The 240,077-nt window shown below is 51.0% G+C and overlaps 1 protein-coding gene across 1 annotated transcript; it reads right to left on the bottom strand.

The window, feature by feature from the left end:
• Positions 1–1,653: 1,653 nt before the first annotated feature.
• PDE9A (phosphodiesterase 9A) lies at positions 1,654–144,010 on the bottom strand. Its single transcript, XM_086936317.1, has 14 exons — positions 143,856–144,010; positions 119,256–119,337; positions 110,228–110,263; positions 97,387–97,461; positions 84,138–84,224; positions 65,965–66,069; positions 57,778–57,860; positions 54,077–54,233; positions 51,436–51,549; positions 46,221–46,325; positions 30,978–31,106; positions 26,407–26,502; positions 24,766–24,821; positions 1,654–1,923 (listed from the first exon to the last, which is right to left on the bottom strand). The coding sequence occupies exons 1-13, from the start codon at positions 144,008–144,010 to the stop codon at positions 24,771–24,773; spliced, it is 1,275 nt and encodes a 424-aa protein (XP_086792443.1). The 3' UTR covers positions 1,654–1,923; positions 24,766–24,770.
• Positions 144,011–240,077: the final 96,067 nt, after the last annotated feature.

The following is a 240,077-nucleotide window of genomic DNA, read 5'->3' as shown; positions in this document are numbered from 1 at the left end:
TCTGTCTTGTGGTCATGCCCTCGTATCTCCGATGACATGGCCCTTGCAGTAGGTATATTCAGTTATTAGTATTGCAGTCTCTGTGATTCCAAAGCACCCATTTTTGTGGTAAAATTAACTAAATTTCCTTGGTTAAGATGGTCAGTGTCCGATGTTGAAATTCCCAAGTGCAGAGTGCCCGGTTATTGAGGCATGCCCCAGCTGGTAGTAAGAGTCTTGTGGTGCTTTCTTTTTCAGTCTGGGGGTGAACCAAATGTTCGCTCAGGTTACTCGATCTTTTGAATGCGAAGAGGCCTTGCTAATTTGAGATTGTCTTTGTTCAGAATATGCAGTGTCCTATTTATATTCTTGACCTCATTGGGCGTCGGTCAATCAATCAATCAAGATTGGTGTAAAGCGCAGCTACTCACCCGTGAGGGTCTCAAGGTGCTGGAGGATAAGGGGGGCAGCTCCGGTGAGTGCTTGCGTCATCCGGACAGCCAGGTCTTGAGGTCCTTTCTCAACTGGGGCAGAGTGGGAGATTGCCAGATGTGTAGGGAGAGGGTGTTCCAGGGTTTAGCTGCGAGGTAGGAGGTGGTGGAGAGGGCGGTTCCAGGGTTTGGCTGCGAGGTAGGGGTGTAAAAGTAGTTACACATGTTTGTTTTTGAGTAGGGGTCTTTGCATTGAATTCAGGGAGAGAGCCCCTATTGCTTCCTGCGTTTTTGCGTCCACTCCTGATTTTCTAGTCTGGGTAGTGTTTTTCTTTGAGCTTGAGAGACTGGTCCTGGGCCTGTATGTCAATCAAGTGATCATGCCACAGTTCCTCTGTAGACTTAGAAACTGGCCATATGGGAGGTTCATATGTACCGCCCAAGGCTGCCATACCCAAGTAGGCTGTTGCGATCAAGGGTTTATGGAATGTCCTAGTCTTCACGAGGCCTCCTCTGTTCTTATGGTCAAGTCAAGGAAAGAAATCTCATAATCTCAACAAGTGGGTCTGGTCTGTTGAGCCAGACAGCGAACTCCTCGAATGTGGGTTTATCTCCTTTCCATATATTCAAGATGCCATCTATGAATCGGCACCAGAGGATGATCTGGTTGTGGGGGTTCTTTTCAGAGTAAATGTATGGTTGTTCAAAGTTACGCATGTAGAAGCGTGCCACACTCGGAGCTAAAGGGTTCCCCATGGATGTCCCTGGGATTTGCAAATAGAACGTGCAGGAAGATTAGGAAACCCCGTTCTTATGGGGGTGGGTGGGGGGCAGTGAATGATGGGATTGACCACGGTCTTGACCCCTAACATTTGACTGCTCTAGGACTCCTTGAGAAGGCCTCATTGATAAGGTCTTTCCTGTTACTGTAGTGGGCTGAACCCAATGCAGGGACATGCGGGGAAGGTGTTTCATTTCTGTTTAGCACAGCTCTCTACAGACTTGGGTGCATGTTCTTTTTCTCTGAACATAATGACCATCTGTCCCTAAGGGCCACGTACATCTTTCTCCAGTACAGGGCGTTGTGCAGCTGCTGCCGATGTCTCCGCATCGTTTCTCTGAAGCCAGAGCACCATGTAAAACTCTTGAGACAGGCTTTTCTTTACCCTGAGCACATCAGGCACCCTCCTGGCAAACACATCAGTACATTTCACAGCAACAAACCACAGTGTGACCGCAACACTACTCGAGGGAACAATTTAATGTAGTATTCACAAAATAGAAACTCTTCTATATATTATATGAAAATAATTTAAAAACATATCTTAGAAAAACAACCTATAAAACATGACTCTAGATCCTCTGCTTTGTTCTAAGAAGTGTAATTCTAAAGACATTCCTTGATGGGGTGGTTTGTCCTGAACAACCACGTCTAGTGCGCCTTGGACTCGTCCCAGCATCCTCCCCGGGGTCCACCGCTCCTCGGCTTCAGCATGGGGATGGCCTCCTGTGACTGGGGAGAGAGAGAGAGAGAGAGAGAGAGAGTTCTTGAGTATAACAGATACATATACGAGCACATTCACAATGTAAAGGCCACCAAGATTCCTTGTGAGCGCAGAAACAAAATCATTTTCATTGTGAGGCGTACTCGGATGCCAGGTAAGTGTCAAATCAGGTTCGTACTGTAAGTCCCACCTGGTGCAATACGGTGCATTCCTGTCCTTTCCCCCTGCGCTGGTGCAATGTCAGCAGCCTGGCGCCAACGCAGACACCCTTGCACCACGGCGCAAGGGTCCTGTGTTGTAGGCAGGATTGTTTTTGTGTAGGGAAGAGCACCTTATTGCCCAAAAACAATCCTTAGAGACGGGTCCTCTTTCTATTTGTGTTTTAAAATGTAGCACACATTGACAGAGGACTAAACAAGGAAAAAAAAGTTGTTTCTCCTCAATGCACCTCCCCTTAAGAGGTGTGAGGGTTTGACACTTCCCCCAATGTTTACGTGCTCTTGCAAATCTGGAGAAGTGTCAACATCCATGGGTGTTGCATGTGAAAACCCACCGCAATTCCCATGGAACGCCTCCCGAGCACATTGTAAGGCGACGCAGCGATTTGCGGTGCCTTGTTGACTCCATATCTGCGGCCATTCAAAGCCACGCCTAGTGGTTTAGGATGGCCTCGTAGATATGATTTTGTGATTTACGTCACCAGAGCATCACAAAAAGTGACTCTCCGTGGCGCAAGGGCCTCAGAAATATGCCCCTCACAGTGTAAAGCTCTCGCAGATACCTGCGATCTCAAACTGCAGGAGACGGCCCAATGCAGGCCCACCCAGTGAACTCAAGGCCTGATGTACACTCTTTTGGAGTAGGACAGCGCTGCAAGTCTTCCTGCTGCGCGGCTCTACTCTACAGGAATGCGCTGTTTTTACCAAATACAGCGCATTCCAGTCCTCTTTCCCTGCGCTCGCACTCAATTGGGTGCTATGTGCCAATGCAGACACCTTTGCACCGTGGTGTCTGCTTTTGAGGGATGCTTGTTTTTGTGCAGAAAGACAAACCTTCCTGCACAAAAACAATCAATGGAGGCATTTTCCTCTTTCTGTGTGTGCTGCTGAATGCAGCACACCTAGAAAGAGGCAAAAAAGAGGCAAAGGGCCTAGAAAGACGCCAAAAATGAGGAGAAATGTGTTTTCTCCTCATTACGCCTCCCGTTACTCCTCCTGCCCGTTTTCTTGTTGCTGCCCATTTTCTTGTTCCCTTTCTTGTTGGGGAGACGGGAGACCGTCATAAGTGGTGCATAGTGGACGGACCTTGAGATTCAAGCAACAGCGGAGTGCTGCGTGGAGCCGGCACCAGCTGAGAGCAGAGGCAGCGAGGCAGCCCAGCTCCTCTCAGAGCTCCAGGTGCAAGGTGTTCATTTAGTTCACTGCGCACATGGTGCACAGCTTCACGTGGCTTTTCCCGTGTTGTATCCAAGAAGGTACACTCATCCAAGACCAGGTTTTGCGGATTGCCCGGAGTTCAGAGCACAGACGCGCACAGCAGAACGAGGCGAGAGCCGAGACACCGCCTGCTATCTCCTGCTACCGCCGCCGCTGTTCCTGTGTCCTGTGTTCTCGATTGCTGCCGCTGACCAGCTTGCCTTGCCCTGTGCCTGGCGCATTTTGTACATAGTCACCTCAGGGCTACAGAACATTCCCCTGCCCCCACATACCCAAACCCGCAAAGTATTCACAGACAATTAGAAGTTTGGGTAAAAAATTGCTGCAGGATTTATTTACATACAACATATGTAAAGATGGTGGGTTAGCTTCGGGCGATCCAGGACAGGCCGCATTCTCGCCACCTGCCCGCCTGTTTGAGCCAAACAGCACAGTGGCGAACCACCCAACTGCTGTATAATAGAATTAATTACTGACACACCCATTGCTGGGCGTGACTAGGCAAACCCCCGGTTGCACAGGCCCACAACCGCCCGAAGGACTACTGGGGCGCCGACACGGATTCCTGCACCTCCCATGAGGTTACAGGTTAGGCTCTGGCACCCCTATGTGCCCGCTGAAGTACATCATTTGCCCCTCTCTTCTTCCGGATCGCCCCGTAACTCCGCCACAGCCTGTGCGGTGGTAACCGCTGCCGCACAGGCCCCCCACCATTGTTACCTATTCTACCTGCAACCTCTGCTCATGAGTGCTTCTTTTAAGTCCAGCAGGAAGAGGCCTAAGCCAACAGGCGAGAGGTGAACACCATCCTCCCCGAAGTACCCCTTCACCTTTCCTGAATCAACTCATGTTTGATGAAGCGCAGCCCCCTGCGCTGTGTAAATTTTTCCATGGCTGCATTTATGCGCCTTCTTGCTCTCTCGATTGCCTCGCTGGACTTAGCACCCCGCCAGTGTCTGACCTACAACCTAGGCTCTGCAGAGCTTCTAGCCAGTCCCAGGACCGGACCAACAACAGGAGGAGCACTGTCCAACTCCAAGCGACCTTAGCTCCTAACATGAACAGTACATGCAAGGAACCAAGGCCCCTCTGCATCTAAGCTGTAGACCCCAATGGGACCTAGAAAACCCTTTTTGCTAGACCATCCCCGGTTCAGGAGGCCATACTAAAAGGCAAGGACCTCGGGAGAGGAGGGACCCCTACTGCTGAACGACCTCCTCGACATAAATAGGCGTTCCAGCACATGCCACTGGAACAGCAACACAACCTGGCTTACGCAGCATGCTTGTGCTGCAATACTCTAAAGAGCACAGGGGCATTGGCGGGATCGGGACATAATATACTAAGTAACTAGGGTAAGTCCCAACCTATGCTAAATCCAGGATATATCAAGTACACAGCAGACAACACCTGCCCTCTTGGGTTTAGTCTGGCAGCAGCATAGGCCGTGCTACCAAAGATAGCTTGACTGTAGGTTGATTTACGACCACCCCCAGGATATGCTGAATGAAACAAAGTGTCCCAAAGAGATCCTGACCTGCATCAAGACCCGCTGCAGAAACCCATGCCCCTCTGACACGATCAGCCTATACCCCGGATGCAATCCAACAACCACCATGGTGTTGACTATCTCAGGTTCGAGGTCTAACCCCTGGCGTCGTTCTCCAAATTCTATTGTAAAGTTGTGCTTTGTTTACCGCGTGCAATTAAATACACGAGGAGTACAGAGGGATATTTCAGTGCGCCATGCATAAATTGGTAAAACTGGCGTGGTGGACTAAGAGATATCTGGATTGCCAAAGAAAACATCCGGTATCCCATGCCCACCCGGACAATCTGGAGGATCATAACCCATGCTACCACCAGGGTAGTCGACTTCCGACCCCTAAAGTGTTACTTCTACTGCACCAATGGGGGGGGGGGCCAAAATAGACGACCCGAAAGACAGGCCGGCGTCCCACTTCGGGAGGGGAAAAGGGGGGGAACCAAGGGTACTCTGGTTCAATCATGCGGCTGTTCCCCGCAAGTCAAGGGAGCCCCCACCCTACTAGCCGTGAAAGAAAGGCAGTGTGACCACCCAGATAGGAGCCCCTCGAGCAAAGCCACCACCCACAATAGAAAAGGCAAAGGGGTGAAGAGATACCAGGAGGAACATTCTATATGGAGTCTGCTAGGGGCCCACCTCCTAGGAATACTTAACAGTCCCTGCACAGGCTGGGCTGAGGCTGCAACAGGTGTTACACTTGCACGTGAAATGGGTGCGACACTGCAGTCCGAAGACTCTACATTCTACAGGGAGGCAGCATGAGCTCCCGAACTGATGGCGCCGCGGGTGGGCTCCCAGCCGTTCTCTAGCATGGGAGGGCAAAATGACTGATGTCATGTGACCTTACCTTCTCGTAGGTCGAGTTACACAGCGCAGGACCCGGAAAGTACATATAACCTGTTTAACTACGCCTCTGCGCACACATGACCTTTTGCTCAGTATCACTCCTGCGGAAGACAAGTGCTCCTACACATGTACGCTGCGCACCCCTCACCCTGTGTCTGTTCCATGCCACTCCTCGTGGTTGTTTTGACCATATCCAGCTGTGAATGAGATCGTATACACTGTGGTGGCATACAGCCAATGGTGACTACCCAGGGATTGGCGTAGTAAGACTGAGGCTCGTTGTTTGCAGGTCAGGCCGAACATAGCAGTGCAACTGGCCAACAAAATGAGAAAACTTCCTGAAAGCTCAAAAGTGGCTCCCCAATAATGCCCCAATATCACATTGCTGCTATACCACTCATATACTATGACAAGGGGTGTCCGGAATGATAATATTTATAAAGCATGGCCCCCAAATGGTTGATATATCTACCCCTTGGTGCATTTTGGATGAAATTCACACTTTGCTTCTGCATATTTCTATGATTCCTACATACCTAGATTGACTCTTAGCACCCTCTACAAGCGATCAACATGATGCCACCAAATATAACCTGTTAAACAAATTCCATAATTTAATGATGAAATAGCCTAATCTCCATTGTAATTGCCAGGGCAATTGTTCCCCTTGCTCCATTTGCATCACACGGTTGTGCTGTTTATTTTGCACTTATGTTGTTTGAGAACTTTAAATTCGAGCTCAATGCCATCTTACCAAGATGACAATCTGAAACAGTTGCACAGGTATACACATGAAGGGGGGGGGGGGGACAACAGCGGTCTTGCCAACACAGCGGGGCCGACAACACTATCATTGGGAGGACCCAGCCACAAGGAATAGATTGAAATAACCTGAGCGCTGTCAAGGTCCCTATCGTACGATCTGGATTTGTTATGTAAAATGAGCATTCAGCAAATGTAGGCTCCCCGGTAGAGACTGCTTCTACTAATCTCCACCTCGTGTTACTAACAACAGACAGGGGCTTAAGGTTTTCCCAGGGTTTAAGGAAAGTGGATTTTTTGGTAATATGCTCATCCGTACACAAGACACAGCACACCAATGCCACAGACAAATACAGGTAAAAGCCAAATCCTATGGCCTACGAGGGTAGATGCATTGACACGAGAATGTTCCTGTACTAGAGCTTTAAAGTGTGTGAACACAAGACCGTAACGCAGCGCTATTAGCACAGTGTTGCAGTTCTGATACTATGGCACAACTTAGGTGCTCATTGCACCGAAGTCAGAACGTAGAAAGCTGTGTTGACTCCATAGGATGAAAAGGTTTCATTTGTAGGCACCACAGACACTTAGGCCGCCCGCCTGAAGTACTCAGCCCACTAAGCTTTCTAGCCCTGCCTATGGGGCAGTCGTTGTCTTTTATGACAGTGGTCTCCCCCGACTAACTTTTTAATTTACTGTTGTACACCCGACACTTTTCTCAGCGGTCGTTCAAAACCTCTCCGTGGCCGGATTAAAAAAGGACCCGATCGCGACAAACACAGCGCTAGAACGGGGGCCCGGGTCACGGGGACCAGTGCACGCCGGGAAAAAAGCCAAAGTGAACACTCACACCCCGACTGAATGAAGCTTAAAGATAAGCGCGAAACCTTATTTATGGTGAAGACGAATTGTTGGTTCTCCACGTAATTCAAGTAAACAAGGGGGGAGGGGGCACATTACCTTGCATATCTACCCGCGAAAATGAAATGGAGGGAGGAAACAAGGCCTTCTTTGTGAAGGAGACACCCCGCATAGTCACGCTGAGGAAACATTTCCCCCAGTATCTGGTAACATTCTAATGCTGCGCAATCCTGTACTCGAGAGTCGAAGTCAGAACCCCAGGTAACATAGTCGAACCCACCACAATAGACCCCACATGCAAGAACAGTGGAAGAAGGCGAATCTACTACACGAAATCGCATTTCGATCTACATACGTGATGGTATCTTGTGATGTTAATGGGCGGAATTAGCTACATTTATGCCTGTAAATCGAACGATTCTATTGAATAAAATTCCCTTTAACCCTGTTTTGAAAAATCTGGCAGGGAGCCAGAGGAAGGCGAACTAGAGCTATTTTGGTGTTCAGAAGGGGCCTTCTCGAGCATGTTTACTTTTACTAAACCACCACTAGTCCATCTATCTCGTCCGTGTGTGGGTTATGCCGTCGTGTCTAACTTATCTTACCTCTGTTAGTGCCTGGCTGGGGCCTCAAGTCACTTTACTGCTAACCATCGTGACACGATGCAAGCTGTTCTATCTCCTGAGACTAAGTAAATACGACCGGTATCTCCCTTACATATGCAACGCGTAACAAAAGGGGGGGGTGGTGCTAAAGCTTCGCTCGTAGCTTGATCGAAAACCTAACTGCTTATGACCCAACATTAACTCAGGACGAGACACACAACTGCTCAGGAAAGTAAGTGACGTGAATGTACTGCCCTCACCGAAGAATACGCAGGTAGTACAGGGGAAAGAATTTCGACGACTTTGTTTCTGGGACAGACGGTTATTAATATAATCAAGTAAACTCAGCTTTCACAATTCCCCAGGAGCGATGGTTGACTAGCTCTGTGATAATACTTTTTGAGGTAGCATGCGGAGCTGCACTCGCCATATGCGCAGACTTTCGTGGCATGCTACACGGCCAGTACATTTCAGAAAAGATAGCACAATATATACAGCACCAGGCAACTGCAAATATTGCAAACCGGAACCCCACCACGGCCAACGTACCTAAAATATTACGCATGATCCCTCACCCGCCCGACTCCATCTTGAGCTGGCCCCCCACGCCTCGCAGATACCGACCTCGCCACAATTCGCTGAATTTGTGGGGCGTAGTACAGTGCGAAAAGGCGGGCGGGGGGGAGGTATGTGAAACGGGCCTGTAACGGGAGGAAATAAAACAATTTAAGTTAGTTTACTCCACAGCGTGGGACCAGGGGTAGCGCATCGACCCATAGCCAAACTGCCCAACCCAGCCGCATGCCTCAAAAGACGGCGAACACACCGCCCTAAAATCGGCGCTTTGAGCAAGTCATACTCCAATACCGGGCATATCACCTCGAACTGTTCGGACATGCGGGAGGATTAAACAAAACACGTGGCCGCCGAGACGAATCCGCGCGACTGCGCTCCCACGAGGCCCGGAGGAGAAACTACCGGAGCTTCGACGGACCCCCTGCAAAACGCTGCTGTATCCCAGCCTGGCACAGCTGAGGAGGAAAAAAGGGGGGGGGGGCACCGAGGCTGCTGGTCACGAGGGCCCCTTTAAACCAAGCATCCCCCTGACGGGTAATGTTACCACAGCATGCAACCAAGCCAAGACGGCCCCTGCAAGCGTGCCCCACCCCCTCCGACAATGGCGGCATCACCCAAAATGGCGGCAACCCCAACACGAGGCATGCACAGAACGCCTTGGGTCAAGAAATTGCTCGGCGACCGTTAAATACACTGCAGCCACGCACATGCTTCGCGACCTGATACTGCTCACATGACATCAATAACAAGCGATAATATACTGACATTATCAAACATTTTGCACAGGGTGAACGCACCATACACCCCAACACTGCAGATGCGAACCGCGGAAAAGAGAAGCGTTTGCATGCGAACGATAGTGTTGAGCCTCGAGATACTAGACCAATGATACTGTGCTCCCCTTGAAAGTACGATCGCACCATACATGTACACTTTCAAATAAGCAGTGCTCCCAATTGCGCGTCGAGATACAAGGCCAATGCTAGTATACACCCATTGAAAGAGGGGGGTGGGGGGGATCTCAGTACCACTGCGCATGGAAAGGCATAGTGTTCCTGATGCAAAAACCCGCGACGCTCGAAAAACCTCAGTTCCGTGGCCCCAAAGCAATTCCATCAATGCACCCCTCATCTCGCGCACAGTCTGCGATACTGAGGCAGTAGCACGAGGCTCGTGAGCCGAGTCCGCCCACCGTGCTCGATATGAGACACGAGCTGAAATTAAGCACACTTGGTGAATCACGCTCACACTGGGGCCTAACTCACGAGATCACCCAGTGAAGATGTATGTCAGAATTTTGCAACGTGCGAGCTGCATGAAAGGCGGGCAATACTAACGAAGTCAACGCACCAGATCCTCAGAAAACGTCCCATCTACACAGCTAACTGCCGAGGGCCTCGAAACATTCGTCCGCAAAATCTATCTGAAAGCAGGCATTACAACGCAATACCCCACAGTGCTGACTAGAACTCGACGCATGGCCCCGGAACGCACCTATTTTTGCATCGGAAACTTAAAGTACTTGCTCCATCCACCCGTCGTACGTGCCAATCCCCCATTTCACTTTAACAATCGAGAATCAGGCGCCGATGCGAGTATCCTTGCCGCGCCGCAATTTAAACGCTGGTCCCCGGCCCATTCTCTGTTTCGGAGATCTAACAAGTCTCTCCGTTCCCTCTGCCACACACTCACTATGCTCCCTAGCGTTAGAGTCAGCTAACAATCCACGCTGGCAATCATAATTACAGAGTGCCCGCCCCGGGCAACTTGCACAAGATGGCCACATCCTCTCCTCCTGCGCTATACCTCCGACTTGCGGACAAGTCCCAATGGGCCCCCACGCTTCGCAGATACAGACAGGCAACAAAACAAAACCCGAGCCTGCTCAACTGCCCCCACTTCCACCGGGCAATGGAAGCTGCCGCCTACTTCCACCGGACAATAAAGCTGCCACCTACTCCCACTGGAAAGCTGCCCACAAATGCTTTTCCGTGGGAACCCGATACCGCAACAACTTCACCCAGACTCACCGCAGGAGGAGCAAAGAACCGTACCTCAGAAAAACCCATCACATCGTGAAACAGGACTAGCAGGTATTAGGAATTACAGCGGGGCCCGACATGTACAGGCCGGGCCCGCACTGAACAAGAAAACAACCCTCGGAGGACAAAAGACCGGGAACGGAACCGGACGTCCCCCCCCACAGGAGCCCGCTCTAGCGGGCCGCCTCACCAGGCTCACACCTCACAAGGAGGGAGCAGGCGGCTACGAAAAGGGGGGGGGGAGGGTAGGGCCGAGGCCTCGCTCACCTCGAACAAAAAGATTGTCCAAAAGAGTGTCCCGCAAGTTCACGACGGCGTCCGGGCGGCAAAGAGGCTCTGCAGAAGGGCACCGTGGCATAAGTACCCAGGAAGCCCCTCCCCGCCGCCCGGACGAGATTCACGGCAAGCCGCCTCCTCCAACAGGTGAGGCGGATGTGCCGGACATACAGCTGGGGGCGGGACCGCCCTCCGTGACTAGGTGCCCGCCCTCTTAATGGCCACTGCGTGGCCTCGGGCAGGCGCATTCTCCACGACTTTCCAGCTCTGGAGCGGGTGGATGGCCTGAGGGCGGCCGGAGCAGTTTGTGTGGGCCCGTTGTTGGGCTTGTCAGGTCTCCGCGATATTCTCTCAGGGCTCATCTGGAGAGCAGAGGAGAAAGCGGAGCGAGGCAGAGGAAAGCGGGGAGGCAGCACGACGGATCTGCAGTGCACACTGTGAGTTTAAAAAAAAACTTCAAAATCCCTCCGCTGCTTCGATCTGCTGGCTCTGCTGTCCCAACAGGGAGGGAAAGAGGACAGAGGGGGTGAAACTGAGCTTCGAGATCCTGGCTCGGGGGGTGATCACCCAGGCCAGGTCAGGCAATCTCTCTGCTGGCTCCCACTGAGGTCCTAACACAGCTCCAACTTTTCCACCAGGACTGCCTGACTGTTGGACCGCCATCGGATTGGGCGGCCGAGCCTGGCTGGGTAGCTGACTGGTAGTTGGTAGTTGGCTATGCAGCTTGAGAATACGGAGGGCATATCCAAAGATAAACTGATCATAGTCCATAGTTCATAGATTACAGACCAGCGCTGCATCATGGCTGAGCCACCATGTTTTTTTTGCTGAGTGATCCGAGGAGGATAGGTTCAAACTATTAACTGGGGAGCAGCCGGTGAAGCTGCCAGTCTTATTCTCTCTCCTGGAACGTTGACGTCCTCTGATTTTCTACTATAATTCAACCATCATTCAACCGCGCTATAACAGCTTGATCCCCTAAGGTCTTCGAGGCCCTACCAACTCAAGTTGCGGTCTTGTGGAGGGGTCTCTCAGCCTTGCGCCCATCGGCAAGGTCCGCAGGTTCTGAAGCCCACGGCTCTGTAAGGGGGCCAGGGGGAAGCCCGACTGACCCACCATCTCCATAACATCTCTTTAACTTCCTGGACCACATCCAAGCATGAGGTCAGGCAAGAAAAGGGGCCAGCCCGAGACTAAGTCCAAATCCAAGTCCAAGTCCACGTCCACGGCCAAACAAAGGGAGAACACAAACCCAGTCAGCGTGAGCCCGGACTCATCTCTGGACGAAGTCGGGGCATGCAGCAATCTAGCCCTCCAGACCGGGGTTCGTCATTCCAATCTTTGTCAACCAAAAATTACATCAAAATTTCAATTTTTTAAGGACCCACTTTCCACCATCTTTTCGTCCAGTGGAAAAATCCTGGGCCTTCAGGATTCCCTACTTCCACTATCCCTTCTGGAACTGCAAGAAGATCAATCCACGGGTCAAGCCCCAGATACCATCAGCACTCCTTTCTAAACAGACGGCTCATCCGCACAGGGTCTACCTGCTTATAGTAAAGTAGGGGCAGCGGGAGAAGGGGAGCCTACGAACAGGGGCACTAGTAGCCCAGCCGCCCTGCAAACAGGCGACAGGGGGGCCAGTCCTGCCTTACGTTCACCCCCCTCTCCCAAGCACACTAACTCCTCCTCAACTATTCCAACCACTCCAACTAGACAGAAAGCAAGGCATTTCTCGTGCAACCTCACGACAAGCAGTGGAAAGGACTGTAATCAATGGCAAGATGATCCCAGCAGGTTCAATTCAAAGAACGCGCCAAAGACCACCAATATCTTCTCGGACCACCAGGTCGGCTCAAAGATCTCCCAACTGCCCACCGAAGTAAATGTAGAAGAAAAGAGTTCCGCCGAATACCCGAAGGAGGCCGTAGAAAACACACAAAACTCCGGGTGCAACGGCCCTGTGAACCTCACCTATTTCGGATCACAGGAGTGGGCAGATCTAGGGCCAGATGTAGGTAAATCCCATTTACCGATTTTGAAATACCAAATGTTACCGATTCGGTATTTCAAAATGGGATGTAGGTCCCAACATCTGGATATGTTACCGAATCCTTAAAAATTCGGTATTTACCGATTCGGTAAATACCGAATCGGTATTTGCTATAGAATCCTATGGGCCTTGAAGCCCATAGGATTCAATTCAATTCAATTCAATATCAACTTTATTCGGTAGTTTTAAAAAAAACACCATAAAAGTTCAGAGAGAAAAAAAATCACAGTTACAAGTTTGTCAGAAAAAGTTAAAAAGCTATTAAGTATACATTTTGTTTAAAAAAAAAGCATAAAAGTAGCAAGTGCTTCTCGATTCCGTTTGCGCAAGTTTTTTCGACATGTGCGGTAATGTACAGTTTTCCTATTATCTCAGTTCCTTCGTTAGTGCAAAGTAGCAATGTTGTTCATACTTATAAATTTGTGCGATGGCGTATACAAAATTTAAGATAAAATACAATCGCTTTAGCATAATTTTCATTTTCAAGGTGCTGTAGTGCCAGATACGCTGGGCGACATTGACGAAGAACCCAGAACTTCAAAATAGGCAGTATCCAACGTTTCCGGGGCTCAATGAAGAATTTGCAGAATAGCATTGTGTGTATCGTTAATTGTGGGGACACCAAATCACAAGGGCACATAGGAAGGGTAGATGTCCTAACGTTTTGCTCGGGAAATGCAACCAATAAGTGGAACAGGTCGAGTCTAAAACGGGTGAGCAGCATTCTTTCAAACTGTGTTATTTTAAAATTCAAGTAGGGTTCAGCAGTAAACACAGTCTGGACTAGTAAGGAGTGTTGGACGGATGGCTTATGGACCTCGGCTAATAAGCGTAGCTGACGTAGATGAATTAGACACTCCCTTTTTAGGTTCTTTTTTGGGATTTCCTTTATCAGCGATGGATGGTCAAAGTACTTCCTGTATCCAAGATCTGTTAGTAACGCTTTGACATATGACAGCCATTTGATCTTCTTAGAATAGTCTAACGTTAAAATGTCTTGAGCAATCATCCTGGTCAAATGGCATTGCTCAGTAGCCCATATTCTGCGCCACAGCATTATTGGTTGCAATTTTATAATGTCTGTGATGTAATCAATGCCCAGTTCAGTGTGGCAGGCATAGGTGGAACAAGTTTTAGGCACCGCCAACAGATATCTGAGGAAAGAGTTCTCTATTCTTTGTATTGAGTCCACGTTTATGAAGCCCCAGATCCCCGCCCCGTATGTTGCTGTGCTTACACATTTTGAGTTATATATTTGCACTAGTTCTTTAATTGGACGCTGCCCCAATCTCTGCGAGAAGGTTTTTAGCGAAGATGTCTCTCGGAGGAATACCAATTTTCTTGCGTTGATAGCTGGGGTCCATTTGAATTTTTCGTCAATGACGATCCCTAAATAGGGATAGGTTTTTGTCCTATCCAGATGTTCGCCCTGTACCAATAGCTTCCTATATTTTGCATTTCTTTTCTCCCCTGCGTGCATTGTGTACGTTTTTTTTGCGTTTAGTTTCAAATTCAGACTTGCCATAAAGTCGCAGTATCTTTTCAAGGCCAGTTGTAGTTCATTTGGTGTTCTTGCTAAAATAACGGCATCGTCGGCATATAGGAGTGCTGGTATCTGCCAGCGAGCTGTTAACGGGAGGTCCTTGCTGCCTTATAGCATGGCAGCCTCCAAGCCATTTGTATAAAGGGTGAATAGAAAGGGGGCCAGTACGCACCCCTGCCTGACCCCCTTTTCCACACTAAAGGAGTTAGTGAGCTCACCCTTTGTCCCGAATCTTACCCTACCTGTGGTACCTGTATACAGTTCACAAAGAAAATCCACAATTGGCGTAGGAACTCCCATTTTCAGGATTGTACTCCACAGCGTTGAGTGTGCCACGCAATCAAACGCTGCGGAGAGATCGACGTATGCCATATGGAAAGAAGACCCTTTAGCTTCCAGATATTTGCCCGCCAGTAGGGACAGGTTTAGGGCCTGATCAACTGTTCCTAGTCCCTCCCGGAAGCCATATTGTAGGTCTGAGATGATTTTGTGGTCGGTAGCCCACTCCTGGAGGTGGTCGAGGAGTATTCGTCCTGCCATCTTGCCTAGTGAGTCCAGGAGGGAGATCGGCCTGTAGCATGTTGGACTGTTTCGATCTCCTTTCTTAAAAATAGGTACCAACGTTGATGTTTTCCAAGACTCCAAAATGCCTACTTCAATGGTGGCATTCAGGACGTTGGTTAGTGAAGGGGTCCAAAGATCTGGGAGGTGTTTAAAAACGTCAACCGGAACACCATCCGGGCCTGGTGCTTTAGCTGATTTTGAGGATTTTAGGGCTTTTTGGACCTCTTCGTGGGAAAAGTGAAGATTTAACGGATAGGAAATGTGTGGCAAAAATTCAAGGTGGTCTGTGTCTTCAGTCGGATCTTTCGCAAAGACTTTAGTAAAATGGCTCACCCATTCATGTTGACTTATGGCTACATCAATTGATGGAGAATTGGCTTTCTCTGTTAAGAATGGGGAACGAACTATCTGCCAGAACAAGGCACTATTATTTAGTTCCGAGCTTTGAATCAATTTTGACCATAGTTCAGCTTTTACTTCTTTTTTCCTGTTGTTTAAGGCAGCTGTATACTCCTTTCTGAGTCTGATGATTTCGACTCTGTCCCTATGATCACTATTCAGGGCTTCCTTTAGGCGTGTAGATGCTTTGGTGCATGCTGAATCGAACCATCCTTTCTTTGGCTGGGGCCTTTGTTTATGCTTCTTGGTTAGTTCTTTTTGTATGCTTGTTGTAATTGACAGGAAGCTTACTATGATTTCGCTAGGTTGTGTGGTGGAGTCCAAGCAGTTTATGATATCCGTTTGGTTATTTGTGACTATTTTTTTTGTTGTTGCTTTTTTGTCAATATTGCCCCACTTCAATGTAAAGCCATTCAGAGAGCCTAGTTCTAGATCACTTTGATTTAGAGCGGTCAGAATGTCATATGGTTTGTTCGTTATTATTTCAGCAAGAACCATAATGATGGGAAAATGGTCACTTAGAGGATTGCTGGAGACCTTAAAGTCTTCTACGGTGAATCCTATGGGTGGTGAGATCAGTATAAAATCAATTAGGCTTATTAGACCTCTTCCGTTGAATGTGGGCTGGAATTGAACAGGTGGAATCTTTATTTCATTAGCGAAACTTAATTCTAATTCGGCCATGATTTCATTCATTATTTCCCCCACATTAGAATGTATAAAGTGCGTTAGGTTTGTGTCAGCCTCATCGCTAATACCGCATTTATTGTTATCGCTATTGCTACATAGATGGAGGTTAAAATCTCCTCCCCAGACTATTGTGCATGTCTTTTTAATGTGTTTAGTTCGTTGCTCTTGTAATATTGCGGAGATCTCCGGGAGTAGTGTACTCATATCGGAGTGAGAGAGGTTGTTGTAAAAGTTTATAATGAAATATAATCTTTGTTTGGTGACCATTACCGCTATAATCTGGAAATTTGTGTCTAAGCTTAAGGGGGTTATCTCATCCACGGGAAGGGTATTTTTAATATAGGTAGCTAAGCCTCTGCTATTTCTGCCAGAGGATGATTTCTTCGCAGGTGACCAGAAAGTTTTAAAGCCCAGTATGTGTATTGGCCTTATGGCCCACGTCTCCTGAAGGCAGATACAACCGCTCAAATTGATCTGGCTCAGGAAATCGGGGTCGCTCTTCTTTGCGGAAAGACCTGCGATGTTCCAGAAGGTAAAATGGATCTGCAAAGTATCTGAGGTAGGGTCAACAGAATTGCCTGTGTTAGTCCACCGTTCAGCGGATTCCCGGTTAGTTGGGGCCGATGTTACAGTTGGGATAACTTCGTGATTAATTTTTGAACAGTTGGGATTAGTGAGAGTTAGAGGCAGGTGCGTTGGAGTTGTTACGAGGGTAGGGGGTGAGTTGAGTGATGAGGTTAGCTTCGATTTGGCTGATTGTGAGAGTTCCCTGGTGGAATTGGAACTGGGAAGTCAATCGTTAAAATCTAAGCCGGAGAGAGCATTAAATCTATTAAATGTTGGAATATTAAAAGGAGTAGCTAGTGGGGGGGCTGCTTGTCTCCATCGATTATCTCCATTCTCTTGATGGGGGGTTTCAGAGAGATAAGGATGGGTAGGTGGCGGTATGGGCGTTTGGCTCTGATGCCACTGTACCGAGCCTGTTGGGTATAGGAACTTAGAATTCTGGTAGGGAATGGGAGGGTAAGAAGTGAAGGGGTAAGATTTTTCTGGGAAAGGGTTCATAGAGGCAGGCGGAATATTGTTGTTTGTATTTAGTAAGTGCCTATAGAAATAGCCCAATGGGAGAAGGGTTGTATTGAATTCCCATGTGGAGGGTGGTGGTGCCTTAGCTAGTGTTTTTCGGCCCACTGAGGGTTTCTGAAGGTAATAGCTACACAATCCCCCTCGATTTTTTTACGTAGGGGGCCTATCCAGCCTACTCTTTGCGTATGGGAAATTTCCCCTGCACATTCTATTGGGAAATTGCAGTTCAGACTTAACCAATGGAGTACCTTGTTTTTCAGGGATGATGTTGTTTCACTCTGTTCTTGTTTAAGTGTTGGTACGTTTACCAAAACGAGGACGTAGGCTCCGCATTCGGGTGGAAGGGTGATGCGTGCCGGTATCTGTCTAGACTTATATGGTTGTTCGTATGGTATCTTTGGTTGCTGGGATTTTGCGGTAGACTGATTAAGTTGTGTGGGTTTCTGTGTTGATTTCTGTGGTCCTTGTTGAGATGGTACATGAATGCTCGCCGGTTGTGCATTGGCTGTTTGGGTGTTTGTGTTAGAAGTAGTGTTAGACGTTGAAGGTTTGTTTGCAGCGGTTGTGCTATTGCTATGAGGATTCTGTTTCGGGAGAGTTATTGGCGTAGGTGTGGGTTTCTTTACTGTGGCTGTCTTAGGATGGGTGGCAGTCGTGGGAGCCAAAGAAGCTAGGGTGGTAGTGGGTGGTGTAAGATGACTAGTATTATTGATTAGTCTTGCCATCTGTTTTTCGATATTGTTTAGGGTTCGCTCTATTGGTGTTAATTGAGTTTTTACAAGGTCCTTAATTATATCTAGTACTTGTGAGTTGAGCTCAAGATAGTTTGAGTTGGCAGCGCCGTGACCCCTGCGGACGTCATCGGACGGTACAGCTGAAACAGAGGGGTCGTCCGCGTTAACCGATGATGAGTGGCTTGCGTTATTCCGGTAGTTATTGCAGGGCGTCTTTTTGGACCTTGTGCGCCATGGTAGATTTTTTTGCTTGACCTTATTCTTGACTGCTGGTCTTGTGCTGTCTTGGTTCAGAAGAGGACCCTCCCTTATCTCCTTGTCGATTTTTGATGGAGAAACTGCTACTGGAAGTGGGGACTGGGTTAAGGATTGTGACCCAGTCAGGGTTAGCAGGGGAATTTGGGTTATTTGGGTGGGGCTAATCACCAATGTAGGTGTTTTTTCGAGGTCGTCCAGGGTATCTTCTCCAAGTGATAAATGGGTGACAGATAGGTCAACACTTGTTGGAATGGTATGAAGTTCAGCACGGGTTTCACGCAATAACGGGACATTTTTTTCCTGTTGAGTGGGTGTTTTGGCTAGGGCCAAAAGGCCCATTGAGGATCTTCGTGCTGCTGCGAGGTCCTGGGAGACGCGTCTTTCTAGGAGTACTATCCCCTGATTGATCGCGTCATTAGCTTTATTGATAAATTGGTCAATCGGCCCAATTATCGGACCCGCTCCTTGTGCCGTCTTGTTTCTCATTGCCCTGGTTGTCATAGTGGCGCTATAGTACAGATGTAGTCTTAAGTATTATGATCAAATCGGGACCAAGATGCAATATAGATAGCGATGTGTAAATGGGGATGGAAATGGGTTGGCCCAGACCAGACTTGCCCAGGCTTGAACGGGCTTAAACGGGCCCGCCCTTTGCCCGGGCTTCGCCCCGGGCTGCGTCCCGCGATGCGCGTTGCTGGCCTCGTTTAAATCAGTGTGGAGTGAAAGGGGGCGTGGCACTGGGAGGGGGCGCGGCTCACGCGGGAAGAGGAAACAGCTGATGGACTTGACGCTGTTCCTCGCAGTCCCGGGGCCGCGCCTCTCACCTCCTCTGCGGCTTCGCGAAGGTCTCCTCCTCCCTCTGAAGGCACGATGGTTTGGGTAGATGAAAGCTACTCCTGTAGCGTAAGGCAGGCTGTACGTGAACACTCGGTAAGAACCTCAGTACGAGCGGCACCCGCACAGCGTGGGCCGCGAGAGGTTTTGAAGTCTTTGATGGGGGCGGGCACTGGGAGGGGGCGCGGCTCACGCGGGAAGAGGAAACAGCTAATGGACTTGACGCTGTTCCTCGCAGTCCCGGGGCCGCGCCTCTCACCTCCTCTGCGGCCTCGCGAAGGTCTCCTCCTCCCTCTGAAGGCACGATGGTTTGGGCAGATGAAAGCTACTCCTGTAGCGTAAGGCAGGCTGTACGTGAACACTCGGTAAGAACCTCAGTACGAGCGGCACCCGCGCAGCGGGGGCCGCAAGAGGTTTTGAAGTCTTTGATGGGGGCGGGCACTGGGAGGGGGCGCGGCTCACGCGGGAAGAGGAAACCGCTGATGGACTTGACGCTGTTCCTCGCAGTCCCGGGGCCGCGCCTCTCACCTCCTCTGCGGCCTCGCGAAGGTCTCCTCCTCCCTCTGAAGGCACGATGGTTTGGGCAGATGAAAGCTACTCCTGTAGCGTAAGGCAGGCTGTACGTGAACACTCGGTAAGAACCTCAGTACGAGCGGCACCCGCACAGCGGGGGCCGCGAGAGGTTTTGAAGTCTTTGATGGGGGCGGGCATTGGGAGGGGGCGCGGCTCACGCGGGAAGAGGAAACAGCTGATGGACTTGACGCTGTTCCTCGCAGTCCCGGGGCCGCGCCTCTCACCTCCTCTGCGGCCTCGCGAAGGTCTCCTCCTCCCTCTGAAGGCACGATGGTTTGGGCAGATGAAAGCTACTCCTGTAGCGTAAGGCAGGCTGTACGTGAACACTCGGTAAGAACCTCAGTACGAGCGGCACCCGAATCTGTAAATACCGAATTTGTCAAAGGTGCAGGGGGTGTCACTTTGACACCCTCTAGCACCCTCAAAACGGGCATGTGTGCAATGTGGCACACAGACATGCCCTAAGGGCACGTCTGTCTGTCACATGGCACATGTGTACATGCACAGATGTGCATGTACACAGGAATCGGTATTTTACCATGGATTTGTATTCCATGGTAAAATACCGATTCTGTAAGCCATGTGCCAATGGAAAATTGGCTACCCACATAGCATTTTCGGTAATTTTACCGAATCGGTAAATATTACCGAATCGGTAAATATTACCGATTCGGTACTTATTACTGATTCGGTAATAATAACGATTCTGTAAAATTACCGAATATGTGCCCCTACATCTCCATAGCCCTTTACCGATCGGAAACGGCCGAAAATCGGTATTTTCGGACGATTCCGATCGGTAAAGGGCTACCTACATCTGGCCCCAAGTCGCTTCCTATATATATCCCGGTTACCCCAGTTAAACAACCTGTCCCGACAGACGAAACAAACAACAAAAATCAGCTGATCAAACAGGCTTCCGATCAGGAGGCTATCCTCTCGAATTCAATAACCTCACAAAATCCTTCTGTTTCCTTCACACCCACCAATTCCTTAAATCAACAAAGGCCCAAAACTAAGACTCAAGCATGAAACGTGTCGAACACCTGGGACATTCTCTTAAATACCATGCAACGAACCGTTGACACTCTTCACTTTCAATCTGATAAAATGGATTTACAGTTGACTCTACTCGACACCTTGGATGTCTTTGTGGGGAGAATTGATGAGAAACTCGGCCAATTAAACTCGCTAATCGGCAGAGCCCAGCAGGAAGCAAAGTTGACGTGCAGTTGCGGTCCGATCATCGACAAATTAGCAGAACTCCCAGAAATAGTATCTACTCTGATAGGCTTGCCAAAAGGTCCTTACGCAACGGACCAGTACATCAACCCCTGCGAAGCAGCCAGCCTAGAACCCTCAAAAGGAGATTCCATCACAGTTAACACTACGGACAAAACTGTACTGGTACCATCAGCGGGTCATTTGCCAACACGCTCCTCTTCACTTCCCAAGGACCAAATTCCAATCCAGATTGCCAAAGGTCGCCGTCAGCAAAGAAGGAAAGGTCGTAAAGTTAGGAGTCCTAACTTTACTACTACTAAATTGAGAAAAATCCTAATTTTAAGACTTTCGGTATTCACAGAAGTCATTTAGGAGTCCTAAAGTTAGGAGTCCTAACTTCTGTGAATACCGAAATGAGTGAATACGAAAATGGTAGTAAGTTTAGGATTTTGTGGTAAGTTAGTTCTGTGAATTGGGCCCTCTGTTCCTCTAGTCTAGTGAAGCAATTCATGAGAGGAGTCTTCCGCACCTTCCCTCCGGTGCGTGCGCCTCCACTGGAATGGAGACTTAATTCAGTCCCTGCGCAATTGATGAGGCAGCCCTTTGAACCAATTCACAAAGCCAAGCTAAAATCTCTCACTTAGAAAGTAGCTCTCCTCCTGGCTCTCACTTCCATGAGGACAGTTGGTGAGATCCAGGCTTTTACCAACATTTCACAGACAATTATGTGGCTCTGCAGACAAACCCAACTTTTATTCCAAAAGTTACAACGTAGTTCCATTTTAATGAACCAGTCTTACTCCAGTCTTTTTTCCCAAACCCATCTACGCCAGCAGAGCAAGCGTTGCATACGCTAGACGTAAAAATATGTCTCAAATTCTACCCACAGAAGACAAAGGACATAAGAGGGACTGATCGGCTACTGGTGGCTTTCGGACAGGGCCGGGAAGGAACAGCAGTTACTAAGGACTCGGACGGCTGATGGGTCTCTGCAGCAATCCAGTTCTGCTTCGACAAGGCTAACAAGCCCTTAACAATAAGAACTAAAACACATTCCTCCATAGCACTGTCCACATCGGCAGCTCTTTTCGCTAGAGTGACGCTAGACGAGATTTGCTGTGCTGCAACATGGAAAAGTGTGCACGCTGTCACACAGCACTACCGTCTGCAATCTGTGCAGCGGGAAGATGCAGCTGTGGGCCAAGCGGTGCTGCGTCATCTCTTCAATTAAGGTGGGCCTCTTTCTTGTAAAGAGGAATTGTATACGTTCCAATTGATTCAAATTGCATAGCATTGCTTGATTTTAATTTGAAAAACTTTATTTAAAAACGTATGCGATAGAAGGGAAGATTCTAAACCAAGATTCTTGTTTGCAATGGTAACTTATTTTTTCTATTAATGTTTGTAAGCATTCCATTGAATTCCTCATCTACGTAGCATGGTGTAAGTGTGGCATGCCTTTTGTTTATATAAGTGATGAATTTTATAGGAGTGGAAAGGTTTTTGGATACTGGCAAATGTCTCTGTTTTGACCCACTGACTTTATGTATTCATATCTAACATGTCTCCCTCCATCCACTACCGACAGTACGATCTTCAGGGTACTGCTTGCTATTCTGATTCAAGCATGTGAATCTATGAAAGATACCCCAATACTGGATAAGAAAATAACCATCTTCTGCCTTGCCACAGTCTGCCCCCTCGAATACAAAGGCTTCAGACGTGCAAGCATCTTCTGCCGTGCTGCAGTCTGCCCCCTCGAATACAAAGGCCTCAGACGTGCAAGCATTTTCTATCGTGCTGCAGTCTGCGCTCTTGAATACATAGGCCAAAGACGTGCAAGCTTCTTCTGCCCTGCCGCAGTCCGCGCCCTTAAATACAAAGGCTTCAGACGTGCAAGCATCTTCTCCTGTGCTGCAGTCTGCCCCCTCGAATACAAAGGCCTCAGACGTGCAAGCATTTTCTGTCGTGCTGCAGTCTGCGCTCTTGAATACAAAGGCCTCAGACGTGCAAGCATTTTCTGTCGTGCCGCAGTCCGCGCCCTCGAATACAAAGGCTTAAGACGTGCAAGCATCTTCTCCTGTGCTGCAGTCTGCCCCCTCGAATACAAAGGCCAAAGACGTGCAAGCTTCTTCTGCCCTGCCGCAGTCCGCGCCCTCGAATACAAAGGCTTAAGACGTGCAAGCATCTTCTCCTGTGCTGCAGTCTGCCCCCTCGAATACAAAGGTCTCAGACGTGCAAGCTTCTGCTCTGCTGCTGTCTGCGCCCTCGAATACAAAGGCCTCAGAAGCACAAGCGTCTTCTGCCCTGCTGCAGTCTGCACTCTCGAATACAAAGGCCAAAGACGTGCAACCTGCTTTTGCCCTGCTACAGTTTGTGCTCTCGAATACAAAGGCCAAAGACGTGCAAGCGACTTCTGCCCTGCTGCATTTGACCCCTCGAATACAAAAGTCTCAGACGTGCAAGCTTCTTCTGCTGTGCTGCCGTCTACGCTCTCGAATACAAAGGCCTCAGATGTGCAAGCATCTTCTGCCTTGCTGCAGTTTGCGCTCTCGAATACAAAGGCCAAAGACGTGCAAGCGACTTCTGCCCTGCTGCATTTTACCCCTCGACTACAAAGACCACAGAAGTGCAAGCATCTTCTACCCTGCTGCAGTCTGCCCCCTCAAATACAAAGGCCTCAGACTTGCAAGCATCTTATGCCCTGCCGCAGTCTGCTCCCTCGAATACAAAGGCCTCAGACGTGCAAGCATCTTCTGCTGTGCTGCAGTCTATGCTCTCGAATACAAAGGCCTCAGACGTGCAAGCATCTTCTTCTCTGCCACAGTCTGCGCCCTCGAATACAAAGGCCTCAGACGTACAGGCATCTTACGCCCTGCTGCATTTTACCCTTTGAATACAATGGTCTCAGACGTGCAAGCATCATCTGCCCTGCCACAGTCTGCTCCCTCGAATACAAAGGCCTCAGAGGTGAAAACATCTTCTGCCCTGCCGCAGTCTGCCCCCTCGAATACAAATGTTTCAGAGGTGCAAACATCTTCTGCCCTGCCGCAGTCTGTGCCCTCGAATACAAATGTTTCAGAGGTGCAAGCATCATCTGCCCTGCCGCAGTCTGTGCCCTCGAATACAAAGACCTCAGACGTACAGGCATCTTACGCCCTGCTGCATTTTACCCCTTGAATACAATGGTCTCAGACGTGCAAGCATTTTCTGCCCTGCCACAGTCTGCTCCCTCGAATACAATGGCCTCAGAGGTGCAAACATCTTCTGCCCTGCCGCAGTCTGCCCCCTCGAATACAAAGGCTTCAGAGGTGCAAGCATCTTCTGCCCTGCCGCAGTCCACACTTTTGAATACAAAGGCTTCAGAGGTGCAAACATCTTCTGCCCTGCCGCAGTCTGCGCCCTCGAATACAAAGGCTTTAGAGGTGCAAGTATCTTCTGCCCTGCCGCAGTCTGCCCCCTCGAATACAAAGGCTTCAGAGGTGCAAGCATCTTCTGCCCTGCCGCAGTCTGTGCCCTTGAATACAAAGGCCACAGAGGTGCAAACATATTCTGCCCTGCCGCAGTCTGCCCCCTCGAATACAAAGGCTTCAGAGGTGCAAGCATCTTCTGCCCTGCCGCAGTCTGCCCCCTCGAATACAAAGGCTTCAGAGGTGCAAGCATCTTCTGCCCTGCCACAGTCTGCCCCCTCGTATACAAAGGCCTCAGAGGTACAAACATCTTCTGCCCTGTCGCAGTCTGCCCCCTCGAATACAAAGGCCTCAGACGTACAGGCATCTTCTGCCCTGCCGCAGTCCACACTTTTGAATACAAAGGCCTTCCTACCCACCTACATCCTCCACTCTTGAATTCAATGCCACCTCAGATCTGCAAGGTGGACTCCAGCTGCCCTCCCACAGTCTCCACCCTAGGATTCAAATGAAGCCCTTGGTTCTTGTTTACCTGCTTTAGTCCTCTAAGGTTCCAGGAACTGAAGCCCCAAGGTTTACTTCCTTCATCTGGAAGAGAAAAAGGACAAAGTGACCATGACAGAAAGCGAGGTGAATAATAAAAGGTTCACCTTTGAGCAGAGAACATAAGACAAAGGGCTGGAGAGACAACACTGGGCTCGGAGAAGGTGTGAGAGAGACAATGATGACCTCAGAGGGCAGGACACTAGAGGACCAAGGACTGAAGAGGACAACAGAAGATGAGCACGGAGGGCCCGATTCACAGAACTAACTTAAGACATAATCCTCAACTTACTACCATTTTGGTATTCACAGAAGGCACTTACTCATTTCGGTATTCACAGCAGTTAGGAGTCCAAACTTTAGGACTCCTAAATCCCTTCTGTGAATACCGAAAGTCTTAAAATTAGGATTTTTCTCAGTTTAGGAGTAGTAAAGTTAGAACTCTTAACTTCTGTGAATACCGAAATGAGTAAGTGCCTTCTCTGAATACCAAAATGGTATTAAGTTTAGGATTTTGTCTTAAGTTAGTTCTGTGAATCGGGCCCAAGGAGAACACAGCACTGGGCTAACAGGAGATGAGACAGCACAAATCACGACTATAGAGTGAAGAACACAAGGGGAACAAAGGTCTAGAAAAGACAGAAGATTGAGACAGCCCTGGGCTCACAGGCGGTGTGAGAGCTCTAATCACGACTATAGATAGAAGAGCAGATGAACAGAGGGCGTGAAGGGGCAGCACAAGAAGGATGCCAGGTGTGAGACGGCAACACTGGTCCCCCAATAGGAAGGGGAGGACAGCCCAAGTCAGGAGGCTGAGTGCTGTGTGCATTTACTGGAAGAGGACAATATAATGTAGGGGCATAGGAGGGGCTGAGAGGGCAGGAGAGAGGTACACCTGCAGCACACACATACCACATGGGTACAGGAAGAGGTACAACTGGAGGCAGACTTGTACCGCATAGGTACAGGAGGGACAGGGTTCAGCAGGGGCGGCTCCTCCACTAGGGTGGAGGAGCGTCACCCCACTGCTTTCTCGCAGCGCAAGAATAACATGGTAATAAGTTTTGGTTGTTACTATTCTAGGTTTCTTTGCGCATTGCGGGTGGGTGGGCGGAGCTGGCAGGAGTGGTTTGCCCACTCCCGAGTCTGCAAAGACTGTTCAGTCGGCCCTTTCGGGACGCCCAAACCCGTCATGTGCACTCTACCCTTCTCCATGCACACTGCATTGCAGCCTAGATGGAAAACATGCCATCCCCTACAGCCCCTGGCTGGGCGGCATCCCGACCAATCCCAACGCTTCACTGGAGAGTTGTGATTGGCCTAGCGGAGTGAGGCTGCCTGCTTCCTGTTCCTGTTGAAGGCAGTAGAGCAGGGGCAGTGAAGATGCAGGACAGGGCCGGAGGAAAGGTAGTTTTTTGTTTATTATGGACCACTCTCTAACCTGTGCAAACCCCTCCGACCCGCATCCATCACCCCCCCCCCCCCCCCACCCGCGAGCCATGCCAGTCGCTACTAGGGAGAGGTACACCGGCAGTACACACTTATATCATGGGTACAGATGGGACAGAGAGAGGTACAGCAGAGGTAAGCAGAGGGTGTATGCACAGTCAGTACTCGCTCCACTACTCACTTCCTTCCTCGCATCCTCCATCTGTTTCTGCTGCTCGTAGCGGTCCAGGGACTCCCGCAGAGGCGGCAGCATCACCTCCTCAATTTGGGGGAAAAGCTGTTCATGAAACAAATACAAAAATTGATAGGTTGAGCGTCTTTCCCTTGATGTCAGGTAAGAGGGGCCTCAGGCAGGGTTCTATTCAATACAACTGTGCTGTGGACATACTAATGTTGCTTTTAGTGTGAGTTGGGGCCAGTCTGTCCTTGGAGCAAGGAGGGTGTTACTGGTATGGGGGTGTGGAACTCATGGGGGCATCTTCACAAGCCCCTATCGCCACAGGAACATCACTGTTTGCGACATTTCTGTGGCGATAGGTGCTTCAACTTATTTACAAGGCAGCTTTAAGCCAATTAACGTGGCTTAAGGCCGCCTGGTAAACAAGGCACCCTTTCACACTATATTTAGAGTGAAAGGGTCGGGCAGTGGGTACTGTGGTGGGGGTGCTACCGCAGCACCCTTTGATTGTTCACGCTGCCCCCTTTGTACAAGGGTGGCATAAATAGGACACCGCAGCAAAATTAAGACCTGCAAAAACTTGGGGCATATTTACAATAAAAAGGTGGTGCGGAGTTGGCTCCAAATTAGCTAATGCCGCGCTCCATCACTACAGAAATGCTGGGATGCACCGTATTTACAAAAATATGCTGCAACCCTGCATTTCTCCCTGCGCTGGGGCTAAATTAAGCTGCCTACCTCCAACGCAGGCACCCTTGCACCATAGTGCAAGGAGACCTGTGTTGAGGGAATGATTGATTATGTGCAGGAAGGCGTCCCTTCCTGCACATAAACCCTCCAGAGTGGCGATTTACAACTCCCAGGTGGGCTGCATTGTGCAGCGCACATAGAAGGTGCTAACCGTCATTTTTAAGAGACCCCTTCCAGGACATAAACAATCATTCATTGCGATTTGCTGTTTCTATGTGAGCTGCATGACGCAGCGCACATAGAAAGAGCAAAAACGAGGAGTAATAAAGCATTTCTCCTCGTTTCGCCATGTTAAGACAAGAGCTGTCTCCTATTTATGCTGCCCTTGTAAATATGGGACATCGTCAAAATCCGTTCAGGTGTTCGGGTGGAACACCCACCGCAACACCCATTGCCCAGTCCTTTCATGCTAATTATAGTGTGAAAGGGGGCCTTATTTACAAGGTGGCGATAAGCCACGTTAAGCATAACGCCACCTTGTCAATAAGGCAAAGCCCCTAGAGCCACAAGAGTGTCGTAAAAAGTGACGTTCCTGCGGCGATAGGGGCTTGTAAATATGCCCTCTGGTCTTATCATGGCTGTAGAAAAATAAGATCTGCATCTTATGGTTACCTCCACTTTTGCTTCATGTTATACTGTTTTTGACGTGTCTAACTGGGTTCCTGCTAATCACGTCCCCAGTCTATCTGCTTTCTCCCTAAACTGTACTGTTATGTACTGAGGTACATTCCAGATTGGATACTGGGGTACCCTTGTCAGTCCCTAGTATATGGTACCCATGTACCCAGGGCATAGGTACCCCAGAGGCCTCCCATGGGCTGAAGCATGCATTATGCCACCCATGAGAGGCCATGCAAAATGGAACTACGTGCCTGCCTCTGCAGCTTGTGTAAGATGGTGCATGCACCACTTAAGATATAGGTTTTCTATATCTAAAGGTCACTCCACTTAAAAACTATAAGTCACCCCTGTAGATGGCCTTAACAATCCTGAAGGCAGGGTGCTGGGTTCAAAGTGAGAGGGTGTCACTGCATGAGCAGGACACCCCTGCAGCCTACGGAGTCCATTCTCTCGGGTTGTTAGTGCTGTAGCCATTTATGACATATAGAGTTGCATTATGCGACCGCGTGATGACCAACTCTAAAAAGGCTGAAACAAATCCTATTGCGTTTGGTGTCAAACAAGTTGGAAACATACCCTCACAGCAGAACCCGGTGTGGGAGGTATGATACCACCCATCAGAAGCGAGATTTGTTGGGTCCCTGGTGTTACCAGTACAAGCCTTCTTGTCTTGGGAAGCCGAAAATGGTTGCTGCCGACCAGAGACACCTTTCTGCCCTCTTGCTGCTGAGCCATGCTCGAGCAGGGGACGGCAGAACAATAGGCAACCTGTCACAGGGAGGTGTGACCACCTCCCAGACAGGATTTAGTGTATTAGGCTTGGGTGGGCGTGCTTGCCAGCGACAAAGTCTGCATGAGGGGCACATTTGGTGTCCCTGTACATAGTTCAGTTCAAACTAGTTCTGGGAGCTCTTGGCTCCTGCTCTGGCGTGAAACTGGAAAAGGACATTGGAGTAACCTCCCCACTGTCCAGACCCTCCCTCGGAGGGGAGCCTCAATCTGTCCAACCCTCTCCCGTGGGTACAAAAGGGCTTACTTGGCTGTGGGACCCTAGATTCGACGTGGACAAGATTCTGATCAAGAAACCACTGACCTTTGACCGTCTGGACACTCTAGACTTCGCTGAACTTTGTTTGTACCCGACTTTGTCTCCCACTCCATCCAAAGCATTGTCTGTGCCTGTGAACCATACATGCTCCATGCAGGACCTATGGAGCATCAAGGACAACTGAAGTATCTCCCTTGGAGTGAAGGAGTCACTACCCTGCAACTGGAGGCACTACATCATGATTGACGGGTCTGCTACTCCTGAGTTCCTAATGGACTCCGAAGGCTCCAGAAACACAGAAGGTGGGGTTCCAAGTCCCTTGAGATCCGAGATGCCCTCTCACCAAGTTAGAGGTCAGAATCCCTTGTGGGGACTGCAGTACCCATACTCCTGAGCACTGCGTACGTTTGCAAGTGCATATGCTTGCTAGCATTTCCAAAACAAATATACTGGGCTCCGAGTAGCCACAACCTCTGGCACCATGTCCACCAAAGAACTTTGGCCTCCTCACACAGAGTGCTCTGTGGGCTGCTGCTTTGTGAAACTGCTCGACGTCAATTGGCGACTTCTGTGCCTCCAGTCTGTGGGTCCTCATGAGGGTCATCTTTGCTTTTCTTGGGCTCCCCTGGTTGCTCAAGGCTTGCCTTAACTCCCCTGTGTTTGGTGAGTCTCCTGGACCTTGCTGGTCCAAACGGTAACCTTCCTAGACTTCCTTCGTGGGTTGCTGCTGCCAAGACTTGTTGGTGCTCCAGCCGGACACTGAACCCTCAGCACTCAACATCCTTCGTGGGACAGCTCACACCAGCTCCTGGTTGTCCTTGATGTCTCCTGATCCCCGTGGCTGCAGAATCAAGAACCCCCTCAATGCACCTGAAGCACGTGACATCGGTGGGCATTCGTATACCGAGCTCCTGGTCACTCCTGAGGGACCAAAACTCTGTCCCCTCTGCTTTCAGGTACTCTTCAACAAGAATCCACTTTTGGATTCCGACAGACACTTTTCTTCTTCTCAGCAGTGGCTCTTCTTTGAAGTCCTCCATGGAGATCAACAGCCGTTTCCGACGCCACTTCGGACCTATGTACCCGACTTCCCTGGGATAGGTAACTCTGGTACTGCGGTATGCACTGGTGGGGTGGCTCTCCAACTCTTAAACAGTTGAGCATGCGTATTACCTGCTACCGCTTCAGCACTGAAAGTGAAAGGAAGTCGAGCACTATGCTGCCAGCTTCCACATGTGGGAGCATCAAGTATCAGAACCGGTTTTGGAATTTTTCATTGACTGACACCATCCAGACCGGTTGGGGAGCAGGAAGGGACTTTTGGGGGTGGAAACGAGGGAAAACACTCAGGAGAATAATATTATTTTCAATTACCTGGAACTTCCAGCAGATCCTTTAACGATTGTGAGTCGAGTGAAGGAATGAACAGGGGGTCTGTGCATTAAAGAAGAGATGATGTTTGTGTGGTTCACGTAATCTCGGGGAACCATGCCAAGGAGGTTAGAAGAAGGAGGTTAGAAGAAAGGACCGTGGATTTCCAGAACTTTGTAACACAAGATCTAGAGTGGAGCGTCAACCAGGAGTTTTAAACGTGGCAGTGGTTTGCAATCTGGGGGATATTTGTGATGAAAGCTTAATGTACTGCTGTTTCAATAAAGAACTGTGTAACTGCATAGTCTTTTCAAGACCTCTCTTTGCATCTCAACTCTGGCCACGTTTCTCAAGGCGCACTAAAGATAAACCCAGTGGCAGCTCGAGGGTAGGTTGCCTTTGGTAAAGAGGCTACTAGGACGGCGTAACTTACCTTTTTTAAAGACATCACTAGGAGAGACGCTGCTCACTAGCATAGAGTGGGCCTAACTGTTAAGTGATGAAGGTGGTACTCGAAAGGGCCTATCTTTGTCCCGGTGAAAGAAGAAGTAACAGGAACCTAATTTACCTTTGGTAAAGATACCTCGAGCGGCGACCTAGCTGAACTTCAATAAAGATACCGCTGGCAGGAGTGTAGCTCTCCACGGCTGAATTTACCACTAGCCAGAGACTAACTCACCTTTGCATCAATCGTATGGGAGTAGCACACTACTGACACTACGCCATTCGTAGCACAAGCCTAGATCACCTTCAGTACAGACGCACCTAGCTGGGGCTAGCTCACCTGTGTCACGGTCTCGAACATCGGGATGAGGAAGAACCGGATGAATCCAATCTGGGCTGTGGGCTTGGTGACCTTGTCTCTGTCCATGAACGGAGAGACCGGAAGGCCCTCTGACTTCTCTCGGTCACTCTGCGAAGAACAAACACTCAAACATTAATGAAAGTATTCAATAGCATAGGCGATTTCTCTTACTCATTGGCACCCTCTGACCAAGCGCCCCCTCTGACACATGTACAGGGGCCCCATCTCAGGTCTTCTCCTAAGGGTCCTTGTGCTCTGTGTCCTAGTCCCCTTCCCACATATGGCCTATCTAGAGACCCTCTCTCCCCCATGTGACCGGGTCTCACTCCTTCCACTCATCTTCTCTCGTGGCCCGGCTGGTGCCTCACTCTTCCCTCTCATTTTGAGACCTGGTCGCTTCTGTCCACTTGTGTCCTGTCCTAAGGCCTTACTCTTCCTTCCAATGCTCTGTCCACTCTCTTACGTGCCTCTCTGTCCCTGTGTTTCACTCTTCCCTCTCTCCCTCTGTCCTAGTGCCTTCTATCCACTCTTGTTATACCCTGGAGCTAGACACTTCCTCTTTCCAGCTGCCGTGAGGCCTCACTCTTCCCTCTGTCCTTGGGCCTCATTATGGTCTTCACCTTCTGTCACGAGTCCCACCCTTCACTTTTGTCCTCTGTCCTGCGGTCTCACTCTGCCCTCTCTCCTAGGGTCTCACTCTGCCCTCTGACCTGCGGTCTCACTCTGCCCTCTCTCCTGGGGTCTCACTCTGCTCTCTGACCTGCGGTCTCACTCTGCCCTCTCTCCTGGGGTCTCACTCTGCCCTCTGTCCTGGGGTCTCACTCTGCCCTCTCTCCTGGGGTATCACTCTGCCCTCTTTCCTGCGGTCTTACTCTGTTCTCTGTCTTGGGGGTCGTACTCATCCCTTCGGTCTCACTCTGCCCTCTGTCCTGGGGTCTCAATCTGCCATTTGTCCAGCGGTCTCACTCTGCCTTCTCTCCTGGGGTCTCACTCTGCCTTCTCTCCTGGGGTATCACTCTGCCTTCTGTCCTGGGGTCTCACTCTGCCCTCTCTCCTGGGGTCTCACTCTGCCTTCTCTCCTGGGGTATCACGCTGCCTTCTGTCCTGGGGTCTCACTCTGCCCTCTCTCCTGGGGTATCACTCTGCCTTCTCTCCTGAGGTCTGACTCTGCCCTCTGGTCTCACTCTGCCCTCTGTCCTGAGGTCTGACTCTGCCCTCTGTCTCGGAGTCTCACTCTGCCCTCTGTCCCGGGGTCTCACTCTGCCCTCTGTCCCGGGGTCTCACTCTGCCCTCTGTCTCGGAGTCTCACTCTGCCCTCTGTCCTGGATGTCTCACTCTGCCCTCTGCTCTGGGGTTTCCCTCTGCCCTCTGTCCTGGTGACTCACTCTGCCCTCGGTAATGTTCTGTCCTGCGCCCCCTTTCCTCTCACCCTCTTTCCTGGGGTCTCACTCTGCCCTCTGTCCTGGGGTCTCACTCTGCCCTCTGTCCTTGGGTATCACTCTGAGACTCCGGGAGAGAGGGCACTCTGCCCTCTGCCCTGGGGTTTCCCTCTGCCCTCTGTCCTGGTGTCTCAATCTGCCCTCGGTAATGTTCTGTCCTGCGCCCCCTTTCCTCTCACCCTCTTTCCTGGGGTCTCACTCTGCCCTCTGTCCCGGGGTCTCACTCTGCCCTCTGTCCTTGGGTATCACTCTGCCCTCTGTCCCGGAGTCTCACTCTGCCCTCTGCCCTGGGGTTTCCCCCTGCCCTCTGTCCTGGTGTCTCACTCTGCCCTCTGTAATGTTCTGTTTTGCGCCCCCTTTCCTCTCACCCTCTTTCCTGGGGTCTCACTCTGCCCTCTGTCCCGGGGTCTCACTCTGCCCTCTGTCCTTGGGTATCACTCTGCCCTCTGTCCCGGAGTCTCACTCTGCCCTCTGCCCTGGGGTTTCCCCCTGCCCTCTGTCCTGGTGTCTCACTCTGCCCTCGGTAATGTTCTGTCCTGCGCCCCCTTTCCTCTCACCCTCTTTCCTGGGGTCTCACTCTGCCCTCTGTCCCGGGGTCTCACTCTGCCCTCTGTCCTTGGGTATCACTCTGAGACTCCGGGAGAGAGGGCACTCTGCCCTCTGCCCTGGGGTTTCCCTCTGCCCTCTGTCCTGGTGTCTCAATCTGCCCTCGGTAATGTTCTGTCCTGCGCCCCCTTTCCTCTCACCCTCTTTCCTGGGGTCTCACTCTGCCCTCTGTCCCGGGGTCTCACTCTGCCCTCTGTCCTTGGGTATCACTCTGCCCTCTGTCCCGGAGTCTCACTCTGCCCTCTGCCCTGGGGTTTCCCCCTGCCCTCTGTCCTGGTGTCTCACTCTGCCCTCTGTAATGTTCTGTCTTGCGCCCCCTTTCCTCTCACCCTCTTTCCTGGGGTCTCACTCTGCCCTCTGTCCCGGGGTCTCACTCTGTCCTCTGTCCTTGGGTATCACTCTGCCCTCTGTCCCGGAGTCTCACTCTGCCCTCTGCCCTGGGGTTTCCCCCTGCCCTCTGTCCTGGTGTCTCACTCTGCCCTCTGTAATGTTCTGTCCTGCGCCCCCTTTCTTCTCACCCTCTTTCCTGGGGTCTCACTCTGCCCTCTGTCCCGGGGTCTCACTCTGCCCTCTGTCCTTGGGTATCACTCTGCCCTCTGTCCCGGAGTCTCACTCTGCCCTCTGCCCTGGGGTTTCCCCCTGCCCTCTGTCCTGGTGTCTCACTCTGCCCTCTGTAATGTTCTGTCTTGCGCCCCCTTTCCTCTCACCCTCTTTCCTGGGGTCTCACTCTGCCCTCTGTCCTTGGGTATCACTCTGCCCTCTGTCCCGGAGTCTCACTCTGCCCTCTGCCCTGGGGTTTCCCCCTGCCCTCTATCCTGGTGTCTCACTCTGCCCTCTGTAATGTTCTGTCCTGCGCCCCCTTTCCTCTCACCCTCTTTCCTGGGGTCTCACTCTGCCCTCTGTCCCGGGGTCTCACTCTGCCCTCTGTCCTTGGGTATCACTCTGCCCTCTGTCCCGGAGTCTCACTCTGCCCTCTGCCCTGGGGTTTCCCCCTGCCCTCTGTCCTGGTGTCTCACTCTGCCCTCTGTAATGTTCTGTCTTGCGTCCCCTTTCCTCTCACCCTCTTTCCTGGGGTCTCACTCTGCCCTCTGTCCCGGGGTCTCACTCTGCCCTCTGTCCTTGGGTATCACTCTGCCCTCTGTCCCGGAGTCTCACTCTGCCCTCTGCCCTGGGGTTTCCCCCTGCCCTCTGTCCCGGAGTCTCACTCTGCCCTCTGCCCTGGGGTTCCCCCTGCCCTCTGTCCTGGTGTCTCACTCTGCCCTCTGTAATGTTCTGTCTTGCGCCCCCTTTCCTCTCACCCTCTTTCCTGGGTTCTCACACCGCGGGGGAATTAGCCCAGCATTGAAGGGGTTATTGATTCAAAAGCCAGGTTTTTATCAGTTTCCTGAAGGCAGGTAGGTTTGGGCAAGATTTAATATGCCGAGGGAGGGTGTTCCATAATTTAGCAGTAGCGATAGTAAATTTTCTGTTACCCCAGGAAACTTTTTTTGTGCGAGGGTCCATTAAAAGGTTGGCCGTTGAAGAACGCAAGGTTCTGTTGGGAGTGTAAACACAGAACGCCTTCTTCAAGAAGTCAGGTCCGGTTTTGTGGATGGCCTTGAAGGCAATGCAAAGAGCTTTACATTTGATGCAGCTTATTATAGGTAGCTAGTGAAGTTTTCGATCTACCGTTGACATTGATTGATACTTGGGGGTACCTGTTATCATTCTAGCGGCCACGTTCTGCACCATCTGCAGTTTGTTGGTGACGTTTTTCTGAGCGTTGACGAGAAGGCCATTACAGTAGCCGACTTTTGACATTACTAGGGTGCTAACAAGGGTTTTTCTGGCACTTGATGAAAGAAAGGGTAGGAATTTTTTAATCATTCTGAGAGTGTAAAAAGATGACGAGACAATAGTATTGGCACGTGATGTGTAAGCCAGTTTGTCGTCTAATATGACCCATAGATTTCTCACTTTCGATACTGCGGGAAGCGGTGGACCCAGATTTCTGGGCCCCCAAGTAGAGGACCAGACCGGATATAGCTTTCCAAAAATCAATACCTCTGTTTTATCGGAATTTAACTTTAAGCAGTTGTAGGCCATCCAAGTGCTGATAGTGAGCATTCCATCTTGGAAGCTGGCCTCGTTGCTCCTCCATCATTATGGATTGCAAGCACCAATTGTGTGTCATCGGCGTAGGATGTAAGTCCCATCCCATGGGCTTTGATGACCTTGGCCAGGTCCGACACCTAGATGTTAAACAGTGATGGAATCAAGAATGAACCTTGTGGCACACCGCACGGGCGGGTGAATTGTGAGAACTTGTAGTCGCCGAGACTCATTAATTTTGTGCGATTGGAAAGAAACGAGGCCAGTAGTTCTTTGGCCTTCAGTTTGATGCCCATGTTTGAGACACGATCGATCAGTGTAGCGTGATCGACCGTGTCAAAGGCTGCTGATAAGTCTAGCAGCACTAACACAGCAGCCCACCTTGGTCTAAGATTGTTCTAATTGTGTCTGCTGCTTTGATGAGGGCATTTTTCTGTGCCATGGCCTTTCCTGAAGCCGAATTGTGTCTCATCCAGGAGGTTATTGTCGTCAATGTATTGGGCTAATTGTGAATTCATTAATTTCTCAAACACTTTTGATGGAAAAGGAAGGCTTGTGATAGGTCTGTAATTTTTTGTATCTAGCGTATCAAGGTGCTGCTTCTTCAGCAGTGGCTTGATTATAGCCTTTTTCCATGTGGTAGGGTAGGTGCCGGTGTTAAACATGGCGTTGCTCATGTCTGTTAGGTTTGGGGCTACTAAATCAGCATTCAGTTTTGCGACAGTGGCTGGGCAAGGGTCGGTGGGGGAACTTACTTGATGGTTAAGATGAGGTCCTTGTTCTGTTGAAACTTGGCTAAAATTCGAGAAAGAAGGGGTGTTTTCGTCGTTGTCAGGAGTGGCCGTCGAATATTCAGTTTAATGTTGAGCTGCGAAGCTGACATATATATTGCTGACTTTGTCTAGGAAGGCGCTGGCCAGGGCATTGCACAGATCTTGGGTGGGGGATGGTGGAGGGTTTGTCACGGACCCTGATAGTTTAGTGACTACCTGAAAAAGCTGTTTAGTCGAGTCTTGGGCCGATTCTATCTGACTGAGGTAGTATTTCTCTCCGAAATAATGAGATGCTTATACTTGGAGATGGCTTCCTTATAACGAGTTTTATCAGTGATATTGTAATCTCTGCACCAGTGAATCTCAAGGTTCCTGCAACGTTGTTTTTCAAGTCTGAGGGAATCGGAGAACGAGGGGACCGATGAAGCGGCTCTGTTTTTTTAAAAGTTTTTCAGTGGTACTACGACGTTGAAGGCATTATTAAGCCATTCAGAGAATTTGGAAGAGGCAAGTATAGGGTCTGGTGAAGGGTCGTAATTAGTGGATGACAGATGTGTTTTGAGGGGCTGCTGATCCAGGCAGCTCCAAGCTTTGAACTGTGTCGGTGGAGTGGGGATAGTATGCAGAGGGGAAGTTTTATTTGTCTGAATATTGAAGATGCCTGCCCAATGGTCAGTTCAAGCCAGGGGTATGGTTTTTATTAATGATATTTGCCTGTCGCTGGTGAAGAGCCCGTTGAGCATAGGACCAGCTGTGTGAGTGGGGCTGGTCACCAACTGGCAGCGATCCACAGCCTCTAGTTCTGCAAGGAGGGTGGAGGTGTCATTGTCGTCAATGGTTTCCAGGTGGAAGTTGAAATCACCCAAGATGGTGAAATCCGCTTTTCCTGCTAACGGTTCCAAAAAGCTACCCAAAGCAGAGAGGAATTCCACTCGAGGAGGAGGGCTCCTTTAAAGGTTTGTGAATGATGGAGCTTGATGGTAAAGGTCACCGCTTCTCAAGTCGTGGTGGAATTGTCACCAAATATTTGTCTTGGTGCATGATTGCTAGTCCGCCTCCTTTTTTTAAGGTTCTGTCATGTCTAAATATGCAGTATCCTTACGGGGTGCGGTGCAAAAGTCCGGGCCAGTTGAAGGGTCTCCCTGGGTTTCTGTTATAAACAAAATGTCTAGATTTTGGTCTGTTAGGAAGTCCGCTATTTCATATTTATGTTTGGGGAGTGAGCGGGAATTTATGAGCACTAAGGGGCACGCGATCCTGATGTATATACAGCGGTTGCGTCAGAGAGGCTCCTGATTGGTTGTAGGTATTCAGCTTGAAGGAGCAATTGGAGCAGCTGAAAGTTGAATTAGGGGCTAATGAGCTTGTGTGGGGGCGAGGACAAGTGTGTCTATTGGTAGCAAGGCGAATATTTTTTAGCTGGGTACTGGAGTAAGTTATCATCGTGTCAGGCTTTACTGATGTGACTGAGCCAGGGTTCGTGGCCCTGGGCCCGCTCCAGGCGCGGACGGGCGCAGACAGGCTTTCCTTAGGCATGCCTTCGTCGCGCCAGCAGCGCGTCCGCTGTGCGTCGGGGCTGTAAAGTTGGGGCCCTAGGCCCGCATGATGTAAATAACTGCGACACTGGACACCAGTTAGTGGATAGTTATTCTGGCCTCGAGCACGTGCGCTCTGCCTCTTTTATTAACAGAGTCACCTGACCCAATGACGTCTGTGGTGGGTGGGTGTTCAGTGTAGGGTTACACTTAGGAACAACTAGACTGTGTCCTGGCAGGATACTACAGGGGCAAGCACCCGAATTTATGCAGCTAGATTGACAACTGTTATTTTTATAAAATGGGGCATACTGCTTAGGTGCTTAGGGCGTGCCTTTACTTTCTTTTCGTTGTTTCCCTACCTGTCCGTGCATAACCAAATATGCAAACTGTGACGGTAGTTTGAGCATCCGAAGAATTTAGTATATAGGGAGTCTCATCATGCATGGGTTTGTTTCTGGCCATTTTCATTTTTTCTATAAAACTAAGCAGTTCTGGGATTCACATTGATGACATTTGCACACAGCACGAGCCCAGTAATATGTTTGTGCCATTTAGAGAAAGGCGACAAAACTGTTCCTTTTATAGCATTAATGGTGTATAGATTAATTTGCTTTACACACTCTTGCCATCTATTGGTTGATCCAGATTTGACTAGTGGCGTGTTTTCAAAAAGTAAGAAGACAGCGAGTATTTTCAAAGACAATTGATTTGGTTTCCATTTTGAGTCATGAGTAAACTTGCAGTGAAAATGCAAAGTAAAATATATATTTCAGTATACAGTGCATCTGATAAAGTGTGATGGGTAGAGATTGCCTAGGCAACACCTACAACAAGACGTTAATGAGATGAGGCTATCCACAAAAAGAAGATTGGAAGAACTAACAAGGAATGTATCCTTATTCTACTGGTTTTTAGTAGGCCTGAGCCTAGTTCGTGGAGTTTTGCTACGCGGAACTCTGCGAAGTTATAAAACACCTCAGCGAAGTTCCGCGAGTGGCGAAGTACAGTGCGAACTGCAGTTTGTGCTGGTATTTCTGCCCCTCGGGTAGAAATTCTACCCGAGTGGCAGCTCGCGCTTGCGAACTTACAGTTCACGCTCGCAAACGGGGAAAAAAACTCTGCTGCCATCGCTAAGCAGAGTTTTCTGCACTCCGCGAGCTCCGCGACGTGCGGAGTGCAGAAAACTCTGCAAACTCCACGAACGGAGCGAAGTTCACCACCCAGGCCTAGTTTTTAGGTCTGAACACCGAGATCCCATACAAGAAGATGGAGACTTAGGGGACAACAACATGGTCTCAGGTCCAGGCCCAAGTATAATATCGATCTGTACAATAGCTATACTATAATGGCGAGCTGAACAATCCCTATACTATAATTAGGCTTTCCTGTTTTCAGTTTCTATTTTTGGTAAATTCTGGTGGGGTTTTTCAGTGTTTTCAATATCTTAAAAAACAGTTGTTATCAGTGGTTACACATTTTCGCGCCACTAAAAGCAACAGAAAAAGTGTTTTTCGGGTGTTTATGGAACGTTTTGCTTTTATTATTGCTTGCATGTTGCACTGAAAGAGCATGGTATATAGACAGTGTACTTATAGTGTATATGAGGTCCAAATAGAGTTTTGCAAATTAATCTTATTGTAGTACACCATACAATACTTCTTCAGTGAGTCTTTGGGTCATGTGCCACGCCCTTTCCTTCCTATGTAAACTTCTGTGAAAAGGCCCTCTCAGCATTCATAGCCCCTTGGGCTGAGAACCATCAGCTAAGGGATACAGTTGGAATTACTCTTTCTTTGATGCCACATAAAGCACAAAATGATAAATATTAGCATTTTAGTTCCTGTGCATAAGAAAACAGTGCACCAGAATAGTCTAAAAAGTCAATAGCATCCCTCATTAACTCTGAAGATTGTAAAGATGCTTTCAGCATACCATCTAACAAGTGGCAAGGATCTCCTACAGGGAATTAGTTCAGCTCGGTATCAATTTTGACAGGTCATCACAGGTCATCACACAACTTCCTCGGTGGAGCGGGGGAGAGCAATTCCGTCGCGCTGAGGAGCGCAGAGGAGCAGAGGAGGCATATTACCGGGCAGTGAGAGTCTCCTGGGTCCCTAACGCTGCAGTCTCGCCGCGCCGCTTTGCAACACCTGGCGGCCTGCGGCTGGAGACTACAGCTCCCAGGGAGACTTGCGGCGACTTCCGGTTCGCCGGTACTTGAGAAGGACGCTTCCTCCGCGTCGCGGGACGCGCGCGGGCGACGCCGGGCGGAGCCCGGGCAGAGGGCGGGCCGTCTGAGGCCGTCAGAGGCAGGAGGAGGCTGGGCTGGGCCTGAGACCCTGTGAGTAACAAACTGTGCTTTTCTACTTATGTGGAGCTGTGAAGGATAAGGCTGTTGGACTTTACAGGCTTATACCCCGATAAACTGATCATATTATTCCTGGTGACACCTAGGCATAGTCAAAGCTGTAAATCAACTCCGTTTAATCTTCCCTAATGTCAGGCACAAAGAAAGACAACGTGGTTACGGGGGCAGGTTCTATGAACAATTTCCTTGTCAAAATGGTGAATAAAATCAACGATGACAGAAGGGCTTCTTTGGGCAAAGTTGCTTCTCTAGATCATGATCTCTCTCCAGTAAGAGTAACTACGCCGGAGGCACCTCCAGAGATCGAAAATAGCACTGATTGTGTGTTAGGGGGACCAAATGCATCTAATTCAGCTAGCGTAGTAGTAGCTTCGATCCACCAGGCCCCTGATACAATAACGCTTGATACAATAATGCTTGATAAATTATCTTCTGACTCGGAGGAAGAGGTAGAGGTAGCGGAAGAAAGTAAAAGAGAGAGACCTGTTAGAACCTGTAGAAAGCAGCAAAGTAAGAGGGGGGGTAAGATCACCCACAGGAGAAGAGGGGACACTCACTTGCCTGATAGTCACATCTCCCCTAAAGCCAAATCGAACGTAGAGAATAAAAAGGAAACTAGCATCACCTTGAGCCCTGAGCAGTTTGGTTTGCTAATCAAAACCATAGAGGCCACTTTCGATCTAAAACTTAAGGATTCCCTTAACTCCCTAGCGGCCAAATTGGATACCGCGAACGCAGAGATAATAAGACTAGGAGGTCTGTTGGATCAGCGGTTGGCCAATCTAGCTAAGGCTAACCCCCCACTCCCTTCAACTAGTACAGTGAGCTCTGAGGTTGTAGGGAAAAATGCTATAAAAGCCTCCAATCCATCTCCTATGATCCCTCAGGTCAATAGCACGGATAACAACCATACTGTCCCCTCAGCCACTTGTCCCTCGCCAGTAGACACGGCTGTAGACACGGCTAGGAGCCATCAGAGATCAGGTCTCTCATACAACACGAATGCCATACAAAGTAGGCGCAATAATTCTATTAATCTACCCCCGGATTGCGCCCCCTATGTCGCTGTGTTAGCTAATGTTCCAGTGTATACCCCAGGCTCTACCGAGCCACAAGAGGAAGTTCATGATTCCCTCAAAAACAAAGTGGTGGCTTGGCTGAGTGCTAAATGTGGTTTCCCTACTAAATTTGCAGGAGACATTATCACGACCAGGAGGGTAAATTGGATTGGTCCCTCGAGGAAAACTTGTAGAGGGGATTGTGTGGTTGTGAACTTTAAATACCCACAACATGTGGCCACAGTCCTCCTACGGGCAGCATCTCTGATGCAGGACAGCAATGGTATTCAAGTGCGCCCGTTAGGGTATTTTTACAATCATGTCAATTTAGCCTCCTTGTCCAGACAAAGACTAAGTCCATTTACCCCGGTGGGGCCCAGATCGGCTCCACAAAGTTTGTTTCAGGGACGCGATAATCTTTTTACCTTTGGTCCCCCTATTACAACTCACAACAGATTTGACGCTCTCTCAGGTCTCGATCTTTGCGATTGACGGGGTGCCGGAGAGGGTACAGTGGACGATGTCACAGTGGATTCAACACCAACGGTTCATGTACCTTCTTCTGTTGCGGATGGTAACAGTTCAACAGAGATCACAACTGCTAAAGGGGATACGGTCAGACTGTTATCCTGGAACATCACTGGTTTGCGGTCTAAGAAGGGAGACCCAAACTGGGAGAACTTCGTAAAGCGCCACGATATCATTGCCATTCAAGAGACTTGGGATATGGAGTGTGATTACTGGTTGGACGGTTTTACTTCTTATTTTGTACCTGCTTTGCCTTCCCCTGTAGGCCGGAACAAAGGAGGTCTTTTGACGCTGGTATCGGTGAACATCAAGGGCAAAATCACCCTGATTGACTGTGCCTCTCATAATTTCCTTGTACTTGAGATAAAATTAGAGGATGGCTGTAAATTGCTTCTTGTTAATTGTTATAATGCACCGAACGGTCACCCAGAAACTGTACATTTTACATGGTTAGCAGATTTTATAAGTCTTTACAGGGACAAACAATCCACTTTGTGTCGATTTATTTTAATGGGCGATTTTAATGTTCATTTGTGCTCACATTGTGCCCTAGTGGATGAAGATGGGCCTGATAGCGTGTCCCCCCTCACCTAGAACATACACAGAAGGGTTTGGCGCTCGAAAATGTATTACGGGACGATGAGTTGTATGAACCAGAGTTCTACGATAAGAGTACACGGGTTGCCACTTATACGGGAAGGGCTAGTGATTCGATAATTGATTTTATTTTTGTTTCAAGAGGTTTTCTTAGTTATGTGATTTCATATAATGCAATCGCTATGCCTATGAGTGACCATAACCCTGTGGGGTTGGAGCTAGTGAATAGCTCCTTCTTGTTAAAATCATCTGTCACCCACCGGTCTATATTGCCTGTTAAGGATAAGGATCAGGGGAGAAGAATTAAATGGGAAATGGTTGTACCTGACAATTTTTTCTTAACTCTATCCTCTTCAGTCTCTGAAGAGCTAAATGTGTGTGCCAACCCGTTAACTGGGAGCAAGGAGGTTATATCTTCCTTTGAAGGTGTTTGCCGGTTTGTGTCCACTTGCCTTACAGCTAAAGGTCAGGGGGGTAAACATAAATCGGTGAAAGGCTGGTTTGATAAAAATTGTAGCAAAGCACACAACCGCCTTAAGAAAGCCCTCAATACTCGCCCAAGGGACAAAGCGCTAGTCGCGCGATTAAGAAAGGATTTTACTATGGCCACTAATTTGCGTAAAAATGAACTAAAGAGTAAAGCCTGGGAAGAATTAATGGATAAAGCCACCCTAAAAAACAGTGCTAAGTTTTGGGCAATTATTAACACTCCTTTACTTTCAGGTGACCAAAACTCAGTACTGGAACTAAATATATCAGAGGAGGACTGGCTTCGCCATTTTGAAAAAATTATGATAGTAATAGGGAGCTGGAACCCTTCACAATCCCTACTACTGAGATCCCCCTGGAGCCTGTGAGTTTTGACACAATTGAGGTACTTAGAGCTATAGAGGATACAGCAGGACGCAAGGCCCCGGGCCCCGATGGAGTGCCAGCGGATATGTTCAGGGCAAATCCGCTGTTTTGGGCCAATATTTTAACGAAAGTTTTTAATGCCTCTGCCGCAGTGGGATTCCCTCAGTCCTGGTCTCTAGCTACGATTGTGCCAATATTTTAAAAAGGGCAGAGAGGAGACCCAAAATGCTACAGAACAATATCGTTGTTGGACTCCTCGGTAAAAATCCTAGGAAAGGTTGTCCTAGCGAGAATATCCGCGTGGGCCAAGGGGAACAATATTTGATCTTGTTAATAGATATAAGCTGTGGGCAATGCTCCTGAAGATGGGCCTCGATAGTTCCTTGGTACACTTTCTGGCGGAGCTCCATAAAGACCTGAGGGCCCGCATCAGAATGACAACTGACGGAAAGTGTACCGAGAGTTTTAGATCAACTAGAGGGGTCCGTCAGGGATGTATACTGGCGCCAATGTTGTTCACGTTATACGTGAACTCTTTGGAGGATGACCTAACGGCAGCCTCAAAGGATATTCCGAGCATGAGGGGTGCACCAATTCCGGTGCTCCTCTATGCCGATGATGCGGTGCTAATAGCTAGGACCCCAGTTGCCCTGCAAAAGTTACTCGACTCCTTCGGTAACTTCATGTCCAGTCTTGACCTGGTGGTTAATAAGAACAAATCGCATACTATGTCAGCTGGATGTGGTAAATTTAAAGAAAAAACCTTTTTTTGCGATGAAGAGGGGATTACAAGTGTTAAAGTTTTTACCTACTTGGGAGTGATTTTTGATCAAAGGGGAACTTGGACACCGCAGTTAACATCAAAAGCGAACGCGGTGAGAAGCTCCTATTCTGCGATCCTGGGGTTCACAAAGAGATTGGGGGGAAAACCAATCGAGGCTGTCCTGGCCGTTTACAAAGCCAAGACAGCCGCGATTGCTAGATACGGGGCTGCAGTCTGGGGTTACGCTAATTCTAAATGCATTCAGACAGAGGAAAACAAATTTCTTCGTTCTCTGTTGGGACTACCACAGTCAACTGCCACTCACTCTTTACACCTTGAGCTGGGTTTGGGTTATATTCTAGATATAATTAATCTAGCTCCACTTCTGATGTGGATCAAGCTCTGGCTTAATCCGAACCTCAGCCTTAATCACAGGATAATCAAAGACTGTCTTATATTAGATCACAGGAGGGATATTCAGTGGCTGTCATATGTTGAGTCCATGGCCGCAAAACTGGGACGCCCTGAAATCTTCAATAGTCCAGAATCCCTGTGCAAAGCTGATTTGTTGTGGGTGAAGACCAATTTCATCAGGTTACGTATGGCCGAGCGTGAAGCGGATGAGTTATGTAAACCCTCTGTGAGGGCTCATGTATTGATAACCCCATCTTTTGAGTTGGCTCCTTACTTGGCAGTGGTCACTAATTCTTTTCATAGGTGGCTACTGTCTAAATTCCGTTTTAACCAACTTTATATGGTTCTGTGGGACGAGAAAGAGTGGTGTAAGCTCGAGGAGTCGTCCCCATGCAAATGCGATGGTTTTTCCACCCAGGATAATGCGCATTTTTTGTTTTTCTGTTCTTTTTATCATGAACCTCGCACCCGATATCTAAAATCAATTCTGAAGGAGTTGGGTTTTACGCAGTACAAGCCTGCGCTGTTATGTTTACAGATGATGCATTACCTTGTAATTATGTATTGCACTGCTAGCTTTTTGGCTGCATCTGTTAAATGTAAGAGATCAAGGTTAAGATTGGAATCACAATTGAGGACAGATACTTGAATTCATGTTTACTGTAGTGTTGAGTGCAAACTGTAATGAATTTTGTGTAAATAATGCCTTTTTAACTTGCTTTTAATTCCACCTACTGTTTAATATTGTATTAACTGTTTTTAAGATATATGAACGTATGATATTTGTGTAGAATACTTTTATGATTTTAATTAATCGAATAAAGTGGACTTTGACTTTGACTGACAGGTCATCACACAACTTTTTTATATACGTAGCTGAATCGCTGCAAATACAAACAATATCACTCCTATCTTTGTTGAACTTGAAAAGAACCTTTTTTGCACAGCATTACAAGTGACACTGCGTTCGAAGTTTTCCAAAAGTCTGGTGTCATGTTTTCACCACTATCCCAGATGCTTGGTGATATATATACTTGTCACTATATCTTGCATTGAATGTTTAAAGCCTGAGGTGTTGGCAATTCACCTACTATCAATACTGACCCACTAGAAACTATGGTCTGATTTGTTAAGGGCTTTTACCCATACTCTGAGGGTAAATGTGATGACACATATTAGGAAAGGTTTTTATGAAACCATCAATTTTACCTATCGGTGAAAGAATCATATGCAGCCAAAATATCAAATATGAGTTTGATATTTCCTGATTCTCTATAGTTTATAAAATGATTAAACTAGACCTAAAACATGAAACTACACTCCGCATCTTTAGACCAAAGGCCACAAAACCAAAAAAAAAAAAAAAGGAAGAAGAAACAATATTTTAGTGGCATCCCTAAAGAACAAAACTCAAGCAGAATAATGTTAGCCAGTCTTTCTTACTGCTAGATTGTATACCAAAGTTACATTGTATTGACCCCTTCAGGAAGAAAGAAATGACTCTTTCACTCTCTTTTTCCTTTCTTTGAATGGCATTTTGTTTGTAGTTGTCCAGGTGTTTTTTCAGTGTTTATGGGGCCGATTCACAGAACTAACTTAAGACAAAATCCTAAACTTACTACATTTGGTATTCACAGAAGTTAGGATTTTGTCTTAAGTTTGACTTAAGACAGACTTAAGACAAAATCCTAACTTAAGTCTGTCTTAAGTTTCTCTTAGACAATCTTAAGACAAAATCCTAACTTCTGTGAATACCAAAAGTAGTAAGTTTAGGATTTTGTCTTAAGTTAGTTCTGTGAATCGGGCCCTTTATGTTTTCACCGGTGAGGGCTATTTTTCTTTAAGTGGGGTTTTATCAGTTATTATAGGTTTAAACCTAAAACCCCACAGCCTAACTATAATGGTTAGCTGTACAATAGCTATACTGTAATGGCGAGCTGTATAGTAGCTATAGTATAATAACGATTTGTACAATACCTATACTGTAATGGCGAGCTGAAGAATCCCTATACTATAATGGTGAGCTGTACAATACCTATACTGTAATGGCGATCTGTATAGTAGCTATAGTATAATAACGATCTGTACAATACCTATACTGTAATGGCGAGCTGAAGAATCCCTATACTATAATGGCGAGCTGTACAATACCTATACTATAATGCAGATCTGTATAAAAATATAGACATTACCTGCATGAAATACTCTTCCAGTAAGCAGTCGGCCCAGAGATCGGCCACCTCCAGGGGTCGGACCTCGTTCGAAATATCGCAACATTTAATCAGCACCATCTTCAGCTGAAAGAGAGAGAGAGAGGCCAGAAATATTAGTGATGCTACGCATGGGTCTGTGAATACAGGAATGTTGGGGTACACGGAAGATGGTGCATTCATAAATACACAGAAAGAAGCCCTTACAAATGTGTTTCCCAAACTGTGGTCGGGACAAACTGGCAGGTCACAAGACGACTTTTGGTAAGTCACGAAAGCCCTGGTCTGTTTGTAAGCAAGAGTTAGAATGATGAGCCTGGTTTGTGCACGTCTGCAAAGGTGCTGAACAATCTCCAAAGTTCAGTTTTAAAATAAACCCTTGCTAGTATTCCCCAGCCAGACTCCGGGTCAAACATGAAGTATTTGTTGCTGCTCTTTTTTTTCTTGACAATGCCATTTCAACAGAGAATGTGATTGTGCACAACCACACCACTATACCGTTCGCACACAAATAAAGAAATATGGATGTGCCGAATGGCTAGAGCTGCCAACTATTTTTTTTTTTTTGGAGTTCTATATAGCGGGAGCTTGACCCAAAGGTATCGGGAATCGGAGCGCTTTGCATAGAACCAGTTGTGTTACATGAGGACACATTCTTTTTAGTTAGGCGCGTATATGGGGGAACAAGTTGGAGTCTCCGCATTGGCTCAACACCTTTGGTTCTGGGCAGATCACTTAATCTGTGATTATAATTAAATTAATCTGCCCTTGTGTGATGTAATCTGGTGCTTAGGCAAACTAGAGCACTATATGCACTTTATCTTATTGTGCACCTGATACAAAGAGGTGGAAAAAAAACTTAGCACCACTTTTAAGGGAAATCTGCCCCTGCACATTTATTGATGGTTTAAACTTTCTGTGTACTTTGGCCACGCCTGTTATTTGCACAGCGGTATCAATTTATATTAAAGTTACTATGGCTATCAGAAAGCGTCACAAGCTTTGGAGATTGAATAAGATTGTTGGAATTGCTCATGGTCCATATTTATACTGTTGGAATTTTTCTTTTTTTTACGCTCTGTGTAATACTATATTGTCCTAAAAATTTTTACTTTATGTATTGACATTTTAAACCACGGAATTTTATGAATTCTTTGTTTTTTTTATTCTATGTGATGTTTTACTAAGGTTTTACAAATCTCTTAAACTGTAATGTTTTTTATTTGTCAAACATTTACGGTTCATGGAACTGAGATATTCTTGACTTGACTTGACTTGTAATCTGGTGCTCCGGTGAAGTGCTTCACTGCCCATGGGCTGTGCTCCATACTCTGCTTTAGAGGAGGTTTCTCAAATTTGCAAAAATCACTGGAATTAACACCAAGATGTTTCAGAGGCCTTGTGATTTTAGTGGACAGCTGCCACGAAACACCTTAGGAGACTGCATTGGCTTCCTGTTAGGAGTCGCATCAAGTTTAAGGCTTTATGTGTGGTACATAAGGCACTGTACAACACCGTTCCTCAATTTTTGAGGCGGACATTAAACTGGTACTCCCCTAATAGATGTCTGAGGTCTGAAGGTGCAAAACTGATACCATAACATAACAAGCCAGCCCCCCACTCTGAAACGTAGTCCAGCTCAAGTCATAAGTCAAGTCATAAAATTTGTATAGCGCACTACATACCCAGAGGGTTTCAAGGCGCTTAGGAGGGGAGGAGGATTATTTGTCAAATATCCACGTTTTAAGCTGCTTTCTGAACGCTAGGTGGTTCTGGGTGAGGCGAAGGTAAGCGGGGAGTGAGTTCCATGTCTTAGCAGCCAGGTATGAAAAGGATCTGCCTCCCATGGTGGTCTTGTTAATGCGAGGTACCGTGGCGAGGGCTTGGCTGGAAGAACGTAGTTGGCGGGAGGGGGTGTAGAAGGACAGTCGAGAGTTGAGGCAATCTGGTCCGATGTCGTAGAGTGATTTGTGTGCGTGGGTAAGCAGACGGAAAGTGATCCTCTTATTGACGGGTAGCCAGTGGAGGTCTTTAAGGTGACCAGAGATGTGTTCGTTGCGTGGGATGTCTAATATGAGCCTGGCTGAGGCGTTTTGGATTCGTTGGAGTTTCTTCTGGAGTTTAGCGGTGGTGCCTGCGTAGAGGGTGTTTCCGTAGTCCAGCCGGCTCGTGACCAGAGCGTGGGTGACTGTTTTCCTTGTTTCGGAGGGGATCCAGCGAAATGTTTTTCTGAGCATGCGAAGAATGTTGAAGCAGGAAGAGGATACGGCGCTGACTTGTCTGTTCATTGAGAGTGAAGAATCCAGGATGACGCCAAGGTTCCGTGCGTGGTCTGTCGGGATGGGTGCTTTTCCAAGGGCTTCCGGCCACCAAGAGTCGTCCCATGCAGAGGGGGATGTACCTAAGATGAGGACTTCTGTTTTGTCTGAGTTCAGTTTCAGACGGCTTTGTTTCATCCATTCGGCAACTTCTTTCATTCCTTCGTGTAGGTTAGTTTTGGCGGTGCTGGGGTCATTGGTGAGAGAAAGGATCAGTTGAGTGTCGTCCGCGTAAGAGATGATGTTGAGGTTGTGTTGGCGTGCGATGGCCGCGAGGGGGCTCATGTATACGTTGAAGAGGGTGGGGCTGAGTGAGGATCCTTGTGGTACGCCGCAAATGACTTCAGAGGCCTCGGACTTGAATGGAGGAAGGCGGACTCTCTGGGTTCTTCCGGTGAGGAACGAGGTGATCCATTCAAGTGCTTTTCCTTGAATTCCGATGTTATTGAGGCGTTGTAAGAGGGTGCTGTGGCAGACTGTGTCGAATGCTGCAGAGAGGTCGAGGAGGATGAGGGCGACTGTGTCTCCATTGTCCAGTAGAGTTCGAATGTCGTCTGTTGCTGCGATGAGGGCGGTCTCAGTGCTGTGTTTTGCTCGGAAGCCAGATTGTGAGGGGTCGAGTGATTTGTTGGCTTCGAGGAAGGCGGCGAGCTGGTTGATGACGGCTTTCTTGATGACTTTGGCCGGGAATGGAAGAAGCGAGATGGGGCGGTAATTTTTGAGTTCGGTGGGGTCTGCTGTTGGTTTTTTCAGAAGGGCGGTGAGTTCAGCGTGTTTCCAGTCTTCAGGGAAGGTAGCGGAGTTGAAGGAGCAGTTGATGACGTCTCGGAGGTGCGGTGCTATGACGGAGTCTGCTTTGTTGAAGATGTGGTGAGGGCATGGGTCTGTGGGGGATCCTGAGTGGATGGAGTTCATCATGCGGATGGTGTCCTCAGTGGAGATTGGGTTCCAAGCGTTAAGGGTGTTCACTGGGGGAAGAGGGTCAGCAGATGGTAGGGTGGGTTGGTTTCCGGGTTGGTTGTCAAAGCTGTTGTGGATGTCTGCAATCTTGTTGTGGAAAAAAGAGGCTAGGGAGTCGCAGAGGGTTTGAGAGGGGGTGATGTCGTTGGAGTTGGCCGAGGGATTGGAAAATTCCTTGACGATGTTGAAAAGTTCCTTGCTGTTGTGGGCGTTGTTGTCAAGTCGATCCTTGAGTGCTGTTTTCTTGGCTTTTCGGATCAGTTGGTGGTGAGTGCGGGTGGCGCTTTTGAAGGCGTCCTTGGTGCTGGTGGTTGGGTCTTTTTTCCAGGCCTTTTCGAGGGAGCGGCAGAGCTTCTTGGACTTCTTGAGATCATCGTTGAACCATGAGGCCTTCTTGCTGCCAGGTTTGCTTTGACGTTTTTTCAGTGGAGCTAAGGTGTCGGCGGTGTTGGATAACCATAGGGTGAGGTTGGCGGCGGCTTCGTTGGCGTTAGAAGAGAGGGCTGGGGAGTTTCGAAGGAGCGATGCGGAGATTTGGTCCGTGGTGATTTTCTTCCAGTTTCTTTGCAGGGTAGGTTGAGAGTGGTTGATGGGTTTCGGCTTGTTGTAGGTGAAGTGAAGACTCCAGTGCAGTTCACCATCTGCTACTTTTATCAGCAGATCCATATTTTGGCCACAGTGTTTTTAAAGGGTGTGACTATGGGTTTGAGTTTAAAAAAAATAGCTGTTCTTACATTACAAAATTGCTTCGTCTCATGTCTGTTAAAGCCCAGTGGGTCATGAAAGTGTGTTGTTATAAAAGAAAGGGTAGAGATTCTAAAAAGTTTGGGAAGCACTGCGTTAGAAACTAGAATCCAGCTGTGCATCATACAATTATGAAGTGCATAAATATTTTTTCCTGTGTGAGCCTTCAGAAAGCATCACAGTGGTCGAAACATGTTGGCTGTGCTAAATGAGAAAGTGTGATAATAAGATAAATTTTCTGGAAAGTGTTGTGTTGATGTGATTTCATTCTCCGAGGAGCATGCCACATGGTTATGCCTTTGAACTGAACTTGTGGTAGTAACGCTATGAAACTTCAATCCAACTCTCCTACTGCACACCAAGAGGCCAGGTGAATACTTATTTGAATCTTCGACAACAAGGTCACAAAGTGGAGCATAATTTGGAAGCATTTCATATAGTAGACTGCTTGCCGCGCTGTTACAAACTGGACATGGTGTCCCGTGAGAAACGGTCTTTCTGTTACAATACTAGCCTTGAGTATTAGTGGGACTAAGAGTGTCATTATTGTATCTTAGAAAGAGAATTCTGAAATCACTTCTATGAAAGGTTTTTTTTTTTTTACTAAAATGTGTTTTTATTACAAATGGTATTAGCATGTTGTTCTAAATTCTGTTGTAGGATAGCACAATAGTCTCTTTCCTGCATGTGTAATCCAATAGCTGTTTTTTCTCTACACAGCAGTTCTCTCCCACTTTGACTATGGCATGTGAAGTGGCTGTTAGGGGCTTGTCCTTTCTTTATGTCTAGGCAGTGACCACCTTCAGCCATTCTGAATGGCACGAGAGCGCTTACTAGCAGTAACTAATGCCACCCCTCTGTATTCATGGAAATTACTGAGCTGAATTAATTTTCTGTTCAAATATGTTTATTCAAAAATCCAGTGTGTGTGTCCAAGTCCATCACTGACCCCCCAGTGTTGACTTAACCAGTTAATTTACTTTGTTTATGTTGTTGTCTTTATCAATTAACTTTATGTTGAACTAACAACAGGAGACGTTTATGGGGTATCTCAGTGCTCTAAGTAAAATAGAATGTGGTCATCTGGAGCGCCCCCTGGCCCTGAACGCAGGCACTTCTCATGGCTGTTGTCAGTACCCTTGCTCTGCCGCTAGGTGGCGCCTGTGAGTTCTCACCGAGGTCACGTGCGCCTGGTCGGTGAAGTCGAACTGCTCCAAGTTGTCCTTGAACCCATCGATGATCTCCTTGTGCCTGGCCATGTCTGTGGCTAGAATGAGAGCAATGATACCCTGGAGAAAGAAAGATGAGAAAGGAATACAACTGATCAAAGCTTCCTGCAGTCTGAGGCTCTCTGTGAGTGCCTGGCATCGCTTCACTCTCAAAGGGGCCATGCGGTTCCCTTCGCCCAGTCCTTCCCCCATCTCTAACAATCAGCAACAACAGGCATTCTAGGATGCTCCTTCGTCTGATGATGTCATGGGGGTTTCAGACATAATTGCACACCTACAATAATAACTTATATACCAAATATCTGCACCGTTGGACAACTCAATACCTGCACAGCAACAAACAACTTTGCAACTGCACACATACACAACATTGCAACACTACAAATGTGCAATTCCATAATTGGGTCTCTGCAACAACACCACAACTGTGCATCTGCAACAACATCTACAACAACATACCAACTCTACTATTCCTCATCTACAACAGCAGTCAGCTGCAAAGCAGCAGAACTCTACTCCGGCACACAAGCACATCCACAGCATGACAAGTGCTCTAACCTACAGAGCTGGACAGCTACAGCAATACAACCACTGCACATACACAGCACACCAGCTCCATCACTGCACATGCGCCTCAACACTGCAATTGGCAAACGCCAGAGCTCTACACCTGCACACAGCACGTCCACAGCATCACAACTGCTCTACCTACAGAGCTGGACAGCTACAGCTACACGACCACTGCACATACACAGCACACCAGCTCCATCACTGCACATGCGCCACAACACTGTAATTGGCAAACGCCAGAGCTCTACGCCTGCACACAAGCACGTCCACAGCATCACAACTGCTCTACCTACAGAGCTGTACAGCTACAGCAACACGACCACTGCACATACACAGCACACCAGCTCCATCACTGCACATGCGCCTCAACACTGCAATTGGCAAACGCCAGAGCTCTACGCCTGCACACAAGCACGTCCACAGCATCACAACTGCTCTACCTACAGAGCTGTACAGCTACAGCAACACGACCACTGCACATACACAGCACACCAGCTCCATCACTGCACATGCGCCTCAACACTGCGATTGGCAAACGCCAGAGCTCTACACCTGCACACAGCACGTCCACAGCATCACAACTGCTCTACCTACAGAGCTGGACAGCTACAGCTACACGACCACTGCACATACACAGCACACCAGCTCCATCACTGCACATGCGCCTCAACACTGCAATTGGCAAACGCCAGAGCTCTACACCTGCACACAGCACGTCCACAGCATCACAACTGCTCTACCTACAGAGCTGGACAGCTACAGCTACACGACCACTGCACATACACAGCACACCAGCTCCATCACTGCACATGCGCCTCAACACTGCAATTGGCAAACGCCAGAGCTCTACACCTGCACACAGCACGTCCACAGCATCACAACTGCTCTACCTACAGAGCTGGACAGCTACAGCAACACGACCACTGCACATACACAGCACACCAGCTCCATCACTGCACATGCGCCTCAACACTGCAATTGGCAAACGCCAGAGCTCTACACCTGCACACAGCACGTCCACAGCATCACAACTGCTCTACCTACAGAGCTGGACAGCTACAGCTACACGACCACTGCACATACACAGCACACCAGCTCCATCACTGCACATGCGCCACAACACTGCGATTGGCAAACGCCAGAGCTCTACGCCTGCACACATGCACATTCAGAACATCATTGTTTACAACACAACTACGTCTACAATAATGTCACAACTACAACACTACGACTTTACATCTGCACCACTCTAAAACACTTCAACTGAAGAATGATACAAATCCCCAACCATGCCATTACAAGGGTGCAACTGTACAACTCTGCATCTTCAGCAAGGCTACAGCTCTACAGCAGCACATCTGCAACACTGCTACGCACCCACAACTGCAGTTCTGCAGCAAAACTACAGTTCAACAACTGCATGCCCTCACAACTGGTACTTTGTAGCTGTGTATTTATAGCGTGCTCTCCAACACGACAAATACACAGCTACAAAGTCCCAGAACTCTAAAACTGCATACCAACTAATTACATTTTACAACCGTAACCTACACAACTTGATAATATTATAACTATGCAACTGCACAACTTTACAACTAAAAAACGCTACAGTTGCAAGCAGCCATACCCACAGCAGTTTAACTGCATAGTTTTACAATTCCATAAGTGGGTATCTGCAACCACACAACAATTGCCAACCACGCATGGACAATAACACATCACTTGTATCAATCTACATTTATAAAATCCATGCAACTGCACAAGGGCACATTTCTACTCTTGCACAACTGCACAGATGCAGCGCTACAAATGCACAATTATTTACAAGTGAAGTGTAAATAATTGTGATGTTTTTTTTAAGGTTAGTCCAGGGAAGTGGGCGCTGATGATACACATTCACCAAGCGCAACCTATGTGTGTGGCACACTGAACCACAAAACTCTCCATACTGATTGAGCTCTAGTAATGCCACTACACCAGTGTCACTGTGTCACACACTCCCAGGGATGGCCCCTACCTGCCTGATGGCTCTGAACTCATCAGGGTCAATGTTGGCGAAGATGTTGCACTCTGGTTGTGCGACGATCTGGAAGGCCACGGCGCAGTGGTGGTTCTCCAGCGGGGAGATGTCGTTGTATCGGACAGCCAGCTCCGTCCGGGCGTTGACCTGGTACCTGAGGAGGAGTGAGTCGTGAGAAGCATCGGAGTAAAGTACTCAACCCTTGTGAGCACTGCTCACAGTTCCTTCTCTTCTACATCTCTTTAGCTTTGTCGCTGAACCCCTTGGACAGAAACTACTCCTTCCTCTGAATTCATATCCCATCTTCCACTTAACATCACGCCTAACTCCTACTTTTTTATCTACCACATAGAAACTGGAGTGAATGCATGGAATGGTTTCTTTATAAACAAAAGACTAGCCCCAATAACCATCAACCACTGAACTGAAACCTCACCTTGGGTACTGGATTAGCGTGCTGTCTGGCATAAAGCGCTTTAATGCCTCATAAAGAGTAGGAAGCGATACATAAATGCAATTATGATACAATAAAATATATACCCCCTGGCCCACACTCATGCTGATACCATGACACTCAGCGGTCGGGCAGTCGATGGCAGTTCCTACAGACTGCATAATAATTCCCTTTTACTGCTTGATTCTCTAACGCTCACATACGACACAACTGCGGTGGGTCCGGTCCATCACCCAGTCCCGCACTAGTCCACAGCAATAAACCGCCCATCGCCAACTGCAGGCACGGAATAACTGAAGAGATCGGCCTCCTATTGCTGCCAATGGAGGACACTCATTTAGGCCACCGCTGCAGGTCCGGACAAGCTACACACTACGACCGCTCCTTGACATCTCACAATCAGATATGGGATGATATTAACAAAGTCCATCCCAGCAGAACTCGCCGCAGCTGCTCTGTTGAACCTAAGCCTGCTCAGGACCACTTCCAACAAAGTATCTCAGCATGGACAGCCCCCTGCAGTAAGCAGCTCAGTGGAATATGATCATAACAGGACCTGCAGAGCCGCATAAGGCCAGCCGGGTACGAAAACCATTGAGTGTGGGTTTGTCCCTCACACTCCTTCATCCACTACACTGCTAAGCACTGCATCCCACAGCACGACAACCACACCTTGGTGGTCCTCACGCACAACACGGAAACACTTTCCTAAAAGGATCAAAAAACAAAGTGGCTGATTCACAGAACTAATCTCAGACAAAATCTTAAAATTCTTACTTTTGGTATTCACAGAAGACATTTAGTAGTCTTAAATTAGGATTTTGTCTTAAGTTAGGATTTTGTCTTATGTTAACTTTAAGTTAAACTTAAGTTTGTCTTAAGAAAAAATTCTAACTTAAGACAAAATTCAAACTTAAGACAAAATCCTAACTTTACTACTACTAAATGCCTTCTGTGAATACCAAAAGTAGTAAGTTTAGGATTTTGTCTCAGATAAGTTCTGTGATTCGGCCCCAAAGACAACATCCTTCCAACCGCACACCCTAGATTGTGTGGTGTGCTGCCCATGTAGGCAGGAGCTTCAGTGCCCACAAAGGGTAGGAAGAGCTTTACAAATGGTGCAATACAATACAACAAACCAGAAAATGTGAAACTGAGCGGCGTTGGGAGTAGACTCTTACACACCACATACATTGTTAGTGCTCATCCACAGTTTGAAGACCAGGAGGGTCCAGTAACAGCAGCCAAAGCCACCACTTCTATTAAGATGGAAGATTCTCTCAGATGTAGGTTTGTTAAACATAGGCCAACGTTTCTTCGGTTTGTGACATCATATTACACCCTCAGAGCATCTCACTAGATGCATGATGACAGCTTTGTCCCTTCTGATGCAATGCTCACCACTAACATCACACACACCACACTCATAACACTGGTGAGCCGTAAGGCCTTGGTCTCATGGATATTTCTGCTGTTATTATTATGGCTATTGCTTGTGCCCATGGTCAGCTGGACCATGGCCTCGCTTGTTGGGTTCGGCTGCCCCAGTTGATGTGAAGCAAAGACCCATTTGTATACGATTGGTCCATGTCTGCAATGGCACAGATGAGCTAAAAATTATGGAATGGAATGCGCTCAGAGTAATTACCAGAGGTTCAGATTCATTCAAGCTTTCTCATCTGCCAATCACATTTTTTAGTTCTTGTTGGTTTGTACATCACTTACTACCTAAGGTAAGTTTTCATCTTGATGGTACTTGGAGAAGGCCTTTGGTGGACCCTGCTTTTGTGCCGCTTGATGAGGTGTGTGGTGTTGTGCACAATGGTGTACGCCTTTTTCACCTTCCCCAGGTCTCTCTCCATGCCCCTCCTCCCTCCTTCCATACTCTTTCCTTTTGGAAATGCCTCAGAGGGAAGACGGCAAAACCCCTGAGGTTGTCTGCTGTTTACGAGGCTGCGATAGGGCTCGTATTAATCTGGGTTTCCAAGCCACCTATGGACAGTGTTGTGACATCACAAGGGTGGTGAGGAGCTGATACACCCTCTTCTACGTCCATGGTGCACGTAGTACCTGATAACAGCAGAGTTCTAAGTGGGCGGGATCGGAGGGGCATGATGTGCCCATACTTTTTTGCTTTATGAGGAACCGTTCCCTTACTTTTTGTAAAAAAGACAACCGTCCCGGGACGGTTAATTCTGATAGTTAAAATGCTTCAGCTGGAGCGTCATTCAGGGAGTCTCATGTGCTGGGAAACCGAAGCCGGGCAGACAGCTAAAGAAGCATTATTGCCAGGGTCCCTGCTGCCTGAAAGAAATGCAAACGTGCAAAACGAGTTAATCTGCAAATGTAAAGGGTAATCTGCGAATGCAAAAGATGCTCGGGAGCCGGTACTAGGTGCAATTGATCACATCCTTCAAAGCTTTGTGATGACAAAGATGTATTCTTTTTGAGTGACAGTACAGAGTTAACAACTGAGCTGTGAAGTGAGTGAATTTAATTGAAATTGTATTTATATAGCACTTACTACCCCAGACGAGGTATCGACGGAACAGTTATGTAAACAAATTGCATTACATACAGCCTGGGTATTACAAAAAAAATATTTTGGAAGCACGATTTTATCTAAAACCTTTTTGCACATTTTGTAGCGGTCTATATTACTCTGCCTGTATGGCAAATTTAAAATAATGATTTACATATTCACAGTGCTTTCTGTCACAGGTTGTGACCTCGTAGCAGTAAAATTACAAAAAGTCACTGTTCTCCACTGTACCAATCAAGATTGAATTTAGTGGCTCTCTGGTTACATATAGACCGCTGCAGTGTATTAATTAATAGAGGTTTCATAATCTACTTAAGTGCATTTCCCACTAACAACTTTTTACATTTATTTTTCATTTAAGCTGCACATTACTTTATATGTAGCTACCTGAAGGTGAAAGACATACAGAATTTTTTTCCCACACTTTCTGACCCCGCCCCCACACTTTCTGACCCCGCCCCCACACTTTCTGACCCCTCCCCCACACTTCCTGAGTCCTCCCCCATTGCATGTAGCATCACAGTTCCCATACTTTTTTTTATGAACTTCAACCACTGGATAACAGACAACACCTGGGCCCTCCTTTGTTGCTTGCTTACACCTGCATGCATCGTTTACACCTGTCCCAAGCCCTGGGCAACAGTGAGCGACGACGGACAAACAGGATTCACCTGAGAACAGGGAAAAGAGACCTGCACCTACGCGTTGTTGTAGCCGGGGTGGTCCAGGTCGTGACAGATTGCTGCGGTCATCAGAACCAGAATATTGGCTTGAGAAAGCGTCTCCTGCAGGAAGACGACAAGCGGTTACAAAAGAGAATATTCCATTGATTTAATGCACATTTTCCTTTAGCCTGAGCAGGTGACTTCAAGAGTCAGGAAGCGAAGCAAGCAGATAAATGATCAGAAGTGTACAGTGTCCTAGTGAGGGGGGTGATTTCAGGTGAGGGGGCGGGGCCATGGAGTGGGTGCCGTCGGGAGGGGCAAGTAGTGTGGGGGTTCATGTAGCTGAACTGTGAACGTCTGTGACACGTTCCCAGGCATCCAACTTTTGTTGCACCCCATATTCTTTTTAGTTTAAAAAAGATAGGTTTATTGAACACATGTGGATAAACAACAATACTTCATGTATTCCAAACATCAAAAAATACATACAGAGAGAAAAATTCAATATTCTAACCTTCCTGATACTTCTTGGCGCTTTCTTGCATCCCTCTAGTTCTACAGTACGTGGCGAGGTAGGCCCAAACCTTATCAAGACGCCCTTCTTTCAGATACTTGATGTAATGTCAGTCGCAACACCACAAACCGAATGTCGTGGTATGCTCAAACCATAGGGGCTGACGTCAGAGGTGTCGGAAGCTTTTAATGCCATTGGTAGAATCGAGAGAAATCCCCTATGGTTTGAGCATACCACGACATTAAACATTAAATGCAAAGCAGGGGGGTGACGCTTCTAGAAAATAACCGAGTGTGAAAGAAATCTGAAAATGAGGGTTTTGCTGGGACGAACCACTAAACTTACTTTTTTGCGGATCTTTGTGTCGCATAAAAGGAAATAGGGAAAATTCCTTAACCCCTTCTACGCTGATGACGAGCTGAGCTCGTCATGAAGCACACCTCTCGTACGCTCATGACGAGCTGAGCTCGTCATGAACCGCGGGATTTTCGAATCTTCAGCGCACAGCGGAAAAATGCGCCGCACCGATGTGGTTAATTTTTCCGTTATGCCTTTGTTTTAATAACATTTTCAAGCACAAAACGTGTTTTTCACTGCTGCATAAGTGAGAAACATAACTTAACCACATCGGTGCGGCGCATTTTTCCGCTGTGCTTTGCATTTAATGTTTTCCTGCTGCAGCAACTTTGCGGGCGGGGCGGGGCTGCTCTGATGACAGAGCAGGGGGAGGAGTGATTTGCCCACTCCAAGTACGGATGAATGTTTGGCTGGCCATGCGCACTTTGTATTACAGCCTGGGTGGAGAACATGCCCAGGCTTCCATTCCCCATCTGAGCGATGAGCCATGTCGCTCAGACCAATCACAACGCTGCATTGCAGCATTGTGATTGGCATAGGGATGCCTGGGTGCTCCCTGTTCTGGCCCGACGGGAGGGACAGCGGTGGAGAGACGGGGGAGAGACACAGCAATCAGGTACATTTTTGTTTTCTTTTTTACACCCCCTTGACCCCGCCTTTCCCCCATCCCTGATCTGTGCAGGCCACCACTGCATTAGGGTAGATCCGAGCATTTTCACACAGCAGAATAACGTGTGGGGTAGAGGAGTCCCAACCTCTGCTTCTTTCTGCTCTATGTCCACACACCCTCTGCTTTCCCCTTTGTCCCCCCACCCCCATTATGTGGTCTGCTTCCTTTTCTTCAAATCTCTGTCCTGCTTCCATCTTTCTACATCTCCTATTTAAACTGTGCACTGGAAAGAATCTCTGCAGCGGGTACATTCACCACAGCTTCCAGATGAAGCAAGAGTGAGCAACCACTCTACAACTACCCCACACGAATCCACAGTGTTCATAACAAGCATTGGCAAAGCCAAAAGGTCTGTAATGGGGGTGCCAGCTTTTTGGTTTTGTCAATGCCTGTTTAGTTTAGTCATAGTTTTTGTAAAAGTTTTGTTATGTTTCATATAGGTACCCCGATATAGGCTTAGGTAGTAGCTTAACCTTTCACCTGCCATTACACTACATAATGGTTCTTGGCACTAACCTTTTACCTGGTTATGGTACTGCTTAAATGACGTGGGGTTTTCTCCAAAAACTAGCCTCGTTCATTATGCATGAGGATTCTTGGAATCTCAGCAGGACTAACATCTCCCCTGCATAATAATTATGTATAAGCGTCATTCCTTCCGTCATCCTAGTCCGACATGACACAGCAAGGTAGATCACCGAGCGCTCCACTTTTGGTATATAAACACCATCGCATATTATCAAGAGAAGTATCGCCACTTTTTCGGCACATATCGCCAAAAAAGCAGCGATTATCCTATCGCACTATTAACAAGGACTCGCTAACAAGCATTAGCGCTTATTTCCTTGAGTTACTAGCCGAGCATTTTGCCACTTTGAATGACAGCGATATTTATCGCTAATGACATACAAAGTGGGCGTTCCTCCCTAAAACTACATGGAAACAGTCGCAAACACAACTTCCCTGTATTATCAATGTGACCCGGACCCGCGAAGCGATAAAAAACGTTGCGCTAACGGTGGTTATCGCTGGAATTTAACACCTGATTAAAACTTGACTTAACCAGCTTGTCAATGGGAGTTGGATTGTCAGGTTAAGTACACACTTGCCTATTAGCGAGCTTTTCATTAGCGCAGACAAATTATCGCTGGATCTCTCACGCTATTGCTGGTTCTCACCGCTATCGCTGGATTTTACATTGCCTCTGAGCAAAGCGTTGCTAATACGCCACTAACACGGCGATGTAATCCAGCGATAGACGGCGATACAAAAATGCGCGCTATGCGCGAGTTGCGATAATTATCGCACTGTGTTGATAAAAAGCTCCTTAATCTTTGCTGAGGCAGACAGAGGAGGAAAGGACTTCCATGCTGATACACTGACGCAAGATGCTGAGGTTCCTGCACTCAGACACGCCAGCTCGCAGTAATCTGACATCCCTCGCGAGGTGTCCATCTCGCGACCAAGATGGGTTCCCACAGCCTCTCATTTCAGGTAATTGGGTTGGTTTAATCCTAGGGGGATTCTTGGCTCTACACCTACCTACATGCTAGGTACACGTAGGTACATCCAGTTAGGGTTGCATCGTAGGAGTACGCCTCTATTTACGGTCAAGTATTTTTATACTTGCCCGTATTCATTGTTTTAGCGCTATGGTAGGAATCTACTATCCTTTTACTCGATTGGTGCTTACAATCATGTATATCTGTTTCTGTTTTATGGTTGTTTCAGCACAATTATTTTACATTAGAATGACGCTGGTTCAATAAATGCTTATTGGAAAACGTCCCCACCATTTAATCTGTGTGTCTCTCGGAGACAAAGTGAGCACAAGTAACTGAGCGAAAAGTATCGCACTGTTTCCACAATCCCTGATGGGACAGGGTAGTCATGTTCGATAGTTGCCAAAAACTATTCTCTCCTTGGTAAGAGTTTATAGTGGCACTGTGTGCTAGCTGGTATACAATTCAACATTCCCGGTGGGGGGTGTCTGGAATCAGTCTGGATACCAATCCTGCAGTGTATGTTGTCTAAACGTGCAGATCCTGTATAGATTTATAGGAACTACACAACAATTTATTGTCGGGGGAGCTTCTGGCTTTGCTGCAAAATAAAGCAAGCAGTGGGAAAGAGAACAGGACTTGCCTTTGTTAGGCGTTAGGGGACTGATTTTGGCAATGCTTGTTGTCGATGGTGTTCAGCATCAGCAACAGTAAAAATGAAGGTTACTGCTGAAGCTGAGGAACATTGGCCAAAATAAAAATAAAAATTAAAATAGCTGGTCCAGCATGATGATGTAAAGGCATGCATCATTATGAATGCGCTGGTAAGCTTCATACTTAAAATTCTTTAAAAAATATGTTGAAATTACCATTCCAAGATGGCAAACACACCTCTTAGAATCGCTAATTAAATAACATAAGAAAAAGTGTGCAAAATGATTTGTGTTTTATAGGAAATGGAGCAGCTCGTAGCTGAATAAACAGCGATTCACCATGAAAAAATTCTCAAAAAAGTAAAAACATGACTGGGACGGGCCTGTGCGCAACAGAGGAGGGGAGGGGGCGTAGGGGCGTGGAGCAGGGGAGCAACTCAGGAGCGGAGGACCAACTCAGGAGCAGGGGATCAACTCAGGAGCAGGGGACCAACTCAGGAGCAGGGGACCAACTCAGGAGCAGGGGACCAACTCAGGCGCAGGGGACCAACTCAGGAGCAGCGGACCAATTCAGGAGCAGGGAGCCAACTCAGGAGCGGGGGACCATCTCAGGAGCAGGGAGCCAACTCAGGAGCGGGGGACCAACGCAGGGGATGAACTCAGGAGCGGGGGAGCAACTCAGGAGCGGGGCACCAACTCATGAGCGGGGCACCAACTCAGGAGCAGGGAACCAACTCAGGAGCAGGGAGCCAACTCAGGAGCGGGGCACCAACTCAAGAGCAGGGGATCAACTCGGGATCAGGAGACCAACTCAGGAGCGGGGGAGCAACTCAGGAGCAGGGAGCCAACTCAGGAGATGGGGACCAACTCAGGAGCAGGGGATCAACTCAGGATCGGGGGACCAACTCAGGAGCGGGGGAGCAACTCAGGAGCGGGGGAGCAACTCAGGAGCAGGGAGCCAACTCAGGAGCGGGGCACCAACTCAGGAGCAGGGGACCAACTCAGGAGCAGGGCACCAACTCAGGATGAGGGAACCCAACTCAGGATGAGGGAACCCAACTCAGGAGCAGGGAACCAACTCAGGAGCAGGGGAACAACTCAGGAGCAGGGGACCAACTCAGGAGCAGGGAACCAACTCAGGAGCAGGGGAACAACTCAGGAGCAGGGAACAACTCAGGAGCAGGGAACCAACTCAGGAGCGGGGGAACAACTCAGGAGCAGGGAACCAATTCAGGAGCGGGAGACCAACTCAGGAGCAGGGGACCAACTCAGAAGCAGGGACCAACTCAGGAGCAGGGAACCAATTCAGGAGCGGGAGACCAACTCAGGAGCAGGAGACCAACTCAGGAGCAGGGACCAACTCAGGAGCAGGGAACCAATTCAGGAGCGGTAGACCAACTCAGGAGCAGGGACCAACTCAGGAGCAGGGAACCAATTCAGGAGCGGGAGACCAACTCAGGAGCAGGGGACCAACTCAGGAGCAGGGCACCAACTCAGGAGCAGGGACCAACTCAGGAGCAGGGGACCAACTCAGGAGCAGGGCACCAACTCAGGAGCAGGGACCAACTCAGGAGCAGGGAACCAATTCAGGAGCGGGGGACCAACTCAGGGGCGGGGGATCAACTCAGGGGCAGGGGACCACCTCAGGAGCGGGGGACAACTCAGGAGCAGAAGACAGACGCAGGGGAGCAACTCAGGAGCGGGGGACAAACTCAGGAGCGGGGCACCAACTCAGGAGCAGGGGACCAACTCAGGAGCAGGGGACCAACTCAGGGGCGGGGGCTCTTCAGGAGCAGGAGACCAACTCAGGAGCAGGGGACAAACTCTGGAGCGGGGTACCAACTCAGGAGCGGAGCACAAACTCAGTAGCGGGGGACCAACTCAGGAGCAGGGGACCAACTCAGGAGCAGGGGACCAACTCAGGAGCAGGTGACCAACTCAGGGGCGGGGGACCAACTCAGGAGCAGGGGACCAACTCAGGAGCAGGGAACCAACTAGGGAGCAGGGAACCACCTCAGGAGCAGGGGATCAACTCAGGATCAGGGGGCCAACTCAGGAGCAGGGGACCAACTCAGGAGCGGGGCACCAACTCAGGATCAGGGGGCCAACTCAGGAGCAGGGGACCAACTCAGGAGCGAGGCATCAGGATCAGGGGGCCAACTCAGGAGCAGGGGACCAACTCAGGAGCGGGGCACCAACTCAGGATCAGGGGGCCAACTCAGGAGCAGGGGACCAACTCAGGAGCGAGGCACCAACTCAGGAGAGGGGGACTAACCCAGGAGCAGGGTACCAACTCAGGAGAGGGGGACCAACTCAGGAGCGGGGGACCAACCCAGGACCAGGGGAGCCACTCAGACTCAGGAGTGGGGGATCAACTCAGGAGCGGGGGGCTCTTCAGGAGCAGGGGACCAACTCGGGAGCAAGGACCAACTCAGGAGCGGGGCACCAACTCAGGAGCGGGGGACCAACTCAGGAGCGGGGGAGCAACTCAGGAGCAGGGAACCAACTCAGGAGCAGAAGACCAACTAAGGAGCAGGGGACTAACTCAGGAGCAGGGGACCAACTCAGGAGCAGGAGACCAACTCAGGAGCAGGGGACAAAGTAAGGAGCAGGGGATCAACTCAGGAGCAGGGACCAACTCAGGAGCGGGGGACCAACTCAGAAGCAGGGAACCAACTCGGGAGCAGGAAACCACCTCAGGAGCAGGGGATCAACTCAGGATCAGGGGGCCAACTCAGGAGCAGGGGACCAACTCAGGAGCGGGGAACCAACTCAGGAGCGGGGCACCAACTCGGGATCAGGGAGACCAACTCAGGAGCAGGGAACCAACTCAGGAGTGGGGGAGCAACTCAGGAGCAGGTGAACAACTCAGGAGCGAGGCACCAACTCAGGAGAGGGGGACTAACTCAGGAGCAGGGGACCAACTCAGGAGAGGGGGACAAACTCAGGAGTGGGGGACCAACCCAGGACCAGGGGAGCCACTCAGACTCAGGAGTGGGGGATCAACTTAGGAGCGGGGGGCTCTTCAGGAGCAGGGGACCAACTCAGGAGCAGGAAACCAACTCAGGAGCGGGGAACCAACTCAGGAGCGGGGAACCAACTCAGGAGCAAGGACCAATTAAGGAGCAGGGGAGCAACTCAGGAGCAGGAGACCAACTCAGGAGCAGGGACCAACTAAGGAGCAGGGAACCAACTCAGGAGCGGGGGACCAACTCAGGAATGGGGGAGCAACTCAGGAGCAGGCGAACAACTCAGGAGCAGGGGCCCAACTCAGGAGCAGGGGACCAACTCAGGAGCAGGGGACCAGCTCAGGAGCAGGGGCCCAACTCAGGAGCAGGGGACCAACTCAGGAGTCTGCAAAGGGGAGGTCTAGAAGACAAAACAAGAAGGAGGCTGGCTCAAGTATCGAAGACGCAGAAGGGAGGTTGGCCCACGTCTAGAAGAAGCAGAAGGAAGGCTGTCTCAGGTCTACAAGGAAGCTGCAGGGAGGCTGGTCCATGTCTAGAAGAAGCAGAAGGGAGGCTGTCTCAGGTCTAGAAGGAAGCTGCGGGGAGGCTGGTCAATGTCCAGAAGAAGAGAAGGGAGGCTGGTTCAGGTCTAAAAGGAAGCTGCTGGAAGGCTGGGCCATGTCTAGAAGAATCAGAAGGGAGGCTGTCTCAGGTCTAGAAAGAAGCTGCGGGGAGGCTGGTCCATGTCCAGAAGAAGCAGAAGGGAGGCTGTCTCAGGTAGAGAAGGAAGCTGCGCGGGAGACTGGTCCATGTCTAGAAGAAGCAGAAGGGAGGCTGTCTCAGGTCTAGAAGGAAGCTGCTGGAAGGCTGGTCCATGTCTAGAAGAAGAAGAAGGGAGGCTGACTCAGGTCTAGAAGGAAGCTGCGGGGAGACTGGTCCATGTCCAGAAGAAGCAGAAGGGAGGCTGACTCAGGTCTAGAAGGAAGCTGCGCGGGAGACTGGCCCATGTCTAGAAGAAGCAGAAGGGAGGCTTTTCTCAGGTCTAGAAGAAAGCTGTGGGGATGCTGGTCCATGTCTAGAAGAAGCAGAAAGGAGGCTGTCTCAGGTCTAGAAGAGGATTGAGAATGGAGACTGGCTGAAGTCTAGAAGAAGCAGAAGGGAGGCTGGTTCAGGTCTAGAAGAAGCAGAAGGGAGGCTGTCTCAGGTCTAGAAGAGGATTGAGAATGGCTGAAGTCTAGAAGAAGAAGCAGAAGGGAGGCTGGTCCATGTCTAGAAGAAGCAGAAGGTAGGCTGTCTCAGGTCTAGAAGGGGTTTGAGAATGGAGACTGGCTGAAGTCTAGAAGAAGCAGAAGATAGCCTAGAAGAGAAAACAGAAAGGAAGCTGGTTCAAGTATAGAACAGGAAACGGAAGGGATGTATCTAGAAGAAGGAAGCTGGGGGGAGGCTGGTCCATATACAGCAGAAGGGAGGATGTCTCAGGTCTAGAAGGAAGCAGAAGCGCCCTTTTGTAAAAGAAGCAGACTGGAGACTGTGTCAAATCTACATGGAAGACCACAATTGGCAGAGTGATCAAGACTCACCTGAAGGTTGCACAGCGAGATCATGCTGTACATCATCTGAGCGACGCAGAAGCAGTGCCGGAAGTTGTGGAACGGGTTATTCCTGTAGTTATCATGGATGCAGAGCTGCAACGGAAGCGGAAACACATGTTAGAGGTCAAAGGCCATCATACCAGGAGAGCAGGTCACTATACTAGGAGACTAGGGCTCTGTACCAGAAATCCTGGCCCCTTCCTGGTCACTGTACCAAGAGGCAGGCGACTGGAGAAGCAGATCACGTCACTGTGAGGTCACCATACCAGGAGAGCAGGTTACTCTATGCGGACACCACTTCACTATGAAAGTCGCAGGTCCACCTCACTGTATAGGAAGGCCAGGACACTCTATGGGGAGACCAGGAAACTGTATGGGGAGACTAGGTCACTATATGAGGGAAGCATGACTGTTAGAAGGGGCGATCCCAGGGGCCAGGTTATGTCTACCCGACTCCTCCGTGACCCACCTCTCCCACCAATAATGCCGAGCCTTATGAGGGATCTCCATCGGGGATGACCTCAGGTAGCGAATCGTACACACGAGGACCACACCACACTTATGAACAGACACAACGCCGAAGGATGAGTTATCAACTTCTTTATAATCACGAGGAAAAGTAATATCACACTTATGTACAATGATCGAGGGATCGCAGAGATTCTCAAGTCTTTAGGGAGGGGGTAGCGTGACAGTCTTAGTTTCGTAGGCCAGTACGTAGCGTACCCTGCGCACAGCTCTCAATCCTCGAGCCGGGGGGTTACGGAAGGTGACAGTCGCACTGGTGATCCTACTCACTTGAGGATAATTCTCTCTGGTTGGTAACTTCGATAGTCCAGCCGGACTAGAATGTTCCTCGAGCCGCGACAACGTCAGCAGGACTCGCTCTGGAGGAAGTTCAGGAGGAGCCGCGACCACGTCAGCAGGGCTCAGAAGGTTCGGTAGATGTCTTCAAGATTCAAGCTCGAGCCGCGACGATGTCAGCAGGGCTCCGATGGTTCAGTTCCAAGAACGAGCCGCGACAGCGTCAGCAGGGCTCAAAGAGTTCACGAGGTTCAGTTCAGCCGCGATCAGATCAGCAGGGCTTCCTTGTCCAAGATACAACTGCCGCTAGTTCAGGGGCGGGCCTTGATATAGTCCAGTGGCCCTTTGATGTCCGGACCCTCACAGGCGGAGGTCCGAGGCTTTGGGGGCGGCCCGTGGGTGAGGTCCGGCGGTTGGCCCTTTGATCCCTTTGAGGATGCGTCCGGGAATTCGCAGACGCCAGCAGGTCTGGAGCCAGCACTCGGGGAGGCCAGAGGTGCAATCGAAACTGGCCCTCAGGGGGAAGACCAGAGGTGTGATTGAAACCAGTCTCTCAGGGGAGGCCGGAGGTGCCATCGAAACTCTCCGCCTTCTCTCACCAGGGTAGCCCTAACCCTCCCAACGGGGGCTGGCGCGTCTGGAGCCTACGCTGCGCTGGGGCTGGGGTCATGCTAGGCCCACGGCATCAGGGTTCTCGGGAAGGGAAATGGCTGCCGATGGGCCTATGGGGCCTTGCGGGTTTGGGGCGCGCAGGCTAGAAGGGTGGCCGGGGACAGGCTGATGCGGTCCATGGGCGTTGGGTCGGACATGGGCAGGGCAGCTAGGGGTTTCTAGGTAGGGAGCTGGGCTAACGGGGAGCTGAGTCGCGGGGGGAACCACGCCACGAGGCCAGGTCCAACACGCGTCCCCCCCAGCTGAAGGGGGAGAGAACTACCCATCCCCTTGTGGGTTCTCTTCACTGAGGCGGAAGAAACGGGACAGGCCGTCAGCGTTGGCGTGGTCAACACCTGGCCGGTGTTCAACAGTGAAGTCTATCCCCTGGAGGGAGATGGACCATCGCAGCAATTTGGGGTTTTCCCCTCTCATTTGCATTAGCCACCGGAGGGGTCGGTGGTCGGTTTGGACTCGAAAGTGAGTACCGAACAGGTAGGGCCTCAGCTTCTTCAGAGCCCAAACCACCGCGAAGGCCTCCCGCTCAATGGTGCTCCACCTTTGTTCCAGAGGGAGTAACCTCCGGCTAATGAAGACCACTGGCTGATCCGGGCCTTTCTCATTCAACTGGGACAGGACGGCCCCGATGCCATGCTCGGATGCGTCCGTCTGGACGACGAACTCTTTGGAGTAGTCGGGGGCCTGCAACACAGGGGCAGTGCACATGGCGTGCTTTAGCGCTTCAAACGCCTCCTGGCAGGCGGGGGTCCAGCTAACTTTCTTCGGCTGGTTTTTGGAGGTAAATTCTGTGAGGGGCACTACGATGCTACCATATCCCTTTATGAACCTTCGGTAGTACCCCGTGAGCCCGAGGAACGCCCGCACCTCCGTTTGGGTGGAGGGGGCCTCCCAGGCCACGATCGCATCGATCTTGGGTTGGAGAGGTACCACGAGGCCGCTGCCGACCAGGTGCCCCAGGTAGACCACGGACCCCTGTCCGATTTGACACTTACTGGCCTTAATGGTAAGACCGGCCCTCAGTAGGGCTAACAAGACCTCCCGGAGGTGGAGGAGATGTTCAGGCCAGTGGGAGCTGAACACCGCAATATCGTCCAGATATGCGGCGCTGAATTCTTCCAACCCCGCCAGCACCTGGTTCACGAGTCTCTGGGAGATGGCGGGGGCATTTTTCATGCCGAAGGGCATCACCCGGAAATGGTAGTGGCCATCCGGGGTGGAAAAGGCGGACCTCTCTCGGGCCCCTTCGGTCAGGGCGATCTGCCAGTAGCCACTGGTAAGGTCGAAGGTGCTGAGGTATCGAGCAGACCCCAGGCGGTCAATGAGCTCGTCTGCTCGGGGAATGGGGTGAGCGTCGGTTCTGGTGACGGCGTTGAGTCCGCGGTAGTCTACACAGAACCTCAGCTCGGGAACAGCGCCGGGGGCGACCGCCTTCGGAACCAGGACCACGGGACTGGCCCATGGGCTGTCAGAGGCCTCGACCACTCCCAGGGCTAACATCTTGGAGACTTCAGCCTTGATGCAGGCTCGGACTCTGTCGGGAACGCGGTAGGCCCTGTGCCGTACCGGAGGACTGTCCCCGGTGTCCACATCGTGGACGCACCAACTGGTGACTCCGGGGATGAGGGAGAATAGGTCAGAGAACTGCCCCAATAGTTGGCGACAGTCTTCGTGCTGCTCGGGGGTGAGGGAGGGGGCGAGGCTCACTCCCTCTACGGAGCCATCTTTTTCCTTTGCACACAAGAGATCGGGGAGAGGATCCATCTCTTCTTCTGCTCCGTTGTCGGTGGCGAGGAGTAAACTCAACTGGGACCGCACAAAGTGGGGTTTCAGGCGGTTCACATGGAGAACCCGCAAGGGGTTCCTCGGGGACTGTACATCAACGAGGTAGGTAACCTGACTCTTCCGCTCCACCACTTTGAAGGGACCTGTCCACTTGTCCTGCAGGGCACAGGGTTCCACGGGGGCCATCACCCAGACCTGCTGTCCGGGTTGAAACTCGACCAGAGTGGCATTCTGGTCATACCACCTTTTTATTTCTTCTTGACTGGCTTCGAGGTTTGCCTCGGCCAGCTCTCGGAACTTCCGAGTCTGGTTCCGAAGAGCCAGAATGTATCGAAACACAGCTGGTGGGGGGTCCAGGGACGCCTCCTCCCATCCTTCCTTGACCAGGCTGAGAGGTCCTCGGACGGGGTGCCCGTAGAGAAGCTCGAAGGGGCTGAACCCCAGGGACTTCTGGGGGACTTCGCGGTATGCGAACAGGAGGCAGGGGAGGAGGACGTCCCACTTGCGTCTCAGGGATTCCTCAAGGCCCATGATCATCCCCTTGAGGGTGCGGTTGAACCGCTCGACCAGGCCGTTCCCTTGGGGATGGTACGGGGTGGTGAACTTGTACGTCACCCCGCACTGTTGCCAGAGAGACTTCATGTACTTGGAGATGAAGTTCGTTCCTCTGTCGCTCACTACTTCCCGCGGGAAACCCACCCGGGAGAAGATCCCCATGAGGGCCCACCCCACCACGGGGGCCGTCACCGTTCGGAGGGGGATAGCTTCGGGATATCGGGTGGCGTGATCCACCAGGACCAGATTGAACCGGTGTCCTATGGACGTTCGGGGGTCAAGAGGCCCCACGATATCGATTCCTACCCGTTCAAATGGGGTAATAACCACGGGGAAGGGTTGGAGGGGAGCCTTGTGTCGCCCTCCGCTCTTTCCGCTGGCCTGACACGTGGGGCAGGACCTGCAGTGGGCCTCCACATCGGAGCGCATGTGTGGCCAGTAGAAATGGGTAACCAACCGGTGGTACGTTTTGTCTTGGCCCAAGTGTCCCGCCAAGGGCACATCGTGGGCCAGGTTCAGTAGGAATCCGCTGGAACATAGGGGTACCACCAGCACTCGGGCTGACCCTAGTTCGGCGGACTTCTGTTTGCTATATAGCAGGCCATTTTCCCAATAGAGGTGGTGGGAGCCGGACTGGTCGCCGGCGGCCTGGGCGGCGGCCTGCTGCCGCAGCCCCACTAGAGAGGGACAAGAAGTCTGCTCCAGGCAGAACTCCTCCCGGGAGCGCCCTCTTGGCGCCTCTGGGCCAACTCAGGGAGGTCGTCCGTGCTCAGGGCTGGCTCACCAGCTTGGTCCAGGAGACCAGGGTCGGGGTCGCTGCTTTCGCTGGGAAAGAGGTCAAGGCCTTCAGACTGCCCGCTGCCCTCCGGCTCAGGGGGGACGGGTCGAGGGTCGTCAGTGGTCACCTCATCTGGGGCGGCCATCCGGGCCGACATGGATCGGGTGGTCACACAGGCTCACTCGGGTAGGCCCACCATCTCGAGGTGCGTTTTTCGCTCTACTTGCTCCCAGGGGGAGCTCTCCAGGTCATTACCGGGGAGACAGTCCACGGGCATGTCGGTGTGGACTGCAACTCGTAACTCTCTGGAGACTCCTTCCCACTCGAAGGGGACCTGGGCTATCCTACAGGAGCGGACGGAATTGTCAGCGGAGATCACTCTGCAGGAGGCACGGGGTATTATTTGGTCTGGGGTGACGAGGTGCTCTTTCACAGCCGTGATACTGGCCCCGGTATCTCGGAGAGCTCCTATGTGGAACCCGTTGACATTCACCTGCTGTCGGTATTTCTCCGTGTTGTCTGGTAGGAAGGTTCCGGGGACCATATCTCTATCCCCCAGGGAAACTAAGGTCATGGCTGCTGGTTCCCACCCCTCGGGGTCCTCTATCTCCTCTTCTTCTTCTAGAGCTACGTTGGCGAGGTGGCGCGCAGGGGGGCCTGCAGCAAGGGTCTTCTTGAGCAGGGGCCAGTTGGGGTCATTGGCGTAGTGCCCTGTTTGGTTACATCGGTAGCAGGCTGTGGCTATTCTGGGTCCTGATCTAACAGGAGGGAATCCGGCCCTGGCATCTGGCGGCGAGGTCCCTGGCTGGTTCCTAGGGGGACTGCGAGGAGGCCCTGCCTGGGGACCCCTTTGTCTATTCTGATTCCCCCCGCCCCTCTGACTATTCTGATTCCCCCCGCCCCTCTGACGTGGCTTTTCTAGCTCGATTGTGTTATAGTCTCCCACTGGGTTTCGGGGGACTCTGGTGTTCACCTATCGATCAGCCTTGACCGCCAACTTCCGGGGGTCAGCCAACTTGCTATCAAGAAGGTGCTGCCTCAGTTCTACAAAGCAATTGTTGGATAGATGTTCATAGGCGATGAGGTCTACAAGTCCCTCGAAGGTGGTCACTTTGCTGCCCTTGATACACCCCTCCAACGCCCGGCTGTAGAAATTCACATATTCTACCCATGTGGTGCCGGGTATTTTTTTGCAGTCTCGAAATCTCTGTCGGTACATTACCGGAGTGAGCCCATAGCGGGCCATGAGGGCGTCCTTCATATGGGTGTAGGAGTTCACGACGGCTGAGGGCAGATCCAGCAGGGTGTCTCTTCCCTCGCTGAGGAAGCGGCCCCACAATCCGGCCCCCCAATCCTTCTCAGGTACTCGGTGGGCGGTCATGGCGACCTCGTATGCTTTGAACCACTGCTGGATATCGTCATTCTTATAATACTCCTTCACCACATCCTTGGGGATGTGTACTTTTGGTTCGACCGGGGGAGCAGAGTCTCTGTTCCCCGGGTGTCGGGTCTCTTCGTTCCAGGCTTTAATTTCGAGCTCCTTCAAGCTGCGCTCGTGTTCGAGTTGGAGCTTTTTCCCCTCGTGCTCTCGCTGGAGCTTCTTTTCCTCTAGCTCCCGCTGGAGCTTCTTTTCTTCTAGCTCTCGCTGGAGCTTCTTGTCTTCGAATTCCCCCTGCAGCCGTAACTGCTCGATGGCTAGTTTCTGTTCTGCCAGCTTTAGTTCTCCTTCGATTTTAAGTCGGGCCAGTTCTAGCTCGTGGTTTCGGTTGCGCTCTCGGTCTGCCATTTCTTCTATCGACAGACCTCTCTCCGTGCTGGCATTCCGGGCAGGGATTCGGATCCCTCTTCCCTCGGGCCGTCAGTTTCGGTCAGCGGCTCTTCCTCTCCACCGTTTCCTTCAGTCATGGGGAGAGGGGCCCCGACTTCTACCCAGGCCGTCAGGGCTTTCTGGAAGTCATCTTTGGTGCTCAACCCAGTGGTAGCGATGCGGAAATCTTTACAGAATTGTTTTAATTCTTTGTGGGTATAATCTTCCAGCCTTTCTTTCTGAAATGAGTTTTTTTCGTTGGTTCAGATGAGACTCATGGTTGGTCTTGTTCGGGTGGTGTTTCAGTCGCTTTACTGTACGATTCTAGGCGTAGGCTCTTATCCCGTCGCTTGCCACCAATGTTAGAAGGGGCGATCCCAGAGGCCAGGTTATGTCTACCCGACTCCTTCGTGACCCACCTCTCCCACCAATAATGCCGAGCCTTATGAGGGATCTCCACCGGGGAAGACCTCAGGTAGCGAATCGTACACACGAGGACCACACCACACTTATGAACAGACACAACACCGAAGGATGAGTTATCAACTTCTTTATAATCACGAGGAAAAGTAATATCACACTTATGTACAATGATCGAGGGATCGCAGAGATTCTCAAGTCTTTAGGGAGGGGGTAGCGGGACAGTCTTAGTTTCGTAGGCCAGTACGTAGCGTACCCTGCGCACAGCTCTCAATCCTCGAGCCGGGGGGTTACGGAAGGTGACAGTCGCACTGGTGATCCCACTCACTTGAGGATGATTCTCTCTGGTTGGTAACTTCGATAGTCCAGCCGGACTAGAATGTTCCTCGAGCCGCGACAACGTCAGCAGGACTCGCTCTGGAGAAAGTTCAGGAGGAGCCGCGACCACGTCAGCAGGGCTCAGAAGGTTCGGTAGATGTCTTCAAGATTCAAGCTCGAGCCGCGACGAGGTCAGCAGGGCTCCGATGGTTCAGTTCCAAGAACGAGCCGCGACAGCGTCAGCAGGGCTCAAAGAGTTTACGAGGTTCAGTTCAGCTGCGATCAGATCAGCAGGGCTTCCTTGTCCAAGATACAACTGCCGCTAGTTCAGGGGCGGACCTTGAAATAGTCCAGTGGCCCTTTGATGTCCAGACCCTCGCAGGCGGAGGTCCGAGGCCGGGTCCAACAATGACCCTGTATGGGAACACTGGGTCCTTGTATGGGGACTCCAGGTCACTGTAAGGGAAGACAAGGTCACTATATGAGGGGAGCTGTTTACATATGGGAAGAACCAGGTCACTGTATGGGGAGGCCAGGTAACTGTAGGAACTAACCAGGTCACTGTTCAGGGATACCAAGCACTGTATGCAGGAACAGGTTACCATAGCCTCTAACTAAACTTAAGCAGAGGGCGTCTGTAGCCATGCTGAGCCTGGCGATAGAGGCCATAGTGGCCAGAAGCCCTGAGTGCATATAGCCTGCCCCCTGAGTGCATATAGCCTGCCCCCTGAGTGGACCCACAGCGGCCTGGAGCCATGAGTCAATATAGCCGGCCCCCTGGTTGGGTGCACAGTGGCCAGGAGCCCGCCGTGCACATAGCCTGCTCCCTGAGTGCATATAGCATGCCCCTGAGAGAATATAGCCTGCCCCTGAGTGGGGCCATAGCGGCCAGGAGCCCTGAGTGCATACTGCCTGCCCCCTGAGTGCTTGCAGCCTGCCCCTTGAGTGCATATAGCCTGCCCCGATAAGTGCATATAGCCTACCCCCTCGAGAGGGGCCACAGCAGCCAGGGGCCGTGAGTTCATACAGCCTGCCCCCTGAGTGCATGCAGCCTGCCCGAGTGCATATAGCTTGCCCCCTGAGTGCATGCAGCCTGCCCGAGTGCATATACCCTGCCCCTGAGTGCATACAGCCTACCCCCTGAGTGCATACAGCCTACCCCATGAGTGGATACAGCCTACCCCCTGAGTGCATACAGCCTACCCCCTGAATGCACATAGCCTACCCCCTGAGTGCATACAGACTACCCCCTGAGTGCACATAGCCTACCCCCTGAGTGCATACAGTCTGCCCCCTGAGTGCATACAGCCTGCCCCTGAGTGCATACAGCCTGCCCCGAGTGCATACAGCCTGCCCCTGAGTGCATTCAGCCTGCCCCCTGAGTGCATACAGCCTGCCCCCTGAGTGCATACAGCCTGCCCCCTGAGTGCATACAGCCTGCCCCCTGAGTGCATACAGCCTGCTCCTTGAGTGCATATAGCCTGTCCCCTGAGTGCATACAGCCTGCCCCCTGAGTGCATACAGCCTGCTCCCTGAGTGCATATAGCCTGCCCCCTGAGTGCATACAGCCTGCCCCCTGAGTGCATACAGCGTGCTCCTTGAGTGCATATAGCCTGTCCCCTGAGTGCATACAGCCTGCCCCCTGAGTGCATACAGCCTGCTCCCTGAGTGCATATAGCCTGCCCTCTGAGTGCATATAGCCTGCCCCCTGAGTGCATACAGCCTGCTCCCTGAGTGCATACAGCCTGCCCCTGAGTGCATACAGCCTGCCCCCTGAGTGCATATAGCCTGCCCCCTGAGTGCATACAGCCTGCCCCCTGAGTGCATACAGCCTGCTCCCTGAGTGCATATAGCCTGTTAGACGGACCGGGAGGGTCGGCCGAGATTACTGGGAGAGGTCTCCAGGGAGAGCCGTCTCCAACGACTGTACAGACAGGTAACTTCCCCCCCACAGACGGACACCACACAGGACGGAAGATTAACGAGACTTTATATGCAATTCTTAGATTACGATGGTATGATACAAGGAGGTCTGGACTCAGGGGTCCCCTCGAGTTTAGTCTTTGGTTGAGGAAAGGGGTAGCGGGACAGTCTTTAGTTACCAATGAGTACAAAATAGCTCTCAATCCTCGAGCTCGGTGTTCTTAGATGGTCGGGCCGTGGAGGAGCCAAGCAGGTCCCGAGATGGACGGATGAAAGACGACGGTCCGCGGCAGAGCCTGCAGGTCCCGGTGAAGGTTAAGGTTACAACGGTCCGCGGCCACGCCAGCAGATCCGGACGACGATGAAGGATGAAGGTTACGACGGCTGTGGCAGCGCCGACAGGCAGGACGATGGTGCACAGGATAGAGCTACGGCAGCGCCAGTAGTCTGTCCAGGATGAGTTCCTCTTTACGTCTCTCGACTCCAAGATACAACTGCCTTCCTGCTCTGGAGCTGCCCCAGTTATAGGGCTGGCGTGCTTTGATGTCCGGACCCTCGCACTTGGAGGTCGGGAGGTCCGGGATGAGGGAGTCCAGACACCCAGCAGGGGGGTGGAGCCAGCGCCCGGGGAGGCGATGGGCGAGCGGCACTTGGCGGGGGAGAGCCATCGGCACCTCTTTCTCCCATTGACTTGCCAAGTAGCCCGCTCACCTCCTGGGTGGAGGGTGGTGCCGGAATGTCTGAGGCCGGGCTAGGCCCAGGGTTGAGGTCGATCGGGGGCCAGGCGGCCTCGTGGTGAAGTGTCCAAGATGGCGGCCCAGGCTGGGCGCGTGGGCCGGCAGTGGATCGGACCCACGAGGTTAACATGCTCGAGGGCAGGGGTCCCTGAGGGGACGGAGGACGTGCAATGGTGGTGTGTGGTACTTGCGTGACCGGGCTCGGGCCTGGTTGAGCCGGGGGAGAGTGGCCCTTCATGTGGCCTGTCCAACATGCGTCCCCCCCAGCTGAAGGCGGGGAGAGTTACCCATTCCCTTGGGGACTCTCTTCGTCGAGGCGGAAAAACCGGGACAGGCCATCCGCGTTGGCGTGATCGGGCCCAGGCCGGTGTTCGACTGTGAAGTCCATACCTTGCAAGGAGATGGACCAGCGTAGCAACTTTGGGTTTTCCCCCCGCATATGCATCAGCCACTGCAAGGGTCGGTGGTCGGTCTGCACCCGAAAGTGGGTGCCAAAAAGGTAGGGCCGGAGCTTCTTGAGGGCCCATACCACAGCGAAGGCTTCCCTCTCTATGGTGCTCCAGCGTTGCTCCCGGGGTAGGAGTCTCCGGCTGATGAAGGCCACCGGTTGATCAAGGCCTTCGGTGTTCACTTGAGACAGGACCGCCCCAATGCCCTGGTCGGAGGCGTCCGTCTGGACGACGAACTCCCGGCTGTAGTCTGGGGCCTGGAGCACAGGAGCGGAACACATGGCGGCCTTCAACTGTTCGAATGCCGTTTGACACTCTGGGGTCCAGTTCACTTTCTTGGGCTGATTTTTTGATGTGAGTTCTGTGAGGGGCCCCACTATGGTACCATAGTCTTTCACGAACCTTCGGTAATAGCCCGTGAGGCCCAGGAAGGCTCGTACCTCAGTTTGGGTGATAGGGGGCTGCCAGTCCTGGATGGCGGCAATTTTCAGCTGTAGAGGGGCCACTAGGCCGCTTCCCACCTGGTGCCCGAGGTAGGTCACAGACCCTTGTCCAATTTGACACTTGCTGGCCTTGATCGTGAGGCCAGCTCGCTGGAGGGCTTGTAGCACTGCTCGGAGGTGGTGGAGGTGCTCGGTCCAATGGTGGCTGTACACAGCGATGTCGTCCAGGTAGGCGGCGCTGAACCCTTCGAGCCCCGCCAGGACCTGATTGACGAGCCGTTGGAAAGTTGCTGGGGCATTCTTCATGCCGAAGGGCATGACCGTAAAATGGTAGTGGCCATCGGGGGTGGAGAAGGCAGAACGTTCTTGTGCTCGGGGTGTGAGGCCGATCTGCCAATAACCTGCTGTCAGGTCGAAGATGCTGAGGTAGCGGGCAGCTCCCATTCGGTCGACCAGTTCATCTGCCCGGGGGATGGGATGTGCGTCTGTTCTGGTGACTTCATTCAGGCCCCGGTAGTCGACGCAGAACCGGAGTTCTGGTGTGGTTCCGGGGGCGGCTGCTTTGGGGACCAGTACGACCGGGCTGGCCCATGGACTGTCTGAGGGCTCGATGACCCCGAGCGTGAGCATCTTGGCCACTTCCGCCTGGATGCAGGCCCGTACCCGATCAGGTACGCGGTAGGCCCGGTGGCGGATAGGAGGGCTATCTCCGGTGTCCACATCGTGTACACACCAGGAAGTGACACCTGGGGTGAGGGAGAATAGGCTGGCGAACTGGGACAGGAGGGCTTGGCACTCTTGGCGTTGTTCTCTGGTGAGGGTCTCCGAGAGTCGGACCCCATCTACGGAGCCGTCTTGCTCCTGGGTCCGTAGGAGGTCAGGGAGAGGCTCGGAGTCGTCTTCAACCCCATTGTCTGTGGCCATCAGTAGGCTGAGTTCTGTTCGTGCAAAGTGGGGTTTCAGCCTGTTGGTGTGGAGGACTCGGAGTGGGTTCCGGGAGGACTCCATATCGATCAGATAGGTGGCAGGACCCTTGCGCTCGATTACCTTGAAGGGCCCTGTCCATTTGTCTTGGAGAGCGCATGGCTCTGTGGGGGACATTACCCATACCTGTTGCCCCGGTTCGAATTCAATGGATGAGGCGTTCTGGTCATACCATTTTTTCATATCCTCTTGACTGGCCTCTAGGTTGGCTTTTGCTAGGTCTCTGAACCGCTGGGACTGGTTGCGGAGGGTGAGGAGGTACCGGAAGACATCTGGAGGGTTCTTGGCCGGAGGCATCTCCCAGCCTTCTTTGATCAGGCTGAGCGGCCCCCGCACTGGGTGCCCGTATAGCAGTTCAAATGGGCTGAAGCCTAGGGATTTTTGTGGGACCTCTCGGTAGGCGAAGAGGAGGCACGGCAGCAGCACATCCCACTGGCGACGGAGGGGCTCTTCCAATCCCCCGATCATCCCTTTTAGCGTGCGGTTGAACCGCTCAACAAGTCCGTTCCCTTGGGGGTGATAGGGAGTCGTGAATCGGTAGGTGACCCCACACTGTTGCCAGAGGGACTTCATGTATTTAGAGATAAAGTTCGTGCCTCTGTCGCTGACGACTTCTCGGGGGAACCCCACACGGGAGAAGATCCCCATCAGGGCCCGGCCGACCACTGGGGCTGTCACGGTCCGGAGAGGAACAGCCTCAGGGTAGCGGGTGGCGTGGTCCACTAGCACCAGAATAAAGCGATGGCCTTGTTTTGTACGCGGGTCCAGGGGTCCCACAATGTCTATTCCGACCCTCTCAAATGGGGTCGTGACTACTGGAAAAGGTTGCAAGGGGGCCTTTAGTTTGCGGCCGCTCTTCCCACTGGCTTGGCATGTGGGGCAAGACCGGCAATGCTGGTGCACATCGTTTCTCATTTTGGGCCAGAAGAAGTGGGTCACTAGGCGACTGTAGGTTTTATCTTGTCCCAGGTGCCCTGCCAGGGGGACATCGTGGGCCAGGTTTAGCAGGAAGGTTCTAAAGCGGAGGGGCACTACTAGTACTCGGTTGGCCCCCAGCTCGGCGATTCTTTGCTCGCTGTACAACAGATCATTGTCCCAGTAGACCCAATGAGTTCCGGACGTATCCCCTGCGCTTTGGGCGAGCGCTTGTTGGCGGAGTCCCTCTAGGGAGGGACAGGTCTTTTGTTCCTGGCGAAATTGTTCTTGTGTGGGCCCCCCCTCTTGGGCCCACTGGTCAAGGTTAGCGAGGTCGGAAGGTTGAGCAGGTTCGAGGGGGGTGTCATGGTCAGTGGTCTCGGCTGGGGCGACCGGAGGCGGTGGCGCCGGCCATTCTGGTTCTTCCGGGTGATGGTTGGCACGGGCGGCCATGGACCGGGTGGTGACGCACGCCCAGTCCGGGACGCCTAACATCCCCAAGTGTTCTTTTCGCTCCACGGCTGCCCACGGGGAGCTCTCTAGGTCATTTCCGAGGAGGCAGTCCACGGGGGAGTCGTCCCGGACCGTCACCTTCAACATGCCGGAGACCCCTCCCCACTCAAAGGGGACGCAGGCCATCCGACACAGACTTTCCGAGTTGTCGGCTGATCGCACAGGGCAGAGAATGTTCGGTAGATATTGTTCTGGGGTCACCAGGTGACAGCGGACGGCTGTCACACTGGCCCCGGTGTCCCGAAGGGCTTCGGCCCGTCGTCCATTGATGCTCACCCATTGGCTGTACTTCTGGGTGTTAGCGGGTAGGGGGACCCGCGGGACCATGTCTCTTCCCCCTAAGCACGCGAGAGTCATGGCGGCTGGCTCCCACTCTTGATACTCTTGCTCGTTTGTTTCTTGCTCCTCGGAGATCTGTTCTTCCCCTAGTGCCGCGGCGGCCACTTGGCGGGGTTTTGGACTCTGATACTGCGGGCAGCTTGGGTCATTTGCATAGTGGCCGACTCGTTGGCATCGGTGACATGTGACATTGGCTCTGTACCCCGGTCGCGCCGGGGTGCTGCCCAGGTTGGCCGGGGGGGTGGTGCTGGTAGCGGGGACGGCCGGAGTGTTGTCTCTTCCTCGTCCTTGGCCCCCTCCTCCTCCTCTGGGTCGGTAGTGACTATTGTTGTTCCTGTTCTGCTCGTAGGACCCATTCCGGCCCACTCTGGTGATCTCCCACCGGTCAGCTTCGGCTGCGAGCTGCCGGGGATCGGTTAACTTGCTGTCGAGGAGGTGTTGGCGTAGTTCAATGAAGCAATTGTTGGACAGATGCTCCCATACCATCAGATTGAACAGCTGCTCGTAGGTCGTGACGTTGTTTCCTCTGATCCAGCCTTCGAAAGCTCGGCTAAAGTACGTTACATAGTCCACCCAAGTTGTACCCGGGATGCGTGTGCAGTCTCGGAACCTCTGACGGTACATCTCGGGCGTGAGGCCATAGCGGGTGAGGAGGGCCGCTTTCATATGGTCGTAGGAGGTCATCTGGTGGTCTGGGAGCTGTAACAGGGTATCGCGGCCTTCATTGAGGAATCTGCCCCATAGGCCGGCACCCCAGTCGTTTCTATCGATCCGGTGCGCAGTCATAGCGATTTCATAGGCTTTAAACCATTGCTGGATGTCGTCCTCTCGGAAATATTCTCGGACCACATCCTTGGGGATGTGTACTTTTTTCTCCGTGGTTCCTGGGGTGTGTGGTCTCTCGGGCACCCCTAACTCTTTATTCTGTTTGCGCAGGTTGATCTCGGCTAGGTTCCGTTCGTGCTCGTACGCCAGTTTCTTTTCCTCGAGCTCCCTTTGTCTCTGTTTCTCCTCTCTTTCTTCTCGGAGACGTAGGTGCTCTAAGTTGATTTTTTGTTCGGCCAACTTGAGTTCTACGTCCATCTTGAGTCGGGCCATTTCTAGCTCGTGTAGTCGGGTTTTTTCTCTTTCTTGGATCTCGTCTTGCGAGAGACCGGTTCTTTGCCCTTCAGGGACCGTGTTGGTTTTTTTCGCGGTGCTTTGCTCAGGGGCTTCGGTATCCCCGGTTTCTGCCCAAGATTCTAGGGCATGCTTAAAATCGTCCTTGGTGCTTAGTCCGGTGGTAGCGATACCTAGTTCGATGCAGAACTGCTTTAGTTCACGATGGCTGTACTCCTCTAGTTTTTCCATTTGGAACTTCTCAGTTGATCCGCTTTCTTTAGTTGTCATTGTGGTTCGTTGTGGGGTGAGCTACTCTCTGTACGTTATGCGGTGATTCGGATCGCGCCGCTGGCCACCAATGTTAGACGGACCGGGAGGGTCGGCCGAGATTACTGGGAGAGGTCTCCAGGGAGAGCCGTCTCCAACGACTGTACAGACAGGTAACTTCCCCCCCACAGACGGACACCACACAGGACGGAAGATTAACGAGACTTTATATGCAATTCTTAGATTACGATGGTATGATACAAGGAGGTCTGGACTCAGGGGTCCCCTCGAGTTTAGTCTTTGGTTGAGGAAAGGGGTAGCGGGACAGTCTTTAGTTACCAATGAGTACAAAATAGCTCTCAATCCTCGAGCTCGGTGTTCTTAGATGGTCGGGCCGTGGAGGAGCCAAGCAGGTCCCGAGATGGACGGATGAAAGACGACGGTCCGCGGCAGAGCCTGCAGGTCCCGGTGAAGGTTAAGGTTACAACGGTCCGCGGCCACGCCAGCAGATCCGGACGACGATGAAGGATGAAGGTTACGACGGCTGTGGCAGCGCCGACAGGCAGGACGATGGTGCACAGGATAGAGCTACGGCAGCGCCAGTAGTCTGTCCAGGATGAGTTCCTCTTTACGTCTCTCGACTCCAAGATACAACTGCCTTCCTGCTCTGGAGCTGCCCCAGTTATAGGGCTGGCGTGCTTTGATGTCCGGACCCTCGCACTTGGAGGTCGGGAGGTCCGGGATGAGGGAGTCCAGACACCCAGCAGGGGGGTGGAGCCAGCGCCCGGGGAGGCGATGGGCGAGCGGCACTTGGCGGGGGAGAGCCATCGGCACCTCTTTCTCCCATTGACTTGCCAAGTAGCCCGCTCACCTCCTGGGTGGAGGGTGGTGCCGGAATGTCTGAGGCCGGGCTAGGCCCAGGGTTGAGGTCGATCGGGGGCCAGGCGGCCTCGTGGTGAAGTGTCCAAGATGGCGGCCCAGGCTGGGCGCGTGGGCCGGCAGTGGATCGGACCCACGAGGTTAACATGCTCGAGGGCAGGGGTCCCTGAGGGGACGGAGGACGTGCAATGGTGGTGTGTGGTACTTGCGTGACCGGGCTCGGGCCTGGTTGAGCCGGGGGAGAGTGGCCCTTCATGCGGCCTGTCCAACATAGCCTGCCCCCTGAGTGCATACAGCCTGCTCCCTGAGTGCATATAGCCTGCCCCCTGAGTGCATACAGCCTGCCCCCTGAGTGCATACAGCCTGCCCCTGAGTGCATACAGCCTGCCCCGAGTGCATACAGCCTGCCCCTGAGTGCATTCAGCCTGCCCCTAAGTGCATTCAGCCGGCCCGGGTTGCATACAGCCTGCCCCTGAGTGCATTCAGCCTGCCCCTGAGTGCATACAGCCTGCCCCGAGTGCATACAGCCTGCCCCCTGAGTGCATATAGCCTGTCCCCTGAGTGCATGCAGCCTGCCCCCTGAGTGCATATAGCCTGCCCCCTGAGTGCATACAGCCTACCCCCTGGGTGCATACAGCCTGCCCCCTGGGTGCATATAGCCTGCTCCCTGTGTGCATAAAGCCTGCCCCCTGAGTGCATACAGCCTGCCCCCTGAGTGCATACAGCCTGCCCCCTGAGTGCATGCAGCCTGCCCCAAAGTGCATACAGCCTTCCCCCTGAGTGCATACAGCCTGCCCCCTGGGTGCATATAGCCTGCCCTCTGAGTGCATACAGCCTGCCCCCTGAGTGCATACAGCCTGCCCCCTGGGTGCATATAGCCTGCCCCCTGAGTGCATACAGCCTGCCCCCTGAGGGCATACAGCCTGCCCCCTGAGTGCATACAGCCTGTTCCCTGAGTGCATTCAGCCTGCCCCCTGAGTGCATACAGCCTGCCCCCTGAGTGCATACAGCCTGCCCCCTGAGTGCATACAGCCTGCCCCCTGAGTGCATACAGCCTGCTCCTTGAGTGCATATAGCCTGTCCCCTGAGTGCATACAGCCTGCCCCCTGAGTGCATACAGCCTGCTCCCTGAGTGCATATAGCCTGCCCCCTGAGTGCATACAGCCTGCCCCCTGAGTGCATACAGCGTGCTCCTTGAGTGCATATAGCCTGTCCCCTGAGTGCATACAGCCTGCCCCCTGAGTGCATACAGCCTGCTCCCTGAGTGCATATAGCCTGCCCTCTGAGTGCATATAGCCTGCCCCCTGAGTGCATACAGCCTGCTCCCTGAGTGCATACAGCCTGCCCCTGAGTGCATACAGCCTGCCCCCTGAGTGCATATAGCCTGCCCCCTGAGTGCATACAGCCTGCCCCCTGAGTGCATACAGCCTGCTCCCTGAGTGCATACAGCCTGCTCCCTGAGTGCATATAGCCTGCCCCCTGAGTGCATACAGCCTGCTCCCTGAGGGCATACAGCCTGCCCCCTGAGTGCATACAGCCTGCTCCCTGAGTGCATATAGCCTGCCCCCTGAGTGCATACAGCCTGCTCCCTGAGTGCATGCAGCCTGCCTCCTGAGTGCATATAGCCTGCCCATCTCTTCAGGGTGCTGTGATTCCCTCTGTGCTGTCACTCACTCAGTATTCAGTGACTCACTCGGGCTGCCTCTGCATGTCATCCTAACCAGCCATCTCTTCAGGGTGCTGTGATTCCCTCTGTGCTGTCACTCACTCAGTATTCAGTGACTCACTCGGGCTGCCTCTGCATGTCATCCTTACCAGCCATCTCTTCAGGGTGCTGTAAATCCCTCTGTGCTGTCACTCACTCAGTATTCAGTGACTCACCAGGCTGCTGCTTCTGCATGTCATCCTTACCAGCCATCTCTTCAGGGTGCTGTGATTCCCTCTGTGCTGTCACTCACTCAGTATTCAGTGACTCACTCGGGCTGCCTCTGAATGTCATCCTTACCAGCCATCTCTTCAGGGTGCTGTGATTCCCTCTGTGCTGTCACTCACTCGGTATTCAGTGACTCACTCGGGCTGCCTCTGCATGTCATCCTAACCAGCCATCTCTTCAGGGTGCTGTGATTCCCTCTGTGCTGTCACTCACTCGGTATTCAGTGACTCACTCAGGCTGCCTCTGCATGTCATCCTTACCAGCCATCTCTTCAGGGTGCTGTGGTTCCCTCTGTGCTGTCACTCACTCAGTATTCAGTGACTCACTCGGGCTGCCTCTGCATGTCATCCTTACCAGCCATCTCTTCAGGGTGCTGTGATTCCCTCTGTGCTGTCACTCACTCAGTATTCAGTGACTCACTCGGGCTGCCTCTGCATGTCATCCTTACAAGCCATCTCTTCAGGGTGCTGTGATTCCCTCTGTGCTGTCACTCACTCAGTATTCAGTGACTCACTCGGGCTGCCTGTGCCTGTCATCCTTACCAGCCATCTCTTCAGGGTGATCGCGTTGATGCTGAACGTTGATACCAGGCCCAGGTCGTGGTACATGTGCTCCAAGCAGCTCAGCATCTGTGGAGAGGAGGAGGGGGGTCTCGGTCACCGGGCGTCACTCACTTTACAAGCATGTTTCCTACTCATAGGGTTCCCCATCCAGGCAGTTCTAATCCAGCCTGTCCCATGTGCCATACTTTACGAATCCTCATTGACTGAGAAGCAACCGTGTCCCTCAACTCTATATGTAAAAATCTATTTACATAACAATTAACATAACTAATCACCAGGTGAAGAGCAGCTGTGCACTGTTTAGTCTCAGCACCCATGATGCCCTCTGATTCTGAAGACCAGACAGGGGGGTGTTCTGAAGACACAGAATCCTACCCACACTCACTGACTGCCTCTTCTCCTCATCAGACTCACAGGCCCGGGTTCACTGACTGTCTCTTCATTAGACTCACAGGCCCTGGCTCACTGACTGTCTCTTCTCCTCATTAGACTCACAGGCCCTGGCTCACTGACTGTCTCTTCCCCTCATCAGACTCACAGGCCCTGGCTCACTGACTTGCACCCTCGCCTCATTGGACATCCTCCATCTCATTGTCGGAGTGTCCCCCCTGCTTCTTGGGGTCATAACCCCTCTTTCAATAACTGTCCCCATACCTTCCTCGTATTCGCATGTTTATTGCTTGACTATCAACAGGCAGAGAGGTTACTCCCCTTCTCTCGCTGGGCCGGCCCATTAATGTGTGCACATTGAGGGGGGGGGCAGGGGCCTGAGCAGAAGTGGCCTCACTTGTTTTCAGGTGTTTATAAACTTTGCCACAGCAGTGTTTTTTAGGAAAGGCAATATGCAAACGAGGGCCACTTTTTATTAGCGTGCCCGGACGATTTCTAATCCCAATCCAACCCTGCCATGCCTCATTGGGCACCCACGCCCCCATTAGCTGGCTGAATGTCCTCTACTTCACTGGGCTGCCAACCCTTGGCGCTTGACTGTCCTCTTACCTCATGGAGCTTCCACACCCTTATAGGTTGACTGTTCCATGCCTCATTGGGCTCCCACTCTCTCATTGGTTGACTGTGCCTTTGCCTTATTGGGCCTCATTGGGCTCCCACACTCTGATTGCTTTAATGTACCTGCATCTCATTGGACTCCCACACCCTCATTGGTTGGATGTACTCTTACCTCATTGGGCTTCCACACTCTCATTGTCTAAGTGTCCATTTGTCTCAATGCGCTCCCACACCCTCATTGGTTGAACGTACCTGTATCTCATTGGGCTCTCACACCCTCATTGGTTGAATGCACCCTTACCTCGTTGGGCCCCACGCCCTCAGCATAGTTCCATTATAGGCGCAAGACCCCACCCACACCACAGCAGAAAAGGTATGCATGAATAAATACACAACACAACTTTTTGTTTAGAGAAAATATTGCTGCAGGTTCATTCCATACAAAAGTATGCAACATGGTGGGTTATCTTAGGTGCGATCAAAAGGGAGGCAGCGGAACCACACTATGCTGCCCTGCCCGCCTGATGAGCCAAGCACTGTGGAAAACCCAATCAGCGCTACCCTTATAGGGGTGATCCCCCTACTGGATCATGTGACACATTGGTCCCTTATAGCAAGGCAAACCCCCGGTTGTTCAGGCCCACAACCGCTCGAAGGACTAACGGGGCGTGACGTGTCTGGCGCGCCGTGTAAGGGGACTCTTCCTGGAGTCCCGCAGTAGAGAGTGGGGGTGGAGAAATCGCCCATATGGAACTAAGGGTGGCCGCCCTCTGAGGTGGCCCCCTGCGGGGGCCGTGGGCAGCCGCAGTTGGCTGACTGTTCCCTACCTCAGTGCCTCTCCACGTCATCATTAGCTGGCTGTACCCCCTTACCTCAGTGCCTTTCAACGTCATCATTAGCTGGCTGTACCCCCTTACCTCAGTGCCTTTCAATGTCATCATTAGCTGACTGTACCCCTTTACCTCAGTGCCTTTTACGTCATCATTAGCTGGCTGTACCCCCTTACCTCATTTCCTTTCCACGTCATCATTAGCTGGCTGTACCCCCTTACCTCAGTGCCTTTCCACGTCATCATTAGCTGGCTGTACCCCCTTACCTCAGTGCCTTTCCACGTCATCATTAGCTGGCTGTACCCCCTTACCTCAGTGCCTTTCACGTCATCATTAGCTGGCTGTACCCCTTTACCTCAGTGCCTTTCACGTCATCATTAGCTGACTGTACCCCTTTACCTCAGTGCCTTTCCACGTCATCATTAGCTTACCGTACCCCCTTACCTCAGTGCCTTTCAATGTCATCATTAGCTGGCTGTACCCCTTTACCTCAGTGCCTTTCAATGTCATCATTAGCTGACTGTACCCCTTTACCTCAGTGCCTTTTACGTCATCATTAGCTGGCTGTACCCCCTTACCTCATTTCCTTTCCACGTCATCATTAGCTGGCTGTACCCCCTTACCTCAGTGCCTTTCCACGTCATCATTAGCTGGCTGTACCCCCTTACCTCAGTGCCTTTCCACGTCATCATTAGCTGGCTGTACCCCTTTACCTCAATGCCTTTCAATGCCATCATTAGCTGGCTGTACCCCTTTACCTCAGTGCCTTTCAATGTCATCATTAGCTGACTGTACCCCTTTACCTCAGTGCCTTTCCACGTCATCATTAGCTTACCGTACCCCCTTACCTCAGTGCCTTTCAATGTCATCATTAGCTGGCTGTACCCCTTTACCTCAGTGCCTTTCAATGTCATCATTAGCTGACTGTACCCCTTTACCTCAGTGCCTTTTACGTCATCATTAGCTGGCTGTACCCCTTTACCTCAGTGCCTTTCCACGTCATCATTAGCTGGCTGTACCCCCTTACCTCAGTGCCTTTCAATGTCATCATTAGCTGGCTGTACCCCCTTACCTCAGTGCCTTTCAATGTCATCATTAGCTGACTGTACCCCCTTACCTCAGTGCCTTTCAATGTCATCATTAGCTGGCTGTACCCCTTTACCTCAGTGCCTTTCCACGTCATCATTAGCTGGCTGTACCCCTTTACCTCAGTGCCTTTCCACATCATCATTAGCTGGCTGTACCCCCTTACCTCAGTGCCTTTCCACGTCATCATTAGCTGGCTGTACCCCCTTACCTCAGTGCCTTTCAATGTCATTAGCTGGCTGTACCCCTTTACCTCAGTGCCTTTCAATGTCATTAGCTGGCTGTACCCCTTTACCTCAGTGCCTTTCAATGTCATCATTAGCTGGCTGTACCCCCTTACCTCAGTGCCTTTCAATGTCATCATTAGCTGGCTGTACCCCTTTACCTCAGTGCCTTTGACGTCATCATTAGCTGACTGTACCCCTTTACCTCAGTGCCTTTCAATGCCATCATTAGCTGGCTGTACCCCTTTACCTCAGTGCCTTTCAATGTCATCATTAGCTGACTGTAGCCCTTTACCTCAGTGCCTTTCCACGTCATCATTAGGTTACCGTACCCCCTTACCTCAGTGCCTTTCAATGTCATCATTAGCTTGCCGTACCCCCTTACCTCAGTGCCTTTCAATGTCATCATTAGCTGGCTGTACCCCCTTACCTCAGTGCCTTTCCACGTCATCATTAGCTGGCTGTACCCCTTTACCTCAGTGCCTTTCCACGTCATCATTAGCTTACCGTACCCCCTTACCTCAGTGCCTTTTACGTCATCATTAGCTGACTGTACCCCTTTACCTCAGTGCCTTTTACGTCATCATTAGCTGGCTGTACCCCCTTACCTCAGTGCCTTTCAATGTCATCATTAGCTGACTGTACCCCTTTACCTCAGTGCCTTTTACGTCATCATTAGCTGGCTGTACCCCCTTACCTCAGTGCCTTTCAATGTCATTAGCTTACCGTACCCCTTTACCTCAGTGCCTTTCCACGTCATTGTTAGACGGACCGGGAGGGTCGGCCGAGATTACGGGGAGAGGTCTCCAGGGAGAGCCGTCTCCAACGACTGTACAGATAAGTAACTTCCCCCCCACAGACGGACACCACACAAGATTGAAGGTTAACGAGACTTTATATGCACTTCTTAGGTTACGTTGATATAATACAAGGAGGTCTGGACTCAGGGGTCCCCTCGGTTCTGATCTCTGGTTGAGGAAAAGGGTAGCGGGACAGTCTTAGTTACCAATGAGTTCAATAGCTCTCAATCCTCGAGCTCGGCGTGGTTGCTGATCGGGCCGTGGAGGAGCCAAGCAGGTCCCGAGATGGATGAAGGGTGGTCGGCGGGCCGTGGAGAAGCCAAGCAGGTCCCGATATGGATGAAGGATGGTCGACGGGCCGTGGAGAAGCCAAGCAGGTCCCGATGCAGATGACAGTTACAACGGTCCGCGGCCTCGCCAGCAGATCCGGACGACGGTGAAGGATGAAGGTTACGACGGCTGTGGCAGCGCCAACAGGCAGGATGATGGTGCACAGGACAGAGCTACGGCAGCGCCAGTAGTCCGTCCAGGATGAGTTCTTCTTTCGTCTCTCGACTCCAAGATACAACTGCCTTCCTGTTCTGGAGCTGCCCCAGTTATAGGGCTGGCGTGCTTTGATGTCCGGACCCTCGCACTTGGAGGTCGGGAGGTCCGGGATGAGGGAGTCCAGACACCCAGCAGGGGGGTGGAGCCAGCGCCCGGGGAGGCGATGGGCGAGCGGCACTGGCCGGGGGAGAACCATCGACACCTCTTTCTCCCATTGACTGGCCAAGTAGCTCGCTCGCCTCCTGGGTGGAGGGTGGTGCCGGAATGTCTGAGGCCGGGCTAGGCCCAGGGTTGAGGTCGATCGGGGGCCAGGCGGCCTCGTGGCGAAGTGTCCAAGATGGCGGCTCGGGCTGGGCGCGTGGGTCGGCCGTGGATCGGACCCACGAGGTTATCATGCTCGAGGGCAGGTGTCCCTGAGGGGACGTAGGACGTGCAATGGTGGTGTGTGGTGCTTGTATGACTGGCTCGGGCTTGGTCGAGCCGGGGGAGAGCGGCCCGTCATGTGGCCTGTCCAACATGCGTCCCCCCCAGCTGAAGGCGGGGAGAGTTACCCATCCTCTTGGGGACTCTCTTCGTCGAGGCGGAAAAACCGGGACAGGCCATCCGCGTTGGCGTGGTCAGACCCAGGCCGGTGTTCAACGGTAAAGTCCATACCTTGCAAGGAGATGGACCAGCGTAGCAGTTTTGGGTTTTCCCCCCGCATATGCATCAACCACTGCAGGGGTCGGTGGTCAGTCTGCACCCGGAAGTGGGTGCCAAAAAGGTAGGGTCGGAGCTTCTTGAGGGCCCATACCACAGCGAAGGCTTCCCTCTCTATGGTGCTCCAGCGTTGCTCCCGTGGTAGGAGTCTCCGGCTGATGAAGGCCACCGGTTGATCAAGGCCTTCGGTGTTCACCTGGGACAGGACCGCCCCAATGCCCTGGTCGGAGGCATCCGTCTGGACGACGAACTCCCGGCTGTAGTCTGGGGCCTGGAGTACAGGAGCGGAACACATGGCGGCCTTTAGCTGTTCGAAGGCCGCTTGACACTCTGGGGTCCAGTTCACCTTCTTGGGCTGATTTTTCGACGTGAGTTCGGTGAGAGGCCCCACGATGGTACCATAGTCTTTCACGAACCTTCGGTAGTAGCCCGTGAGGCCCAGGAAGGCTCGCACCTCAGTTTGAGTGTTAGGGGGTTGCCAGTTCTGGATGGCGGCAATTTTCAGTTGAAGAGGGGCCACTAGACCGCTTCCCACTTGGTGTCCGAGGTAGGTCACTGACCCTTGTCCAATTTGACATTTGCTGGCCTTGATCGTGAGGCCAGCTCGCTGAAGGGCTTGCAACACTGCTTGGAGGTGGTGGAGGTGCTCGGTCCAGTGGTGGCTGTACACAGCGATGTCGTCCAGGTAGGCGGCGCTGAACTCTTCGAGCCCCGCCAGGACCTGATTGACGAGCCGTTGGAACGTCGCTGGGGCATTTTTCATGCCGAAGGGCATGACCGTGAAGTGATAGTGGCCATCGGGGGTGGAGAAGGCAGAACGTTCTTGTGCTCGGGGTGTGAGGCCGATCTGCCAATATCCTGCCGTTAGATCGAAGATGCTGAGGTAGCGGGCAGCGCCCATTCGGTCGACCAGTTCATCTGCCCGGGGGATGGGGTGTGCGTCCGTTCTGGTGACTTCATTCAGGCCCCGGTAGTCGACACAGAACCGGAGTTCGGGTGTGGTTCCGGGGGCGGCTGCTTTGGGGACCAGTACGACCGGGCTGGCCCATGGACTGTCGGAGGGCTCGATGACCCCGAGCGTGAGCATCTTAGTTACTTCCGCCTGGATGCAGGCCCGTACCCGATCAGGTACGCGGTAGGCCCGGTGGCGGATAGGAGGGCTGTCTCCGGTGTCCACATCGTGCACACACCAGGAAGTGACACCTGGGGTGAGGGAGAACAGGCTGGCAAACCGTGATAGGAGGGCTTGGCACTCTTGGCGTTGTTCCTGGGAGAGGGTCTCCGAGAGTCGGACCCCCTCCACGGAGCCGTCTTGCTCCTGGGTCCGCAAGAGGTCAGGGAGAGGCTCGGAGTCGTCCTCAACCCCGTTGTCTGTGGCCATCAAGAGGCTGAGTTCTGTTCGTGCAAAGTGGGGTTTCAGTCTGTTGGTGTGGAGGACTCGGAGCGGATTCCGGGCGGACTCCATATCGATCAGATAGGTGGCGGGTCCCTTGCGCTCGATTACTTTGAAGGGTCCCGTCCATTTGTCTTGGAGAGCGCACGGTTCTGTGGGGGACATTACCCAGACCTGTTGCCCCGGCTCGAATTCAATAGATGAGGCGTTCTGGTCATACCATCTCTTCATGTCCTCTTGACTGGCCTCTAGGTTGGCTTTCGCTAGGTCTCTGAACCGCTGGGACTGGTTGCGGAGGGTGAGGAGGTACCGGAAGACATCTGGAGGACTCTTGGCCGGAGGCAACTCCCAGCCTTCTTTGATCAGGCTGAGTGGCCCCCGTACTGGGTGCCCATAGAGCAGCTCGAATGGGCTGAAGCCTAGGGACTTCTGTGGGACCTCCCGGTAGGCGAAGAGGAGGCACGGCAGCAGCACGTCCCACTGGCGACGGAGGGGTTCTTCCAATCCCCCGATCATCCCTTTTAGAGTGCGATTGAACCGCTCAACAAGTCCGTTTCCTTGGGGGTGATAGGGGGTCGTGAAGCGGTAGGTGACCCCACACTGTTGCCAGAGGGACTTCATGTATTTGGAAATAAAGTTCGTGCCTCTGTCACTGACGACTTCTCGGGGGAACCCCACACGGGAGAAGATCCCCATCAGGGCCCTGCCGACCACTGGGGCTGTGACGGTCCGGAGAGGAATAGCCTCAGGGTAGCGGGTGGCGTGGTCCACTAGTACTAGGATGAAGCGATGGCCTTGTCTTGTTCGTGGGTCTAGGGGTCCCACAATGTCTATTCCGACCCTCTCAAATGGGGTCGTGACTACGGGAAAGGGTTGCAGGGGGGCCTTTAATTTGCGGCCGCTCTTCCCACTGGCTTGGCACGTGGGGCAAGATCGGCAATGCTGGTGCACATCGTTTCTCATTTTTGGCCAGAAGAAGTGGGTCACTAGGCGGCTGTAGGTTTTATCTTGTCCCAGGTGCCCTGCCAGGGGGACATCGTGGGCCAGATTTAGCAGGAAGTCTCTAAAGCGGAGTGGCACCACTAGTACTCGGTTGGCCCCCAGCTCGGCGATTCGTTGCTCGCTGTACAGTAGGTCATTGTCCCAGTAGACCCAATGAGTTCCGGAGGTATCCCCTGCGCTTTGGGCGAGCGCTTGTTGTCGGAGTCCCTCAAGGGAGGGACAGGTCTTCTGCTCCTGACGAAATTGTTCTTGTGTGGGCCCCCCTTCTTGAGCCCACTGGTCGAGATTAGCAAGGTCGGAAGGTTGAGCAGGTTCGAGGGGGATGCCCTGGTCGGGGGTCTCGGCGGGGGCGACCGGAGGCGGAGGCGCCGGCCATTCTGGTTCTTCTGGGTGATGGTTGGCACGGGCGGCCATAGACCGGGTGGTGACGCACGCCCAGTCTGGGACGCCCAACATCCCCAAGTGTTCTTTTCGCTCCACGGCTGCCCACGGGGAGCTTTCCAGGTCATTTCCGAGGAGGCAGTCCACGGGGGCGTCGTCTCGGACCGTTACTTTCAACATGCCGGAGACCCCTCCCCACTCAAAGGGGACGCAGGCCATCCGACACAGACTCTCCGAGTTGTCGGCTGATCGTACAGGGCAGAGAATGTTCGGTAGATATTGTTCTGGGGTCACCAGATGACAGCGGACGGCTGTCACACTGGCCCCGGTGTCTCGAAGGGCTTCGGCCCGTTGTCCATTGATGCTCACCCATTGGCTGTACTTCTGGGTGTTAGCGGGTAGGGGGACCCGCGGGACCATGTCTCTTCCCCCTAAGCACGCGAGAGTCATGGCGGCTGGCTCCCACCCTTGATACTCTTGCTCGTCTGTTTCTGGTTCCTCGGAGATCTGTTCTTCCCCTAGTGCCGCGGCGGCCACCTGGCGGGGTCTTGGGCTCGGATACTGCGGGCAGCTTGGGTCATTTGCATAGTGGCCTACTCGTTGGCATCGGTGACATGTAACATTGGCTCTGTATCCCGGTCGCGCCGGGGTGCTGCCCCGGTTGGCCGGGGGGGTGGTGCTGGTAGTGGGGGCGGCCGGAGTGTTGTCTCTTCCTCGTCCTTGGCCCCCTCCTCCTCCTCTGGATCGGTGGTGACCATTGTTGTTCCTGTTCTGCTCGTAGGACCCATTCCGGCCCACTCGGGTGATCTCCCACCGGTCAGCTTCGGCTGCGAGCTGCCGGGGATCGGTTAACTTGCTGTCGAGGAGGTGTTGGCGTAGTTCAATGAAGCAGTTGTTGGACAGATGCTCCCATACCATCAGATTGAACAACTGCTCGTAGGTCGTGACGTTGTTCCCTCTGATCCAGCCTTCGAAGGCTCGGCTGAAGTACGTTACATAGTCCACCCAAGTTGTACCTGGAATGCGTGTGCAGTCTCGGAACCTCTGACGGTACATCTCGGGCGTGAGGCCATAGCGAGTGAGGAGGGCCGCTTTCATATGGTCGTAGGAGGTCATCTGGTGGTCTGGGAGCTGTAACAGAGTATCGCGGCCCTCATTGAGGAATTTGCCCCATAGGCCGGCTCCCCAGTCGGCTCTATCGATCCGGTGCGCAGTCATCGCGATTTCATATGCCTTAAACCATTGCTGGATGTCGTCTTCTCGAAAATATTCTCGGACCACATCCTTGGGGATGTGCACTTTTTTGTCCGTGGTCCCGGGGGTGGACGGTCTGTCGGGCACCCCTAATTCTTTATTCTGTTTGCGCAGGTTGATCTCGGCTAGGTTCCGCTCGTGCTCGTACGTTAGTCTTTTTTCCTCGAGCTCCCTTTGCCTCTGTTTCTCCTCTCTTTCTTCTCGGAGGCGAAGGTGCTCTAAGTTTATTTTTTGCTCGGCCAATTTGAGTTCTATGTCCATCTTGAGTCGGGCCATTTCAAGTTCGTGTAGTCGGGCTTTTTCTCTTTCTTGGATCTCGTCTTGCGAGAGACCCGTTCTTTGCTCTTCAGGGGCCGTGTTGGTCTTTTTCGCGGTGCTTTGCTCCGGGGCTTCGACATCCCCGGTCTCTGCCCAAGATTCTAGGGCATGCTTAAAATCGTCCTTGGTACTTAGTCCGGTGGTAGCGATACCTAGTTCGATGCAGAACTGCTTTAGTTCACGATGGCTGTATTCCTCTAGCTTTTCCATTCGGAACTTCTCAGTTGATCCGCTCTCTTTAGTCGACATTGTTGTTCGTTGTGGGGTGAGCTACTCTCTGTACGTTATGCGGTGATTCGGATCGCGCCGCTGGCCACCAATGTTAGACGGACCGGGAGGGTCGGCCGAGATTACGGGGAGAGGTCTCCAGGGAGAGCCGTCTCCAACGACTGTACAGATAAGTAACTTCCCCCCCACAGACGGACACCACACAAGATTGAAGGTTAACGAGACTTTATATGCACTTCTTAGGTTACGTTGATATAATACAAGGAGGTCTGGACTCAGGGGTCCCCTCGGTTCTGATCTCTGGTTGAGGAAAAGGGTAGCGGGACAGTCTTAGTTACCAATGAGTTCAATAGCTCTCAATCCTCGAGCTCGGCGTGGTTGCTGATCGGGCCGTGGAGGAGCCAAGCAGGTCCCGAGATGGATGAAGGGTGGTCGGCGGGCCGTGGAGAAGCCAAGCAGGTCCCGATATGGATGAAGGATGGTCGACGGGCCGTGGAGAAGCCAAGCAGGTCCCGATGCAGATGACAGTTACAACGGTCCGCGGCCTCGCCAGCAGATCCGGACGACGGTGAAGGATGAAGGTTACGACGGCTGTGGCAGCGCCAACAGGCAGGATGATGGTGCACAGGACAGAGCTACGGCAGCGCCAGTAGTCCGTCCAGGATGAGTTCTTCTTTCGTCTCTCGACTCCAAGATACAACTGCCTTCCTGTTCTGGAGCTGCCCCAGTTATAGGGCTGGCGTGCTTTGATGTCCGGACCCTCGCACTTGGAGGTCGGGAGGTCCGGGATGAGGGAGTCCAGACACCCAGCAGGGGGGTGGAGCCAGCGCCCGGGGAGGCGATGGGCGAGCGGCACTGGCCGGGGGAGAACCATCGACACCTCTTTCTCCCATTGACTGGCCAAGTAGCTCGCTCGCCTCCTGGGTGGAGGGTGGTGCCGGAATGTCTGAGGCCGGGCTAGGCCCAGGGTTGAGGTCGATCGGGGGCCAGGCGGCCTCGTGGCGAAGTGTCCAAGATGGCGGCTCGGGCTGGGCGCGTGGGTCGGCCGTGGATCGGACCCACGAGGTTATCATGCTCGAGGGCAGGTGTCCCTGAGGGGACGTAGGACGTGCAATGGTGGTGTGTGGTGCTTGTATGACTGGCTCGGGCTTGGTCGAGCCGGGGGAGAGCGGCCCGTCATGTGGCCTGTCCAACAGTCATCATTAGCTGACTGTACCCCTTTACCTCAGTGCCTTTCCACGTCATCATTAGCTGGCTGTACCCCTTTACCTCAGTGCCTTTCCACGTCATCATTAGCTTACCGTACCCCCTTACCTCAGTGCCTTTCAATGTCATCATTAGCTGACTGTACCCCTTTACCTCAGTGCCTTTTACATCATCATTAGCTGGCTGTACCCCCTTACCTCAGTGCCTTTCAATGTCATCATTAGCTGACTGTACCCCTTTACCTCAGTGCCTTTTACGTCATCATTAGCTGGCTGTACCCCTTTACCTCAGTGCCTTTCCACGTCATCATTAGCTGGCTGTACCCCCTTACCTCAGTGCCTTTCAATGTCATCATTAGCTGGCTGTACCCCCTTACCTCAGTGCCTTTCAATGTCATCATTAGCTGGCTGTACCCCCTTACCTCAGTGCCTTTCAATGTCATCATTAGCTGGCTGTACCCCCTTACCTCAGTGCCTTTCAATGTCATCATTAGCTGGCTGTACCCCTTTACCTCAATGCCTTTTACGTCATCATTAGCTGGCTGTACCCCCTTACCTCAGTGCCTTTCAATGTCATCATTAGCTTACCGTACCCCCTTACCTCAGTGCCTTTCAATGTCATCATTAGCTGGCTGTACCCCCTTACCTCAGTGCCTTTCAATGTCATCATTAGCTGACTGTACCCCCTTACCTCAGTGCCTTTCAATGTCATCATTAGCTGGCTGTACCCCTTTACCTCAATGCCTATTACGTCATCATTAGCTGGCTGTACCCCCTTACCTCAGTGCCTTTCAATGTCATCATTAGCTTACCGTACCCCCTTACCTCAGTGCCTTTCAATGTCATCATTAGCTGGCTGTACCCCTTTACCTCAGTGCCTTTTACGTCATCATTAGCTGGCTGTACCCCTTTACCTCAGTGCCTTTCCACGTCATCATTAGCTTACCGTACCCCTTTACCTCAGTGCCTTTTAATGTCATTAGCTTACCGTACCCCTTTACCTCATTTCCTTTCCACGTCATCATTAGCTGGCTGTACCCCCTTACCTCAGTGCCTTTCAATGTCATCATTAGCTGACTGTACCCCTTTACCTCAGTGCCTTTCCACGTCATCATTAGCTTACCGTACCCCCTTACCTCAGTGCCTTTCAATGTCATCATTAGCTGGCTGTACCCCTTTACCTCAGTGCCTGTTACGTCATCATTAGCTGGCTGTACCCCTTTACCTCAGTGCCTTTCACGTCATCATTAGCTGGCTGTACCCCCTTACCTCAGTGCCTTTCAATGTCATCATTAGCTGGCTGTACCCCTTTACCTCAGTGCCTTTTACGTCATCATTAGCTGGCTGTACCCCTTTACCTCAGTGCCTTTCACGTCATCATTAGCTGGCTGTACCCCTTACCTCAGTGCCTTTCCACGTCATCATTAGCTGACTGTACCCCCTTACCTCAGTGCCTTTCCACGTCATCATTAGCTGACTGTACCCCCTTACCTCAGTGCCTTTCCACGTCATCATTAGCTGACTGTACCCCTTTACCTCAATGCCTTTCAATGACATCATTAGCTGGCTGTACCCCTTTACCTCAGTGCCTTTCACGTCATCATTAGCTGACTGTACCCCTTTACCTCAGTGCCTTTCAATGTCATCATTAGCTGGCTGTACCCCTTTACCTCAGTGCCTTTCAATGTCATCATTAGCTGGCTGTACCCCCTTACCTCAGTGCCTTTCACATCATCATTAGCTGACTGTACCCCTTTACCTCAGTGCCTTTCCACGTCATCATTAGCTGGCTGTACCCCCTTACCTCAGTGCCTTTCAATGTCATCATTAGCTGACTGTACCCCTTTACCTCAGTGCCTTTCAATGTCATCATTAGCTGGCTGTACCCCTTTACCTCAGTGCCTTTCCACGTCATCATTAGCTGACTGTACCCCCTTACCTCAGTGCCTTTCAATGTCATCATTAGCTCGCTGTACCCCCTTACCTCAGTGCCTTTCCACGTCATCATTAGCTGACTGTACCCCCTTACCTCAGTGCCTTTCAATGTCATCATTAGCTTACCGTACCCCCTTACCTCAGTGCCTTTTACGTCATCATTAGCTGGCTGTACCCCCTTTACCTCAATGCCTTTCAATGTCATCATTAGCTGACTGTACCCCTTTACCTCAGTGCCTTTCCACGTCATCATTAGCTGACTGTACCCCCTTACCTCAGTGCCTTTCAATGTCATCATTAGCTGGCTCTACCCCCTTACCTCATTGGGCTCCCACATCCAGATGTCAAAGGTCGGCTTCCTCAGCGCCTCGATGGTTTCTCGCGAGAGCATGTACTGGAGAGAAGAGAGTCTGGTTAATGCATGAGCGGTGCAGAGTGGGAGAGCGGAGCCTGTCACTCACCCTACGAGATGGAAGGGAGGGGGCACGGAAGAACCTGGGGGGGGGGGGCAAGGAACAGAGGGGCACAGAGCAGGCACAGAGGGGACACAAGGGGGGACACAATGGGGAGAGAAGGCTGCACAGGTGATGGCTCGCTCATCAAGGACTAGGACACGTGGACATGCATGTCAGGGTCTTGTCCTCGGGCCAGGGGACCACCGTGACGTCACCGCCCACGCGAGCAGGGGTTTGGGACCGGTGCTACTCTTCTGTGCTGCTCAGCACGCATCCCTGTCACTGCGGTTGTAGCATCTTGTCCTGTGTGCAGTGCCTGCCCTCTATGGCAGTTTGCTTCGTCAGGAGAGTCTTACCTCACAGTATTCCTTTGTTCCCCTCCTTTCATGTTGTTTGCACTTTGCACGCGTGCCTTGCTCCTGCTGCCAGGCCCCTGCTGGGTGGCACCTTTTTGCCCCTTTCTTCTTCTGCCCATGAGTCGTCTCTGTTTGCATCCCTTCCTTCGACCCTGAGTTCCCTTTGCTGCTTCTCTTGGCGCGTGGACCTGCCTGGGGTCCCGGGTACCACCCTGTCCCAGTCGACACTGGGCCCCCGTGGCGGAGGGCAGTTGTTGCCCCAGGGCCTGTGGGCACAGTTGGCTGTGATCTCTGGTTTCTGCTCACAGGGCCCCCTCGTGGTTCCTGGTGGTACGTGCCCCCTCTTCAGTAATACCTGCTGTCTCTGATCTCTGTCTCTAGTTCGCCCTCAGTCTCCTCATTCCTCCTTCAGCTGCTCCTCTCCCGGGCTCTGCGTCTTCTTCTCACTGCGACACTCAGGAGCATTCATTCCCAAACTACCCCTCACTCCCTGGTCCAAAGAGGACTTGAACCCTCGGCTATCGCATCTCCACCCTCTGAGGTCGCAGCAGCCTTGGCCCTCTGCTCAGACCTGCTGCAGCTTCACACCCAGGCGTCGAGATGCAACACCCGAGGCGTCGTACCGAGAGGGCAGAAACTTGGGGGCATATTTACAAGGGCTTTATCTCAAAAAGGGGAGACAAAACTACCACCCTATTTACAATAGGGTGCTAACATGCATAATCACATGTTAGCACCCTTTTTCCCGATGCCTCCCTTTGCATCTCCAATGAGATGCAAAGTGGGCGTCACTGGGCGTACCCTCGATGGACTACCTTGCAAGTATCGCTGATGTTCACATATGTTCATATCGCAATATTTACAAGGCTGCCCCAGCATTTAAGCACACATTAGTTTTTAGTGAAAACTGCTGTTTTCTCCAAAAACTAACGACTGCTAAAATGCAGACTTACCTACCCCTAACATTGGGGTGGATTCGTATCAGCAAGGTTATCGCCATTTTATCAGGGAACATCGCTGGAAAACCAGTGATGTTCCCTGCAAAACAGCGATAACCTCGCTGTTGGACAGGCCACATGACGGGCCGCTCTCCCCCGGCTCGACCAGGCCCGAGCCCAGTCACGCAAGCACCACACACCACCATTGCACGCCCTGCGTCCCCTCAGGGACCCCTGCCCTCGAACATGATAACCTCGTGGGTCCGATCCACTGCCGGCCCATGCACCCAGCCCGGGCCGCCATCTTGGACACCTCGCCACGAGGCCGCCTGGCCCCCGATCGACCTCAACCCTGGGCCTAGCCCAGCCTCAGACAATCCGGCACCACCCTCCACCCAGGAGGTGAGCGGGCTACTTGGCAAGTCAATGGGAGAAAGAGGTGCCGATGGCTCTCCCCCCGCCCAGTGCCGCTCGCCCATCGCCTCCCCGGGCGCTGGCTCCACCCCCCTGCTGGGTGTCTGGACTCCCTCATCCCGGACCTCCCGACCTCCAAGTGCGAGGGTCCGGACATCAAAGCACGCCAGCCCTATAACTGGGGCAGCTCCGGAGCAGGAAGTCAGTTGTATCTTGGAGTCGAGAGACGTAAGAGGAACTCATCCTGGACGGACTACTGGCGCTGCCGTAGCTCTGTCCTGTGCACCATCGTCCTGCCTGTTGGCGCTGCCACAGCCGTCGTAACCTTCATTCTTCACCGTCGTCCGGATCTGCTGGCGAGGCCGCGGACCGTTGTAACCATCATCTTCATCGGGACCTGCTTGGCTTCTCCACGGCCCGTCGACCATCCTTCATCCATCTCGGGACCTGCTTGGCTCCTCCACGGCCCGATCAGCAACCACGCCGAGCTCGAGGATTGAGAGCTATTTAACTCATTGGTAACTAAGACTGTCCCGCTACCCTTTCTCCTCAACCAGAGATCAGAACCGAGGGGACCCCTGAGTCCAGACCTCCTTGTATCATAACAACGTAACCTAAGAATTGCATATAAAGTCTCGTTAACCTTCAATCTTGTGTGGTGTCCGTCTGTGGGGGGGAAGTTACTTACCTGTACAGTCGTTGGAGACGGCTCTCCCTGGAGACCTCTCCCCGTAATCTCGGCCGACCCTCCCGGTCCGTCTAACATTGGTGGCCAGCGGCGCGATCCGAATCACCGCATAACGTACAGAGAGTAGCTCACCCCACAACGAACAACAAATGTCGACTAAAGAGAGCGGATCAACTGAGAAGTTCCAAATGGAAAAACTAGAGGAATACAGCCATCGTGAACTAAAGCAGTTCTGCATCGAACTAGGTATCGCTACCACCGGACTAAGTACCAAGGACGATTTTAAGCATGCCCTAGAATCTTGGGCAGAGACCGGGGATGTCGAAGCCCCTGAGCAAAGCACCGCGAAAAATACCAACACGGCCCCTGAGGGGCAAAGAACCAGTCTCTCGCAAGACGAGATCCAAGAAAGAGAAAAAGCCCGACTACACGAACTCGAAATGGCCCGACTCAAGATGGACATAGAACTCAAATTGGCCGAGCAAAAAATAAACTTAGAGCACCTTCGCCTCCGAGAAGAAAGAGAGGAGAAACAGAGGCAAAGGGAGCTCGAGGAAAAAAGACTAACGTACGAGCACGAACGGAACCTAGCCGAGATCAACCTGCGCAAACAAAATAAAGAGTTAGGGGTGCCCGACAGACCGTCCACCCCAGGGACCGCGGAGAAAAAAGTGCACATCCCCAAGGATGTGGTCCGAGAATATTTTCGAGAAGACGACATCCAGCAATGGTTTAAGGCCTATGAAATCGCGATGACTGCGCACCGGATCGATAGAGCCGACTGGGGAGCCGGCCTATGGGGCAAATTCCTCAATGAGGGCCGCGATACTCTGTTACAGCTCCCAGACCACCAGATGACCTCCTACGACCATATGAAAGCGGCCCTCCTCACCCGCTATGGCCTCACGCCCGAGATGTACCGTCAGAGGTTCCGAGACTGCACACGCATTCCAGGTACAACTTGGGTGGACTATGTAACGTACTTTAGCCGAGCCTTCGAAGGCTGGATCAGAGGGAACAACGTCACGACCTACGAGCAGCTGTTCAATCTGATGGTATGGGAGCATCTGTCCAACAATTGCTTCATTGAACTACGCCAACACCTCCTCGACAGCAAGTTAACCGATCCCCGGCAGCTCGCAGCCGAAGCTGACCGGTGGGAGATCACCAGAGTGGGCCGGAATGGGTCCTACGAGCAGAACAGGAACAACAATGGTCACTACCGACCCAGAGGAGGAGGAGGGGGCCAAGGACGAGGAAGAGACAATACTCCGGCCGCCCCCGCTACCAGCACCACCCCCCCGGCCAACCGGGGCAGCACCCCGGCGCGACCGGGATACAGAGCCAATGTTACATGTCACCGATGCCAACGAGTCGGCCACTATGCAAACGACCCAAGCTGCCCGCAGTATCAGAGTCCAAGACCCCGCCAGGTGGCCGCCGCGGCACTAGGGGAAGAACAGATCTCCGAGGAACAAGAAACAGGCGAGCAAGAGTATCAAGAGTGGGAGCCAGCCGCCATGACTCTCGCGTGCTTAGGGGGAAGAGACATGGTCCCGCGGGTCCCCCTACCCGCTAACACCCAGAAGTACAGCCAATGGGTGAGCATCAATGGACAACGGGCCGAAGCCCTTCGAGACACCGGGGCCAGTGTGACAGCCGTCCGCTGTCATCTGGTGACCCCAGAACAATATCTACCGAACGTTCTCTGCCCTGTGCGATCAGCCGACAACTCGGAAAGTCTGTGTCGGATGGCCTGCGTCCCCTTTGAGTGGGGAGGGGTCTCCGGCATGTTGAAGGTAACGGTCCGAGACGACGCCCCCGTGGAATGCCTCCTCGGAAATGACCTGGAAAGCTCCCCGTGGGCAGCCGTGGAGCGAAAAGAACACTTGGGGATGTTGGGCGTCCCAGACTGGGCGTGCGTCACCACCCGGTCCATGGCCGCCCGTGCCAACCATCACCCGGAAGAACCCGAATGGCCGGCGCCACCGCCTCCGGTCGCCCCCGCCGAGACCCCCGACCATGGCATCCCCCTCGAACTTGCTCAACCTTCCGACCTCGCTAATCTTGATCAGTGGGCTCAAGAAGGGGGACCCACACAAGAACAATTTCGTCAGGAACAGAAGACCTGTCCCTCCCTTGAGGGACTCCGACAACAAGCGCTCGCCCAAAGCGCCGGGGATACCTCCGGAACTCATTGGGTCTACTGGGACAATGATCTATTGTACAGCGAGCAACGAATCGCCGAGCTGGGGGCCAACCGAGTACTAGTGGTGCCCCTCCGCTTTAGAGACTTCCTGCTAAACCTGGCCCACGATGCCCCCCTGGCAGGGCACCTGGGACAGGATAAAACCTACAGCCGCCTAGTGACCCACTTCTTCTGGCCCAAAATGAGAAACGATGTGCACCAGCATTGCCGATCTTGCCCCACGTGCCAAGCCAGTGGGAAGAGCGGCCGCAAATTAAAGGCTCCCCTGCAACCCTTTCCAGTAGTCACAACCCCATTTGAGAGGGTCGGGATAGACATTGTGGGACCCCTGGACCCGCGTACAAGACAAGGCCATCGCTTCATCCTGGTACTAGTGGACCACGCCACCCGCTACCCTGAGGCTATTCCTCTCCGGACCGTGACAGCCCCAGTGGTCGGCCGGGCCCTGATGGGGATCTTCTCCCGTGTGGGGTTCCCCCGGGAAGTCGTCAGTGACAGAGGCACGAACTTTATTTCTAAATATATGAAGTCCCTCTGGCAACAGTGTGGGGTCACCTACCGCTTCACGACCCCCTATCACCCCCAAGGAAACGGACTTGTTGAGCGGTTCAATCGCACGCTAAAAGGGATGATCGGGGGATTGGAAGAGCCCCTCCGTCGCCAGTGGGACGTGCTGCTGCCGTGCCTCCTCTTCGCCTACCGGGAGGTCCCACAGAAGTCCCTAGGCTTCAGCCCCTTCGAGCTGCTCTATGGGCACCCAGTACGGGGGCCACTCAGCCTGATCAAAGAAGGCTGGGAGATGCCTCCGGCCAAGAGTCCTCCAGATGTCTTCCGGTACCTCCTCACCCTCCGCAACCAGTCCCGGCGGTTCAGAGACCTAGCAAAAGCCAACCTAGAGGCCAGTCAAGAGGACATGAAGAAATGGTATGACCAGAACGCCTCATCCATTGAATTCGAGCCGGGGCAACAGGTCTGGGTAATGTCCCCCACAGAACCGTGCGCTCTCCAAGACAAATGGACGGGACCCTTCAAGGTAATCGAGCGCAAGGGTCCTGCCACCTATCTGATCGATATGGAGTCCGCCCGGAATCCGCTCCGAGTCCTCCACACCAACAGACTGAAACCCCACTTTGCACGAACAGAACTCAGCCTCTTGATGGCCACAGACAATGGGGTTGAAGACGACTCCGAGCCTCTCCCTGACCTCTTGCGGACCCAGGAGCAAGACGGCTCCGTGGATGGGGTCCGACTCTCGGAGACCCTCACCAGAGAACAACGGCAAGAGTGCCAAGCCCTCCTATCACGGTTCGCCAGTCTGTTCTCCCTCACCCCGGGTGTCACTTCCTGGTGTGTGCACGATGTGGACACCGGAGACAGCCCTCCTATCCGCCACCGGGCCTACCGCGTACCTGATCGGGTACGGGCCTGCATCCAGGCGGAAGTAGCTAAGATGCTCACGCTCGGGGTCATCGAGCCCTCAGACAGTCCATGGGCCAGCCCGGTCGTACTGGTCCCCAAAGCAGCCGCCCCCGGGACCACACCAGAACTCCGGTTCTGTGTCGACTACCGGGGCCTGAATGAAGTCACCAGAACGGACGCACACCCCATCCCCCGGGCAGATGAACTGGTCGACCGAATGGGCGCTGCCCGCTACCTCAGCATCTTCGACCTGACGGCAGGTTATTGGCAGATCGGCCTCACACCCCGAGCACAAGAACGCTCTGCCTTCTCCACCCCCGATGGCCACTATCACTTTACGGTCATGCCCTTCGGCATGAAGAATGCCCCAGCGACGTTCCAACGGCTCGTCAATCAGGTCCTGGCGGGGCTCGAAGAGTTCAGCGCCGCCTACCTGGACGACATCGCTGTGTACAGCCACCATTGGACCGAGCACCTCCACCACCTCCAAGCAGTGCTGCAAGCCCTTCAGCGAGCTGGCCTCACGATCAAGGCCAGCAAATGCCAAATTGGACAAGGGTCGGTGACCTACCTCGGACACCAGGTGGGAAGCGGCCTAGTGGCCCCCCTACAGCTGAAAATTGCCGCCATCCAGAACTGGCAACCCCCTATCACTCAAACTGAGGTGCGAGCCTTCCTGGGCCTCACGGGCTACTACCGAAGGTTCGTGAAAGACTATGGTACCATCGTGGGGCCTCTCACCGAACTCACGTCAAAAAATCAGCCCAAGAAGGTGAACTGGACCCCAGAGTGTCAAGCGGCGTTCGAACAGTTAAAGGCCGCCATGTGTTCCGCTCCTGTGCTCCAGGCCCCAGACTACAGCCGGGAGTTCGTCGTCCAGACGGACGCCTCCGACCAGGGCATTGGGGCGGTCCTGTCCCAAGTGAACACCGAAGGCCTCGATCAACCGGTGGCCTTCATCAGCCGGAGACTCCTACCCCGGGAACAACGCTGGAGCACCATAGAGAGGGAAGCCTTCGCTGTGGTATGGGCCCTCAAGAAGCTCCGGCCCTACCTTTTTGGCACCCACTTTCGGGTGCAGACTGACCACCGACCCCTGCAGTGGTTGATGCATATGCGGGGGGAAAACCCAAAATTGCTACGCTGGTCCATCTCCTTACAAGGTATGGACTTCACAGTCGAACACCGGCCTGGGTCCGACCACGCCAACGCCGATGGCCTGTCCCGGTTTTTCCGCCTCGACGAAGAGAGTCCCCAAGAGGATGGGTAACTCTCCCCGCCTTCAGCTGGGGGGGACGCATGTTGGACAGGCCACATGACGGGCCGCTCTCCCCCGGCTCGACCAGGCCCGAGCCCAGTCACGCAAGCACCACACACCACCATTGCACGCCCTGCGTCCCCTCAGGGACCCCTGCCCTCGAACATGATAACCTCGTGGGTCCGATCCACTGCCGGCCCATGCACCCAGCCCGGGCCGCCATCTTGGACACCTCGCCACGAGGCCGCCTGGCCCCCGATCGACCTCAACCCTGGGCCTAGCCCAGCCTCAGACAATCCGGCACCACCCTCCACCCAGGAGGTGAGCGGGCTACTTGGCAAGTCAATGGGAGAAAGAGGTGCCGATGGCTCTCCCCCCGCCCAGTGCCGCTCGCCCATCGCCTCCCCGGGCGCTGGCTCCACCCCCCTGCTGGGTGTCTGGACTCCCTCATCCCGGACCTCCCGACCTCCAAGTGCGAGGGTCCGGACATCAAAGCACGCCAGCCCTATAACTGGGGCAGCTCCGGAGCAGGAAGTCAGTTGTATCTTGGAGTCGAGAGACGTAAGAGGAACTCATCCTGGACGGACTACTGGCGCTGCCGTAGCTCTGTCCTGTGCACCATCGTCCTGCCTGTTGGCGCTGCCACAGCCGTCGTAACCTTCATTCTTCACCGTCGTCCGGATCTGCTGGCGAGGCCGCGGACCGTTGTAACCATCATCTTCATCGGGACCTGCTTGGCTTCTCCACGGCCCGTCGACCATCCTTCATCCATCTCGGGACCTGCTTGGCTCCTCCACGGCCCGATCAGCAACCACGCCGAGCTCGAGGATTGAGAGCTATTTAACTCATTGGTAACTAAGACTGTCCCGCTACCCTTTCTCCTCAACCAGAGATCAGAACCGAGGGGACCCCTGAGTCCAGACCTCCTTGTATCATAACAACGTAACCTAAGAATTGCATATAAAGTCTCGTTAACCTTCAATCTTGTGTGGTGTCCGTCTGTGGGGGGGAAGTTACTTACCTGTACAGTCGTTGGAGACGGCTCTCCCTGGAGACCTCTCCCCGTAATCTCGGCCGACCCTCCCGGTCCGTCTAACACTCGCTATCTCTGAAATGTTAATTGCCCTGGAGAAACGCGTTAATAACGCGCTACCAGGGTGATAAATTCCAGAGATAGCCTGCGATAACAAAATTGTCGCTGAGGACGGCCAGCGATAATTATCGCTGGCCGTTGATAATATGCCCCTTGGAGTGACTACTGGCACAGCTTTCAATCTCGGGCCCCTCTTGCAAGTCCGCTCTTCGTTGTAAATTTGTATTGTTTCCTGTGCATTCCTCACCCCTGCGTGCGGTGTTGGATTTTGTGTTTGTGTACCCTTCATTTTTAGTCTCCTGTCTATCTTTGTAATGTTTTATTATGTAGCACTTTTCTCTTGTAACATAACTAGCTCTATTGTACAGCGCTCTGACATCTTCGGGTAACGTCCGCGCTTTATAAAAATGCACTAAATAAAATAAATAAAACGGCTTCAAGCATCCTTCAGGGACCTACCAGAAGACCCCATACCAGGACATCCCCTAATCTTTAGGCCCCATACCCTACACCAGGATATCCCGTACTACCATCAGTGTACAGACAAAATATCGACTCCAAAATATCGACTGGACATAATATCGAGTTTTAAATATAGACTGGACAAAATATCGACTGGACATAATATCGACTACAAAAATATCGTTTTTCAGGTAAGTGAAGTAATATCGACTGTATAAAATATAGATAGCAAAAATATCGAATTTTTAATAATATATAATATTTTATAGTGTATTTTTATGTAATAATATGTGTGAAAAGTGTGTATTAATGTTATAAAATATTTTATTAAATGAATTTTGTTTTTATAATAATTGCGTAATGTAATTCTGTAGCGGGTTGTGGGTTTATAGGGGAATAGGGTGGGAAGTCATTTAATAATAATTAATTAATTAATATATGTTTGTTAATATTTTTAATTAATAATTAATTGATAATTAATTAATATTAATTAGTTAATTAATTATTATAATTTTGTACATATGTTGTATTAGTAATTAATTGGTAATTAATTAATTGTAATTAGTTAATTACATTAATTAGAGTACATTTTTAATATATATAATTTTGTGTTATTTTTAAGTAATTAATTGGGGAAAAAATAACATTAATTATTAAAATAATTACAGCTAATGTGCTAATATATTAACTTTATTGTTATTGTTAATTAATAATTAATTGGTAATTAAATAATATTGATAAATTTTGGGTAAAGGAGCATTTTTAGGGTTCAGGGTCAGTTTTCAGTTTTTGGGTAAAGGGGCATTTTTAGGGTTTTGGGTCAGTTTTCAGTTTTAGGGTAAAGGGGTATTTTTAGGGTTCAGGGTCAGTTTTCAGTTTTTGGGTAAAGGGGCATTTTTAGGGTTCAGGGTCAGTTTTCAGTTTTAGGGTAAAGGGGTATTTTTAGGGTTCAGGGTCAGTTTTCAGTTCATGGGTAAAGGGGCATTTTTAGGGTTCAGGGTCAGTTTTCAGTTTTTGGGTAAAGGGGTATTTTTAGGGTTCAGGGTCAGTTTTGGGTTTTTGGGTAAAGGGGTATTTTTAGGGTTCAGGGTCAGTTTTCAGTTTTTGGGTAAAGGGGCATTTTTAGGGTTCAGGGTCAGTTTTCAGTTTTTGGGTAAAGGGGTATTTTTAGTGTTCAGGGTCAGTTTTGGGTTTTTGGGTAAAGGGGTATTTTTAGGGTTCAGGGTCAGTTTTCAGTTTTTAAACGATATTTTGCAAGTCGATAATGTGACCGTCGTTACTCTTTGGAGTGGGAATAGTATTTTTTACACTTCTGGTATTGTACGCTAATATAATAGTATCCTATTTAATTATAGTATGTTATTATATATATATGTTTTTCCAAATATGATTGTAAAAAATTATTTTTATGAAGTTTATTTATTATTTAATTATTATAATTTAATTTAAGTATTTTTAAGTATATTTTAGTAATTAAATTTTAATATTAATTTAATTAAACACTGTTTTTAACAAAGTCGATATTTTTTATAACTATATTATTGTAAACGATATTTTGTACTCAATATTTTTGTACTTACCTGTTTGTAGATACAAACTCGATATTTTGACTGTCGATATTTTGTCCACGATATTTTTGCCAGTCGATATTTTGACCCTCGATATTTTTTCAGTGATCCACTACCATCAAACCATGGGGCACATTATCAAGAAAGGCGTTAAAATTATCGCCACTTTAGCGGCAGCTTCCTGCTGCTACAACGGCGATAATGGGCTTGATAATATGCCCTGGAGAATTCCAATAGAAGCCCATGTCTGGTGTGAACATGGGCTTCTATTGGAATTCACAAGGGCATATTATCAAGCCCATTATCGCCACTTTAGCGGCAGGAAGCTGCCGCTAAAGCGGCGATAATTTCAATGCCGTTCTTGATAATATGCCCAATGGTTTTTCACTGTCTTGCTTCTTTCCTGTCTCTCTCTTTCTCTCTCTGTCTTTCTCTCTCCTCTGTGTCTCTCTTGGTCTCTGTCTCTCGCTCCTCTCTATCTCCCCTTCTATCTGCCCCTCTCTCTCCTTCTCTGTATGTCTGTCTCTCTCTCTCCCTCCTCTCTCTCCCCACCTCTCTCTCCTCTCGCTCTCTCTCTCCTCGCTCTCTGTCTCTGCCTCTCTGTCTCTCTCTCATTCTCTCTCTCTCTCCTCGCTCTCTGTCTCTGCCTCTCTGTCTCTCTCTCATTCTCTCTCTCTCTCCTCGCTCTCTGTCTCTGCCTCTCTGTCTCTCTCTCATTCTCTCTCTCTCCTCGCTCTCTGTCTCTGCCTCTCTGTCTCTCTCTCATTCTCTCTCTCTCTCCTCGCTCTCTGTCTCTGCCTCTCTGTCTCTCTCTCATTCTCTCTCTCTCTCCTCGCTCTCTGTCTCTGCCTCTCTGTCTCTCTCTCATTCTCTCTCTCTCTCCTCGCTCTCTGTCTCTGCCTCTCTGTCTCTCTCTCATTCTCTCTCTCTCTCCTCGCTCTCTGTCTCTCTTTCCCTTTGCCCCTGTCGACCGAGCATCCTCCGAGCTCCATGTTCAGCTTCCAGTCCACCTGACCTGTACCACAGACCCCCCCCCTCACATCTACAGACCAACAGTGAAGACACACTGGGCCCGATTCACAGAATGAACTTAAGACTCAATCCTAACCTTACTACTATTTTGGTATTCACAGAATGCACTTTCTACTTTTGGCATTCGCAGAATGCACTTACTACTTTTGGTATTCACAGAAGTTAGGATTTTGTCTTAAGTCTATCTTAAGTCTGTCTTAAGTTTGTCTTAAGACAAACTTAAGACAACATCCTAACTTCTGTGAATACCAAAAGTATTAAGTGCATTCTGTGAATACCAAAATAGTCGAATGTTTAGGATTGAGTCTTAAGTTCATTCTGTGAATCGGGCCCACTGTCGGCAACTGACAGGGACGGGGGCTGTAAACTGGGAAGATAGATAGGTTATTGTATGGACAGGTGAGTAAAGACAGACGGACATGTGACAGACGGACAGGCAGTGGCATAGAAGGACTGAAGAGGGGTGCACAAGGAGGAATGCAGGGGGAAGAGGAGTACAGGGAGAAGGGAGATAAAAAGCTGACAGTGTTTGTGCTTCATGGCCAATGATTAGAATAAAAGCAGAAGTCACGAGCTCGTGGGTGTGACATTGATGAAGCGAAAGGGCCAATCACAACGGGCCCTGGGAGAAAGATCACTCAGATTTGATACAACATTGATTGTTGGAAAGAACATTCTGAAACAACACTTTCACTGCGTCAGAGGAGGGAAGATGTTATTAACAACATTGCATGATTTTGCCTCCAGTCAGCACTTAAACTGCGACTTTTTCACACAATGTGAAAGACACACAAAGAAAGGACGTTTCCGGTGTGTGCTAAGTCGCAGTGAAAGTGTCCGATAATCGATATTTGGTTTATTAAATCCTGCTATTAGTCCGCCTTCTGTTTCTACGCCCCTGGGTGGGCGCCCAGAGTTCGAGGGGGCAGAAGAGCAGGTGCCCAGGGGATGCACAGGGCCCCCCCCCACAGGTGTGAACGTTAAACACACCTGCAGAGGCGTGTCCTCTGCGGTGGGGGAGGGGCTTACAGCCCTCCTCGCCCATGCACGAGGCTGCACACAGACCTGGCAGGCTTTAATAAACCGTAGACCACCTTTGCCCCACCCCACACAGCTCCCAGCCCTAAAGATCACCCCAGACAGGAAGGGATCCATCGCCACCGGAAGAGATCGGAAAAGACCCAAGATCAACCCATGATGCAGCAGAAAATGATTCTCCAAAAGAAATAGTGCTGAGTGGCCCTGAAGAGAGGAGCGAGGAGCTTTACCTCTGTGTACACCTTGTCCAAGGACACTGGCTCCACCTTGAATAGAGACAAGAACATACATGTCGAATGTGAGTACATGGGGCACGTGGCCCACAGGAGCGGACACATCAGCGCTGCTTTAGGTAATGACCCTAAGGCCTCCCCTCACAGTCCTGGTTCCCACCTCTCCCTCTCTGCCTCGGCTTCTTGTGCCTTTCGACTCCACATCCTGTGATTCTGAGCCAATCACTGAGGCCAGATGCATCAACAAACCAATTTGCCATTTCCTAATTGTGAATCCTTGCGATTCGCAATTAGAAAAACGCAAAACAGAATGCATGATAGTGTGTTAAACACTTTCTGCGATTCCCAGGGGATCGCAAATGATTTACCTCATGAATATTTATGAGGTAGTTTGCAATTTGCGACCCCCTAGGAATCACAAAAATCACGGGGATGGGTTCAGCAGACCACCATGTCCGTGATTGCTTTTAAATAAAGCAATCATTTTCCTTTGTAAAGCAGCCCTTTTAACGGAAAACAGTATGCTTTACAAAAGAGAATATGAAAACTTTTCCTTTCATTTTCTAAGAGCAGGCAGTGGTCCGTAAAAATTTAATAATGTTTTTGCAGACATTCACAAAGGGGAAGGGGGCAATTGGGGACTCTTAACCATTTGCGAATGAGTTACCACTTACTTCAAGTAGGTGGTAAAATGTGAATATTTTGCAAGTGCATTTCGGTCGCAAAACATTCATGCAAACGGTACTAGGAAGGGATGCTGTTGGACAGGCCACATGACGGGCCGCTCTCCCCCGGCTCGACCAGGCCCGAGCCCAGTCACGCAAGCACCACACACCACCATTGCACGCCCTACGTCCCCTCAGGGACCCCTGCCCTCGAACATGATAACCTCGTGGGTCCGATCCACTGCCGGCCCATGCACCCAGCCCGGGCCGCCATCTTGGACGCCTCGCCACGAGGCCGCCTGGCCCCCGATCGACCTCAACCCTGGGCCTAGCCCAGCCTCAGACAATCCGGCACCACCCTCCACCCAGGAGGTGAGCGGGCTACTTGGCAAGTCAATGGGAGAGAGAGGTGCCGATGGCTCTCCCCCCGCCCAGTGCCGCTCGCCCATCGCCTCCCCGGGCGCTGGCTCCACCCCCCTGCTGGGTGTCTGGACTCCCTCATCCCGGACCTCCCGACCTCCAAGTGCGAGGGTCCGGACATCAAAGCACGCCAGCCCTATAACTGGGACAGCTCCAGAGCAGGAAGTCAGTTGTATCTTGGAGTCGAGAGACGTAAGAGGAACTCATCCTGGACGGACTACTGGCGCTGCCGTAGCTCTGTCCTGTGCACCATCGTCCTGCCTGTTGGCGCTGCCACAGCCGTCGTAACCTTCATTCTTCACCGTCGTCCGGATCTGCTGGCGAGGCCGCGGACCGTTGTAACCATCATCTTCATCGGGACCTGCTTGGCTTCTCCACGGCCCGTCGACCATCCTTCATCCATCTCGGGACCTGCTTGGCTCCTCCACGGCCCGATCAGCAACCACGCCGAGCTCGAGGATTGAGAGCTATTTAACTCATTGGTAACTAAGACTGTCCCGCTACCCTTTCTCCTCAACCAGAGATCAGAACCGAGGGGACCCCTGAGTCCAGACCTCCTTGTATCATAGCGACGTAACCTAAGAATTGCATATAAAGTCTCGTTAACCTTCAATCTTGTGTGGTGTCCGTCTGTGGGGGGGAAGTTACTTACCTGTACAGTCGCTGGAGACGGCTCTCCCTGGAGACCTCTCCCCGTAATCTCGGCCGACCCTCCCGGTCCGTCTAACATTGGTGGCAGCGGTGGGATCCGAATCACCGCATAACGTACAGAGAGTAGCTCACCCCACAACGAACAACAATGTCAACTAAAGAGAGCGGATCAACTGAGAAGTTCCAAATGGAAAAACTAGAGGAATACAGCCATCGTGAACTAAAGCAGTTCTGCATCGAACTAGGTATCGCTACCACCGGACTAAGTACCAAGGACGATTTTAAGCATGCCCTAGAATCTTGGGCAGAGACCGGGGATGTCGAAACCCCTGAGCAAAGCACCGCGAAAAATACCAACACGGCCCCTGAGGGGCAAAGAACCAGTCTCTCGCAAGACGAGATCCAAGAAAGAGAAAAAGCCCGACTACACGAACTCGAAATGGCCCGACTCAAGATGGACATAGAACTCAAATTGGCCGAGCAAAAAATAAACTTAGAGCACCTTCGCCTCCGAGAAGAAAGAGAGGAGAAACAGAGGCAAAGGGAGCTCGAGGAAAAAAGACTAACGTACGAGCACGAACGGAACCTAGCCGAGATCAACCTGCGCAAACAAAATAAAGAGTTAGGGGTGCCCGACAGACCGTCCACCCCAGGGACCGCGGAGAAAAAAGTGCACATCCCCAAGGATGTGGTCCGAGAATATTTTCGAGAAGACGACATCCAGCAATGGTTTAAGGCCTATGAAATCGCGATGACTGCGCACCGGATCGATAGAACCGACTGGGGAGCCGGCCTATGGGGCAAATTCCTCAATGAGGGCCGCGATACTCTGTTACAGCTCCCAGACCACCAGATGACCTCCTACGACCATATGAAAGCGGCCCTCCTCACCCGCTATGGCCTCACGCCCGAGATGTACCGTCAGAGGTTCCGAGACTGCACACGCATTCCAGGTACAACTTGGGTGGACTATGTAACGTACTTTAGCCGAGCCTTCGAAGGCTGGATCAGAGGGAACAACGTCACGACCTACGAGCAGCTGTTCAATCTGATGGTATGGGAGCATCTGTCCAACAATTGCTTCATTGAACTACGCCAACACCTCCTCGACAGCAAGTTAACCGATCCCCGGCAGCTCGCAGCCGAAGCTGACCGGTGGGAGATCACCAGAGTGGGCCGGAATGGGTCCTACGAGCAGAACAGGAACAACAATGGTCACTACCGACCCAGAGGAGGAGGAGGGGGCCAAGGACGAGGAAGAGACAATACTCCGGCCGCCCCCGCTACCAGCACCACCCCCCCGGCCAACCGGGGCAGCACCCCGGCGCGACCGGGATACAGAGCCAATGTTACATGTCACCGATGCCAACGAGTCGGCCACTATGCAAACGACCCAAGCTGCCCGCAGTATCAGAGTCCAAGACCCCGCCAGGTGGCCGCCGCGGCACTAGGGGAAGAACAGATCTCCGAGGAACAGGAAACAGGCGAGCAAGAGTATCAAGAGTGGGAGCCGGCCGCCATGACTCTCGCGTGCTTAGGGGGAAGAGACATGGTCCCGCGGGTCCCCCTACCCGCTAACACCCAGAAGTACAGCCAATGGGTGAGCATCAATGGACAACGGGCCGAAGCCCTTCGAGACACCGGGGCCAGTGTGACAGCCGTCCGCTGTCATCTGGTGACCCCAGAACAATATCTACCGAACGTTCTCTGCCCTGTGCGATCAGCCGACAACTCGGAAAGTCTGTGTCGGATGGCCTGCGTCCCCTTTGAGTGGGGAGGGGTCTCCGGCATGTTGAAGGTAACGGTCCGAGACGACGCCCCCGTGGACTGCCTCCTCGGAAATGACCTGGAAAGCTCCCCGTGGGCAGCCGTGGAGCGAAAAGAACACTTGGGGATGTTGGGCGTCCCAGACTGGGCGTGCGTCACCACCCGGTCCATGGCCGCCCGTGCCAACCATCACCCGGAAGAACCAGAATGGCCGGCGCCACCGCCTCCGGTCGCCCCCGCCGAGACCCCCGACCATGGCATCCCCCTCGAACTTGCTCAACCTTCCGACCTCGCTAATCTTGATCAGTGGGCTCAAGAAGGGGGACCCACACAAGAACAATTTCGTCAGGAACAGAAGACCTGTCCCTCCCTTGAGGGACTCCGACAACAAGCGCTCGCCCAAAGCGCCGGGGATACCTCCGGAACTCATTGGGTCTACTGGGACAATGATCTATTGTACAGCGAGCAACGAATCGCCGAGCTGGGGGCCAACCGAGTACTAGTGGTGCCCCTCCGCTTTAGAGACTTCCTGCTAAACCTGGCCCACGATGCCCCCCTGGCAGGGCACCTGGGACAGGATAAAACCTACAGCCGCCTAGTGACCCACTTCTTCTGGCCCAAAATGAGAAACGATGTGCACCAGCATTGCCGATCTTGCCCCACGTGCCAAGCCAGTGGGAAGAGCGGCCGCAAATTAAAGGCTCCCCTGCAACCCTTTCCAGTAGTCACAACCCCATTTGAGAGGGTCGGGATAGACATTGTGGGACCCCTGGACCCGCGTACAAGACAAGGCCATCGCTTCATCCTGGTACTAGTGGACCACGCCACCCGCTACCCTGAGGCTATTCCTCTCCGGACCGTGACAGCCCCAGTGGTCGGCCGGGCCCTGATGGGGATCTTCTCCCGTGTGGGGTTCCCCCGAGAAGTCGTCAGTGACAGAGGCACGAACTTCATTTCTAAATATATGAAGTCCCTCTGGCAACAGTGTGGGGTCACCTACCGCTTCACGACCCCCTATCACCCCCAAGGAAACGGACTTGTTGAGCGGTTCAATCGCACGCTAAAAGGGATGATCGGGGGATTGGAAGAGCCCCTCCGTCGCCAGTGGGACGTGCTGCTGCCGTGCCTCCTCTTCGCCTACCGGGAGGTCCCACAGAAGTCCCTAGGCTTCAGCCCCTTCGAGCTGCTCTATGGGCACCCAGTACGGGGGCCACTCAGCCTGATCAAAGAAGGCTGGGAGATGCCTCCGGCCAAGAGTCCTCCAGATGTCTTCCGGTACCTCCTCACCCTCCGCAACCAGTCCCGGCGGTTCAGAGACCTAGCAAAAGCCAACCTAGAGGCCAGTCAAGAGGACATGAAGAAATGGTATGACCAGAACGCCTCATCCATTGAATTCGAGCCGGGGCAACAGGTCTGGGTAATGTCCCCCACCGAACCGTGCGCTCTCCAAGACAAATGGACGGGACCCTTCAAGGTAATCGAGCGCAAGGGTCCTGCCACCTATCTGATCGATATGGAGTCCGCCCGGAATCCGCTCCGAGTCCTCCACACCAACAGACTGAAACCCCACTTTGCACGAACAGAACTCAGCCTCTTGATGGCCACAGACAATGGGGTTGAAGACGACTCCGAGCCTCTCCCTGACCTCTTGCGGACCCAGGAGCAAGACGGCTCCGTGGATGGGGTCCGACTCTCGGAGACCCTCACCAGAGAACAACGGCAAGAGTGCCAAGCCCTCCTATCACGGTTCGCCAGTCTGTTCTCCCTCACCCCGGGTGTCACTTCCTGGTGTGTGCACGATGTGGACACCGGAGACAGCCCTCCTATCCGCCACCGGGCCTACCGCGTACCTGATCGGGTACGGGCCTGCATCCAGGCGGAAGTAGCTAAGATGCTCACGCTCGGGGTCATCGAGCCCTCAGACAGTCCATGGGCCAGCCCGGTCGTACTGGTCCCCAAAGCAGCCGCCCCCGGGACCACACCAGAACTCCGGTTCTGTGTCGACTACCGGGGTCTGAATGAAGTCACCAGAACGGACGCACACCCCATCCCCCGGGCAGATGAACTGGTCGACCGAATGGGCGCTGCCCGCTACCTCAGCATCTTCGACCTGACGGCAGGTTATTGGCAGATCGGCCTCACACCCCGAGCACAAGAACGCTCTGCCTTCTCCACCCCCGATGGTCACTATCACTTTACGGTCATGCCCTTCGGCATGAAGAACGCCCCAGCGACGTTCCAACGGCTCGTCAATCAGGTCCTGGCGGGGCTCGAAGAGTTCAGCGCCGCCTACCTGGACGACATCGCTGTGTACAGCCACCATTGGACCGAGCACCTCCACCACCTCCAAGCAGTGCTGCAAGCCCTTCAGCGAGCTGGCCTCACGATCAAGGCCAGCAAATGCCAAATTGGACAAGGGTCGGTGACCTACCTCGGACACCAGGTGGGAAGCGGCCTAGTGGCCCCCCTACAGCTGAAAATTGCCGCCATCCAGAACTGGCAACCCCCTATCACTCAAACTGAGGTGCGAGCCTTCCTGGGCCTCACGGGCTACTACCGAAGGTTCGTGAAAGATTATGGTACCATCGTGGGGCCTCTCACCGAACTCACGTCAAAAAATCAGCCCAAGAAGGTGAACTGGACCCCAGAGTGTCAAGCGGCATTCGAACAGTTAAAGGCCGCCATGTGTTCCGCTCCTGTGCTCCAGGCCCCAGACTACAGCCGGGAGTTCGTCGTCCAGACGGACGCCTCCGACCAGGGCATTGGGGCGGTCCTGTCCCAAGTGAACACCGAAGGCCTCGATCAACCGGTGGCCTTCATCAGCCGGAGACTCCTACCCCGGGAACAACGCTGGAGCACCATAGAGAGGGAAGCCTTCGCTGTGGTATGGGCCCTCAAGAAGCTCCGGCCCTACCTTTTTGGCACCCACTTTCGGGTGCAGACTGACCACCGACCCCTGCAGTGGTTGATGCATATGCGGGGGGAAAACCCAAAATTGCTACGCTGGTCCATCTCCTTACAAGGTATGGACTTCACAGTCGAACACCGGCCTGGGTCCGACCACGCCAACGCCGATGGCCTGTCCCGGTTTTTCCGCCTCGACGAAGAGAGTCCCCAAGAGGATGGGTAACTCTCCCCGCCTTCAGCTGGGGGGGACGCATGTTGGACAGGCCACATGACGGGCCGCTCTCCCCCGGCTCGACCAGGCCCGAGCCCAGTCACGCAAGCACCACACACCACCATTGCACGCCCTACGTCCCCTCAGGGACCCCTGCCCTCGAACATGATAACCTCGTGGGTCCGATCCACTGCCGGCCCATGCACCCAGCCCGGGCCGCCATCTTGGACGCCTCGCCACGAGGCCGCCTGGCCCCCGATCGACCTCAACCCTGGGCCTAGCCCAGCCTCAGACAATCCGGCACCACCCTCCACCCAGGAGGTGAGCGGGCTACTTGGCAAGTCAATGGGAGAGAGAGGTGCCGATGGCTCTCCCCCCGCCCAGTGCCGCTCGCCCATCGCCTCCCCGGGCGCTGGCTCCACCCCCCTGCTGGGTGTCTGGACTCCCTCATCCCGGACCTCCCGACCTCCAAGTGCGAGGGTCCGGACATCAAAGCACGCCAGCCCTATAACTGGGACAGCTCCAGAGCAGGAAGTCAGTTGTATCTTGGAGTCGAGAGACGTAAGAGGAACTCATCCTGGACGGACTACTGGCGCTGCCGTAGCTCTGTCCTGTGCACCATCGTCCTGCCTGTTGGCGCTGCCACAGCCGTCGTAACCTTCATTCTTCACCGTCGTCCGGATCTGCTGGCGAGGCCGCGGACCGTTGTAACCATCATCTTCATCGGGACCTGCTTGGCTTCTCCACGGCCCGTCGACCATCCTTCATCCATCTCGGGACCTGCTTGGCTCCTCCACGGCCCGATCAGCAACCACGCCGAGCTCGAGGATTGAGAGCTATTTAACTCATTGGTAACTAAGACTGTCCCGCTACCCTTTCTCCTCAACCAGAGATCAGAACCGAGGGGACCCCTGAGTCCAGACCTCCTTGTATCATAGCGACGTAACCTAAGAATTGCATATAAAGTCTCGTTAACCTTCAATCTTGTGTGGTGTCCGTCTGTGGGGGGGAAGTTACTTACCTGTACAGTCGCTGGAGACGGCTCTCCCTGGAGACCTCTCCCCGTAATCTCGGCCGACCCTCCCGGTCCGTCTAACAGATGCCCTAAACACGCCCTTTTCTAATAGCATATCGCAAACCCACTTTGCGATTCAGTAATCAGTTCCCTAATCGCAAAATAGGGTTTCCTGCATCAGAAGAGCATTTGTTTGCATTTGCAAACGGCCAATTCACGAATCGGCCGTTTGCTAAGGCAGAAATTGCCTCGTGGGAGGCTGCTCTGTGCTGGTGATGAGATGCCCCTTTTATACAAGTAATGAGATGCCACTATGTCCAGGTAATGAGACCCCCCTCTGTGCTGGTAATGAGATGCTCTGCTAAGCTCACCCTTGAAGGGACCCCTCTGTGCTGGTAATGAAATGCCCCTCTGTGCTGGTTCTGTGCTGGTATTGAGATGCTCTACTGGGCTTACCTTGTGGAAGGGCCCTCTGTGCTGGTAACGAAGTGCCCCTTTTATACAAGGAATGAGATGCCCCTCTGTGCTGGTATTGAGGTGCTCTGCTAAGCTCACCTTGTGGGAGGCTCCGCTGTGCTGGTGATGGGATGTGCTGCTTAGCTCACCTCATGGGGGCTGTTCTGTGCTGGTAATGAGATGCTCTGATAAGCTCACCCTTGAAGAGACCCTTCTGTGCTGGTAATGAGATGCTCTGCTAAGCTCACTGTGTGGGAGGCTGCTCTCTGCTGGTGATGAGATGCTCTGCTAAGCTCACTGTGTGGGAGGCTGCTCTCTGCTGGTGATGAGATGCTCTGCTAAGCTCACTGTGTGGGAGGCTGCTCTCTGCTGGTGATGAGATGCTCTGCTAAGCTCACTGTGTGGGAGGCTGCTCTGTGCTGGTGATGAGATGCTCTGCTAAGCTCACTGTGTGGGAGGCTGCTCTCTGCTGGTAGTGAGATGCTCTGCTAAGCTCACTGTGTGGGAGGCTGCTCTGTGCTGGTGATGAGATGCTCTGCTAAGCTCACTGTGTGGGAGGCTGCTCTCTGCTGGTGATGAGATGCTCTGCTAAGCTCACTGTGTGGGAGGCTGCTCTCTGCTGGTAATGAGATGCTCTGCTAAGCTCACTGTGTGGGAGGCTGCTCTCTGCTGGTGATGAGATGCTCTGCTAAGCTCACTGTGTGGGAGGCTGCTCTCTGCTGGTAGTGAGATGCTCTGCTAAGCTCACTGTGTGGGAGGCTGCTCTCTGCTGGTAATGAGATGCTCTGCTAAGCTCGCTTTGTGGAAGGCTCCTCTGTGCTGGTAATGAGATGCCCCGCTGTGCTGGTAATGAGATGCTCTGCTGTGCTGCTAATAAGGGACGCCCTGCTGGGTAAAACAGGCTCTGTTCATTTCTGATGCTTTTCTTCTCACCTTGGGGTAGGCCGGCACATCTCTCCGAGGTGTTAACTTCTTGTTGTCATCAAAGAACGTGTACTTGCAGGGGCAGTTTGTCCTGTGGAAGGGAGGCAGGAGTGAGACAGTTAGTGATGGCGAGCAGGCAAGACACCTCAGAGAAAGCGTGGGAGAGGATGAAGAGACCTCTTCGGGAAGTACTTCAGGTGTGGGACACACTCTTAAAGGTGGACTGTGGGAGGGGTCGAGAGGCTTCCTCGCGTCACTGTCACATGAGCTGCTCGCGGTCACGCGGGGTGGGGTCAGGTGACCCCTCAGGTGACCACACCCAGTAGATTTCCATTGGCCATCAGGAGGTGCAGGTGAACCAACTTACCATGCAGAGCGGGGCAAGACAACAGGCTGTGCCCCTGCAGGAGACCTGCCCAGTGACTGGAACTGGAAAAAAGTGTTTCTTGCAACTCCAAATTAGGGTCAAGGTGGGCAGAGTAAAGGGGGCGGAGTCAGGAGGGGCAGAGCTTGAAACACTCCTAACACTCAACTTATGCATTTATAGCAATACAATCTGCTGGAAAGTAATTAGCTATAAGGACATATGTGATAGTAAATCTGTTCTAGATTACTTATTTGGTCACAAAGAGGCTGCAATTTAAATCATTTTGCAGGGTTAAGACACCTGCTGCAGAGATCTTTGTGTGCCCATCAATTCTGAGGGGATTATAATAGTGCTAAGATAACTCTAGCGCCCAGCACAGTTCTGGGAGAGCTCTGTGTTTTGTCTAGTCACAGTTTTGTCTTATAAAATACCTTAGAGGGTTAATGCGCTTGCTGCAAAGCACTATATGTAACATGCAGAGCACAGATTTGTATTTATGAAGGCTTGTAAGTAGGCTACTGCTTTTGATGCTGAGATCATTTTGTGGCTTCCAGTTCCTAAGTTACAATCCTTCTAAGATAGCGCTGCATTCTATTTACCAGCATCAGGGAGCTGCAGCCAAACTGTAAGTCGTGGGTTTAGATCCTTATTGTTTTTTTTCTCAATTTGTTGTTATTCTAAGATTGCAAGGAAGGGTTTCTTTGGGAAGTACAATGCCTTGTTGGTACAGACAACCCCAATCACTGTGTTACCTTTTATATCCTAATCAACAGCCCGGTCCAAGCTGGGTTGGATCCCCGGTGTACGATCTTGGCCTCTTACCTTTTATATATTGACTTTGTGTTTCCACCGACCATCCAACCTTAACGTATACCATCTACAGGGATGGCCGATATGCCATTCCTACACCTTGTACCCTCACTCTCATATGTAACATTTCCTGCTCATTGATTTATGCACATGTGTGTTTTGTGTGTGATGTTAAGCTCTCTGACACCCTACACTGGGATAAGTAGCACTATCAAAGAACGGAGACAGGTGGAAGTGATTGTGGTTGGGACAAGTACCGTTCTGACATATACCATCATCTCGCTCTGCAAGAGGAGTGTGTGCGCAAAGATCAGCAGCCATCTGAGGTGCCGGGACGTGAGGAGTTGAGGGGTGTGAGGGAAGTTTGAGGAGTTCGAGGGACCCTGGCTTGCAACCAAGGGGACCTGTGCTCCACAGCGTGTGGTGTCTGAGGGGTGTCAGGGGAACCTGAGCCAGGAGTTCGTGCAGGTGCCATCAGGCGCCTGGAGGTCTAATCCGGACGGACAAAATTTAGTAACTGTGGGCCACATGTATTAACATTTGTAATAGCGATGACCTAATTGGGATTTTCAATGAATCGCAATTAGGTAATCACTTTTACAAATGTATGACACTCCAAGAGTTTCATATAGCAATTCTTAGGGGGTTGCAAATCGACCTACCTCATTAATATTAATGAGGTAGGTCACAATTTGCGACCCCCTAGTAATTTCTAAAATCAGGGATGGTGACCTGCTGGGGCCAGCACACCCCCATGTCCATGATTGCTTTTAATAAAGCAATCTTTTTTTTTAAATGCAGCCTGTTTTCCTTAAAGGAAAACGGGCTGCGTTTAGAAAAAAACAGTGAATAGTAATTTTTTTATTTTTTAAGAGCAGGCAGTGAACTGTGGGACCACTGCCTGTTCTTAAAAAAAGTTGGGGACCCCTTACTGTTTATGAATGGGTTACCACTAACTTGAAGTTGGTGGTAAATGCAAATGTTTTGAGACTGCATTCATGGTCACAAAACATTCATACATACCCCAGCGATTCGATATTTGGAAGGAACCCCCTAAACACGCCCCTTCCAAATACTGAATCACAAACCCATTTTGCGATTTTGTAACAGGTTACTCAATCACCAATAGGGGTTAATACATGTGAAAAGCCTTTTTTGCATTCACAAAGAGGCTGATTTTGAGAATTAGCCCATTTGCGAACGCAAAAATGCTTGATATATGAGGCCCGGTTCCTTTCCGTGTTAGGTGGTTCGACTGTCTAGTCAACAGGGTGCCAGCAGGGGGAACATGTACCGTTTGCTAATGGAGTTACAAGACTGGGGGCTGGGTCACAAGGTGAAGTCAGAGACCAGTGACTGCTTGAACTTTCTGCAATGGGAAAGTCTGACAATTGCGTATAACTGTGAAGCGTAAATACAATGTGAATATTATTGTTTTGATTTCAATAGAGGTTTTTGACAAATGTGTATAACTATAGAGTGTATATACAATGTATATATCTCGTTGTGATTTCAGTGTGTGTGTGTAATATAAAAAATAGTGTTTTTATACATATGGTGTGGAGTCTTTTGTGGTAAATGCAGTGTGTTGCATGGGGGGTGCTGTGCCAACACTTTACACTCAAGCCCTGAGGTTAATCCTGACTCCTCAGCGTTGAGCTACCAGAGGGTGAGCAAAGGTTATCGGACAAGTGTATTGTACTCATTCTATTTCGGACGGTGGGTTCTGACTGGCTGTGATGTGTCTCAGCCAGCCTGAAACCGCTGGGTCTAACATTTGGTGGCAGTGGTGGGATAGGACGTAGGTTGGCGCAAACCCTTGCAACACAGTGGTTTGCTACGACTCCGATATACAATGTAATTTTCTCGCCTTGAAGTGTTGTTTTCTTTGCTGTGGTTTGCCATTCTAGCATTAGAAACCTTTCTGAGTTCACAACTGTCATGTCTAAGTCTGAAAAGCCAGCAGGGGCACTTGCTGTGGGGGGGTTGTGGCAGGAATGGAAACTGGGGAGGTAGCCCAGCTCAGGAGACACAGACACAAGATGTTCTTTAAACCGCCGCCGTGGAAGGGGGACACTACGAGGGCCATGGGGGGCCTGGCTGAAGGCCAAGAGTGCCGCTGGGGATTCAGAGGAGAGTGAGGCTGTGGGTGATGAGGGACAGGGTCTGCCTATTGAGGCTTTCCAGAGTCATGAGCTGCAGGGATGGGGTGTGCCCCTGTCCCCAAGAAGCAATGCTGCCTCTAAGTGTCAGTCCTTCACTGATTTGGGGGGCAGGCGAGGGGAAAGGGGGCTCGCGATGGAGACTGGTAGATTCCAATGAGAATGTAGTAGGGCTGGGCAATGGCAGAGAGATGGAGTGGTATGGAGGTGAGAAGAGGGATGTTGGCTCTGGGGTTGAATGCGGCCTGGTAGGATCTACATGCCAAGAGGGCGAGATCTGGCCCAAGTGGGGGAAGCATGTCAGCTGGGTACAGCACGTTGATGGACAGGAACCTAATGTGGGTGTCTGCGGTGATCCCTCATCAGGGGTGGGGGAGGTACAGATAAGCGTGGGCAATTCCCCATGGAGTAGGGTGGTTGGGAACCCCCTATCTCTTCTTAGTGGAGGAGGGAGGGTAGGGGTGGACCGAAGTCCAGGATGCCCCTACTCAGTCCCAGGGTGGAAGCACCCGTGAAGAAGCCAGGGCAGTACCAGGAGGTCATCAATGGAGGGATCTTCCCTAGTGGAGGGAGAACGAGAGGAGGCATCAGATACACACGTACCCCCGTTCAGGATGTGGGGGGTAGTCTTCTTCGATGGGGGTGCAGAACTCCCGGAAAAGGGGACGGGCAAAAGTGACCGCCCCTGGCTCCTATCCAGTGCCATGGTTGCAACCCTACACTGGAGGACCAGGATCTGGAGACAGTGGTGAGAGAGGGAGTGGATATTGGGGGTGCGGCCCCTGGGTTGATCAGCTCCACTCGGGAGAACCACCCCAGTCAGAGGGCTTAGGGTGGACAGGAGCCTGGTTCTGGACACTGGCAGCTGCCAGTGCCATTTTCTGAGTTCTTTAATGGTGAACTAAGGTTGTCCGGGTGCGAGGACGGGACTCAGACCCCGGGGGCTAATCGGTGCACTGGGTTGACACTGGGAGGTTTCCAGTGGAGACTTAGTGGCCCCTGGGAGTAGGTAGAACGGATCAAACAAGGTTCTGTGACGGGCCGCAGGGCTGTCGGGCTCCACTAAGAGAGCCATTGTCCAGGGTCTATCGCTGAGTGCAGGGAAGTTTGTCAAGGTATTGATTAAACTCCCCTGGCTTTGGGCTGGGTGGGGGTAGTATTGGAAATGGCCTTTTCTAGGGTGCTTTCCTTTGACCTTTTCCTTTTCTCCATTCCAGTTTTCTGCTGCTCTGTATGCTAGCCTTAGGACTCAAGAGCGTTTGCCACTGCCGTGCAGTGTCAACGCCCTGTGCTCATCTTGTAAATACTACAGATCGGTGTATATATGAATGACAGACTTCAGATAGCTGTCTGGAATAGGGTAAGACCTATGCCAGGGGCATGTATCCCAAATGTGCACCAGCGGGCCTGCCCTACAGGTGGTGCTATCCATGGCGGTAGCTCATTGATTGTGCCTCAGGTTTGTCCTGGTGGGGCCGGTGTGCACGAGTCGACTTGGTGTTTACAAAGCTGTGTGCCAAGGTTCTGCATGTCTCCCGCTATATCGGGGTTTTTCCAGGTGACAGGCTGTGGTGCTGGGAAGGGGCTGGATAGATTATGTGTTATCTGAAAGAGTCGTGAATGACACCAGATGGTGTATTTGATACGATGGAGCCAGTTTCTCGCATTGGATTAGGAGGAGGGGATATAGGGCGAGGCTGTCTAGCATTATTTCCTACTGGCAGAATAGTAACAGTATGGTGTTTGGTATCGATGAGTTTGTAATGGCAAATCCTCTCCGATAGTGGAAGTGGGCTCGACATTACGGTAATGGAAGTGTCACTTTGGGAAGTGGGTATTTCGATGTGTGTGGCTCTGTGTGCCTGGCAGCCTGCCTCCTAATTCACAGCTGAGTGCTAAGGAGATGACCACATCTGTGCATTCCTGATAGAGAGCCATAAATTAGGGGTTCACGTGAAACTGGGGGCCTTTGACCCTGAAGGGCCTTCTGGAACGGTACATGGGGATGAAAGTTGCACCTGCATTCCACGGGGGCAGGGTCTTGCCTCCACTAAAGATTGTGATTAAACCTCCTGGGGTAGGATGGCAGACAGGACAAAATTCAGAGCGGGCCGTGCATTTCAAAGGTGGCAGTTTGAATTGATCATATCTTCAAAGGGCAGGTGAGACTGAAACTGGACTAGCATCACACTTGTGGTGGCTTGGAGCAGATGAGCCCCAAGAAGGGGACGATCACTTGGTGGATTGTGCCTGGACGTTGCTGGTCTGCAGCTAGTGCTAACTCTTGTATCCTGGATCTCGAAGTACTCTCCAAGGGCCGGTGGAGCCTACTGTTCATGAGATCCCAGGGACACAAAGAATCTCACTGTCTCCACGAGATTGTAAGGATAGCACTGAGTGTGGCGGAGAGAGGTGGAAGTAATCATGGTTGAGACAAGGACCGTTTTGACATACACCATCCTCTCGCTGTGCAAGAGGAGTGTGTGTGCAAAGATCAGTAGCCATCTGAGGTGCCGGGTCTTGAAGAGTTCGAGGAGTGTGGGGAAGCTTGCAGAGACTTGGGGACCCGTGATTGCAACTAAAGGGACCGAGCGTGCTTCTGCTGCAGAGCGTTTAATGTCAGAGGGGTGTTTGGGGGATCTGATCTGGGAGCTGAGACTGACTTTGGCCTCTAGACCGGTCGGATGTCAGTGCCCAACATCGCAGCTTCTGTCCGAGGTCGATGGCTCCCTCTCCTTGAACCCAAGCCACATGGTGCTTTGTTTCAGAAAGGATTGCGACAAGACCTGAGGGGTTTCACTGCCGGAGGTCTACGGCAGGTCACACCTTCACTTGAGGGAAAAACATTTCTCCAGACGGGGAGCACACCAGCTTCTTAGGTCACCACCTTTTGCCTACGAGGGGGATAGTGATCCCAGACTCCTGCAGGTGCCGTCATGCACCTGGAGGTCTAATCTGGATGGAAGAAACTAAGTAACTGTTTCTTTCTGTGTTAGAGGTTCTCACTGCCTAATAGGGCACCAGGAGGGACAGCGTGTTTCATTGGCTGGTAGAGTTGAAAGAATGAGGGGCTGGGTCTCGAGACGTAGTCAGAGACTAGTGACTGTTTGACCTTTCTGCAATGGGAAAGTCTGACATTTGCATATAACTGTGAAGTGTCAATACAACGTGTATCTCGTTTTGATTTCAATGTGTGTGTGTGCAATATAAAGAGAAGTGTTTTTATACATACTGTGTGGAGTCTTTTTGTGGCAAATGCAGTGTGTTACGAGGGGTGCTGTGCCAACACTTTACACTTGAGCCCTGAGAATAGGCCTGACTGCTTGGTGCCCAGCTCCGAGAGGGTGAGCAAAGGTTATAGTACAAGTGTATCATACTCACTGTATTGGGAGTGGTGGGTTCTGAGTGGCTGTGATGTATCTCAGCCAGCCCGAAACAGCTGGGTCTAACAGGGAGTGGGGAGGATTTGATCTCCCTGTAGATATATACGATGGTAACGGGTTATTGAAATGGTTTGAGGGTTGAAGCGCTGCCAGGATTTTGTGATTGTGGTTTTGGCTGATAGTTTGAATGTATGCCAAGAGGCATTATTTTTGTGGGAGTGTTCGAGGGACAGGTGGCTCAGTTATTTGTGAGGGAGGGTGGGTGACTGGCGGTACGACCAGAAGGAGTTCCCTTGATGTCCGCAGGTCCTTTTTGATTGTTTCTGTCTTTCCCAGGAAAAGGTTAGGCTAGGTTGATTATTCAATTGTTGTTTGACCAATTCAAAGAGTTGTTTAGGTCGGGTTTTGGCTCGGTCTAGCTGGGTTCTAAAGAAATTCACTTTCGAACTTTTGGTGTGTTAGTTATAAGTGTTCCTCACTGATCATAACTGCTTAAACGCGGTGGCAATTCCGCTCCGATGCGCTGGTTTAGCGGAGTGGGCGTGGCTGCGTCGACCAACGGACGTGCACATCACTACAGAGGTTGTGCTCGTGACGGCCATTGGCCGACAAATGCAGGGAAGGGGCTAGACTCTTTAGGTGTTCGATGTACGGTGAGAATTTCCATGCTCGTTTGGCTAGTCTTAGATTGAGTCTTTATGTGCTGAGGGTGTCATTGAACCATAGTTTCGAATCTTTGGAGGAAATTCTTTTTAGTTGTAAGGGTACAATCGAGTCTAGGATTTTCAGTATGTAAGTATTATAGTGATCTGTAAGGGCTTGGATGTCTAGCATGTCTGCCTGGGGGTCAGAATGTTGTTGCTGAGGGAAGTCAGATCATTCAGGTTTATATTCCGCAAGCTTCTTTCTGTACTAATGGCATTTGCGATGAGGAGGGTAATAGGATGACCTGTCCAGTCAGAAAGGACGATAGATTTGAGTTGAATGTTGTCCTCCTTCGCAGTGATAAGGTTCAAAGTCGGAACCTTGCTGTGTGTAAGACTGTTGCAGAATTGGGTCAGGTTGAGGTCTGCAAGAAAGGTTCTAAGGCTGTTCACTGAAGAGTCGTTCAGGTCGTTCCAATGTCGTTATAATGTAGGTTGAAGGTTTCCAGGAAGATTTGGAAAACTTGATGACCATCATGGGTTGTGATGGTTTCTATGATTTACTCAATGAATGGAAGGGTATCTCCTGCTGACTAGCAGGTCGTGCCTTGAGAAGTCATGATTGTCTTGTGGCAAAAAAGTTGCGCCTTGCGGAGTCATGGCTTTCTTGTGGCTAGCAGGTTGTGCCTTGAGGAGTCTTGAGTGTCTTGTGGTTAGCAAGTTGTGCCTTAAGGAGTCATAAGTGTCTTGTGGTTAGCAGGTTGTGCCTTGAGGAATCGTGACTGTCTTGTGGCTAGCAGTTTGTACCTTGAGGCATTATGACTGTCTTGTGGCTAGCGGTTTGTGCCTTGAGAAGTCATGACTATCTTGTGGCTAGCAGGTCGTGCCTTGAAGCATCATAGGTGTCTTGTGGCAGGCAGGTTGTGCCTTGAGGAGTCATGACTGTCTTGTGGCTAGCAATTTGTGCCTTTAGGAGTCATGACTGTCTTGTGGCTAGCAATTTGTGCCTTAAGGCATCGTGACTATCTTGTGGCTAGCAGGTTGTGACTTAAGGAGACATGAGTGTCTTGTAGTTAGCAGTTTGTGCCTTGAGGAGTCATAAACACCTTGTGGCAAGTAGTTTGTGCTTTGAGACATCATGACTGTCTTGGTGCTAGTGGTTTGTGCCCTGAGGAGTCATTAACACCTTGTGACTAGTAGTTTGTGCTTTGAGGCATCATGACTGTCTTGTGACTAGCGGATTGTGCCTTGAGGTGTAATGACTGGTGCAGAGACAGACTATCGAGTAAAAAATATTGAGTTGCACAAATATCGAGCCATTAATATGGTGGTTCAGAAATATCGATAGCAAGAATATCATGCTCAAGAATATCAACTTAAGGTAAGTAATATTGTTTTTTAAAATATCGAAGTGTTTAATATCGTTTGCAAAAATATAGTTGTTAAAAATATCGTTTTTTATTAATGTTACGCATTTTAGTATATATTTTATATGTATGTGATGTATGTTTTTTGTATAAGAATTGTTTGTATTTTTAAACTGTGCTAAATTTTTAGTACTTATTCATTAAGTTTTTTATTTGATGTTGTGTTTTTAGTTTCTTAGTGGGTTGTGGCTTTATAGGGGAATAGGGTGGGAAGTAATTTAATTATCTTAAATGTATTGATTATTTTATTTCGTTTTTACTATTTGTTTAAATGAGATGTTATAGTGTTAAATGTGTAAAGTAATTTCTTACTAATTAATTAATAATTGGTTGTTAATAAATTTCAATTAATTAATTAGTAATTAATTATGGTAATTATGTAATGAATTTTAGGAGTGTGTTGTGGTGTTTATAGCTGAAAGTGTGGGAAGGTATTTATTTTTAGTATTTGAATTAATAATTGGTTGTTAATTAATTTTAATTAATTAATTTAGTAATTAATTATGGTAATTTTGTAATGAATTTTAGGTGTGTGTTGTGGTATTTATAGGTACAGAAGGTGGGAAGTGATTTATTTTTAGTTAATAAATTAATAATTAGTTGTTAATTCATTTTAATTGCTGACAGCAGTGGAGGTGTTAGGGTGACGCTGCGACTAATGAGTGACTTATCATGGTCATCTTTCAAATTTAAGAAAAGTGGATTCCACCTTCACGAAGCATAACTTGTAATTGACTAAGTCTATCCTCTTTTACTCTGAACTATTACTCTGGATGTCACTTCATGCTCTTCAAGATTATATACCAGTGAACCTGACTATAAAGATTGTGTCCCTAAGATATATCTTTTTTAGGACTCATATTACTGGTGTGACCATAGAACTCGGCTTCATCTGCATTAGATAACAAGATTCGTGGTGTTCAATATCAGTGCATTATTTCTGTCTTCTTGGCCTTGAAAAAGTCTCCAAAGAGACGAAACACGTGTCGGCAGGACAAGCTGGAAACAATTTGAATGATTATGAAATAAAAGATTTGAAGTCTAATGCTTGGCTCTGGATCCGTATTTTGGAAGTTCATTTCCTATCAATGAACTGTATTCTATAAACTTGTGATAATTACTTGGATCATTACATATCTTGTGAGAGTGCTTGATTAATGCCTGTTTTCTCTTTGGCATTTTAATTACTTAATTGGTAATAATTATGGTAATTGTGTAATTAATTTTAGGTCTTTGTTGTAATGTTTATAGGAGTAAAGGGTGGGAATTGATTTGTATTTAATTTAATTAATATATAGTTGTTAATAATGTTGATTATTTGATATTTAATTTGGGTAATTGTTTACTTTTGTGTGTGTTGTTTTTACTTTTATAGGAGTAAATGCTGGGCACTAAATACATTTTATTTACTTTATTATTAGTTGTTAATAGTAATCGTTTTTAATTGAATACTACGTTTTCATGGTGTTTTATTATTTTATGGTTTAAATTAGGTTTGTGTTGTGGATATGATAGTGTTAAAGTGTTTTTAGTCAATTAATGTTTATTAGTTTTTCGTTTTTTTAATTAATACTTTTTTTAATTGATTATTAATTATGTCAATTATGGAAGGAATTGTAATTTAAAATGTTGTAGTGTTTTGTTATTGGTGTGGTGTTACAGGGTAGGAAATAAAATAAATACATTTATGTATTAATTTTTTTTGTCTGTAAATATTTTCTATTTTAAAATAATTATTTTCTATAAATTCATGTTTGTATTTTATTTTATATATTATTTGTAGGTTTCTGTTATATGTAATTAATATTATGATATATTTTCTTTTTTATATTTAAATATATGTAATTTTTCCATTTTTCAATATGGTTTATTATTTTGTATGATTTAAAAAAAAAACTATGTTTTTTATTTTTGTTTTAACTGTTTGAGTGTGAATAGTAATTTTTGTCTATCTGCTATCCAACACTTTCCCTAATGTTGCATTCACTGGAGTGGGAATAGCATTTTTTTACCTCTCTGCTATCCAGCACTTTCCCTACTGTTGCACTCACAGTAGTGGGAATAGTAATTTGTAACCTTCCGCTATCCAACACTTCCTCTACTGTTGCTCTCACTGGATTGTAAATAGTACATTTTACACTTTTGGTATCCAACACTTTCCCTATTGTTGCTATCACTGGAGTGGGAATAGTAAATTTGACCCCTTTGCTATCCAACACTTTCCCTTTTGTTGCACTCACTGGAGTTGGAATAGTCATTTTTACACCTTCACTATCCAACACTTATCCTACTGTTGCTCTCAGTGGAGTGGGGGTAGTTATTTTTACCCCTGTGCTATCCAATACATTCCCTACTAAGCACTGATTGTATTGTGAAATGTAAGTTAATTTTTTAATAGTTTAATGTTTTAATTTATTATAGATGTTTGTTTTTTTATATTTTAAATCTTTAATGTATACTGTTTTTTTGTATATTATTTGAAATTTTTAACTTGAATTAAAAAAAAATAGTTTATTCATTGTTTTAAAGTAAATATATATGCATAGAATATTATGTCTGTGTGTTTATTTTTTTATTAAGTTTCTTTGTTATATTTTATTAAATGTATATTAAGTTTAATTTATTTCGTTAAAATTATATTTATTATATTTAATATATAACATTGAAGTCCCAGATCCTGGGGGTGTCGGGCACCTGCTTCGGCCTCCTTAGGATGCTGCGGAGGTTTCTTCCCCTTTTGTCCGAGGAGCACAGGAAGCTGACTGTGCAGGCCCTGATAGGCTCTAGGCTAGATTATTCAAACGTTCTGTACCTGGGCTTGCCAGAGTATCTGCTACAGCGGCTCCAAGTTGTGCAGAATGCTGCGGCGAGAGCTATTTTTGGCTTGAATAGACGTGCTAGTGCAGCGGGCTTGTTGCAGACTCTGCATTGGCTTCCAATCCGCAAACGGATCGCCTTTAAGGCTCTGACCCTGGCCTATAAGGCCCTCCATGCGGTGGGAGCAAAGTACCTCCAAAAGAGACTTGCCTTTTACCATCCGGCTCGTTCTCTGAGGTCGGAATCCCTGTTTTTGGCGGCGGTTCCACGAGTGAAGAGAGCGCGCCTGGGAGGTCGCTCCTTTGGACTACTGGCGCCACAGTTGTGGAACTCTCTGCCGCTCACACTTCGGGGAGCCACCAGCCTACTTGCTTTTAGAAAAGGCCTCAAAACCTGGTTGTTTACCCAGTAGGCCGCTTTGCTGTTGTGGGCCCTCTCTGTCTGTGGTCTTTTTCTTCTTTTAACTGTGTTATGTTATTACGCTGTAGCCCTCCTTACTCAAAGCGCCGGGACACTCTTTTTGAGTAGCCGTGCGCTATACAAAAGAAAATATAACATAACATAACATATATTATTTTATTTTCTATTTATATAAGAGTCGAAATTCTATATATCTATATTTTTTACATCAATATTTTTTTGTCAATATTTTTGTACTTACCTGTTTAAGTATAGGAGTCGATGTTTTTGTTGTCTATATTTTTTACTCAATATTTTTTACATCGATGTTGTGTCAGTGAACCATGATGACTGTCTTGTGGCTAGCAGGTCGTGCCATGAGGAGTCATGAACACCTTGTGGCTAGTAGTTTGTGCCTTGAGGAGTCATGGCTGCCTTGTGGCTAGCAGGTTGTGCCTTGAATAGTCATGCCTGTCTTGTGGCTAGCAGGCCTTGCCTTGAGGGGTGATTGCGGTCTTGTAGCTAGCATGTTATGCCTTGAGGTTTTGTGCCTATCTTGAGGCCAGCAGTTTGTGCCTTGAGGAGTTGTGCCTGTCTTGTGGCTAGATGTTTGTGTCTTGAGGAGTCGTGCCTGTCTTGTGGCTAGCAGGTTGTGCCTTGAGGAGTCACACCTGTCTTGTGGCTAGCAGTTTGTGCCGTGAGGAGTCGTCCCTGTCTTGTGGCTAGCAGTTTGTGCCTTGAGGAGTCGTACCTGTCTCCTAGCTAGCAGGTTGTGCCTTGAGGAGTCACACCTGTCTTGTGGCTAGCAGTTTGTGCCTTGAGGAGTCATGACTGTCTTGTGGCTAGCAGCTCATCTCTCAAACAGCTGTGAACGCCATGAGGCTTGCAGTTCCTCCCAGCTGAGGTCTGTTTTGTCCATTGGATTTTCCCTGGTGGAGCAAAGCATATCTCTCTGTTCTCAAGGGTACTTACCTAGATTTGAAACACTCTTGCCTTCATCCGTTCTTTCTTTGCCATGTATCAAATCTCCTATCAAATGTAGGTCTTTTTGTTTCAGCTGATTCAGTCTTCGCGTATCTAGAATCTTTCCTCCGTGGTTATTCCTCAGTTTACCTCTAGAAGTTATTCTCCAAGGAACACACAGTCCCGTCAAGGAACTCATTTCTGCAACAGGCATCTCGGTCAGTACAGTGCTCCACAGTTGTTCATTTCGGGGCTGATTCACAGAACTAACTTAAGACAAAATCCTAAACTTACTACTTTTCGTATTCACAGAAGGCATTTAGTAATAGTAAAGTTAGGATTTTGTCTTAAGTTTGACTTAAGACAAACTTAAGAAAAACTTAAGACAGACTTAAAACAGACTTAAGACAGACTTAAGACAAACTTAAGACAGACTTCAGGCAGACTTAAGAGAGACTTAAGACAGACAAGACAAAGTTAAGATAAAATCCAAACTTAAGTCTGTCTTAAGTCTGTCTTAAGTTTGTCTTAAGTCAAATTCAAGACAAAATCCTAACTTTACTACTACTAAATGCCTTCTGTGAATACCAAAAGTAGTGCGTTTATGATTTTGTCTTAAGTTAGTTCTGTGAATCGGGCCCGTCATCTTGAAGCACCATCTGCACAACCAATGGCGGTGCTGTGGTGGTATTGTGGTGATGCTGCAGTGGTTGTGTGGCGGTGCTATGGTAGTTTTGTGGTGGTGATGTGGTGGTTTTGTGGTGGTGCTGTGGCGTTTCGGAAGCCCACAGACGCCATTTTGAATTATTTTTCTGTGTCTCTTGAAAGAATATGCTGCTGACACATTTAAGTCATCAATAAATAATTTATTCCTGCAAGGGACCACACTGTTCTCTCGGAAAAGAAACTGAATTTAGACTTCGTGGCACTGGGTAACTATACATCAATGATGCGTTTTTGTTGCTAGCCAAAGTTATGTGGTTGCCTGCGACCCACGCAGGGGGCCCCCGTAGGAGGGCAGCTGCCTTAGTGCCACGTGTTGGCACAAGACTACATGCCAGTGTTTGGGATCCTCTCGAGGTCCGGCTTGCCCCGTGTCATTTCCGGTGCACCAGTGGGTGGGGAGCCAGGTATATTTCGCCAAGCCTTCACACCTTTTCCCTCCCTACCGCTTACCCGGCGTGGCTACTGGAGGGTGGTTGGTGGGGGAGGCTGTTAACTTGTTATTTTGTGTTGCAGGCAGGGTTACAGGGTGATCCAGAGGCTGAATGGCACATAGGGGCACCCTCTTCAGGAGCACAAAAAGGGTGCAAATATCAGATAGCCCCAGGAAGTCCTTACGGCAGGACCCTGGAGGAACGGCAGTGCCCCGTTAGTCCTACGGGCGGTTGTAAACCTGAGCAACTGGATACACTCTGCCCCCTCGAGGGGCATGAGTAAATGGGTGGACTGGTGGTCCACAAGTGGTAAGGGGTAACACCACAAAATTGTTGAGCACTGATTGGTTAGGGCCACGGTGCAATTTGGCTCTTCAGGTGGGCAGAGCAGCTTAGGCGTGTCTTCTCTGCCTGCCCTTGGCTCGCCCGTAAGTTGACCCACCATATTGGCATATTTCATTATGCAAATAAACCTGCAGGAATGTTTCTCCACAAACAAAGTGTCTGGTGTGTTTTATTTTATCTGGAGATTGCTGTATTCGTGGGGTGAGGGAGTGTGCTGCCGATATTGGCACTATGTGGCTGCTCGCGGCCCATGCAGGGGGCCCACATAGGAGGGTGGCTGCCTTAGTGCCACATGTTGGCACAAAACAACATCCCAGGGTTTGGGACCCTCTCAAGGTCTGGCGTGCCCCGCGTCATTTCCGGTCTGCCAGAAGGGCGGGGAGCCAGGTATATTTACCCCTCCGGTCCACCTGACCCTCTCTTTTTGCCAAGCCTTCATGCCGTTTCCCTCCCTACCGCTTACCCGGCGTGGCTACTGGAGGGTGGTTGGTGGGAGAGGCTGTAAACTTGTTATTTTGTGCTTCAGGCAGAGTTACAGGGCGCTCCAGAGGCTGAAAGGTACATAGGGGCACCACCCTCTTCAGGAGCACAAGGGTGCAAATGCCAATTAGCCCCAGGAAGTCCTTACGGCAGAACAAAGTGTCTAGTGTGTTTTATTTTATCTGGAGATTGCTGTATGTGTTGGGGGGACTGTGTTGCCAATATTGGCACTATAAACACAGTAGCTGTAGCCCAGCTACACCCCCCTGAGATCAGAATTCCAGCCCTCCCCTTGGGGATATATATTCCCTCCAGGATCCGGGCATTTAAAGCCACGCTCCTGGTTGGGTAAAGCTGTCTTCCCTCTTCTTGTTGAGCTGTCAGCAGCTTCTGGCAGTGTGTACCACCAGGCCCTGTGGCACCGGCCGCCCCTGTGGCACCGGCCGCCCCTGTGGCACCGGCCACGCCCGTGGGACCTGCCGCTCCTGTGGCACCAGCTGCCCCTGTGGCACCGTCCGCCCCTGTGGCACCGGCCGTCCCAGTGGCACCGGCCGCCCCTGGGCTCAAAGGCTTCCAATGGTATATCCGGATCTGAGTCCTTTCTGGTTCACGGTCACCAGCAGGACAAACCTGCCCTAGCCAAGCCCGCAGCTCTTTTGGGTCCCAAGGGTTCAGCATCTGTCGGTCCGCAGAGCACCCGGTGACCAGAGAGCACCCTGACCACAGAGCACCCCGCGACCACAGAGCACCCCTCGACCATTGTGCACCCTGCAACTGCAGAGCACCCCTCGACCATTGTGCACCCTAGAACTGCAGAGCACCCCACGACCACTGAGCACCCTTCCTCCATCGAGCACCCCTCGATCACAGACCACCACTCGACCATAGAGCTCCCCAGACCGCAGAACACCCCTCGACCACAGAGCACCCCTCGACCACAGAGCACCCCTCGACCACAGAACACCCCCGACCATAGAGCACCCCTCAACCACAGAACAACCCCGACCACAGAGCACCCCTCGACCAGAGAGCACCCTCGATCACAGCGCATCCCTCGACCACAGAGCACCCCTCGACCACGGAGCACATTTCGACCACAGAGCGCCCTCAATCACAGCGCACCCCTCGACCACAGAGCACCCCCGACCACAGAGCACCCCTCCACCACAGAGCACCCCTCGACCACAGAGCACCCCTCGACCAAAGAGCACCCCAGACCATAGAGCACCCCTTGACCATAGAGCACCCCTCAACCGCAGGGCACCCCTCAACCATAGAGCACCCCTCAACCGCAGAGCACCCCTCGACCACAGAGCTCCCCATGACCACCGAGCACCCCTCGACCACAGAGCGCCCCTCGACCACAGAGCACCCCTCAACCACAGAACAACCCCGACCACAGAGCACCCCTCGACCAGAGAGCACCCTCGATCACAGCGCATCCCTCGACCACAGAGCACCCCTCGACCACGGAGCACATTTCGACCACAGAGCGCCCTCGATCACAGCGCATCCCTCGACCATAGAGCACCCCTCGACCACTGAGCTCCCCGTGACCACAGAGCACCCTACGACCACAGAGCACCCCACGATCACAGAGCTCCCCTCGACCATAGAGCTCCCCGTGACTCCAGAGCACCCCTCGACCACAGAGCTCCCCGCGACCAGAGAGCGCCCTCGATCACAGCGCATCCCTCGACCACAGAGCACCCCTCGACCAGAGAGCGCCCTCGATCACAGTGCATCCCTCGACCACAGAGCACCCCTTGACCACGGAGCACCCCTCGACCACAGAGCACCCCCGACCACAGAGCACCCCTCCACCACAGAGCACCCCTCGACCACAGAGCACCCCTCGACCAAAGAGCACCCCAGACCATAGAGCACCCCTTGACCATAGAGCACCCCTCAACCGCAGGGCACCCCTCAACCATAGAGCACCCCTCAACCGCAGAGCACCCTTCGACCAGAGCACCCTGTGACCGCAGAGCACCCCTCGACCGCAGAGCACCCCTCGACCACAGAGCACCCCTCGACCACAGAGCTCCCCATGACCACCGAGCACCCCTCGACCACAGAGCGCCCCTCGACCACAGAGCACCCCTCAACCACAGAACACCCCTCAACCACAGAGCTCCCCGCGACCACAGAGCACCCCACGACCACAGAGCTCCTCTCAACCACAGAGCTCCCCGCGACCACAGAGCACCCCATGACCACAGAGCACCCCTCGACCACAGAGCACCCCTCGACCACAGAGCACCCCTCGACCACAGAGCACCCCTCGCATCTCAGAGGGCTCTGAGCTGAAGACAGGACACCTCTTGCCTCTCTGAGGGCATCCCTTGGAGAGCAGGTCCCTTCGTGAAGATGTGGCCTCCTTCCTTTAAATATTACTGGTATTTCTTGGGGGACAGAGCGCCCTCCAACCCTTGCAGGCCTCACTGTCTGCTGACCTTGCATCTTCGGGGTGCCTTAATGCGGCCAAGCACTCTCAGAGCTCTTATTCAAGGGGAAAGTATCGGCCCTCCCCATCACACACCTCATCTTCAGAGCCCGAGTTGTGTCCTAGAAGTAGAATGTCTCCTACCAATGCTTACTTAGAGGATGGGATTGCCATGGGCGTTCAGGGGAGGCAAGCATACCTCATGCCTCAGGGGTCCAACCTGATGAGTTTGGTGCCAGTTAGTATGGAGAACAGTGGGTTCCCTACAGAACCAACTGTTCTCCATACTAAATGACATCCCAGGTTCTGCGGGATACTGGGTCACCCCAATAGCCATTATGGGTTTGGTACCAGGGCATTGTAACCAAAATATCCTTTATAGAGATAGTGTGTCCTAAATATTATTTACAAAAAGATCCCCATCGAAGTTAATAGAAAATCTACACTCAGTGGTATTTAGCACACAATATTTCTGTCACTGATATTTGTGTTGCATAATATTTCTGTCACATGATATTTCTGTCACATGATATTTTTGTCACATGATGTTTGTCACATGATATTTCTTTCTGCCACAATATTTCTGTTGCATGATATTTCTATCATGATATTTCTGTCGCATGATATTTCTGTCTCATGATATTTCTGTCACATGATATTTTTGTCACATGTTTCTGTCGCATGATATTCTGTCACATGATATTTTTGTCACATGATGTTTCTGTCACATGATATTTCTGTTACATAATATATCCGTCACAATATTTCTGTTGCATGATATTTCTGTCACATGATATTTCTGTCATATCATATTTTTGTCACATGATGTTTCTGTCACATGATATTTCTGTTGCATAATATTGCCGTCATGATATTTCTGTTGCATTATATTTCTATCACGATATTTCTGTTGAATGATATTTCTGTCTCATGATTTTTCTGTCACATGATATTTTTGTCACATGTTTCTGTTGCTTGATGTTTGTGTCGCATGATATTTCTGTTGCATGATATTTCTGTTGCTTGCTATTTCTGTTGCCTGATGTTTCTGTCACATGCTATTTCTGTCACATGATATTTCTGTCACATCATATTTTTGTCACATGATGTTTCTGTCACATGATATTTCTGTTGCATAATATTGCTGTCATGATATTTCTGTTGCATTATATTTCTATCATGATATTTCTGTTGAATGATATTTCTGTCTCATGATTTTTCTGTCACATGATATTTTTGTCACATGTTTCTGTCGCATGATATGTGTGTTGCATGTTATTTCTGCCGCAGGATATTTGTATCACATGATATTTGTGTTGCATGCTATTTCATTTTCGTGATGTATTTGCCACATGATATTTCTGCTGCATGATATGTCTGTTGCATGATATTTCTGCCACATGATATTCCTGTTGTATATTTCAATTGCATAGTTGTGTCGCATGATATTTGTGTTGCATGCATGCTATTTTTGTCATATTATATTTTTGTCACTTATTTCTGTCACATGCTATTTCTGTCACATGATATTTCTGTTGCATGATATTTCTGTTGCCTGATATTTCTGTCACATGCTATTTCTGTCACTGATATTTCTGCAGCATGATATAACTTTCACATGCTATTTCTGTCGCATGATATTTGTGTTGCATAATATTTCTGTCACATGATATTTCTGTCACATGATATTTTTGTCACATGATGTTTGTCACATGATATTTCTTTCTGCCACAATATTTCTGTTGCATGATATTTCTATCATGATATTTCTGTCGCATGATATTTCTGTCTCATGATATTTCTGTCACATGATATTTTTGTCACATGTTTCTGTCGCATGATATTCTGTCACATGATATTTTTGTCACATGATGTTTCTGTCACATGATATTTCTGTTACATAATATATCCGTCACAATATTTCTGTTGCATGATATTTCTGTCACATGATATTTCTGTCATATCATATTTTTGTCACATGATGTTTCTGTCACATGATATTTCTGTTGCATAATATTGCCGTCATGATATTTCTGTTGCATTATATTTCTATCACGATATTTCTGTTGAATGATATTTCTGTCTCATGATTTTTCTGTCACATGATATTTTTGTCACATGTTTCTGTTGCTTGATGTTTGTGTCGCATGATATTTCTGTTGCATGATATTTCTGTTGCTTGCTATTTCTGTTGCCTGATGTTTCTGTCACATGCTATTTCTGTCACATGATATTTCTGTCACATCATATTTTTGTCACATGATGTTTCTGTCACATGATATTTCTGTTGCATAATATTGCTGTCATGATATTTCTGTTGCATTATATTTCTATCATGATATTTCTGTTGAATGATATTTCTGTCTCATGATTTTTCTGTCACATGATATTTTTGTCACATGTTTCTGTCGCATGATATGTGTGTTGCATGTTATTTCTGCCGCAGGATATTTGTATCACATGATATTTGTGTTGCATGCTATTTCATTTTCGTGATGTATTTGCCACATGATATTTCTGCTGCATGATATGTCTGTTGCATGATATTTCTGCCACATGATATTCCTGTTGTATATTTCAATTGCATAGTTGTGTCGCATGATATTTGTGTTGCATGCATGCTATTTTTGTCATATTATATTTTTGTCACTTATTTCTGTCACATGCTATTTCTGTCACATGATATTTCTGTTGCATGATATTTCTGTTGCCTGATATTTCTGTCACATGCTATTTCTGTCACTGATATTTCTGCAGCATGATATAACTTTCACATGCTATTTCTGTCGCATGATATTTCTGTTGCCTGATATTTCTGTCACATGATATTTCTCTCACATGATATTTTTGTCACATGATGTTTCTGTCACATGATATTTCTTTCTGCCACAATATTTCTGTTGCATGATATTCTATCACACGATATTTCTGTCGCATGATATTTCTGTCATGATATTTCTGTCACATGATATTTCTGTCGCATGATATTTCTGTCATGATATTTCTGTCACATGATATTTCTGTCGCATGATATTTCTGTCATGATATTTCTGTCACATGATATTTCTGTTGCATGATATTTCGGTCACATTATATTTCTGTCACATGATATTTTTATCACATGATCTTTCTGTCACATGAAATTTCTGTTACATAATATTTCTGTCACAATATTTCTGTTGCATGATATTTCTGTCACATGATATTTCTGTCACATCATATTTTTGTCATATGATCTTTCTGTCACATGAAATTTCTGTTACATAATATTTCTGTCACAATATTTCTGTTGCATGATATTTCTGTCATGATATTTCTATCACATGATATTTCTGTTGAATGATATTTCTGTCTCATGATATGTGTGTTGCATGTTATTTCTGCCGCATGATATTTGTATCGCATGATATTTGTGTCGCATGATATTTGTGTTGCATGATATGTCTGTTGCATGATATTTCTGCCACATGATATTCCTGTTGTATATTTCAGGTGCATAGTTGTGTCGCATGATATTTGTGTTGCATGCATGCTATTTTTGTCATATTATATTTTTGTCACATGATATTTCTGTTGAATGATATTTCTGTCTCATGATATGTGTGTTGCATGTTATTTCTGCCGCATGATATTTGTATCGCATGATATTTGTGTCGCATGATATTTGTGTTGCATGATATGTCTGTTGCATGATATTTCTGCCACATGATATTCCTGTTGTATATTTCAGGTGCATAGTTGTGTCGCATGATATTTGTGTTGCATGCATGCTATTTTTGTCATATTATATTTTTGTCACATGATATTTCTTTCTTTTTTTTTTTTTTTGGTAATCCTCATATACCGTTATTGGAAGTCTTGATGGGAACCTGGCCGCCTCTATACAGTTGGTCATCCTTGTCCGGCCCTAATTTGGTTGACCACTAGAAAGATAGCAAGCCTGATCCCTCAAGTAGCCACTGCTTTCCCAGTTCAACTCCATTTCACACCGTATTTGGTGCCCTGTGTTACTTTGAAGACACGGGAACCATCAGGGCCCCAGATAAATCATAGGAAAACCATTCACTTATCCTGCAAAGCGACTAAAGCCGCCCAGATCTTGTCAGAACTTGTGGGATCGCATGCCATGAAAGATTTACTTGTAAAAATAATATGTCTTAAACAACTTGAAAAGGAAGGGGAGATTGGATCCTTGCAGGCTCTACAGATTTAGTGCCTTGCCAAAAGCATAACATAGAAGACAAATCTCGTACGGAGTTCATTTACATTATAGTCCATGCACAACCCAAAGAGAATGATTCTAGTATTACGATCTAGAGATACTTGAAGGACTTCTTCTAAAAATTCCTGAATCTTGATCCAGTACTCTTATCTCTAGACAGTCTACGAACATATGGACATCGTCCGCGGCAGGATATCTACATCTTGGACAGTAATACTCCAAATTAGAAAATTTAGTTAATTTTTTAGGGGTAATGTAAGCCCTGTACATAGTGTACAGGTGATTTCTTTTTAATGCAGCCGGGTTGACTGCTGCCTGCAAGATGACAAAAGAATCAGCCCAAAGATCTTTAATATTTCCACTATTCGGGTTTAAGGCATCACCCCAACGTTTTTGTATCTCTAGTTCGGACACATTTTCAACGTCGAGCATGGCTGAGTACCAATATGAGATTTGATTTTTCCAGCTTCCAGACCTGGATACTGAATCGAACTTCGGGCTTGGATCGTTAGAGTCCAATGTTCTTGTCGACCACCATCCGGATGGCTGGTAGTATTTAAATCGTGTGAGTATTGCCCCAGTCAGATTAGAAAGAGCCTCCCAGCTTAAAAGCTGTGCACCTTCCTGTAAATCACGAAGGCATTCCAACCCTGCCAATCTCAGAGGTCTGGACAGTTGGTAATCCAGACAGACCGGAGTCCCAGGGGAGTCCCAAATCGGGGCCTGTGTAGCGTAATATGGGATATCAAGCCTTTTCCTGATGAATACCCAATTTTTTAGGGCTGCCCCCAAAATCTTGAGCCTCACTTTCTTAAAAAACTTAGAATCCCCAAATTTAAAAAGAAAAAAATCTTGTCCCTGCGGGATGTCTTGCAATAATGCTGGAAAGAGAATACCTTGGGAAGATAAATCAATTTTACCGGCTAATAATCTGAAGTTTTTAAAATGAAATGCATGGCAATACACGAATAAGTCTGGGAGACCAGGCCTCCTGTTCCTAGGCTTCTCCTAAGCTTCTTCCATGATATTCGTGGAGATTTCAAGTTCCAAATGAGAGGGTCAATTTAATTAAGATGATCATTCTGCCAAAAATAACGTTCTTGTTTAACTCTATCTCACTTTCCTTCCACACACCAGCCGTCACATGATATTTCTGTTGCATGCTATTTCTGTCACATGATATTTCTGTCGCATGATATATCTTTCACATGCTATTTTTCTGTCACATGATATTTCTGTTGCATGATATTTCTGTCACCTGATATTTCTGTCGCTTGATATTTCTGATGCATGGATTTTCTGTTGCATGCTATTTCTGTTGCCTGATATTTCTGTCACATGCTATTTCTGTCACATGATATTTCTGTCGCATGATATTTCTGTTGCATGCTATTTCTGTTGCCTGTATTTCTGTCACATGATATTTCTGTCACATGATATTTCTGTCGCATGATATATCTTTCACATGCTATTTCTGTCACATGATATTTCTGTTGCATGATATTTTTGTCACATTATATTTTTGTCACATGACATTTCTGTTGCATGATATTTCTGTCGCATGATATTTCTGTCGCATGAATTTTCTGTTGCATGCTATTTCTGTTGCCTGATATTTCTGTCACATGCTATTTCTGTCACATGATATTTCTGTCGCCTGATATTTCTGTTGCATGCTATTTCTGTTGCATGATATTTCTGTTGCCTGATATTTCTGTCACATGATATTTCTGTCGCATGATATATCTGTCACATGCTATTTCTGTCACATGACATTTCTGTTGCATGATATTTCTGTCACATGATTTTTCTGTTGCATGCTATTTCTGTTGCCTGATATTTCTGTCACATGCTATTTCTGTCACATGCTATTTCTGTCACATGCTATTTCTGTCACATGATATTTCTGTCGCATGATATTTCTGTCGCATGCTATTTCTGTCACATGATATTTCTGTCACATGATATATCTTTCACATGCTATTTCTGTCACATGATATTTCTGTTGCATGATATTTTTGTCACATTATATTTTTGTCACATGATATTTCTGTCACATGATATTTCTGTTGCATGATATTTCTGTCACATGATGTTTTGGTCACATAATATTTCTGTCACATGATATTTGTGCCGCATGATAGTTTTGTCACATGATATTTCTGCTGCATGATATTTCTGTTGCATGATATTTCTGTCACATGATATTTTGGTCACATAATATTTCGGTCACATGATATTTTTATCACATGATATTTGTGCCGCATGATAGTTTTGTCACATGATATTTCTGCTGCATGATATTACTGTTGCATGATATTTCTGTTGTGTGATATTTGTGTCACATGATATTTCTGTTGCATGATATTTCTGTTGTGTGATATTTCTGTCACGTGATATTACTGTTGTGTGATATTTGTGTCACATATTTGTGTTGCATATTTCTGCCAGATGACATTTCTGTCACATGATATTTCTGTTGCGTGATATTTTTGTCAGATGACATTTCTGTCACATGATTTTTCTGTCGCATATTTCTGTCACATGATAGTTCTGCTCACAGATCTCTCGTATAGACTCACCGAGCACCTCTTGTGTCAGTTGCTCTTCTGGGATCACTGACAAAATATTGAGGACAAAAATATTGTGTGGACAGAATATCGTGTTACAAACATTGAGAATCATAATATGGAGGTGGTAAGTGCAATTTGCTAAGCACAGCTTTACTATCCATAACTTCAAATCTATGCACCTTGAAGATATATATACATCATCAAGGTACATATATGTCCAGTTAATTATAGTAAATCTTTTCTTTCCCATAGAACTTTCCATCACAATATTCTTGTTGTCAATAGTCTTGCCACAATTTTTTGGACTCCATATTTTCTTCCTACTCCAAGGAGAAGATCACCCTTCCCCAAGGAGGAAGGCTGCGCCCCTCACGCCGTAGAGGTCTTCGCACCCGGCGCGGACGCAGGACTCACCTGGTACTCCTGGCAGCCATCTCTTCACGCATCGTCTTTATGTCGCTCTTGCATCTCTCGATCTCGACCAGCTTCAGGCCCTCCACTGTGGACAGAAGAGAGCCGGGGTTACCATGGGGAAACCTGTCGGGCTTCATTCCAGCCAGGCACGGCATCATGTAGCGCTTGAGGCCGTTAGCCTATCCCTTGGGCCGACTGCAGCGAGTAACCCAAACCGACACAATGGCACAAGGCGGGGCAGCAGGTTTTTCAAGGTTGGCCAATGCCCTGAGTGTTGACAGGACCCACTGTTTGGAAACAGGAAGGGTGGGACTGCCATGGACCCATGGAAAATGTGCAAGGGTGGAGGGTACCACTGACACCCGCTTTGGGGGTTCCCAGTTCACCCATCAGGCACCCCAGTTCTTCCACAACACTCTGATGTTTTGTGTGTGTAGGGGAGATCTGATGAACACAAATGTGCGTAGAAGGAAGAGGAGGACACAGAGAGGCTAGCATGTAGAGGGCATAGAAGACTTTGTGTGTGCATGAGGTTGACATGTTGTGTGGATAGGTTTATAGAACAGGAGAGGTGTTACGCTTGCGCTGATAGGATGATAAACATTCACTAAATATGCCTATCGGACAGGTGAGGCATGCTACCTGCGCATGGCTGTATTGACATGCGGAAGAAGGCCGCCTGATTTACATGAGTATAAAAGAGATGACAGTTTTTGTTAAAGTAATGCAGAGAATATATTTGTTCATGTGTGTGTAAGAAGAAGAGACGGTGCATATATACGTGTATGAGAGTGTTTGTGTGTGCATGTGTGATGAAGCACACCATTTACATGTGTGTTTAGAACAAAGGGCCCCTTGAGAGCACATGAAAAAATGAATGAATGGCACGCCGAGGGCATTTCTACAGGAAGTTGTTTACCAAAGCCCCCTGCTGTGTGTGCTGATTGTTCGGGTCTAATGGAAGGCGCCCGGACCCCGGTGAACCCCCAGATCTGAGCACGGTTCCATATTCATGAGATCAAAGGAGAAGCGAGTAAACACTGAGAAACTTGCACAGCAGACTGCTGAAAGAGGGCAGCCTCGAGGGAGCGTGACAGCTTCCGGTGCAGGGTTCGAAGAGGGACTTTGAGTGGGGGGGTGGGGCGTTGTACATAAATAGAGAGCAAGGGGACCCCCCACCCCATGCATACATGCCAACATTTAAGGACAGGGAAGTGGGAGATTTTAAATAAAAAATCGGGAGAATGAAAATTCCCCGTTGACTTCTATTGTAAAAAATGCAATTTCAGGCGGGAGACAGGTAAAATAAAGCCATTTTTGGCTTGGAAAATCGGTAGTCTCCCGCCTGAATCGGGTCTGTTGGCATGTATGCCCATGCCCCCTCGATTGAACACTTGATTTTGGTTCCATACCATTTCATTTCATAGGTTTCTATTTTTTAATCGAAAACATGGTGCCGAAGTATAGTTTTCAGTTCAGCTAAGGACCTTCGCCTTTTAGAAGAGCCTGAAAGTGTCTCTGCTGTGCTCCAGCTGTGCTCCAGCTGTCACCGAGGGTTCCTCGTCTCTTCCTGGGAATCTGTGGCAGTCGGAGGAGTCTCGAGCACTCGTGACATCCTTCCTTCATTTATTTGTTCGAGTTTTATAGAGCCCGAACCTGACTAACGTGTGTGCAAACCGACTTTGTGTCCATCCGCTCTTGTGCTAAGGTCATGCAGAACTGCTTTATAAGGGCCTTTGAACTGAAAGGGACTCTGTCCGTCCGAAGGCTCTGATTGGCTGGCTGCAACAAAAGGATGCCTCCTTTTATCCTAGATGAAAGGATGCCGAGTGGAGTCCCCACATCCTGAAACACATAAAGGCCACATAAGCGTCCAGGGTGAGCACGCCGTGACCCCCCAGTCCTAGGAAGGGGACCCTCCCAAGAACCCCCACAGACTTTAAAAAGTTTGATGCATGCGGTTCTTGAGCTCTGATTACAGTTAGACACTCAGGGGCATATGTACAAGCTCCTATCACCAGCACAACGTCACCTTTATTGATGTTGTGGTGGCGATAGGGGCTGAGCCTTATGTACAAGGCAGCGTTAAGCCACGCACCCTTTTGTGCTATCGTTAGCGTGGAAGGGGTGGGCAGTGGGTGTTGTGGAGGCGTTCAACCGCAACACCCATTCATTTTGATGCTGCCCCCTATGTACAAGGGTGGCGTACACAGGAGGCAGCGCCAAAATTAAGACCAGGTAAAAAGTGACGTTAAGATGTTGAAATAAGGAGAAATGCATTATTTCTCCTTGTTTTTGCGTTTTCCATGCATGCTGCCTTTTGCAGCACACGTGGAAAAAGCAAAATGCCGCGGTTTGTTTATGTACAGGAAAGTGCCCCTTCCTGTACATAAACAAACTTTTAAAAAATGCTATTTTGTAACTTTTATGTGTGCTGCATGAAGCAGCACACATGTAAGTGACAGATTGGCATTTTTAGGTTTGTTTATGTGCAGGAAGGGACACCTTCCTACACGTAAACAATCCTCCCCTGCACACAGACACCCTTGCCCTATGGTGCAAGGGTACCTGCGTTGGCACTAAGTTGCTAAAATTAGCGCCATCGCAGTGGGAAATGCAAGGCTACACCACATTCTTGTAAATAGGGTGCAGCCCTGTGTTTCTGAAGTGGGGAGAGAGGCGTTAAGCCAGGAAGGCAAACGCCTCTCTCCTCCACTTCCTTGTACATATCCCCCACAGTTTGTGGACTCTGAGCCGAGTTCATGCACCAGTCAACTCATTGGCTGATGTCGGGATCCCTGAGCAGAGTAGGTTGTTGACGACACTTCTATCTCTACCGCTGGTGCCATTGCAGCCTCCTCCGTCTCTCCCCATCTGCTCTCTTCCTCTACTCCCTTACTCTCCCACTGCTTTCAATCAATCAATCAAGCATTTGCAAAGCACGGTAAATAACCCGCAAGGGTCTCTAGTCGCTGGAGCTGTTTGCTGCTCCGTGGAGGTCTGATCGATCAGAAGATCCAGGTCTTTAGTTCTCTTCTGAATTGCTGGAGCATTGGGTGGATTTCTGTTCCTCTCTGAACCAGCTCACTCTTTTGCTTGGTTCTTTAATCTTGCCTGTCTTGGTGGATGCATTGACGTCAGAGCATTCTGTGATCAACTGGGAGAAGTTTTTTGCTGCTTGTTCTGGGTTGTGTGTAGACTCTGGGAGCAGAGAGTAATGTTCCACTGGTCTTCTTATACCTTTTTCCAGTCTATTCACGTGGATCTGGGGGAGCATTGCTTGGAATGGGTGGGTACTCATGAAAAGATGAAGTGTACGCTGTGGTGGTCTGTCCAGGTGAGTTGTGTGATGTGGTTGTACTTGACTCTGGCGCTGGAGGTGAAGATGGGGTTGGGTGTGTGTCCTGCGATGTGGGTGGGGCTGGTGACGATCTACTTGAGGCCGATGTTGTTCATGCGCTGCAGGAGGTCTGTGGCGTTGGCGTCGCTGGCGTTGTCACAGTGGAAGTTGAGGACTCCAAGGAAAATGTCGTCCTTGGGGTCGATTGCGAGCGGGCGATGAGTTCCGGGATGGTGCTGCAGAAGCTGGGTGTGGTCCTGGTGGTTACTATGCAAGGGTGCCTCTGATGGTGCTTTTTCCCTCGGTGTGGCGTTGGAAGTTGAGGTGTTCTATGTCTGGTTTTGGGTCGTCAGAGGATATCGTTCCATGGATTGTGTCCCTGTAGATTATGGGAAGTTCCCCTCTGTGTTTGTTGGTTCGGTCCTGGTATGTTATCTTGTATACTTCGGGGATGGCGATGTCGGAAGTGGAGACGGGGTTTAGCCAGGTTTCTTTGAGGAAGGTGATGTCAGGTTGAGAGAAGAGATCATGTCCCAGATCTCCGTGACATGTTTGCCTGAAGAGCGTGCATTGAGTATGATGCATTGGAGTTGTGTCGTGGTGGTTCTTGGTCAATGTAGTGGATGCAGCGTTTTTGCTGTGTTTCTGGTGTCGGTTGTTTCGGTGCAGATGGTGGAGCGGCAGCCTCAACAGGAGAACGGTCCTCTAGTGGTGCGTGGGGATGTGGGGCAGCAGCTGTTGCTGGCGACCGGGGTCAAGCGCTCAGAGGTCAGCGGCGGTGTATCTCCTTGGGGTGGAAGAGCCAGAAGTCTTGGTGCTTGGCACGGTGTAGGTGCGTACGGGTGCAGACGAGCTTGCCTTTGGCGCCCCAGCGGCACGACCACGCTGTGGCCTCCATTAGTAGTTCTGGGAGGTGGGAGCGGCTAGCATGGAAGGAGGGGAGCAGGAAACCAGCGGGGGCAGGGAAACACGAGGAGGGGGGGCAGTGAAAAACACAGACAGACCAAAAACAGACCAATATCAACGGAAGAAAAAACTGTGAACAACTGAAAAAATACAAACAATTCCAAAACCAAAAGGAAGCAAATAAATAGTGTCAGAGCCAAAGGAGATTGAATCCCGATGTCGCCATGCAGCGGTCATCCAACAACGAGACCGAACCGGGGGCTTGAGGCTGGGGTGTTTCTTCCCCGTGTCCCTCATGGTCACTTACCATACCTCCAAAAGTTGTTGCTACCTGTGGGCATTTCTCAAACAGGAATCTATCTCCTCTTTCTGCCCTTCTGCCACCCCTCTTGGCCAACCTCCTGCTTTTGTGCTTTCCTTGAAGACAAATGCCTCATAGCTGCTCTCTACTGATTCAGATGTAGTAAAATCAACATACTACTGTCCTCCAAGGCAGAGAGGGGGTGATCAGGGTGCACGAGGCAAAGTTCATGACCTCCATGCCCACACGGTCCAAAGTGTGGGAGGGCCACATACCCACGCTGTGCCACCTGTAAGGTAGGGAAGCTCCTTGGCAGCTATGGGCAGTATAAGTCAATGTCCGCCTGACTTCAGACACATTGATTAAAGATGACTTACGCCCACTTCTTACCACAGCCCTTCTCTGAGTTATTGGTTTTTACCAACAGACCACATGCCCCATATCAAGCAGGTCAGTGAGGAGGTACTGCATGGGATGGACTGTTTGACAGCCATAGCAGACAGGTGAGAGCGGGTTACTGCAAATGATTCAAAGCCATAGCAGACAGGTGAGAGCGGGTTACGGCAAATGATTCAAAGCCATAGCAGACAGGTGAGAGTGGGTTACTGCAAATGATTCAAAGCCATAGCAGACAGGTGAGAGCGGGTTACTGCAAGCGATTCAAAGCCATAGCGGACAGGTGAGAGGTTAATGCACGCGACCAGCAGATACAGCAGACAGGTGAGAGGTTAATGCACCTGACTAGCAGATACAGCAGAAAGGTGAGGTGTTGATGCACGTGACTAGCAGATACAGCAGACAGGTGAGAGGTTAATGCACCTGACTAGCAAATACAGCAGGCAGGTGAGAGGTTAATGCACGTGACCAGCAGATGCAGCAGACAGGTGAGAGGTTAATGCACGTGACTAGCAGATACAGCAGACAGGTGATAGGTTAATGCACCTGACTCGCAAATACAGCAGGCAGGTGAGGTGTTGATGCACGTGACTAGCAGATACAGCAGACAGGTGAGAGGTTAATGCACGTGACTAGCAGATACAGCAGACAGGTGAGGTGTTGATGCACGTGACTAGCAGATACAGCAGACAGGTGAGGTGTTGATGCACGTGACTAGCAGATACAGCAGACAGGTGAGAGGTTAATGCACGTGACTAGCAGATACAGCAGACAGGTGAGGTGTTGATGCACGTGACTAACAGTTACAGCAGACAGGTGAGGTGTTGATGCACGTGACTAGCAGATACAGCACACAGGTGAGGTGTTGATGCACGTGACCAGCAGATACAGCAGACAGGTGAGAGGTTAATGAACATGACCAGAAAATACAGCAGACAGGTGAGAGGTAAATGCACGAGACTAGCAGATACAGCAGGCAGGTGAGAGGTGAATGCACGTGACTAGCAGATACAGCAGGCCGGTGAGAGGTTAATGCACACGAATAGCAGATACAGCAGACAGGTGAAAGATTAAGGCACGTGACTAGCAGATACAGCAGACAGGTGAGAGGTTGATGCACGTGACTAGCAGATACAGCAGACAGGTGCTGTTAGTGCATTAGAATGGTAGACATAGGAGGCAGGTGGGCGTGGCCTAACGCCTGTGATTGGCAGGGGACAGCATTAGAGCAGGGGCCGGCAGCACAGGCCCGAGGATGAGCTGCGGCCAGGTGTATGTAACGAGTTGTACTAATCAGGCCCCTGGTTAGCGAGGATTAACCGACCCAGGGGACCGGCCTGGAGGTCAGCGCTGTAAATTGGCTCGTCTGGGGATTCGGGCAGGTTCAAACTCGCCTCACCTGTGTGCTCTTCTCTGCTGAAGGCCCCGCCACCCCCACCCCCACTCCACCTGCCTGCCGCCCCCCTCTCCTCACTCCTGCTCGGCCCTTTGCAGTGTGCTCCCCACCTCCTCACCCCTCGTGTGACAGGAAATGCACACTCCTTAGTCTGTGCTTGGGAACTCAGCTGCAGGCGCAGGAACCCGCCGGACTGCGGTCAGGCAGGACATGGCACAGCACTAAAGGCAGCTCTGGAGGGAGGGGGGGAGAATGAGAGCGCTCTAGAGAGGGAGGAGGTCTAATGAGAGACACAGCACAAGAGACAGCACTCTAGAGGGGGAGGTCTGATGAGAGACACAGCACAAGAGACAGCACTCTAGAGGGGAGGGCGTCTGATGAGAGACACAACACTCTAGAGAGGGAGGAGGTCTAATGAGAAACACAGCACAAGAGACAACACCGTAGAGAGGGAGGAGGTCTAATGAGAGACACAGCACAAGAGACAACACTCTAGAGAGGGAGGAGGTCTAATGAGAAACACAGCACAAGAGACAACACTCTAGAGAGGGAGGAGGTCTAATGAGAAACACAGCACAAGAGACAACACTCTAGAGAGGGAGGAGGTCTAATGAGAAACACAGCACACGAGACAACACTCTAGAGAGGGAAGAGGTCTAAAGAGAAACACAGCACAAGAGACAGCACTCTAGAGAGGGAGGAGGTCTAATGAGAAACACAGCACACGAGACAGCACTCTAGAGAGGGAGGAGGTCTAATGAGAAACACAGCACACGAGACAACACCGTAGAGAGGGAGGAGGTCTAATGAGAAACACAGCACAAGAGACAGCACTCTAGAGAGGGAGGAGGTCTAATGAGAAACACAGCACAAGAGACAACACCCTAGAGAGGGAAGCGGTCTAAAGAGAAACACAGCACAAGAGACAACACTCTAGAGAGGGAGGAGGTCTAATGAGAAACACAGCACAAGAGACAACACTCTAGAGAGGGAAGAGGTCTAAAGAGAAACACAGCACAAGAGACAGCACTCTAGAGAGGGAGGAGGTCTAATGAGAAACACAGCACACGAGACAACACCGTAGAGAGGGAGGAGGTCTAATGAGAAACACAGCACAAGAGACAGCACTCTAGAGAGGGAGGAGGTCTGATGAAAGACACAGCACTGAAGACAGTACTCTAGAGAGGGAGGAGGTCTAATGAGAAACACAGCACAAGAGACAGCACTCTAGAGAGGGAGGAGGTCTGATGAATGACACAGCACTGAAGACAGCACTCTAGAGAGGGAGGAGGTCTAATGAGAAACACAGCACAAGAGACAGCACTCTAGAGGGGGGAGGTCTGATGAGAGACACAGCACTGAAGACAGCACTCTAGAGAGGGAGGAGGTCTGATGAGTGACACAGCACAAGAGACAGCACTCTAGAGGGGGGGAGGTCTGATGAGTGACACAGCACAAGAGACAGCACTCTAGAGGGGGGGAGGTCTTATGAGTGACACAGCAGTCTAGAGAGGGAGGAGGTCTGATCATTGACACCGCACTGTAATCAGCAGTATTGAGAGGGAGGCGGTCTAGTGAGAGACACAGCACTGAAGCCAGCACTCTACACAGGGAGTAGGTCTGGCGAGTAACACCACAGTGAGAACGGCACTCTTTAGAGGGAGGTGGGCTAATGAGTATCACAGCACTAAAGACAGCACTGTAGAGAGGAAGACGGGCTGATGAGTGACAGCACTGAAACAGCACTCTAGAGAAATAGGAGGCTTATCCGAGATTAATCGGTAAAACAGCAGAACAGAGCTGCCTGTTTTTCATTCTATGAATGCGACAGCAGTAAAGAGAGTAGAGACACCAAAATAATGATACAGCACTAAAACAGCAATCTGTAGAGATAAAGGAACCAGTAAATGATAAAGTACTAAAGGCAGCAGGAAAGAATGGGAGAAGATTGTAACACTGGCACAAAACTTGAGTGAGAAGCACTCAAAGAAGGACGCAGCACTGAAACAGCACTAAAGACAGCACTGAAACAGCACTAAAGACAGCACTGAACCAGCACTAAAGACAGCACTGAACTTGCACTAAAGACAGCACTGCACCAGCACTAAAGACAGCACTGCAGCAGCACTAAAGACAGCACCACACCAGCACTAAAGACAGCACTGAACCAATACTAAAGACAGCACTGCAGCAGCACTAAAGACAGCACCACACCAGCACTAAAGACAGCACTGAACCAGCACTAAAGACAGCACTGAACCAGCACTAAAGACAGCACTGAACCAGCACTAAAGACAGCACTGAAACAGCACTAAAGACAGCACTGCAGCAGCACTAAAGACAGCATCACACCAGCACTAAAGGCAGCACTGCACCAGCACTAAAGACAGCACCGAAACAACACTAAAGACAGCACCGAAACAGCACTAAAGACAGCACTGAACCAGCACTAAAGACAGCACTGAAACAGCACTAAAGACAGCACTGCCGCAGTACTAAAGACAGCACCACACCAGCACTAAAGACAGCACTGAACCAACACTAAAGACAGCACCGAACCAGCACTAATGACAGCACTGAACCAGCTCTAAAGACAGCACTGAACCAGCACTAAAGACAGCACTGAACCAGCACTAAAGACAGCACTGAAACAGCACTAAAGACAGCACTGCAGCAGCACTAAAGACAGCACCACACCAGCACTAAAGACAGCACTGAACCAACACTAAAGACAGCACCGAACCAGCACTAATGACAGCACTGAACCAGCTCTAAAGACAGCACTGAACCAGCACTGAAGACAGCACTGAAACAGCACTAAATACAGCACTGAAACAGCACTAAAGACAGCCCTGAACCAGCACTAAAGACAGCCCTGAACCAGCACTAAAGACAGCACTGAACCAGCACTAAAGACAGCACTGAAACAGCACTAAAGACAGCACTGAACTAGCACTAAAGACAGCACTAAAACAGCAATAAAGACAGCACTGAAACAGCACTAAAGACATCACTGAACTAGCACTAAAGACAGCACTGAACTAGCACTAAAGACAGCACTGAACCAGCACTAAAGGCAGCACTGAAACAGCACTAAAGACATCACTGCAACAGCACTAAAGACATCACTGCACCAGCACTAAAGACAGCACTGAACCAGCACTAAAGACAGCACTGCACCAGCACTAAAGACAGCACTGCACCAGCACTAAAGACAGCACTGCAACAGCACTAAAGACAGCACCGAACCCGCACTAAAGACAGCACCGAACCCGCACTAAAGACAGCACTGAACCAGCACTACAGACAGCACTGCACCAGCACTAAAGACAGCACCGAACCAGCACTAAAGACAGCACTGCACCAGCACTAAAGACAGCACCGAACTAGCACTAAAGACAGCACTGAAACATCACTAAAGACAGCACTGCACCAGCACTAAAGACAGCACCGAACCAGCACTAAAGACAGCACCGAACCAACACTAAAGACAGCACCGAAACAGCACTAAAGACAGCACTGAACCAGCACTAAAGACAGCACTGAAACAGCACTAAAGACAGCTCTGAATCAGCACTGAAACAGCACTAAAGACAGCACCGAACCAGCACTAAAGACAGCACTGTACCAGCACTAAAGACAGCACCGAACCAGCACTAAAGACAGCACCACAGCAGCACTAAAGACAGCACCGAACCAGCACTAAAGGCAGCACTGAACCAGCTCTAAAGACAGCACCGAACCAGCATTAAAGACACCACCAAAACAGCACTAAAGACAGCACCGAAACAACACTAAAGACAGCACTGAACCAGCACTAAAGACATCACTGAAACAGCACTAAAGACAGCACTGAACCAGCACTAAAGGGAGCACTGAACCAGCACTAAAGACAGCACTGAAACAGCACTAAAGACAGCACTGAACCAGCACTAAAGGAAGCACTGAAACAGCCCTAAAGACAGCACTGAAACAGCACTAAAGACAGCACTGAAACAACGCTAAAGAAAGCACTATAGAGAGGTGGCGACCCAAAGAATGACACAGCACTCTTGATATCAAGCACACCGAGTGATGGGAGGGTGCTGGCACATTGTCTAAGCACTGGCAAGCACTCAGGGCTGCATCCCAACCCATCGTCTGCTTGCCCACTGTGCCACCTCGGATTGTGCCCAACCATATCCAAAGCAGCCTTAGTGCTGCTCCAATGGGAAGAGTCCAGCCCGAAGTGCCCGGCCAGGTCCTCCCTGAACCAGACCACAAGCCATGGAGGACAGGAGGACGGGACAGGAGCAGCTGACCACAGAGGGCAGGCCTGCATGGGCTGGACAAAAACAACTCACCATGGAGGGAGGGCGGAAGAATGAAACGGCACTCACACGGCACTCACACGGCACTCACACTGCACTCACACAGCACTCACACTGCACTCACACGGCACTCACACTGCACTCACACTGCACTCACACGACACTCACATGCAGAACAAGTATGTGAGATCAGAAGCAGTGCATGATGGCGGGGCAAGTTAGTGGACTAAACTATAATTGGTGAATTAGAGTGATTTTCTTTTTTTAAACAATGTTAATTCTTATCTCATTTTAACACCTATTATAATTTTGCTTTAACCCATTTTTTATTTGCAATAAATATATGTGTGTGTGTGTGTGTGTGTGTGTGTGTGTAGACACTTATTTGGTGTCATCAGTAATGATATAGAACAAGCCATGAGTGATATCATATGCGAGGTCATAGCAGTGCAGGGATGGAGTGCAAGTACTAGTTAGTGCTGCTAACTATAACTGCTGGATGTCTGCATTTTTTCATTCAAAACGTTAATGTGTCACTTAGAAATTCACCTAACTATAACTTTACTTTAACCTTTGTTTTTTTCAGTGAATATGTCTATCTAGACAGCTTGTTAGATAGATAGATAGATAGATAGATAGATAGATAGATAGATAGATAGATGGATAGATAGATAGATAGATAGATAGATAGATAGATAGATAGATAGATAGATAGATAGATGATAGACAGATAGATAGATAGATAGATAGATAGATAGATAGATAGATAGATAGATAGATAGATAGATAGACAGATAGATAGATAGACAGATAGATAGATAGATAGATAGATAGATAGATAGATGATAGACAGATAGATAGATAGATCGATAGATAGATAGATAGATAGATAGATAGATAGATAGATAGATAGACAGATAGATATGGAATTAATATGTGCAGAGACCAACTACTTACTCTTTAGATGATGCTGATTTTCTTAGGACGGCCTTGTGTTTGAACTATCTGTTTTGTCCCTGTGGCTTTGGTGTGTCATGGAACATGACATTTTGTATCCATGTAGGGCCAGCTCCTTGGCTGTCTGCCACTGCATGGAATGAACCAAGATGGGGGGGGGCCTTGCATTTGTTCTGGGATATTTCCCAAGCTAGAGGTCCCTTGAATAAAGGCTTCTCTTGGGTTTCAGTCTCTGACCTTAAGGGAACCTGCATTCAACCGGCCCCAATGCATGTCACAATAGTATGGTTTTCATAAACAACATGCCACAATATCGTATCCGTGACATCGGCTACCAACACATGGTCAATGTAAGCACCCACAGGGAAGGATAGGTTTACTATTCCTACCGCCATATGTTATGTTATGTTAAGGGGTATTTGTAACACAGCTACTCAGGAAGAGTGTCCCAGCGCTAATGAACCTCAGAGCTGGATTGTTGCTGTCCCTGAAGGGGAAAAACCCGTAAGGTTGTTGCTGGAACAGCCAGGTTTTCAGCAGCTTTCTAAAGGCAAGTAGGTCCGTCACCGGTCTAAGTGTTACCGGCAAGAGGTTTCAGACTCGGAAAACCTGAACTTGGAAAGAGTGGCCTTCAGTACGCGTGCGGGAAAAAGTAGGCTTCAGCTTGAAGAAACGTTGGTGGCTGATGTGATGGACGCAATATTTGACAAGGTTGATATTATAATCTAGGTCTTGTGGTTGAACATCTCAGGGTCTGGTCTCTCTCAAATGTCTCCCTGGCCTGTGGCTCCGAGACTCCTTCAACGCTCCAGGTGAACCTCAATGACCTTTAATGCAGCCAGTATTCATCCTGCTATGGACCACAGGCAGGATATCAGGACCTACCAAACCACCAACTGGTTTCAGCATCTAACGCCTCCTCCAATCAGGAGAGAGAGCATCCTTTGTGGCATTCACAGGGCAGGACAAGCATGAGCTAAAGCTGAACTGCCATTTTCTGCAGACGCTACCCATGTGCTCCGCAGGACACCATTCACCCTCTACACAACTCCCAAACTTATGTAATCTGCAAACCTGGACAGTACACTGCACGTTTGCCAGGGGGGTAAAGGTAGGTATAACTTCAAGCTTGCTCAACTGCAGAGACTTAACGGGGAGGAAAAGGAAGCCCCCTCTTCTCCAAAGGTACAGATAAAAAGTCCTATGCTTCTGAATGTAGGACGATGCGTTCCCGCCAACCAGTGCTTAATTTGAGCCGGTGGTGTCCTGTGTTCCACACCAGCATTTTATTTTGAACACCTGCACTTATGACAGTATGCCAGATGGTGGCGCTGTCTGTGTAATTTAGAGATGAGCAGAACAGCTGTTTATTAATTCAATATACATTAAAAACAATTCCTACCACCAAGCCATTCTTATAGCTTCAGGGGTCTGGAATAGTGTGAACTAGCACACTTGTAGGAGTGTGATGGTCAGTTGTTGCGTAGGTATTGTCGTTGGCAGCTCGGGCAGGGGCAATGGATGGTTAAAACTGCAGGGGCCACCTGACAAAGGCCCTGGCACATATTTCAATACAAATTAAGCACTGCCACCAACCATCCCTCACCGTTTGGCCTCCGCTCAGGCATAGCATCATAGAGAGTGCAGACAGACTTGCAGGTGCCTGTAGCAGGCTCCGTCCATGCTGTCAATCATACAACATGGCCGCTCATGGAAAGTCGATGGGCCAGTGGTTCCATGTCCTATTTCTTTTCTGAGGGTGTTTGCTAGGGCAAGGGGTGGCCACGAGAGGGCCGGAAAAGACAGCCGGACAAGCTGGAGCATCGCTGCTGGGGTTGAGGAACCAGCCTGGAAGGCAAGTAACAATACAAATGCACTGACTGGAGGGCAGGAACCGGAGTGTGGGCGAGGGATGGGGGGGGGTGTGGAGTGAGTATCTGTATTCCAGACACACACCAAGCATACTGTGTGCATCCATGGCACAATGGTGCCCACCGCTGACATAATGCGGTCATAATTCCTGGCATATTGTGGCCATGACCGGAGGGATGATGTCACACCTGATTTAAATAGAAGCTGCGCCTGCCTCTCATGTACTTACAGTGATGGCGCTGCTTAAAAGGTTATCGTTGCTGAATGAGATCCCTGTGAACAACTCAATCAATGAATCAATCGATCAGACATTTAGTAAAATGCAGCCAATCACCAGTGAGGCGCTGGAGATGTTGGCTGCTGCCTGGCGGTTTGATTTTTCAAGCAAACAGGTCTAAAGTACTTTCCTGAAGTGCTGGAGCTATGGTTCGGTCGTCAGGTTCCGGGGGAGGTTGTTCCATGTCTTGGCTGCCAGGTACCAGAGCTTCCTGTTGATGGTTTGGCGGATCCGTAGGGTGTGTGGGAGGGAAAGAAATGGATCGAAGGTGTCTGCTCAGTTGTTAGGTCAGGCCTTTGTTGATGTCTGCTGGTCTTTCGTTGTGCCCAGCCTTGTATGTGTGGGTCAGCATCTTGAACTGGCATCTCTTCTGCATCGGGGGCAAGTGTAATTTCTTGAGGTGGGGGTGACGTGGGTCTTTCTGGGGAGGTCGAGGATGAGTCTTGCTGCTGGGTTTTGTATTGTCTGTCGTCTCTGCAGGAGGTGTGTCGTTATTCCTAAGTTCCACTGCACCTTTGTGACAATGTGCCCAGGTTCACGTAGGTAAGTGCACAATGCCTATTAGAGCTCAGTTAGGTGAGAGTTTAATTTTCCTACTAAGGGTAGCTGCCACTCCACAGCACACCCCGTGCCAGGACACAGCCACAAAAACTATACATGTGTCACTATGCGTAAACATCATGGAGGTATGAACATTTTATACTCACATTCTACTCTCCGCTCCAGCTGTGCTAAGTGATTAGCTAACTCTGACTTCAGCTCATGGACATTAAACACCCTGGAAAAAAAGAAAAACACCAGCTGAGGGGAGAGGAAGGAAACAGCAGACAGCAGCTGAGGGAGGAAGGGAAGAAGAGGAAAACAGCAGACAGCAGCTGAGGGAAGAAGAGGAAAACACCAGACAGCAGCTGAGGGAAGAAGGGAAGAAGAGGAAAACACCAGACTGCAGCTGAGGGAAGAAGGGAAGAAGAAGAAAACAGCAGACAGCAGCTGAGGAAAGAAGGGAAGAAGAGGAAAACACCAGACAGCAGCTGAGGGAAGAAGGGAAGAAGAGGAAACACCCGACAGCAGCTGAGGGACAAAGGGAAGAAGATTAAAACAGCAGACAGCAGCTGAGGGAAGAAGAGGAAAACACCAGACAGCAGCTGAGGAAAGAAGAGGAAAACACCAGACAGCAGGTGAGGGAAGAAGGGAAGAAGAGGAAAACACCAGACAGCAGCTGAGGGAGGAAGGGAAGAAGAAGAAAACAGCAGACAGCAGCTGAGGGAGGAAGGGAAGAAGAGGAAAACACCAGACAGCAGCTGAGGGAAGAAGAGGAAAACACCAGACAGCAGCTGAGGGAAGAAGGGAAGAAGAGGAAAACACCAGACTGCAGCTGAGGGAAGAAGGGAAGAAGAAGAAAACAGCAGACAGCAGCTGAGGAAAGAAGGGAAGAAGAGGAAAACACCAGACAGCAGCTGAGGGAAGAAGGGAAGAAGAGGAAACACCCGACAGCAGCTGAGGGACAAAGGGAAGAAGAAGAAAACAGCAGACAGCAGCTGAGGGAAGAAGAGGAAAACACCAGACAGCAGCTGAGGAAAGAAGAGGAAGACACCAGACAGCAGGTGAGGGAAGAAGGGAAGAAGAGGAAAACACCAGACAGCAGCTGAGGGAAGAAGAAGAAAACAGCAGACAGCAGCTGAGGGAGGAAGGGAAGAAGAGGAAAACACCAGACAGCAGCTGAGGGAAGAAAGGAAGAAGAGGAAAACAGCAGACAGCAGCTGAGGGAGGAAGGGAAGAAGAAGAAAACAGCAGACAGCAGCTGAGGGAGGAAGGGAAGAAGAGGAAAACAGCAGTCAGCAGCTGAGGGGAGAAGGGAAGAAGAGGAAAACACCAGACAGCAGGTGAGGGTAGAGGAAGAAAACACCAGACAGCAGCTGAGGGAAGAAGAGGAAAACACCAGACAGCAGCTGAGGGAAGAAGGGAAGAAGAGGAAACACCAGACAGCAGCGGAGGGAAGAAGGGAAGAAGGGGAAAACACCATAAGCAAATGAGGGAAGAGGAGGAAAACATGAGACAGCAGCTGAGGGGAGAAGGGGAAAACACCATACAGCAAATGAGGGGAGAGGAGGAAAACATGAGACAGCAGCTGAGGGGAGAAGGAGAAAACACCAAACAGCGGCTGAGGGAAGAACGGGAAAACAGCAGACAGCAGCCGAGGGGTGAAGGAGGAAAACACCAGACACCAGCTGAGGGAAGAAGAGGAAAACAACAGACAGCAGCTGAGGAAAGAAAAGGAAAACAGCAGACAGCAGCTGAGGGAGGAAGGAAAGAAGAAGAAAACAGCAGACAGCAGCTGAGGGAGGAAGGGAAGAAGAGGAAAACAGCAGACAGCAGCTGAGGGAGGAAGGGAAGAAGAAGAAAACAGCAGACAGCAGCTGAGGAAAGAAGGGAAGAAGAAGAAAACAGCAGACAGCAGGTGAGGGAAGAGGAAGAAAACACCAGACAGCAGCTGAGGGAGGAAGGGAAGAAGAGGAAAACAGCAGACAGCAGCTGAGGGAAGTCAAGTCAAGTCAAGTCAAAGAATTTATATAGCGCTCTACATACCCAGAGGGTCTCAAGGCGCTTGAGGAGGGGAGGGGAATTACTTGTCAAATATCTACGTTTTAAGTTGCTTTCTGAATGCTAGGTGGTTCTGGGTAAGGCGAAGGTGAGTGGGAAGGGAGTTCCAGGTTTTAGCTGCCAGGTAGGAGAAGGATCTACCTCCCATGGTGGTTTTGTTGATGCGAGGTACAGTGGCAAGGGCTTGGTTGGATGATCGTAGCTGGCGGGAGGGGGAGTAGAAGGACAGTCGTGTGTTGAGGCATTCTGGTCCGATTTCGTAGAGTGCTTTGTGTGCGTGGGTTAGTAGCCGGAAGGTGATCCTCTTATTGACGGGAAGCCAGTGGAGGTTTTTCAGGTGACCAGAGATATGTTCTTTACGCGGGATGTCTAATATGAGCCTGGCTGAGGCGTTTTTAATTCGTTGGAGTTTTTTCTGGAGTTTAGCGGTAGTACCGGCGTAGAGGGTGTTTCCGTAGTCCAGTCGGCTCGTGACCAGGGCGTGGGTGACCGTTTTCCTAGTTTCGGTGGGGATCCAACTAAATGTTTTTTTGAGCATGCGAAGAATGTTGAAGCAGGATGAAGAGACGGCGTTGACTTGTTTGTACATTGAAAGTGAGGAATCCAGGATGACGCCCAGGTTCCGTGCATGGTCTGTCGGGGTGGGTGCTTTTCCAAGGGCTTCTGGCCACCAAGAATCGTCCCATGCGGAGGGGGAGGTACCTAATATAAGGACTTCTGTTTTATCAGAGTTCAGTTTCAGACGGCTATGTTTCATCCATTCGGCAACTTCTTTCATTCCTTCGTGTAGGTTAGTTTTGGCGGTGCGAGGGTCATTGGTGAGTGATAGGATCAGTTGAGTGTCGTCCGCGTAGGAGATGATGTTGAGGTTGTGTTGGCGTGCGATGGTCGCGAGGGGGCTCATGTATATGTTGAAAAGGGTGGGGCTGAGTGAAGATCCTTGTGGAACGCCGCAGATGACTTCAGTGGCCTCTGACTTGAATGGTGGGAGGCGGACTCTCTGGGTTCTTCCGGTGAGGAACGAGGTGATCCATTCTAGTGCTTTTCCTTGGATTCCAATGTTTCTGAGGCGCTGTAGAAGGGTGTTGTGGCAGACTGTGTCGAAGGCTGCGGAGAGGTCGAGGAGGATGAGGGCGACTGTGTCTCCATTGTCCAGTAGGGTTTGAATGTCGTCTGTTGCTGCGATGAGGGCGGTTTCAGTGCTGTGTTTGGCTCGGAAGCCGGACTGTGAGGAGTCAAGGGAGTTGTTGGCTTCGAGGAAGGCGGCGAGCTGGTTGTTGACAGCTTTCTCGATGACTTTGGCCGGGAATGGAAGGAGCGAAATGGGACGGTAGTTTTTGAGTTCGGTGGGGTCCGCTGTGGGTTTTTCCAGAAGGGCGCTGAGTTCTGCGTGTTTCCAGCTGTCCGGGAAGGTGGCGGAGTTGAGGGAGCAGTTGATGACGTCTCTGAGGTGCGGTGCTATGATGGAGTCTGCTTTGTTGAAGATGTGGTGAGGGCATGGGTCAGTTGGGGATCCTGAGTGGATGGAGTTCATCAGGCGGATAGTGTCCTCAGTGGAGATTGGATTCCAGTCATTGAGGATGTTCGAGGGTGGTGAAGGTCCAGCAGATGGTTGGGTGGGTTGGTCTCCGGGTTGGTTGTCGAAGCTGTTGTGGATGTCTGCAATTTTGTTGTGGAAGAATGAGGCTAGGGAGTCGCAGAGGGCTTGAGAGGGGGTGATGTCGTTGGAGTTGGCCGAGGGATTGGTGAATTCCTTGACGATGTTGAAAAGTTCCTTGCTGTTGTGGGCGTTGCTATCTAGTCGGTTCTTGAAGGCCGTTTTCTTGGCTTTTCGGATCAGTTGGTGGTGTGTGCGAGTGGCGTTTTTGAAGGTTTCCTTGGTGCTGGTGGTTGGGTCTTTTTTCCAGGCCTTCTCCAGGGAGCGGCAGAGTTTCTTGGATTTCTTGAGATCATCGTTGAACCAGGAGGCTTTCTTGCTGCCAAGTTTGATTTGTCGTTTTTTCAGTGGAGCTAGGATGTTGACGCTGTTGGATAACCATAGGGTGAGGTTGGTGGCGGCTTGGTCGGGGTTTGAGGAGTGGGCTGGGGGGTTTAGAAGAAGCGATGAGGAGATCTGGTCGATGGTGATTTTGTTCCAGTTTCTTTGCAGAGTTGGTTGGGGGTGGTTGTTGGGTTTGGGCTTGTTGTAGGTAAAGTGGACGCAGCTGTGGTCAGTCCAGAGGAGAGCCGTAGTGTGGCTGAAGGATACATGGTTGCTGGAAGTGAAGATAGGGTCGAGTGTGTGACCTGCGATGTGGGTGGGGGAAGTGACCAGTTGTTTAAGTCCGAGGTTGGCGAGGTTGTCCAAAAGGGTGGTGGAGTTATGGTCGTTGCTCTTTTCAAGGTGAAAATTGAGGTCTCCCAGAAGGATGTAATCTTTGGATGGGAGGGCGTGTGGAGTGATGAAATCCGTGATGTCCTCACTGAATTGTGCGCAGGATCCTGGAGGTCTGTAAAGGAGGGTGCCTCTGAGTGTGGTTTTGGGGTCGGTGTGGATCTGGAAGTGAAGGTGTTCAGAGTTGGCGAGATTGACGTCAGAGCTGGTTGAGATGTGGATGGATTTCTTGTGGACGATAGCGATTCCTCCTCCTGTGTGGCCGGTACGGTCCTTGCGTATGATCTTATAGTCTTCTGGGATGGCAATGGTGATGTCTGGGGCGGAAGAGGCGTTCATCCATGTTTCTGTTAGGAATCGACGTCCGGAGATATGGTGTCTAGTAGATTCCAGAGGTCGATGGCGTGCCTGTGGACTGAGCGGGTGTTGAGCAGGATGCATTTTAGGTGGTTGGGGTCGGATATCTGTTGTGTGTTCGTAGATGAGGAGTTGTTCTTGGTGCCGTCGAACTTGCAGGAGTAGCAAGAGAAGGGTCCATGGGTGTGTCCAGGAGCGGCTTGGACGCAGTTGGGGGAGCGGCCGGGGTTAAGGGTTAGGAGGGAGGTGGCATCGTAGGTAATGCGGGAGGACTGGGCAATGCGAGGGCCAGGGGGTATGGCGCTAGGCGCGGTCCAGGCGCGGACGGGCGTAGACGGGCTTACCTTTGGCGCACCTTCGGCGCTGATTGGGCGCGAACGCTGCGCGTGTACGCTGCGCGCATGGGCTACTGTCATATATATGGATGGTGGGAAGGGGGAGGGGCGAGGGCGGCTCAGCTGGGAGGCGGGGCTGGCTCAGGTCAACACGGAGCACAACAACAACAGAGACAAAATGGAGGGGGGAGTCGAGCAGGGCGCCGGGGGAACAGCAGACAGCAGCTGAGGAAAGAACAAGAAAAACACCAGACAGCAGCTGGGGGAGGAACAGGAAGAAGGGGAAAACAACAGTCAGCAGCTGAGGGAAGAAAAGGAAAACAGCAGACAGCAACTGAGGGAAGAAGAGGAAAACACCAGAAAGCAGCTGAGGGAAGAACAAGAAAAACACCAGACAGCAGCTGAGGGAAAAAGGGGAAAACACTAGACAGCAGCTGAGGGAAGCAGAGGAAAAAAGTAGACAGCAGCTGAGGAAAGAACAAGAAAAACACCAGACAGCAGCTGAGGGAAGAAGAGGAAAACAGCAGACATCAGCTGAGGGATGAACAAGAAAAACACCAGACAGCAGCTGAGGGAAAAAGGGGAAAACACCAGACAGCAGCCGAGGGAAGAAGAGGAAAACAGCAGACAGCAGCTGAGGGAAAAATAGGAAAACACCAGACAGCAGGGGAGGTAAGAACAGGAAGAAGGGGTAAACACCAAACAGTAGCTGAGGGAGGAAGGAGAAAACACAAGACATCAGCTGAGGAAAGAACAGGAAGAAGAGAAAAACACCAGACAGCAGCTGAGGGAGGAGGGGAAAACAAACATGAGACAACAGATGAGGAAAGAACAAGAAAAACAGCAGACAGCAGCTGAGGTAAGGAGGGGAAAACAGCAGACAGCAGCTGAGGGAAGGAGGGGAAAACAGCAGACAGCAGCTGAGGGAAGAAGAGGAAGAAAAACACCAGACAGCAGCTGAGGGAAGAACAAGAAAAACAGCAGACAGCAGCTGAGGGAAGAAGAAGAAGAAAAACACCAGACAGCAGCTGAGGGGAGAGTAGGAAAACTCCAGCCAGAAGCTGAGGGAAGAAGGGAAAAACACCAGACAGCATCTGAGGGAGGAACAGGAAGAAGGGGAAAACATCCATCAGCAGGTGAGGGAGAAAGGGGAAAACAAACACGAGACAACAGATGAGGAAAGAACACGAAAAACACCAGACAGCAGCTGAGGGGAGAAGAGTAAAACACCAGACAGCAGCTAAGGAAGGAAGGGTAAAACAAACACGAGACAGCAGCTGAGGGAAGAACAAGAAAAACACCAGACAGCAGCTGAGGGAAAAGGAGGAAAACACCAGACAGCAGGCGAGGGAAGAAGGGGAAAACACCAGACAGCAAGCGAGGAATGAAAGGAAGAAGAGGAAAACACCAGACAGCAGCTGAGGGAAGATGGGGAACCTAGACAAATTACTGAGCAATTGTGGGCTCTTATTCCACACCACCCCTGAGTCACAGCCTGTAGAGGATTTCATCTGTAGCTGTGAATGAACTGCAAACACTCTGCACATGCCCTGCACACGCCCTGCAACATCCTGCACATGCTTTTGACACCTGGCACACTCTCTACACACACTCGGCAAACACAGTGATCTCTCTCTATTCCTCAGTACAGTCACCCCAAAGCACAAGGACTTCTATTACCTGGAAAACTGTTCAGCAACTTGAGTTAAGACATTCTGGAAGAGTTCCTCTTTTGCTGAAATGAAGGAAAGAGAAAAATGTGAAAGGACAGTCACTGGGTGTGCTGGGGTGAACCGAAAATGTGGGCAGTAGTGTGCAAGCTGTGTATGCTGGGTGCAGAAGCATGATCTGCTATGATGTGCAGGCAGTGTGTCCTGTGTGTGCAGGAGTGTGCAAGGGTGTAAGAGCAGTGCATGCTGGGTGCAGAAGCAGGATGTGCTTTGATGTGCAAGCAGTGTATGCAGGGTGCAGAAGGAGGATCTGCTGTGATGCGCAGGGGTGTGCAGGGCGTGTATGCATGAGTGTACAAGCAGTGTGTACTGGGGTGTGCAGGGCGTGTGTGCATGAGTGTACAAGCAGTGTGTGCTGGGGTGTGCACGTGGCGTGTGCAGGAGCATGCAAGCAGTGCATGCTGGGTGCAGAAGCATGGTCTGCTCTGATGTGCAGGCAGTGTGTGCTGTGTGTGCAGGAGTGTGCAAGCAGTGCATGCTGGGTGCAGAAGCAGGATGTGCTGTGATGTGCAGGCAGAGCGCACTGGGGTGTGCAGGGCGTGTGTGCATGAGTGTACAAGCAGTGTGTGCTGGGTTATGCATCAGGTGTGTGCTGGGGATGTTAAGACAATGTTTGAAGAGAGGTTCAGACACTGTGTGCTGGGCATGGAGGTAGTACATGCTGTGGTGTTGAAGCTGTGTTTGATGGGTATGCAGTTATTGTGTACTAGTGTGCCCCAGACCCCTGTGATGTGCCCATGAAGGCTCAAGCTACATACATGTGTTTGTCCTTACCTGATAAATGCTCAATGGGCACAGGGATGACTCTGTACGGAAAACTACAAAACAAAACAAGAAATGGTCACTGTCAGCAGTTGGGGATTGTAGAAGTGCAAACCACTGAACCCCCCCTCCCCCAGGGTTCAAGGGCAGAAAAGGTCACCAGAGGTCTGGGTGCAAGAGGCCTTGGAGCAGGGAAAATATCACAATATTGTGTACGCAAATACCGACCTGTATTAATACGGCCGCAAGACATCGACGTGCACAACATCGTCAAGGTAAGCATGCATAAGGGAGTGTAGATTCACTGGACTTTTTCAACAGTATCGTCAAGGTAAGTATGCATAAGGGAGTGTGGATTCACTTGTCTTTTTCCACGGTATCGTCAAGGTAAGCACACATAAGGCAGTGTAGATTCACTGGTCTTTTTCCACAGTATCGTCAAGGTAAGCATGCATAAGGGAGTGTAGATTCACTGGTCTTTTTCAGCAGTATCATCAAGGTAAGCATGCATAAGGGAGTGTAGATTCACTTGTCTTTTTCCACGGTATCGTCAAGGTAAGCATGCATAAAGGAGTGTAGATTCACTTGTCTTTTTCCATGGTATCGTCAAGGTAAGCATGCATAAGGGAGTGTAGATTCACTGGTCTTTTTTCACAGTATTGTCAAGGTAAGCATACATAAGGGACTACAAATTCACTGGTCTTTTTCAACAGGATCGTCAAGGTAAGCACACATAAGGGAGAATAGATTCACTGGTCTTTTTCCACAGTTTTGTCAAGGTAAGCATACATAAGCGAGTACAAATTCACTGGTCTTTTTCAACAGTATCGTCAAGGTAAGCATGCATAAGGGAGTTTAGATCCACTGGTCTTTTTTCATGGTATAGTCAAGGTAAGCATGCATAAGGTAGTGTAGATTCACTGGTCATTTTCCATGGTATCGTCAAGGTAAGCATGCATAAGGGAGTGTAGATTCACTGGTCTTTTTCCACAGTATTGTCAAGGTAAGCATGCATAAGTGAGTGTAGATTCACTGGTCTTTTTACACAGCATTGTCAAGGTAAGCATGCATAAGGGAGTGTAGATTCACTGGACTTTTTCAACAGTATCGTCAAGGTAAGCATGCATAAGGGAGTGTGGATTCACTTGTCTTTTTCCACGGTATCGTCAAGGTAAGCACACATAAGGGAGTGTAGATTCACTGGTCGTTTTCCACAGTATCGCCAAGGTAAGCATACATAAGGGAGTACAAATTCACTGCTCTTTTTCAACAGTATCGTCAAGGTAAGCACACATAAGGGAGTATAGATTCACTGGTCTTTTTCCACAGTACCGTCAAGGTAAGCATACATAAGGGAGTACAAATTCACTGGTCTTTTTCAACAGTATCGTCAAGGTAAGCATGCATAAGGGAGTGTAGATCCACTGGTCTTTTTTCATGGTATAGTCAAGGTAAGCATGCATAAGGGAGTGTAGATTCACTGGTCATTTTCCATGGTATCGTCAAGGTAAACATGCATAAGGGAGTGTAGATTCACTGGTCTTTTTTCACAGTATTGTCAAGGTAAGCAGGCATAAGGGAGTGTAGATTCACTGGTCTTTTTCCACAGCATTATCGAAGTAAGCATGCATAAGTGAGTGTAGATTCACTGGACTTTTTCAACAGTATCGTCAAGGTAAGCATGCATATGGGAGTGTGGATTCACTTGTCTTTTTCCACGGTATCGTCAAGGTAAGCACACATAAGAGAGTGTAGATTCACTTGTCTTTTTCCACGGTATCGTCAAGGTAAGCACACATAAGGGAGTGTAGATTCACTGGTCTTTTTCCATGGTATCGTTAAGGTAAGCATGCATAAGGGAGTGTAGATTCACTGGTCTTTTTCCACAGTACCGTCAAGGTAAGCATACATAAGGGAGTGTAGATTCACTGTTCTTTTTCCACAGCATTGTCAAGGTAAGCATGCATAAGTGAGTGTAGATTCACTGGACTTTTTCAACAGTATCGTCAAGGTAAGCATGCATATGGGAGTGTGGATTCACTTGTCTTTTTCCACAGTATCGTCAAGGTAAGCACACATAAGAGAGTGTAGATTCCCTGGTCTTTTCCACAGTATCGTCAAGGTAAGCATACATAAGGGAGTACAAATTCACTGGTCTTTTTCAACAGTATCGTCAAGGTAAGCATGCATAAGGGAGTGTAGATTCACTGGTCTTTTTCAACAGTATCGTCAAGGTAAGCATACATAAGGGAGTGTAAATTCACTGGTCTTTTTCAACAGTATCGTCAAGGTAAGCATGCATAAGGGAGTGTAGATTCACTGGTCTTTTTCAACAGCATCGCCAAGGTAAGCATAAATAAGCGAGTGTAGATTCACTGTTCTAACACCACAGTATCGTCAGGGTAAGCATGCATAAGGGAGTGAAGATTCACTGGTCTTTTTCCATGGTATCGTCAAGGTAAACATGCATAAGGGAGTGTAGATTCACTGGTCTTTTTCCACATTATTGTCAAGGTAAGCACGCATAAGGGAGTGTAGATTCACGGGTCTTTGTCAACAGTATCGTCAAGGTAAGCTTACATAAGTGAGTGTAGATTCACTGGTCTTTTTCAGCAGTATCATCAAGGTAAGCATGCATAAGGGAGTGTAGATTCACTTGTCTTTTTCCACGGTATCGTCAAGGTAAGCATGCATAAAGGAGTGTAGATTCACTTGTCTTTTTCCATGGTATCGTCAAGGTAAGCATGCATAAGGGAGTGTAGATTTACTGGTCTTTTTCCACAGTATTGTCAAGGTAAGCATGCATAAGGGAGTGTAGATTCAGTGGTCTTTTTCAACAGTATCCTCAAGGTAAGCATGCATACGGGAGTGTAGATTCACTGGTCTTTTTCAACAGTATCGTCAAGGTAAGCATGCATAAGGGAGTGTAGGTTCACTGGTCTTTTTCAACATTATTGTCAAGGTAAGCATGCATAAGGGAGTGTAGATTCACTGGTCTTTTTCAACAGTATCGTCAAGGTAAGCATGCATAAGGGAGTGTAGATTGACTGGTCTTTTTCAACAGTATCGTCAAGGTAAGCATGCATAAAGGAGTGTAGATTCACTGGTCTTTTTCAACAGTATCGTCAAGGTAAGCATACATAAGGGAGTGTAGATTCACTGTTCTAACACCACAGTATTGCCATGGCAAGCATGCATAAGGGAGTGTAGACACACTTGTCTTTTTTCACAGTATCGTCAAGGTAAGCATTTATAAGCGAGTGTCGATTCACTGTTCTAACACCACAGTATCGTCAAGGTAAGCATACATAATGGAGTGTGGATTCACTTGTCTTTTTCCACGGTATCGTCAAGGTAAGCACACATAAGATTCAGTGGTCTTTTTCAACAGTATCATCAAGGTAAGCATACATAAGGGAGTGTAGATTCACTGGTCTTTTTCAACAGTATTGCCAAGGTAAGCATACATAAGGGAGTGTAGATTCACTGTTCTAACACCACAGTATTGCCATGGCAAGCATGCATAAGGGAGTGTAGACACACTTGTCTTTTTCCACAGTATCGTCGGGGTAAGCATATATAAGCAAGTGTGGATTCACTGTTCTAACACCACAGTATTGTCAAGGTAAGCATACAAAAGGGGGTGTAGATTCACTGGTCTTTTTCAACAGTATCGCCAAGGTAAGCACACAAGAGGGAGTGTAGATGCACTGGTCTTTTTCCACAGTATTGTCAAGGTAAGCATACATACGGGAGTGTAAATTCACTGTTCTAACACTACAGTATTGTCATGGCAAGCATGCATAAGGGAGTGTAGACACACTTGTCTTTTTTCACAGTATTGTCAAGGTAAGCATACATAAGGGAGTGTAAATTCACTGGTCTTTTTCAACAGTATCGCCAAAGTAAGCATACATAAGGGAGTGTAGATTCACTCTTTCAACACCACAGTATTGCCATGGCAAGCATGCATAAGAGAGTGGAGAGACACTTGTCTTTTTCCACAGTATCGTCAAGGTAAGCATACATAAGCGAGTGCAGATTTACTGTTCTAACACCACAGTATCATCAAGGTAAGCATACATAAGGGAGTGTAGATTCACTGTTTTTTTTCAACAGTATAGCCAAGGTAAGCATACATAAGGAGATTCACTCTTCTAACACCACAGTATTGCCATGGCAAGCATGCATAAGGGAGTATAGACACACTTGACTTTTTCCACAGTATCGTCAAGGTAGGAATACATAAGGGATTGTAGATTCACTCTTCTAACACCACAGTATTGCCACGGCAAGCATGCATAAAGGAGTGTAGACACACTTGTCTTTTTCCACAGTATTATCAAGGTAAGCATACATAAGGGAGTGTAGATTCACTGTTCTAACACCACAGTATCGTCAAGGTAAGCATACATAAGGGAGTGTAGATTCACTGGTCTTTTTCAACAGTATCGCCAAGGTAAGCACACATAAGGGAGTGTAGATTCACTGGTCTTTTTCCACAGTATCGTCAAGGTAAACATACATAAGGGAGTGTAAATTCACTGTTCTAACACCACAGTTTTGCCATAGCAGGCATGCATAAGGGAGTATAGACACACTTGTCTTTTTCCACAGTATTGTCAAGGTAAGCATACATAAGGGAGTGTAAATTCACTGGTCTTTTTCCACAGTATCGTCAAGGTAAGCATACATAAGGGAGTGTAGATTCACTGTTCTAAAACCACAGTATTGCCATGGCAAGCATGCATGCATAAGTGAGTGTAGACACACTTGTCTTTTTCCACAGTATCGTCAAGGTAAGCATACATAAGCGAGTGTAGATTCACTGTTCTAACACCACAGTATCGTCAAGGTAAGCATACATAAGGGAGTGTAGATTCACTGGTCTTTTTCAACAGTATCGCCAAGGTAAGCATACATAAGGGAGTGTAGATTCACTGTTCTAACACCACAGTATTGCCATGGCAAGCATGCATAAGGGAGTGTTGATACACTTGTCTTTTTCCACAGTATTGTAATGGTAGGCATACATAAGGGAGTGAAGATTCACAGTTCTAATACCACAGTATTGCCATGGCAAGCATGCATAAGGGAGTGTAGACACACTTGTCTTTTTCCACAGTATCGTCAAGGTAAGCATACATAAGGGAGTGTAGATTCACTGTTCTAACACCACAGTATTGCTATGGCAAGCATGCAAAAGGGAGTTTAGACACACTTGTCTTTTTCCACAGTATCGTCAAGTTAAGCATGCATAAGGGAGTATAGATTCACTGTTCTAACACCACAGTATCGTGAGGGTAATCATGCATAAGGGAGTGTAGATTCACTTTCTTTTTTCTACAGTATCGTCAAGGTAAGCATGCATAAGGACGTGTAGATTCACTGTTCTAACACCACAGTATCGTCAGGGTAAGCATGCATAAGGGAGTGTAGATTCACTTTCTTTCTTGACAGTATCGTCAAGCTAAGCATGCAGAAGGACGTGTGGATTCACTTGTCTTTCCACAGTATCGTCAAGGAAAGCATTCATAAGGGAGTGTAGATTCACTTGTCTTTTTCAACAGTATCGTCAAGTTAAGCATGCATAACGGAGTATTGATTCACTGTTCTAACACCACATTATCGTCAGGGTAAGCATGCATAAGGGAGTGTAGATTCACTTTCTTTTTTCCACATTATTGTTAAGTTAAGCATGCATAAGGAAGTGTAGATTACTTGTCTTTTTCCACAGTATCATCGAGGTAAGCATAGATATACCGTTCCAATGCCACAGTATCCACACGGTAAGCATACATAGGGGAGTGTAGATTCACTGTTCTAGCTCCACAGTATCGTCACGGTAAGCATACATAAATTCACTTTCTTTTTTCCACAGTATTGTCAAGGTAAGCATGCATAAAGACGTGTGGATTCACTGTTCTAACTCCACAGTATCATCATGGTAAGCATACATAAGGGAGTGTAGATTTACTCACCTTTTTCCACAGTATCGTAAATATAAGCATGCATAAGGGAGTGTAGATTCACTTGTCTTTTTCCACTGTATCATCAAGGTAAGCATGCATAAAGGAGTGTAGATTTACCTGTCTTTTTCCACAGTATCGCCAATGTAAGCATAGATATACTGTTCTAACTCTATAGTATTGTCAAATAAGCATACATGAGGGAGTAGATTCACTATTCTAACGTCACAGTATCCTCACGGTAAGCATACATAAGGGAGTGTAGATTCAGGGGCGTGGCTTGGGCGCCGATGGGAGAGGCGGCGTGAGCTGGTAGCTCCGTGCCCGATCCCTCAAATATCCTGATAAACTACGCATCGAGCTGCTGTTTTCGAGTGCCGAGGGTGGGAATAGTAGAGGGAAAGGACGAGATCACCCTCTGGATATCTGGACTCTCCTGTGCAACCCCGGAGTGAAAGGTGGCAGAAGACGGGACTTGAAGACGAAGGCGACGACAAGATGGCGGCAGGGGCCGGAACTGACAGACGTCCCGAAATCGCCTGAGTTCCCTACCAAAAGTGAGGTGCGAGGGCGCAGGGACTTGTGGGCTGGCCCTGCGTTGACTGGGACAGTGGAATCGGAGGCCCTGAGGGGAGCGACTTGGACTCCGGGCAGCCGAGAAGATCGTAATGGAGACCTAAAATGGCGGCCGGAGGGTGGTGATGCGGGGACCCTGATGCCAGTGCGCTGTGTGAGAAAGGAACCTTAGGCTGGGACGGCCGCTGCACGAGATATCGGAGGAGTGGAGTGCTAGAGAGCAGGGAAGTGCCTAGGAACCAGCCATGGTGGCCCTGAACGGTGGAACCGGAGACTGGGATATAGGGTGGCCGAGGAGTGCTGCGCTACAGGAGAAGAGGCAGAGGAGCGTGATCAGTGACGAAAGGCTGGAGAAGGGACGCTCGGATCAGTGACCTCTGAACAGGGTGACTGGCGGTAGGGGGTGGTGCACTGGTGGATTGCGGCAATGAAGCCGAAAACCAAGAAAGATGAGGTGGTGGGCCAGGAAACCACTCGTGGAGCGGAGGGAGGGGCGGAAGCAGCTCAGGCGGAATCGGGGCTCCATCAACATCTGGACAAAATCCTAGAAGCCATCGCGGCCACGAAAGAGGCTCTACAGAATGATATTGCACAAGTGGCAACTGGACTGGGGCTTTTGAGAGCAGATCATGCGAAGCTAGCGGATAGGGTGAAAACGAATGAAGCAGCATTGAAGGATCTGGTGCCAGCCCAAGCTGCTATGGATGTTAAATTGGGGCACGCTTTGGAACGTATAGAGTTGTTGGAGAAGAGAGCGGAGGATGCTGAAAGCAGGAATTGCCGTAATAACGTACGCGTGGTAGGCCTGCCGGAGAAAGGGGAGGGCGGGACATGCTGGCCTACGTAGAAGATTGGCTCAGGACAGTGGTCGCACCAGTGGGCCTGTCTCCCTTTTTCACGCTTGAGAGAGCTCATAGGGTCCCGGCTAAGCCTCCACTACCGGGCCGGCCGCCGAGACCTGGGGTGGCGAAGCTGCTTCATTATAAGGACAGGGACCCGCTGATTCAGAAAGCACGCACGATGGGGCCCTTCACAGTCGAGAACAGCAAAGTTACGCTGTTCCCGGACTACACGCACCAGATCCAGAGACGCAGGGCCTCCTATCTGGCGGTTAAAAAAGAGCTCAGGGGGGAAGGGATTCAGTACTCATTACTATTTCCGGCCAAGCTGAGGGTCATTGTCGATGGCACGAAGCAGTTCTTTTTTACCCCTGACGAAGCGTGGACATGGCTTGAAACGTACAGGGCGGGCACGGACCGAGGGGCCTTCCGACACTCTGAATTGTCCCAAACATCGCAAGTGCGTAAATCCCAACGGATACGGAGGAGGAACAGGTCCCTGCGGAAACAACAAATGGCGCAAATGGCGGCTGATAGACAAGGGGCTTTGGCGGCGACGGCGGTGATCACTGGGTCGCAAAAGACAGAATCGGAGGTGGGCACAGAATCGGAAGACGGAAGAGTGCGATCGGACACTGAACTTTCTGAAGCGACAGCACCAAAGGCCCCTCGGTCACACCTGGGACGGCGGAAGGCATGTTGGATGAATGAATCCTCCGAGAGGACTGGGGCAGTTGGTAGGCCATTTTAGACTGGCGACACAAATGTTTCTAATTGGGTTGGCGGGGGGACTGATTTATACAGAGCACTGCCAAATGGGATCTAGGGCCGGGGATAGTGAGGCGAACGCCGCTGCCTGTTGGAGCCGAGTCACCCCTCAACTGCCCATAAGGCACTCTGTAGTGACTACTGCAGACTATAGCTGTGTGTTTTTGAATAGTTTGGATGGGGACTGATAGATTGGTATTAGGTCCTGTTCTGGGGGGAGGGCTGTGGGAGTTGAGTGGGGTGTTGATTTTTAGTGGGGTACTGGTGGTGTGGGTGGAACTGATACAAAACTCTTGAAGCAGGCAGGTGAAGACGATGGGAACGTTACCTGAACTGCAATGCATCACATGGAACGTAAGGGGTCCGAATACGATGACTAGGAGACATAAGGTGCATGCATATTTGATAAGAAGGGGGGTCCAGATAGCCCTACTGCAGGAAACGCATCTAAATAGGGAGGAGGGTCTGGCACTACAGCGTCGATGGAGAGGGCAAGTCTTTAGTACGGCATATTCGGCCTTTGCTAGGAGGGTGCTAATCTGGGTGAGATCGGGAGTCCCTTTCCAGGCCACGAGACATATTTTGGATACGGAGGGCAGGTTTGTAGCGGTGGAGGGTAGGCTGTATGGGAAGGATGTAGTGCTCTGTAACATTTATGCTCCGAATGTAGAGCAGGCGCGCTTTTATGAGAGGCTGTCTGGGACATTGGCACATTACTTGGCGGGTCCTGCAATAGTGGGGGGAGAATTTAATGCGATAACGGACGTTGCCTTGGATAGATCACATCCTCCGTTAACTGCATCTCCAGTAAGGAGATTGGCGAAAAGCAGATCAGAATGGCAAGACAGCTGGGGGCTGGTAGATACATGGTGTAGGCAACATACCAGAGATAGGGACTATTCCTTCTTCTCCTCTATACACGACCTGCATGTTAGGATTGATACAATTCTCTGTTCTCGCGAGATAGCACACGTCGCTGCGCGCTCTGAGTACCTCAAACGCACCATTTGGGATCATAACCCGATGTTACTTTCGCTTACTTGGCAGCGCGCGCGCTCTCAGCGATTCCTACTTGGCGGCTCAGCCCGGAGACGCTGGAAGATCAGGCGTTTCGCACGGAGATACAAGAGGGAATAGAGCACTATTTTGAGGAAAATCATGGGACAGTGAATACTAGTGCAGCGGAATGGGACGCCTTTAAAGTTGTTGTGAGAGGATTGTGTATTAGTAAATACTCGGGAGCCAGGAAGGTGGTACTTAATGATGTGGTAAGGGCTGAGGACGGATTACGGGACCTAGAGAGGCGTAGGCCGGAAGAGCCAGACTACAGGAGCAGCTACTGGAGGCGAAAGAAAAGGTAGCGGTAGAAGTTGAGAGGTTGCGCTGCTATGACCACAAAAATTATATGGCGAGAACGCATGCAGAGGGGGATAAGGTTGGGACCCTGCTTGCACGATTGGCGAATCCTGTGCCAAAGGGCAACCCGATATTGAGCGTGGAGAGCGAGGCGGGACAGCTGGTTTATTCTCAGGCGGAGGTGCTTACCCGGTTTCGGAGTTATTATGAATTCTTATATAGGAGTACATTAGAAGCAGGGGATGCCGATAAAGTGGAATATTTGGATGAGATTCCACTACCTCAATTGGAGGACGAGCAGGTGAAACTGTTAGACCAGGATATCACGCTGGCTGAGATACGGGTTGCGATAAAGCAAATGGCCCAGAATAACACTCCGGGTGTTGATGGACTACCCGTTGAATTTTACGCACAATACATTGATATTTTGGCACCTCGATTATTGGAGGTCTAGAAGGAAGCCGGGGAGCAGGGCCGTCTGCCAATGTCAATGAGAGAGGCGTTGATTATACCACTGTTGAAGCCGGGGCCAGACCAGGAGGATGTGGCTTCTTACAGACCGCTGCAATGCTGACAGTGGATTATAAGATTTTGAGTAAGATCTTGGCGACCCGACTCTTGCCGTTCATGACTACGTCGGTCCATAAGGACCAAGCGGGGTTTATTCCTACCAGACACACTGCGTCGAACATTAGGAGGTTACTGCGGGTTATTGATGAGGGTCAGCATGAATCGAGACTGCCGGCGGTCCTGTCCGTCGACATAGAGAAGGCCTTTGATAGCTTGGAGTGGGCTTTTTTACATCGGTGCTGGAACGGTTTGGCCTGGGTGAGCGATTTGTGCTTTGGACAAGAGTGTTATATTCTTCGGCGACGGCTAGAGTGGGGCTGGGAGAGGTCATATCTACCCAATATCCAGTTCTGAGGGGAACGAGGCAGGGATGTTCGCTGTCCCCGCTCCTGTTTGCGTTGGCCATGGAGCCACTGGCGATACAGGCGCGATCGGGGCAGGTCTATCGAGGGCTCATGTTGAGGGGGCGCCGCAGTATATTTCTCTGTATGCGGACGATTTGCTCCTTTTTCTGGAAAACACCGGGATTGCATTGCGGGCTGCGGAATCATTGCTTTTGCGATTCGGGCGGGTGTCAGGCCTTAAGGTAAATTGGAGTAAGACGTGTCTTTTCCCGGTCCGTCCTGGATTGGGTGAACCGTTGGAGGTAGGGGAGTTAAAGTGGGAGCCAACATGCTTCACCTATTTAGGGGTAAGGATGTATCATGAAAGTGCAGACTTGCTAGATAGGAACGTAGGGAGATGTATAAGAGCTGTGAAGGGGTGTATGGCGTTTTGGTTGACGCTCTCTTTGGCGGTGGTGGGGAGAGTAGCTCTACTCAAGATGGTGGCTTTGCCCAGATTGCTTTATTACTTCCGTACTCTACCAGTTTGGGTTCCGCCGCAGTTATTTAAGGAGTTGAGGTCCCTGATCGTGGGCCTTTTGTGGGGCACTGGGAGAAGGAGAGTAGCACTGACTACCCTGATGAGACCTAAGCAGGAGGGCGGGATGGCTGTGCCTGATTTTGAGCTTTATTATCTGGCTGCTCAGTTACAGGTATTGACACAGGAGATTGCAGCGGAATTCAGGGGTCCGGAGGATAAGAGGGGACTCAGGATACAGCGTCACATTTTGTCCTATATAGTTATGCAGCAGAGGCTGGATGTAAGGGATCTCACGTTGGAGGAACGCACGCTGCGGCAGTGCTGGGCTAGGAGTCAGCGCAGGGCAGGTGTTGTACACCCCTATGCGCCTGAGATTCCTTTGGGCATGCTGACGGCGCTTCCACATGGCGGGGACTGGTCTCCCCTCCAGCCTTGGAAGTGGGGTTTAAACGGGGGAAATGGCATCATGGGCGGATTCATTGAGAACTGCGGGGTACGCCAATAGTTACGGCCCCGTCGGTTACCTCTTTTGTTGCGGAACCTCCCTCGTTGGTTATTGGAGAAATCATCTCCACTCCAGTCAGAACCATCTGTAGAAGAATCGCTGTTGGAACTATTGTTAGACGCATTGTCATTAGGCTTGTAGTCCTTATGGCTGTAGGGATGTATGCGTTCTAAGGAGAACTTTTTCAGTTCTTTTCCTAGTTTTTGTAATTTCTGCTGGGTCAGGAATTCTTGAGATTGGCTCATCTCTTTGTTGATTTCTTCCAGTCGTTGTTTGTACACGGTTACGTGCACCATGTTATTGAGTTTAGTCTCAGTGATCTGGATTTTAATAGTTAATTCATCTGTGATCTTAGTTGCTGTTTTTATTATTAACACAAGATAGTCCCTTGTACATTTCCACGAAATTGCTGACCAATCTTTGCGAAACGCTAGATCTTTGAAGAAGATACGTGGTGCATTTGTCACCCATAGTCCTTTAGGTGCGGCATTCACTCTGAGATATTCGGTCATTATGATCCCATGTACAGCTGTTCTCACTTGCTCTTTTTTCAGTTCAGAACGTTCTTCCCAATCATCATTATTGACCAATGTTTGAGTTAGGTCCCTATCTAAGAGTAAAGGTGGTCGAGCTAGTATCTCATCAAATTCTGCTGTTGAGTAACTCAATCCTAAGTTGTCCGCCATATTGAATACCCTTCTGTTCAGGGGGAATCACAGGTAGCAACTAGTTTTTCCCACAGCTACACGCTGCTAGTTAACAGAATCAATGTGGAGGGAAAGAGGAATTTGTGATCCAACCAATTTCCTTAAAAGACAATACAAAGAAACCCTTCCAAAACCTGTCAAGAGCAGAACAACAGGCATTGAGAGAACTAAAGGACGATGAGAATATCGTCATAAAACAAGCGGACAAAGGGGGTGGAGTAGTACTCCTTTCAAAAGAAGGTTATGATCGACAATGCAAAGAACTCCCTTCGGACCAGAAATTCTACAAGCGAATAGATGTAGACCCTACACCCAGACTACAGAAGACCATAACTCTAATGGTAACAGAAGCTGAGACAAACAATTGGATCTCAAAAAAAGAAGCACAATTTTTGGAGACCAACAACCCCAGGATACCTTATTTCTATTCGCTCCCAAAAATACACAAACCGCGCTCACCTCCGCCTGGAAGGCCCATTGTGTCGGGAATAGGTTCGGTCCTTGGACCATTATCGCAGTTTGCAGACCAATACCTCAAACCAATAGTCCAAAGGACCCCTACCTACCTGAAGGATACTAGGGATCTCCTGAATCTGCTCCAAAATTTCACCTATTCAGAGGACAACATGATACTCGTAGGATTGGACGTAGAAAGCCTCTACACAAGCCTACCCCAAGAAAAAACACTGGAAACACTGGAGACCATAGTTTTCAACATTGACTGGGACCATAAGACCCCCAGACATTTTGTTCTCGAATGTTGCCGGCTGGCATTGACTGAAAACTACTTTAAATACAATGACATCATGTTTCAACAATGCCATGGAACTTCCATGGGAAGTACATTTGCGCCTAGTGTGGCGGGGCTCGACGTGAGCCAATTTGAGGAAACACACATCAATAATCCAGTCAACCCCTTCCAACAACAGATTCTGTTCTGGCGTCGATACATCGATGATGTGATCCTCATATGGCAAGGAGACATGTCTAGCCTCATCAACTTCCACACCTGGATCAATACCCAGGATGAATGGCTAAAATTCACCTATACAGCTAATAAAAAACAAATTGATTTCCTCGACATTACCATCTACTCTGAGGGTTCAACTTTGCAGACAAAAACCTATTCGAAACCAACATCCAAAAACAGCTTACTCTCCTACCAGAGCTTTCACCCGAAACCTCTAAGAGAAAACTTCCCTTTCAGCCAATTTCTGAGACTTCGACAGAATTGCAGCAAATTGACGGAGTACAAAGAACAAGCCAATGAGCTGAGCGAAAAATTGGAAGAAAGACATTACCCCAAAAGAATTGTCGAAAAATGCAAAAAAAGAGCCCGAAACCAACCTAGAGAAAGTCTCTTGGAATCCACACCTAAAGAACAAGAAGTTGACATAACAACTTGTGTAACCACATATGGCCCTGCTAGTAATAGACTAAAAAAGATAGTCAATAAAAATTGGAGGATCCTAACTTCAGGCAACATTCATTGGCCCAAACCACGTTTTGCCAATAAGAGAACCCGTAACCTGAAGGACATCTTGGTCCATACCAGACCCCAATCAGCCAGACAAACGACAACAGTAAATTCACCACTGGACATGAGCCCAGTAACTGGTCATTACCCATGCGGATCGTGTTCTGTTTGTCCCCTCACAAAAGCAACAAAAGAGATACAACTACTCCCGGATTTCAAATGGAGAATTCTGCATCACACCAACTGCAACACAAGTCATGCCATCTACATGATCACATGCCCTTGCAAGAAAAACTACATAGGCATGACATGTAGGAAGGTCAAACAGCGACTGTGTGAACATCGCAGTAATATAAAGTGTAAAAAGGCGACCACAAAGATGTCTAACCACTATTTGGAAGCTGGCCACACTGTGAAAGATCTACAGTGGGTTATTTTAGAAACACTGCACAACAAAGACCACAACGCAGAAAAAATTCTCTTTGAAAAAGAGCAACGGTGGGTGCACAGACTCGGCACTGATGTCAATGGTCTGAACGATAACATACCGTGGGGCACAATTTTCAATGGATGAGATATAAAGATCATACAATAAGATCCAGTTAACTTTCCAATTTAATTATGCCATAGTCTTTCCACCATTCCCCTTACTGCACTACCTATAAAATCATCTGCCCGGAAACGCCTCTCGTATTCCGGGACAGAGGTGGCAGAGTCAGCACAAGGAGTGAATGGAGAGCCAGAGGTACCACGAGGACCACAACGCTGCGAAACCGTAAAGTATTAATGAAAGAGAACACCATGTTCTGATCAATTGTTTACCATTGTAGCGTGCCTCCCTGACCCACCCTGATACCGAAAAGGCTTAATATAGCCAAGAACGGAGGTATGTTACGATACTGTGTACAGAGAAAATAATATGTTCTCTTGTTTTAAACTCTTGTGGTAATGCAGCACAGCCTGATTACGCTGCTGAATGTCACAACATGCTTGGTGAGGAATGAACGTGTGTAAGATAATCACACCAATATGCCTGTAAATCGACACCTATAACCATACGCCACTCTCACCATTACTCCCATCACTTGCCATTTCTACAAAACCAACTGAACCTTTTAAATCCCATGCCAATTAAGAAATAGTCGACCCTATTCTTTGAGTGGGGTAGTCAGTGCAAAGTATTGCCATTTTTTAGTTGCTACGCCACAGTGCGATTTATGTGTTCCTGGTGCATTTAATCAGTTGAATAGTCTTATATGTTTCCCTTCACCTTTACCCTGTGTCTACTATGTCTCTTTCTTTGCAGGTACTATTTGACCTCCTTTGGAGCAACATAATGTTTTGTTCCATTATTTAAAACTTTTTTCTTACCACTAATAGAGGCGTGAGAGGTCTCTATTTCACATCACGGTCCTGAAGAAAGCCCACATGACCTACTAGGCATAAGAAAGGGCTGAAACATGTCGACCTTTTTCACTTAGTGTGAACGAGTCATAATAACTCACGTTCACCGACTTCATTTTAACCTTATTGCCTCTGAATACAGAACTAATAAATAATTTTTCTGATCAAGAGAGACTTTTTTATTCCATCACTTTTTCACCTCACCATCACTTATCACTACTGTTTTTAACAATGGGTAATGCCTCCTGGATGGAGGTTGCATGAAAAAACAACCCGATGATTATGCACACACGTGCAAGGGACGGCGGAGAATAAGATATACCGCTCAATACCACACCTTTACCAGCACGTGCATGAGGGTTAACATTGGGACTACTCAGAACAGTTACGGCATACCCAAAGTTATGCAGGACAAGTGATCCTTCCCCCCCTGATCAGAAGATATAACTCGAGGAAATTGGTTGGATCACAAATTCCTCTTTCCCTCCACATTGATTCTGTATTTGTAACCTCCCATAATGACTGGACGTTTTACTGGTGTTGTTACATGGTCTGCTTGATAAGTCTTTGAGCACTATTTTCTTTAATGCTCAACCCTATTCCACCCACTACCTCGCAGCATGCCGCCCGATTTTATTTTAATAGTAAACTATTTTGTCAAATTACAGCGTGGTCCGCTTTAACTATAGAGGCCGCGCTTATTCAATTTTATAATATACATTGCGATCCGCTTTCACTTTAGTGGCAGTGCCTATTTAATTATTAATATACGGCGTAGTTCACTTTCACTTAGGCGCCCGCGCTTATTTAATTATTTAATACCTATGCGAGCCGCTTTCACTTCTGTGGCCGCGCTACAGATCCTTTTGAAATTATTTTTTTTTTTCCACTTTGGGTGAAAGCGCCACGCACGCTTCCATTTTAATGTTGGTCACGCCCCTTTGCTAAGACGCTGCTCACTGTAACCTGAATATGCGAGCAGCATCTAAAGAAAGAGGTGCGGCCACCATTAAAGTGGTCTCCATTTGCGAGAGTTCGAGCTCTTGGCATTAAAAGTAACAATGCCTTTCTATATGTGTTGCTTTTAAAACACATAAGTGAAAAAGCCATTATCCTTTACCATACCAATAGCTTAATGCGAGACCTATTGCATTGAAAATGCTTGTTTACAGTACTGTCAAGGTAAGCATGCCTAAGAGAGTGTAGATTCACTGTTGTAACTCAAGAGTATCATCAAAACAGGCATGCATCAGGCAATGTAGATTCACTGTTCTATTTCTACAGTACCGTCGAGGTAAGCATGCATAAGGGAGCCATGCTGGACATGGCCGTCTTAGGGGGATTCCCCCAAAACATTTGACTTTTTATCCTCCTAGTCATTCCCTACTCTCTGTTCGAGACCCTAGAACTCTGGGCACATTCCAACTGTACTGCAGTGGGAATGTACGAGCACCTCTCCTACACAGTTCAGGAACGGGTGCCTATGTGATTGGCATAGGTGGCGTCAGGCGTCCCTGTGAGCACCCTGAAAAAAGGTACCCCACATACCCAGGGTGGGTCGTCGTGGGACGCGGCGCCAATGTTGCATGGGTCGAGCCTGCTATCGCTGGTCGGTCTGTGCACCCGAACCAATGATGTTTCTAGGCCCAGGACACCGGCCTGCCACCGCAGGCTGGTGAGCGTACTGGCACCAATGATGTGCTTAGTGGGTGTACGAACTGCTACTGCAGCCCATTTAGCGTACTAACACCAATTACGTTTTCAAGACATGAGTCAATGGCCTGCTACTGCAGGCTGGACCGCGCACGGGTACGAAGGACACTGCTGCGCCGGTGGCTGGTTTGCCATTGCAGGCCTGACTGTGCACACGTGCACCAATGGTGTTTTCAAACTTGTCCAGCCTGCCAATGCAGGCCGGTGTACGCAGTTGCATGGATGATCGTGCTTATAAACATGCGTCCAAGCCTGCCATGGCAAGCTTGGGTTGGTGCCATGGCGAGTGTACTCCGCTGGTCTTTGGAACGCACTGGCCATCCTGAGTACACCTTTCACTTCTACTTGGAGTGGAAGGTGAAGGGCCGGGTAGATACACACGTGTTCCCTGCCCAGGTAGTATGGAATTCTAATGCAGGGCTCTCTACCCTTGAGGCTTGCTCTTCTCACAGGTTAGCATGGGGAAGTGATCGACAGCACTTCAAGCTGCAATAGTGGATCTCAGTGACGCAGCCTCATGATGTTTCCAATCAATGTATTATCAATGCCAAACCCTTTCCAGTTGTAAAGGTGGCCTTGGCATTTCTCGCTTAGAAATGCCACTTATAGAAACATAGACATTACTATACTCTAAAACTGCATGGTGACCGGTCAACACCATCTGGGCATTCCCCAGCGACAGCCATAAACCATTGGGCATACTATTGGAAAGGCTGACCTCGGCCTGGTGGAATATAAGGGGGGGGGCAGAGATTGTGATACTTGGCCTGGTGGAATATAGGGGGGGGCAGAGATTGTGATACTTGGCCTGGTGGAATATATGGGGGGAAGAGATTGTGATACTTGGCCTGGTGGAATATATGGGGGCAGAGATTGTGATACTTGGCCTGGTGGAATATATGGGGGGCAGAGATTGTGATACTTGGCCTGGTGGAATATATGGGGGCAGAGATTGTGATACTTGGCCTGGTGGAATATAAGGGGGGGGGGCAGAGATTGTGATACTTGGCCTGGTGGAATATATGGGGGCAGAGATTGTGATACTTGGCCTGGTGGAATATATGGGGGGCAGAGATTGTGATACTTGGCCTGGTGGAATATAAGGGGGGGCAGAGATTGTGATACTTGGCCGGGTGGAATATATGGGGGCAGAGATTGTGATACTTGGCCTGGTGGAATATAAGGGGGGGGGCAGAGATTGTGATACTTGGCCTGGTGGAATATACGGGGGGGCAGAGATTGTGATACTTGGCCTGGTGGAATATATGGGGGCAGAGATTGTGATACTTGGCCTCTGGAGCCAGATCACAACCCCCATAAAGACAGGGATCTGCATTTCACGGCCTCATGGCAGACAGGAAGGACAGTAATGTAAGGGGCCCATCTGTGCTTCAAAGGGACACCCTGTGAACCTCCCTGGCTTCAAAGGACCACTACAGTATAACTACTGGTGCCACCCTCCCGAAAAGGAGAGATCCACTCGTGGGGACATGGGACCGGAGAACCGCGGCAGCATGGTGCGCATTGCCAGAGGAATCTGTTGTGCACAAGGAGGAGATTGCCACTGGAATGGACCGAGCGTCCTTCCTGAATAGTGGCTGGCCTGGGCTGACTACCTGCCGAAGTGCGCCCCCTGAAGTGGGCTATCCAAGGACCATTCAGGTGGTCCTCTGTTCTCTCGGAGATTTCAGGGACATCAAAGATCGCCTATGAGGAAACCACACCATCTACCGGTGATATCAGGAGAGCGGTGCCCTCTCAAGGGCCCACATTAACTGCTGAATTCTAATGGCTAGCCGGCATGAGCTTGGAACTAAGAATTGTACCTGGAGACCGAAAAACCTAGTGCGGCGCTCTAAAAGTACTACCCGCATTGAAGGCGTGTGGCCCCTATACCACCCGTGATACGATGACCCTGGCTCCCAGGGCCGCTGCCCTCCTGCAGCAGAAGCCGCATGCTTCCTGAAGTCTGTGCCCACCTTATATGTCTGAGAAACACTTACCTCTCTGAATTGGCGGGCATCGTGGGGTCGAGAGAGACCATAGCGCCGTCGATGGTCACAAGAGACAGGCAGGTGTTCCTGGAGAATGAAAGCATGAGGAAGAGGTTTACAGAACATGGAAAGGAAGAAGACCAGAGAACACACATCATGTGCAAGAAACACCCCATGACCCACAACCGAGCCCCTAGAACGGAGAGCTGGCTCCGGCTAACCAGCCTAGCGCCTAGAGGCCAAGACTGGCCTTAGCGCCTGCGGGAACTTCCCCGGTGGGCTGTAAGCTAGGAAGCGGCTTTAGGCCTGAATGGCTGCCATAGCCTGGTATAGAGACAAAAAATACCAGTCTATTGGCATTAACAGTGTAATTTCAATCCACCCACAACAGACATAAGACATGTGATTTTCACAATAAACAAGTCAGACTTACTGCCTTTGTTGTAGTTTAAAAAAATAATAAACAGATTGGACCAAAGGCATGTGAAATATATTTTCCTAAAGAGGAAACTCAGGAATGCACCTGATCAGGAATGCACCCTTTATCATTCATTGGCTGATCAGGATCATTGGCTGATCAGGAATGCACCCTTTATCATTCATTGGCTGATCAGGATCATTGGCTGATCGGGAATGCACCCTTTATCATTCATTGGCTGATCAGGATCATTGGCTGATCAGGAATGCACCCTTTATCATTCATTGGCTGATCAGGAATGCACCCTTTATCATTCATTGGCTGATCAGGATTATTGGCTGATCAGGAATGCACCCTTTATCATTCATTGGCTGATCAGGATTATTGGCTGATCAAGAATGCACCCTTTATCATTCATTGGCTGATCAGGAATGCACCTTTTTTCATTCATTGGCTGATCAGGAATGCACCCTTTATCATTCATTGGCTGATTAGGAATGCACTCTTTATCATTTATTGGCTGATCAGGATCATTGGCTGATCAGGAATGCACCCTTTATCATTCATTGGCTGATCAGGAATGCACCCTTTATCATTCATTGGCTGATCAGGAATGCATCCTTTATCAATCATTGGCTGATCAGGAATGCACCCTTTATCATTCATTGGCTGATCAGGAATGCACCCTTTATCATTCATTGGCTGATCAGGAATGCATCCTTTATCAATCATTGGCTGATCAGGAATGCACCCTTTATCATTCATTGGCTGATCAGGAATGCACCCTTTATCAATCATTGGCTGATCAGGAATGCACCCTTTATCATTCATTGGCTGATCAGGAATGCACCCTTTATCATTCATTGGCTGATAACGTACCCAGTTCAGGTCTACGATACGCAAATGGTTTCTGCAAGGTAACCATCAAATAAGCAGCCATAAAATCAGGAATATTTACAAAATAAGTGTCCGCAAAACAATAAACAGCCCTTTGGCAACACAATATATAATATTGTGTAAAGGGCCTGACAAGACTTCTCATTGCAAACTGTCAGCTCCAGGTGCTCATCAGCAGTGTAGCCATCACCAACATTCTCGCCTCCTGTGGTAATCTGTGGGAGGTTGTCACGAAACACCTGTCTGCAGACTTTAAGATAACACAATGACACTCTTCCACTTCAGTCCTATTGGCTTATGAAAGCCTCTTCACAATGAGTTGGTCAAGCTTACTGCCTTTGTCATAACCTTTCATAATAAACATATCAGACGCTTGGCATCTGACATGAATGTTCTCGAAGATCAAATGAGGCCTCCAGCCCTGACCTCTGCTTGTCACCAGCTCAAGCCGGGCGAATTCTGCATAGGATCTCCCACAAGGCAACCCTCTGGCATACAGTCAGAAAAGTATACATTTACAAAAGATTGCAGTTGCCAAAACAATATTCATTCCCCCAGAGAGGGTTAAGAAGGATTATTGTACCGCAAAGCTTCTCCGCGGGGATTGTAAGAGGAGGAAGCCAGAGTGAGCCACAGCAAAGGCGGGATCACTCCAGTGATCGATGGGAATCCATGAAACAAAACACTTGTGTAGAGGCTTCAACACCATCGCATAATAACCCACTCTCACAGGCCTACTGGCTTTAACAGATCAATGTCGCAACAAATAATGCCGGCCTAATGCACTTGCTGTAAATGTTATTAACAGAAAGTTTAGACTAAACTCTTTGACAGAACTTTTTCCATTGAACCCACCAGGCCAACATCCTTTACCATCGGCGTCACCACCCTCAGCCCAGTCTTAATATATTTCGTGTGAGCGTTGCCACGTGGCAACTTAAAATGTCAAACATTTACAAATGTTTACAAAAACAAGTTGGACGGACCTGTCTAGCAGAATGTCCGACACTGCAGCGTCTGGCACCGCAGGGGTTTGTTAGAAGAACCCTCACCCACCAACCTAGTTGGTGGCATGCTTCATCATCGGGGTCCCAGCTGAGTAGCCGAATGCAACTCAGCTGTGCTGCGACACCTGATTACAGTGGAGCTGTTTTTTTGTGAAAGTGTGATGAAGTGGTGTAGTAAAAATATCTCTGGGACTCTAACTGATTATATATTTTTCATTCCCATATGGCCCAGGATATAATAGACACAGGTGGATAACTACAAGAGACTTATTTAGTTGAGTCTCAGTTATCTGTTAGGTTGGCATGTTTCAGCCCATATAAAACTGCGTCAGGCTTTCTTCACGACCTTACTCACAGTGAATTAAAAATGTGGTGTAGGGGGAAAAAGTGAAAGTATTTATTTATTTATTTTAGAGTTTTGTAGAGCGCGTAGTCACCACAAGGGTATCCCAGCGCTAGAACCTTGTTACTCAGGAGGGGGAGCGGCTAGGTAAGAGACCGGATTTAGGGGAAGAGGAGAGTTTTGAGGGTTTTTCTGAACCGAAGTAGATCGGGCTCTGTTCTGAGGTTCAGAGGGAGTGCGTTCCACTTGAGTCCGGTGTTTACCGAGAAGCGGCGGCCCCCTATCCGGGCCTTTTTCACCATGGGGATCGTGATAAGGTTTCCGTGCTCTGAGCGAAGCGCTCTCGTGGGTCTGTAGGGGGTGATCCAGTTGTTTAGTATGGGGGGGCCGGTGTTATGGAGAGCCTTGTGGGCCAGGCAGAGGGCCTTGAAAGTGACCCTTTCTTTGATCGGGAGCCAGTGTAGCTTCCTAAGAGCGGGTTTGGCCGATGATCTGGCCGGGGTGCTAGTTAGGAGTCTGGCGGCGGCGTTCTGAGCCTTTTGCATAGTTTGGAAGGTGGATTCCGGGGCGCCCAGGTAGATGGCGTTGCTATAATCCAGCCTGGATAGGATTAAGCCCCGGATCAGCATAAGGCGCGACTGGAAGGGTAGGAGAGGGATTACTTTCCTGCAGGATTTAAGTAACCCGTAGCAGGTTCCGGCCGTCTTTCTGGCCTGGGTCCGGAAGGTAAGGTCGGTCTCCAGCCACACGCCAAGGCTCTTGACCTCCTTTTTGGGAGTGGGAGGATCGCCCATGCAGGCGGGCCAGAAGTTGGAAGGGATGTTAGTGGTTTTTTGTCCGAGGACCAGGATCTCTGTCTTGGAGCCATTAAGCTTCAAGGCAGAGTCGCTCATCCACTGGTATACGCTGGTAAGGCAGTCGTGGAGGTTTGAGGGCTCGAGTTTGGGGTGGGAAAGAGTGACCACCAGTTGCGTGTCGTCAGCGTAACTGACGATGGTGACTCCGAAGGGTGAGACAAGTTCCTCCAGTGGGGCCATATAAACGTTGAATAACGTAGGGCTCAGGGAAGAGCCCTGTGGCACACCGCACTGGAGGGGGATGGAAGAGGAGCGGCTTTCGCCTTCCCATACTTGATAGGAGCGTCGGGAGAGAAAGGACGAGAGCCACTTCAGGGCTTTGCCCTTAACTCCAACAGTCCCGAGGCGGTGGATTAGGACCTGGTGGCTGACCGTATCAAAGGCCGCACTTAGGTCTAGGAGGACCACTGCCACTGATCCTCCTGAGTCGATGATTTCCCTGGTTCTTTCCACTGCCACAAGGAGTGCAGTGTCTGTGCCTTGGCCAGGTCTGAAGCCAGTCTGCGAGTCGTTGAGAAGATGGTTTGACTCGAGATATTGCGACAACTTTTTGTTAACTAGTTTTTCGGCGACTTTGCCTATCCAGGGGAGAAGTGAAATGGGTCTGTAGTTGGAGAGGTTAGTGGGGTCAAGCGACGGTTTCTTGAGAAGCGCTTTGACTACGGCTTCCTTCCAGGTGGAAGGGACCACTCCTTGTTCCAGTGAGATATTGATCAGGGCAGTCAGTTGAGGGACTATGGTCTGCATGATAATTTTTGCGAAGCGTATGGGGACCGGGTCGCTAGGGGCTCCGCTCTTGGTTGAGGCCAATGTGGTTCTTACTTCTTCTTCCGAGACCGGGCCGAGCGACTCTAGAAAGGGTTTGTCTACGGGAGGCGTCTGCTCCTTGGCTCTTTCTGAGATGTTGGAGTTGGCAGGTGGGAGGGAGGAGAGTATTTTTTTTATTTTTTCATCAAAGAAGGAGGCCAACATGGCGCATTTATCCTCTGCTTCTTTGGGGTCCAAGGGTTTCTGGGGGGGGGCAGGGACACGGAGGAGTTCTTTAAAAATGGAGAAGGTCTCCTTGGATGAGCAGGCAGAGTTTTTTATCTTTTCCTCGAAATAAGTCCTTTTAGCGTCATGAAGGGCTTGTTTGTAAGCTTTCATGGAGCAGAGGTAGGCGCTTTTCTCTTCAGCTGTTTTGTGTTTTCTCCATAGGCGTTCTGTCTTTTTGCAATGCTTTTTGAGAGAGGCAAGGGCGGGGGTGTACCAGGGGGAGGGACTAATTCTTTTCATGTGTTTTAGCGAGCTCGTCAATGGAATGGAGCTGTCTAGAGGTTGGACTAGCCAATCCATGAGTTCTCTGTCCGCGGTATTAGGGTCCGTGGACAAAGGGGAGATGGTATTGCGTAGTTTGGCTTCCCATTCCTCTGGAACTAGTTTATGCCATCGTCTGGTTTGTACCCTAGTTTTATGAGAAGGCCCTGGAGATGTGTCGAGTGACCAGTGCATGGGAATCAGCATGTGGTCTGTCCAAGGCAGGGGGGTGGGGTCCTGGGCGTACAGGTTCGCAATGTTAGAGAAAATGGGGTCTAGGAGTTGGCCCTTCTCGTGGGTGGCTTTAGGATTTTGCAGGAGGAGGTCAGCTGTGGTGAGATCAGCAAGCAGGTTTGCTGAGGTGTTATTCGTGGGGTCCAGGAAATGAATGTTAAAGTCCCCTAAGAGGAGGAAATTGGAGACCGAGATAGACTTGAGTAGGATATGGTCAATCAGAGTGCTAGTAAATTCCCCTAGGGATCCTGGGGGTCGGTACACAAGTATTCCGGAAAAGGAGGTGGAAGGAGAGATCTGGATTGTGAAGTAACAGTTCTCACAGTCTTTAACAGATCCGGTCTCGATTCTGCATTTGAGGTGGTCTTTGAAGAGTATGGCTAGGCCTCCGCCTCTACCGATTGGCCTATTTAGGCAGCGTATTTGGTAGCCGGGGGGAGTTGCATTGGCCACATCGAAGTCGTTGTGCGGGGTTAGCCAAGTTTCTGTCAAAAATAGCAGATCTAGCCGCGAGTCCTGGACAAGGATGTTGATTTCATGGGCATGTTTTACCAGGGATCTGCAGTTCAGAAGACCGAGCCGGAGACCTGGGTGGCATTCCGTTTCCTCGAGGTTATTACAGAGGGTGCATCCTACATAGGGTGTGTCCTCCTTGTGGATGTATTTGCACTGGGGGTGTTTTCCACGGTTCCAGGCAAGCAGTGAGTCTCTGGGGTATGAGATGCCATTTTGCCGATTGGGCATAGTGGCTAGGCCTAAGGCCGTCTTGGCCCGGACGGGCCCAGACGGGCTTGCCTTTGGCGCGCCTTCGGCGCGCTGACGGCGCGCCCGCTGCGCCCGTCCGCTGCGCGTCCGGTGGTTGCACATCTTTTAGAGGGAGGAAGAGGGGCGTGTGGGCGTGGCCTAAGGGTAGGCGTGGCCTCGTTCCTCGCCGTCAATGGCGGCTGAATCGGATTGTTTTGGGGCGTTTGTTGCAGCGAGGAGCTCGCTGTTTCGGCGGTTTTTTATCACACTGTGGAGGTGCCAGCAGGGTGAGTGAAGTTTTAAAAATAAGCAATTCAATTTAGAATGTGACACAGAAATAACAATTTTTAAAAATGGGCAGGTGATCTCCCGGCTTCCGCCTCAGGAGTTAGTCAGGTTCTGAGTTGTAGCGCCGTGAGCAGCGTATTTATACTGTTTTCGTTGGGCGAGTGGGCGTGGCCTAAGGGTAGGCGTGGCCTCGTTCCTCGCCATCAATGGCGGCTGAATCGGATTGTTTTGGGGCGTTTGTTGCAGCGAGGAGCTCGCTGTTTCGGCGGTTTTTTATCACACTGTGGAGGTGCCAGCAGGGTGAGTGAAGTTTTAAAAATAAGCAATTCAATTTAGAATGTGACACAGAAATAACAATTTTAAAAAATGGGCAGGTGATCTCCCGGCTTCCGCCTCAGGAGTTAGTCAGGTTCTGAGTTGTAGCGCCGTGAGCAGCGTATTTATACTGTTTTCGTTGGGCGAGTGGGCGTGGCCTAAGGGTAGGCGTGGCCTCGTTCCTCGCCGTCAATGGCGGCTGAATCGGATTGTTTTGGGGCGTTTGTTGCAGCGAGGAGCTCGCTGTTTCGGCGGTTTTTTATCACACTGTGGAGGTGCCAGCAGGGTGAGTGAAGTTTTAAAAATAAGCAATTCAATTTAGAATGTGACACAGAAATAACAATTTTTAAAAATGGGCAGGTGATCTCCCGGCTTCCGCCTCAGGAGTTAGTCAGGAGTGGCAAAAAGTCATTACGCCACGTGGATGTGCATTTTAAGCAGCACACATGCTAAGCTGTGCTAGCTTATGCTGTGTGGACGGACCGTATTTCGCGTCCACCTGTGATAATTTACCTGTAAAAGAATTTAACAAGACAGAACAATACAACATTTAACATATAAATTCCAATATAGTCACTCACTGGCGGTGTGCTGCTGGTTTGTAAGGACACTCAGTGTCTTTCATACATGTAAACCATCCACTCACAAAACATGCATGCCAAAAGAAATTTCTAGTGAAGAAAATACATGCTTGTGACAGGGCTACACATAGCGCCTCCCTCGTGGTTTATGTGGCGTCGTAAATGCATAATGGCCAGAGTTACCGTAGTTACACTCCGTGGTGTAGTAATGATGGAGCGTTATACGCGGAATAACTTTATTGACACTTTTTGTGTAGAGCGTGGCCTAAAAAGAATCTAGTGGCCCGTGCATCCTATTTAGGAAAGTAAATAATATATTTACAATGGTTACGAGAATACAACGTAAATCAGGACCCGGAGACGGGAGAACCTCAGCCTCACTCTCTGTTTGAGGGATATAAGGGTTATCCATGTCGGGCTGGCGTCTTTGTAAAGGGAAGAAGGATCATCAAATCTGACAGAGCGCGTCCCGTGCGCACAATTGGTTTTGCACTTACGTGTGTTGAAGGGCTCACCCGTCGGAGAACCTATTCTGGCCTCCGCGGGACCTGGCTGGTGTTTGAGCGGAGCACTGTTAAAAAGTTAAATAGCAGGATAGCACGGGGAAATTGCCGGTCCAGTGGGAGTCGCCTGCGTAGTGGAAGTGGCGCCCAGTTACTAGACTGCAGGGGCCTCATTTATGAGAAATGACGCATCGCTGCGTGAAAGCAGCAATGCGTCACTTCTCACTGCGCACTCCTTGTGACATTCCTGATGGGTCATATTAAATGTATGACGCATCATGTCGCAAGGAGTTACAGATACGTCAGTATTTCTGATGTGTCTGTAAGCGCAAAAGTGATGCATTGCTGGAGTGTGTCACAAAAGAGACGCAACTCCAGCAATGCGTCCGTTCTCATGGGGCAAGCCCCATGTGAAAGGGCCTGCGTCAGTCTTACGCCTGCTGTGAGGCTGGCTCAAGATTTTGACGCAACGGCATCCTAAAAGTGACGCAGTGAAATCTCATAGATTTCACTGCGTCACTTCTACACCCTCCCTTGCGTCAATACGCCCCCCTTGCATACATTATACCTGGTGCAGGTATAATGTGGCGCAGGGGTTTACAAAGTGACGCATCTACCTAGATGCGTCCCTTTATAAATATGGCGCAACAAGGTTGGTGGGTGAGGGTTCTTCTAACAAACCCCTTGTTGGACCCGGCCTCGTGGCATGGCCCCACTCCTCCCGCATGGCGGGTCCTGGACTACCTCGACCTCTGTTCCCCGGCAGAAAGCAGCACCATCCACCCTCCACGAGTGCCGCCACTCCGAGCAGCCCCCAGCTCTCCCCCGTTGGAACTCGACAACCTCTCCTCAACACTCGCGGCTGGCCCGCACCCTATCCCGGACCACCATCTTAGGCCCAGACTCCATCTTGGACCCTCCACGACCAGGCCTCGTGGCCTCGGCCCGACCCCAGCCGCAGACCCAGCGAAGCCCCGACATCGAGGCACCACGATCCAACCAGGGGGTAAAGAGACCACTTGACGGCTCAATGGAGGAAGGAGTTTCGATGGTCCTCCATCCGTCCCCGGACGCCTGGTTTCGATCGCCCCCAGCCTCCCTGGGCGCTCGCTAACCCCCCCTGCTGGGTGTCTGGACTAGCACATCCTGGACCCTCCGACCTCCAAGAGCGAGGGTCCGGACATCAAAGGACACCAGACCTATAACTGGGGCAGCTCCGGAGCAGGTCGGCAGTTGTATCCTGGAGTCGAGAGACACCGAGACGAACTCATCCGCGTGGAACCCGTAACCACCTTGGAGTCCTGCTGGCGCTGCCGCGGCTCATCTTCGCCGAACTCTCCTTGGAGTCCTGCTGGCGCTGCCGCGGCCAATCTTCGTGAAACTATCTCTGGAGCCCTGCTGGCGCTGCCGCGGCCCATCTTCGTGAAACCATCTCTGGAGCCCTGCTGGCGCTGCAGCGGCCCATCTTCGTGAAACCATCTCTGGAGCCCTGCTGGCGCTGCCGCGGTCCATCTTCGTGAAACCATCTCTGGAGCCCTGCTGGCGCTGCCACGGCCCATCTTCGTGAAACCATCTCTGGAGCCCTGCTGGCACTGCCGCGGCCCATATCGAAGAACCCTCCAGCTCGAGGATGGAGAGCTGAGCGCAGGGTATCCCTGTACCAGGCTGGTACTCAGATTGTCCCGCTACCCCCTTCCCTCAGAGACTCAGCTTGAAAGGATCCCTGGATCCCGTTATCCCTGTATCGTACGATAACCTGCCTAAGAATATTGATAAAAGCTTTAAGAACCTATCTTTGTGTGGTGTCCATCTGTAGGGGGGGTGATTGCTCATCTGTACGATCCTAGGAGGGGAACCTCGCCAGGAGGCCTCTCACCCCTGCTCGGCCAGCCCTAAGATCCCCTTTCCAACATTGGTGGCCAGCGGTGCGATCCGAGCCGACGCAGATCGTACAGTGAGTAACTCGCCCACTACGAACAAAGGCACACGGTAACCATGACGACTAAAGAAACCGGACCAACCGCAGAGTTCCAGATGGAAAGACTAGAAGATTACAGTCACAAAGAATTGAAACAATTCTGCAAAGACTTGGGTATCGCTACCACAGGACTAACACCAAACACGATCTCAAGCAGGCCCTGCAGACCTGGGTGGAGACAGGAGCGTCACCACCCCAAAACGAAGGCATCACGAACACCGGTCTGCACCCCGAGAACACCACAACCCCAATGGAGGAGAGAAACACGGGCCTCTCCCACGAGGATGCCCGAGAACGAGAAAGGAGCCGGCTCCACGAATTAGGCCTGGCTAGACTCCGCTTAGATGGGGAACTGCAACTGGCTGAAAAGAAGATAGGCCTTGAACAACTACGACTACAGGGAGACCTAGAAGAAAAAAGAAAGCAGAGGGAGCTAGAGGAGAAGAGACTCGCGTACGAGCATGAGCGCGGTTGAAAGAACTGGAAATTAAGGCAAAAAACGGGGACACCGGCGCCTCCGGTAGCCGGAGCACCCCTCCCTCTACGGACACCAAGGTCCACATCCCCAAAGATGTCGTCCGAGAGTACTACAAAAACGACGACATCCAGCAATGGTTCAAGGCCTACGAGGTAGCCATGATCTCCCACTGTGTACCGCAAAAAGACTGGGGTGCCAGATTGTGGGGGAGATTCGTCAATGAGGGGAGAGATGCCCTGCTACAGCTCCCCGACGCAGAGATGACCACCTATGAACATATGAAAGCCGCCCTCCTCACTCGCTATGGGCTCACCCCCGAGATGTACCAGCAGCGGTTCCGAGATTGCAAGAGGATCCCCGGTACCACCTGTGTAGAATATGTGAACTTCTACAGTAGAGCCTTAGAGGGGTGGATCAAGGGCAGCCAGGTCACCACCTACAAACAATTGTTTGACCTCATTGTATGGGAACACCTCTCCAACAACTGTTTTGTCGAACTCAGGCAGCATCTCCTCGACAGCAAACTGACCGAGCCACGGAAACTCGCCATTGAGGCTGATCGATGGGAGAGCACCCGGGTCCCCCGGAACTGGGGGGGAGACCAAGGCCGGGCCCCCCAGGGGTCCCACCATCCACGAGGCGGAGGAGGAGGAGGCCAGGGCCGGGGCAGGGACCCCGCCACGGTGCCCCCCTCCAACACTTTCCCTTCCCTGGCCGGGAGAGGAGCCCCCCTGCACGGCCGGGGCTCCGCTCGAACGTTATCTGCCACAAATGCCAGCGACCCGGTCATTACGCCAATGACCCCAACTGTCCCAGAAACCAGCCATCCAACCCCACGGGTCCCCATTACCGACAGATCGCCGCCGCCTCCCTGGGGGAGGAGCAGGGCGAAGAAGAAGCCGAGGACTATGAACAATACCAGACCGAGTGGGAGCCCGCAGCCATGTCCCTGGTATGTCTGGGCGAAAGAGACATGGTCCCCAGGGCCCCCATCCCGGCCAACACTCAGAAGTACAGCCAGTGGGTCACCATTAATGGACACCGGGCCGAAGCCCTCCGCGACACGGGAGCCAGCGTGACGGCCGTCCGTTGCCACCTGGTGACCCCGGACCAAATCTTGCCCCATGTACTGTGCCCAGTACGATCCGCGGATAATTCCGAGAGCCTGTGCCAGATGGCCCGGGTCCCTTTTGAATGGGGGGGAGTGTCAGGCATGCTGAAAGTGACCGTCCGAGACGATGCCCCCGTAGACTACCTCCTCGGAAACGACCTCGAGAGCTCCCCCTGGGCCGACGTCGAGCGGAGGGAGCACCTGGGGATGCTTCCGAGTGTTGGCAGCCAACCAGTGGAACATCCTTCCCTACGAAATTAGGCAGGCCAAGACCGAAACGGTATTTAGGAAGTTACTAAAAACACACTTGTTCATCCAGTAGCCTCGGATACTGCCAGCTCCATCACTCTCTCCACAGCGCGGGGACACGCCGGGATGGCGTCACCATTGCGCTTTATAAGCTCCTTTATTATTATTATTATTATTATTGGCCTCCCTGAATGGATCTGTGCAACGACCCGATCCATGGCCGCCCGAGCCATTCCCTCCACCGAAGAACCCGAGTGGCCCGAGCCTCCACCGCCCGTCGTCACCGAAGACACTGACCCTGAACCCAGTCCACCGGGGCCCACCTATGAAGAAGTCGCCCCACTCCGCGACCTTCCGGAACTGGCCCAGTGGCGCCAAGAAGGTGGCCTCACTCGAGAACAGTTCCGCCAAGAGCAAAAGACGTGTCCCTCCCTCGAGGGGATCCGACAGCAAGCCGCAGCCCAGAGCGCAGGAGATGCCTCGGGGGCCCACTGGGTCTATTGGGACAATGAGCTCCTCTACAGCGAGCAGAAGATTGCCGAGTTAGGGGCCAGCCGAGTGCTGGTAGTCCCCCTCCGATTCAGAGACTTCCTCCTGAACCTGGCACATGATGTGCCCCTCGCCGGGCACCTGGGGAAGGACAAAACTTACAGCCGCCTGGTGACCCACTTCTACTGGCCCAAGATGAGGAACGATGTGATCAACCACTGCCGAACTTGCCCCACCTGCCAAGCCAGCGGGAAGAGCGGCGGAAAACTAAAAGTCCCCCTGCAGCCTTTTCCAGTCGTCAACATTCCCTTCGAGTGCGTGGGAATCGACATTGTGGGGCCCTTGGAACCCCGGACATCACAAGGTCACTGGTTCATCCTCGTCCTGGTAGACCATGCCACCCGCTATCCTGAAGCCATACCTCTCCGGACCGTGACAGCTCCCGTGGTGGGCCGGGCCCTGATGGGTATCTTCTCCCTGGTGGGCTTCCCCCGAGAAGTCATCAGTGATCGGGGCACGAACTTCATCTCCCGATACATGAAGTCCCTATGGCAGCAATGCGGGGTCACCTACAAGTTTATGACCCCCTACCACCCTCAAGGGAACGGACTGGTGGAACGCTTCAATCGCACCCTCAAGGGTATGATCATGGGCCTAGAGGAGCCCTTACGACGCCAATGGGACGTGTTGCTGCCCTGCCTCATCTTCGCCTATCAGGAGGTCCCCCAGAAGTCCCCGGGGTTCAGCCCCTTCGAACTACTGTACGGGCACCCTGTCCGGGGTCCCCTAAGCTTGATCAAAGAAGGATGGGAGGTGACCGCCCAAGATGCTCCCCCCGATGTGTACCGGTACCTCCTGACCCTCCGGAACCTGACTTGGCGATTCCGGGAACTTGCCAAAGCCAACCTCGAAGCCAGTCAAGAAGACATGAAACGTTAGTATGATCAGAACGCCTCGTCTATTGAGTTCGAGCTGGGACAACAGGTCTGGGTCATGTCCCCGGTTGAACCATGCGCCCTCCAGGACAAATGGACCGGGCCCTTCAAGGTGGTAGAGCGCAAGAGCCCTGTCACCTACCTGGTGGACATGCAGACTCCCAGGAACCCCCTCCGGGTCCTCCACGCCAACCGACTCAAGCCTCACTTTGTCCGCTCCGAGCTTAGCCTCCTGATGGCTACTGACAGTGGGGCTGAAGAGGACTCCGAGCCACTACCAGACCTCCTAAATGCCCTCAAAAAAGACGGCTCCGTGGAAGGAGTCAACCTCACTTCCACCCTGACCCCAGAACAACGACGAGATTGCCAAGAACTATTGAGACAATTTGCCGATCTATTCTCTCTCACCCCCGGGGTCACCCCCTGGTGCCTCCAAGATGTCGACACCGGGGATAGCCCGCCTGTACGGCACCGGGCCTACCGAGTTCCCGATCGAGTGCGAGCCTGCATCCAGTCGGAAGTGTCCAAAATGTTGGCTCTGGGGGTGGTCGAGCCCTCCGACAGTCCCTGGGCCAGTCCTGTGGTCCTGGTCCCCAAGGCCGCCGCCCCTGGCATCGCCCCCGAACTCAGGTTTTGTGTGGACTACCGGGGTCTGAACGCCATCACCAGAACAGACGCTCACCCCATCCCCCGGGCTGATGAACTGATCGACCGCCTGGGGGTGGCACGTTACCTGAGCACCTTCGACCTGACCGCGGGCTACTGGCAGATCGTACTCACTCCAGGCGCCCAGGAGCGATCCGCTTTCTCCACCCCCGATGGCCACTACCATTTCAGGGTAATGCCCTTCGGAATGAAGAACGCCCCTGCCACGTTCCAGAGACTGGTGAATAAGGTGCTGGCGGGGCTCGAGGAGTTCAGCGCCGCCTACCTGGACGATATCGCGGTGTACATCCTCCACTGGGCTGAACACCTCCAACACCTCCAGGATGTCTTGGCCGCCCTCCAACGGGCAGGACTAACAATAAAAGCCAGCAAGTGCCAGATCGGCCAAAGTTCCGTGACCTACCTAGGCCACCAAGTGGGAAGTGGCCAGGTGGCCCCCCTTCAACCCAAAATCGACGCCATCCGGGCCTGGGAGCCCCCGGTCACCCAAACAGAGGTCCGAGCCTTCCTAGGGCTCACTGGGTATTACCGGCGCTTCATAAAAGACTATGGCAGCATTGTGGGCCCCCTCACGGAACTCACGTCCAAAAGACAACCACCGAAGGTACACTGGACACCCGAGTGCCAGACCGCCTTTGAGACCCTCAAGACAGCAATGTGCACCGCCCCCGTGCTCCAAGCCCCCGATTACAGCCGGGAATTCATAGTACAGACGGATGCCTCTGATCACGGCGTCGGGGCGATCCTCTCCCAACTCAACACCGAGGGAATTGACCAGCCGGTGGCCTTCATTAGCCGATGCCTGCTGGCCCGAGAACAGCGCTGGAGCACCATTGAGCGGGAGGCCTTCGCCGTGGTGTGGGCCCTCAAGAAACTCCGGCCCTATCTCTTCGGCACCCACTTCCGGGAACAGACTGACCACTGACCTCTGCGGTGGCTGATGAAGATGCGAGGAGAGAATCCGAAGCTGTTGCGTTGGTCCATCTCCCTGCAAGGGATGGACTTCACTGTGGAGCATCGCCCAGGCAACGACCACGCCAACGCAGACGGCCTGTCGTGCTTCTTCCGCCTCGGCGAGGAGAATACCCAAGAAGATCGGTGACTCTCCCTGCCTTCAGCTGGGGGGGACGTGTGTTGGACCCGGCCTCGTGGCGTGGCCCCACTCCTCCTGCATGGCGGGTCCCGGACTACCTCGACCTCTGGTCCCCGGCCGAGAGCAGCACCATCCACCCTCCACGAGTGCCGCCCCTCCGGGCAGCCCCCAGCTCTCCCCCGTTGGAACTCGACAACCTCTACTCAACACTCGCGGCTGGCCCGCACCCTATCCCGGACCACCATCTTAGGCCCAGACTCCATCTTGGACCCTCCACGACCAGGCCTCATGGCCTCGGCCCGACCCCAGCCGCAGACCCAGCGAAGCCCCGACATCGAGGACCCCCCATCCAACCAAGGGGGTAAATGTTGGACTTGGCCCGTCTGGCAGGTCCACCCCTGAAGTTTTGTGCTCATTATATGTGTCCGGGGAATGGTGATTCCCATTCTGAGTGTGTGTGTGGTGAGAGAGACCTGCCTCCCATAGGAATGCATTGGGAATGTATGTGGCTCGGGTAGTTCCTGGTGCGTGGGGCGTGCCGGGTCGTGTTTGGTATGTATGCGCTCGTGAGGTTGAATGCTCCAAGATGATGTATGCGGCATGTGTGTGACTAGAAGGGAAGTGCCACTTCTAGACTTTGGTGTGTGTGTGCAGTAGGTGTGCTGGCGCCTGATTGGCTGAGGCTGGCCGGGCCTTCCCCCACCAGGCTGGCTCCACCCCCCTGGGGTGCGTCCAGTGTCCCTGGCCTGGCCAGTAACCTGAAACTCCTTATAACCAGCTCTGGCTGGTTCTCTCCCTGCCTGCCCCTTTGGGAGACAAAGGAAGCTCCTGTATAAAAGGAGGGTGGGCCCTCTTCTCTCTCTCTTCTTCTTCCTGCTTGGGACCCTGCCTGGGTCGTGCTGCTGCTTGGGCTCAGGGAAGGGCGTGCCCCCCTTGGCCCTGCTCTGCTCCTGAACTACGGACCCCCCGAACTTCCTATGGCTTCTGCTTTCCGTGCCCTAGCCCGTGGGAGCGCTTCCCTGCGGTCCTAGCGCCCTGGGGCGCTTCATCTATGCTCCTAGCGCTCGGGAGCACTCTCTTGCGCCTTAGGGCGCTTCATTCATGCCCTCGCGCTGGGAGCGCTATATCCAACATGACCGGTGCCCACCCGGCGTCCGCCTCGTGCTACAGAGGCTCTGCAACCCCAGCGAGTGCCTACCTCGCTTTATCTCCTTCCTGGCTGCCTTATCGAGGGAGCCGGGCCCTCGTCAATTTCCCCTGTGTGTCACCGCCGCAGCCCGGGACCCCGCGTGAAGCCCGCCCCCGGGCCGCGCTCTGATTGGCTGGCGGCCCGGGCTGAGCTGATGACGTTTCCCCGGGCCGCGCTCTGATTGGCCGGCGGCCCAGGGAGCTGTGGAGAGAGCCGCAAAGGCAGGGGTCGGCGGGAGCCTACTCCGCGCCCCTGCGTCCCACCAGGACCACTGCCGCTTCCCCCCCGGGGCCCTCAGGAGCGAGAGGGAGCCCGGGAGAGCGAGGAGGACCGGCGCGTCTGCCCGCCACCGGTGAGTGCTGCAGGAGGGGAGGTGGGGCGTCGGAGCACATTGTCGGTGCTCGCCCCTCCCCTCCAGCGCGAGCACGCATGCGCCTCAGGGCCCGAGGGGCCCCCAGTGATGCCGGGTCCCCCAAGGGGGGGCCCCGCCTGCCTCAGTTCTTGTCCTGAGCCCCGCGAGGCTCCGTCACGGCCCCCTGGGGCCCCCATTGATGCCGGGTCCCCCCCGAGGGGCGCCCCGCCTGCCCACAGTGCTTGTCCTGAGCCCCGAGGAGGCTCCAACGTGCCCTGGCCCCCCGAGCCCCGAGGCGGCTCCCACGTGTCCTTACCCCTGGGCCCCGAGAGGCCCCAACACGTGTCCCTGACCCTGCGAGAGGCTCCACCATTGCCCCCCCCTGTCCCCCCGAGCCTGCAGGGCTGTGTCCAAGTCCCTCAGCGGCCCAGCACTTAGTGGGCCGCTGCCACGTTTAGGTTTGCCCCGGGCCCCGTACAGCCCACTCTGGACATCGAGACTCTCAGGCGCCCTCGCCCAGGAAGGCCATCGGGCCTAGGGGGCGCTACTGACTATTACCAATGGGATGCTGAGAATTCTTATGTGTTGCCCTGCTGATGGGGGCCTCTGTTGTGTTATGTACCTTGCCTCATGTATGTCTATGCTGGTTAGAGTTAGTTCTATTGCTAATCCTTTGAGACCCCGGGGCGTGACGTATTCTAATGCTAAGCTCCTGGCGATTATGTGTCTAGTCCTAGTCCGAGGAAACTCCCAGTTGTTATATGTTCTAAATGCCAACTCCATCATGTGCACCTTCCTGGCAGTGGCCCCTTGGCCCTGGCCTGTACCTTTTCCCTTGTAACCCCTGCCGTGCCTCGAGCCCATTGTAAAGTGTATGTTCCGACGTGTCCTTCTTTATACAAAGACTATTTTCATATATACTTGGTGTGGAGTTCCTTTTGTGGGAGGCCTGGGATGTTGCTGTTGGTGGGTGCGTGCGCAAATGCTTCACACATGTCCTCCGAGATAGGCCTTGCTGCCCGCGCCGCGTTACCTAGAGGGCGAGCAGGGGTCGACTTTATATAGGAGTGGCGGTCTCTGACTGGCTGTGGTGCAAGCCCTGGCTGGCCGGGGGTCCCATTTCCTACAGTAAAGAGACCACTTGACGGCTCAATGGAGGAAGGAGTTTTGATGGTCCTCCATCTGTCCCCGGACGCCTGGTTTCGATCGCCCCCAGCCTCCCTGGGGGCTGGCTCCACCCCCCTGCTTGGTGTCTGGACCCGCACATCCCGGACCCTCCGACCTCCAAGAGCGAGGGTCCGGACATCAAAGGATGTGTTGGACAGGCCACATGAAGGGCCGCTCTCCCCCGGCCCGACCAGGCCCGAGCCCGGTCACAACAGCGCCACACACCACCACTGCACGTCTTCCGTCCCCTCCGGGACCCCGGCCCTTGAACATATCGACCTCGTGGGCCTCGATCCACTACTGGCCCACGCGCCCAGCCCGGGCGCCATCTTGGACACTCCACCACGAGGCCACCTGGCCGCCGATCGACCTCAACCCTGGGCCTAGCCAGGCCTCAGACATCCCGGCACCACCATCCACCCAGGAGGTGAGCGGGCTACTTGGCAAGTCAATGGGAGAAAGAGGTGTCGATGGCTCTCCCCCGCCAAGTGCCGCTCGCCCATCGCCTCCCCGGGCGCTGGCTCCACCCCCCTGCTGGGTGTCTGGACTCCCTCATCCCGGACCTCCCGACCTCCAAGTGCGAGGGTCCGGACATCAAAGGGCACCAGCCCTATAACTGGGGCAGCTCCAGAGCAGGAAGGCAGTTGTATCTTGGAGTCGAGAGACGCAGAGAAGAACTCATCCTTGACGGACTACTGGCGCTGCCGTAGCTCTGCCTTGCGCATCATCGTCCTGCCTGCTGGCGCTGCCGCAACCTTCGTAACCTCCATAATCCTTCATCGTCGTCGGGACCTGCTGGCGTGGCCGCGGACCGTTTGTAACCACCATCTTCATCGGGACCTGCTGGCTCCGCCGCGGACCGTCGCTTCCTTCGTCCATCTCGGGACCTGCTGGCTCCGCTGCAGCCCGATCGTCTAGAACGCCGAGCTCGAGGATTGAGAGCTATTTCCATCTTTTGGTAACAAGACTGTCCCGCTACCCTTTTCCCAAACCAGAGACCAGAATCGAGGGGACCCCTGAGTCCAGACCTCCTTGTACCATTCTATCGTACTTAAAGAATTGCCTATAAAAGCATCGTTGAACTTTATCCTTGTGTGGTGTCCGTCTGTGGGGGGGAAGTTACTTGTCTGTACGATCGCTGGAGGCGGCTCTCCCCGGAGACCTCTCCCCGTATCCTCGGCCGACCCTCCCGGTCCGTCTAACATTGGTGGCCAGCGGCGCGATCCGAATCACCGCATAATCGTACAGAGAGTAGCTCACCCCACGACGAAATCACGATGACAACTAAAGAAAGCGGATCCACCGAGAAATTCCAGATGGAGAAGTTGGACGAGTACAGCCATCGTGAACTAAAACAATTCTGCATCGAACTAGGTATCGCTACCACCGGGCTAAGTACCAAAGACGATTTCAAACATGCCCTAGAATCTTGGGCAGAAACCGGGGCTGCCGGAACCCCCGATCAAAGCATCGCAGCAATAGAAAAAACCACCACGGCCCCTGAAGAGCGAAGAACGGGTCTCTCGCAAGACGAGATCCAGGAACGAGAAAAAACCCGACTACACGAGCTAGAAATGGCCCGGCTCAAAATGGATGTTGAACTTAAGTTGGCCGAACAAAAAATAAACTTAGAGCACCTGCGTCTCCGAGAAGAAAGAGAGGAGAAACAGAGACAAAGGGAGCTCGAGGAAAAGAAACGGGCGTATGAACACGAGCGAAAATTAGCTGAGATCGACTTACGCAAGCAGAATAAAGAAGTAGGGGTGTCCGAGCAACCCCACACCCCAGGGGCAACAGAGAAAAAGGTACACATCCCCAAGGATGTCGTTCGAGAATACTTCCGAGAGGACGACATCCAGCAATGGTTTAAGGCCTACGAAATCGCTATGACTGCCCACCGGATCGATAGAAGCGACTGGGGAGCCGGTCTATGGGGGAGATTCCTCAATGAGGGCCGCGACGCCCTGCTACAGCTCCCGGACCACCAGATGACCTCCTATGACCATATGAAAGCTGCACTCCTCACCCGCTATGGCCTCACACCCGAGATGTACCGTCAGAGGTTCCGAGACTGCACCCGCATCCCGGGTACAACTTGGGTGGACTATGTAAACTACTTTAGCCGAGCCTTCGAGGACTGGATCAAAGGAAGCAAGGTCACAACTTACGAACAACTCTTCAATCTCATGGTATGGGAGCATCTATCGAACAATTGCTTCATTGAGCTCCGCCAGCACCTCCTCGACAGCAAATTGACTGATCCCCGGCAGCTCGCAGCCGAGGCTGACCGGTGGGAAATCACCAGAGTGGGCCGAAATGGGTCCCATGAACAGAGCCGGAACAACAACGGTCAGCACCGTCCCCGAGGAGGAGGAGGAGGCCAAGGACGCGGAAGAGACAACGCTCCGGTCGCCCCCGCTACCAGCACCACCCCCCCGGCCAACCGGGGCAGCACCCCGGCGCGACCGGGATACCGAGCCAATGTTACGTGCCATCGATGCCAACGAGTCGGCCACTATGCAAACGACCCAAACTGCCCCCAGTACCAGAGCCCAAGACCCCGCCAAGTAGCCGCTGCTGCCCTGGGGGAGGAACAGATCTCAGAGGAACAAGAAGAATATGAACAAGAGCATCAAGAATGGGAGCCAGCCGCCATGGCTCTAGCATGCTTAGGGGGGAAAGACATGGTCCCGCGGGTCCCCCTACCCGCTAACACCCAGAAGTACAGCCAATGGGTGAGCATCAATGGACGCCGGGCCGAAGCCCTTCGTGACACCGGGGCCAGTGTAACAGCCGTCCGCTGTCACCTGGTGACCCCAGAACAGTACCTACCAAACATTCTCTGCCCTGTACGTTCAGCCGATAACTCGGAAAGTCTGTGTCGGATGGCCTGCGTCCCTTTCGAATGGGGAGGGGTCTCCGGCATGTTGAAAGTCACGGTCCGAGACGATGCCCCCGTAGACTGCCTCCTGGGGAATGACCTTGAAAGCTCTCCGTGGGCAACCGTAGAACGAAGAGAACACCTGGGGATGTTAGGCATCCCGGACTGGGCGTGCGTCACCACCCGGTCCATGGCCGCTCGTGCCAACCCCCGACCAGAGGAGCCCGAATGGCCGGCACCTCCGCCTCCGGTCGCCCCAGTCGAAACCACCGACCGTGACGTCCCTCCAGAACCAGCTCAACCTCCAGACCTTGCTAACCTCGACCAGTGGCCTCAAGAGGGGGGGCCCACGCAAGAACAATTTCGCCAAGAACAGAAGACCTGTCCCTCCCTCGAGGGACTCCGCCAGCAAGCCCTCGCCCAAAGCGCAGGGGATACCTCTGGAACACATTGGATCTACTGGGACAATGATCTGCTGTACAGTGAACAAAGAATCGCGGAGTTGGGGGCCAGCCGAGTGCTAGTGGTGCCCCTCCGTTTTAGAGACTTTCTGCTAAACCTGGCCCACGATGTCCCCCTGGCTGGACACCTGGGTCAAGATAAAACCTACAGTCGCCTGGTGACCCACTTCTTCTGGCCCAAAATGAGGAACGATGTACATCAGCATTGCCGATCTTGCCCCACGTGCCAAGCCAGTGGAAAGAGCGGCCGCAAACTAAAAGCCCCCCTGCAGCCTTTTCCCGTGGTCACCACCCCGTTCGAGAGGGTCGGGATAGACATTGTGGGGCCCCTGGACCCGCGTACAAAACAAGGCCATCGGTTCATCCTGGTGCTAGTGGACCACGCCACCCGCTACCCCGAGGCTGTTCCCCTGCGAACTGTGACAGCCCCGGTAGTCGGCCGGGCTCTGATGGGGATCTTCTCCCGCGTGGGCTTCCCCCGAGAAGTCGTCAGCGACAGAGGCACGAACTTTATTTCTAAATATATGAAGTCCCTCTGGCAACAGTGTGGGGTTACCTACCGATTCACAACCCCCTATCACCCTCAAGGAAATGGACTCGTTGAACGGTTCAACCGCACGCTCAAAGGGATGATCGGGGGGTTGGAAGAACCCCTCCGTCGCCAGTGGGATGTGCTGCTGCCGTGCCTCCTCTTCGCATATCGAGAGGTCCCCCAGAAGTCCCTCGGCTTCAGCCCGTTTGAACTGCTGTATGGACATCCAGTACGGGGGCCGCTCAGCCTAGTCAAGGAAGGCTGGGAGATGCCCCCTCTAAAGAACCCACCAGATGTCTTCAGGTACCTCCTAACCCTCCGCAACCAGACCCGGCGGTTCAGAGAGCTGGCAAAAGCCAACCTAGAGGCCAGTCAAGAGGACATGAAAAAGTGGTATGACCGGAATGCCTCCTCCATCGAATTTGAACCTGGGCAACAGGTATGGGTGATGTCCCCCACCGAACCCTGCGCCCTGCAAGACAAGTGGACGGGGCCCTTCAAAGTAGTCGAGCGCAAGGGTCCTGCCACCTATCTCATCGACATGGAATCTTCCCGGAACCCCCTCCGGGTCCTCCACGCTAACAGACTGAAACCCCACTTTGTGCGTTCAGAACTCAGCCTCCTGATGGCCACAGACAATGGGGCCGAAGAAGACTCCGAGCCCCTCCCTGACCTCCTACGGACTCGGGAGAAAGACGGCTCCGTGGATGGGGTCCGACTCTCGGAGGCCCTCACCCGGGAACAACGCCAGGAATGTCGAGACCTTCTGTTGCAGTTCGCCAGCCTGTTTTCCCTCACCCCAGGTGTCACTTCCTGGTGTGTGCACGATGTGGACACAGGGGACAGCCCCCCTATCCGCCACCGGGCCTACCGCGTGCCAGATCGGGTGCGGGCCTGCATCCAGGAAGAAGTCACCAAAATGCTCACGCTCGGGGTCATTGAGCCCTCAGACAGCCCCTGGGCCAGTCCTGTAGTGCTGGTCCCCAAAGCAGCCGCCCCCGGCGCCACACCAGAACTCCGGTTCTGCGTCGACTACCGGGGCTTGAATGCGGTCACCAGAACAGACGCCCATCCCATCCCCCGGGCAGACGAACTAATCGACCGCATGGGAGCTGCCCGCTACCTCAGCATTTTCGACCTAACGGCGGGCTACTGGCAGATCGGCCTCACACCCCGGGCCCAAGAACGTTCTGCCTTTTCCACCCCTGATGGCCATTACCATTTCAAGGTCATGCCCTTCGGCATGAAGAATGCTCCAGCAACATTTCAGCGGCTCGTCAATCAGGTCCTGGCAGGGCTCGAAGGATTCAGCGCCGCCTACCTAGACGACATCGCTGTATACAGCCACCATTGGCCCGAGCACCTCCACCACCTCCGAGCGGTGCTACAGGCTCTTCAGCGGGCTGGCCTCACGATCAAGGCCAGCAAATGCCAAGTTGGTCAGGGGTCCGTAACCTACCTCGGACACCAGGTGGGAAGCGGCCTGGTGGCCCCTCTGCAGCTCAAAATTGCCGCCATCCAGTCCTGGCAGCCCCCCATCACCCAGACCGAGGTACGCGCCTTCCTGGGCCTCACGGGCTATTACCGAAGGTTCGTGAAAGACTATGGTACCATAGTGGGGCCCCTCACAGAACTCACGTCCAAAAATCAACCCAAGAAAGTCAACTGGACCCCAGATTGTCAAACAGCCTTCGAACAATTGAAAGCCGCCATGTGCTGCGCCCCTGTGCTCCAGGCCCCCGACTACAGCCGGGAGTTCGTCGTCCAGACGGATGCCTCCGACCATGGCATTGGGGCAGTCCTGTCTCAAGTGAACACCGAGGGCCTTGATCAGCCAGTGGCCTTCATCAGCAGGCGACTCCTACCCCGAGAGCAACGCTGGAGCACCATAGAGAGGGAGGCCTTCGCTGTGGTATGGGCCCTCAAAAAGCTCCGGCCCTACCTCTTTGGCACACACTTCCGGGTGCAGACCGACCATCGACCCCTGCAGTGGCTGATGCAGATGCGGGGGGAAAACCCGAAACTACTACGTTGGTCCATCTCCCTACAGGGGATGGACTTCACTGTTGAGCACCGGCCTGGGCCAGACCACGCCAACGCGGATGGCCTGTCCCGGTTTTTCCGCCTCGACGAGGAGAGTCCCCAAGAGGATGGGTGACTCTCCCCGCCTTCAGCTGGGGGGGACGCATGTTGGACAGGCCACATGAAGGGCCGCTCTCCCCCGGCCCGACCAGGCCCGAGCCCGGTCACAACAGCGCCACACACCACCACTGCACGTCTTCCGTCCCCTCCGGGACCCCGGCCCTTGAACATATCGACCTCGTGGGCCTCGATCCACTACTGGCCCACGCGCCCAGCCCGGGCGCCATCTTGGACACTCCACCACGAGGCCACCTGGCCCCCGATCGACCTCAACCCTGGGCCTAGCCAGGCCTCAGACATCCCGGCACCACCATCCACCCAGGAGGTGAGCGGGCTACTTGGCAAGTCAATGGGAGAAAGAGGTGTCGATGGCTCTCCCCCGCCAAGTGCCGCTCGCCCATCGCCTCCCCGGGCGCTGGCTCCACCCCCCTGCTGGGTGTCTGGACTCCCTCATCCCGGACCTCCCGACCTCCAAGTGCGAGGGTCCGGACATCAAAGGGCACCAGCCCTATAACTGGGGCAGCTCCAGAGCAGGAAGGCAGTTGTATCTTGGAGTCGAGAGACGCAGAGAAGAACTCATCCTTGACGGACTACTGGCGCTGCCGTAGCTCTGCCTTGCGCATCATCGTCCTGCCTGCTGGCGCTGCCGCAACCTTCGTAACCTCCATAATCCTTCATCGTCGTCGGGACCTGCTGGCGTGGCCGCGGACCGTTTGTAACCACCATCTTCATCGGGACCTGCTGGCTCCGCCGCGGACCGTCGCTTCCTTCGTCCATCTCGGGACCTGCTGGCTCCGCCGCAGCCCGAACGTCTAGAACGCCGAGCTCGAGGATTGAGAGCTATTTCCATCTTTTGGTAACAAGACTGTCCCGCTACCCTTTTCCCAAACCAGAGACCAGAATCGAGGGGACCCCTGAGTCCAGACCTCCTTGTACCATTCTATCGTACTTAAAGAATTGCCTATAAAAGCATCGTTGAACTTTATCCTTGTGTGGTGTCCGTCTGTGGGGGGGAAGTTACTTGTCTGTACGATCGCTGGAGGCGGCTCTCCCCGGAGACCTCTCCCCGTATCCTCGGCCGACCCTCCCGGTCCGTCTAACAGGATGCCAGATCTATAACTGGGGCAGCTCCGGAGCAGGTCGGCAGTTGTATCCTGGAGTCGAGAGACACCGAGACGAACTCATCCGCGTGGAACCCGTAACCACCTTGGAGTCCTGCCGGCGCTGCTGCGGCTCATCTTCGCCGTACTATCCTTGGAGTCCTGCTGGCGCTGCCGCGGCCCATCTTCGGGAAACCATCTCTGGAGCCCTGCTGGCGCTGCCGCGGCCCATCTTCGTGAAACCATCTCTGGAGCCCTGCTGGCGCTGCCGCGGCCCATCTTCGTGAAACCATCTCTGGAGCCCTGCTAGCGCTGCCGCGGCCCATCTTCGTGAAACCATCTCTGGAGCCCTGCTGGCGCTGCCGCGGCCCATCTTCGTGAAAGCATCTCTGGAGCCTTGCTGGCGCTACCGCGGCCCATCTTCGTGAAACCATCTCTGGAGCCCTGCTGGCGCTGCCGCGGCCCATACCGAAGAACCCCCCAGCTCGAGGATTGAGAGCTGAGCGCAGGGTATCCCTTTACCAGGCTGGTACTCAGATTGTCCCGCTACCCCCTTCCCTCAGAGACTCAGCTTGAAAGGATCCCTGGATCCCGTTATCCCTGTATCGTACGATAACCTGCCTAAGAATATTGATAAAAGCTTTAAGAACCTATCTTTGTGTGGTGTCCATCTGTAGGGGGGGTGATTGCTCATCTGTACGATCCTAGGAGGGGAACCTCGCCAGGAGGCCTCTCACCCCTGCTCGGCCAGCCCTAAGATCCCCTTTCCAACACCCCTGCAGTGCCGGACGCTGCAGTAATGGACATTCTGCTAGACAGGTCCGTCCAACTTGTTTTTGTAAACATTTATCCAGGGACAAGGACGGCCAACAACCAGTCCTAGCTCCCTCTCTTGTTTTTTATAAAACATTTACAAATTACAGCCGGCAAAACAATAGACACCCCGTCCTGAAATGGCATAAGACGGATTCTCATAGGGCCCATCTTCTACGCCGTGGGTTTGTCCGAGGGGGCACCAGCCCAGCGCCAGAACCCTTGCCCACTGGGGCAATAACACAGATTCCATGCAGTGCACTGCCTGTAGGCACACTTTACCACTGTGTCCATCCTTCTAGTCCTATTGGCGTTAGGAGAGGATTTTCACGGTAACGCCTTCGCCATAACTTCTCACAACAAACAGGGCAGGTCTACAGCTCCTTAACACCTTATCTGCTGTGGGTTTTCCCGTCCGGCGCTGAAGCTCCAAAATCACCATAATTCATGACGAGCTGGCCTTGTCATCCGCGCACGGCAGGTAAGCGCCATGACGAGCCCAGCTCGTCATTAGCTTCGAAGGGGTTAAGGATCTGCCTTCCACAAGGCATGAGTTGGAATGTAATCTATTTTTTTACAGCGGAGGCACACAGACACTGGCCAATCAAAGCCTGTACTTAGACATACCAGCATGTGGGCGGGGTCAAATCCTGTCTCTCAGTAGTGCTGGTGACAGCTCGTAGAAACGGTCTGTGGCCAGACCTAAAAACGCGATGCGCTCCTTTTGTTCTCAGGGTGCATTGGGCGCCTCTAGTGGTGGGAGTGTGAAAGCAGTGTGCACGGGGCTCCCCCTCACGGCAAGAAGAGGAATGATGTGGGCACTGAGTGCCCTCTGGTGGCAGGAGTGGGAACCTTTGCATATTAGTGCTCCAGTAGTGGCCGAGATCGGAAATCCGTGCGCCTCAGGTTCGTGCAGAGTTCAGGACTCGAGAGATCCTCTCAGCCACGGGGGGAGACGCTGCCTCTCTTCCCACCCCCTCTCCGATGCAGGCCATGGAGACATCATTCGGGTGCTTGTAGTCGAAACGAGGCGGTTCAATATGGACAAAATATAGGGTGTCAAAAGCCAAACTTAGGCTGATTCAGGACAGAGCGGTGTTGGCCTGCGAGACCTGGTGCTTTATTACTACACAGCAGGGCTTCAGTGCACAGTGGGGTGGGGGCAGAAACCCGGTCTGACACTCGGAACCAAGGCCGGCTCTAGGCATGGGCAGTGTGGGCAGCGTGGGCAGCCGCCCAGGGCCTCGCGCTCGGCACAATAACATGGGGCCCCCGTTTCGTGTGAAATACCACACTTTCACAGTCAGCCCTCATCCTCCCTGAGGCCCCCCTCCCCAACCCGATCACCTTGCTAATGTATTTATAAGCGAGGTGTCTTGACCTCGCTGTTCAGGGCATAGTGGCATTCCTGGGTGTGAAAGGTGGGGGGAGGGAAAACAAAGGGTAGAGGACGTGAAAGCAGCAAAGCCAGTAGTTACCTCACCATTCTGGAACAAGTGCGGGCAGCACCTCTGTTAAAAACCTGTGGTGAAGTACTTGTCTGCCCTTTGTGTATTTCGTCTCCAGGCGACAGAAGGCCCTTTTGTTTCCACAATGAGCCGGACATTAGCAGGTAAGGAGATGTTGATGAGGGGAGGGGCGATCATCTAGCTCAGACTGCCACAGTAAGACGGTGCTCAGCAAAGTGTCTCACTACTGCTTTGATGTACAGAAGAGGTGGTCCTTATCCCCTGGGCCTCGAAGCACTGAATCAGGCTGCAAGTTTACGCGTGGGGCCCCTTTAACTGGGACTTGGGCCATTATCTATTGCTGCGAAGTCCAGGGCAGGGGGGCCTCGCAGCTCTCCACCAGGCTGCAAGGTCAAGATGTGCCCCCCCACCCCCCATGGCAGGACTTTGTAGCCATTATTTTGTGCTGGGAGACCCAGGACAGGGGGGGCCGGTCCTTGGCCTCGCAGCACTATTGTTAGATCATTCATTTTTATTTCCCAGAGAGACTAGATGTTTGCTTCCCAGTCTAGGCCACCAGTGATAAACCCATGAGGGTTGTCTAGTAAATGCAGCTAAGTGCGTACAAATGGATTACCACCCAATTTCCCCAGCAGGAAGCTCCTTGGCCGCTCTATTCGCGAATAAAGCAGATTTACTGCTTTGTGACACACTTTGAGCCCCTCACTTATGTCAGAGAGGCAGTGAATTATTTGTCCGTTGCATTACTTGTAGGGGATTTCATAGATACTATTTTGATAGCCCATGTTTGTGCTGCACCTGGGTCTTGTTTAGCAGGGCAGGGAAGGTGGGGTGGGGTGTTGTGGGGTAGAAGGCAGAAGGGAAGTACTGTAGCTGGGCAAGGTTTCTTGTTGTGAAAGAGTGTGACACGCTATCAGCTAATAACCATGAAAACATCTTGTCTGCCTTTTCAGATGTAGAAATGGCAAGCAACTTCATTGATATTATGAGTTGAAAGACATTGAAAAACCTATTCAGTGTAATGTGCAAATGAATGAATGCATTCGGATTAACTACTCCAGGCAGAGCACCCTTTATCCGTAGGCCCTTGTCCCCAATCAGTTCCTCAGAAAAGCAGCAAGGTCCTTAAACATCCCTCTTTTTGAGCTCTTCCTTTTGATCTCTGAAGATTGCAAAATGCGGCTGCGCACGTGATTGTTGAAAATCTTTTAGTGCTATTCTGACCCTTTTTAGGGTTATGCCTGCAAGAGCATGCGCTACTGCATGCGTCTTGCTTGCGAGACACTGTTGTATGCATAAAAGGGCTTGGAACCTGCCCGTTGCTTACCACATGTTGATTTGCGTGGTACTCTTCTTTACAGCCTCATAATTGGTCAAGGCAGATCTAACATCACTTCCTTTACTCTCTGTGGAGCAGGTACCAGGCACTGATTGATTCAACTTAATCAGTGCATGTTCGCTGCTCCCAATGTGATTGAGGTACTTTTTTATTCTGTTGAACTGTTAGTGTCCTGCAAACAGAAGACGTGAGACTGGTAAAAACGTGCCCAGCAGGACAAACAAAGTTGCAAATATTTATTTTCTAAAGTTAAGTTACTTTTATTTTGCCTAATCTTCTTTTCTTACTTTTCACTAATGTTTTCTTTTGTTTTTGCTTGTGTACGCTGTTCTCAAGTATTATTGCAAATTGACAAGGTTTCTTTCTTATGTGTTTTTTTCTGAAAAATGCTTTAACACATAATAGTTCAGTACACCTCCAATCGGTCCAACTCTAATCCACGCCAATCCATCCCACATCACCCCACACCAATCCACCCTACTTAATCCAATCCACCCTAGACCATTCCAAACCACGCCACTCCACCACACTCCAATCCTCTCACCCCACACACCAATCTGCCCCACTTCAATCCAAAACAATCTGCCCCAATTCAATCCAAAACAATCTGCCCCACTCCAATCACCGCACTCCAATCTGCCCCACTCCAATCTCCGGACTCCAATCTGCCGCCCTTCAATCTCCACATTCCAATCTGGCCACTCCAATCCAATCCAAAACAATCTGCCACACTCCAATGCAAAACAATCTAGCCCGCTCCAATCCAAAACAGTCTGCCCCACTCCAATCTCCGCACTCCAATCTGCCCCACTCCCATCTCCGCATGCCAATCTGCCCCAATTCAATCCAAAACAATCTGCCCCACTCCAATCCAAAACAATCTGCCCCACTCCAATCCAAAACAATCTGCCCCACTCCAATCCAAAACAATCTGCCCCACTCCAATCCAAAACAACCTGCCCCACTCCAATCCAAAACAATCTGCCCCACTCCAATCCAAAACAATCTGACCTACTCCAACCTAAAACAATCTGCCCCACTCCAATCCAAAACCATGTGCTCCAATCCAATCAGCGCCATTCCAATCCAAAACAATCTGCCACACTCCAATCAGCACCAATGCAAAACTATCTGCCCCACTCCAATCTGCACCACTCCTGTCTGCCCCACTCATGTCTGCTCCTCTCCAATCCAAAACAATCTGCCCCACTCAGTTCCATCCCTCTCCAATCCAATCCACCTCACCCCTATCCAATCGAACCCACTCCAATCCAATCCACCCAACTTCAAAACAATCCACCCAAATCCAATCTACCCCACTCCAATCTGACCCACCACACTCCAATCCAAACCACCCCAATTCAATCCGATCCACCTCACCCCACCACAATCCAATTCACCTCAATCCAAGCCACCTCACTCAATAAAATCCACCCCACTGCAATTCAATCTACTCCACTCAAATCCACCCCACCCCTATCCAATTCACCACAACCCATTCCACCCCACCTCACTTCATTATACCCCACACTAGTCCACCCCACCCCACTCATGTTCACTCTTCTCCACTCCAATCCACCCCACCCCAATCCAGTCCTCCCTTCCCATTTTAATCCACCCCACTTCAGGCTAATCTACCACATTCAGTCCACCCCTCTCCACTGCAGTTCAATCCACCCCACCTTACTCCAATCCACCCAACTCTACCCAAATCCAATCCACCCCGCCCCAGTTCAGACCACCCCACTCAGTTACCCCGGCCCCCCACACTCCGATCCACCCCACCCCACCCCAAACCAATCTAACAGAACCTACTCCAATCCACCTCACCCCATTTCAATCCATACCACTCCAATCCAATCCACCCCACCTACCCAGTCCAACTCACTCTACTCGCTCCAACTTGCTCTATCCCAATTCAACCCAATCCACCTCAATCTACTTCAATCCACTCACTACCTAAGTCCACACAACCCACTCCACCTATTCCACCCTACTCCAATATACAGCACTCCACTCTATGACTCTGAACTTGATGACACTGCACTCTACGACACTCTGACACTGAACGACTAAACTCTACTCCGCTCTACTCAACGTATGACACCGTACTCCCCCTATTACACTTTACAACTACTACTCTAAAAAATTCAGTCAATTACACTCTATTCCTATCATTTCACTCAGGGACACTCCATGCCACTAACTTTTAACCATGCTGAAAAACAGCCACACTGGTGTACAACACGGCAACTCAACATTGCCTAAGCCAATATTTGTTCTAGGCAGGACCGATTGGCTTTGCCAATGCTTGTTAATGGTGATGTTATTCTGAGCCTTTGCCTAAAATATTTAGCATGAAAAGAGGCACACAACACATTGGATATTAACCTAGTGGTGAAACGCACAATACCTATGTGGTGGTGTGGAAAGGTATTTTTAGCTGTCATTTGAATTATCACGTACATATAAAGGTGTTTCATTCCACTTTTTCTAAGGATTTACTATTATATTATTTAATGACGTTCAGAAAATGGATCCTGGAAGAACGATTGTGTCTTGCATAGATTCAAACTACTGATCTGCAGTTATACAGCCAGGGTGCAACTCACAAAACTATTCTGCTATCAACTGTGAACAAACTGAGGTCTTTGCTTGCCTCCTCTCCAGGCTTTGTTTGTCAACAGATTTACTATCCAATCCTAGGCCCCAATTATTAGCAACAACACACCATGATAAAGGCCAGGCAAGTATTTAGCCATGTTTGTTGAACGTACTGAGTACAAATCCACTTTACGGAGAGATCAGAAAGAAGATAGACATTGTGCAAGGGGTTCCTATTGTCCTCGCATGTAAAGGTGCAGCCATAGTATGGGAATGAAGCTCACCGACTCATTTCTTAATCCCCATCTTCAGAGATTGGTTTTGGTACATTAGCAAGATGGCAGCCATTTGGAGCTTTCCTTTTCAATGGTTTATCTTTGAGAAACGTAATTTGTAGAGTTGCGAAAAGCATACATTACTGTTACCAAGTTTAAGGATATGTTAATCGTAGGCTGGACAGCCTGTTAAGTGAGTAATTAAATAGGTACACTTCTGAAATTCTCCAAGAAAGATGAGAGGTCTGAACTTCCATGCCAACCTTATGTCAGCTAGCCTGCTTCAGGTTGCACACTGATTACAAAAGACATTACGTTACCCCACCAAGCAGCCTTTTAGATTAACATTCAATGCTGTGTAATCCACAGCAGCAATTTGGAAGCATTTCTAATTCATTTGAATAGGATTTTAGCTTTTCAAGTGTCTTACTTAGATGAGTCCAATTAACATATTGTATGGTATTGTAGCATTTGTTTAGCGCTTACTATCCATGTGTGAGGCGCTGAAGCACTTACCAACATAGATACCAAGCTACAACATGTGTGTGGTTGGAAGGGTGTTGTGTTGTTTTGAGTTTATGTGTAATGTTTTTTATGTCCTGCTTGGCCAATGAGGTACAGCTTACTATATGGGACGCAGCACCAGAGGGTGAGATGGGTGAGGGTATGTGAGAGGGAGACTCACAAACTGTAATTATAATAAGGAATTCCCAGCTTAGCCACAGTGATAGCGAATGATGTGTGCCTGTTCCCCAAAAAGGGTGATAATCATAGAAGGCCCAGTAATCCACATGGCGACATGTGCCTGGAAGTAAAGGCTTTCAATGAGTAAAAAGATGCCCAAATTGCTAGAAAATATTAATTGGTGACATAAGCTGTAGTTATGCACTATTTTATATATTTATTTATTTAGAGGCAGAGATACGGCCTAATGCTAAAAAAGTACACCTAATTAAGGAGGAAGGAAGCCGGAGAGAAGTCAAGGCTGACAACCTCAGCAGAAACAACACAAACTTTAAAATATCCAAATTCCACCGACTTCTAAGGGCCGAAGGAAGCCAACATTTTTAGCAGGACTTCAAACAAGCCTCTCTCAAGCTGCAGAAGGCTGTCAAATGCAGATAATCACCGGTTGGACGGGTCTAATTTGGATTGTGGTTCAGACCCCAGACACACTGGTACCCTGCGGGGATATGCTGCAATAGGATCAAGTGCCCTCACACACCTGTATGCGTGTCATGCTTCATCATCGGGCAAGCTCCATTTCAGGTCAGCACTGCAATGCCCAATGGGCACCCACAAGGGGGCGCTTTACCGAATATCTTTTCATAGAACTTTTGGATCATGATATATAGTAAGGAGCATGTATGCTGGACCAAACCACACCTAACACCTTGTGATGTCACAAGCAAATCAGAGGGGCCTCACATCTTCCCTTTCGCCCAGGGCCCCACAAGTCCTAGGACCGGCCCTGCTCGGAACGGCTGTGAAAAGACAGACTAGCCCCTGAGCAATACTTGATCTGCTCCCCACTCCCTCCGCTGGGGCACCCAGACACCCCGCCCACTCCCTCCACTGGGGCACCCAGACACCCCGCCCACTCCCTCCACTGGGGCACCCAGACACCCCGCCCACTCCCTCCACTGGGGCACCCAGACACCCGGCCCACTCCCTACACTGGGCAACCAGACACCCCGCCCACTCCCTCCACTGGGCAACCAGACACCCCGCCCACTCCCTCCACTGGGTCACCCAGACACCCCGCCCACTCCCTCCAGTGGGGCACCCAGACACCCCGCCCACTCCCTCCAGTGGGGCACCCAGACACCCCACCCCACTCCCTTCACTGGGGCACCCAGACACCCCGCCCACTCCCTCCACTGGGGCATTCAGACACACCACACCCTGCCTGCACTGAGGCACCGAGAAACCCTGCCCCACTCCCTCCACTGGGGCACCCAGACACCCGCCCACTCCCTCCACTGGGGCACCCAGACACCCCGCCCACTCCCTCCACTGAGGCATCTAGACACCCCGCCCACTCCCTCACTGGGGCACCAAGACACCCCGCCCATTTCCTCCACTGGGTTACCCAGACACCCCACCCCACTCCCTTTACTGGGGCACCCAGACACCCCGCACCGCTCCCTCCACTGAGGCACCTAGACACTCCGCCCCTGCCTGCACTGAGGCACCGAGAAACCCTGCCCCACTCCCTCCACTGGGGCACCCAGACACCCGCCCACTCCCTCCACTGGGGCACCCAGACACCCCGCCCACTCCCTCCACTGAGGCATCTAGACACCCCGCCCACTCCCTCACTGGGGCACCAAGACACCCCGCCCACTCCCTCCACTGGGGCACCCAGACACTCCGGCCACTCCCTCCACTGGGGCACCCAGACACCCCGCCCACTCCCTCCACTGGGGCACCCAGACACCCCACCCCACTCCCTCTACTGGGGCACCCAGACACCCCGCCCACTCCCTCCACTGGGTTACCAAGACACCCCACCCCACTCCCTTTACTGGGGCACCCAGACACCCCGCACCGCTCCCTCCACTGAGGCACCTAGACACTCCGCCCCATCCCCTCCACTGAGGCACCCAGACCCCCGGCCCACTCTCTCCACTGGGGCACCCAGACACCCCGCCCACTCCCTCCACTGAGGCACCTAGACACCCCGCCCCATCCCCTCCACTGAGGCACCCTGACACCCGGCCCACTCTCTCCACTGGGGCACCCAGACACCCCGCCCACTCCCTCCACTGGGGCACCCAGACAGCCCGCCCACTCCCTCCACTAGGGCACCCAGACACCCCGCTCCACCCCCTCCAGGAGGGCGCCCAGAAAGCCCACCCACTCCCTCCAGGAGGGCGCCCAGAGACCCTGACCCCTCCCTCACTGGGGCATTCAGACACACCGCACCCTGCACTGGGGCACCGAGAAACCCTGCCCCACTCCCTCCCCTGGGGCACCCTGACACCCCGCTCACTCCCTCCAGTGGGCCACTCAGACTGGCACCCTGCCCCACTCCCTTCACTGGGGCACCCAGACACCCCACCCCACTCCCTCCAGTGGGGCACCCAGACACCCCACTCCCTTGAGGGGGGCACCTAGACACCCGGCCAACTCCCTCCGCTGGGGCACCCAGACACCCCGCCCACTCCCTCCACTGGGGCACCCAGACAACCCGCCCACTCCCTCCACTGGGGCACCCAGACACCCCACCCCACTCCCTTCACTGGGGCACCCAGACACCCCGCCCACTCCCTCCACTGAGGCACCTAGACACCCCACCCCACTCCCTTCACTGGGGCACCCAGACACCCGGCCTACTCTCTCCACTGGGGCACCTAGACACCCCGCCCACTCCCTCCACTGAGGCACCCAGACACCCGGCCCACTCTCTCCACTGGGGCACCTAGAGACCCCGCCCACTCCCTCCACTGGGGCACCCAGACACCCCGCCCACTCCCTCCACTAGGGCACCCAGACATCCCACCCACTCCCTCCAGGAGGGTACCCAGACACCCCGTCCACTCCCTCCAGGAGGGCGCCTAGTCACCCTGACCCCTCCCTCACTGGGGCATTCAGACACACCACACCCTGCACTGGGGCACCGAGAAACCCTGCCCCACTCCTTCCAGTGGGTCACCCAGACACCCCGCTCACTCCCTCCAGTGGGGCACCCAGACATCCCACCCCACTCCCTCCACTGGGGCACCCAGACACCTCGCACCACTCCCTCCAGTGGGGCAGCCAGACACCCCACCCCACTCCCTTCACTGGGGCACCCAGACACCTCGCACCACTCCCTCCAGTGGGGCACCCAGACACCCCGCCCACTCCCTCCACTGCAGCACCCAGACACCCCGCCCACTCCCTTCACTCGGGCATTCAGACACACCGCACCACACCCTGCACTGAGGCACTGAGAAACCCTGCCCCACTCCCTCCACTGGGGCATCCAGACATCCGCCCACTCCCTCCACTGGGGAACCCAGACACCCCACCCACTCCCTCCACTGGGGCACCCAGACATCCCACCCCACTCCCTTCACTGGGGCACCCAGACACCCCACCCCACTCCCTTCACTGGGGCACCCAGACATCCCGCACCACTCCCTCCAGTGGGGCACCCAGACACCCCGCCCACTCCCTCCACTGCGGCACCCAGACACCCCGCCCACTCCCTCCAAGAGGGCACACAGACACCCTGACCCCTCCCTCACTGGGGCATTCAGACACACCGCACCACTCCCTCCAGTGGGGCACCCAGACACCCCGCCCACTCCCTCCACTGGGGCATCCAGACACCCCGCCCACTCCCTCCACTGGGGCACACAGACACCCCACCCACTCCCTCCACTGGGGCACCCAGACACCCCACCCCACTCCCTCCATTGGGGCACCCAGACACCACACCCACTCCCTCCACTGGGGCACCCAGACACCCCGCCCACTCCCTCCACTGGGGCACCCAGACACCCCACCCCACTCCCTCCACTGGGGAACCCAGACACCCCGCCCGCTCCCTCCACTGGGGCATCCAGACACCCGCCCACTCCCTCCACTGGGGCACCCAGACACCCCACCCACTCCCTCCACTGGGGCACCCAGACACCCCACCCACTCCCTCCACTAGGCACCCAGACACCCCGCCCACTCCCTCCACTGGGCAACCAGACACCCCACCCACTCCCTCCACTGGGGCACCCAGACACCCCGCCCACTCCCTCCAGGAGGGTGCCCAGACATCCCGCACACTCCCTCCATGAGGGCGCCCAGACACCCCGCCCACTCCCTCCAGGAGGGCGCCCAGACACCCCACCCACTCCCTCCACTGGGACACCCAGACACCCCGCCCACTCCCTCCAGGAGGGCGCCCAGACACCCCACCCACTCCCTCCACTGGGGCACCCAGACACCCCGCCCACTCCCCTCCACTGAGGCACTCAGACACCCCACCCCACTCCCTCCAGGGGGGCACCCAGACACCCTGCCCACTCTCTCCACTGGGGCACCCAGACACCCTGCCCACTCCATCCACTGAGGCACCTAGACACCCCGCCACATCCCCTCCACTGAGGCACCCAGACACCCCACTCACTCTCTCCATTGGGGCACCGAGACATCCCACCCCACTCCCTCCAGGGGGGCACCCAGACACCCGGCCCACTCCCTCCGCTGGGGCACCCAGACACCCTGCCCACTCCATCCACTGAGGCACCTAGACACCCCGCCGCATCCCCTCCACTGAGGCACCCAGACACCCCACCCACTCTCTCCACTGGGGCACCTAGACACCCCACCCCACTCCCTCCAGGGGGGCACCCAGACACCCGGCCCACTCCCTCCGCTGGGGCACCCAGACACCCTGCCCACTCCATCCACTGAGGCACCTAGACACCCCGCCCACTCCCTCCACTGGGGCACCTAGACACCCCACCCCACTCCCTCCAGGGGGGCACCCAGACACCCGGCCCACTCCCTCCACTGCGGCACCCAGACACCCCGCCCACTCCCTCCAAGAGGGCGCCCAGACACCCTGACCCCTCCCTCACTGGGGCATTCAGACACACCGCACCACTCCCTCCAGTGGGGCACCCAGACACCCCGCCCACTCCCTCCACTGGGGCATCCAGACACCCCGCCCACTCCCTCCACTGGGGCACACAGACACCCCACCCACTCCCTCCACTGGGGCACCCAGACACCCCACCCCACTCCCTGCATTGGGGCACCCAGACATCCCACCCACTCCCTCCACTGGGGCACCCAGACACCCCGCCCACTCCCTCCACTGGGGCACCCAGACACCCCACCCCACTCCCTCCATTGGGGAACCCAGACACCCCGCCCGCTCCCTCCACTGGGGCATCCAGACACCCGCCCACTCCCTCCACTGGGGCACCCAGACACCCCACCCACTCCCTCCACTGGGGCACCCAGACACCCCACCCACTCCCTCCACTAGGCACCCAGACACCCCGCCCACTCCCTCCACTGGGCAACCAGACACCCCACCCACTCCCTCCACTGGGGCACCCAGACACCCCGCCCACTCCCTCCAGGAGGGCGCCCAGACATCCCGCACACTCCCTCCATGAGGGCGCCCAGACACCCCGCCCACTCCCTCCAGGAGGGCGCCCAGACATCCCGCACACTCCCTCCATGAGGGCGCCCAGACACCCCACCCACTCCCTCCACTGGGACACCCAGACACCCCGCCCACTCCCTCCAGGAGGGCGCCCAGACACCCCACCCACTCCCTCCACTGGGGCACCCAGACACCCCGCCCACTCCCCTCCACTGAGGCACTCAGACACCCCACCCCACTCCCTCCAGGGGGGCACCCAGACACCCGGCCCACTCTCTCCACTGGGGCACCCAGACACCCTGCCCACTCCATCCACTGAGGCACCTAGACACCCCGCCGCATCCCCTCCACTGAGGCACCCAGACACCCCACCCACTCTCTCCACTGGGGCACCTAGACACCCCACCCCACTCCCTCCAGGGGGGCACCCAGACACCCGGCCCACTCCCTCCGCTGGGGCACCCAGACACCCTGCCCACTCCATCCACTGAGGCACCTAGACACCCCGCCGCATCCCCTCCACTGAGGCACCCAGACACCCCACCCACTCTCTCCACTGGGGCACCTAGACACCCCACCCCACTCCCTCCAGGGGGGCACCCAGACACCCGGCCCACTCCCTCCGCTGGGGCACCCAGACACCCTGCCCACTCCATCCACTGAGGCACCTAGACACCCCGCCGCATCCCCTCCACTGAGGCACCCAGACACCCCACCCACTCCCTCCGCTGGGGCACCTAGACACCCCACCCCACTCCCTCCAGGGGGGCACCCAGACACCCGGCCCACTCCCTCCGCTGGGGCACCCAGACACCCTGCCCACTCCATCCACTGAGGCACCTAGACACCCCGCCCACTCCCTCCACTGGGGCACCTAGACACCCCACCCCACTCCCTCCAGGGGGGCACCCAGACACCCGGCCCACTCCCTCCACTGCGGCACCCAGACACCCCGCCCACTCCCTCCAAGAGGGCGCCCAGACACCCTGACCCCTCCCTCACTGGGGCATTCAGACACACCGCACCACTCCCTCCAGTGGGGCACCCAGACACCCCGCCCACTCCCTCCACTGGGGCATCCAGACACCCCGCCCACTCCCTCCACTGGGGCACACAGACACCCCACCCACTCCCTCCACTGGGGCACCCAGACACCCCACCCCACTCCCTGCATTGGGGCACCCAGACATCCCACCCACTCCCTCCACTGGGGCACCCAGACACCCCGCCCACTCCCTCCACTGGGGCACCCAGACACCCCACCCCACTCCCTCCATTGGGGAACCCAGACACCCCGCCCGCTCCCTCCACTGGGGCATCCAGACACCCGCCCACTCCCTCCACTGGGGCACCCAGACACCCCACCCACTCCCTCCACTGGGGCACCCAGACACCCCACCCACTCCCTCCACTAGGCACCCAGACACCCCGCCCACTCCCTCCACTGGGCAACCAGACACCCCACCCACTCCCTCCACTGGGGCACCCAGACACCCCGCCCACTCCCTCCAGGAGGGCGCCCAGACATCCCGCACACTCCCTCCATGAGGGCGCCCAGACACCCCGCCCACTCCCTCCAGGAGGGCGCCCAGACATCCCGCACACTCCCTCCATGAGGGCGCCCAGACACCCCACCCACTCCCTCCACTGGGACACCCAGACACCCCGCCCACTCCCTCCAGGAGGGCGCCCAGACACCCCACCCACTCCCTCCACTGGGGCACCCAGACACCCCGCCCACTCCCCTCCACTGAGGCACTCAGACACCCCACCCCACTCCCTCCAGGGGGGCACCCAGACACCCGGCCCACTCTCTCCACTGGGGCACCCAGACACCCTGCCCACTCCATCCACTGAGGCACCTAGACACCCCGCCGCATCCCCTCCACTGAGGCACCCAGACACCCCACCCACTCCCTCCGCTGGGGCACCTAGACACCCCACCCCACTCCCTCCAGGGGGGCACCCAGACACCCCACTCAACCCCCTGCACTGGCTGCCTCAATGCTCAAGAAATACTGGGCGATAAGAGGCAAAATATAAAATATATCTTCTACCTGCGAGACACCGCTGCAGACACGCAGACCCCTGGCAGACACCACGCATGGCATTGCAGCACTGAGGGCAATGAGGTGGGCACCCACAAGGATCAAAACCCAAATTCAGCGAGGGCTTGGGGTGTAAAGCTAGGTCAGACACTATGGTAACTGGTACGAGTGGGAAATGAAGGCTGGGGCCTGTATTAACCACACCTCAGGTAAACCTCACAGACGCCAAGAACTGGGGACCGGAAGCACACAGGTGTCTATAGTATGTGCATAGACATGCTACGGTCTGGGGTAAACACCTACATGGAACCAGACTCAATGAATTGAGAATAGTCACCTGCACAGGACGTACCTAACAGCAATGACAAAGCAGAATAAAACATTTCATGCTACGTCACAGATTCACAAACATTTTGCACTGAGTTTGCATCACAAAAGTAACGCGAACTAGCACAAAATACTTTTTTCCAATTTACTTTCCACAGCAAAACTTTTGCTCTGGAAAATGACCTGAAAGTAACGCTATGCAGCGTAAAGCGGTGCTTTGTGCTACTCTGACTCAAGGGGGCGTCCCATGTTACGTTATGTTATGTTAGTGGGTATTTGATAAAGCGCAACGACTCGGCCCCGAAGGGACATCTCGGCGCTGAGACGGCAAATAGGTGAAGACGTCGCTGAACAGAACAGCGAGGTTTTGAGATGCTTTTTACAGCCAAAGAAACTGGGACATGCGTGGATGAACAGGGGAATATATTCCAGTGGTGAGGGACAAGATATGAGAAAGCTCACGGCCACGTTTTGACACTGGAATACGCAGAGAAGAAGTTGGAGGCTCATTTATGAGGCTGTGCGTCACTTTCACGCCGCCCGTGCGTCACTTTTTGTGGCGCACCAGCGGAGTAAAAAATGCGCCTTGTGCACCATATTTGCAAAGTGACGCATCTAGGTAGATGCGTCACTTTGTAATCCGTGCGTCACATTATACCTGCTCCAGGTATAATGTATGCAAGGGGGGCGTATTGACACAAGGAAGGGTCACAGAAGTGACGCAGTGAAATCTATGAGATCTCACTGCGCCATTTCTTGGACGCAAATGCGTCATTATCTTACGCCTGCCTCATGGCAGGAGTAAGACTGACGCAGGCACTAACAACATGGGACTTGCCCATGTGAAAGTACACATTGCTGGAGTTGCGTCACTTTTGTGACACACTCCAGCAATGCATCACTTTTGCACCTACAGATACGTCAGAATACTGTCGTATCTGTAACTCCTTGCGACATGATGCGTTATACTGTAAATATGAGGCATCGTTAGTGTCGCAGGGAGAGCGCAGTGAAAAGTGACGCATCGCTGTTTTCACGCAGCGATGCGCCACTTTTCATAAATGAGGCCCTTGATTTTTAGATCTTAAGTTTCTCAGGGTGGTAGAGAGTGAGTCTGCTCTGTAGGTGTTTTGGGTGTATGCCTGACACAGATGTGTAGGTCAGGCAGAGCTGTTTGAACGGAGCTTTCTTTCTACTCAGCAGTCAATGAACGGCTCTGACCACTGGGGCGGACAGTGACCGTGGGGTCAACTTCTTAAAAAAGAAAAAAAAATGTGTTTCTCCGAACTTTTCCCACTTTGTTTGTGTTCAGCAATGTGCAACACAAACTGTGGTGGGAAAAGTTTTAAAGTTAGTCTAAGCCTAGTATTCGGTACTGGAAGGGGATCCTGCCAGTATAAAGCCGCCTCTGCTAGACTCACGGAGACACCTTTGCACTATAGTGTAAATGTTTGTGGTGGTGCTCGCTGGACTGATTGTGCGCCGGCGCTAGGGAGAGAAAAGAATAGTTCCATATCTGGGTACATGAGGCGCTTTTTTGTAAATACAGGCCTAGACTCGTGCTGTTTCTGGGTGCTGTAAATAACAGGTGTTACTATCACTCCGTGTAATGATGCTCAGTTGAACGACCGTGGGAGGCTCAGAAAGACTTGCCGGGGCCTAAACTTGTGACCTGCAAGTCACTGCAGACGTCAGCAGCGAGCGTCAGCTGACCTCATCTCTGAGCCGCCATGATGTATGTTAGGACATCAGGTGAATGAGGCGCCTTGAAAGAGCTGACTGGATTTTCGGAGCTACCAGTCACCTATAGAAACATTATAGAAAAGAAAGTGTCAAGAGAGGGTGGTACCTACCGGGGAAGCCCTGCAGCAGCACAGAGAAGGTCCTTGATGTCTGCCGAGCTGCAGAACCGGCTGAAGGCGACCTGCAGGAGAAGGAGAGAGCACACATCACTGACACGTCACTAGCACTGTTCAGACACGTCACTAGCACTGATGAAGCATGTCACTGGCACTGTTCAGACACGTCACTGCACTGATCAGACATGTAGGATAGTAGGATCTGCTTCTTATAGTTACCCCCACTTGTTTCTGATGTTTCACTGTTTTTGACTTAGTCTGTCTGAGATGCTGCTATTCTGGACCCCAGCCTAGCTGCTTTCTCCTCTAAATTGATTGCATGTACTTTAGGTACACTCCAGATTGGATTCTGGGGTATCCTTATAAGTCCCTAGTATATGGTAACTATGCACCCAGGGCATAGGTACCCCAGAGGCCTCCCAGGGGCTGAAGCATGTATTATGCCACCCCTGAGAGACTACTCAAAATGACACCACAGATCTGCTACTGCAACCTGTGTACGGTGGTGCATGCACCCCTTACTTAGATATAGGTTCACTACATCTAACTTATATCACTGCACATATAAACCTATTGTTCACCACTATGGCCGACCTTATCAATCCTGAAGGCAGGGTGCTGAGTTTTATGTGAGAGGGTACCCATGCATGAGCAGAGCCCCTCTGCAGCCTTCGGAATCTATTCTCCGGGGTTGTTCTGTGATGCAGCCAATCATATACTCTTAAGTGCATTATAACCTCGCGGTAAATACTAACTTTAACACGGCTGCACAGAAACCTGTTGTGTTTGGTGTCAAACACCTTGGAATCATACCTCCACACCAGTACCTGGTGTGGGAGGTATGATTCCACCCTCCTAGAGAGAGAAATATGACAACACCGGTACACCCGGTACCAGCTTTCTCGACCCTGGCATCACAAGATGGATGCTGCCAGCCACAGACACGAGTCTGCCCTCCTGCTGCTGAGCCAAGCTCGAGCAGGGGAAGGCATGACAATAGGCTTCCTTTCACAAGGAGGTGTAACCACCTCCCAGACAGGCTTTAGTGTATTGGGGTTGGGTGGGTGCACTCTGAGAGGGTTTTGATGTCTGCACTGGGGGCACATTTGATGTCCCTGTGCATAGTCCAGCTAAAATCGGTTGCAGGAGCCATTTGCTCCTGCTCTGGCACAAAACTGGACAAAGGACATGGGTGTAGCCACCCCTCTGTCCTGACCCTCCCATAGGTGGGTCCCCAGAGATTGTCCCACCCCTTCCTTGGGTATAAAGTAGGAACCCCTGACTACAGGACTTTGGATTTACCTGGACGAAACTCTGCTACAGAAACCAAGTACTTCGACTATCTACACTATGTTGGATGACTGAAGAATCTCCCTTGGAGTAAAGGAGTTACTCCCCTGCTAAGCAGGAACCAAAGACGCGGCCCTCCTTCCAGCTCAGTGGTGCTGATACTATGCACACTAGGTGCTATAGAGGTTTTGCAGTACCTGCAAACTCATATCAATGGTGTTTCCTTTCCGAAGACCTCACTCTAGGACACTTTTGATGCAGACATGTACCAACAAACAAATACTCTTCAGCCTGCTTTCCCCCCGGGTTCTGCTTCCAACCCAGGTCCGCTTTATTTCATAACTGAGTGTTTTTTGTGACCAGTGCCTCGAAGGTGTGTGTGGGGAACAACTGTGAATGGCTGGAGTTTAATCAGTAAGACATCTGAATGGATCCTTGGGCAAGTATGTGGCTACTGATCTGTGGCTAGCAAGATAACGGTATGATCAGTCTGGGCCGGTAAGGAAATATACCCTTCCACAGGCCACCTTAGGATACCAATAACAGCTGTACAGGAGGGCACAGGGGCCACACTGTTAGAATTGGCCAACAAATCCAAAATGCTAATCAAAGCCACTGGACCAGTCAAGAGCACTCGACTGGTCACCAGTGAAAGAGGTGGCGACCAAACCCAGTCTACGATGGTCTGCAAGCGCTGCTTCTAACGGGCAAAGCATTACAACCAACTGGACCACCTGTGTCATCCAATAAAATAATGACGACTCCTTTGTTGCTGTGTCAGGATGTCTGTTTATTCTTTTGCAATCAATCAGATACAGCATATAGATCGAGCGGTGAACCAGTAAAAGCTCCGGTAGAGGCCTCACCGGGAGCCGCTGCCCGGCTGCTCAGCCGCCAAGATAACTGACAAGTACACTTAAACATACACAGATAGAACCATACATGACATCATAGAGACTGGCTGAGCAGCAGAGAACTAGAAACAGGACAAAGAAGTGGGTAAGCAGGATACAACACACCTTTCCCTTTAAGAGAAACAATGAGGAAGAGAGAACAGAAAGTAGAGGAGCAAAAGAATAAAAGAACCCAAAACACACACCCTATACACAGCCTCTTCGCAACAGTAGGGAGAAGAGGTTAAACACAAAAATGGGCGTGAGTACTAAAGATTGTACCAACACCAGAAGATAACGATGAACGCAAGAATAATTTAATTCATCACAAAGAAAGTGGAGCTGAACACCTCAATACATTTTGAGCAATGATGGTTCCGCACTGCAAAATAAATAAATGAAATTTGAAAATGAAATTTGAACGCCTCTAACATAATAGAGCACCTAAGTGGTTCATAACAAATAATCACCAATAAAACTGAGCACCTTACGGCTCTTCATAAAACTGAACACCTCTAATAAAAGAGAGCACCAAAGCGGCTCATCAGAAATAATGATTGGATGTTACACCATCCTCATCCTAAGAGCACAACAATGCAATTACTAAAGGAGCCGCATCCAAGGAACAGACAGTTCAACCCCTGAAGCAGCCTTTGTCCTAAGAAGAGACCAGTACAACCACGGTAGCAGCCCTTGACCTAAGAACAGATCAGCCAAACACGGAAGCAGCCCTGGTGGGAAGAACAGACCAGTCCAACCACGGAAGTAGCTCTTGTCCTAAGAACAGACTGGTTCAACAACTGAAGCAGTATGCGTAGTAAGAACAGACCAGTTCAATCTTGGAAGAAGTCCTTGTTGTAAGACAGACCAGTCCAACATTGGGAGCAGCCCTTATCTTAAGAACAAACCTGTTCAACCACAAAGCAGCCCTGGTCCTAAGAACAGAATAGTTCAAACACTGAAGAAGCCTTTGTCCTAAGAAGAGACCAGTCCAACCACGGAAGCAGCCCTCGTGGGAAGAACAGACCAGTCCAACCACTGAAGCAGCCCTCGTCTTAAGAACTGACCTGTTTAACCACTAAAAAAGCCTTTTTCCTAAGAAGAAACCAGTCCAACACCTGAAGAAGCCTTTACCCTAAGAAGAGACCAGTCCTACCACGGAAGCAGCCCTTGTCCTAAGAACATACCCATCCAACCACGGAAGCAGCCCTGGACCTAAGAAAAGACCAGTCCAACCATGGAAGCAGCCCTGGACCTAAGAAAAGACCAGTCCAACCACGGAAGCAGCCCTTGACCTAAGAAAAGACCAGTCCAACCACGGAAGCAGCCCTGGACCTAAGAAAAGACCAGTCCAACCACGGAAGCAGCCCTTGTCCTAAGAACATACCCATCCAACCACGGAAGCAGCCCTGGACCTAAGAAAAGACCAGTCCAACCACGGAAGCAGCCCTGGACCTAAGAAAAGACCAGTCCAACCACAGAAGCAGCCCTTGTCCTAAGAACATACCCATCCAACCACGGAAGCAGCCCTGGACCTAAGAAAAGACCAGTCCAACCACGGAAGCAGCCCTGGACCTAAGAAAAGACCAGTCCAACCACGGAAGCAGCCCTGGACCTAAGAAAAGACCAGTCCAACCACGAAAGCAGCCCTTGTCTTAAGAACAGACTAGTCCAATACCTCTAGCACCGTACGGCCGTCTAAACAAGGAATAGAGTTTCGCCAAAAGATTCTGGTGTGTCTAACAATAACGGATAAAGATACTGGGAGCACGGGTGCTAAAGAAAGAAAAATTCCCCATGCACAATCATTTAGAACGACACAGATTGTTTTTGGCATATGTGTATCCATTAAATAAAGAGAGAACTTGGTTTTAACCTTCCCATGTGGAGCTACACAAGACCGCCTGGTGGTCAGGATTAAACGTATAATATCAGATACAAGTACTCAAAAATGGAGCATATGAATTAAATCGTAGAAGGAAGATTTTCTCAGCGTAGTGGCATAGCATTGCAACTAGTCTAGTATACAGTCCTAGGTACCTTAAACAGAGTACATCTTGACAATACTTTTATAGATCTCCAGCTGGCTTTTCTTCTGGAGACCGTGTGTACCCAGAAGATACAGATCTTGTTTGTGATTGGCATCTTTTATTATTATTTTCCTGATGAAGGTGTTGGCCAAGATTTAGCGCCCACTGAAACGGGTCGATGCTTTTAAGAGGAATCCATGTTAAATCTGTGGTGACAATTGTTTCGAATTATAGCATCTGAAAAAATGAATAATAGCTGTCACAATTGATTTGTTTATGATTCATGGGTCTTCTTTTGCAATAGGAATTCGTTTTTCCTTTTACGTTCCTAACCTCTAACTATATGACATTTTTTGCACAAAAATATCTTTTCATGTATAATATATTTTTATGTACATCTATGTGTTTGATGTAGAGATGCATTTGTGTTTTTAATGAGGATTACATTGTGAGATAGATTGTGTATTACACTGTGTATTTTAATCATGAATATATGTGTTTATATATTTTTTAATCTTTTACGATTTCTTCTTTTTTCCTGCATCCCTGGTGTCCGTAGCTTGTCCACGGTTGAGAGGCAATATTTGTATTAATGTTGTAGAAAGTACATATTTGTCCAAAGGGTTTTTTTTGTGACCTTGGTTCTCGTATTAAGAACAGACTGGTTCTACAACTGAAGCAGTCCTCATAGTAAGAACGGACCAGTCCACCCACAGAAGCAGCCCTCGTAGTAAAAACAGACCTGTCCAACCACGAAAGCAGAACTCATAGTAAGAAAAGACCAGTTCAACCACTGAAGCAGTCATCGTAGCAGGAACAGACCAGTCCAACCACGGAAGCAGCCCTCATCCTAAGAACAGACACATTCAACCACAGAAGCAGCCCTTGTCTTAAGTACAGAACAGTTCAACTACGGAAGCAGCCCTCGTGGTAAGAACTTACCAGTTCAACACCAGAAGCAGCCATCGTAGGAAGAACAGACCAGTCCATCTTCAGAAGCAGCCCTTGTCCTAAGAACAGACCATTTCAACCACAGAGGTAGCAATTGTAGTAAGAACAGACTAGTTCAACCTCGGAAGCCGCCCTTGTCCTAGGAAAAGACCAGTTCAACCACGGAACGAGCTCTCATCCTAATTATAAACCAGTTCAACCACGAAAAACAGCTCTCGTAGTAGGAACAGACCAGTCCAGCCACAGAAGCAGCCTTCGTAGTAAGAACAGACCAGTCCAACCACGGAAGCAGCCCTCGTAGTAAGAACAGACCAGTCCAACCACGGAAGCAGCCCTTGTCCTAAGAACAGACCAGTCCAACCACGGAAGCATCCCTTGGGGTAAGAACAGACCAGTCTAACCACTGAAGCAGCCCTTGTCCTAAGAACAGACTAGTCCAACCACTGAAGCAGCCCTCGTCCTAAGAACATACCATTTCAACCACAGAAGTGGCCCTTGTCCTAAGAAGAGACCAGTCCAGCCACAGAAGCAGCCCTCGTAGTAAGAACAGACCAGTCCAACCACGGAAGCAGCCCTTGTCCTAAGAACAGACCAGTCCAACCACGGAAGAACCCCTTGGGGTAAGAACAGACCAGTCCAACCACTGAAGCAGCCCTCGTCCTAAGAAGTCAAGTCAAGTCAAGTCAATAAATTTATATAGCGCGCTACATACCCAGAGGGTCTCAAGGCGCTTGAAGAAGGGTGGGGACTTACTTGTCAAATATCCACGTTTTAAGTTGCTTTCTGAATGCTAGGTGGTTCTGAGTAAGGCGAAGGTGAGTGGGAAGTGAGTTCCAGGTTTTAGCTGCCAGGTAGGAGAAGGATCTACCTCCCATGGTGGTTTTGTTGATGCGAGGTACAGTGGCAAGGGCCTGGTTGGAGGATCGTAGCTGGCGGGGGGGGGGGGTGTAGAAGGACAGTCGTGTGTTGAGGCATTCGGGTCCGATTTCGTAGAGTGCTTTGTGTGCGTGGGTTAGGAGCCGGAAAGTAATCCTCTTATTGATGGGGAGCCAGTGGAGGCTTTTCAGGTGACCAGAGATGTGTTCTTTACGCGGGATGTCTAATATGAGCCTAGCTGAAGCGTTCTGGATGCGTTGGAGTTTTTTCTGGAGTTTTGCGGTGGTACCGGCGTAGAGGGTGTTTCCGTAGTCCAGTCGGCTCGTGACCAGAGCGTGGGTGACTGTTTTTCTAGTTTCGGTGGGAATCCAGCGAAATGTTTTTTTGAGCATGCGAAGAATGTTGAAGCAAGATGAAGAAACGGCGTTGACTTGTCTGTTCATCGAGAGTGAGGAATCCAGGATGACGCCCAGGTTCCGTGCGTGGTCTGTCGGGATGGGTGCTTTTCCAAGGGCCTCTGGCCATCAAGAGTCATCCCAGGCGGAGGGGGAGGTGCCTAGGATGAGGACTTCTGTTTTGTCTGAGTTCAGTTTCAGACGGCTGTGCTTCATCCATTCGGCTACTTCTTTCATTCCTTCATGCAGGTTGGTTTTGGCAGTGTTAGGGTCTCTGGTGAGTGATAGGATCAGTTGAGTGTCGTCGGCGTAGGAGATGATGTTAGTCCTTCCTGTGCAACAGGGCTCAAGCGGTCCACCTTGCTGGCTTCACTGCCGCCTCCCGTAAGGTGGAGTGTGGCGTCCCTCAGGGTTCTTCACTTTCCCCCCTTCTGTTTAATTTATACATCTACCCCCTCATTTTTATGTTACGGCAGCTGGAGGTCACGGTGTTCAATTACGCCGATGACCTCCAGCTAATCTTCAATCTTTCCCACTCCCCCTCGTCCGCTCAGAATGTTCAAACTGTTATGTTATTCATTCAGGACTGGATGAACTGCAACCACCTCAAGCTTAATCCAGACAAGACTGAGCTGGTCTTGACTGGAGGTGGTTGCAGTCTGTGGTCCCCATCTTTTTGGCCCTCATCACTTGGTGCCCCCCCACTCCCGGTCCCTAAAGTCAAAACCCTTGGGATTCTGCTTAACTCTCAACTTTCCGTGCACTCCCAAGTCAGTTCAGTGGTATCCTCCTGCTTCTTCTCTCTCAGGATAATCAGGAAAATATCCCGTTTTTTCTCCCTTCCGGCGCTAAAGGTTATTGTAATGGCTATGGTGCTCTCGCGCCTTGATTATGGAAACATAATCTACAACGGCACGCCGGCCTACGCCATACACCGCTTGCAGCTAGTGCAGAATCAGGCTGCCCGCCTGATTCATGGACTGCCCAAATTCCATCGAGCCACCCCATTGCTGAAGGCACTGCACTGGCTGCCCGTGAGAGAACAGTCCTTATTCAAACTAGGCTGCCTTACCTTCCAGGCCAGGATGGGCACTGCTCCTGAGTTTATTTGCTCAGCTGTCAGGCCCTATTTACCGGGCAGAGAACTCCGCTCTACTCACATGGCACTCCTGGCCATACCCCGCTTTAAGAAAAAGAAAGTTGGCGGGGCGAAATTTGCGGCCCTTGCACCGGTGTTCTGGAACTCCCTCCCCCTGGCGCTCCGAACTTCATCCTCTTATTTAGAGTTCCGGAAAAACCTGAAAACTTTTCTTTTTTCTAGTGCTTTTACCACCTAGTATGCCCTCTCCTGCTGCTGTTTGCTGGTCGTAATCTCCAAAGCGCCATGAAACCGCTTGGTATAAGAGCACTCAATAAATGTTTTTAAATTCAAATTCAAATTCAAATTCTAAATTCGTAGTAAGAACAGACCAGCCCAACCACAGAAGTAGCCCTCGTCCTAAGAACAGACTAGTCCAAGCACGGAAGCAGCCCTCATGGTAAGAACAGACCGGTTCAACCACTGAAGCAGCCCTCCTCCTAAGAACAGACCAGTCCAACCACTGACGCATCCCTCGTGGTAAGAACAGATCAGCTCAACCACTGAAGTAGCCTTTTTCCTAAGAAGAGACCAGTCCAACTCCTGAAGAAGACGTTGACCTAAGTACAGACCAGTCCAACCACAGAAGCAGTCCTTGTGGGAAAAACCGACCAGTCCAACCACGGAAGCAGCCCTTGTGGGAAGAACAGACCAGTCCAACCACGGAAGCAGCCCTTGTGGGAAGAACAGACCAGTCCAACCACGGAAGCAGCCCTTGTGGGAAGAACAGACCAGTCTAACAACGGAAGCAGCCCTTGACCTAAGTACAGACCAGTCCAACCATGGAAGCAGCCCTCGTAGTAAGAACAGACCAGTCCAACCACGGAAGCAGCCCTCGTGGTAAGAACAGACCAGTCCAATCACAGATGTAGCCCTTGTCCTAAGAACAGACCAGTTATACCACAGAAGCAGTCCTCGTATTAAAAACAGACTGTTTCAACAACTGAAGCAGTCCTCATAGTAAGAACAAACCAGTTCAACCACAAAGTAGCCCTTATAGCAAGAACGGACCAGTCCAACCACAGAAACAGAACTAGTCTTAAAAACAGACCAGTCCAACCACGGAAACAGCCCTCATGGTAAGAACAGACTGATTCAACCACTGAAGCAGCCCTCGTCCTAAGAACAGACCAGTCCAACCACGGAAGCAGCCCTCGTTGTAAGAACAGACCGGTTCAACCACTGAAGCAGCCCACGTCCTAAGAACAGACCAGTCCACCCACGTGAGCAGCTCTCATGGAAAGAACAGAGCGGTTCAACCACAAAGCAGCCCTCACAGTAAGAACAGATCAGCTCAACCACTGGAGCAGCCCTCGTCCTAAGAACAGACCAGTCCAACCACGGAAGCAGTCCTTGTCCTAAGAACAGACCAGTTCAACCACGGAAGCAGTAATTGTAGTAAGAACAGACTAGTTCAACCTCGGGAGCAGCCCTTGTCCTAGGAAAAGCCCAGTTCAACCACGGAACCAGCCCTCATCCTAATTATAAACCAGTTCAACCATGAAAAACAACCCTTATAGTAGGAACAGACCAGTTCAACCACTGAAGCAGCCCTCGTCCTAAGAAGAGACCAGTCCAGCCACAGAAGCTGCCCTCGTGGGAAGAATAGACCAGTTCAACTTTGGAAACAGCCCTTGTCCTAAGAACAGACCAGTTAAATCACAGAAGCAGTCATCTTATTAAGATTATACGAGTCCAACCACAAAGCAGCCATCGTAGTAAGAACGGACCAGTCCAACCACAAAGCAGCCCTCGTGGGAAGAATAGACCAGTTCAACTTTGGAAACAGCCCTTGTCCTAAGAACAGACCATTTTAACCACAGAAGCAGCCTTTTTCCTAAGAAGAGACCAGTCCAACCACAGAAGCAGCCCTCGCAGTAAAAACAAAGCAGTCCAGCCACAGAAGCAGCCCTCGCTGTAAGAACAGACCGGTTCAACCACAGAAGCAGCCATTGTGGGAAGAACAGACCAGTGCAACCTCGGAAGCAGCCCTTGTCCTAGGAAAAGCCCAGTACAACCACGGAACGAGCCCTCATCCTAAATATAGATCAGTTCAACCACGGAAGCAGCCCTAGTAGTAGGAACAGACCAGTTCAACCACTGAAGCAGCCCTCGTCCTAAGAACAGACCATTTCAACCACAGAAGTGGCCCTTGTCCTAATAATAATAATAATAATAGTTAGATTTATAAAGCGCCTGGTTACACTGAGTCCAATGTGTCCCAGTGCTAAGCTAGCAGTTAAAAAAGAAGCAGCAACAACCGAATAAAATAAAAAGCAGGAAACAAATGGGTCTTTAAGCCTTTTTCGGAAGATGAATTCAGAACACTCCAGCCGGAGTGCCTGAGGGAGCGTGTTCCACAGCTGAGCCGCCAAGTAACGAAACGAGCGGCCACCCATCCTAGCCTCTTGATTTTGGGGACATGCACCTTACCTTTCCTGCTGGACCATAGCAGTCTAGTCGGTACATAGGGAGTTAGAAAGTCGTGCAGATACATAGGCCCCTTTCTTTGTAGAATCCGATGGCTCACGCACAAGGTCTTAAACTTTACTCTCTCCCTAACGGGAAGTCAGTGCCGAGAAGCCAGCACCCTAGTAGCTGATGCTCTCTTAGGGAGCATGAGAACCAGTCTTGCAGCTGCCTTCTGGATGTGTTGCAAACGCTGCAGGCATCTACTAGTTGCAACCAGATACAGGAGATTTCCACAATCTAGACGAGAGGTTACCAAAGCGTGAACAAGGATTTTTCTGGATACAGTGGGTAGGGCGTCAAGGGTTTTCCGTAGTCCCCTCAAGTTGCCAAAACAGGCGCCTGCCACCCGCCTGGTATGGTAATCGAAGGACAGCTTGTTATCCACCCAAATCCCAAGGTTCTTCACTAACTCACAAGGTGTAGGCGTACGACCCAAGGACTGCGGCCACCATGCTGAGGACCATAGTGATGGGGCCTTCCCTTTTACCAACACCTTGGTCTTGCTGCCATTCAACTGTAGGCAATTATTTGCCATCCACACAGCCAGTTCTTGAAGGCAGGATACAAAGTTGGAGGCAGCTCCAGCTTGGGCTTGGGTCAGGGAGACCACCAGCTGAGTGTCGTCAGCATAGGACAGTGCGTTAATCCCAAATGTATCCGAGATTTGAGCCAGGAGGGTGACAAAGAGATTGAACAGTGTTGAGCTCAAAATAGAGCCCTGAGGCACCCCCTGAGTCAACTTGATGATCCTAGAGTAATAGGTACCTTGCATGACTTGAAAGCTACGCATGGATAAAAAGGATTCCATCCATTTTAATGCTCCGCCAACTACACCCCCTCTCTCTAGATCATGAAGCAGAGTATGAGGTGCAGCAGTGTCAAAAGCGGCACTTAAATCCAACAGGATTAAGGCCGCAGTCTGTCCTTCGTCCACATACTTCCGATGGTCTCGGTGGAGTACAGCAGGGCAGATTCGGTGGAATGGAAAGCCAGATTGGGAGGGGTGAAGAAGATGGTTGTTACAGATATGTGCAGTAAGTTGAGTATTCACAATCTTTTCCGCAACCTTAGCAAAATACGGAAGCAGGGAGATGGGGCGCAAGTTATCAAGCTGGTCGGTGCTGATATGAGGTTTCTTTTAAGAAGAGACCAGTCCAGCCACGGAAGCAGCCCTTGTCCTAAGAACAGACCAGTTCAACCACGGAAGCAGCCCTTGTAGTAAGAACAAACCAGTTCAACCACAGATGGATCCCTTCTCCTAAGAATGGACCAGTTCAACCACAGAAGCAGCCCTTGTCCTGAGAACAGACTGATCCAACCCCTTAAACAGCCCACATCCTAATAAGAGATTAATCTAGTCACTTAACCAGTCCTCATCCTAATAAGAGATTAATCTAGTCACTTAACCAGTCCTCATCCTAATAAGAGATTAATCTAGTCACTTAACCAGTCCTCATCCTAATAAGAGATCAATCTAGTCACTTAACCAGTCTTCATCCTAATAAGAGATAAATCTAGTTACTTAACCAGCCCTCTTCCTAATAAGAGATTAATCTAGTCACTTAACCAGTCCTCATCCTGATAAGAGATTAATCTAGTCACTTAACCAGTCCTCATCCTAATAAGAGATTAATCTAGTCACTTAACCAGTCCTCATCCTAATAAGAGATTAATCTAGTCACTTAAACCAGTCCTCATCCTAATAATAATCTTACTCCGGAACTGAGAGCGGTACTACGTAGGTGATCCGACGGTGAATGGCCCCACACACATGGATGTGACCACGGGGTACCCCCAGAACCCTCGCCTCCCATGGGGCTAATTGCTCCCACCTAATGGGTCACTGGACCTCTAGAGTGGACAAGGACTATAGGTCATATCCACAGAGTGGCACAACCTATACAGTAGGGTAAGATTGGAGCCCCCTAAACTGGTCCTGACGAAAGCCATGTACCTCTGGGACACTATGGCTGAAACATGTTGACCTTTTGTTGTTTGAAAACTCGCATGGCGGTGTTTGAATGATTGGTTTCTTATTCACCGCACTTCCTGCTTTTAAATCCCACATGGTTCCCCTACTAAATAAAGTTTCATGGGGGAATTCTAGATGGCTTTTTAACTCACTATTCCCTTAGGGCCCCCACTCACTTTAGATAAGTGCATCCCTGTCGTCAGGTGTATGCCGGTCCTCCACTAAACGGGGTTTCTGGAGGGCGAGGACTGGCAGATGATGAAGCATGACACCTGGCGGTGTGTGATGCCAGTCCATCACTTTTTGTGAGATGCCCTAGTACTGCTTGGCTATCCACATTCACTTGGTCCTTTTTCTAGAAGTGGTCTATTTGTGTGATATATGATTAAACTGGAGGTTGACCCACTTCTAGAGCCCTATTCGCCTCTTGTTCCCTTCTCTGGTCTTTACCCGAGTTCTTGTGGTTTCCTGAAATATTTCTATCCATCTAGAATGCTGATTTTGATCTCCTTGTCTCTAGCCCAGTCATGGACAGTGAGGTAGAGAGATCCTCATGGTCTTGAACATAGGAGTGTAGATGAGAGGGTGGAAGTTCTTGGCTTTTGCAAGGAAGTGTTCACACCAGTAGAATTCCCTCAAGGATTTCTTTGTCTCTGGATTTGAAGGAATGTTATTTTGCTGACAGATGAATTGTGGTAAAATCTGTCAATTGTCAGGCCTCATTTTCTCTAATCAAGTTCCTGATGAGGGGTTGCTGAAGGTCTTAGTACCATCCAAAGGCAGGCAGTTTCCTCCAAGGCAGAAGTAGGATTTCTTGATGCCTACTGTGATAGCGCAGTCTCTATCACCCTCAATAAAATGGCCTGGTTGAATGGCTTAATAGACCAGTATGGCAATGTGTAGCCAGCATATGCTGCATTGGGTTCATTCTTTACTGTGAATGTGTTGTTAAGACTGGGATGCTAGGGAAGGCAAAATAGGAGAGTAAAAGTAAGCAGAGGTACAAGGAACTCGCAATTAGCAACAAGAACATGAGCTTCAAGGGAAACAGTGGCCTTGTTGAGTAGCTGTGGCCCACATCCACCATATTGGAATATGTACAATGTAACTTATTTAGCCCTCGGCGGCTGTACTCTGTTCCTGCAAGGCAGAAGATGTACGCGCTGTGCTATCCTGATGGACCGGAGCCCAGCCGCGGTCTGTCTGTTTGGACCGAGGGGCCACGCCCCCAACTTTTTCCTGGCAAGAAGAGTGCCTGTCAGGCTGAACAAAGGTTACCCTAACAGACACTTTTCTCTCGGAGAGCTGCAGCAAAGGCAAGTTTTATTTGTTTTTGTGCTTGATGCGTGCATGTGTGCATGTATGAATGTATGTGTATTTGTGAGTGAGGGTTGTGAATGGGTGAGTGTGCGTGTGAATGCATGGGTACGAGTGTGTATGTGTGAGTGTGTATGTGTGCGTCTCTGGCCCCCCTGCACCCTTACCTGGTAACATTACCGGCCGCCACTGCCAAAGCCCCTCCACATTCAGACATCTCCACCTGCCTGGCAGTGATTTCTGTGCCTTTATTGGAGCTGCCACTCAAAGGCTCCTCTGAAGCCGCAGTAGGTTTGCTGCGCAGGCGCTGTTCGGTGACCTCGCACAGCAACGTTTTTTTGATTCTTAAAAAACAAACTCAAAAAGCAGAAGTTTGTTTTTGACACCAACAAACAAATGGTGAGTTTTCTCCCAGTGTGTGGGGGTCACTTATTGTTTTCCTGTTTGGGGTCGTCAGGCTTTTCCAGGTGTCCACAAAGAGAAAGAAATATGCTGGGACCCCCACCCTCAAAAGAATGGACAGTCTCAGGGCCGCTGTCTGTCGGGCCGTCGGTCAGTGGCTTCCACCAGCGGAGGCTCTGGCGGCGGAAACATGATGGGGTGCCCGATTATAAGGCGCACTGGCCAGGGGGTTGGCGGACCCCGTACCCACCACACTTGCGTCAGAGTACCCTGTCTGCCAAACTCTAACCTTGGCAGTGCGTCCTCCCTTTTTGGGGTTCTTATATTTATTTCTTCGGCTGGTTTCACAAGACATGTATTTGTGCTTCTTTCTGTTTTATGTGCTGCTCTTACAGTTATGCGTTGAAGTGTTTTTCATATTATATATAAAAAGCATTGGCAAAGCCAATATTTGTCTCTTATGGGACCTCCTTGCTTTGCCATTGTATTTTAGCCACATCGCTCAGCATCATGGCTGTTTTATTTACCAATCTGAGATGGATCAGTTTAAACAAACGTAGTGTGAAAGAGCTTTTTTAAAACGAAGCAGGAAAGCACTGGAAAAACATTTAAACAAATGAGCGAGTTGCATGAGAAGGCTGGGGGGTGTGGGTAAAGTAACCACACAGGCAGGGGAAGAAGCAATCT

The sequence above is a fragment of the Lissotriton vulgaris genome, chromosome 8 (genome assembly GCF_964263255.1).
Source record: "Lissotriton vulgaris chromosome 8, aLisVul1.2, whole genome shotgun sequence".
In the NCBI taxonomy this organism is placed as follows: Eukaryota; Metazoa; Chordata; class Amphibia; order Caudata; family Salamandridae; genus Lissotriton; species Lissotriton vulgaris.
Note: the sequence above shows the minus strand (reverse complement) of the source record. Positions and strands in the feature narration are given on the sequence as shown.

Bases quoted from the DNA above. Each gene is read 5' to 3' on its own strand.
- PDE9A (XM_086936317.1), bottom strand. From the start codon at position 144,010: ATGCCGTGCCTGGCTGGAATGAAGCCCGACAGGTTTCCCCATGGTAAC. The intron at 110,264-119,255 runs GTGAGAAGAAAA...TCTCTATTCAAG, and splicing joins ATGTGCCGGCCTACCCCAAG to GTGGAGCCAGTGTCCTTGGA. The intron at 51,550-54,076 runs GTAGGGGCCATC...TTCTTTCTCCAG, and splicing joins AGTTCAGAGCCATCAGGCAG to GGTATCATTGCTCTCATTCT.